Source organism: Phocoena phocoena, chromosome 1 (assembly GCF_963924675.1).
Source record: "Phocoena phocoena chromosome 1, mPhoPho1.1, whole genome shotgun sequence".
Lineage (NCBI taxonomy): Eukaryota > Metazoa > Chordata > Mammalia > Artiodactyla > Phocoenidae > Phocoena > Phocoena phocoena.
This window is the reverse complement of record NC_089219.1, coordinates 39,767,849-40,056,206: the sequence shown is the minus strand read 5'-3', so window position 1 is coordinate 40,056,206 and position 288,358 is coordinate 39,767,849. Positions and strand designations below refer to the sequence as shown.

The following is a 288,358-nucleotide window of genomic DNA, read 5'->3' as shown; positions in this document are numbered from 1 at the left end:
TCTAGTTGTGGCAAGCGGGGGCCGCTCTTCATCGTGGTGCGCGGGCCTCTCGCTGTCGTGGCCTCCTTTGTTGCGGAGCACAGGCTCCAGATGCGCAGGCTTAGTAGTTGTGGCTCACAGGCCTAGTTGCTCCACAGCATGTGGAATCCTCCCAGACCAGGGCTCGAACCCGTGTCCCCTGCATTAGCAGGCAGATTCCCAACCACTGCGCCACCAGGGAAGCCCCTGAATTCAGTACCTTTTAAAATAGAAATATTTCTAGCACACTGTGCTTTTTTTTTTTTTTTTTTTTTTTTTTTTTGCGTACATGGGCCTCTCACTGTTGTGGCCTCTCCCGTTGTGGAGCACAGGCTCCGGACGCACAGGCTCAGCGGCCATGGCTCACGGGCCCAGCCACTCCGCGGCATGTGGGATCTTTCTGGACCAAGGCCTGAACCCGTGTCCCCTGCATCGACAGGCGGACTCTCAACCACTGCGCCACCAGGGAAGCCCCACACTGTGCTTTTATAAAGGATTTTTATTTAGCCATCTATCTGGCCAGCCAGCTATGCTTTGTCTGTACATGCAAGAAGTTGTTAATGGTCATTATTTCTGGGTTGCAGGATTTCAAGTGATTTGTTTAACTTTCCCCTTTGACCTGAGACAATGCCCAGACCCTAGCTCTAAGCTTCCATAGGAATCGACACCCTTACCTTTCCCCACCTTCGTTTGCATAACTCACTGGACCCTGAGCTTTCCATGTAGACCCCACATCTTGAGGAAGCCTTCTCTGACCCAGCCATCCCAGGGGTTAGGTTCCCTATGCCTATGTCTCCCCTGAGAGTACAAACTCCTACTGATGCAGGAACTGGGACTAATTTATCTTTTTAGTCCCAGCACTCAGCACAGGGTCTGACGCTTAGTAGACACTCAGTGAATATTGTTGAATAAATTAATAAATGTGGTTCTGTTTCGTTCAAGCAAGCTGTGGATTCCCACAAAGCGGAGCTCCCAGCGCAGTAGCAGGCACTGCAGCCCTCTGGCAGAGGTTGGGGTCAATGGCCTTTTCTCAACACTGCTTGGCAGGCTTGAATTCTCTGCAGCTTCCACTCCCTCCCTCCTTCTTTCCCTCAAGGGGCCAAGAGAGCTCTCTGTCTCTGAGCCTAGCTGTTTATTTTTCTTTTCCCCATTGTGGAATGTTGCAGCACTTAAACTTTAAAAATAAAGGGATTGATTTTTATCTTGAATTTTTGTTTGTTTTTTTTCTGACTAGGGAGTTAAAAATCTTATTTCCTCCACACCAATAAGAGATAGTCTTACACAGACAAAGAGGCATGCAAAATGCTCATCTACAGTATGGCCTAGTGATTGTGGAAGGAAAATAAAAATGGAGTCAGTATTACTACCAGAGCTCTCTCAGATGGAGCCAGTGGGCCACTGAGGAAGTGTGACTTATGCATGTCTCAGTCTGGATGGAATCTGACCTTTTGACCACTTATTGACCTAACGAAGGCATCCAGAAGATGTGCCAGAAGCTCAAGATACTTACTGGACCTTTACCCTAATATAAACCGTGACAGCCTATCTACCTATTGGACCCTCACCCTAAAATAACTCGTGATTCCTTAAGAACAAATATTTCCTGACTCTGTCAGAATCAATCACAATTCTCACCCAGTAACTTTAACAACCTCCTGGCTTTTTGTCTTTATAACCCCCTGGCTCTTTCTCTTCCCCACACATTCCTTCGGTTTTACCCAAATCTGTGTCTCCCGAATTGCAATTTTTTTTAACATCTTTATTGGAGTATAATTGCTTTACAATGGCATGTTAGTTTCTGCTCTACAACAAAGTGAATCAGTTATACATATACATATGTTCCCATATCTCTTGCGTCTCCCTCCCTCCCACCCTCCTTATCCCACCCCTCTAGGTGGTCACAAAGCACCGAGCTGATCTCCCTGTGCTATGCGGCTGCTTCCCACTAGCTATCCATTTTACATTTGGTAGTGTATATATGTCCATGGCACTCTCTCACTTTGTCACAGCTTACCCTTCCCCCTCCCCATATCCTCAAGTCCATTCTCTAGTGGGTCTGTGTCTTTATTCCCGTCTTACCCCTACGTTCTTCATGACCTTTTTTTTTTCTTAGATTCCATATATATATGTGTTAGTCTTGATGTTCATTATTGTTCTACATGGTTAAGGGCATATGCTTTGCAGTCATGCAGATTGGCTTTAAATTCTTTCTCTTTCTCACTCAGCTGTGTGACCTTGGGCAAATGAGGCACCCTCTCTGAAATTTTCTTTATTGTTAAAGTGAAGATACTATCTAAATCTCTGGCTTATGTGAAAATTAAATGAGATAATCCATGTAAAACATAATACAATGCCTGACAGTCTCATTATAAGATGAAGATTGCCAGGTTATACCAGCTAGCCATAACACTTGCCAGGGCCAGGCACTGTTTTCAAAAGTACTTTACTTGTATTCATTCTAATAGTTCTCACCACTGAAAGATAGGTATTATTATTATCCCCGTTCTATGGGTGAAGAAACGAATTAAAGTAGCTGTCTGTGCAATCCTGCAAATAGTACTGGCCCCCAGGAATGTGGGCACAGTGTGTAGTCGTAGTGCCTACAACTGTCTACCCGTGGGGTGAGACGGGCATTGGCTGAAGCCAGGACCCTTCCCAAATATCCTCTCCCATCCCCTGCTCTTTCTTGCTCTCCATGACCCTGCCTTGGAAGTCAGGCCACCTGACACGAGAATCCCTTCTCTCCCACCCTTCGCTGAAACCCAGAGCCCTGGGCCTCTGTCAGTGAGCCTCGGCCTGCTTCTAAACCACTTGTCAGGCTGCCAGAGGGCTGGGTGGCCTGTCCGCTTTTCAGGGCAGCTGACAGAGCTGGGAAGGCTTGGCAACGGCTTTAGCTGTGAACAGAATCTCAATGAAGGCTTTGGCCCAAGCTATAGTGGGTGTTTATGACCTGGAGGCTCTGCCCTGGCAGTCGGGGAGGAGAGTAAATATTGCAGGTTCAGGGCCTAGCTTCAGCCCCTACCCCTCCGCTATGGGATGGTTTCTTGTCCTCAACTGTGGTGAGAGCTGTTCAGTTGTATTTGATGCCCACTTTTCCCCAGATTGTGTGTGTGTGTGTGTGTGTGTGTGTGTGTAGTGGGGAAGGAGTGACTCTTATTCACCTAGAAGCTGGTTTCCTGGGGTAGAGAAGGGTCCAGCAGACAGGGCATATGGGAAGAGGAAGGGATAGTAAGGAGGAGAGTTACAAGGAATCTGAATCCACTGGGAAAGTAAAAGTCAGAGGGAAGTGAAGGCACCTTGGAAGATAAAAGAAAGTATATAGACTATCTTAGATCACCTGATCAGATACTTTTCCACCTAAATGTGCTTATTGACTGAACATAAGAATTCTGGAGGTTTTGAGGTGGGAGGACAAAACAGCCGCTTACAAAATTTATTTAAACATTATCTCTTATCTTCAAAATGTATACAGCCTAAACCTAAATATACAACATAAACCCCAGATAGGGCTTCCCTGGTGGCGCAGTGGTTGAGAGTCCGCCTGCCGATGCAGGGGACACGGGTTCGTGCCCCGGTCCGGGAAGATCCCACATGCCACGGAGCGGCTGGGCCCATGAGCCATGACCGCTGAGCCTGCGCGTCCGGAGCTTGTGCTCCGCAACGGGAGGGGTCACAACAGTGAGAGGCCCGCGTACTGCAAAAAACAAAAACAAAAAAACCCCAAATAGGTTTCAGTCAGCCATTTCTTCATTCTCACCTTCAGGGATGCACCCCCTACTCTACTGCTCGAGACTCTGCCACCCTCCCCTGCACTGGTTCCATGGGATGCCTATCTGTTGTGCGTTCTGGTGCCTAAAAAAGCACCCTAACCAATGGCCTCAATGTGGGCAGGAAGGATTCAGCAAGTCCTATCATGTATCAGGCACTGAGCAATGGGGATGCAGAGATGGGTTAGACCAGCCTCCATCCCCAGGCACTCATGGTGCAAAGGGAGAGGCGACCCAATAACGGACTGTGATGGTGCCGCATGGTCAGACTGGAGTAGCGGTGGCAGCTTCCACGTGGGGGACACATATCTACTCCAGGCATTTTTACATTATCTCTAATCCCATCACGACGATCCTGGGGCAGATGTTATCAGGTTTATTGCAGAGATGAAGAAACCTGGGGCTAACCGAGTCATACAGCTGATAGGTGAGGCAAACAGGATTTAAATCCAGGTCTCTCTTATTTCAAAATTTGTGTTCTTCCTGCTCTATTGACTCCTGTAATAAAGAAGAGGGTGATCTAGGAGGACAGAAAATAAACCCACCCTGGGACGAGTGGTCGGGAAAGTCTTCCTGAAGGAAGCAATGCTATATTGAGTCTTAGAGGTTAAGTAGGAGTTGGCCAGGCATCCACAAGCAGGGGAAAAAGAGAGTTTGGGGGATGGGGAAGGTCATGTGATAAACGTGGAGTAGTGATAATGACATGACTTTCTTGGGAGTTGAAGAGGGTCCTAGGACTAGAGTGAATGACACTATAGAAAAGTGATAAGACGTAATGAGGCCAGAGAAATGGGTAGGGCCAGATCATGAACATGGGTAGGGCTTTTCACAATAGAACATTATCCTCAAGTCCTTGGGGAAGTAGTGGAGGTATATTAAGTGGAGGAGTGACATGGTCAGATTTGCACTCAGGAAAGTTATCTCCAGCCATGTGTAGAGGATGAACTGAAGGACGAGAGACTGGAGGATCTCTCAGCATCTATCCATCCATCTCCATTTGTCGCCATCATTTATCCATGTCTTGGTCTCCTCTGTTTTGTTTCTGTTTGCTTGTATCTGTCTAGTTATGAGTCTCTACCTCTCTCTGACCTGTCTTATTTATCTGGTCCCTCGGCCTCTCCATATAACCCTAGACAAGGCACATCACCCCTCTGAGACAGGGGTCCCTCATCGATAAAATGAGGATCATAATGCCAGCTTGAAAAGGTTAGATTAGGGATTAAGTGTGATATTGCATGTGAGATCTTTTTCTATATTACAAAGTACCTTACAAACATGAAGGCTTATTGTTATCTAGCTACTGCTCTTTCAGGTGTTATATTTTGTTTCTTTTTTTTTTTTTGAACAAACATTCATTGAACATCTAGGCTAGGCACCTGCTATGTATCTTGCAAGAGAGGGAGTTTACAATGAATCAGAAACAATACCAGCCTTCTAGAGGATCGGAGTAGAAGTATACAAAAAGCTAGATTAAAAGGCTCTGTTATATTTTTCTAACTTGCCTGTCTATTTGCCTGTCCTTCTGTTCATCCATCCATCCACCCACCCATCCACCCATCTCTCTCTCTGGCTCTGGCTGTGCTTACATCTGCATCCATAGGCAGTAACTGACACAGAACCATCCAAGCCACATTGGCCCATACTTGCAATCCCCTCCTGTCTACGGATCACCTTTCACCATGCAATGTTTCAAAGCCCGTGCCCTTAAAATAAGGGAGAAAAAGAAACTGTGAGAAGACCGGTTTTGGATGGCTTGGAAGGTGCCTTCCTTCTTTACAGTTTTAGGACTCTCTCTACCCCTTCCTGCTACTGTGGCTCCAGCACTTTCCTGAAGATTTGAGCTGATCTCACATAAATCTGACACTACCACATTCTATAAATCAAGAAAACTAGGTTGAAAGGCCTGAGGAGCCAATGTCATTGAATTCTACCATCTCTGTGACTAACCCAGTACTGTCAGATAGTCCCAAGGCAGTTTCAGACATCCACATCTTTAACAAAGATTGTAAAGAGTGCATGGTGACTTTGCCCTATAAACCCTGTGTCTCTGAAATGTCCTTTAAGAAGTAGCATTGTATAGCAGGGAACGAGTCCTATTCTGCTGCTTATAAGCTCTGTGACTTGAGTCAAGTTACTCAACCACTCTGGGCCTCAATGTCAAAATTAACAAGATGAGGATAATACTTCCTCTTAGGGTTGTTGTAAGGACTTAGTGGTATAATGTCCAGTGTGAAATGTTTGGCACAAGACCTGACATTGTATCCTCAGTGAATTGACTCAGGGTTGGAACTCAGATTTCTTTTTCCCTGGTAACAAAACATACTGTCACTAACCTGAGCATCGGATTCTGTGGTTTTGTATGTAGGTATGTGCTTGTGTGTCTGAAAGCAGATGTGTCTGTGCAGGTATAGTTGGATACGGCTATGCTGTAAATTTCAGTGCACAACTTATACCTGCTACGTACCAGACGAGCGCTGCTCAGTGGAAATTTCTGTGATGACGGTATTCTTTTGCTCTCTCCGTTAACAATAGCTACCAGCCACACATGACTTTTGAGCACTCGCACATGTGCAACTGAGGAATTAAAATTTTTAAACTAATTTAAATTAATTTAAATGCAAATAGTTGCAAGTGACTACTATATGAGACAGTGCGGCCCTAGACTATTCCCTTGTTTCTGATGACACCTGAAATAATGATTATGGGATAAAAAAGATTCCTGAACACCTGCTATGTTTTAGGCACTTGGACATGCACTAACTCATTTAACCCATGTCAGCCCTGTGAGAAGAATGGCCTTACTGCCACTTCCCGTTTGCTGACAAGGAAATTGAGACGTGGAGAAATAGAGCGACTCCTTCAATGTCACCCAGCCAGTTCAGGTTCTGAGCCTAGATCTCCAGGTCCAGAGCTCTTCTCTTTTCATGATCTATGCGCATGCTGCCTTAGAGCAGTGTTTCCTATCTGCCAGCTGCAGCCACTGCCTCAGGGAGCACTCAGGGGTGGTGCCTGGGGGCAGTGAAGCCCTTTCAGTGGACCTATGAGACCCACCTGATTTGGCCCTCTATCAGCTCTCTGACCTCCTCTCCCATGACCCTCTGCCTCTGTCACCCTGCCCTAGATACCGGCTTCCTTGCTTTTCAATGATCTCTTAAGGCATGCTCCTGTCGGGGGGTGGTGGTGGTTCTTCCTACAGGTACTTCCCCCAGTCTGTCTCCGGGGTGCAAGTATAGTTAGGAACTGATCACTCCATCTGCAGGATGGAGAGTGGATTTGGGTGGTGAGGGAGGGAAGGCGGCGTTTTCAGTGGAAACAGAGAGGTCAGTTGGGTGGCTACTGCAATACTCCAGAACCACAATAGTCAAAATCCAAGCCACTGACCTTGCCCAGAGCCTCACAGACTGTTAAGTGTCAGAGCTGGAATGACCTACGAGATCATCTGGTGTAAGCCCTTCTTTGAAGAATGATGAAATTGAGGTCCACAGGATTTTCCCAAGGTTGGCTGAGTTGGTACAGGGGCTCCCACCTCCTGACATGATCTTTTGTCTGCTATGATTTTTTTTTCCTGCATTACAAGAGCATCATAAAACTAGATGTTTTCTACAAACAACCTTTTTACCTCCATTCCAACACTTCTTTCATTTTTAGAGACAGCCCCTAATTCTTTTCTTTTTAAATATAAATTTATGTATTTATTTTTGGCTGTGTTGGGTGTTCATTGCTGCGCACGGACTTTCTCTAGTTGCGGCAAGTGGGGGCTACTCTTTGTTGCGGTTTGCGGGCTTCTCGTTGCAGTGTCTTCTATTGTCGCGGAGCATGGGCTCTAGGCATGCGGGCTCCAGTTGTGGCTCATGGGCTCTAGAGCACAGGCTCGATTGTCGTGGCGCACAGGCTTAGTTGCTCCGCAGCACGTGGGATCTTCCCGGACCGGGGCTCAAACCCGTGTCCCCTGCATTGGCAGGCGGATTCTTAACCACTGAACCCCACAGGGAAGGCCCGTGACAGCCCCTATTTCTTAAAGGCCACTGAGTCACCTAAAAGGCAGGAATTCGGTTCTCTCTAAACAAACCAATTTTTACAAAGAATGAGCAAGTCTTCCCCCAGAAGTCTCAGCATGTCCTCTAGAGAATACAGAAATTCTGGAAGATGTCTTGGAAGAAGATAGAAAAATCTGATTCTATTTTTTAGAAATGAAGGAAAAAAAAAAAACCCAAAAAGCTCAAAGATAACATTTCTGATGCCTGATAATATTCTTCTCTCATCTCTCATTTCCCCACAACTATTTTGTCTTAAGGTTCTGGGAGCCTGTGGGAAGCTGCTGTGTGATTTTTATCTCTATGATTAAAGTGTTACACTTTATTGAGTTCTTTACATCAGCAGCAAAGTCTGCGATGCAGGGTTTTACATAACACCTCATTTTCTTCTTGCACCATTACTGTTATTAAGCTGGTGTCAATAAACAGAAAATACAGCTTCTCTCACGATGTACTCTTTATTTTTGTTCCAGTAGCAAGAAGGAAAAAAGGGCGGGGGTGTGGGGGAGGGAGAAAGTACACAGACACAACCCGGAAGAATTTTTTGTCCATTATGTCCCTTTGATGTCTGCTCTTCTCTCCTCCTGTTTCGTGTCAACATTTCCCACAGAAGGTGGAGGATGGAGATCATCTCTGCTGAGGGATGTTTTCTTCTCCGTGATTAACTCGTCCTTTTATTCATTCAACAAGGATTTCTTCAGCACTTGCTATGTGCCAGGCTCAGTGCTAGGTGTTGGAGATGTAAAGATTTCAGGTCCTGACCAGTGCTTGTTCCAGTGGGGGAAATAGACATACATAGCAATAATAATGAAACAGTGAAATGCGTATAACAAAAACAGAGGGTTGATTGAAAACATAAGTGAAAGCGGGCATGGTCAACCATACTCAGGTGTGTTAAGGAAGCCTTTAAAGAGGAAGCGATGCTAGTCTTGGGCCCTAGAGGATGGGTAAGTAAAGCAAGGCTTTCTTGGCCAAGGGAATGGCACAACTGAAGACTTGGAAGGCACAGAAGAGCATGGCATGGTCTGGAACTGTCAGTTTGGCATGAGGAAAGCATCAGATGCCTGTTAGCAGACAGTAGGAAATGAGATTGGAGATGGAGGCAGGTCTTTGAGGACCTGATATTCACATACATAAATATCTTCTATGACCGCTGTTAATCCACCCTCTGGACGCCCTTAAGACCAGGCCAAAATTAGAGGCTCAAGGCAGAATGGCACAGTGGGAAGAACGTGTACTCTGGATAGAAGATCTGGGTTTTATCCTTGGCTCTGCTACTTCCTAGCTGTGTAATCTTCAGCAGTGTAAAATGTAAAATGGGTATGGTGAGGGTGACACAATGATTGTGAACAAGTTTCGTAAGTTGTTGATAGTGTATTATATGTCGAAGGAAAGGGGGTGGGGGAGCAAAATTCCAGACAATTCAAAGAGCCAGAGAAGCTATAGACTCATCCTATGTGGCTTTTCTTTTTAATTTTTATAGGCGTATTTTTGATTTACAATGTTGTGTTACTTTCAGGTGTACAGCAAAGTGATTCAGGTATACATATACATATATTCATTCTTTTTCAGATTCTTTTCCCATATAGGTTATCACAGAATATTGAGTAGAGTTCCCTGTGCTATACAGTAGGTCCTTGTTGCTTATCTATCTTATATATAGTAGTGTGTGTATGTGAATCCCAAGCTCCTAATTTATCCCCCCTGCTGCCAGATTTCCCCTTTGGTAACCGTAAGTTTGTTTTCGAAATCTGTGAGTCTGTTTCTGCTTCGTAAATAAGTTCATTTATATCATTTTTTAAAACATATTCCTCATATGAGTGATATCATATATTTGTCTTTCTCTGTCTGACTTACTTCATTTAGTATGATAATCTCTAGGTCCATCCATCTTGCTGCAAATGGCATTATTTTGTTCTTTTTTATGGTTGAGTAATATTCCATTGTATATATGTACCACATCTTCTTTATCCATTCCTCTGTCAGTGGACATTTAGGTTGCTTCCGTGTCTTGGCTATTTTTTTTTTTTTTTTTTTTTTTTTGCGGTATGCGGGCCTCTCACTGTTGTGGCCTCTCCCGCTGTGGAGCACAGGCTCCGGACGCGCAGGCTCAGCGGCCATGGCTCACGGGCCCAGCTGCTCCGCAGCATGTGTGATCTTCCTGGACCGGAGCACGAACCCATGTACCCTGCATCAGCAGGCGGACTCTCAACAACTGTGCCACCAGGGAAGCCCTGTGTCTTGGCTATTGACAAAGGTTTTTATGTGGATGTGGATGAAGGAGACTGCACTGTCTTGGGACTTCCCTTCAAACTAAGAGATAAAGCCTAGTTTGCCCCACACCTCCTTGTCGAACGCTTGCGCACCTCTCACAACTTCCCCCTCACTCCTTGCTGCCTCCTGGATGTGTGATGAGTCCATGACAATCAATCTCTTCTATTCGGAGGGAGTGAGAGCCTGCAGCAAAGGAATAGCTTGAGAAAACCCTTGTCCTCAGGCCATTTGCATTCCAGTAGGGAACCCAGGTGTTTGAGTATGTGTATGTAGGTTTTTGATTTTTTTTTAACTCTTGTTCTGATTCTGTATCCTATCAAAAATGTGCAATAATGCTTATGTCTAACTATATTAATAAATAGCCCTATTCTTATAGGAGACATATGATTGCATGGGAAACGTGTTTTTTCACACAAATAGCCATGTTTAGGAAAAACCAACTTGTTTGAATCAAAATGTCATAACCTAAGACCATAGACCATCTGATAGCATCTCATTCTAACTGGGGACAAGTACCTAGGAGGCAAACATCCAACTCAAACTTGTAAGATGATGACACTCTCAATCTCAGGGAATGACCCCACCCTCTACCCTGTCACCCAAACCAGAAACCTGGGAATCAGCCCAGATTTTGGTCCCATACCCAGCACTGGCAATATTACCTTCTAATGCGCCTCATATCTGTACCCATCTTCTCATCCTCACTACCCTACTTTGATTCATAATCTTGTCTTTTTTCAATTAGTCTTCACTTGGACTCTGACAAAAATGTCCCAGCCATTTCATGCCTTTGAGGCTTACAACCCCCAATTCTTCCTCGTCACAGCCTCCAGAACAATCTTTACAAAAGGCACATGTAATCATGTTATACTTCTATAAAATACTTCTCTGGCTCTCCATTTTCTACTTTGCAGGACAAGCCCCAATTCCTTCGTGGCTTGCAAGGCCTTCCATGAATGGTCCCTAGACTCTTCTCCAGCCCCTCTCCTCACCCCACTGCCCCTCCACTCCGTACCCTTCAATGGTGCCAAGCACCCGATAGTTCCCTGAACGGGCTGGGTGGGTTTTGGTCTTGGGGATTTTGCTCACACACTCCCTCTGCCTAGGATGCCTTTCTCTCTGCTGGCAGCTCCCCACTTTCTCACCCACTTGGTGAGAACCTTCTGGTCTTTCAACGTCTTGCTCAACAGCCTCCTGTTCCACAGTCTTCCCTGACCACCCGGCGAATGGATGTTTCCTTCAGCTGTCACTTCACCCCATCTTCACACACACCTCCCAGAGCACCGGAAGCCTTATGGACAATTAGGGATGGGGAAGGGGGACAGGAGGAGAGAAGGAGTGAAGAGAGACAAGAGAGGAGGAGAGAGGGGGAGGTGGGAGTGGAGGAAAGAGCAAAGGAACTGCCATGGGATCCCTCCCTGTACCTTTCTCCTCCCTGCCTCTCCCCTCCCCGCCTGCACCGAATAAAGCAGGTAGGAACCAGCTTAGAGTTCTCTAGGGCAAAGCGCATAATTTCGGCACGAATGCTGCCACCCCTGAACGGTTCTTTGAAAAGCAGTGATATCTACTCTACCGAATGGGAAGACTGCATTAGCTTGGAGATGTGGTTGCACCGCCGTCCTGCAGTATTTCTCTCCCCACAGGGCCGTTCCAAGGTTAAGGATGATGCACTCAGGTCTTAAAGGAGATGAGGTGGGAAAGGCTGGCAGAATCTGTCCTCAGAGGCCACAGTAGGAGAAAAAACAAAACAAAAGAGCGCAAAGCAGAAAAATGAGGTGATTGAAAAGTATAAGACTCTCAGGGCATAAATGGGCTCTGAGAAGTCACCAAATCAACTCTCTAAATGGGGCAATTGAGGAGAGGAGAGGGTCTTCTCCAGAGTCACAAGTCAGGTTAGTAGGAGAGCCAAGATGGACTTCCTGGGAAGAAAGGAACTAACATTTCCTGAGGACAGAGCCCCAGCTCAGCAGTTAGAGATACATTATTAACTCTCTGGATCAGCTAGCAACTTCCTCTAGGAGACGCCTCTAAGCATTCAGACCACACGTATTTATTGAGCTCATTTTTTTTTTTTTTTTTTTTTTTTTTTGCGATACGCGGGCCTCTCACTGTTGTGGCCCCTCCCGTTGTGGAGCACAGGCTCCGGACGGACGCGCAGGCTCAGCGGCCATGGCTCACGGGCCCAGCCGCTCCGCGGCATGTGGGATCTTCCCGGACCGGGGCACGAACCCGCGTCCCCCGCATCGGCAGGCGGACTCTCAACCACTGCGCCACCAGGGAAGCCCTTACTGATCTCCTAATACATTCCTGGGGGTGCCCTAGTTTCATCAGCCTTTGATATATAATGAAGCAATATTAACTTTTAATTATGAAATTAAGATGTCCCTCAGCTCTCACAGGCTTAAATATCATATCATCTCAGTCCTTTTCTTGTTTTGTCTCATATTCCTGCTCAGACTGGGGCTTTCTGCGGGAAGGCCTGGCTTTTCCGTTTGTATCTATGTCCACTCTAGATGCAGGAGTGAACACCTGGGGGGACCCCCAAGGGTGAGAATCAAGCAGAGGCTTTGGAAGCAGTGTGATGTACGTTAGAATCCCAGTTCAGACCCTAACCTGCTATGAGATCTTGACGAGTCTGTCTCGGAGCTTCTTCTGAGAAACTAAGACCACGATCCTATTTACTTTAGTGAACTGTTGAGAAAATCAAACGAACTCATTGGTGTGAGAATGGTTTTTAAACTCTACAGATGTGCAAGATAATGGTTATTGTCAAGAGATGTTCTACTGAACAAGGAAGAAATTTACATTTATGTAAGCTGGGTTCCCAAGCCCCTCTCACTTCTGTGCTCCTATAGCCCCCGCACCTGTCTTTGAGTCTTCCCTTGCACATGCGATTACTTTTTAAATGTCCATCTTCCCTGTAAAGTTTTGAACTCAGAGAGGTCCGTATCCCTGGTGCCAAGCACAGCACCTGAACGAAGTATCACTGTGTGACTGAAAAGAACGCATGGAGCGTATAACCTGCCAGATGTCTGGCCAGGTGCAAAGCCAGTCACCGCATTCGACGTCATGGGAACCCTGTGAGGTTGGGATTATTATCCCCAACTTTTAGATGAGGAAACTGTGGTGCAGGTCATAAAGCCCATCCATGGCTAAGCTGACATTGAAGCCAAGTCTGCCAGATCCCAAAACCACGGAACTCCTGTGACTCCCCTCTTCTATCGTCATCATCATTGTCTCAGTCAACATGGGGGTCACCAATCACTGCGACAGTAAGCAGGAGACACAGGTCAGCAGTTCTTCTTTTGTTTTGGGAGGGTCTGTTATGAACCCAGACCGCTTGTGCTGAGTCTTTGTTCTCTCTCCCTTTTTCTAGGCAGGAGTGGAGGAGGGGACGGAAGCCAAGGAAGGCTCCCTCCTGCCAGACCAGACCTGGCTCTTCCGGGATCCTTGGAAGAGATGTAGAAATGCCTCCATTTACATGCACATCCTACTTTTCATTTCTAAGTAGAGTAGGATTGTAAGAGTAGAAAAATAATTTTACTCTTCTGATGCTTTTTCCCCACACCTAAGCATTACTCTCACGAATTTCCTTCGCCCTGAAGTTTATCCTGCTGAGGCCAAAGAGGCCACAGATGCAGAGGCTGGGTGTTCTGAATAGCTTAGAGATGAACAGCTTAGCCCTAGATCAGAAAGACGTGGGTTTGCATTGAAGCTCTGCCCCTTGTGAGCTCTTTGTCTCAGCTGGATAACAGCGCTTACTGCACAGGATTTTTATTACAAGACCATACATAGGAAGCACTTAATAAATATCACCAGCTTTTGACGATGGGGTCATGGTTAAGAGCATGGATGGTAGAGCCAGACTGTTTGGGTCCGGCCAGTTACCGCTATGTGGTCTGGGGGATCCTTTGAAAGTTACTTAACCTCCTTATGCCTTACCTTAGTTTCCTCACTTGTAAATGATGTTTCTATCAAATAGGGTTGTGGGAGGGTTCGTGAGTGCCTGGCATGTAGTAAGTGCCATACTGCTATTATTATCCTCCCTCCATAGCTCCGCTGGCTAGAATCTAGGCCCTGAGACTCCTAACACCACACCCCGCACAGCCCCTTTCTCTGAGTGCAGGATACCTGGTGCATTCATTCACTTATTTCGTCACTCAGCAAATGTCCCTGATGACTTACTGAGTGCTGGGCCCTATAATACACCCTGGGGATGCAGAGGTGAGCCAGGCATGGTCCCAGCCTTTACCGAGTTCACAGACCACTCCCCTCCTCCTTCTTAAAACCTTTCTTTTTCTCTTGGTTTTCATAAAACCACACTGTCCTTTAAATTCCTCCTTCTCTGGTCACTCCCCAGTCTCCTTTGCTTCTTCCTTTACCCAAAGTCTCAACCTTAGCAGGTCCCAGGCTCAATCTTGGGACCTCTTCTGGATCCACACTCTCCCCCGGTGACATCAAGGAGCACCTCCATGCTAATGATGCCCACATTTACATCTCTAGTCCGGTCTTCTCCCCAGCGCTCCATTTTCATATATCTAACTGCCTACCTGACATCGGTATCTCAGTCATTGCAAATGCAGAGATCCACGTCGGAACTCCCGACTTTCTCACCACCCTTCCAACTGCTCTGCATCCCAGTTTCCTCCACCTCTCTCCACAGCACCACTATCTGCTCAGTTGCTCAAGGCATAACCCCTTGATCCATCTTTGATGCTTCTTGCATAGAAACCGTGTGCAGGTCCTATAGAGGTGTGGCCAAAATATTTATCAGCTATGTCCCTCTCTTTTCATCTCTACTGTGACCACTTCAATTCAAGCTACTGTGATCTCTTCGGAGACACCGGTGCATCTGTTTCTACTCATGTGCCACCAAAATCCATTATCTACACCACAGGCAGGGTAATGTTTTTATAGCGTTCCCCTACTGAGATGGCTTCCACTGTATGTAGGAGACACTCCAAACTCTGACTCTGGCCTGCAAGGCCCTGCGTGAGCTGGACCCTATAAGCCTCTCCAGGCTCACCTCCAGTACTAATCATGATACAGCCATTGGCCTTTCCTCTGGTCTTTGAAAATACCACAATCATCCTTGCTTCAGAGCCTTTAGTTACCCAGAATTCTCTTGCTGGCCTCATTGAATGGCTTGTGGTTTTCATCCTTCAAGGCTCAGCTCAAATACCAGAAGCCTTTCCTGATCACACTACCTCAAGTAGACCCTGCCCCGTCCACTCACTTATTCACCATCTTGTGGCTCACCCCATGCATTCCTAACATGCGTTACAATCTGCCGTCACCTTGCTTAGCTGCTGTTCATGGCAAGTCGTCCCCACCTGGAGGCCAGCTCCCCAAAGGCAGGAACCCCTTCTGTCTTGTTCACCCCCAGGTCCTGGAACATAGTGGGTTCACAGTAAATATTTGTTAAATGAATGAAAAAACTGGATGATAAACACCTTAACAGAAGAGTATTTTAAAAATCTGTGGGAGTCCAGAAAAGAGAGCTGCTGTCCCTGGGAGAGTAAAGGGAGGCTACACAGACAAGAGGCCGTTGGGCCTGTCAGTGAAAGATGAGAAAGAAGTAACCAGGAGGGGAAAGGGAGGGGGAGTAGGCACCCCCCCGCCCCCCCACCCCCGCCGCCACAGGAGTAGCAGACACAGAAGCACAGAGAGGAGAACCTGCGTGTGCTGGAGAAGTTATGGGGCGGGGGGGCGAGGGGTGGGTGTCAGCAAGGCTGGAGAGTAAAGAGAAGAGAAGCAGGAGACAAAGAGCCATAGCTCGGGCTTCCCTGGTGGCGCAGTGGTTGAGGGTCTGCCTGCCGATGCGGGGGACGCGGGTTCGTGCCCCGGTCCGGGAGGATCCCTAAGTGCCGCGGAGCGGTTGGACCCGTGGGCCATGGCCACCGGGCCTGCGCATCTGGAGTCTGTGTTCCACGGCAGGTGAGGTCTCAACGGTGAGAGGCTCGCGTACCGCAAAATAAATAAAGAGCCATAGTGTGTCCCCCTCGGTGCCCAAGGCTGGCTGCCTGGGTTTCTTTTGTGGTTGTGCTTCCTTTTGTCCCCACTGATTCATTGCATGCCTTTTATTTTTTGTGGCAGGAATGTCAGTCCAGCCACACCCAGGGCGAGGAGAGAAGCCTTAACTGGGCCACTTCAGAGATCTAGGCTATGTGTGATAAAGGACATCTTTTTGTCTCTTAGAGTTGCTCATTTGTTGTTGTTGTTTTTTAATTAATTAATTTTTATTTTTGGCTGTGTTGGGTCTTCGTTGCTGCACACAGACTTTCTCTAGTTGCGGCGAGCAAGGGCTACTCTTCGTTGCTGTGCACAGGCTTCTCATTACAGTGGCTTCTCTTGTTGTGGAGCACAGGCTCTGGGCACATGGGCTTTGGTAGTTGTACCTCGTGGGCTTTAGCGCTCAGGCTCCGTAGTTGTGGCACACGGGCTCTAGAGTGCAGGCTCAGTAGTTGTGGCGCACTGGCTTAGCTGCTCCGCGGCATGTGGGATCTTCCCAGACCACGGCTCAAACCCGTGTCCCCTGCATTGGCAGGTAGATTCTTAACCACTGTGCCACCAGGGAAGTCCTGCTCAGTTGTTTTTAAGGAAATCATTCTCTATTTTTCTTAAAATTTCTCCTTCCAGCTTTAAGACATGCACCCTGACTTCCATAAGTATCTACTTTAACTTCTGAAAAACAGACAGGGAGATATTTTAGGTGATAATAAAAAAAATAGATTTGGGGCTTTTTTGCCTAGGTCCATGGGGAAAGAGCTGCCTTGGGCAAATCTGAGCAGGGGAGTTGTCTGGAAGTTCTCTAACCCTCCTTGCTCTCCCCACCCCCCCAACCTTTCTGAGAGGCTAAGCCTAAGCTTCCTTCCTGGGATGAGGGCGATTGCCTTGCTGGACCGCTAGCTCCTGCGAGCACGGCAGGACGTCCGGCGTGGCTTGTAACCAGAGCCTGGGTTTGAGTCTCTCCACTTCCTGCTGCATCCACTGGGGCAAGTTACTTAAACTCTCTTAGCTTCAGCTCCCTCCTGTATACAAAGGGAACACTAAAGCAGTTTACCCTCCTCAACTTGTCCTTATCCCCGCCTAAGCTTCAGTTTCTTTCTCATCTCCAAACCTGAGATAAATCTCTCTGCCCTTCCTGGGTTGGGTTTCTCTTCTTTCATTGGCTTGAATATGTGGTCCACCCTGAAGTGCTGCCCTAATGTGGAGGACTCAGCCCACATCATAGCACCAAGCTCAGGCTTTGGCTTATGCCACCTGATGTGAAACAGGGAAGCAGCTCAGAATGTAGGGGAGAAAAACCCCAAGAAAACAAACAAAAAATAACTAACTCATTTCCTCCCCGGTGTCTAGGAGGAAGCAAACTCCAGGCTAAATTATGTTCCAAATATGCCCTAAGGTAGTTTTAATTTTATTGGCACTGCTTTTAATTTACTCTTTAGGCCCCTGATTGCAGGATGAGCTGTTGGCTGCTGGCAAGGGGACAGCCCTTCATTGCTCGGTTTTAATTAAGTGTCTTAAGTTCAGAAGGAAAGAACAAAGATGCTGTCCCCGCTTCTGTTCTCAATCCCAAACTGTAATTAAGGGCCCTGCATTAGCTGCACACCCCTTGCCCTGACACAGCCACAGAAAAGTACCTCGTTTGCTGGAAAAACATTCAGGTACAGCTGTTCGTTCATTTAATTCACTCATTATTCAATCAATTCACTGATTCATTTTCTATTCATTCCCTTACCAGACCTCTAATGATAACCTACTATATACCGGGCCTTGCTCTGGTCCTGTGGATTTAAAAATTCAGCAATGTATGGTCCCTGCCCTGAAAGAGTCCACATTCTAATAGTAGATGGAGATAAACAAAGCATTATTATGCCATGTGGTCAGTGCCAGGAGAGAGAATTATGAGAGCACAGAGGAGGCTGTTAACTCATCCCTGAAGGATAAAATAAGGCTATTTGAATTTATATTTTGTACCAGTCGGAGGAATAATATTAGATGCTGTAACAAGCAATCCCCAAATCTCAGTGGCTTAATACAGTAAAGGTTCATCACAGGCTGATGCAGGTCAGGTGACTCGCCTGGCCATTTTCCTCTCAGTGTTGATTCAGCGACCTAACCTTTTTCCTTCTTACTACCTATCCTTTTTCCTTCTTACGATACCATTGTTTTTACATGTAGCTTCCATGCACAAGAGCAAGAATGTGGGTGATTGTGTACAGGTTTAATGGCCAGGCTTGGAAGTGACACTTGTTACCACTGCCCACATCCCATTTGATCCCAACCAAATATCAAAGTAGACTGGGAGATGTCTTCCATGGTCCAGGAAAAGGAAGTGGAACTGGTGAGCATCCACTTAGTTTCTGCCTTAAATATTAAGGTTGTGTCAGAGTTAGCCAGATAAAGAGATCATGTATTCCAGGCAGAGAAGACATTCATTGTGTGTAAATGTGGAGACAAAAGTCACAAGCATAGAGGTTTGAAGTACTCCAGGCAGCACTATAGGACTGTAGTGTAGAATATCAGACCAGAATTGGCAAGAGCTGAGACTAGACAGGGGCCAGATCATGCAGGACCTATGCAAATAGATTAAGGAGTTTGGACTCTATCCTGTGAGCAACGGGGAATGGTAGAACAGTTTTAACTAGAGAATTTTATTTATTTATTTATTTTTGGTCGTGTTGCATGGCATGTGGGATCCCAGTTCCCCAACCAGGGATCGAACCGGCGACCCTGCGGTGGAAGCACAGAGTCTTAACCACTGGACTGCCAGGGAAGTCCCAATTTGTTTGCATTTTATTTTTTTATTTATTTAAAATTTTTTTCTAAAAAAATATTTATTTTCCTTAATTTCTCTTTCTGACCTTTCATTGTTAGTGTATAGGAATGCAAGAGATTTCTGTGCATTAATTTTGCATCCTGAAACTTTACCAAATTCACTGAATAACTCTAGTAGTTTTCTGGTGGCATCTTTAGGATTTTCTATGTATGGTATCATGTCATCTGCAAACAGTGACAGTTTTACTTTCTGTCTTCCAATTTGGATTCCTTTTATTTCTTTTTCTTCTCTGATTGCTGTGGCTAGGACTTCCAAAACTATGTTGAATATTAGTGGCGAGAGTGGGCAACCTTGTCTTGTTCCTGATCTTAGAGGAAATGCTTTCAGTTTTTCACCATTGAGAATGATATTTGCTGTGGGTTTGTTGTATATGGCCTTTATTATGTTGAGGTAGGTTCCCTCTATGCCCACTTTCTGGAGAGTTTTTATCATAAATGGGTGTTGAATTTTGCCAAAAGCTTTTTCTGCATCTATTGAGATGATCATATGGTTTTTATCCTTCAGTTTGTTAATATGGTGTATCACATTGATTGATTTGCGTATATTGAAGAATGCTTGCATCCCTGGGATAAATCCCACTTGATCAGGGTGTATGATCCTTTTAATGTGTTGTTAGCTTCTGTTTGCTGATATTTTGTTGAGGATTTTTGCATCTATATTCATGAGTGATATTGGCCTGTAATTTTCTTTTTTTGTAGTAGCTTTGTCTGGTTTTGTTGTCAGGGTGATGGTGGCCTTGTAGAATGAGTTTGGGAGTGTTCCTTCCTCTGCAAACTTTTGGAAGAGTTTGAGAAGGATGGGTGTTAGTTCTTCTCTAAATGTTTGATAGAATTCACCTGTGAAGACCTCTGGTCCTGGACTTTTGTTTGTTGGAAGATTTTTCACCATTGCAACAAAAAGAATAAAATACCTAGGAACAAACCTACCTAAGGAGGTAAAAGACCTGTACTCAGAAAACTATAAGACACTGATGTAAGAAATCAAAGATGATACAAACAGATGGAGAGATATACCATGTGCTTGGATTGGAAGAATCAATATTGTGAAAATGACTATACTACCCAAAGCAATCTACAGATTCAATGCAATCCGTATCAAATTACCAATGGAATTTTTTTACAGAACTAGAAAAAAGATTCTTAAAATTTGTGTGGAGACACAAAAGACCCCAAATAGACAAAGCACTCTTGAGAAAAAAAAAAAAAAACGGACCTGGAGGAATCAGACTCCCTGACTTCAGACTCTACTACACAGCTACAGTAATCAAGACAATATGATACTGACACAAAAACAGAGATATAGATCAATGGAACAGGATAGAAAGCCCAGAGATAAACCCACACACCTATGGTCAGCTAATCTCTGACAAAGGAGGCAATGATATACAGTGGAGAACAGGCAGTCTCTTCAATAAGTGGGGCTGGGAAAACTGGACAGCTACATGTAAAAGAATGAAATTAGAACGCTCCCTAACACCATACACAAAAGTAAACTCAAAATGGATTAAAGACCTAAATGTAAGGCCAGACACTATAAAACTCTTAGAGGAAAACGTAAGAAGAACACTCTTTGACATAAATCACAGCAAGATCTTTTTTGACCCACCTCCTAGAGTAATCAAAATAAAACCAAAAATAAACAAATGGGACCTAATGAAACTTAAAAGCTTTTGCACAGCAAAGGAAACTATAAACAAGACGAAAAGACAACCCTCAGAATGGGAGAAAATATTTGCAAACAAATCAATGGACAAATCTCCAAAATATATAAACAGCTCATGCAACTTAATATCAAGAAAACAAATGACCCAATCAAAAAAGTGGCAGAAGACCTAAATAGACATTTCTCCAAAGAAGACATACAGCTGGCCAAAAGGCACATTAGAAACTGCTCAACATTACTAATTATTAGAGAAATGCAAATCAAAACTACAATGAGGTATCATCTTACACCGGTTAGAATGGGCATCATCAGAAAATCTACAAATAATAAATGCTGGAGAGGGTGTGTAGAAAAATGGAACCCTCTTGCACTGTTGGTGGGAATGTAAATTGATACAGCCACTATGGAGAACAGTATGGAGGTTCCTTAAAAAAGTAGAAATAGAATTACCATATGACCCAGCAATCCCACTACTGGGCATATACCCAGAGAAAACCAAAATTCAATAAGTCACATGCACCCCAATGTTCATTGCAGCACTCTTTACAAGAGCCAGGTTATGGAAGCAACCTTAATGTTCATTGACTGAAGAATGGATAAACAAGATGTGTTATGTGTATACAGTGGAATATTACTCAACCATAAAAAGAAAAGAAATTGGGTCATTTATAGAAGAGACGTGGATGGACCTAGAGACTGTCATACTGAGTGAAATAAGTCAGAAAGAGAAAAACAAACATCGTATATAACACATATATGTGGAATCTAGAAGAATGGTACAGATGAACCAGTTTGCAAGGCAGAAATAGAGACACAGATGTAGAGAACAAGTGTATGGACACCAATAGCAGAAAGTGGGGGAGGGGGACATTAGGTTGGATTGGGACTGACATATATACACTAATAGGTATAAAATAGATAACTAATAAGATCCTGCTGTATAGCACAGGGAACTCCACTTCACTGTACAGTAGAAACTAACACAATATTGTAAAACAACTATACCCCAATAAAAAAATTTTTTTAATAAAAATATTTATTTGGCTGCGCCGGGTCTTTGTTGTGGCACGCGGGGTCTTTGTTGCAGTGTACAGGATATTTAGCTGTGACATGCAGGATCTTTTAGTTGTAGTGTGTGGGACCTTTAGCTGCGACATGCAGGCTCTTAGTTGCAGTATGTGGGCTCTAGTTCCCTGCCCACGTATCAAACCTGGGCCCCCTGCATTGGGAGCATGGAGCCTTAACTGCTGGACCACCAGGGAAGTCCCTTGTTTGCATTTTAAAAGGTCGCTTTGAAGCAGCAAAAAAAACCAGGTCAGAAGCTATTGTAGTAGACTAAGAAAGACATGGAACTCAAATCAGACATGATCCCTCTCCTCAAAGAGCTCATAGGCAGACAGACATACTTTTCACAGATTACAGTAACAAGTATACAAGTATATCTATACAGTATTCAAGTATACTTATACAGTAACAAGTACTGACATCAAGGCCCAAGCAAGAAGCTGTTTGGAGAAGGAGGGATTTATTTTAACTGAGCATGAGAAGAAATCATAAAAAGTTTAAGAAAGCCATATCTCCTCTCTCATCCAGCAGCCACTTTTAAAGATGGGGAAATTGAGGCACAGTGAAGAGCTGCTACTTATTCATGGTCACGGATTATGTTTACATTAGAACCAGAGGTAGGAACTCTGCTCTGCCTTCCCTGCTCCATTCTAATGAACCAACATAAGTCCATAAAGCCAGTATAGGCACAAAGCATCATCAGGATGGTGAGGAAATTAGTATTTGTGGTCTTTGGCATTGCAAGCATACTGCTGAATATGTGTAATGAAGAGGAAAAAGAACTGAGACTTCAAACTCAGACGCTATGCAGGCAAATTCCCTAGATCTTTTTCTACTCCAGGTAGAATTTAGACTCTCAGAGTGGGAGGGGATCTTAGAAACTAAATAGTCCTTTAACATTGTTTTGAAGATACTAGCCAATGCAGTTAGATACAAAAAAGAAATTAGAAGCATAAAAACTGGAAAAGAGGAGATAAAATTGCTAAGTGTATGTGATACGATTGCAAACCTGGAAAATACTGCCCCCTTTATTCACCTCAGTCATCCTCACCTCCTGGCTGTTCCTTGAACATGCCAAGTACATTTACTTCTCCTTCTACCTGATATCCTCAAGACTAACTCTCCTACTCCATTCAAGTCTCTGTTTTTCCAGAACCTCTATTACTTTCTATTCTCTTACTATGCTTTATTTGGTTCCATGGCATTTATACCTCCTGACATCTAGTATTTTTATTAATTGGTTTATTTTCTTTCTCTCCCGTAGAATGTAAACTCTTTGAGATCAGGTGCTTTCTGTTGTGTTCATTGCTATATCCTAGTGCCCAGAACACTCCCTGGTGCATATTCCCAGTGCCTAGAACACTATATGACACGTCATAGGTACTCAGTGGTTATTTGTTGAATAAGTAAGCAAATGAAAACTCAAAAAAAATAAAATGAGAAATTATTATAAGAACTAATAGAATTAGTGAGGTGTCTGGGTACATATTTAAACCATTGAAAATCAGAGCCTTTATATGTATAAAGAACTACCAGTTAGAAGATTTAATGGAAGATATCATGTTTACAACAACAATTAAAAATATAAACTGCCTTGGCATCAAAAAGAATGTTCAGGGTCTATATGAAGAAAAAAAAAAAAAACTTTTAAAACTTTCTGCTGTACCCAAAAGAAAATGGAATAAATGGAAAGTCAAAGCATATTCTTGGATTGGAAGCCTCAAAGTGATAAGAGTCTTGACAGGATTGGGGGAGCAAGGAAAATTAAAGAAGCTAATTACAAAGATTGTATAGAAAAATATGCAAGAAAATACAGGAAAATATGGGGAAAGAAGCATAATGAGGTGATACTAGCCCTCCAAATATTAACATACATTATAAACTTAACAGAATTAAAATTGTGTAGTACTGACACATGAATAGACAAATGATTAGAAGAGAATAGAAAGTCCAACGATCAACCCAAATACATACAAGAAAGTTATATGGTAAAGATGGCTTTTCAAGTCAGTGGGGGAAAGATGCACAGTTTGATAAATGGTATGGGACAATAAAGTTTAACCCTTACCTCACACCCTACATCCATGTAAGTTAAAATTGAAATGAAATTTTTAAATATAAGAAGTGAAACAATAGAAATAATAGAAGAACCAATGAAAGAATTCAACCCAGAAACCACAAAAGACTGATAAATCTGTCTAAAATGTTAGCATTAAAAGTTTCCACGTGGAAAAAAAGTACTAGCAGATGTAAGGTCAAAAGACAAATGGCAAACAGCAAAAATATTTTTATACTACACACAAAGGCTAATTTCTCTAGTATACAGTTTCTATAAATCAATAAGGAATAAAGCCCTGAAACCCAGTCTTTAAAATGGACAATGGAAATCAACAGACAATTCATAGAAAAGAAAATGCTAATAGTTCCTAAATATGTGAAAAATAATAACCATATAATAAAAGATAATTATACTAAAAGAAATTCAGATTAAAACTAATCTTAGATATCAGTTTCACCACCAAATTGGAAAGTATCAAAGAGTTTGATCACATCCATGTTTGCAAGGTAATCATGAAACTGATGCTGTTATACATTGCTAGGATTGTAAACTGGTCCTTCTAAGGAGGTCAGTTCATCAATGTTGATCAGAATCACAAATGCACATAGGACCCAGAAATTCTACTTCTAGGAATTTATCCTACGTATAATTGTATATGTGTGAAATGGTGTTTATAACAGAGTCAATCACTAAGACTTTGTAACAGAAGGTTGGAAGCAAATGTCTGTCAGTGGGGAACTGCCTAGTTTATATACGACTGTTTAAAAAAAATGAGGTAACCATGTACTGAGAAAGAATTATCTCTAAGATATGTCGGGAGGAAAAAAAGTTGATCCAAAAATTGTGTTTTTGTTTTTTATTGTGTTTTTATCCCATGCGGCTTGCAGGATCTTAGTTCCCCAAGCAGGGACTGAACCCAGGCCCTCAGCAGTGAAAAGCGCAGAGTCCTAACCACTGGCCCGCCAGGGAATTCCCCAAATGATGTGTTTTTAGTGTGCTACCTTTTGTGTGCGTTGGGGCAAAGGGGGTAGGGGGAGGAATATTTACTTGTTGGTGTGTAAATGATCTCTGGAAGTTTGTATGAGAAACTGGTAATGTGAGATGCCTCTGGGGAGTGTGCCTGGGTGCCTGGAGGACAAGGGTAGAAGGGAGATTGTTCACTGTAAATTCTTTCATACCTCGTTGACTTTTGAACCAGGCAAATCAATCAATATAATTCACTTTACGGTCATTTAAAGTAAAATCACATTAGGTGCCAGGTGTCAGGATGGGGCAGTGGAAGCCACTCCAGACTGGTTTTCAGAGGAGCCAGGTTCTAATTCTTATTCCTTCACTAACTTGCTGGCTGACCTTAAGCAGGAAACCTCCCCACTCCGAGCTGATCTGGGAAATGTCAGAGAAACTGGTTTCTAATAGTTCCCACATCCAGAGATATAAACGGCAGTTTTTCCTTACCCATTTCTTAAGTCATCTCTCTACCACCTCCTTTCCTCTGCAGCTCATCAAAAGCTCAGAGGAAAAGACAGACAATTGAAGAAAATAAAATTGCAAAGATGACTTTTATAGGGCTCCTGTTGATTCACTGCATATTCCACCTCCAACGCTGAAAATGATGAGTTTAATATCACCCAGCGCTCTGCATCTTGTATCTCTCAGAAGGCAGCTTACGCCACCCAGAGAACTGGGAGCTCAGCAAGACATGATCTTTCACTCCAAGTCGGAGGCAAATGAAATGACAGTCACGAGGCCCACATTCTAGAAGCAACATGGTTTTCATTTGGTCTTAACTTCGTTTGAAAGTGTCCCAAGGAGGGAGAATTCTTCCAAGCCTGGATTTTTCTTCTTTCCCAGGACTACGTGCTAGAAAGCAGACGGAAAGGTGGCCAGGTCTTGCCATGGCTGTTTCTAGTCTTACCCATTAATGGTGATACGTTCACTGTGTCAAGGGTCAGGAGACCTGGGTTTCAGTCCCAGTTATTCCCATGTTACTCTCAGAAAGGACGGATATATAGGAAGAGAAAGTCAGATTTGAGGGACATTGACGTTCTAAGGGCCTGAAAATTCCCCCGTTCCTGGCATTCTATTGCAGTGTCTGGAATGATCCCTCTGGGTGGTTTATTCATTCACTCTGCATCCGGCTACTGAGCATCCTTCATGGACAGGCACTGGGTGCTTTCCAGGCAATCCCCCTACCTTCGGGGAGCTCATAAATGAGAAGGTTAACAAATAACATTGCATCGAGCTAGGGAGTGCCTTAAATACATGTGAGCAGAGAGCAGAGAGAGACTAGTCACAATTACCTTTATAGACAACAAGGTTATTTTTTCCCATACACTATGTATTATTGGGGGGTAGGTGTGGCATCGTGAAGTGAGGTTAAATAAAAGAATTAACTAAGATGTCCTATGTAAAGCTCCCAGAATGGTGTCTGGCATGCATTAACTATGCAGTAAATGATAGTAATGATTATCGCTGAGTTGGATTCCCACTCTAACTCTCTGAGGTTGGAATTAAAATACCCGTTTTTCAAATAAAAGTTTCGAAGCGGGTACATGATTTACCCCAGAATCCCTCAGCTAGAAATGGCCCACTTGGGGCAAAACCATTAGCACGCTCAATTTAAATACAATTATGTCACCTGAAGGTGTTTCTCATTAATCAGAGAAACAAATTCTGCTAATGCCTTTAGTCATGAATGTATTAACTGTTCTGGGTAGGTAGCATCACTTCAGAAGACCTCTAAAGAGGGCTGCTAATGGTAGCGCTCTGAGACCCTGAAGGCGGATGGTGTTAAAAGTAAGGAGAGGGATTTGCCTGGTGGCGCAGTGGTTAAGAATCCGCCTGCCAGGGCAAGGGACACAGGTTCGAGCCCTGGTCCGGGAAGATCCCACATGCTGCAGAGCAACTAGGCCTGTGCTCCACAAATACTGAGCCTGCACTCTAGAGCCGCGAGCCACAACTACTGAGCCCGCGTGCCACAACTATTGAAGCCCTCACGCCTAGAGCCCGTGCTCCGCAACAAGAGAAGCCACGGCAATGAGAAGTCCACGCACCGCAACGAAGAGTAGCCCCTGCTCACCGCAACTAGAGAAAGCCCGCACACAGAAACAAAGACCCAACACAGCCAAAAATTTAAAAATAAATAAATATATTAAAAAAATAAAAGTAAGGAGAACTTGATCCTTGCTACTCTCAACCCCTCCAATCACATTGCAGGTAGTTGCTACATCTGAAGAGACATAGGGCTAGCTCACAAGGAAATGTGTGTGTGTGTGTGTGTGTGTGTGTGTGTTTAAGGCATACTCTGTGGCCCTGATGTCTCATTTGTCATCCTTTCTCTCAACAGAAAACAAGCCTGGAGTTTTATATTGACATCCATGCCCACTCCACCATGATGAATGGCTTCATGTATGGCAACATCTTTGAAGATGAGGTGCGGTTCCAGAAGCAGGCCGTCTTCCCCAAGCTCCTCTGTCAGAATGCCGAGGACTTCTCCTACGTGAGTGAAGAGTTCTCAGTCAGGCAGCCCCAGCTTCCCTCCCCAAACTGCTCCCTCTCTCCCATCACCACCCTGTCTTTCCCCTCACTCAATTCAGTTTGATTTAACATTTCACAGAACACCTACTCTGCTCTGGGTCTTGCGTGGGTGATAAAGATGGAGGTAAACAAGCTCTGTCTGTACCTGCAAGCAGCTCATCACCCATCAGGGAGGGAGACTCTCTGAAAAGAGCGCTTGGTTTGTCCGAGGAGCTGACATTGGTTTCGTTGATCTGATTCCAGTGCTAACAAGAGAAGAAACTCACTGAGCATCTCCCAGTGCCAGACCCTGGCCCAGGGTCTGCTTTCACAGAGCTTTGGCCTTCATTCTGTTAGAAGGAGCCTAACATGTCTGCTGACGGGGGTCATATGTCCACCATCCTCTTCCTCCATAGCCCTTTCTGGGCCCCAATTTCTTTGTCAGTAATTTGTGGGTGATAATTTTTTGCCTTGCCTGCCTCGTAAATTCCTGGGAGGACAAACGCAATAATAGATATGAAAGTACTTTGCAGGCAGTAAAGATCTCAACAGACTCCAGAGACTGTTGTTACTACCCCCTTACATGCCAGGAAGGACTGGAGAGGCTGTGGACTGGCAGTTAGAATAATTTGCAGCAGAAAGGAATATTGAGAAATGGCAGGGCAGATAAGGAGGGGAATCACCCTGTGGTGGAAGCAAACTTGGGAAAGAGTTTTTGCACATTTTTCTTTGTTTTGATACGAAATCTCTGAGGCCTGTTATTTCCGTGTGGCCAGAGCGGGAGAGGCCCACGAAGGGCACAGCAATTTTTGAAGTTGATGAGCTGAAAACATGCCTGCTCGTTGCTTCAGGCCTAGACTTTAGTGGAGGGAGGATGAATTTCTCCATGAGGTGAGATGCACTTTGAATCCCAGAATCCTGGAATGCCCCACCAGGAAAGGAACTGGGAGATTATTTAGCCCAATCCAACACTTTATACCCAAGAGACACTTAAAGCCCAGAGAAGTTGGGTATTTAGGGCAAGGTCCCTCAGCATTTGAAACAGGTAGAATGAGAGGACTGCTCATTCGTAGCTTGGGGATAAAAACAGCCGTGCTCATTTCTGTGGCAATCTCTGGAGGATGACCAACCCTTGTCTTTTTGAAACCACTCCAGTTTCAGAGCAGAGTGTGGTCTTCTGGAGGAGACCCCGGGAGACTGTGATTCTCCAGGAGGCTGGGCCACAGACTTCAGAGACCCTCACAGGGGTGAGGTTTCCAGGGTCTACAAAAAGGGTGTAGTCTAGGAGCTTTATTTCTGGCCTTGCCTGATGGAGTTCCTGCATTGCAGCCTCTTTAAGAGCTTAGGGCTTGGGTCAAGGTCATCTATCCTAGTCCAGCCTCTGTCTCCCCTCTTCTCTGATTCTCAGTACCCAACTCTAGAATGAGAGAGCTGGATTTCACTACATGAGCTTCAACTTCAACAGTCCTTTCTGATCTGAGACTCTAACTTTCTGATCCTTTCCTTTACGTCAAAAGGCACACACACATACATACGCACAGCTCTCCTTCTTTCAGTGTCTCTATATCTGTCTTGTTTTGCTGTTTTCTTTCTCCCTCTTCCTCCCCACCCCCTTTTCCTTCTTCTCTTATATTCTGCTGAACAAGACATGCCTTCTCTTATTAAAACCAGCTTCTTCATTTACTGCGATTTCCATGGGTTAGCATAGAAAGCCCTTCTAACCACAAGTGAACTGACCCTCACAGCTCTGTAAAAGAGATGTTATATTTACCACCGCTTTACAGGTGAGGAAACTGAGGCTCAGACCAATAAGTCTACTTGCCTAACATCTCACACGCTTTTGGAGAGAGGACTTGAAATGCGGACCTGCTGGTTCTTTCCTCTCTATCCACTGTGCTGGGGGTAGTAGACACCCAAGGAAAGAAGAGCCGTGACCCCTGTGCTCTGGTAATGCTGAGCACGAGTTCAGCTGTCCCTAACGGAGGGGGAGCTTTGTGAAGGAGGGTTGGGGTGTCTGGAGTCACTTAGTCCTGGTCCAGGCCTGTGTCACTTACTATGAACTTCCATTACCTCACCATAGAGGGGAAACATTATGACACCCCTGTCGAGGGGGTGAAGCCTAAATGAGATACTATATGGGAAACAATATCATAAAGTTGAAAGCAATGCCCAAATTTCAGTCTTGATTATCGTAATATCATTCTTACGCTCTGTCTACTTTTCCTTGCTCCATCTGTCCCCATTCAAATTTCCACAAATCTTTGTTAAATGGCAGTTACTATGCCCTAGGAACCGCGCTAGGTGCTTTCATTTAATTGTTTGTCTATTTAATCCATCCTTACAATAATCTTGCAAAGTGGGAGTCACATCCCACTTTTCAGATGAGGAAGCTGAGATTCAGAGGTGCTCGCTCAAGGTCCCATAGCCAGCAGGTGTCCAGCCCTGATTCTCTCCTCCCTTCTTTGTCTCTCACAGTCCAGCACGTCCTTTAACCGAGATGCCGTGAAAGCAGGAACTGGCCGTCGCTTCCTCGGTGGGCTGCTGGACCACACTTCGTATTGCTACACCCTCGAGGTTTCCTTCTACAGCTACATCATCGGTGGCACCACGGCCGCTGTGCCCTACACGGAGGAAGCCTGTATCCTTCGCAGGTCCCCCCCACCCCCCAGCCCTGGGCCAGCTCGCATCCAGCTGAAAGTACCCAAGTCCACCAGGATTTACCAAGCAGGTCAGGAATTTGGTCTCTAACTCAGGTGAGGGCTGAGGCTCTGGGGTGAGGATGGAAATGACTGGTTCTGCTGGTGTCATCTCTGGATTGTCCTGTTTGCTCTCTGCCCTCCTAATGGACACCCCCCTCCATCTGCCTGTGCTATGCCTCAAGTCTTCCTCGGGCGCTTGGACCCATGGCCTTCCCATACCTGTGTTGCTCCCCTCTCTCTCTCCCCTCTGTCCCCTCACAAAGGAGTGAGTCTTCCATCATCTAAAGTATGTAAGTACACAGGCCAGATCTCATCCCGGGGCTGCTAAGGAAGACTGACAGTCTTGGCCCCTCGTTCTCACCCTGAACATGTCTCTGTCTCTCTCTTTCTCTTTTTTTTTTAAATTTTTTATTGGAGTAGAGTTGATTTACATTAGTGTGCCAATCTCTGCTGTACAGCAAAGTGACTCAGTTATACACATACACACATTCTATTTTTAATATTCCTTTTCATTATGGTTTATCCCAGGAGATTGGATAGAGTTCCCCATGCTCTACAGTAGGACCTTGTTGTTTATCCATTCAAAATGTAATAGTTCACGTCTATTAACCCCAAGCTCCCAGTCCATCCCTCTCCTTCCCCCGCTCCCTTATCAACTATACATCTGGTCTATAGACCAGACGTCCATCTCTCTGTGCTTATGCCCCTGCCCTTTGTCTTCCCTCTGTGCACTACTTTCCCTTTCGCTTGTCTGTACCCGTCTTGTCCCCTCTACTTTTATTTATTTATTTATTTGTTTGTTTGTTTGTTTGTTTATTTATTTATTTTTGGCTGCGTTAGCTCTTCGTTGCTGTGCGCGGGCTTTCTCTAGTTGCGGTGAGCGGGGACTACTCTTCGCAGCGGTGAGCAGGCTTCTCATTGCGGTGGCTTTTCTTTGTTGTGGAGCATGGGTTCTAGGTGCGTGGGTTTCCATAGTTGTGGCACGCAGGCTCAGTAGTTGTGGCTCACGGGGCTCTAGAGCACAGGTTCAGTAGTTGCGGCACACGGGCTTAGTTGCTCTGCAGCATGTGGTATCTTCCCGGACCAGGGCTCGAACCCGTGTGTCCTGCATTGGCAGGCGGATTCTTAACCACTGTGCCACCAGGGAAGTCCCCATCCCCCTCTCCTTCTGTCTGTCCCCCCAACTCTCGCCTTGTGTTTTTCTCTCCTTACTTCATGTGATGTGTTGCTCCCTCTCCTCCTCCATCTTCTCTCCTTTCTCCAACATCCTTTCCTCTCTGTCTCCCCTTAGCCTCCCTCCATCTTCCCTGCCTTCCTGCTCATCCTTTGTGCATCTTTCTCTCTGCCTTTGCATTTCCTTTGCCAACTCGCTTTTCCTCTTGGCTTCCTCATAAAATGTCCCTGAAAACCCCCAAGCCTGTCATGATGAAATTAGAGGTCGCTTTCTAGCTTGCTTGATTTTTTTAGGGATTATTTACTAATTCTAGTTTCCTGAGTATTGATTTTCATTTCAAGGTCAGTACATAAAGGTTGTGACAGATTGTGACAGTTTCTGCTTTTCTTTACTTTTTGTTTTTAGACTGACCCATTTCTCCTTTCTGAACACTTAGTTTTCTCAGAGAAAGAATTATAGTTGATGGAAAAGAAAGGGAAAGGATAATATTAACTCTCTATATACAAACTCTCTCTCCCCAGAAGTGGAAGTGCTCCTTTCAGCCTTGACTGAACCCTTGGGGAGTGTTTGTGGAGTTCTTACCACACTCTGTGCAGGAAAACTTCCTTTCTGGTCGAGACATGACTTAGCACTAGTCCACACAGTTGGTTGCACCCTCGTGGCTCTGGGGGGTCCAGTAACCTAGCTGGGGACATGGGGGCAGGGTGATGGCCTCAGAGGGAGGGGCGAGCAGTAGGCAGACGAGGTGTTAGATCAGTGTTCCAGATCTAGTACCTCACTGGAGAGACTGTGGTAAGAACTGAGGGAGAGTCCCCCCGCCGCCCAGTCACCAAGACCGGGACAGTCACCTTGAAGTCTGCTTTAATAACTACCTGGCTCACCGGTCAATGGAGTAGGCTCTGCTCTGCAGCAGAGGACGTTGGTTTCCAAAGTCCTGGCCATCTCTACGTGCCACACTGCCCCCGTACACACACACACACACACACACACGATGGTGTGCGGCCCATTGCTTCCCCAGGATCCGCTAACTCCAGTGCTGCACTCATACGCACATTCCATGCTGCCCCTGCCTAGCTCGCCCCTGGTGTGGTGGCAAAGGAGACAGGGAGCTGTCTGAAAGAAGGGTTTGAGCATGCACACCAAAGGTATCCCACATGTGAGCCTTATCTCAATGAGATAAGGGTCCCGCCAGGTGTGGCCTGCACTTAGTTTGTGGCTGATTTCTGATGTCCAGTTTGATGGGTTCTCCTACCCTATCTCAGCACCTCCAACATGCTTTTGTGTTAGAAGCAAATGTTTCTCTCAGTGGAAGGCCCCTCCCTTGACCCAGGCCCAGGGTTTCCTCTCCTCAACACCCAATCCTCATTCATCAAAAGTAAGTACACCATTAGCACATGCCAGGAGTCCTACTAGGCACTGGGGTAAAATATTGCCCGAGAAGGCATGGTCCCTGACTCACAGAGCTTTTGGTCCACCTGGGGAGCCGGAAAAGGAAAGAGACAGTTATGATCTGTGGGGTAAGTTCTGTGGTGGAGGAATTCCAGAGAGCCATGGGAAATGTTCATTTAAATATATATATTGAGTGTCTGCCATAAGCCAGGTGAAGCTGTAGGCACAGGGGATGTGTAGCAGGGAACATACTGAAGACAGAAATGTCTGCATATGGGGGTAGGAGGAGACTCAAACACAGTTTCGGGAAGTCAGGGAAGGCTTCCCAGCGGAAGAGACATCTAAGCTGAGTCTTTAAGACTGAGTAGAAATTAGGCAGATTGCTTGGGGTGGGTCGTTGTAGGGAGGGCATTGCAGACAGAAAGGGGAGGAAGGAAGGTGGACTGTTGGAGCTGTAAGGGGTCGGGTATGGCTGAAGGACGTCAGATGCAGGAGATGGGACCAAAATGGCAGCCCGTTAGGAATTTAAACGGTAAGGACTGTGAAGAGCAGTAGTTTAAAGAGCAGTGGGAAGCCCCTCTGGCTGCAGTGGGAAGGTTAGATTGGAGGGGCCGAGGCTGTAGACAGAGACACACTAGGAGGCCGTTATGACAGTCCAGGTGGGAAATGACTCAAGCCTAGACTTGGGTGGTGCTGTGGAATATTCAGAATGTGGCACTGAGAAGACTTGGGAAGTGATTGGATGGGGATGTCAGTGCGGACCAGAAGCCAGCGTTTGGGAGGGGTTAAGGGTGATGGGTAGCAAGGCTGTGCAGGAGCTGAACAGGCCGCGGTGCTGTTGGGTCACCCCATCTTATCTGTCATCTAGGGGACAAGAAGAGGAATCTGGAGTTTCTCCAGAGAAGTGCAGGCCAGTTCAACACACATGAGTGTGATTTAACCTGGTTCTTGTTTGAAATGCATTTAAAAAAAAACAAAACAAAACAAAACAGAGGGAGACTTCAGGCAGACAGATTGTGATCTTTGTTGGCTGCTGGCTCTGTGTCCCAATCAGAAAAAGAAATTACATGGTCTGATAGGAATGGCAATATGGTCTGGGAGGAAGTGTCCTCTAGACTGGGAGTCAGGAGACCTGGATCTGATGACAGCACCAACATCATCCCACCCTTCGGCAATCCTCCAGCCTCCCTGAGGTAAGCGTCATCACCCTCACAAAGGCACCGAGAACCTTCCTGCTTTCTTAACCCCTGCTGTGGGAATAATATTCATGAAAAGAGAGCAGACTTTCAATTGAGACAGATCTGGATTTGAATCCGGGCTCAGCCATTTACAGGATGTGTCACCACGGGCAAGTTACATAGCCTCACTGTGTCTCAGTGTCCTTGTCTGTAAGAGGAGGACCTAGTAACACTCAACCTCACTGAGTTGCAAGGAGGTTAAATGAAATAATATATATGAGCGTGCACCGTTAGCTTTAAATATTAAGCGACTATTGGTTAAAACATCGAAAAGGTTTACGTGACTATGAGTGAGGACCCGCATTTATGTTAAAGAAGGTAGTCAGGGCTGTGAGAGCAAAAGACCAGGGGCTGTGTTGGTAGGGTCCACGGGGCAAAAGGCCTTGGTGGGATCACCATAACGGAGGACCTGGACCTCAGAACGCCATGTGGTTCACACAGCGAGTGGGTATGTGCAGTTCCCATGATGAGGGGTTTTAAGTCTGTCATCCAGAGTATGCCCTTCCCAGCATCAGGGTCCATGAAGGCCAAATTAGCTATCCAGAGGATGCTGGTGAGAGGAAGACCAGAGAAGAACTAGGTGAGGTGGAGAATCCTGAGGGATATTTCACCAAGGCCCACAGTAGTGTCCACCTCCTTACCTTCCAGAACATATGTATCTGTCGGTTTAATTTTTCTCCCTGGAAAAGCAGCAGCTAAACATTACCAGGGTCTTGTTCTCTGGCTCTCCACCCCACTACATCAGGGTAATATAGCCATAGACACTGATGCTTCCCTAGCTTTGTGACCTTGGGCTGGTTATCTCACCACTCTGAGCCTGTTCCCCCATTTGTAAAATAAAAATAATAATACTCACTTTGGGTGAGGCTTATCGGGGTAGCGAAAAGATGCAATATATCTCCAATCCCCTTGCACTGCCTGGCACCTGATAGGAACTCAACAAATGTTCCTCTGTCATCACTTTTCTCATCCCCATGCAGACTACATGACTTTCCTTCCAATGGTTGAATCTTCAACCCGATGATCTGTCTTTGAATCCAGCAACCGGGGGTTTGAATCCAGCAACTAGGGGTTTGAATCCTGATTCCATCACCATTACTGGGTAGCCTCAAGCAGGCCCTGTCCCTTCTCTTAGTCTCAGTGTCTGATACTTCCTACCTGTCAGAGCTGCACAATGAAACTATGTGTGGACTTGTCTGCATTCTGGTTCCTTCCAGCTCTGATATTCTAAGATTTTTCTGATTCTAAAATTTTATAATTCCCTGTTTAGATGAATTTATGGATATCAAGAATCCACAGTTGTGTTATGTATGAGTCTTAAGACTGAGTGACCCCATGAGCATGAGTTTCAGTCCAATAGGGAAAATCAGCACAGAAGTGTCCTGGACAACTGATCAAGCCAAGCCGATAGCTATTTTCATTCTTTTAGTTAAAGGGTTCTTAATCGAGGGCTTTATGGATGGGCTTCAAGAAGAGCCTATGAACTGCCTAAAATTTATGCAAAACTGTGAGTAAAAATGTGGAGTTCATTTTCTGGGAGGAAGACTTCTAACTTTCAACAGAATCTAAATGAAGAGCCATCCTCAGAGGCTGCTGCCCTGGCTGGTGGTCTCTGTTCAGGTTGTAGCACGAATACAGCTGTGGTCAGAGGCGTGGGTGTGAGTTCTGCTTTCTGTCATTCTAGCTGAGGACCGTAACTCAGTTATTTAACCTTAGTTTCTTCATCAGGAAAGTGCAGATAATGATTATTTCCTTCACGGTGTTGTTTGGAGGGTTACGTGAGAGAAAGCGGATAAATGACTGGGCATATACTCAGTGCCATTAAATATTAGCTCCCTTGCCTTTCCTTCCTGTGGTTTGTTGTTTCTCTTGTTGTGATATGATAAATTCCTGAGAATTTTGGACTATTCTTCAGCAAACCTTATTTACATTTTACTGGCCTGCCAAGTAATAAATATGCTGTGTTCAAACAATTTAAAAAAAAAAAGAGAGAGAGAGAGAAAGGCTAAACTGGAATCATAAAATAACCCAGAGTTTCTCTGGCCTTTGTTTATGGTCTGGTTACAAGCCAAAAGGAAATAGCTCTTTGACATAATGGATGAGAAAAACATTGGAAACAGAGACCTTGGGTCCTAAGCAGACTGTTTTCCACACACACTTATAGCTGTGGACACCTTGAAATCAGAAAATGCTGTCTCTAGGAGAAGGGAACGGCTGCTGTAGCCAAGACAAAATGCAGAGCTTTAGAACTCAGTTAGTTATCTTGGTCTCGATTCAGAGCCCACTATGTGCCTTGTACTGCATCCTCTGAAACATACAGCAGACATTGAAGATACCATTTATATACTCATCCATCCCACAAAACTCGCTAGACACTAGAAATAGGCAGATGAATAAGGCATGGTTCCTGCCTTCAAGAAGGAGACAGTTTTGAGAGGAGGGAAAAAGGTAGAGACAGCAGCACAGAGGGATAAACGATCAGGCAGAGGGAAGCTCTGCTGGTTGGGGATGCACATGGGAGCCATCTAACCCTGCAGGAGCGGTGACGAATGAGAAGGAAGAAGGACTTCCTGGAGGAGGAGTAACTAGGGCTCAGGCCTCCAGGGTGGATGGGATGCAGGCAGCAGAAGCAGGGTAGAGCCGCCTTCCTGGTAGAAGGAGACATACAGGAGAAAGCCCAGACGCCAGGGAGAGGATGTGCATCCAAAGTATTGGAAGGAAGTTGGAGTTGGGCCAGAAACAGTAGGTGATAAATAAATATAGGCAGAACCAGACCACGAATAGAAGGAGAAAGATTTGTGAGCTATGTAACAGGTACATTAAACAAGAAACACAGCGTACGATTATAAAACATGTTTTGTCGCCCATTGACCCTGCACAGAGATGCGTATAGATTCTACATCTAGATCTAGAGATATAAAAGCTCTTACAAACCCCATGACTTTCTAATCACTCTCGGGAAATTAAAAGTTTTCTAATTAATTCTGGTCACCAAACAGTCTCTGTTCAGCAATGACTGTATCTCGTCCAATCAAAGCCATTGAACCTCTTCAAAGTAAAACCTTCCACATCCTCTAGCCCAGGCCTGTCTCAGACAGGCTGCTCGAGGTGACTCCTGTTTCCCCGACCTGATTTCCATCCCTTTCCCCCATCTGGCTAACCCTAGATGTTTACCCCTCCAAGACAGAGCAGCATGAGGGACAGGAGGAAAGTGTAGGAAAGGTCTTGGGTGACTGGTACTCCCTGAGAGGGCCTGGCAGTCCCTTGTGGGCCTCCTCAGACACACCTGCCCGGGGGCTGGAGAGCGCTGACGTGGGCAAGTGCATGTGCTCAGGCCGATTGTTCATGGGTCCTCCCTCAGTCCACGGTGATCTGGGGTTCACCTCGGTTAGGGCACTGCACCCTCCGGTGGCCCTCTTGTCTGACGGAGAGCTAAAGTTTGCAAATCTGGTTTTCTGGTTTCCTTTTGCAAGTCCTGCCTGGTAGTTTCCTACCTCACTTTGCAATGTGGTATCTACAGACTTGGGATCTCAGCAAAACCAAGACTAAGACAGTTCCATCTTAATAACATGTCCTATTATCTAACTGGTAGAATTGACTATTTTGGGTGATGGCTTGGGTGTGGAGGTAAAGGAAGAAGTCAAGGAAGATGCCCAGTTTCTCAACTTGAACAACATGGCGGACGGTGGCGCCAATCACTTAAACACAACTATTGGAGAAAGGGGTTGGAGAGGGAGATATTCTGAGCTCTGTTTGGGATGCGTTAAGTGTAGGGGGCTCATGTGACATACAAATGGAGAAGTTTGGTAGGCAGATGGTTCTATGGGCCAGAATTTCTGGGAAGAGACCTGGGCTTCAGACAGACTTTTCCACAAGCTACTGTAGAGTCATAAGGAAGGAAGGGATTTTCTTGGTGTGCACCGTCAAGGTGGGCTTTCCCTTGAGTTGGTGAAAAGAATGCTGGGCTGGGAGTCCAGATCCCAGTTCTGGAACAGCCTTCTGCCCTCCCCCCCCATAAAGCTGTGTGACCTTGGTTAAATCATTTTACTTCTCTGGCTAAAGCCTGGTACTAGGTAGACCCTCAGTGAATGTGAATGAATGAAGGAATGAATGAAGTGGAAGCAAGCTTCACCCGCATCTGCTAGTTGGCTCACTAATAGGGCAGTGAGTGTGAATATGTGTGTGTGCTGTGGTGGTTATCAGGTGGAGGGGGGTACTGCCTGGGTTTTCTTTCTTGGGGAGGAAGCTTCACTTTTTATACAGAAGAGTAGGAAGCAGTCAGGTCTGACCTGTTGGGTGGCAAGGAAAGATACCCAGGTACTTCCCAGTTCCTACTTGTGATGGCCAAGGTCAAGCCTTTGTTAAGATTCATAAACAAAATAATGCTTCAAAAAGAGAGCTTTGGGAACAGACGACTAAACGGGACTGAAGCCGGTTAGAATCTTTTTTCTCCTCCACGCAGACATGGACTAGAATTTGGTCTGTAAATACAAATGCTTACTAAATGGCTGAATGACTGGTTGAATGAATGAATGATTAATAGTAGTAGTAATAATGGTAAAAATTATAATGTTGAGATGTACTTCATGAGATGGGTCAGGCTCCCTGCATTACAGGATTGGCTTTGCCTCCAGCTTGCCATGTAGGTTTGGGGAGTTCCTTTCTCTTTGGGTCCAAATTTTCCTATCTTTCGATTAGAAGATGAAATGATATGATCGCCAAGTTTATTTCCAAATCATTAGGTAGATAGATAGACAGATAGATAGATGGATATAGAAAGAATCATTTGATTTTTGGCCTTTGAGATAAGTACCTTTTTTAAAAAAATCTTTATTGGAGTATAATTGCTTTACATTGTTGTGTTAGTTTCTGCTGTATGACAGAGTGAATCAGCTATATATATACACATATCCCCATATCCCCTCTCTGTTGCATCTCCCTCCCGCCCTCCCTATCCCACCCCTCTAGGTGGACACAAAGCACCGAGCTGATCTCCCTGTGCTATGCGGCTGCTTCCCACTAGCTATCTATTTTACATTTGGTAGTGTATATATGTCCGTGCCACTCTCTCGCTTTGTCCCACCTTACCCTTCCCCCTTCCCATGTCCTCAAGTCCATTCTTTACGTCTGTGTCTTTATTCCTGTCCTGCCCCTAGGTCCTTCAGAAGCTTTTTTTTTTTTTTTTAGATTCCATATATATGAGTTAGCATACGGTATTTGTTTTTCTCTTTCTGACTTACTTCACTCTGTAGGACAGTCTCTAGGTCCATCCACCTCACTACAAATTATTCAATTTTGTTTCTTTTTATGGCTGAGTAATATTCCATTGTATGTATGTGCCACATCTTCTTTATCCATTCATTTGCTGATGGACACTTAGGTTGCTTCCATGTCTTGGCTATTGTAAAGAGTGCTGCAATGAACATTGTGGTACATGTCTCTTTTTGAATTATGGTTTTCTCAGGGTATATGCCCAGTAGTGGGATTGCTGGGTCATATGGTAGTTCTATTTTTAGTTTTATAAGAAATGTCCATGCTGTTCTCCATAGTGGCTGTATCAATTTACATTCCCACCAACAGTGCAAGAGGGGTCCCTTTTCTCCACACCCTCTCCACCATTATTTGTAGATTTTTTGATGATGGCCATTCTGATGGTGTGAGGTGATACCTCATTGTACTTCTGATTTGCATTTCTCTTAATAACTAGTGATGTCGAACATCCTTTCATGTGTTTGTTGGCAATCTGTATATCTCCTTTGGAGAAATGTCTTTTTAGGTCTTCTGCCCATTTTAGATTGGGTTGTTTGTTCTTTTGATATTGAGCTGCATGAGCTGCTTGTATATTTTGGAGATTAATCCTTTGTCAGTTGCTTCGTTTGCAAATATTTTCTCCCATTCTGAGGGTTGTCTTTTCATCTTATGTGTTCCTTTGCTGTGCAAAAGCTTTGAAGTTTCATTAGGTCCCATTTGTTTATTTTTGTTTTTATTTCCATTTCTCTAGGAGGTGGGTTAGAAAAGATCTTGCTTTGATTTACGTCATAAAGTGTTCTGCCTATGTTTTCCTCTAAGAGTTTTATAGTGTCTGGCCTGACATTTAGGTCTTTAATTCATTTTGAGTTTATTTTTGTGTATGGTGTTAGGGAGTGTTCTAATTTCATACTTTTACATGTAGCTGTCCAGTTTTCCCAGCACCACTTATTGAAGAGGCTGTCTTTTCTCCATTGTATATTCTTGCCTCCTTTATCAAAGATAGGGTGACCACATGTGCATGGGTTTATGAGATGAGTACCTTTTACATGTAGGGAAATTCAAGCCCAGAAAAGTCAAATAACATGCCCCGGGCTGCTCTCTCAATTCTGCCTGGTGGGCTTTGTCTTACTTTCTTCCCTGCTCTACAGTTGGCCCAGTTTCCCTTCCTTCCCTGTAGGACAAAACCCCGCAGAGGTTGGGACCCACCAGCCAGCTCTTGCCCGTCCTATAGCCCCACTCTCTGTAACCCCTGCCCCCAGTCTTGACATGTTTGTAGTCTCTGATCACCCAGACGTCATGCCACCCAGACCCTGTCTCTGTGGTAACCCAGCTCAGCTGCCTTGCTCTTTGTGAACCCTGCCTTGGCCCTCCCATTTCCCACCTCCAGATCAAAGTGCACCTTCTACCCAGGCCTGGAAAACCAAAACATCATTACCTTCCCGCAGCCTCCCTCATCCCCCCAAAATGAGGTTTCTAAGGGTTTTATCTGCTATTGTCAAGTTTATAGCCAAAATTCGAAATGCTGTTAATATTACTGACAGCAGAGAGGTACAAATTACAAAGTTGTAAAGTTATTTTATGGTGATAACCGTCCGCCTTCACTAGCAGCGCTGCAAGGCTCCATGGAAACCAAGTTGCCGATAAAAATAGTTGATATTGTCTCAGGATCATGGCTGTTAGCTGGCAGTCAGAGAAATTCCAGCTGGTTCTTCGGAGATTTGAACCTGTTTGTTTATATTCAAGTCCACTTGCACACCGATATAGACACTTACTTGTGTTTCTATTATCTTATTGTACAAATGTGGGGAGAGGCCCCAAAGTAGGAGGACTTTACCCCAAGTCTGTTCCAACCAGTTGCAGATTTGGGTCTCTGAGCAGCCCAAAGGACACTGAGAGGGACTGTCTGCCACATTTTAGGTGTTTAATAAGTAATCGTGGAATGGATGAATGCCTGGAACACTTGAAGGACTTAGGCAATATTGAGAACAAAGGTATTGAAAAATTTCTGTCTTTACAGTAAACAAATAAAACCAAAGCAACTTTGGAAGTACTGCTTTGGGGGAACAAGGTCTCCTATGTGGTAAATTGGCTTAGGCATCTTAGTTGACACTATAAAGCTCCATATTAGCCCACAAGGCAAACGTATCAACCCGCACAGCCATCACACACTGTTCTCGTGCCAGAATTGATGCCGACTGGCTGCATTAACAGAGGCCAATGTTGGGAGCAAGGAGGTGCTGGCCTTTCTTTGCCTTGTGCTGTCATCGACCCCTGGAGCCCTGGGTTCATTTCTGCCTACCCCCCACCTATGCAGGCTATTGAGAAAATGGTGCATGGCCTCTGAAGACCTAGGATGGGAGGGGAGGATAAAACTAGATTTACCGTGTGCCCAGGTTTGCCTGGGACTGAGGGGTTTCCTGGGACAGGGGACTTGTGCTGCTAAACCCAGGACAGTCCTGGGTAAAGCAGGATGATTGGTCACCCTACCCAACACTGTTGCCTGTGAGGAACTGGCCAAGGAATCGGGGGTATTCTCCTTAGAAAGGAAACATCTGGACTCTTTGCTTTGGTCAATTTCTAAAGAGTCATCATGCAGCAGAGGGCGTAGATCTGTTCTATGTGGCCCTAGAGGTCAGAACGAGAGCCAGTGGAGGCAGCTCCAGCTTGAACCTCTACGTGGGGGAGAACGGAGACCACACTTACTGAGCACTTATTATGCGCCAGGACCTGGCCTGGCTTCTGGGGGTGCTGCGATGGGTGGTAACGGCGTCTGCCTGGAGAAGTTCCCGTGCGGTGGGCGGGCAGGTGAGCGAGTGGCTGCAGCAGTGTTGTGACAGAGCGGGCACAGAGGGTGGTGAGAAGCAGCACCGACCTGGAAGGGGCTTGCAGGCCAGGCAGGGAGGGCAGCATGTGCAGAGTCTGCAGCCCTGGGAGAGCTGCTTCCCTCCTTTGTGCAAGTCAGGGGCTTGGGGTGCAAGTTGGGAAGTGAGAGTCAGTGAGGCTGGAGAGGTCTGTGGGAGCCAGTTGGTGAAGGACTGATGATCTGCTGGCAAACCAGCACTGCAGGGAGAGCATCGTGGCAGCGGGGAGGCCAGGGGGACGGTCAGGGGAGATAGGAGCGGGCAGCGGGTAGATGGGTACCACCTCACCCAGTTACACTCCTCTGCTCTGCCTTCTTCCCGCTCCTTTCATCTTTAAAAGGATGTGCTCCCTGGACACTGGCTCTGAAATTAAGTCGAAGGTCCCCCTTTTCCTGATTTCCGGAGGGAACCAACAATTCCAGTTTCTCAGATCGTCACATCTGACCAGAGGTTTGGGGTTATCTTTTTTTTTTTTTTTTTTTGCGGTACGCGGGCCTCTCCCGTTGTGGAGCACAGGCTCCGGACGTGCAGGCTCCGTGGCCATGGTTCACGGGCGCAGCCGCTCCGCGGCATGTGCAATCTTCCCGGACCGGGGCACGAACCCGCGTCCCCTGCATCGGCAGGTGGACTCTCAACCACTGCGCCACCAGGGAAGCGGTTTGGGGCTATCTTATTGGCATTGTTGTGAGGTGGACAGTGTTCTGACGTGAGACTCTTGAGCCCTGGACATCGTTCGTCTGGTTTTGGCCACTGACTTGCTGTGTGCGTGATGCTCAGCAAATCTCTAGTCTTCCCTGGATCGCACTTTCCCATCTGTGAAATGGTGGGTTTGGACAAAGGGCCTCCATCCTCCAGGCCTCATTCAAAGGGCCTATTGAGCTTGGGTCTAACTCGCGTTTATTGAACATCTATGTACTGGGCGCAGTCATCCCTAGGATTTTGTTAACCCCCTGTGGGCACAGCCCAGTTGCCACAGGTCCACCAACCCTCCCTTTCTTCCAGAAAGATCTGGAGCCAGCACCTCAAATCTCACTTCCCAAGCAGCAGGCTGCACACCCAGTTGGACGTGCCGTCTGTCTGGGGTTTCTTATCCGTCAGTATTTTCCTCAAGATGATAAATGTCCTGCCAAGAATTGGAGGCAGCTGCCAACCCTGTCCGAGGCGAGGACCCTTAGCTGAAGCTGTGGCCGTGCCTGGCGTGTTGATGTGTCTGGAGAGGCAGGAGGTGGGAGTTGTGACCGGGAGGATGAAAAACGGAACCTGGAAGGAGCAGGAGGTCAGGACCACTGCTCTCGGTCTGAGCACATTTTGCCATGAGTCAGTGGAGACAAGAGAGGAGACAGAGGATGCTTGGATTTTCGTTCAAAGCAAAATATGTTTATGATACTTACAGAGCTCCTACAGGATGCTGAGCCCTGAATGGGCCATCAGGAAGTGAACAGCCCTTATGGGTGTATAAAGTGCATTCAGAGCCATCATCTTTTTTGATTCCCCCCAGCAGTCTAGAGAGATGAGTATTATTATCTATCTTCATAAACGGGGAGGGAGCGGTACATGTTGTCCCTGAGTGTCCGTCCTTAGCCACAACCAGTTCCGGCTCCAAAAGTGCAGAAACAGTCGAATAGAGGACACCTGCTCAGGTGACAGCTTGTAGATGGTGGAGCAGTCCCCTCCCAGAAGCTTGGATTTGTTTCTTCCTTTACCAAGTCCAAATCTCAGTGCCCTACTAGAGGACAGTTTCTTTGAAGAAACCAGCCAGACGGTTGAGCTAATTATAGCTGAGATGTAACTAAGAGATGCCATTGTTTGACAAGAGGAGGAAAAGAGCTTGGCGTTTGGAGCCAGGCTGACCTGGGTACAGATCTTGGCTCTGCTGTTTACTAGTTGTGTGACCTTGGGCAAGAGACCTAAGCTCTCTGAGCCCGACTTTGCCTATTTATAACAGTGATGGTTATGCTACTTACCTCATAGGGTGGTTTCAAGTAGACAGAAACATAAAAAAAAATCTCAGGTGCCTAATAAATTACCTGGAACATGGTAGGCACTCAATAAATAATAATATTATTACTGTTTCTGGTCAAGTACTGAACTGGGTGAAATCCAAGTAATAAATGTCTGGACCGTCAGGAAACAGTGATATCAGTGCAGGCTGGAGGTTTCATAGAGATTTCCATGAAGCGTTCTTAAGATTCTAAAGGGGTCCCTAAGATTCTTAAATAGCATCAATCCTTTTCAAAGTGTGTTTGGGTTTCTCAGATATCCCAATAGAGTCAGACTCCATCACCCGGATTCATGTGCATAGTTTAGAACTTCTTATCAGGACAAAGTCGTTAATGATCGGGCTCCGTCTATGGTCAAGATGTGGGACTGAGACCAAGACTCAGGGTGTGACAAGGTTAGGTATTTGGTGCTCAGAGACAATATATGTAAGCACTCCTTAATCCTGGTGTTGAGGAAACAGTAACATGCTTAAGTTCTCCTTATGGAAGGTACGGACTGGAAAGTGCCATGATGTTTTTTTTTTTTAATGTGATCACAGACAAGTGGCACCCCACCTCAGTGCCTCGGTGTCGCCCTCTCCCTGCTGCTGCCCGCCTTGTGAACGGTTGCGCAGATCAGATGGCAGAGTATTTAAGAAATGGTTTTGGAAATTAGTCTTCCCTGTACTCAAGGAAGCGATGATTCTTGATGAAGGGGAGGAGGGGGGCCCATGGGGAGAAGTTGGAGGGACACTGCCCTTCAGGACAGAAATCTGGAATAGAGTAGGGGTGGGGCGGGGCAGGGCCAAAGGAGGCACTGGGCTGGGGCAAAGGCAGCCAAGGGGGACCCAGACCAGGTCATGGCCCATCCTGTGTCTGCAGGGATGTGCACAGGATCCTGGCTCCACTGAGAGCTGGTAACCCACAGACCTGAGCCGGAGGCTCACCTCTCCTCGCCTCCCCTCCCCCCGCCTCTCATCTGCCTGCCTGGCGGTGACCACCGGCTGCGGCTCCAGCTCCGTTGCTGTTGTCTGGGGTTGAAGTGCCCTCTCCTGGCCCCCAGGGTGCATGGCTGCCTTTGAGAGTCTGGTTTCATCCCGCAGAGGGGTGGGAAGCCGCCAAGTCCTTTGTCTGGGCTGGGAGGAGGGAGGGACACGTCCACTCACCTCTCCCAGTTTTCTCCCTGCATGGGCATCCCCCCTCCCGACTATTTCTTCCCTCTCCCCTCTGTCTCTGTCTCTGTCTCCTCTTCCCCACCAGTCTTCTCTGTCAGTCTATTGGACTCTGTCTCTCAGACAGACACACACACTCACACAGTGTCTAGTGTGCCCTCCTTCGCCTGCGCCTGCTGTCTTCTCGTTCCCCCCAGCCTCCTGTCTCCCCTCCCCCGTCCTCCACTTTTCCTTTCTCTCTCCTTCTTCCTCATTAGTTCCCTTCCTCTCTTAAGACAAACAGGGGAAACGTTTTGCACCAAATCTGCACTGGATTCCAGTGTCCTCTGCTCACACTCTGCTGTGCAGGTACGCAGAGCTCCAGCCCCTTAACTGGTGGTGGTGAGGACTAAAGGGGCACAGGCAGCCCCAGCACTCCTTCCCCTTCCTTCCCTCGCAGCCCCACTAGGCTTTCTATTCTTCCTCTCCTCTCCAGTCCTCCGCGTCCCCTCCCTCTTCCCCCTTCCCCTCTCCTCACACCTCAGTACAGATTCAGATTCAAAAACCACTTATCCAGCTCTTCAGAAAAGCGGGGACTTGACCTTCACCTTGAAGGAGCTGTCTTTCAGGGATCACAGTCTGTCTTTTCTGCCTCCCCAAGTGGGCAGAGTGGATTTTTGACAAAGTGTGCCATCCGGGCCTGTGAACTGAGCTAAGGGACAACCAGAGGGTGTAAGGATGTCAAGGGAGTTCCTCTTCCCAGTGTGCCCTCGGTGGGAGTGCGGGGAGGAGTCATCTCCCGAGGTCCCACATGACGTCCTGGTGTATGTGTCGGTGGGCCAGTTATTATAACGTGCTTGCCATTTGTTTACTGTGTGTGCTAGTTACAACAAAAGCCCACGCCACACTGAAACCACACAAAGAATTTCCCAGCACTGAGCTCTTAAGGAAACCTCTCACCCAGGGCCCCATGTTGGGAGGAGTGACCTGTGGTCTCTTAAGCGTTCCGTCAGCAGATGCCAGCACCAGTGTCACGAGGTCACCTCTCACAGTGTCCCCCGAGGAGAACCGAGGGTACAATCCCAAACACGCTCCAGGTCGCAGCTATCTGACAGCTAGCTGCACTAACACAGGCCGCGTCTTCCACACCTCCCTGGGGGAAGGTCGAGTCTCTCAGCCCAGCCACAGAGAAGCCAGGACAGCCAACTGGCCCAGGCTTAGGCAAGGGCCAGGACTGGAGGTATATGAGCCGGTATGGTTCAGTGGTTAGGAGCCTGGGGTTCTGCAGTCATACAGATCTGGTTTCAAACCTTAGCCCTGCCATTTCTGAGCCCTGCACAACTGTGGGCAAGTTGCTTCACCTCTCTGGACCCCAGACTCCTTATCCACCGAAGAGAGATAATGGTACAAACTTCCCAGGGTTTTTGTGAGGTTAAATTAGAATGTAAGTACTTAACACGCTGACTGTCTCCGAGTAAGGAACGGTAGCTCTTATTACACATTACAGTTCTGTGTGATCACTTCGTGGGGATCTGCTGAGTAGGTGGTCCGGAGGCCAGCTGGTTGGGGACCAGACTTCCTGCCTGGATGGAGAACCACCTGGCCCCCCATAGAGACACGGGCAGCCAGACAGCTAGTATTAAAGCAAAGAGGATTTTCCTCTCTTGAGTTCCCCACAAGAACACTGTGACTGTAGTCTGCCCCACTTAGGTACACTAAGGGCAGACTGGGAAACCCCAAGTTCACTTCCCTTTGGCTAAGCATTTCTGTAATAATATTTGCAAGTGAACTGCTCTGGGATTTCTGGGAATGCACAGGATTTAAAGCACGAGAAGATATCTGAGTCGCGGAAAGTTGGGAAGATTTTGAGAGAAGGGAAATATTTGTTGTCTGCCATGTGCCAGGCATTGTGCTAGGTGCCTTGTTAGCTTATTAAATTCCCACAGCAGCCTTATGAAAGAGGCACTACTTCTGTCTTGCACATGAGAAAATGTTGGCTCAAGATACGAACGTACCTGAGGTCACACAGCTTACCTGGGGCAGAGGCAGGTTCTGAACCCAGAGCCCTGTAAGCCCACAGCGCCTGCTCTGCTCCCGTGCTTATGGTTTCCCTGCCTCACCCCGCCCCTCCCCGACCCTCCAGCACCCCCCGCTCCTTGGGGAGGCAGCAGACCGCCAAGCCCTGGCAGAGCAGACCCCTCTTTCCAAATATGCCAAGTCATACCGTCCCTCATCTGCTCCGGTTTTCTTCTGAGTGGCTGAGGGTTTTCACTTGGCCCAAACTCCACCATGTCTCCTCACCAGAAGGTGACTGAGGAGGGAAAGTTACTGGGCTCTGCTGAAAGTCATTTTTAGATTCTGGAGCAGGACAAGTAGGAACAATGACTTCACATGTACATGACTAATTCAAAGCGCTTTAATCTTCAAAATGTCAAACTTTATGGTCAGTGGCTGTTCCACAGTGAGCAGTGGCGCTGCGAAAATTAAAATAGCAGGATGGCAGGGCATGGAGACCGGGCGTCTTTGTAAGGGCAAACAACCTCCAGAGGTGATGGCTGGAGCTGTGGGCCAGCTTTGAAGTACAAACTGAAACTACAACGTCATTGTAAGTGACTAACCATCTAAGATTAAGATGTTTCAGGCAAATGGCCCGCATTAGCGTGGATCTTTACCACAACCCTGAAAGACTGGCAGTATGGACCCCATTTGGAGTAAGAAGTCGGGGAGGAGATTGACGCTCAGGGCAGTTAGGGGATTTGCTCAAGGTCGTGTAGTTAGCAAGTGCCTTTGCAGATTCTTTTTTTTTACATCTTTATTGAAGTATAATTGCTTTACAATGGTGTGTTAGTTTCTGCTTTATAACAAAGTGAAACAGTTATACATACACATATGTTCCCATATCTCTTCCCTCTTGCGTCTCCCTCCCTCCCACCCTCCCTATCCCACCCCTCCAGGCGGTCACAAAGCACCCAGCTGATCTCCCTGTGCTATGTGGCTGCTTCCCACTAGCTATCTACCTTACGTTTGGTAGTGTATATATGTCCATGCCTCTCTCTCGCTTTGTCCCAGCTTACCCTTCCCCCTTCCCATATCCTCAAGTCCATGCTCTAGTAGGTCTGTGTCTTTATTCCTATCCTGCCCCTAGGTTCTTCATGACATTTTTTTTTCTTAGATTCCATATATATGTGTTAGCATACAGTATTTGTCTTTCTCTTTCTGACTTACTTCACTCTGGATGACAGACTCTAGGTCCATCCACATCATTACAAATAGCTCAATTTCGTTTCTTTTTATGGCTGAGTAACATTCCATTGTATATATGTGCCACATCTTCTTTATCCATTCATCCGACGATGGGCGCTTAGGTTGCTTCCATCTCCGGGCTATTGTAAATAGAGCTGCAGTGAACATTGTGGTGCGTGACTCTTTTTGAGTTACACTGTCAGCTTTCAAAGTCTGCTCTGTTGCCGCCACATCAGTTGCCTTTTGCCTTCATGGCTTCAAAGCAACATGAGCTCATCCATGTTGGATCCATCAATGATCTAAGACAAACTTGGAACAGGTAATTAATGTCTTACTTCATATAACCTTAGATCCTTGTCAAGAAACAAGACCTTAGGAAAAGTCCATTGGGTTCTGGCCTTCTGAAAGTCAGAGGACCCAGGCTGGAAACCAGACTACCAGAAAATTACTTTATGAATGAGAGAGTTTATCTTCCCTCTCTGGGCTTTTGTTTTCTTATTTATAAAAGCGTTAGAGGGAGTTGTGCAAAATCAAATATTTACCAAGCACCCACTTTGTACCAGGTCCTGCTCTGGGCATTGGGAATCAAAGACGAATAAGACATTGCTTCTTCCCACATGGGGGCAGTTGAACCAAGGAGTCTCTAATGTCCTTCCCAGTTTGGACATCCTACGAACTCAAATTCAGCCATAAGGAAGGATGAAGGGTCAAGGGACTTTGACCCTATACAGTGTGTCTTAGCTCTGCTAGAACCTAGACCCAGTGTTTGGAGCTGTACCCCAGTGGGCCCAGGGTCAAAACATACACAGAGACCCCTGGGTCCAGATAGACAGGCAAGTGAGCACATAGAAACCCAGGCATTGGCCATTCATTTGTTCAATCATTCACTCATTTGTTTATGGAGGAGTCTCTGAGCACTCCTTCTGTGTCAGGCACCATACTGGATGGCTAGAGATATAGAAAAGGGTCAGAGGAGGCCACAGTATTCCAAGATTGTACGTACAATCTGATGGAGAATTTGATGTGCAGATATTACAATTAATGGACATTCTAGGGCCAGGTCAGAGACATGACACCACATGTATTCAGGAGCCGGGAATGTCTGGAGCTTCAAGCACCAGGAAGGACTGTGGGTTCAGTACTCTTCCTTGCCCCACTGATGTTGGGCATATCTAGGTGACCTCCTTTGGCAAACGGGAGGCTAACAGAACGGACCCGGCTGGAGGTCTCCAACGTGCCTGTGCAGTTTGGCTTGGCACTGGCTATTCTAAAGACCCACCAGGAGAAGAGCATGCCACAGGGAGCCACTGCCACTTTAGCCTGGCTCCAGAATGAGCACCGCAGACCCCCCTGCAGCCTGCAGCCAAGCCAGCCTGGAGTCCTACCTTCTGGCAGAGTTTATCCTACATCAGTCAAACCAGCCACCTGCAGACTTGGGAGAGAGAGAATGGAAAAGATGCATGTTGTTTTAAAACACATGGATACAGTTATTAGGGGAGGGAATGCTTGGAGACAGGGCTGAGCGGAGAGGTGAGGTCCTTATTTACGTGCCCTACCCAGGGCTGTAGGTGCTAGTCATGATGAGCGAGGGATGCCGTGATCTGATCATAGAGAGAGGCAGCAACCATAAGACCCACTGGAGCTGGGGGGCCAGTAGACTTCCCAGCTGAGCTTTCCATCAGGTTGGCCTGTGAGGACCACAGCACCTTCTGTGCTCCCAGCTGTTGGGGAAAGTGTATCACAGAGATTCCCACCAAGGTACTGATACCACAGCCCATGCACAGCCTCATGAGGCCTGGCGCAGCCCAGGCTCTAAGGCCAGTAACCTCCAGAAAAAGGCAGCCCCTCCCTTCTTCCTTCACTGTGCAAACAAGTATCATCATTTTCCCTGTGAGTCACAGCATGAAACATTGGGAAGTACTGGCTTAGCGTAAGGGGTCCAAGCCCTCCCCACCCTGCCAAGGACATGCTGTCTGATCTGACCTGTTTCCCTCCCTGCAAGGTCTGTCTCCTTCAGGCCCCAGACATGTCTCCCTTCTCTCGGATGGCGGGCAGAGAGCAGAGATCCAGTGTTGCACCTTTGCATCCATAATATACTGTCTGAGGATTTTTTATTACCCCGTCGAGACAAAGAGCAATGCGCTGCATTTAAATTCAGGACCCAACTGACTGCAGCACTGTGTCTGAATCCTTCACAGCAGCCTCTGCTCTAGCTCCACGAGCTGCCCCCAGGCTGGTCTGTCTATACTGGGCCTCTCTACTGGGTCCGCTGTCCCCACTTCCTCTGTCTCCCCTCCAGTGCTGGGCATCACATGTGCTTAGATGCCAAAAGAAAGGACAGAGATGGTGTGGTGTAAGCCCAGACTGCTCTTGGAGCTCAGGAATGTCTGAGAGTAAAGAAGGCTGGAGCAGGTGGGAACACCTTCCTGGAGGTGATGGACCTTGATAATAAGATTTAGCAAGGCACGGTAGCTCACAATTTACAAGGCTCTCACATACACAGACAGGGGCTCAATGAATCATCGTAACAACCTATGAAGGAGAAACAATTATTCTCATTTCCCGGCTTAGACAACAAAGGCTCAGCCAGGTAAAATAACTTGACGGAAGTACACTGCCAGTAAGTGATTGCATAAGTCAGCGTTCTCCAGAGAGACAGAGCCAATAGGATGTGTGTCTATATAGAAAGGAATTTATTTTAAGGAATTGGCTCTTGTGACTATGGAGGCTGGCAAGTCCCAAATCTGCAGGGTGGGCCAGCAGGCTGGAGACCCAGGGAAGAGCCGATATTGCAGTTCAAGTCCGAAGGCTGTGCGCTGTACTCAGGGGGGGTCAGTCCTTCGTTTCATTCAGTCCTTCAACTGATTGGCCGAAGCCCACCAACATTATGGAGGGTAATCTGCTTTACTCAAAGTTCACCAATTTAAGTGATAATCTCATTCAAAACATTCTCACAGAAACATCCAGAATAATGTTTGAACACTTATCTGGGCATCGTGTCCCAGACAAGTTGATATATAAAATTAGCCATCACAGTGGTAGAGCTTGTGTCTGACCCCAGGTCTGTTGGCTTCAGATCCTGAACTTGACTACATCAGAGCACCCAAAGTGATCTGTTCTGGACTTTAAAGAAGAAGAATTTGAAAGAGTGGCATTTAGTTCATTTTAACAAATATTTATGGAGGGTCTTCATTTTGTCTAGCTCTCTTGATATTGAGATTCAAAACAAAACAAAGTAGCGTCCAGCCTCACAGTCTAATGAAGGAGCTTTACCGTCCAGTAATGAAACAGGGAAGGCGTTCTGGAGAGTAGATCATCCTGAGTAAAGCCTGAATGGTAGAACTGAGCATGTTAAGAAATTGGCCTGTCTTGACTGGTGAGTTCATACAAGGGAGACTTAGGAACTGAAGTTGGAAAAGTCCTTTGGGGCCAGATCATAGAAAGCCTTGGATGCCCTAGTACTAATCTGAGGTTTTAGCTTATAGGCAACAGGGAGCCAAAGAAGTTTCCTGAGCAAGAGTAGCACGAATAAATTACTGTATTAACAAGAGGAATGGGTAGTGTATATAGGAGGAGATAGGGAAGGGGAGGCAGGTTAGTTTACCCTCGACCAGTGAGCACGTCCTCTTGATATGATTTGGAAGCATTGTGAAATCCACACTTCATTATCCAATCAAGAAAGAAACATCTAGGGACTTCCCTGGCCATCCAGTGGTTAAGACTTTGCCTTCCAGGACTTCCCTGGTGGCGCAGTGGTTAAGAATCCGCCTGCCAGTGAAGGGGACACGGGTTTGATCCCTGGTCAAGGAAGATCCCACATTCCACGGAGCAACTAAGCCCGTGCGCCACAACTACTGAGCCTGCACTCTAGAGCCCGCAAGCCACAACTACCGAGCCTGCATGCTGCAACTACTGAAGCCTGCACGCCTAGAGCCTGTGCTCCACAAGAGAAGCCACCTTAATTAGAAGCCTGCACAGCGCAACAAAGAGTAGCCCCCGCTCGTCACAACGAGAGAAAGCCCGGGCGCAGCAACGAAGACTCAACGCAACCAGAAGAAAAAAAAAAGACTTCACCTTCCAATGCAGGGGGTGTAGGTTTGGTGCCTGGTCAGGGAGCCAAGTTCCCACATGCCTCGTGGCCAAAAAACCAAAACATAAAACAGAAGCAATATTGTAACAAATTTGATAAAGACTTTAAAAATGGTCCACATCATAAAAAAATAGCAGGAAGAAACATTTGGCAAGGGCCAAGAATTTCTGCCACCAACTGACTTCTCAGTGAAGTTTCAGAATTATGGAAGGGACTTGGCTAGGTGTCAGGCAATGCCCTGGGAGTTTTCCATAATTTCAAAACAATCATGTGAAGAAGACAGGGTGGAGATTATTGTTCTCATGTGACTGACGAGGGCATTGAAGGTCAGAGAGATGAAGTAACTTTCCCAAGGTCACAGCTGGTAGATGTGCATGTCAGGGTCTGGACTAGCCTTGTCTGATTCCACAGCCTGCACTCTTAACCACTAAGCGGCAGTAGAGGGTGGGGCTGGGAAAGTCCCTGGTGCTTGAGTCTTGTAAAGAGAAAAGAGGAGTAAATGGAGGGGCAGAGAGAAAACCCAAAGAGTTGAGGAAACAGAGACCATTTTTTTAAACATCTTTATTGGAGTATAATTGCTTTACAATGGTGTGTTAGTTTCTGCTGTATAACAAAGTGAATCAGTTATACATATACATACATCCCCATATCTCCTCTCTCTTGCGTCTCCCTCCCACCCTCCCTATACCACCCCTCTAGGTGGTCACAAAGCACCGAGCTGATCTCCTTGTGCTATGTGGCTGCTTCCCACTAGCTATCTATTTTATATTTAGTATGTATATATGTCCATGCCAATCTCTCACGTCGTCCCAGCTTACCCTTCTCCCTCCCTGTGTCTTCAAGTCCATTCTCTATATCTACATCTTTATTCCTGCAGAGACCATTTTTTGAAGACTCTAATGCCTTACCAAGGCCTGAGTCAGGAGTAAATGCTGGAAATAGAGACCCAGTCATATCTGGAAAGACAGAATGTTGGCTGGTGGAGCTCAGAAGAGATGGCGATCCTTTGCCAGAACTAAGCTCAGCTCCACTCACTGTCCAGACTGTGTTTCCATAGGTTCTGGGGAGAGGGGTCATTTCTTACTGTGAGTGGAGTCCACTGCTGGACATTCATCTCTACAGCCGTCCAGTCCTTCCAGAGTTAACCCTCTGGTGCTGCACTGGCGTGACCTCCAGGAGAGGGCAGAGATTTCCTGGTGTGCTCGCATCTGTAACCATTGTCTTACCTGGTGGGAGGCATCATCTGCTGTAATTAGGCTTCATTAAAATGCTGATTAATAACATCTTGCCTGGGCCAGGCACATGATGGGATTGGCCTAGTTGCTGTGAATGTTAGTGTTCTTTGCAGCTGTTTACACACAGCTAACACCCCTGCAGGACCCAAAGGGGAGGAGACAGTGGAGGCTGTGAAAATGCCCCTGCACAGGGGAACCAGATGCAAAGAGATGGAAATAGAGTCTGAGCATGGAGGACCTTGTGGGCCAAGGTAAGCTCTGAGTCTGTTACAGATGGAACATCACCAACTGGTGGCCCATGGCTGACTCCTTCCCACAGATGGTGGGTTTGGCCAGAACAATGTTTGCTGGCTGGTGGTTGGTTTAATGTTGAGTTTGAGGGTCTAGGAGCATGGCTTTCACTGTTCAATTTGCCACTACGCCCCCTATTGTTTCACACCTATCATTGCACATACTTACATTATAAACCCATCTTCTGAAGACATTTGAGCTTGTGACCCTGGTGCATCTGATGGGTAAGAGGTGAGGCTGTAAAAGAGAACACGTTAATAGGCAAGGGACGTGTATAAACAAAAACATAGACATAGAAAGCCATGGAGAAAGAGCTGGGATCAATGAAGTATTGTGGGGGCCAGAGTGTATGAGGAGGAACCCAGAGACAAAGATGTATGGATTGTCCAGGGTCCTCCACGACCTCTAGTGTGGCGGAATGCCAGTGTAAGGTGGGGAGTGGGAGAGATGGGTCAAGAGAAAACTTCAGAGAAGACAGCAGGAATCAGAGCCCAGAGGGAGGCCTTGGATACCATGTTTAATAGACTTGGGCTTGCTCTAGAGAAAGCATGGAACCCATCAAAAAGGGGTTTAAGTCAGAGAGAGACATGGTCATACCTGCATCTGAGAAATGTCACTGTGGCAGCAGTGATAAGCATGGATTGGACAGCAGCAAGGAGAGAAGCTGTTGCAGTCCCCTCAGGTTGCTGATGCAGATACAACTCTGAGGCCTGAACCAGGGCAGAGGCAGTGCAATGGAGAGGAGGAAGACACAAAAGCCATTTCTGAGGTGGACTCCATAGGAGATCCATTTCTGAGGTAGACTCCATTGGTTTCCTACCTTGGGGAGACAGCAACACTCCTGGCTGGTTGGAGCCCTGGCTGCTGGGCCCACTGGGTTTATAGGAGAAAGTACATAAATGGAGGAATATTGACCTCACACCTGACCTTCTAAAGAGGAATCAAGGCTCATGGGAAGACCAAAGTTCAGTGTGAGAAGGGAAGAGGAAAAACTCTGATTTGGGTTTCTTAGTCTCTCCTCTCTTGACTTTCACCATAGCAGCCAAACTTTGCCAAATTTTCATCTGAATTCTCACAGCTAAGCCTGATTTTACAGGTCAGAACTCTAGGCTTCCCAGTGATCAGCTACCTTCCCAAAGCTACTGGTGGTCGGACATTTTTTTGTCATATCATTTCCATATTTAGGGAATTTATTTCTTTTTCTTTGTATCTATATGATTGCTGTCTGTTTATCTGTAAGTCACCTTTCATGTTTATTTCTCTCTCTCTCTCTCATTCTATGTCTTTTTGTTTCTGAGAGTTTCTCTTGGTGTGTTATTTCTCTCTGTATCTCTCCCTCTCTGTGTTTCCCTCTTTTTCTCATTTTCTCTCTCTCTCTTTGTCCCACCCTGCCTCCCCCCTCCCTCCATCCCTCTCTTACCCTATTCTGCCTCTTTCTCTCTATCCCCAGTTCTGATTAGACAAATGACTCGGGGATGCAGCCAGTCTCTGCCCGGTGGCTAAGCTAATTGATGGCTGCTATAGAATTGCCTAAACAAGGAACTCTTGTCATTAGCAAGAGATGGGTTGCCTTGGCCTACAACTAGGAAACCTTTGAAATCCTGCATCTAAATTGCCATTCTTTTGACTGCTGCTAGTGATGTTAATTAGTTGTGTTAATTGGATGTTTTGATATTTGAAGAGTAAAGCAATCCAACTCTTTCCTCCAGAAAGCCAAAATTATTAATGAACTTGGCAGCAGTCTTGGCTGTCTTTCCACAGTGGGCACAGCCAAAGATTTTGGGGCAGGGGAAGGGGTCGTTCTGAGGAAGTGTCTTGCTATTTCCTGGGGAGAGGGAGAGGCTATGAGGCTGGCTATGGAGTTTCTTAGTGGTGAAATCACACAGTGGGACAGGAGACCAGAGACCAACATTTGGCTCTGCTCTGCCATTACCTGCCATGAGCCAGGGCAACCATGCTTGAACTTTTGTATCCTGGTGCCTAGCACCATGCCTGGCGCACAGTTAGCATCTAACACGTATGACTGAGTGAATAACCAATATGAGCATTGCTTTGGGAGTCAGATTCAAATCCCAGTTCAACCACTTTCTAGCTTGATGATTCGAGCAACAGTGACTTCACCTCTCTGGTCTCAGATTTCCCTCCAACCACATATTAGTGAACTGTTCTGATAAATATCATTTTCTCCCACTTGCTGTATTTTCATCCCATCACAAATGGTACCTGGTACCCTGCCTGCCTAACCTGCCTCATGATCTGGCTTAGATTATAAAACAATGTGCTTAAAGCTAAGGAAGGGATAGGTACGGAATTCCTTGGGTACATAGAGAACAGAGCAATTAAGCAACTAATTCAGTCTTGAGGGATCTGGGAAGATTTCCTAAATAGGACAGATTTTTGAGCTGGGTCTGCAAGGGTGATTAAGTATTCTCCAAGAGGATAAGCAAGAGTGGAAAAAGAGGAAGACACTCCACAAGGGCCTGAGAGCCCAGAGCCATGGATGAACCCCTCACTGCTCTGAAATAAGAGGCATAAGTGATCTCTTTCAGCATTTTTCAAGGGAGAAAACTATAATCCAGGGCAGGAACAAGAACTAGGGAAGGGGAAGGTTGGGTGTGGTAGAGAAAACTTGACATCTCATTCACCATTGGAAGGAACTTTCTTTAGGAAGCCGAGCCCAGTCTCGTCTGGTTAATTGACTTTAGGGATATTTTCAAACACCATAATGAGAGGCATAGCTCGGACAGATTGATCATGAGTTTCAGAGACCCAGCACAAAGATTAATGAGTGACTACTGCATCTTAAAAATGTCACCAAACCAAACTTGGGTCCGTTTGCCCGCCACACAACAAAGCCAATCTAATGACACCAGGTGGTGGTGAAGGAAAGTACAGTGTTTATCACAGGTGCCAAGCAAGGAGAAGAGGCAGCAAAAGACCTGAACTCCCTGATGGCTTTCAGGGAAGGGTTTTTAAAGGCAATATTTGGGGAGGGTTGCAGGGTATGTGATCAGCTCGTGGACTTTCTTCTAAGTGGTCGGTGGTGAGGTACCAGGGTGATGTTTTGGGAATCTCAATCATCAACCTTCCGTTTTTAACCAGTCTATGTGCTTATGCTCAGCATGTAGTCACCAACCTTCACCTGGTTGGGGTCTTAGTTACTGCACAACAACTCAAAGATCTGTGTCATATTGTTATGTATATCCCTTGAGGAGCTAGGACTCTGTTTTATCACTGAACTCTTGTTTAAGCTATCATTACTTTTCTTGCTTGACTGATTTTCCTTTATTTCTACATTCCCTCATTTCTCTAATAAGTAACTGCTTGAGTCTGCCTCAGGGAAGGCCTAGGATACTAAAGCCTTTTTCTAAAAATAAGAAACATGGGATATGGAGGGGTTTTCGTACCCCGGAGGGTCCTGCAGGGTCCTTCTCAGTTTTAAAAGTGTTGGTAGAGCTGATCTGATTTAATCTTCCCTCTTAGTAGAAGAAAGAAAGAAGGAAGGAAGGAAGGAAGGAAGGAAAGAAAGAAAAAGAGAGAGAAAGAGAGGGAGGGAGGGAGGGAAGGAGGGAGGAAGGAAGGAAGAAAGAAGGAGGGAAGGAGGGAGGGAGGGATTATCAAATATTTAAGGATCACCTACCACTGGCCCAAGGCCTAGGATAGAGAAAGATGCATCAGACACAGTGGCTGTGCTCAAGGACTAGTCTGAACCTGAATATCTCAAGACACAGACACAGTTGGGTATCTCTCAGTATCCATGGTGCCCAGCATACACTGGCTCCAAGAGTTAGTTGAATGATTGATTGAAGGAACTTGAGGAGACAGGGAAGAAAAGACATCCATATATATCTTATGTCACCCATGTGTATCTTATATCATGGGTGGAAAGCTGCAGGTATTATGAAAGAGGAGTGGAGTTCAGAGGAGAAGAGAGTGCTCCCAAGAATAAGGTTCAAAAATTTCATGAAGGACGTGGTGGGGTGTAGGCTAAACCTTGAAAGATGACCAGGACAGAGACTAAGGTGGAGAACAAACACGAGCAAAGGCACAGGCTCCGTTGGTGATTATGTAACAAGTGTCCACTCAGTGTCTACTCTGTGCCCGGTACTGTGAGAGCAATGGGGATACTAAACTGCTCTCTCAGAATTTATAATCCCAGAGAGGAAAGAGGCAGGAGGGTGCGTGTGTGTGTGTGTGTGTGTGTGTGTGTGTGTGCGCGCACGTGCGTGTTGGTATAGACTGGAGCAGGACGGTGACACAGGATTAAGGGGAGGGCCTGGCGATTTGGCTAGATCAAGAACATTCAAAGGATCTAAAATTTCAGATTATGTTAGGCCTTTATTCTCTACCAGCTATAAAAGGTGTTTGATGTGGAAGGAAAGGAAACTAGCACTGACTGAGCTCCTGCTACACGCCAGTGAAAAGTGCTTTGCATACAAGATTCTTATTTAATCTTCTAAACCACTTTGAAGTAGGCCTGTGTATCCCCATTTTACAGATGAGGAGGCCCAGTTTAAGGGACTAGTTAGCGGTGGAATCTTTGTGGCTCCACAGTCCTTGAGGTTTTTTATACAGCACCATGCTGATCAAACAGCAGGCTCCTTCTGTACCCTCTCCTTGGGCCTTAGTTGATCGGGGGTTGGGAGGAGTGTGTGTGTGTGTGTGTGTGTGTGTGTGTGTGTGTGTGCACGCACGCATGCATACATGTGCCTGTTCGTATTTGCCTTGCCTGCATACAGGTACCAACTGTGGACAAGGGAGATTCTGATTACTTCCGTCCAATTGATGCTCTGTTCACTCTTGCTGTCTCCTTGTGATTAGAATTAATCGCTGCTGATCACACTGTGTGGAAGAGAAAGGACAGTCATCAACAGTTTGGCTTGGCGGATAAGAATATTGTCATGCAAAATAAAGCTGGTTCCTGAGGACTTGAATTAAGGAATTCTCTCTGTTGGAGAAAGATTAGGCATTCTTTGACCAAGATCAATGTTCTATGACCCTATCCAGGCAGGAGGACAACATGCCCCTGTTCTGGTCAGCAGCAAAGATAAAAGCAAGTGAGGCAATATATTTATTTGGAAAACTGAGGGTGTATAAAAGCTAAGTGATTTTGCAAATCCCTTCCTCATCTGTAAGATTAAGACACTTGACGAGGTAAACTCCAAGGTCCTATATTAGTCAGAATTCCTTCGGTTGCAAGTGACAGAAAACCCAACTCAAACTGATTTAAGTAAAAAGGGGAATTAATTAGCTCACAAAATTTTGAAGGCCAAAGGAATACTGGTTTTAGGCATGCCTGGCTCAAGAGACTCAAGCAGGGTCATCAGGACTTGATGTCCATCTGCTTCCTGAATATTGGCTCCATTCTCTAACAGGCTATCCCTCCTCCAGATGAAAAATGGCAGCTCTTGGTGGATATCCCATCCTCTCACCATTCAAGGTGAGTTCCTCTCTCCCAAGTCCAGAACTGAATCTCAGTGGGCTTATGCCGCGGCTGACGAATCACTGTGGCAAAAGGAATTCAGTGCTCTGCTTGCCAGGAAAGGGTTGACTCTATCCCCATGGAGGGTCTGGGTGGAGTCAGCTCCTCCTGAGCCACAGGGATTGAGAATGGGTGTTCCATAGGGAAAAGTGGGGCGTTATGAAAAGGGAATAGATTAAGAGCAGGAAACCAAACAAGGCAGATGTCCACTATTGGTACCCTCCTGCTCAGGCATTTTGTGATTCTCTAACCACTGCTGCACCGTCAAGTTCAGCCTAGAAAATATGAAGGTCAGGGAAGTTCAGGGAGGACTTGAAGTCAGGAGGTGTGTTTAAAGGCATAGGAGAGAAAAAAGTATTTTTGAGCACCTGCTTTATGTTAGGGTCCATAACGAGTGCCCTCATGTTCATTGTCATTCAGTTTTCACAAGACTTGATTTAGTAGCCATGGTCATTCCCACTTACAGATAAGGAAATTGAGAATTAGGGGTGAACCACTTGTCTAAATATGTATTCATTTACATATTCTTCCCACAAAGACTTCTTCGGTGGGATTGTATTAGACTGTGGGGAAACAAGGATGGGAAAGATGCCGACTCTGCCCTCTAGGACCTCACAGTCCAATGCGGAGAGAGAGGCAAAGAGCATTGGAGATCATGGGTGCGGTGGGTTCAGTCCCGGTCTGGAGGGTGCCAGGACATGCTCCCTTTTGTCCCCTCCAGGCACAAGTCCAAGGTTCCCTGCTCTGCATAGGTGGGGCATTGTTCTGAGAGTCTGCGGTTCAAGAGGAGCTTTTGTCCCTGGAGGCCCAGTGATACTCAATTGGCTTCACCCTCCAGCTATAACTAGTTGTCAAAAGAACCTGGCTCCTCTGGCCCAGGATCACCTTCACCATACTAGAGGGTCATCGTTTCCTCCACATAACCTCTTCATCTCTGCATCCAGGCTATCGTTGGTGATAGTCAGGGCCACCTCTTTCTTCTCTTCATCAGACAGTCCTTCTTCAAGGATCCCTGCTTCTGGATTTTTCCAGAAGCTTTGCTAGAGTGACAGAGGGCGAACAAGGCCACTTTTCCTTCTGGAGTTCGTGGTGTTTGCTTTCAGCCTTCCTCTCACCAACGTCCGCGGCTCAGCATTTCTCTTCTCACCACCACATTTTCTCCATCAGTCACTAGGAAGTGGCCTCCATTTCTCCTCCCAGCAAAATCCTGAGACAACCTTGGCTCAGGAAGAAGGAGGGGCCAGACTGGGCTCCAGATTCCTACCATTAGCAACAAAACATGAATTGAACACCTAACGTGCCATACACTCTGCTGGGCACAGGGGAAATGGTGGCAAACAAATTACGCAGATTTTGCAATCATGGAAGTTGGCGGTCTAGCAGAGGAGACAGTATTCAAACCTACGTATATGCATGTAAAGTTACCAACATGAAAGGACCAGGAAGGAGTGCCAGGAGGTCCAGGAGGGGATACGATGGTGGCACTGACACGGACAGGAGGCTTTCTTGAGGAAGTGGCAGTTGAGCAGAGGGCTAAAGAATTAGTAGGAGTTCCTAGAGCCAGTGAGGCAGGGGGTCTGCCATGGAGGGAGAATGGAACGGCACAGAACTGGTCTAAGAAATCCTGTTGCCCAAGGGATAGATGAGAGCATGAGATAGCATATGACTTGTTGTCTTATTGTTACTAAAACAGAGCAGGACTGAATGAGATACCGAACAGGCATGTTTGATACCCTGAAGCTGAGCAGACCCTGCTTAGTGTTTGTCAGAGGTGGGGAGGCAGCCAGGCAGACAGACAGGCCAGCTGGCCCAGCAGAGGAGTGGGAGAATGAGAACAGAAAAGAAAAGCTCCGGAGGAAATATGTTCCATCCTCAAGATTGGATAAATGTGTTAGTCTCATGGGAACTTTAAGCCCAACTTGTTACCCATCCTGGGAGTGGGATCACATCAGCTTTGCCTGACATGAAACCAAGATGTCCCCCAAGGAGCAGCAGATACCAGGAAATGACAAAAACCAGACATTACAATGGAGCTTCATTGTAGGAATCAGAGGAGTCGCCTGGTACAGGTACAGCAAAACTAAATCAGGTAAGAAGGGTGCCGAGGAAGCCACTCGAGGGAGCATGAAGCTCCCTGGCTTCTAGAAGCCACATCCAGACGTCCTGTCCAGAAGCAATGGGGACACCTCCACCTGGTTCCTCAAGACAAGAACCTGGTATGTTAGCCTCGATACCTTTCCTAGTTCAGCTACCTCTGTAAGCACCCTACACTCAATCTCCAAGCCATGTCAGTTTTACTTTACAGATATTGCTAATTCTATCCCTCCCTTCTTACTCCGTGGCTGTGTCCTACCTCAGGCCCTCACCAGCCTCCCTGGGTCAGAATGTCCTCCCTGTCTCTAGGTTTGGTCTCTTCCAAACCATCCCCCCCACAGGGCCACTGGAGTGATCATCCCAAAGCCACGTCTCACATTCTCTCTCCCTCCCCTAAGACCCTGCCATGGCTCCTCATTTCCTGCAGGATAAAGCTCACGCTCGTTACATCCCACAAGGCACTCATGACCTGTCTTTGTGTGTTTCTTTCTTCCTTCTTCATCTCGTAGAAGGCATTCCAGCTGTGCCAAATGTCTTAGAGTCTTCGAAGGATGGCCAGGCCTCGCCCTGCTCGCACATCATGCCTCTGCCTTTGTTCAGAGATGCTTTTCCCTGTCCTCTTTCTCTTTTCACCTGGCCAACTCCTATTTTTCCTTCAGGTGCCCCAGATTTGAACCTTATTCTTCACCTGTTTGTTTATTGCCTATTTTCCCCACTGTGATATGAGCTCCGTGAGAATAGAGATCCTGTTGTTTTGTGCACAGTTGTATCTCAGCACCTAGAAAAGTACACATTATGTAATAGATTCTCAATTATTTGTTAACCAAATTGTTCAGTGAAGACTCATCTCAAAAACAAAAACCACTGGCCCCCGCCCCCCACTCAGTTCAGCTCAGAAGTCTAAGATGTCTTCCGGGTCCCTCCAGTGTTCATTCTTACCTTCTGCGCCCCACTTCCCCTCCCGCCTTCTGCTGGAGTAGCCAGTGCCCTGCACTGCAGTTCTTATTTACAAGGCTTCTCCAAGGGCCGCTCAAGGGCAGGGACTGACTTCTCATCCCAAATCCACAGCAAGTGGCCCAGAGCCTTACATAGCACATAATCAATTTTGAATAAATGAATGAATTCATTTGAAGACAGCTAAGGTAATTTTCCCATTTAGGTTATTACAGAATATTGAGCACAGTTCCCTGTGCTATACAGTAGGTCCTTACTGGTTATCTATTTTAAATATAGCAGTGCGTATATGTCAATCCCAATCTCCTATTCTAGACTCCCCCCAACATTTCCCCCCGGTAATCATATGTTTGTTCTCTAAATCTGTGAGTCTGTTTCTGTTTTGTAAATAAGTTCAATTATATCATTTTTTTTTAGATTCCGCATATAAGCGTTATCATATGATATCTGTTTTTCTCTGACTTACATCACTTAGTATGATAATCTCCAGGTCCGTCCCTGAAACTAAGACAACATTGTTAATCAACTATACTCCAATATAACATAAAAATTTAAATGAAATAAATTTACAAATTAAAAAAAGAAAGTTAAAATAATTTTTTAAATTATAGCATAATTTTTAAAAGCCGTAGGGCTTGGAATTGGACAGACCTGAGCTTAAGTCCTAACCGGTTGCTGGCTGAGTCGTGTTAGACAAGTGACATCTCTCAAGCTCAGTTTTCTAACCTGCAGCGTGAGGATAATAAAATCTACCTTGCTTGTGCATAATAAATGAAACTAGCACAGTGCCTGGAAGATAGGAGGTAGTCATAAACATTTATCCCATACCCTGAGTTTCAAGTTCAAAACAATAGTTAAAAAGAAAATAGCACAAGGGTGAGAAAGTCATAAGGTGTTAAAGCCAGGAGGACCCTAACGCTTGCAACCTGCTCCAAGGTGCCACTGCACAACTATTTACTTTGGTCTTTGGTCTTGTTTTTATTGTATACCAGCTGAAGCTTCTGATAATATCTATGAGCATCTCTCAGAGAAGCAGGGCCTCCTCTTAGGCTGCAGCACATCCAAGTCCCAACAATTGCTGAACAGGGCCCAGCTGCACAGGCACAGCCAATTCTGAGAGCCAGTTGCCAGAGCTGCGGTCAACCATCAGTGGGAAAGGGAGGTACTGCTGGGGCATTGCTGGATCCTAGAGTGAAGGATGAGGCGAAAGGAGGGAGCCACAAAGCGAGCGATAGCATGGGGGCTGGAGGGAGAGATTATTAACTTCCCTCTTGGGTGAGCAGGGGGCCCGAGATAGACAGAGGGGCCATAAATACAGCAGTCCAGGGGAAGTCAGGAAGGGAGAGGTCCTCGGAGACTGCGGTGTGCTAGAGATGGAGGGGGCCACGTTTCCTGCCAGAGTGACTGGAGGGGGCGTTAGACGTCCATCCTACGACGGCAAGGCAGCCAGCGAGGGCAGCTTCCTTTCCCCTCCCGCTGTCTCCAAGGATCTATTCAGGGAGTACTTTTTCCAGGCAGGGCTGCTGATCCCAGTCAAGCTCTGACCCACTTCTCAAGCTCCTGCCCACGCCCACCTCTCTCGTTTCACCTGCTGCATCTCCACCAGATCCTGTGTAACCCCCAGACCAGTGGTTCTCACTTAGGGGTGAATCGTCCCCACAGGGAATGTGTGACAATGTCTGAAGACATTTTTGGTTATCCCAAAAGAGTGGCGGATTCTGCTGGCACCTAAAGAAAGAGGCCAGGGATGATGCTAGGCATCCTACAGCGTGCAGGACAGTTGCCTACACCATGGGCTCGTCCAGCCCCAAATGTCAACAGCGTCTACACTGTCAGCAGCCTGAGGCAGGACCGCCAGTCTTTGTTTATATACTCACGTGTGTACTCTATAAGCTATTACGTGGCCCAACACATAGGAGGTGCTTGGTAAGTGTCCCTTGAGGGAATAAATGAGTAACAAATGACGAATGAATGACAACAACCTTCCTAATGTCGTTTTAAGTCCCCAAATCCCTCTCGCTCATCCCTTCCAGACTCAGCACACTATAGCTGAGGTCAGGTCTCCATCTGTCCTGGCCCAGCCAGCCTCTAGCCTGATTTCTCTTCTAAATACACCGTTAGAGTGGCAGGCACCACCCTCACACCTGGTAAGGCTGTCCCTCATCCGAGTGGTGGGAAAGGATATCCCCTGCTCCAGGGATGCACTTCTCCTAGGGAAGAGCAGGGAGAGAGAGTGAGCCTTAGGACTAGAGGTCACCTAGGTCCACCTCCAGCCAATTTTATGGGAGAGGAAACTGAGGCCCACAGCATGGAAGGACCTGCAAGGTCTTATCCCTATACATCCAGGAAACAGAACTTTAAAAATAATTTCTTTATCTCTCCCTCCCTCTGTCTCTCTGTCCTTCTTTTTCTCCTCCCCTTACCTTGTTTTTTTAGCTTGTTTGTCTTCTCCCTGCCTCTGTTAATAGGCCTAACATGTGTAAAATGACTCTGGAAACAAATTTGAACCTGACAAACCCTCGTCCTTAAAGAACTCATGCTTTGTTGGCAATGACAGGCTCATAAATAATAGTGATAATTTTAAAAGCTACTACATAGCAACATTGTGCCGGGTGCTTTGGATGTACAATTCCTAATCAGCGCAATTGCACTGTGAGGTAGGTAGCATTATCCATTTCAGAGATGAGAAAACTGAGGCTCAGAGAATATAAGTATCTTGCCCAAGGTCACACAGCTACATGTATAGCAGCCAAGATTAAAACCCATGCTTTTCAGATTCTAAAGCCCACATTTAAATGTATGACAGTATACAGTGTCAGGGGACAAGGCTTAAGACCAGGTGATAGAAAGCCAGGAATGCCAGATTTCAGAGTTTAGATCTTACCCTGTAGGTGACAGGGAATCAGCATGGAGTTGTAAGTCAGCAAGTGACACGGTTAGCAATTGTGAGAATGGGACTCTCGGCAGAAAAGGGGAGAACTTGAAGGCAAGAAGATCAGTTAGGAGGCTGAAGCACAGTTCAGGTAAGGGTCTGAACTAAAGGACGAACGGTGGGAGAAGAGGAGGGGGCAGGGTTACGACGTGTTTAAGAAGTAAAATAAGCAGCACATGGTCCTTTACAGGTATTTCCTGCCCTTGAGGGGCAGCAAATAACGCAAGTAAAAAGGGCTCTGGAGTTAGACATATTTGGGTCCAAATCCTGGTAAATCCACTTGCTGCTTGTGCAGGAGGTGTTGGACATCTCTGAGTGATACTGAGGGTCTGGTGGGTGGTGTGGGTAGAGCGCCCAGCACAGAGCCAGAGCTCCACTCCTGACACTCACAGCATCTTCACCCTCAGCTCTTAGCTAAGCAGGTGAACTCAGGACATGTACTGTAACCCCCAAAGATGTCCAGACCTCAATCCTTGGAACCCAGAGATATAAATGTTACCTAATATAGAAACAAGGTCTCTGTAGATGTCATTTCTAGGGATCTTGAGGTGCGAGAGTATCCTGGATTATCTGGGCGGACCCTAATTGCAATCACATGTATCCTTATAAGAGGGTGGCATAGGGACATGTGACCTCAGAGGCAGAGACTGGAGTGATGTGGTCACAAGCCAAGGAATGCCCGCAGCCACCAGAAGCCGGGAGAGGCCAGAAACGGTTTCTTCCCTAGAGCCTCAAGGTGAGTGTGACCCTGTTACCACCTTGACTTTGGCCCATTGAAATGGATTTCAGTCTTCTGGCCTCAGGAACAGCGAGAGACTAAATTTCTGTTGTTTTAAGCCACTAAGTGTGTGGTACTTTGTTTCAGTGGCAATAGGAAATGAATATAGAGCCTCATAGCTATCCGCAACTTTCAGCATTCTTTAGTGGTTTGGACACCTCCCCACCATTTATACCTGTGTGCTCATCTCCAGCCTCTTCTCTGAAGTGAGCCTCCCAGAAAATACCCACCCTCTTGAGTAGTACTTCACTTATCAAAGAGGAGGTGTCCCTTCCCATCAGTCTGTCTCTCCCTTCCTTCTGTCTGTCCTTCTCTGCCTCTCTCTCTGTCTCTGCCTCTTTTTTTTTTTTTTTTTTTTTTTTTTTGCGGTACACGGGCCTCTCACTGTTGTGGCCTCTCCCATTGCGGAGCACAGGCTCTGGATGCACAGGCTCAGTGGCCATGGCTCACGGGCCCAGCCGCTCGGTGGCATGTGGGATCTTCCCGAACTGGGGCACGAGCCCATGTCCCCTGCATCGGCAGGCGGACTCCCAACCACTGCGCCACCAGGGAAGCCCTACTGTCTCTCCTCTTATGCCTGTGTTTCCCTGTTTCTTTCCTTTTGTCTCTTTCTCTCTCATCCTCTGCCTTTCTCCCTTTCCCTCCCCCCATCACCCTCCCTGTTGTCTACAGTTGCATGTTTCTCTCCCTTTCCCTCTCCCTCTCTGTGTCTCTCTCTCTCTCTCTCACTCCTTCTGTCTGTCTCTCTCTCTCAGTCTGATTCTCTCTCCCTCTCTGTCATCCACTTCGTAGGTTTCTGTGTCTGCCCCTCATTCCTTTCTCTCCAGTTTTCAAGTTTGAGTTTCTCTCGACCCCCATCTTTGCACTCCATCCTGACGCGTTTCTCCCTGTATCTTCCTGTCTGCTTGCATCACTCTCTGTTGGTCTCTGCCCCTGCCTGTCTCTCCCTGTCTCTTCCTCCCTCCTGCTGTGTCTCTCTGTCTTTCTCTCCCATTCATGGCCTCCTTACCTCAGGGGTGCCTCAGGACTTGCATGGCATTGGAGAGGACTCTGCGATTATATCTGCAGCCTCTGCGCCGCACTCAAGAGACAGATTCATCTGCTTAGTCATGCACCTGTCTGACCGCATGGGAGGATGGGTGAGGCAGGCAGAGACAAAAGATCCTTCGTATCCCACTGTTCTTCTGCCTTTACCTAGAGGCTCCTGGGCAGTTGCCTCTCAACATTCCAGCAGCGCTGTCAGCCTTACCAAAGAGAAATCACTTTTCCTTGGCGACTCCTCTGCAGAATTTATTAGTCCCCTTTAATGGTAATCATCTTTTGCTGGCGTGAGTAGAGTGTAAGAAGAGAAAGAATTCTAGGTGGGGGCTTCCCTGCAGGGAGCAGGTAGGAGTTAAATTTTCGTATTTGGAGGCATGATGATGGCAAGGAAAGACCTTCATGAGGACAGGGACTGTGTCTGTTTTTCTTGTCATTGTATCCTAGGTCCTAGAATGGTGTCCGGCACATCGTGATTCTGTGAATGATGAATGAGTGAATGAATGAACGAATGAATGGGCTTCAATCCTCTGTGCGCCAGTATCTGGTGAGCCTCATTGGACAAGTCCCTTCTGATTTTTCATCTGCAAAACGGGGATAGCGGGACTTCCCTGGCAGTCCAGTGGTTAAGACTTCGCCTTGCAATGCAGGGGGGGCAGGTTCAATCCCTGATCGGGGAGCTAAGATCCCACATGCCTCGGGGCCAAAAAACCAAAACCGAAAACAGAAGCAATATTGTAACAAATTCAATAAAGACTTTAAAAATATGGGGAGAGCAATCAGACCTGCCTGCAGCACACGTCTGTGGGGAGAGAGGAAGCGAAATATGGTATCTGCTGAGCGGGGCCGGACCTCAGCTCTCTGCAGGACAGGGAGGCCAGGAGTGCTCAGCAGTGGTTCTGGAGGAGCTGCAGGGAGTGAGAGGTGTGGAGCTGGCTTCAGACATGAGGGCCTGGGGAAGGGAGGCCACAGGCCAGGCGGGAGGATGGGTATGAGATGCGTCCCTTCTGGCTTTGCTCTGGGAGGTGAGGGGGAGCTTCAGTCGGTCAGGAAACTGCCACGTGCCAAGAAGGAGGTGTTCCTCAATCCCACCCTGGAGGCTGACTGTTATCCCCAGTGGTGGGATTGGGCTGGACTTAGCAGGAGATCAGTTATGAAGTGACTGGTCAGAGGTCCTGTTTCAGATGAGGAGGGTCACTCATGCTCGATGCTGCCCAGATGCCCCGCCTCCTCCAAGCCCACTGAAGCCCCACTTTATCAATGAGGACTCCTCTGACCACTCTACTTTCTGCTGCGATCTGCTGCCTGCCCCCCAGCACTCCCCTTGCTCTTTTCCTTACCTGCTTCATAGCATACATCACTGTCTGGCATCTCAGTAATGTACGAGTGTACTGGATTAGCAGTTCATCTCCAGTAGCTAGAATGTAAGCTTCATGAAGACAGGGATCTTGGTCAGTTTCGTTCACTGTGCTAAGCACCCGAATAACTTGGCACAGAGTAGGTTCTCGATAAATATTTGTTGAATGAAAGAACGGGGATGTTGAGGCCTTTGCTTTAACATACCATGTTAACGCTGGAAAGAACTTGAGAGACTATACATGTTACCCACAGAGAAGTTAAGGCCAGAGAAAGGATATGGCCAAGATCACACGGAAAGTTACCGATTGAAACCAGGTTGGTCTCTTGATTCCCATTTATGGGCTCATTCAATGCACCAGGCCTGAGGTCCTGAGATAAGAGAACAGAGGGTCCTGCAGTCACTGCCATTCTCCCAGGGCCCGTGGATGCCCTCTGAGAGCCAGGGGCAAGAAGATGGAGAGGGAGCAGAAGGGAACAGGCCATGCAGGGAGCAAAAGTTTATGGCGTGAATAATCCTAGAGAGGTGGTGGTTCAGAAACCATTTCCATTATTGATATCTTCCTATTTCTGATTGAGGACCTGGGTGCCCAACATCTCACAGGCATCTTGAACTCAAGCTGAACCCCTAAACTCTCCCCTGAGCCTTTCCTCCCTCAGTCTTCCACATTCCAGAGCACAGCACCCCCATTCACCCAGCTACCTGGGCTAAGTACGCGGAGTCACCCTTCCTTCCTTCCTCTCTCTCAAGCCCCACATCCAGCCTGTCAGCAGATCCTGCCAGTTCTTCCCCCCACGACATATCTTCCCATCTCTACTGCCTCCATCCTGGCCCAGGGCCCCATCTTTCCCCTGGACCATCGCTGTATTCTCCTGTCTGGCTCGCCTGCTTCCACTCTTGCTTTCCTATTTTTAGCAAAGCAATGACCTGACCTTTTAAAACTATAAATCAGACCATCTCATTTTCCTGCTTAAAATTCTTCATTCTCTTAGATGCTTCCCATTCACTTAGAAAATCCAGAGTCCTGAAGGTGACCCAGAATAATGTGCCACGTGATCTAACCCTTGCCTCTCCTTCCACACCAGCCCTCTTTCAGCCTGTCTGTCCCACCCAAGGACCCTTCCCACACACGTTTCCTTCTTCCTAGATGCTTCTGTACCCACTGCCCACTCTCAGTTCACAGATGCCTGCTCACACCCCCTCTCTAAGGCAGTACCCCATTGCCCTCAGGTACAGACTCTGTGCATTTTCTTCCTAGCACTATTAAAATTGCAGTTATGTATTTATTCAGTGTTTTTGCATTACTTTGTTACCGTTTCTGCTTCTGGATTTAAAAATCCTTGTCTTGGTTAGTTGTTTTATGTTTGGTTGGTTGGTTTTTGGTTTTTAGTTTTTGGATTTTAACCACAGTATATACCCTGCGCCTTCTAGAGAACTTGAACATACTAGATGATCAATAAAACATATTGAGTGAACAGATGATAAATACAACCATAGATAGGCCCTGGTTTTTATTGCCAACAGAATACAAGTTTAAATTCCATAATTTGACATTCAGAGCCTTCGCTAATCTGACGCCACCCTAGCATTGCAGCCCCACCTGCCCCTCTACACTTTAGCTCCCTTGGTCCACGGGCCCTTCTCTGTCTTATTTCTGGCCCAGGATCACGGGCCTCAGGCCCACTCCCCACTTCTACTGATGCTAATCTCTCTCTTCCTCCCTCTTTCAGATTTGTCTTTGTCTGTCAAATCTTGACTATATACCCACTTCCATGAAGCCTTTCAAAATTCCTCCATTTGAAATTAAATCTCCAACATGTCCACAGAATTTAGTGTCTGAATTTAAGAAGAGAAGAGAGAGAGAAAGAGAAAGCATGCATGGTGTTAAAAGGCACTCAGGTTGCCCTTCCCCCTGAGAGTGAAAACTGCCGCCATGTCCTGCCTGCCGTACACAGTGGGGTGTTACTCCAGGACCTTGCTTCAGACAGGCCTGGACTCAAAGAGGGGTAAAAATCCTCAACAGGAACTCTCCAGTAATTAAGCAGCACCCAGCAACAAATAAGCACAGGTCCCTGGCACGCCCTCAAACTTGCTTTTCACTAAGTACCCTGATTTCTCCAAATAATACCATATGAACTCAGAATAATAAAACTCCAGAAGAGAGTAACCTCAGAGCCCTGCTCCACCCCTGCTGTGAGACCTGGGAGGGCCAGACAGAATTTTGAGATAAGGACCCTCAGCCATGTGGCTGACAGGGTCATGGTGCTCCAACCAGGTGTCAGGTCTGTGCCTCTGAGGTGGAAGAGCCAAGTTCAGGACATTGGTCCACCAGAGAACTCCTGGCTCTACGTAATATCGAATGGCTCTCTCACAGATCTCCATCTCAGTGCAAAGACCCAGCTCCACTCATCGACCAGCAAGCTACAGTGCTGGACACCCTATGCCAAACAACTAGCAACACAGGAACACAACCCCACCCATTAACAGAGAGGCTTCCTAAAATTATAATAAGGTCACAGACACCCCAAAACAGGCCACTAGATGCGGTCCTGCCCACCAGAAAGACAAGATCCAGCCTCATCCACCAGAACACAGACACCAGTCCCCTCCACCAGGAAGCCTACACAACCCACTGAACCAACCTTAGCCACTGGGAACAGACACCAAAAACAACGGGAACTATGAACCTGCAGCCTGCAAAAAGGAGACCCCAAACACAGTAAGTTAAGCAAAATGAGAAGACAGAGAAACGCACAGCAGATGAAGGAGCAAGGTAAAAACCCACCAGACCAAACAAATGAGAGGAAATAGGGAGTCTACCTGAAAAAGAACTCAGAATAATGATAGTAAAGATGATCCAAAATCTTGGAAATAGAATGGAGAAAATACAAGAAACGTTTAAAAAGGACCTAGAAGAACTAAAGAGCAAACAAACAATGATGAACAACACAATAAGTGAAATTTAAAATTCTCTAGAAGGAATCAATAGCAGAATAACTGAGGCAGAGAAATGGATAAGTGACCTGGAACATAAAATAATGGAAATAACTACTGCAGAGAAGAATAAAGAAAAAAGAATGAAAAGAATTGAGGACAGTCTCAGAGACCTCTGGAACAACATGAAATGCACCAACATTCAAATTATAGGGGTCCCAGAAGAAGAAGAGAAAAAGAAAGGGACTGAGAAAATATTTGAAGAGATTATAGTTGAAAATTTCCCTAATATGGGAAAGGAAATAGTCAGTGAAATCCACGAAGCACAGAGAGTCCCATACAGGATAAATCCAAGGAGAAACACGCCAAGACACATATTAATCAAACTGTCAAAAATTCAATACAAAGAAAACATATTAAAAGCAGCAAGGGAAAAACAACAAATAACACACAAGGGAATCCCCATAAGGTTAACAGCTGATCTTTCAACAGAAACTCTGCAAGCCACAAGGGAGTGGCAGGACATATTTAAAGTGACGAAAGGGAAAACCTACAAGGAAGACTACTCTACCCAGCAAGGATCACATTCAGATTCAACAGAGAAATTAAAACCTTTACAGACAAGCAAAAGCTAAGAGAATTCAGCATCACCAAACCAGCTTTACAACAAATACTAAAGGAACTACTCTAGGCAGGAAACACAAGAGATGGAAAAGACCTACAATAACAAACCGACAACAATTTAGAAAATGGTAATAGGAACATACATATTGTTATTTACCTTAAATGTAAATAGATTAAATGCTCCAACCAAAAGACATAGCCTGGGCTTCCCTGGTGGCACAGTGGTTGAGAGTCTGCCTGCCGATGCAGGGGACGCAGGTTCGTGCCCCAGTCTGGGAGGATCCCACATGCCATGGGGCAACTAAGCCCATGAGCCATGGCTGCTGAGCTTGCGCATCCAGAGCCTGTGCTGTGCAACGGGAGAGGCCACAACAGTGAGAGGCCCGAGTACTGCAAAAAAAAAAAAAAAAAAAGACGTAGACTGACTGAATGGATACAAAACAAGATTGCTATATATGCTGTCTACAAAAGACCCACTTCAGACCTAGAGACATATACAGACTGAAAGTGTGGGGATAGAGTAAAATATTCCATGCAAATGGAAATCAACAGAAAGCAGGAGTAGCAATTCTCATAGCAGACAAAATAGACTTTAAAATAAAGACTATTACAAGAGACAAAGAAGGACACTACATAATGATCAAGGGATCAATCCAAGAAGAAGATATAACAATTGTAAATATTTATGCATCCAACATAGGAGCACCTAAATACATAAGACAAATGCTAACAGCCATAAAAGGGGAAATCAACAGTTACACAATCATAGTAGGGAACTTTAACACCCCACTTTCACCAATGGACAGATCATCCAACATGAAAATAAATAAGGGAACACAAGCTTTAACTGATACATTAAACAAAATGGACTTAATATTTATAGGACATGTCATCCAAAAACAACAGAATACACTTTCTTCTCAAGTGCTCATAGAACATTCTCCAGGATAGATAATATCTTGGCTCACAAATCAAGCCTTGGTAAATTTAAGAAAATTGAAATCGTATCAAGTATCTTTTCCGATCACATCACTATGAGACGAGATAACAATTACAGGAAAAAATCTGTAAGAAATACAAACACATGGAGGCTAAACAACACAGTACTAATTAACCAACAGATCACTGAAGAAATCAAAGAAGGAATCAAAAAATACCTAGAAATAAATGACAATGAAAACACAACAACCCAAAACCTAAGGGATGCAGCAAAAGCAGTTCTAAGAGGGAAGTTTATAGCAATACAATCCTACCTCAAGAAACAAGAAACATCTCAAATAAACAACCTAACCTTACACCTAAAGCAATTAGAGAAAGAAGAACAAAAAAACCCCAAAGTTAGCAGTAGGGATGAAATCATAAAGATCATATCAGAAACAAATGAAAAAGAAATGAAGGAAATGATAGCAAATATCAATAAAACTAAAAGCTGGTTCTTTGAGAAGATAAACAAAATTGATAAAACATTAGCCAGACTCATCAAGAAAAAAAGAGAGAAGACTCAAATTAATAGAATTAGAAATGAAAAAGGAGAAGTAACAACTGACACTGCAGAAATACAAAGGATCATGAGAGATTACTACAAGCAACTATATGCCAATAAAATGGACAACCTGGAAGAAATGGATGAATTCTTAAAAAAGCACAACCTTCTGTGGCTGAACCAGGAAGAAATAGAAAATACAAACAGACCAATCACAAGCACTCAAATTGAAACTGTGTTTAAAAATCTTCCAACAAGCAAAAGCCCAGAACCAGATGGCTTCACAGGCGAATTCTATCAAAGATTTAGAGAAGAGCTAACACCTATTCCTCTCAAACTCTTCCAAAATATACCAGAGGGAGGAGCACTCCCAAACTCATTATATGTGGCCACCATCACCCTGATACCAAAACCAGACAAAGATGCCACAAAGAAAGAAAACTACAGGCCAATACCAATGATGAACATAGGTGCAAAAATCCTAACCAAAATACTAGCAAACAGAATCCAACAGCACATTAAAAGGATCATACAACATGATCAAGTGGGATTTATCCCAGGAATGCAAGGATTCTTCAATATAAGTAAATCAATCAGTGTGATACACCATATTAAAAAACTGAACTATAAAAACCATATGATTATCTCAACAGATGCAGAAAAATCTTTTGACAAAATTCAACACCCATTTATGATAAAAACCCTCCAGCAAGTAGGCATAGAGGGAACTTACCTCAACATAATAAAGGCAATATATGACAAACCCACAGCCAACATTGTTCTCAATGGTGAAAAACTGAAACCATTTCCTCTAAAATCAGGAGCAAGACAAGGTTGTACACTCTCACCAGTAGTATTCAACATAGTTTTGGAAGTTTAGCCACAGCAATCAGAGAAGAAAAAGAAATAAAAGGAATACAAATTGGAAAAGAAGAATTAAAGCTGTCACTGTTTGCAGATGACATGATACTATACATAGAGAATTCTAAAGATACTACCAAAAAAATACTAGAGCTAACCAATGAATTTGGAAAAGTAGCAGGATACAAAATTAATGCACAGAAATCTCTTGCATTCCTATACACTAATGATGAAAACTCTGAAAGAGAAATTAAGGAAACCCTTCCATTTACCATTGCAACAAAAAGAATAAAATACCCAGGAATAAACCTACCTAAGGAGACAAAAGACCTGTATGCAGAAAGCTATAAGACACTGATGAAAGAAATTAAAGACAATACAAACAGATGGAGAGATATACCATTTTCTTGGATTGGAAGAATCAACATTGTGAAAATGAGTGTACTCCCCAAAGCAATCTACAGATTCAATGCAATCCCTATCAAACTACCACTGGCACTTTTCACAGGACTAGAAAAAATTTTTTCACAATTTCTTTGTAAACACAAAAGACCCCGAATAGCCAAAGCAATCTCAAGAAAGAAAAACGGAGCTGAGGAATCAGACTCCCTGACTTCAGACTATACTACAAAGCTACAGTAATCAAGACAGTATGGAACTGGCACAAAAACAGAAATATAGATCAATAGAACAGGATAGAAAGCACAGAGATAAACCCATGCACATATGGTCACTTTATTTTTGATTAAGGAGGCAAGAATATACAATGGAGCAAAGACAGCCTCTTCAATAAGTGGTGCATGGAAACCTGGACAGCTGCATGTAAAAGAATGAAATTAGAACACTCCCTAACACTATACACAAAAATAAACTCAATATGGATTAAAGACCTAAATGTAAGGCCAGACACTATAAAACTCTTAGAGGAAATCATAGGCAGAATATTCTATGACATAAATCACAGCAAGATCCTTTTTGGCCCACCTCCTAGAAAAACAGAAATAAAACCAAAAATAAACAAAGGGACCTAATGAAACTTAAAAGCTTTTGCACAGCAAAGGAAAAAATAAACAAGCCAACCCTCAGAATGGGAGAAAATATTTGCAAATGAAGCAACTGACAAAGGATTAATCTCCAAAATTTACAAGCAGTTCATGAAGCTTAATATCAAAAAAGCAAACAACCCAATCCATAAATGGGCAGAAGACCTAAATAGACATTTCTCCAAAGATATACAGATTGCCAACAAACACATGAAAGGATGCTCAACATCACTGATCGTTAGAGAAATGCAAATCAAAACTACAATGAGGTATCACCACACACCCGTCAGAATGGCCATCATCAAAAAATCTACAAACAATAACTATGGGAGAGGGTGTGGAGAAAAGGGAACCCTCTTGCACTTTTGGTGGGAATGTAAATTGATACAGCCACTATGCAGAACAGTATGGAGATTCCGTAAAAAACTAAAAATAGAACTACCATATGACCCAGCAATTCCACATCTAGGTGTGTACCCTGAGAAAACCATAATTCAAAAAGTCATGTACCACAATGTTCATTGCAGCTCTATTTACAATAGCCAGGACATGGAAGCAACCTAAGTGTGCATCGACAGATGAATGGATAGAGAAGTTGTGGCACATATATACAATGGAATATTACTCAGCCATAAAAAGAAATGAAATTGAGTTTTTTCTAGTGAGGCGGATGGACCTAGAGCCTGTCATACAGAGTGAAGTAAGTCAGAAAGAGAAAAACATGTACTGTATGCTAACATATATATGGAATCTAAAAAAAAAAAGAAATTGGTTCTGAAGAACCTAGGGGCGGGACAGAAATAAAGATGCAGATGTAGAGAATGGACTTGAGGACATGTGGAGGGGGAAGGGTAAGCTGGGAGAAAGTGAGAGAGTGGCATGGACATATATACACTACCAAATGTAAAATAGATAGCTAGTGGGAAACAGCCGCATAGCACAGGGAGATCAGCTCGGTGCTTTGTGTCCACCTAGAGGTGGGATAGGGAGGGTAGGAGGGAGATGCAAGAGGGAGGAGATATGGGGATATATGTGTCTGTATAGCTGATTCACTTTTTTATAAAGCAGAAACTAACACACCATTGTAAAGCAATTATACTCCAATAAAGATTGTTAAAATAAATAAATAAAAGACACAGGTTCATATGCCACCTCTATCACTTTTGAGGCACAAGGCTCTGGGTCAATTATGCAAACTCTTCTTTTTTCAGTTTCCTGTTAAATATGTGTCGAATTGTGCTTTGGCCTTGCAGGGATGTGGTGGGGGTTATCGACAGTAAATAAGTAAACTGTACGGTGCCCAGGGTATGCTAGGAAAAAAAAATGGTAGCTGCTTTTGTATAGGTGAGAATGCAACAGCCTGTTTGCTGGTAGAGTTAGTTGGGACATGTGAGTTTCCTCTTCTAGACTGTAAACAGAATTTGTCTAATTCTTCTTTAAGCTCAATCTCTGCCCTTCTTCATGCCAGTACACACATGGGAGGAGCCCCCAGAATGTTAGAATGAATGAACAAGTGAATGAATGAATGAGAATATCCCAGCCCTCATTGCCTGTTAAAGCGTCCCACCAAGTGCTGGAGCTATTGACGCCCACCTTTTACTTTAAAACAGCTCTGGGCAGAAGTCACCAAGTCAGTCTGAGTTTCAGACAACCCCAGACAAACCCTCCTGCTTCTCTGATTCAAGGGTCCTGATCCCACCTGCTGCCTGTTCCTGCCCTCTGCGAGAAGCCCATCGGGAGCTACAGAAGAATCTGAGGAGGATGACATTTTGAATTTACAGGCCGTTCTGAGGTTTTTGTTGGCAATGAAGAGTTGGGAGTTTTCACCCCATTTTTTTTCTCTCTTATTTCTGCAGTATATCAGAAAAGGTTCCAGCCAAGAGAGCTATTGCTTTCTCCTTGCCTAGATCTTAAATCTTTGTTCAAAGACAGCTTGTTTTAATTGAAAATGTTCAGTCAGTCTCTTCACTCCTGTCACCCACGTCTCATTTCTTGACTCCAGCAGGGCCAGTGCAGTAAATAATCTGGAGTGAGGCTCTCAGGGCTCAGGAAATAGGTAATACTATTGGAAAGAGGAAGAGGGTTGTCCCTGACAATTCCCACCTTTAAAACACTGTCTTTTAAACAGAGCTTGCTAAAATGATAAACACCTCACTGAGGGACATTTTACTGCAACAGCCCAACTCCTCCACCTTGTAGAGCCCAGGAGTATTGAGTACCAAGGAGATCTCCTAGGCTTGCTTCCAGTCTGGGCGAGTCTGGCGTTCACTGCAGGTCAGGAGGAAGGGTTCAGGCTTCCCTCTGGCCCCATTCATGCACTTACTTAGTCAGCGCCCACATGCTAGTGACATACCTCACCACCATAATCCTATGAGGCAGGCATTGTTATTCACATTTTACAGGTGAGGAAATGAGGGCTCAGGGAGATGGGAAAGCCTCTGCAAGGCCACGCTGTGTTTCAGTTCTCCTCTGCTGCGTAACAAATCTCCCCCAAACTTAGTGTTTAAAACCACAGCTATTCTCTCTTGTTTTCTGTGGGAAGGGCTCCCCTGAGTACTCTTAACTTGGCATCTTTGATGCAGTGGCAGTGAGACAGTGGCTGGAGCTGGAGCTGGAGCTGTAGTGTGCTGTAGGAGCTGCTGCGGGCTGGCCAGGAACCTCTCTCTAAAGTAATCTCTCCACAAAGTCTCAGGGCCTCTCCCTGCAGCCCCTCCATAGGCTAGTTTGGGCTTCCTCACAGCATGCTGGCCTCAGGGCAGTCAGACAGCTTGCCTAGCAGTTCAGGGCCCCAGCTGGAACATTCGAGCAGGAAAGGTGCAAGTTATATCTGCTTTTCTGGCCTCTCCTCAGAAGTCCCACACTGTCACTTCTGCCATTCCTTTGGTGGCAAGTGAGTCACAAAGCCCACTCAGCTTCAGAGAGAGGGGATATAGATGCCACCTCTCAGTGGAGGGAGTGTCAAGGTCACATCATAGAATAACAGGTGAGATGGGAGACATTGTTGCAGACATCTTTGGAAAGTACAATCTGCCCCACACAGCATGTGGCCGAGCCGGGATTCGGATTCAAATTAGGTACATTTGATCCCAAAACTTCTACTACAATCTTTCAGCCCCGTCCACAGGAACCTCTCCCTTCCTCTCTGCCCCTGTTGCTCTTACCGTTTTGTTTGTTTGTTTGTTTGTTTAGTTTTGGCTGCACTGGGTCTTCGTTGCTGTGCGCGGGCTTTCTCTAGTTGCGGTGAGCGGGGGCTCCTCTTCATTGTGGCACATGGGCTTCTCATTGCGGTGGCTTCTCTTGTTGCAGAGCACAGGCTCTAGGTGCACGGGATCAGTAGCTGTGGCACGTGGGCTTCAGTAGTTGCGGCTCACGGACTCTAGAGCACAGGCTCAGTAGTTGTAGCGCACGGGCTTAGTTGCTCCACAGCATGTGGGATCTTTCCGGACCAGCGCTCGAACCCGTGTCTCCTGCATTGGCAGGTGGACTCTTAACCACTGTGCCACCAGGGAAGCCCTGCAGCTCTTACTGTTGACACACGCAATGGTGATTTGGTCATCCCAAGCCAGCTGGAGCCTGGCTAGGTTGGAGCAGCCAGCCACTTCTGCAGGCCCTGGTGATGAGACTGCCTCTAGGGTCTGCTGGTCTGAGAGCCCATGCCTGACACCAGCTTGTGAACTTTTTAAAGGAGGGGACAGAGAAGGTCGGTCACAACCAGAGGAAGAAAGCAGGTGGCAGCCCCAGAGCACAGCAAGCCTGCGGCACGTCTCATTTTCTTAAACAACTCGTCTGGTGTTTCTCCTTCTCCCACCAGGCACTGGCCTGGGATGACTCAGCCCTTGACAGAAAAGGTGCCTTCAAGTTGGGAAACAGCCCAGAGTGGTGGAAAGCTCACGGTTCTGGAGTCAGACACTCCCAAATTGGAGTCTTGACTCTACCATTTCCAGTTATATAGCTTTGGACAAGTTTCTTAACCTCCCAGAGCAAAGGGGAGATAAAAATGCCTTCCTCCCTGGGTTTTTTAAAATGCATATGTAAGCAAAGTGCCCGTGTGGTGCCAGGCATTACATAAATGCTGGTGTTCATGTCCTGGGCCACATCCAATCCCACCTTGGAGATGTCCTGAAGAGAGTGGTGAGAACTCACTCAACTGTTCCACAGATGCTAGCCCACCTCCATGAGCCTGGGTAGAATGGTGGCTGAGTGGTACCCAGTGAAGGGGCAACTAAACTGAGGTGTCTGGAAGCTGAGAAGGAGTCTGCCCTGTAAGGCCCGTGGGCAGAGGGGAGAGTGGTCTGGGAAGATGGAATGGAATGGACAAAGGTCTGGAGGTAGAAGAAATTCAGTATCACTGGAGCGTGAAGGTCGAGGGGTGGAAGGTGGGAGGCAACAGGCACAAAGCTGAGACCTAACTACAAAGGACCCGGTAGATCAAGTTCCAAACTTTGAACTTTACAGGCAACTGGGAGCCACCGAAGGGTTTTACTCAGCTGGGTGGCGTAGTCAGATCTGCGTTTTAGAATAACTACCCTCCCAACCCACCCCCACTAGCAAAGTTATAGAAAATGGAGTAGAGGCAGGCACTCTTATGGCAGAAAGGCCATTAGGACCGGATGACAGCAATTCAAGGAAAAGATGGTGCTGGCCTTTTCTAGGGGAACAGCAGGGACCTGGAGAAAAGTGGAGAAACTGAAGAGATAGGAGGTCCCTTGGGTAAGAGTTGGTGATGGCTTGGATGTTCAGAGCTGAGAGATATGAGATAAAAGATAAGTGCTTTGAATGAAGTCAGTTCAGAAGCCACGGAAGTAGGGGGCAAGGGCACCAATCATAGACCTGGGAGAGGAGTACTGTGGGAGGCTTTACTAAAGAGACATCACCTAACTGGAGAATTGATAGTTAAAAATTAGCCAAAGGGAAGGGGAAGGCACTTCAGGGAGAGGAAACAGCTCACGTGAAGCCCCAGAGTTATGACAGATAATGCACAGAGCATACGCTCCATGTTGTTGAATAGGTGATTGCTGTGCTAATTTATACTAAAATGTTAATGGTCAATATGGAATTGACCCTTTTCCCCTCCCCAGGGAGTTTGTACTTTAACAGGTCACAAACGCTTACCCTAAGGATTCGTAATGGGTAGATTTCAAGGTGGAACAGGGATACTGTTTAGGATGAGAGGGTTTTATCGTTGTCCCCAAGGTTACCAAAGTAGACGACTAATCCCCGGGGTCAAGTAGGCACTGGTCTATATGTAACAAAGGGTCTCTTGCCCTCGGGTCTTGCTTATCTGCCTCCACCCCAAGCCACTGAAGGCAGACCATGGAAGCCCAATGATTCCCAAAGGGATGCAGTAGGTTCTAAAAGCTCTGAACACAGGCTTCGGGGTAAGACTACCTAGACCCATATCCTGGCTCCTCTCCTTCCCGGTTCTGTGACCTTGGGCAAATTATTGGACTTCTCCACATCTCAGTTTCCTCATCTGGAAAATGAGGAAAATAATAGTATCTATCAATAATATTTAAGGTTTCGTGAAAATCCAAAAAGACAGTACATACAGCACTTAGAATAGTGAGTGGTGATACTGTCTTGTGACTGTTCTCACTTTTCTTACTAGCCCAGAGTTGCTCCTTAACACCCACCCTTGCAGATATGAAGCTGGGGCGGAACGTGGCAAGAACGTTTCTGGATTATTACCGGCTGAACCCCATGGTCGAGAAAGTGACGATCCCCATGCCAAGCCTGCGGTAAGTGCTGAGCAGAGCAGCGGGGGCTTGCACCCTGCTTAACTGGCTTCTTGTTAGCGGCAGCTTCCCTTAGCCTCTCTCTGTCCCTCGGTTTCCCATCTGTGTCACGGGAAAGATGATTGGCCCTGCCACAGAGAGTGTACGGAGCAGAAGGGCTTAACAGCACATTTCCTGAGTTGAAGTATAATTATGGGGTCAGACAGTGAGGGGTTGGTCACATTTCTGGGTCTAACATGGGAACCGACAGGGATGGAAGTTGCTGGGAGGCTGAGTCCAGTCACTGTTCCAAGCTAGTCTGGGTGTTTCCATATGCTACTTTATCTAATAGCTCCTATGTCATCTAGGCTCATAAGGTCTCTGATCCTTCAATTTCCTCATCTGTAAAGTGGGGACAGTGGTGCTCACTTAGAAGATTATTAAGAGATGTGTGTTAGAGCACCCTGCACAGTGCCAGGCATGTATGTACCCCGAGCACATGAGAGTCCCCTTCTGTCAAGATGCAAAGGCTCAGGGCTGAGAAGACACATCCCTGAGAAGTTTCCCCTCAGGTCCTCTGCTGGGGCCAACTTCTTGAGCTGGTGAAGAAGGTTAGGAGATGAGTGTCCTTCCTGAGGGCTGGACCAGAGCCCAGAGTGCTGGGTGTTCCCATGACTGCTGGCGGTGAGCCCAGTGAGCATGTGGGCAGTGACATCCAGTGGCATCTGGAATGTGCTGGCCCCGTCCTACCTCTTGACCTCATCTCCTACTCTCCTAGTGGTCCAGCTTCCTTGAAGGACATGACGATATCCAACTTACTGCTCCTGCCAGACCAGTCTTCCCACTGACCTTGCCCAAATGCTTTGCTGTCTCAGGGCTTTTGCCCTGATGCACCTTCCTCCCTACCTGTTATTAACAAAACACAGTGTTAATCACTACTATTTATTGAGCAAAGTACTTTTTGTATGTGGTCTTATTCAGTCCTCCTAGACAATTTATTCCTCATATTACAAATGAGGAAAAGGAAGCTCAGAAAGGTGACGAGAATTGCCTGAGGTCAAAGGTATTTTGGCAGAGGCAGAATTTGATCCTAGGCGTTTATGATTCTAAAGCTGGACTGAAGTCCAGCTAAGCTCCACCTCAGTGTGGGTTCAAATTCTGTCTCAAGTTCATGCTAGCTGTGGGATGTTAGGCAAGCTCCCTGGCCTCATGAAACCTTTCTCCTCCTACCTAAAGTGGGTACCTAAAGGATGGTTTTAAAAATTAGATACAAGCGTGCTGTAGTGCCTGGCCGCCAGTAGGTGCTCAATAAATATTTCCATCTCCTCTGGCTTCTGGGGTGCAGTCCCAGATTTCCAGACAGCTCATCACAGCCTGGGGCAAGTCCCTGGTCTTCTCTGGTTGGGCTGGATGATCTCTCAGGACCCACGTCCCATCAGGCCGGGAGTTCCACCTCTTGAGTCCCAGCTCCACAAGGAGTCTGCAACACAATGTGCTCTGACTCATACTTTGTCTCAGGTTGTTCCCCCCCCGTCCTGGTGGCTTAGTCTTCAGAAGAAGCATCTGTGTTTCTTCTCTGTGCTCCCACAGTGCCTAGGCTGTACTGAGCATGCGTGCATGTATACATCCCTTCATTCACTCACTTAGGAAAAACAACACTTTGTGCCAAGTGTCTGGGTAGACGGGGTGCTTGAACGAGTAAATGGTTAAGGCGTGACCCCGACGTTGAAGAGCTCACCTCTAGAGAATGGTGCTCAATTCCTCCTTAGAAGTCCTTGGTTATGTTCTTAAAAATTTAAAGCTCTGTAAAACTCAAAAGAATTGTTAGAATCTCATTTACAAGTTAATTTGGGGATTGTCTCTTTCAGGTCCTCTGTCAGCCTGAATAAAATGATCCCGATCCTTTCCCACTTGGTTCTTGAATGTTGCACTGTCTGTAAAATGGTGCTGACATCCAGGGAGAGTAGCCATCGTCATCATGCAGATGAGGTGTTGAGGCCCAGGGAGCAGACAAGATTGGTCACAGCCATGGCTAGAGCCAGGACCCACCATCCCCAGCCTGGTGCTCTCAGCATCAGTTAGTGAAGAGTCCTTTGAGATGGGGAAGGCAGGACCCTGAAACTGGGTCTAAAGCATTCAGGGGAGTTCAGAGCCCTGCTCACGGGACCTCATTTCCCTGAGCTTTGGAGCCCTTGTTAGAGAAGAGCTGGAAAGCTCATTCCTCAAAGTTCATAGCCTTGAGGACTTGTGGTAAATGTGCCCACCCTTCGCCTAAGAAAAATAAAATAAAAACTCTCTCCATCCCCACATCTCTACCTCATCAAACTATGAATATGACTTAGCTCTCAACTGGTCGGCAGTTCTTGAGAAAATGAATCTCAGGAGGATACAAGGCTCTGATGTGGGACTTGAATACTTCCCAATTTTTGTATTATTTTCCACCCAAGCATCAAATAACATACATGAAAGAGCAGTTCTGGTTTTAAAGGAAAATTATATGTTTTGACTCAAAATTAATCTTTGTTTTCTCTCATCTCTACGGATAATTATACTGTGTCAGTTTCCACCCACGTGCTGGTAGGAGCCTGTCAGCATCCCTGGGTGCTGTGCCACCCTTCGGGGAAGGTCCCTGGGGAGGCCAGGATGTGGGCCTGAGAGTGAAGGCTCAGGGACATGGCGTTGATGACCAGAGCTGAGACCCCGCGCTTATCTCGACCACAGTGACACAAAATGCCCCATCGAGGTGCATACAAATTAGACAGGGGAAATGAGCAGGCCAGGTAAGCCTCTGTGGGGAGACAGAGCATCAGCACGGACGGTGGGCCTCTAAGCGTAAGGTGGCCTCAGGCTCAGGGCCAGTGGGCTGCCTCCACGCTGGGGTTTGGATATGTGTGCGGGGCATGGGAGTGGGAATCATCAGCTCTGCATCACACTGGAGCCCGCCATGTGGCAGGCCCTGCCCTGGATGCTGGGGGAACATAGATAACCTCTGCCCATCAGGAGCTCAGATTCACAGAGGAGAAAGCATGTACACATGCAAAGATAACAGACAATACTGAGCAATGTGTAAATGTGCTCAGTTACCTGTCAGATTGTGCCCTCTTTCAAAACACCGTCCATGGCTCCCCATTTCAGTTCATCTTCTGGCTGTTCAAGGCCCTGGCCTACATTTAAAACTTCATATGCAGCCTCCTAGCACACACCTTTCCCTTGTGAGGACCTTCTCCACCCCACCTGCTTTCTACCACTTTATACCCCAGTCAGCAAGTCATACCTCCATGTTCATCCTTTTCCTTCTTTCTGGAATGTTCTCCCTTACTGTCTGTAGATGACAAATGCCAACTTATCTTTCAAAGCCCAGTCCAGACATCATATCTCTGTGTTTTTGTCCTTGCTCTCCACCTGAGGTAGAGCTCCTTCCTCTCTGCTGGATCCCGAACTGCATTTTGCACATACGTGTGCATGGTACGTCCCATAGCGTATTGTCACAGCATCTTTGCATGTTGTGACATCTTTGCATGTCTGGCTCCTCCACTAGATGGGCTGCTCCTTGAGGAATTATTTTATCACTCCTGTATCCTTAGTGCCAGGTGCAGAGCCTAGCTGGGAGTAGGTCCTAAATAAGCCCTAAATATATGATTCATAAAATGGTAGAACTGAAGAAACCCCTAAGAATCATCTACTTCAACCCCTTCGTGTTATAGTGAAAAGTGAGGCTCAATCAGAAATTACTCTCCCACACCATCTGGCAAACATTCGGCAGCCAGCAGGAGTATCCCAGGAAGGCTTCATGGACGAAGTGGGGCTTGAACTTGGTTTCAAAGGACATGTAGAATTCCAATGGATGAAACAGAAAGAGGAGAGAGGGCATTCCAGGTTGAGGGAAAGGTTGTAAGAGGCAGGGAGCTGAACCTGAAAAGACACATTCTAAGGCAATGACAGGCCAGGATGTTTAGGGCTATAGAGATGATAAAGATGGGACTAAAAATTCATTCAATTCATCAAACAACCTTCAAGCATCTACTCCATACCACTCAGGAATTGTAAAGAAAAATCAAATGCATCCAACCCACAGTCCCGTGAGAAAAATAGCTGGGCAAAGAGCTCCCTAGAAAGTGGTGTACTAAGAGATTAGGTACAAAGTGCTTCAGAAGCCTCTGGAAGAGAGAGGCTTACTTTCTGGGGAGTCAGCTTCCCAAAGGAGGTGAGTCTGGAGGGCACGATAGGAAAAGGAGCATCTCTGTGGGGCCCAGGTGTGAGATGCTTGCCTACCAGTGCCTCTCTCTGTGCCCCATCTTGAGCTGCAGGTGCTCTTTGGCTCTGTGATGGCCCCAGAGTCATTCTGCACGTTCACACCCCTCCCCAGCCACTGCACACCCTCTCCCCACGCACACCGTCTGCCTGGGGCTGCCCCACCTGTGATCATACCTGGGCTTCACCCGCAAAGAAACAAACCCAACTTATTTCCCATGCTTCCTTTGGGTGTGAAGACCCACACTCTCAGTGACATACGAATGGCACCTTGTAATTGGCAAAACTCTTCCCCAACCCCATTTACCAGAGCCTATGATGCAGGAAGGACATGGGCTCTACTATTTTAGAAATGAAGAAACAGAGGCTAGAGGAAAAAGGGACTTCTTCAAGATCACATCGCCTGCAAACAACGTTCCAGCATATGTTCCAGGCTGTTGATGGGCACTAAGATCTAGGTGTATCTCACCCATGCTAGATGGCCTTCCTATGTTAACAAGGCCCCTCATGAGTGTGGAATTTTAGACAGTGAGGCTTCCTGGTGGAGGAGCTACATTAGGGCAAGGTGTCCCTTTTGTGTGCTGCCACCTGTTCTGTCTTTACCTTATTCGTGACTTATCGGCAATGAAGGAAAATGATACTCCAGGGTCAGAGCATCATGGGTTATAAGAAGTCACATCTTGAATCCTAAATCAAACAGCCCAAGAGATTCCCATATTTGTGGCATTACCATTTTCTTCCATGCATTGTAGTTCTTTATTATTTTGTGTAATTATTTTGTATAACTGTCTCCTCTACTAAACTGTAAGCAGCCTGAGGACAGCATCAACGTCTGACTCAACTTTGTCATCTCCAGAGTACAGTGGACCATACCTAGCACCTAGCACCTAGCACCTAGCACCTAGCACCATGCCTTTGTAAGTTATAGTAGGCAAAGGAAGATGCTAGGTGAGTTTATTCATATTATCTCATTTAACCTCACACCACCCTCCAAGATTGGAATATTTTATCCTCGTTTTGTAAATGAAACTCAGAGAAGTTAAACAACTTGCTCAAGGTCGTACCTCTCACATATAGCTGACCAGGGAATTCAGTTCAGTTCTTTCTGGATTGGCTAATCTTTCCGCTGCAAATAAATCTTAATCCAATGCTTGAATGAATGACGCATCAATTTGTTACTCAACAACATAGCACACAAACAAGGCCCCGTATGAGGAAAAATGCAAACTGGATAAACTGGGTCCCTGCCTATCAGAAGCTCATAGCCTAGTGTGTGGGCAGAACAGACAGTGAATAATTGCTGAAGAGTAGTGTTAAAGGTATTGCATTGGGTGCTGGGTGCTGGGATACAGAGATGAACTAGACACATCTCTGCCTTCAGAGAGCCCCCAAGATTGTAGGGGAGACAGACCCACCATGAAATGCCATAATTAGGCTATACTGAGAAATATAAAGGGAACTCTGGAGCCCATGATGGTTATGAAGGGAATGAGCTCCCTGGATCTGCCAAGCTGCAATTCCTCTATGGGTTCATGCCCATCCCGTTGTGAAATGGATAGAATGAGTTAGAATCAAGTCGGAAGTGTGGAAGACTTGTAACTATAGGACAGTTAGGTTTTCTCCAGAACCAGAATGATACAACGTATCCATCCATTCATCTAACAGTCATTCCATTGAGTCATGCTGCCTGCTTTGAACCAGGCCCTGGGCTGGGTTCCTGGGATGCAGAAAAGAAGTCAAGGCCACTGCTCCTAGGAGGTCACAGTCCAGTGGGGGGAGATAGACATGCACACAAATGATTGCAGTACAGAGTGTATATGTGCTGTCTTTCTTCTCTCTTTCTGTTATCTCCCCCTTTGCAGGAAAGAACGTCCCCCCTACAAGCGCCCACTCCTGCGGGGCCCAGCCAGCAGCCACCCCAACAGCAAAGGGGGCAAGAAGAGCTCAGTGAACCACAAAGACCCTTCAAACTCTTTTTAAGGACGTGGAGTCCGGGGTGGTCTTGTGGTGGCAGGCGCATGCATTTTCTGCTGGGGCATGAAATTAATCACCCTTCTCTAGTTTCCAAGATAATGGCTGTGAGATAATGTATAAGCTAGTGAAAGGGAAGGGAAAACATGAGAAATTTCATCATCGATTTTCCCTTTTACCAGTGGAAAATCAATTGTGAGCCTTCACCTTCAGGCTTAGGAACAAAATAGGAGATTCAAACCAGATGAGTACAGATGCTATTTTCCACAACATAGAGACCCTCACAGGAAGAGAAAATCCACACGTCCCTTCTCAGGTCACTGCTTTCCAGCCCCTTTACTGTTCTAAGTTGTGCAGTTACTCCAGATGTTTACCGTTTAGACTAGGCTACAGTTGTTTTCGGTTTTAGAAATGCAGTGTCCACATTTGCTGACCCAGAACAATAGCAACAACACATACAACGCGAAGACAAATGCACAGTTGGTAACAATGGGACAGAATTTTTGAGATCACGATGGTCTTAGACATACGGTTAATTTATGAGCTGCATGCTCCCTGACTCCCCTAAACCCCAGCATGCAACTTCAGAAAACTGCTCTGAGAGCTATGTCCCAATGACCTGGGTCGTTTCATTGAATCTTTAGCTCCTAAAACAAAAAGTACTAGACACACATTCCAAAAGGTCTCTCATGGTTAAGATCTCTAGATCTTGGTGTCTGAGATCAAACCTGACCACTGAAGACAAGGACATGGGAAATCTGCAACAAGGGGGAGGAGGCAGACCACCAGGGACAGGAGATGCAAAAGACAAAAGGATGCACTCTGAGGCAGGTGGGGGTGATAAAATATTGTGCATTTTTCTAGGGAGTAAAGTGCCTTTCATGATGAATGGGTCAGGGGGAGTCGGCTCCCTGCCTGTCTGTGAAGCAGCAGCAGGCTGAATCACCATGACAGCCTGCTAATTAAAATGACCTCCCGGAAATAAGGATTAGGAGATAGGGAGAGACAGGGAGGCTCAAGGGAGGGAGGGCCTTTAGCACAAAGCTTCAGTTTAGCATTCTTTTGTTTTGGGTTGGAGATTCTCAAACTTTGTTGCAAAAATTGAGAGCAAAGCTTATGCTCCCTTTGCTTATTGCTTTTCAGAAATGAAAACAAAGAACCATATGTTAGTCGGCTACAAATGTTGCGTTGTATATACAGCTTCTCCCCTGGGTTCTTGTTGCCCAGAAGAACACAAATAAAGTGCTTTATGCAGCTCCTCTGTTCCTCTGGGCGTTCTTGGCACCTTTCCTTCTAGGTCTCTCACTCCCTCAAGAACCGGCCGGTTGACCCAATTCGGTGTAACGCTCACTTTGCTGTCAGGGACTCTGTCGTGAAGATAAGGAAGAACAGTCAAGGCTTGACTTTCCAGCAGCTCGTGCAGCAGAGTCCTGGGGAGTTTATTTGAATGCAACCATCTCAGCACGAGCCAACAGTGTGGCAGAGCTTTCAGAAACGACAGCATCTCTTGAGACGGCATAAATAGAGACAGATCGCATAAAATCAGAGATGATAGTCCAGATCTACTTTTCCCTGGTCAGACTGCTTCCATAACGTGACCATATTTAGGCCCCCCCTTTTTTTCTTTTTTTTGGCGGTACGCGGGCCTCTCACTGCTGTGGCCTCTCCCGTTGCGGAGCACAGGCTCCGGACGCGCAGGCTCAGCGGCCATGGCTCACGGGCCCAGCCGCTCCGCGGCATGTGGGATCTTCCCGGACCGGGGCACGAACCCGTGTCCCCTGCATCGGCAGGCGGACTCTCAACCACTGCGCCACCAGGGAAGCCCTAAGCCCTCCTTTATTTTTGGTGGATCATTTTATAGATTTATACTGCATATTAAATAATGACATAGTACATTTCCAATCTACATTTTACTGGGAGTAAACATATCCATTTTAGCAAATCTTCATTGACATAAAAAATCATTTATTTTCATCAACTTTTTATCAATAGAATATCCTCAGTTACAGACCCACTTTTTAAAAACTGTGTTGATTAATTAGATCACAGGCTTTTTAAGCTCAGGCATACTAGTGGAGACAGGCAACTCTGGGTTCTAATTCTGCATTCAAACATTGGTTCTGTCTCTTAATATCTGTGTGATCTTGGGTAAGTTATTTAACCTCTCTGAATCTTAGTTTCCTGTAAGATGGTGATAATTATGTCTACCTCATTACAGTAGTTATGTGGGTTTGATGAACTTAGGTGTGGGAAATGTCAGCAAATGTGCTCAATAAATGATAGCTGTTATTTGGAGTGTGGCCAGGATGGTGAGGGGTCTGCAAATCATTTCCCGTTGGAAACGGATGAGAAGACTGGAGCTGTTTATCCCTGAGATGAAAAATAAGAGGGAGCGGGGGTAGGAAAGCAAGATCGCAATCTCTAAAAAGTTGAAGAAAACATCTTGGACATTCTTTTTGTTCAAAAAAGCAAACTTGTTCTATGTCGCCAAAAGTAAGAACCAAATCCAGGGAGGTAGTCTCAGTAAGACAGATTTCAGCTCAAACGTGAGGAAAACCTTCTAGTGAATAGAGTTGTCGACCATTGGATGGGCTCCGTTGAGAGATACTGAGTTCCCCAACAGTAGAGGTATGCAAGCAGAATCTGACTGAGCATCTGAAGGAACTCTAGGGGGATGCTGGATGCTCAGTGGCATCACCTCCTATTCTATAACTCTGAAGAGAAATGACATGAGACGGGACTTACATTCCTGATGTCAGACAATGGAGTGTACAGTACACAATGGAGTGTACAGTACAAAAAGTAACATTTAACACTAAACAAGTGACATTAAGTGTCTCTGAATTACAGAATATGGACCCTGCTAACATTCAGCAATCCTTATGAGGGAAAAATACATGGCTATAAGGCAGACTGTAGGATGTGTTTGCAAAAGGGATGTCTGCATCTCCACATTGGTTGCCAGTGGACTTCCCTGTGGCCTCAGCCTGATCAGCAGCTCCCTAGCTTTCTGAGGCCAGGTTATACCTAATGGTCTCAGGTTAGAGGGGAAGAGTTTCAGCACTGAGATGGAGGACAGCACCAAGCCGGCAGGTGAACTGGCTAGAAGCTACCAGCCCACCCAGCCCCAGCAGGGGGCGCTGTAGCCTCTCTTCTTGTCTGCTCTCTTCCTTCTCGGGATAGTACCACAGTGGGTAGAACCGGCTACCAAACCAGTGTACTAAGGAGAGTGAGACAATTATGCAAAAAGGAGGGGAGGAGAGTGAAGGGACACGCTGGGCCTCTACCTGGCTCTCACACAAATCTCCATAAACAGTGTCAGTTTTGCTCTGCATTAGTCCACAGGCTCAGAGACAGCTGTGGCAGAGAAGCCACAAGCCGGAGGCCACCCAGATCCTTCGTGCTGAAGCCCACAGTAGAGGCTGGGTCACCTGCCTCTGACGATGTTTGCTTTGCTGCCGCTGCTTCTGCCGCAGCAGGAGGAGGCCTTCAGCTACTCTCCCAGTTGCCTCTGAATGGGGGAGGGGCACAGGATGAGCTTTTGTCCTTTCACTGTAATTCAATGACACACCTGAAACTTGCCTAAGAGGCCCCCAACTCATTTTCCTAAGTAGTGAGTGCAGTGCCAAGCTTGGAAATCTTGAGTGATTAGCATTTGTAGAGCATCAATTCAATTCATAAATATTTTTGAACATTTACTGTGTGCCAGGCATTGTGCCAGGTGCCTTTACATCCATTGCCTCATTTGATACTCCTGACGGCTTCTTGTGATAAGTATCATTTTCTCATTTCTCAGGTGAGAAAATGAAGACCCCTAAAGGTAAAATACTTTGTTTGCATTCATATGGCTAGTGAGATCCTGGATTCAAACCCAGCTCCCTTCCCACTACCCTACATGGGACCTTCTCCGTTAGTTTCCAGGTAAAATCAGGCCAAAACAGGAAAAACTCAGGCCAAATCCTTTCATAGTGTATTGCAGAGTTTGGCTAGTTATACTTACTTGATCCAAATCCTAGAGGAATTTCTAGGTTTTCACCTCCTTTCTCTTGGACCCTCTCTTCATGTGTAATGGTTGCTTCTAACAGTTGCTCACTGACGTAACCCTGCTCTGACCCAGTCTGACTGCTAGGTATATGAAAAAACTGAATCAGAGATTGAATTTTGAAGAAATGAAGGTACAAGAGCAAACATTCAACAGTTGCTCTCCGCACTAATGGAGCTCACACAGACAAAAGAATGGCATGTCACGGTACGTTGTACCTTGCAATAAATCAATATTCTATTAAACTGTACTGATGCCATTTAAAAAAAAAAAAGTAGAAAGTAAGTTTCCAGGCTGGGTGTATGTGTCAAGATTTCAGGAACTTGTTAGCACCTGCGGATGAAACCCTACCTTCTTCCCATCTCTCATTCCCACACACCTGTCTGAGTCCCTACTGGGCACTCCAACAGGGTAGGGTTTCATTTATCACTTGACATGCAAAAACTTCTAGATCTTCCAGGATTCCTGGAAGCTCAGCAAGGTAGTTGTTACCGGGCCCATCCCGGCACCTTCTGGGTTACTGAGCCCAGGAAGCTAATCTAGTTCAAGTGTTGTATCATTCCCTCCTCAGTGTGTGAGCTGAGCCCACTGTGTCCCTCAATTTTTGTTCAGATGTTTTCTTTGAGTCCTGCCTCCCGAGCACTTTAAGGGCACCAAGATTAGAGGTCGTTTCCCTTATGGCTCAGCTCAGCCACTGGGGTACCAGGACAGACAGAACAGGGGAGATATTATAACATAATAGGGTCAGCCTGGGCTGAAAGAGTCAGGTAAACTGAAATGTGAATCCTAGCTCTTCCGTTAACTAACTAGCTGTATGCCTTTGGGCAAAGACTTTAACCTCTTTAAGCTTCAGGATCCACATCTGTAAAATGGGAATGATAATACCTACCTCCCACAGTTATTGTGAAAAGTAAATACAATGACATCTATGTACAACACAGCGCCTCTAGTTAGTAATGTGTTGTGCACTGGAACATTTGTTAAGAGGGTAGATCTCCTGTTAAGTGTTCTTATAACAACAAGAACAAAAAAACAAACAAAAGGCAGAAAAACAACAAGGAAATGTTTGGAGGTGATGGATATGTCTGTTACCTTGACTATGGTGATGGCAACATAGGCAGATACCTAATCTACCTATGACCAAACTTGTCAAATTGTAAGCATTAAATATATACAGGTTTTTGTATATCTATTATACCTCAATAAAGCTGTTTTCAAAATATAAGAACATCTCTAAAATACCTGGCATAGAGTAGAACTCTCTCCCCAGCCTCCACCTTTAACTTGCCAGGATTGGAAACACCTTTCCTTGAAGCGAAAGCTTTTCTTACTCCCAAATGAAGTGCAGAGAGAAGTATAAGCTGCCCCCGCCCCCGAGGACAGGAATGAGAGAAGTATCAAGCAAAATGACAGTCACACAGAGGGATCAGTGTCTTTGTAAGTTGGGGGCTCAGAACGGTGAGAAGACAGCGCTGGACACAACGTTCTCCTAGACTGAATTGAGGCAGAACTGACAAGACTAAAAAGAGAGGGGCGTAGACATTCTGCAAGATACCAGTTTTATTAAAATAACAACAAACAAATCTTAGTAAGATTTATAAGAGGCTCTTTCTCTGCTATTTTTGACCCTACAACGTCTCCAGGGTCATCTCTGTGAGGTTATCATATCAATACACTCTGCTAGCTGAAACTCAGGAATTCCCTGCAGCATTAACTCTATGTGCTCTCATCAAACTCAGGGTGCATGCTGGACAGGGCTTATTTTGTAGAAAGAAGAAACTGGTATCGATGTAATTAAGTCCCTTGCCCATAGTCCACAGCTCGTAGATAACTAGAAGAGGACCTGGGTACACGCTTGACTCTGCCACATCCCACTACCTCTGTGATCAACCCCAAACCTCACCACTAAGCTGACCAATTCAGGAAGTCATTCCTACGACACCTGTTTTAACTCCTTAATGCTTAAAATTCACTTGTTCCCCAAAGACCTCAGGTTTCTTTTTGGCTGACCCCCTGTCAGCCTTAAATCCAAACCTGCTTCTCTCTCTGTCACCAGCTGTCTTGGTTAGCGTCCTCTTTTCCCGCCTCATTGCCCAGGCTGGAAACCTTGCCCTTATCATAACTCCTGTCCCTTCCTCTCTCCACATAGCCAGCCAGTCACCAAGGCTCATTGCTTCTGCCTCTGTGATGTGTCTGCCTTCGAGCAGTATAATGGCATGACTTTGGAGTCAGATAGTCCTGAGTTTTCATGGCGACTCCACCGCTTGTTACTGTTGTCCTGTGAATCATTTAAAGCAGAGTTTACTTTCCTCATCTTTAAAATGGGGACATAATACTTATCGGCAGGATTGTTGTGCATTTTCCTTCCTCTGCCTTGTCCATGCTCTCCCTCCGCTTCACTCCCATCGTCACGTCCTGCCTGGGTTGCTGGAACAGCCCCTCCTTGACCTCCCTGCCTTCCGATGTTCTCCTCTAATCTATCCTCCCTCTCTCCAAAGGAGCGTCCACGATCTCTATAAAACATGACCCCGTGTGTATGGCACCTCTTTCAAATCAATCGTCCGAGCGAGGAGCTTGGATATCACGCCACTCCTGTGTCTTTCTCACCTCCCTGCCGATCAGCTGCCACATCCTGCTGGCCTTGCTTGCTCCGCGTTTCTCATATCCGTCTACCGTCTCCACTCTTCTTAACTAGAGAAAATCCTTCGAGACTTAGCTCAGATATTCCCACTCCACGTCATCCTCCCCAGTCGCAGAGTTGTAATGAATTGCTTCCTTTTCCTGTGTCCCCTAGCACTTTGCTGATTTATCTATGTATCGATTACTTCACTGAGAGTTGTAATGAATTGCTTCCTTTTCCTGTGTCCCCTAGCACTTTGCTGATTTATCTATGTATCAATTACTTCACTGAGATGATAGTCACCTCCTTCATTATCATGTCATTTCTGAGAGCAGAAACTAGGTTTTATTCATCTCCATACCTCTCATGGCACCCAGCACAGCTCCAGACCTATCAGAGGCACTCAGTTAACGGAGCAGAACAAAAGAATGGACAAATCTTAAACCCACAATTCCATTCTGAGCTTATCCTAATAACTAGATCCTAATTACAGATCTATCTTCCCAAAGCACTGACCTCTCTGAGACATTCCACTGCTCAGACTTCATCCATAGCTCCCCTTACCTCCAGAACTAAATTCCAGCTCCACATACAAGGCAGCATGCATGGTAGAGGGCTTTGGACTTGCGGTCGGAAGTCCTGGGTGGTCTTCAAGGCTCTGCTGTCAAAGGACAGATGGAGGACATCGATTCATTGGGTTGGCCAAAAAGTTTTTTTGATTTATCATGGCTCCAAACGATTAAGCTCAGTGAATTTTGCTCAGACTATTTTTATGAAGTAGAATAATGGCAATATAAGGAAAACCCAAATGAACTTTTTGGCCAACTCAATACTTCATCTCCAGTCTTTTCTTGAAGGCCAAGTTCACTTTAAGAGCCCAAGGCAATTAGATCATTCTTCTCATAAGCATAAAAGCAACTATCTTTGCTGCTTCTGTGGCTACAGCTACTACTTCTACTGCTGCTACCACTACTGCTATTGGTACCGCTGTGACTACCACTACTTTTCTACTACTACTATTACTGCTGCCGCTATTACTGTTGGTGCTGCTGTTACTACTGCTGCTACTATATTACTTGCTAATCTTCTACTACGACTACTACTATTACTACTATTACTGCTAATCTTCTACTACGACTACTACTATTACTACTATTACTTGCTAATCTTCTACTACGACTACTACTATTACTACCGCAGCTGCTACTCTGCCCCAGCTGAGTGCCTGCTCAGCTCCAGGCCCTGCACTCCGGGTTGCTTTGTTTTACATGTAATCCTCACAGCAACCCTATGAAGCAGGTGTTGCTCCCTGAGAAGGAAACAGAAGCTCAGAGAGGTTAAGGAACCTGTGCAAAGTCACACAGCTCCTAAGTAGAGGAGCCTGGTTGTCACCAGACCCCCAGTGCTTACATTCTTTCCATTTTCCCCTCTGCTTTTATGTGTACAGTCCTAAGACTGACAGAACGATACATAGGTAGTGCTGGTTATAAAAAGCCTCTGCCTCAGGGAGCTCACCGGTTCATCTTTGTTCCTGTGTACGACCTCATTTTGCCTTATTCCCCTGAGCCTGGCTCTAGGCGTTCTCCTCTGCAGCTAGATGTCTGTCCCTGCACGTCCTCCGTGCCTGAGTCTCTGCCTTTGAAACAACTGCTGAGAAACGATTGTCTTACAGGCAGAGCTGGCACTACCCTTAGAGTTCTAATGACAAGAGGGAGGTTTTGCCAGGAGGTCAGGATAGAGTAATGCAGAGGAGGCCTCTGTTAACCCACCTCCTGCATTAAAAAGCAGATGCTAGAGGGAGTTTCCCCACTAAATATCCTACAGACTTCCTCTTCCTCCACTCCAAACCACTTCCTGCCCCCAGGATTCAAACTGTAAAGGGAGAAGGATTTAAAAATGTAGACACTGGGATACAGGCTTCTGCTCCCAGCTCTGATACTGCTTGGCTGTATGACATTAAAAAAAAAAAAAAAAACCTCTTGCCCTGTCTGGAGTTACCCCAGAGCTTTGGCTGGTTTCCGGTTCTTACTCTTTAAAATGGGGACATAATCTTCAACCAACCTACTCTCAAGAGTATTGTGAGGATACAAAGAGAGGATAACTGGGAAAGTACAGTATTTTGACAAATCTTTCCCAGTATTTTCTCCCCTCTTTCTGAGACCTCATAAAGGTCCCCTACCCGGTCCATGCCTTGCCTTTGACCTGGACTGTTCTGTCGTTAATTCATCCAGCAAAATTTATTAAACACTGTATTTGCCAGCCACTTCTCATTTCTGTCTGCTGCCCTGATTTCTACCTGTCCTTCAAGACCCCTCCTCCAGGAAGTCTTCCCTGACCTCCCAGCCCTCAGTGCTAACTCATCCTCTGAGCTTCTAGAGAACTATTGTCTAAACCTTTCACGGGCCCTTAGCAATGGCTTTGGTATTTCACTTCTCCTGTTTATCAGCTCTATCTTCCCCGCTGTACTTTGCCTTGTTCTTGGGGTGAGATGATTAGAGATGGCAAAACCAGTCTTACTCATTGCTCAGGTCCCGGGGCCCAGACAAAGGCCCTGCAGAGGGTAACCATTCACTGAGAATCGGCAGGTATTCCTGCTGCTGACAAGAACGATGATGATGGGCACAAAGATGAGATGCCTGCTCTGAGCAGAACATTTCTGCAAGGCTGATGCCCCTCCTTCCATCTTCCCACACCCCCTTCCCTCCAGAAGTTCATAAATAAGGACACCTCCTTAAATTTCTGGGAAAAGTGGAGCAAACCTAGCTTACAGGCCCATATAGAAAGCTGTCAAACTTTAAGGCTAAGAGCATTCATGGGAGAGAAAAAAAGAAAGGAGGGGGATGGGGAGGGGCTGGGCGACGTAGGAAAGGTAAAGTGACTGTGATGGATGTAAGTGCATGTGTGTGTGTGTGTGTGTGTACTGGTATATTTGCATTGTGCGTGAGGCTTTTATGAGTAACCTCCTTATATCTGAGTTTGTGACACATGGGTTTGTGTAGCTGTGAATGTATGTTTGCATAACTCAGCATTAGATTATAGATCATTGTCGATTCTAAGCACATTTTTATATTGCCTCCTAGTTTGAGGTCCTGGGCTAAGTTTCTGTTTGAAACTCTATCTAATCTCTTGACCTTTCATCCGTATTATTGCGTCATCCCCTCTGCCCAGCCTCCCACAGACTGTACCCAGAGGACGTCAGGGCCACCTCTCCTCCTTCCCAGTCCCAGGCAAGGCTGATGCGGGTTCCAGCCAGACCAGTCCCCCAGGGTAAGAAGCTCACCAGCAGCCCCTTTCCTAACCCCATCAGTGGGTGGCCTCGTGTTGACGGCTCCTTCCTGTATCTCGGCCTTCTTCGTGTTTCTGCCTGTTTTCCTCTTTCTCATTCTTCGACTGAAGTTTGAAAACACAACTGTGGCACGGTGTTGGGAAGGGAGAGACTGCTCTCCTTAATACCCCAATTCCTCTCCAAGCTGCTCCTGGAGAACTGAATGGTTCAGAGCCACGATTCCAGAACATTCTCTTCTGTTGAATTTTAGATGCACTCGCTGAGGCCTGCTCTAAAGTAGACTGAGTCCTGGTCGGTGTTTGGAAGTGGAGAGTGCGCCACTGTGAATATACACTTCGTGGCTCCGCGGAGCAGCTCCAGGGGCCCTGGACTTTGACTTTGCTGAAATGCAGACACACAGGATGGGGACTTTCAAATGTTAAGCCTTATTCATTGTGCATAGGTAAATTCATTCTTTAGCACATGTAGCATCCATTCGCTCCTTCTCTTGTTCACTCATTCATTCAGCCTTAAGGAGACCATGTGATTATTAGAAAGGGCGCTAACTCAGAGGCTGGGATTTAAGCCTGATTCAGCTGCTGTCTTCTTCCTTCTGAATCTCAATCTCCCCTGCAGAATGGAATTAAAAAGGGGTGTTCTGCCTAATCCATGGGATTGCTTTAAGGAGCTTCAGGGGAAATGGACTTAGTGGGGAGAAGGAACTAACCTTCTCCACATGCATCCATTCTACAACCACACAAGTGGAGTGGGGTGGGGGCAAGGGGATCTTGAAATGATCCATTAGAAAGAGCTTGAACCGGAAGCAAAAATATCTGGAATCAAATCCCAGTCTGCTAGCATTTATGCAACTTTGGAAAAGTAAGTCTCCCTCTCCCAACCTCAGTTCGCACATCTAGAAAATGAGCCTGTTGAATTAGGCAATCCCTAAAGGCTCCTACAATTCTGCCATTTTGGGAGTTCTAGGACCCCTCCAACCCAGTTGCCCACCCTGAAAGATGATCTCATATCGACCTTGAAAACCATGTCAGGTTTCTAGACCAATGCTTGGGCAGGATGTGTAGGTAGTCAGCTTTCATACTCAGCTCAGCAGCACTGGTGGTGAGGCTGGCCTCCCAGAGATTCTTTCTGTCCTCAGACCTGATGCTGAACCAGAGGCCTCTGGAGAGATGAGACCAGCGGGTGACACGGCGAACCTTGCACACAGAAGGTGCGGTGCTGTGGACTTAATTGACATCACCGTGTAATAGATACCAGGGGGTGTGTCTGAACTGCCGGAGAGGATAAATAAAGCAATGTTTTATCTTAAGTGTTGGTTAACGGTGAGTAACAAATGGACTTGTGCTTTATTCACTGCACTTCACTGCACAGCCCTACTAAGGTTTCCCTAGACCCTGTGAGAAGGCAAACCTGCATTTCAAGAGGATGTGTTATAAATTGCTTGCCAAGCAGCTGGAGAACTGGGACCCTGACTGGATGCTGTAATAGACTCATGTAGAGAGGAGAGCACAGGACTATGGACTCTGGTATCTGACAGACCCAGGTGAGATCTGCTCTGCCATCATGTGACCTTGAGCCACCTCTAGGAACTGCAGGTTCCTCACTTATAAAATGGGGTTAATTAGTGCCTGGGCCACAGGAGGTTTGTGAAGAATAAATGACATGATGTAAATAAAGTCCCTGGCAAATGGAAGTGTCCTTCAAAGGTAACTATTATTATTAGTCACAATCACATGACTCTTAGGCTTAGTATTTCTAAGATAATCAGTCCAGCCAACAGGCCGGCACACACAAGAGAAGCTACAGTCCCTCATCGTGAACGGATACTGAGGTGACAGTGTCTTCCTTCATCAACAGCAGGTGGTCATCCGTCCACCTCCAACAGTGTCCTTCTTTCCTCTCACTATAATACCATCAATCTTCCTTTCTTTCCTTTTCTTTCTTTCTTTCTCTCCTTCTTTCCTCCCTCCATCCCTTCCTCCCTCCCTCCCTCCCTTCCTTCCTTCCATTCATAATGCCTGCCATGGTATCTTAGTTTGGGTTCTTTCAAAAACAGAGACCTGGACAAGAAACTGAGAGCAAGCAGCTTATTCACCAGGTGATACCTGGAAGTAGATGTAAGGGAGAGGCAAAAGTGAGACAGAACAGGGAGAAAACCCAGTAAAGTGTGTATTAATGAGCTAATTACCACTGAGGGGAAAGGGCCTCAATCCCTCCAGGAACTTTCTTGGAACTGGTATAAAAGCACTCCCCAGAGCTGTCTCCCTAGAAGACAGGGAAACAACTGAGGGCTGCCCCCTTGGGTGTAAGTTCCCCTTCACTTACTCCTCTGTAAGGCTGATCCCTGAGGCAGCCCTGGTCCCGTTCCAAGTGCGTGGAACTGTCCACCACGGCTGTGCTGAAATCAGGTGAACTGAGGAGATGTGAAGCAGACAACACAGGCATCTGCCACACATGAGCACAAGAGGGTCGAGTGAGGCCTGAGTGCATTGACGTTGCTGTCCCATGGCTGGTAAGTTTGGTAGGGACAGTGTCTGAGTCAACTCTGTATCCCAGGAGTCTAACAAGTGTCTGCACAGCATTGCATACCCAGTGATTATGTGCTGAGTGGAAGGATGTATGTATATAGGTATGTATGTATGGGTGGATAGATGGATGGATAGCGGGGCATAAGGATGGATAGAGGGACTTTCTCCTTTGTAAGAGTAATTTCTACCTACAATGTAGCGGGTAAATGGAGGCTGGGGGAGGTGGGATGCAGATAGAGTTTGATGTACTGAGGTGACCAGCATGAGGCATGGGCAGGTAGGTCAAGGAGTCCTCAGAAGAAATAAATCTAGAGCTGGGTCAAGCAAGCTGCACCAAATGGGTCATCATCGATGCTGGGCCCGTTGACGAGGTTGCCTCAACCTGGTACTTCAGCTTGGAATCCACACCACAAACGGTAGCCAGAAGAGGGGCTGAAATGAAATTGTGAAGAAAAGTAGTCTCGGGGCGGGATCAAAAGAGGGAGAGACTGCATGTGTGTGTGTTGGGGAGGGTGGTGGTGGCAGGGAAGGGCAGTAGCCTAAAGCTTGGACTCAAAGGACCTCAGATTTAGACACTCCTTAGGCCTTTGCACAGCCTGGCCCTTACTTACTGTCCACTTTGATATTGCATGAAAGCTGATTTTCCTTTTAGTAATTAGTGCATTTGACCAGGGAAAAGGAAAATAAAAATAAAGTGTTGGGATATTATACATTTTGTAGGCATCTTTATTTTTTTTTATCATAGTTGAAATCTTGATCAGTTTCTACAAGTGACATTTCCTTTATCCCGATTATGAACACAATACTGCTTGTTTGGAAAACTTTGACGTTTGAAAAATAGGAAAAAGCCTAAAGAAAATAATTTACCACCACCAAGAGATAGATAACTCAATGTATTTTAACAACATTTAGATAATTTTATATTAACAATTTTAGACATTTCCCCCCACTGAGCTCTCCAGTTGGACTGTGTGATATATAATTTTCATATACAGTTCTCCATGTCATTGAATATTCATTGAAACTAATTTTTGCTGATTATGTGATATTCTATCATATGGGTAAAACCTAATTTATTTTCGCATTCCCTCTTGTTAGACATTTAGGTCATTTCCCATTTTTTTAATGTTAAAATTTTGCTGGTGTGAACACACATGTGCAAAACTCTTCATATGCAATGTGTCCTTTAAGCTTCCCTACAAACCTATGAGGTGAGTACTATACAGATTCCTTTTTTACAAATTAGGAAACTGAGGATCTGAGAGGAGTTAAATGATTTGTTAAAGGTTACTCAGTTCAGGTTACCCTAAAACAGGCCCTGGGGTAAGGACCCAAGTACAAGGGATTTCTTTAAGAAGGGATGTCAAGAAAAAACAGTAGAGAAATGGAAAAGGAGATGAGGAGGGCAGGCAGCCAATGGAACAGTCATTAGCAAGCAAGTTGCCACCATGGATAACCAGAGCCTAACCCTGCTGGGGAAGTTCAGGATTATCCCACTCCAGGGATGAGAGAGCTGGGTATTTTTCATCAGCTTCAGTCAGTCTTGTTGAGGTTGCTGCCAAGGAGCCTGAATTCCCTGTCACTTCTAGGCTGCTGGGGGAGGGAGCAAAGCAGTCTCTGGAGGCCACATACATGCAGGTGCTGGCAGTCAGAAGTTGGGCAGCATTCCCTGCAATGATGAGGGCAAGGGGGTAAGGGTGGGTGCTGACCGGGGCCACTAAGGTCTGTCACATAGCTAGTAACCATCAGAGCTGGGATTTTTTTTTTTTTTTTTTTTTTTTTGCGGTACGCGGGCCTCTCACTGTTGTGGCCCCTCCCGTTGCGGAGCACAGGCTCCGGACGCGCAGGCTCAGCGGCCATGGCTCACGGGCCCAGCCGCTCCACGTCATGTGGGATCTTCCCGAACCGGGGCGTAAACCCGTGTCCCCTGCATCGGCAGGCGGACTCTCAACCACTGCGCCACCAGGGAAGCCCCAAGAGCCCATACTTTTAATGACCTGGCTTTACAGATTCACGAAACCTCCCTGTGACCTTGGGGAAGTCACTTCATCTCTCTGAGCTCCAGGATCTGATGGGAATAATGCTCTCTGCCACATCTGACTCAAAGCACTGTCATGAGATGACAGCATGGATGTGTCAGCACCTTGCTTATCAGCAAGGCCAAGGTTGGTTCAGCATTACTGACCATTCCCATCAGATGGGTAGGAATCACTTCAGGCAGACATTCAGTGCTCTCCTGATGATATAGCTAATTAAAGGAAATTAATAGAAGATGGGCCGGTTCCCAGAGTTTATTAGCTGAGTGGTTTTCTAGATTAATTACATAGAATGCTATGTACATACAGCTCATTGAAATAAATATAAGTCCTTGATGAAAGCAGTCCATTTTTCTGGCAAGAGGGAAATGAATACACAATTGCTTATCTCTATGCACTGACAATCTCCAGGTCTGGATTCTCCCAGGAGGAAGTTTAATTGCTCCATAAGCTTCAAATTCAAGGGCTCCTCAATGCTAAGTTTCTGACGAGCTGCATTAGAGTAAAAATGACAAAGATGCCAGTTGACATACTTAATAAATATGTGGCCCCTGAAGGGGCCGCTATAGGCTGGTCATGCCAAGGAGGTTACCAATAGGAAGTCAGTATTTCTGCAGCCCTTCGCCGCCGACTGAAGTTCACATTTAAGGGTAAGGTCAAGCAAAGTGGAGATTGAACCCTGGTCTGGCTGACTTCAAAATCCATGTTTATTCTAGAAGACCTGTTCTCCCCTGTGTTCTCTCCTGTCGATATATTACAGCTTTACCAACCACCAGAAAGTAAGTGTGAATTAGCTGCCCAGAACCGCTCTTAAGTGGTAGCTATCTACACCGATTCCTACACCCTGCCAGGCCTGTGTAAGCATTTATCTAGATTTTATTTTGGTAGTATGGAACATGAGTTAATATTTCAAAAATTTGGGTTTGCAAAACTAGCATGTTTACTTACTTCTAGGCACTATGGTTATAATTCAAGTAGCTTTCACCAGGTGATTGATGGTGCCAATGCCTCCATCTACTACTACTAATGCCAGGAGATTCACATGCATTCTTTTATTTTTAAATACATTTATTAATCTTATTTATTTTCTTTTTGGCTGCGTTGGGTATTCGTTGCTGTGCACAGGCTTTCCCTAGTTGTGGAGAGTGGGGGCTACTCTTCGTTGCAGTGCACGGGCTTCTCATTGCGGTGGCTTCTCTTGTTGCGGAGCATGGGCTTCCGTAGTTGTGGCTAGAGGGCTCAGTAGTTGTGGCTCGCGGGCTCTAGAGCGCACTGGGCTTAGTTGCTCCGCGGCATGTGAGATCTTCCCGGACCAGGGCTCGAAACTGTGTCCCCTGCATTGGCAGGTGGATTCTTAACAACTGTGCCACCAGGGAAGCCCTACATGCCTTCTTAATCTTCCCAACAACCCTGAGAGTAAGGCATACAGTCCCCATTTTGTAGATGAGGAGTTAGAGACACGAAAAGTAACACGCCCAGGGCCACAATGCTAGTAAGTGGTAAAGGGAGGATTCAAACATATTTCAGTCTGGCTTCAAAGCCCAAGCACTTTGACACCATGATAACACCTCCAACCATCTAGATGTTCCCCAGCTTTCAAACCCATGAATTGTGCCGATTCCATATTCTCATCTCTAGCCTAAGACTATCCCCAGAAATTCAGATTCATACAGTCAGCAGATCACCAGCTATCTCAGACTTCACTGAATTTTTGATTTCCAGGTATGTTTTTATCCCTGCCCCAAATCACCCCCTCTGTCTTTCTTATCCATGCAAAAGGCAATACCATCTGGTTTCCCAGGCCAAATATTTTGTTGTTAATCTTGATACTTCCCTTTTGATCCTTCATATCTAGTACATTAACAGTCCTACAAAATACACCCGAAATCCATCCACCTCTCTCCATCTCCTCTACAGCCATTTCAGAGTAAGCCACCACCATCTCCAACCTGTGTGAATCCAATACCTTCCGCTAAGGATCCTGCTTTCAACTTCATTCCCCTGCAGTCCATCTTCCCCAAAGTGCTCTTTTTTAAAAAAAATCATAAATCATATCATCTGCTACAGATTGAATGTTTGCATCCCCCCAAATTCATGTGTTGAAACCTAATGCCCAGCAGAATAATATTAGGAGGTGGGACCTTGGGTGGTGCTGAGGTCATGAGGCTGGAGCCCTCATGAATGGGCTTCACTTAGGATAATAACAACTATACTGGCTGGAAAACACCAAGTATGTTTAAATGCATTATTAGTTCATAAAAAAACTTAGTTCAATTTTGTGGAAAGACAGGAAATCTCATTATCTTAGAAAACTCATTGTCTCAAAAACTGGTAAATAGAGGGAAAGAATGAAAAATTTAACCTGCCTTTCCCGTGCAAACTAGGAAATGTGCTAACACCAAAAAGAGAAAAGTAGACATTATGTACCTTCTGTTATATATATATCTCTATATATATATTTTAATTAACCTGAATTTGATCAAGCCTCTAGATTCAACTACCAATTTTCATGAAATACAGAGGACAGAGGAACATATTAACTTGTACCATGAGGAAGCAGGTAAAAATCCAGACTTAGTTCACCTAAAAGCCAAATAACCTAGGTTCTTCCACAAATAAATTGCAAGTCAAAAGGTGGAAGCAGAGGGAGAAATCTTAGTTTGAAGAGACTAACGAAACACACAAAACAGGCAAAACTAATCTGAATTATTTAGGGATTCACCCTAAATGATAAACCTCTGAAGAAATGCAAAGGAGTGAAAAACTATAAAAATGAAAGATAATGGTTACCTTGAGAGGGAAGGAGGAGGCTGTGACTGGGATGGAGTACACGGAGGGCTTTTGAGTTAGCTGGCGAAGTTCTATTACTTGACATCAACTGGTATTTACAAGGGTGTCTGCCTTAAAACAATCCATTAAGCTATTCTTTGTTTCATGTGATTTTCTATACCTGCATTTTATTTTATGATAGAACAATTTTTAAGCCACTATGAAGAAAGTGATTTGAGTGAGAGAAGATACTTATACACATATAACCAACAGAGGAGTATATCCCAAACACAATAAAGGACTCCTGGAAATTCATTACAAAATTATAATCAACTGTATCAGCAAACAGCTGGCAAAGTCATGTTGGCAAATTCGTGGAAAGCCTTATAAATAGACAATCTACAAAGCTGAGAGTGTTGTGTAGGGATATCACAAGATTAGCCCTCTAAGTCTAAAAGGACAAGGAGAGGTAACAGTTCCTAGAACTCAGAAACAGAAAGAGCTGTTGGAGAGAGCTGCCTGCCAGGAGCTGTGACCTTGGATCAAAGGATACAGTCAGCCCCTAGTAACTCAGCAGAGAGAGAATTGAGGAACTAAATACCCAACCCCCCACACCTCCCCCCTTTCCTCCCTCCCTCCCTCCCTCCCTCTGTCTCTCCCTCCAGTGCTCTCCAGTGTTCCAGTGCTGAAGTCAGAGGCTCAGGGAACCCATGGCTGCCATCCATCTGGGTCGCCCCCAAGGACATAGAGCAGAGTGAAGAAGTAGTGAGTGGATCTGGAGGAGCAAGTGAAAGACATCCAGCATCTCAGCCCATTAGACAAACGGCCAAAAGACTTGAATAGCAGTTCATAAAAAGGAAACCCAAACGGCCAAAACTCACACGAAAAGGTGAACTTCCTTTGTAATCAGGGAAATGCTCATTCAAACCACATGAGGTGACTCTAAACACACAGATTAGCAAGAATTTAAAAGTCTGATGGTATCTAGTGTTGGCAAGAATATGGGACAATGGGAGCACTCTTCCACTGTTAAGTAAGTGTCAGTTGGTGAGACTGAAAACAATTTGGCATTACCTAATACAGTTGAGGATACTGCTACACTGTGACCCAGCAATTGCACTCCTGGGTATATACCCTAGAGAAACCCGTGCCCAAGTGTCCAAGAGGCATGCACAAGCACGCTCATAGCAGCACCATTCGCAAGAGCCTCAAACTGCAAACATCCCACCTGCAGAATGGATGTCTACAGTGTGGCAGGTCCACATGATGAAATGCTATTCAAAAACGATAATGTTGCCACTCACAACATCGGATGAATCTTAATACATCGCTGACTGAAAATAATAAGACAAAAAAGTGTATAATGTGCGATTATATTTACATGAATTTACAAAACAGGGAAAACAAAATTGATTCATTTACGCATATGCACTTAGGTGGTAGAAGTATAAAACAAAGCAAGAAAGTAATTTCATAAAAGTCAGGACAGTGGTTACCCTTAAGGAGAGGAGAATGTTGGAAGGAAGGATCACAGGGGTAGGAGGTATTGAAGGCTGATCCTGAGATGCTGGAAACGTTCTATTTCTTTACCAGGATGTGTTACATTTTATGTTTTAAAAATGAGATTTTGAAAGGGTAGTCACTAAAAGATTGCTTGGAAGCTCTGTGGACCTGGGCAAAGCTCAACCGCCTGTGAACTTTACTACGAAATGATCCATTTTGTTCACTGCTGAATCCCTCATCCCTTCGACAGTTTTTCCTTAAAGCAGGTAGGTGTTCAGTAAATATTTGTTAAATAAAAGAATGTTTTCATATATGTCTTGTCTCGATAAGAACCATTTATGCCTCCCTCCCCAGAACATGGTATGTAGAAGAAGCCTGAGGGGAGTTCTTAGGTTCCCCAGACCTGTGGGGTGCTAGATTTGCAGACAGAGCTGAGAGTCCAGTCTGCTGGTGACTGGGTCTCTGAGCTACCTAGGGAACTGTGCTAAAGTAAATCATACTATGACTCGTACCCATATCCCTGACGCTACAGAATCCTTCCTGTTTGCTTCTGCTCATACTTGTGTAAATGTGATCATTTGATTGCAAAATAAACCTTCTTTACAGCGAGGATTGTCATACCCACTGAGCCGATGAGGGGTACGGTGGACGTGGCTTGTTTGCTTTCCATTCATTCTACTTGTCTTCAGCTGTGTAGCAGCCAGGCTAACGGATGAGATGTACCCTTCACTTTCAACTGCAGAGGTGGACCTTGATTAGTCTAAAACAGGGGTTGGCAAACTGTTTTCTGAGAGAGGCAGTTAGTAAACATTCTAAACTTTGCAGGCCATAAGATCTCTGTCTCAGCTCTGCCACCACAGCACGGAAGTAACTAACTAGAGACAATCCATACACAAATGAATACGGCTGTGTTCCAAAACAACTTTGTTTACAAAAACATGTGATAGGGTGGATTTGGTCTGTGCCCACAGTTCTCTGACTGCTTAGACTAGAACAGCTCTTGTCAACCAGGTTCCTCACTTGAACTACCCAACACAGAAAATGATTTGAATGACCTTGCTCTCAATTCTCCTGAGGATGGCAAAGACCCAGAGCCCTGGTTCTCAAAGTGTGGTCCTCAGTCCTGCAGCGTCAGCATCACCTGAGAACTTGATAGAAAGGTAAAGTCTCGGGACCCACTCCTGAATCAGAAACTCTGAGGGTGGGGCTCAGTGGTCTGCATTTTTATGAGTCTTCCACGTGATTCTGGTACACATTCAAGGTTGCTCTAGAGTCTAGAGTCATCAAGGAAAATTCTTCCTGTTGCCACAGTGTGAATTCAGGGGTGTAGCTAGGCAGTAAATGGTATTTCCCTAATCACAGGGATTGGTTTAGGAGTGATCCAATATGGAAATTTTTTCCAGATATCTAAAGGGCAGCAGAGCAAGGGCATCAACCAATCAGAATAGGTGCCAGACGTGGCTCCAGAGCAGGGTCCCGAAGACCCTAATCCTTTTCTTGCTGAAGGGTCCTGGGGGAGGAGCTGGAGACGCCGGGGAAAGGAAGAGACCATTAAGGGGAAAGCAGCTCTTGGGGGAAGTAGCTATTTACCAACTGTAAGGAAGTGTTTCACTATTTTAACAACTGGAACAGCTGTACCAGTGCAAGCCAGCTGCAAAGCTGCCCTGGTTTAATAGGCACAAGACAATATTTTCCTTCAGTCATTGTATAAACAATACCCTGCCCTTTGTGTGATAAGCACGTAGTCTATGAAGATACCAACCTAAAGATGAAGCCAACACAGGGACCGCACAGCTGAAAGAGAGAGAAATGGAGCTGCATCCCTGAAGGAGCCACTCCAAACCCACCCTACTTCTGGATGTTCCATTTACCTGACTCGGCTTGAGTTGAATTCTCTAGCTATCGCATCTGAAAGCATTGCATCTGAAACCACAAAAAAAAAGAGGCCACGGAGTGGTACCGGAAGGAAAACATATTTCTGAGGGCCTGACTGAACTGTTCCCCTTTCCTCCTGAAGATCTGGATAATGCAGACCCTCCCTTCCTCACCAGGGTGTCTGGTGGGGAACAGCCCAGGCACCCTTGGCCCCAGCTGCTCATTGGGCCAGCTGCAGTACTTGTGTATTAGTGAAATGCATCTGATCAGAGAGGCCAGCCTGACAAGTTCAGTACATATCAATTTAATTAGCTGATTTACATTTAATTTACATTTCAATTAATTGTCTTTAGCAATAAAACGCAACCTTAATAGGGTAATTGCCTGTTAGGCAATATGTAAAAAATAAATAGTTGCATTGTGAGGAAGAATTCCTATTTTCAATTTTTTATTACCATAAATAACTGAAATAATTATTGCTCTTAAGGCCCACGTCCTCGTTCGTTCCCTTCTGGGCCTAATTATGAAGACTTAGTACCTCATTAAGCAAAATGGTTTTGGAGCCATAGAAAAACATTACTTGAATCGTGACTCATTAGCTTCGACAAAAGAGGGGTGAAACTGTGATAGCAGACACATTTAGGGAGCTGGGGGATTTGACAGTTATTACAGGCCAGCCTTGTCCTCTCTGGGCCACAGACAGCATCATCATGGCAGGTGACTCTGTTTGGCATGCCTGTTGGGATATTGGTCTGGAGGGATGCTCAAACAGCCTCTTTTAAGTATTTCTGGAGGAGCTGCTCACTTCCTCTTGAGGCAGACATTATAGAGCTCTGGATTTTAAAAGTTCTTTCTTAAGTTAAAATCTGCCCCCTCCTTGAATCAACTGTGGTAGGTGCCAGCTAGAGATGATGTTTGCCAGGGGTATAATTATTATACAACCATAATCACGTATTAAGAGAAACTGATAGCACAGAATAGGCAGGAATAGAAATGAGCTGGGAACTGCTGAAGGGATAGAAAATGTTCTGAGAAATGGGGAGAATGAGACTCTGTATTCTGTGAGTTCCAGGGGTAAAGCTGCCATACAGCCAGGGTGAAAACTAGGGCTGGGGAAGGGATAGAAATTTGGGTCTGAGGAGTCAGACACCAGAGTCACAGTGCAAATAGGGCTGGCTTGTTCCTTGAAAGGGAGAATGGGCATTTCATCTGAAAGAGCAAGTACTAAGAACTGAAAACTTCAGGGCCAAAGTATGGGGTTACTTTAGGTGAGGGTTATCTTTCCTCAAAAAACCAGGGCAATCATTGCGGTCAATGCTGCAACTAACCTGCCATGTCTTTTATACTCCCTTCGGTTGTCTTCAACAGCGCCACCACGTGGGAGAAAGACGTACAGCAGGACCGGAATACCCGGCCAGGTTCTGTGCCGCTTTGGTTGAGAAAGCATAACAGACCCTAGTTTGAAGTTGATTCTTTTTCTTTTCTTCTTAATTTTTAAAATTTAATTTAATTTATTTTTTTATACAGCAGGTTATTATTAGTAATCCATTTTATACACATCAGTGTATACATGTCAATCGCAATCGCCCAATTCATCACACCACCACCCCCCTGCCACTTTCCCCCCTTGGTGTCCATACGTTTGTTCTCTAGATCTGTGCCTCAATTTCTGCCCTGCAAACCGGTTCATCTGTACCACTTTTCTAGGTTCCACATATATGTGTTAATATACGATATTTGTTTTTCTATTTCTGACTTACTTCAATCTGTATGACAGTCTCTAGATCCATCCACGTCTCTACAAATGACCCAATTTTGTTCCTTTTTATGGCTGAGCAATATTCCATTGTATATATGTACCACATCTTCTTTATCCATTTGTCTGTCAGTGGGCATTTAGGTTGCTTCCATGACCTGGCTATTGTAAATAGTGCTGCAGTGAACATTGGGGTGCATGTGTCTTTTTGAATGATGGTTTTCTCTGGGTCTATGCCCAGTAGTGGGATTCCTGGGTCATATGGTAATTATATTTTTAGTTTTTTAAGGAAACTCCATACTGTCTCCATAGTGTCTGTATCAATTTACATTCCCACCAACAGTGCGAGAGGATTCCCTTTTCTCCACAGCCTCACCAGCATTTGTTGTTTCTAGATTTTCTGATGATGCCCGTTCTAACTGGTGTGAGGTGATGCCTCATAGTTTTGATTGGCATTTCTCTAATGATTAGTGATGTTGAGCAGCTTTTCATGTGCTTTTTGGCCATCTGTATGTCTTCTTTGGAGAAATGTCTATTCAGGTCTTCTGCCCATTTTTTTACTTTTATTTATTTTTTGTGGTGCACGGGCCTCTCACTGTTGTGGCCTCTCCTGTTGCAGAGCACAGGCTCTGGACGCTCAGGCTCAGCGGCCGTGGCTCACGGGCCCAGCCGCTCCACGTCATGTGGGATCTTCCCGGACCGGGGCACGAACCCGTGTCCCCTGCATTGGCAGGCACACTCTCAACCACTGCGCCACCAGGGAAGCCCTTCTGCCCATTTTTTGATTGGTTTTTCTTTTTTTTAATATTGAGCTGCATGAGCTGTTTATATATTTTGGAGATTAATCCTTTGTCTGTTGATTCATTTGCAAATATTTTCTCCCATTCTGAGGGTTGTCTTTTCGTCTTTGTAGTTCCCTTTGCTGTGTAAAAGCTTTTAAGTTTCATTAGGTCCTATTTGTTTATTTCTGTTTTTATTTCCATTACTCTAGGAGGTGGATCAAAAAAGATTTCGCTGTGATTTATGTCAAAGAATGATCTTCCTATGTTATCCTCTAAGAGTTTTATAGTGTCCAGTCTTACATTTAGGTCTCTAATCCATGTTGAGTTTATTTTTGTGTATGGTGTTAGGTAGTGTTCTGATTTCATTCTTTTACATGTAGCTGTCCAGTTTTCCAAGCACCACTTATTGAAGAGACTGTCTTTTCTCCATTGTATATCCTTGCCCCCTTTGTCATAGATTAGTTGACCAGAGGTACATGGGTTTATCTCTGGGCTTTCTATCCTGTTCCATTGATCTATGTTTCTGTCTTTGTGCCAGCACCATATTGTCTTGATCACTGTAGCTTTGTAGTACAGTCTGAAGTCAGGGAGTCTGATTCCTCCAGCTCCGTTTTGTTCACTCAAGACTGCTTGGCTATTCAGGGTCTTTTGTTTCTGCATACGAATTTTAAGATTTTTTTTCTAGTTCCATAAAAAATGCCATTGGTAATTTGATAGGGATTGCATGGAATCTGTAGATTGCTTTGGGTAGTATAGTCATTTTCACAATATTGATTCTTTCAATCCAAGAACATGATATATCTCTCCATCTGTTTCTATCATCTTTAATTTCTTTCATCAGTGTCTTATAGTATTTTGCATGCAGGTCTTTTGTCTCCCTAGGTAGATTTATTCCTGGGGATTTTATTCTTCTTGTTGCAATGGTAAATGGGAGTGTTTCCTTAATTTCTCTTTCAGATTTTTCATCATTAGTGTATAGGAATGCAAGAGATTTCTGTGCATTAATTTTGTATCCTGAAACTTTACCAAATTCATTGATTAGCTCTAGTAGTTTTCTGGTGGCATCTTTAGGATTCTCTATGTATGGTATCATGTCATCTGCAAACAGTGACAGTTTTACTTTCTCTTTTCCAATTTGTATTCCTTTTATTTCTTTTTCTTCTCTGACTGCCGTGGCTAAGACTTCCAAAACTATGTTGAATGATAGTGGCGAGAGTGGACATCCTTGTCTTGTTCCAATTTTAGAGGAAATGCTTTCAGTTTTTCACCATTGAGAATGATGTTTGCTGTGGGTTTGTCATATATGGCCTTTACTTTGTTGAGGTAGGTTCCCTTTATGCCCATTTTCTGGAGAGTTTTTATCATAAATGGGTGTTGAATTTCGTCAAAAAATTTTCTGCATCGATTGAGATGATCATATGGTTTTTTCTTCAATTTGTTAATATGGTGTATCACATTGATTGATTTGTGTATATTGAAGAATCCTTGCATCCCTGGGATAAATCCCACTTGATCATGGTGTATGATCCTTTTAATGTGTTGTTGGATTCTGTTTGCTAGTATTTTGTTGAGGATTTTTGCATCTATATTCATGAGAGATATTGGTCTGTAATTTTCTTTTTTTGTAGTATTTTTGTCTGGTTTTGGTATCAGGGAGATTGTGGCCTCATAGAATGAGTTTGGGAGTGTTCCTTCCTCCGCAATTTTTTGGAAGAGTTTGAGAAGGATGGGTGTTAGCTCTTCTCTAAATGTTTGATAGAATTCACCTGGAAAGCCATCTGGTCCTGCACTTTTGGTTGTTGGAATATTTTTAATCACAGTTTCAGTTTCATTACCTGTGATTGGTCTGTTCATATTTTCTATTTCTTCATGGTTTAGTCTTGGAAGGTTATACCTTTGTAAGAATTTGTCCATTTCTTCCAGGTTGCCCATTTTATTGTCATGGAGTTGCTTGTAGTAGTCTCTTAGGAAGCTTTGTATTTTTGCGGTGTCTGTTGTAACTTCTCCTTTTTCATTTCTAATATTATTATTATTTTTTTAAACATCTTTATTGGGGTATAATTGCTTTACAATGGTGTGTTAGTTTCTGCTTTATAACAAAGTGAATCAGTTATACATATACATATGTTCCCATATGTCTTCCCTCTTGCGTCTCCCTCCCTCCCACTCTCCCTATCCCACCCCTCCAGGCTGTCACAAAGCACCGAGCTAATATCCCTGTGCCTTGCGGCTGCTTCCCCCTAGCTATCTACCTTATCATTTCTAATATTATTGATTTGAGTCCTCTCCCTCTTTTTCTTGATGAGTCTGGCTAATGGTTTATCAATTTTGCTTATATTCTCAAAGAAGCAGCTTTTAGTTTTGTTGATCTTTGCTATTGTTTTCTTTGTTTCTATTTCATTTATTTCTGCTCTGATCTTTATGATTTCTTTCCTTCTGCTAACTTTGGGTTTTGTTTGTTCTTCTTTCTCTAGTTCCTTTAGGTGTAAGATTAGATTGTTTATCTGAGATGTTTCTTGTGTCTTGAGGTAGGCTTGTATAGCTATAAACTTCCCTCTTGGAACCGCTTTTGCTGCATCCCATAGGTGTTGGATCATCATGTTTTCATTGTCATTTGTCTCTAGGTATTTTTTGATTTCCTCTTTGATTTCTTCAGTGATCTCTTGGTTATTTAGTAATGTATTGTTTATCCTCCATGTGTTTGTGTTTTTTAAATTTTTGTTCCCTGTAATTGATTTCTAATCTCATAGCATAGTGGTCAGAAAAGGTGCTTGATATGATTTCAATTTTCTTAAATTTACTGAGGCTTGATTTGTGACCCAAGATGTGATCTTTCCTGGAGAATGTTCCATGAGCACTTGAGAAGAAAGTGTAATCTGCTGTTTTTGGATGGAATGTCCCAATATCAATTAAATCTATCTGGTCTATTGTGTCATTTAAAGCTTGTGTTTCCTTATTAACTTTCTGTTTGGATGATCTGTCCATTGTTGTATGTGAGGTGTTAAAGTACTCTACTATTATTGTGTTACTATCGATTTCATCTTTTATAGCTGTTAGCAGTTGCCTTATGTATTGAGGTGCTCCTATGTTGGGTGCATATATATTTATACTTGTCATCTCTTATTCTTGGATTGATCACTATGTAGTGTCCTTCCTTGTCTCTTGTAACATTCTTTCTTTTAAAGTCTATTTTATCTGATATGAGTATTGTTACTCCAGCTTTCTTTTGATTTCCATTTGCATGGAATAACTTTGTCCATCCCCTCACTTTCAGTCTGTATGTGTCCCTAGGTCTGAAGTGAGTCTCTTGTAGACAGCATATATATGGGTCCTGTTTTTGTATCCATTCAGTGAACCTGTGTCTTTTGTTTGGAGCATTTAATCCATTCACATTTAAGGTAATTATCAATATGTATGTTCCTATTACCATTTTCTTAATTGTTATTGGTTTGCTTTTGTAGGCCCTTTTCTTCTCTTGTGTTTCCCACTTAGAGAAGTTCCTGTAGCATTTGTTGTAGAGCTGGTTTGATGGTGCTGAATTCTCTTAGTTTTCCTTGTCTGTAAAGCTTTTGATTTCTCTGTCGAATCTGAATTAGGTCTTGCTGGGTAGAGTAATTTTGGTTGTAAGTTCTTCCCTTTCATCACTTTAAATATATCATGCCACTTCTTTCTGGCTTTTAGAGTTTCTGCTGAGAAATCAGCTGTTAACCTTATGGGAGTTCCCTGGTATGTTATTTGTCATTTTTCCCTTGTTGCTTTCAATAATTTTTCTTTGTCTTTAATTTTTGTCAATTTGATTGCTATGTGTCTTGGTGTGTTTCTCCTTGGGTTTATCCTGCCTGGGACTCTCTGAACTTCCTGGACTTGGGTGGCTATTTCCTTTCCCATGTTTGGGAATTTTTTGACTATAATCTCTTCACATGTTTTCTTTGGTCCTTTCTCTCTCTCTTCTCCTTCTGGGACCCCTATAATGCGAATGTTGTTGCATTTAATGTTGTCCCAGAGGTCTCTTAGCTGTCTTCATTTCTCTTCATTCTTTTTTCTTTATTCTGTTCTGTGGCAGTGAATTCCACCCTTATGTCTTCCAGGTCACTTATCCATTTTTCTGCCTCAGTTATTCTTCTATTGATTTCTTCTAGTGTATTTTTCATTTCAGTTATTTTATTATTCATCTCTGTTTGTTCTTTTTTTTAATTATTTATTTATTTTTGGCTGTGTTGGGTCTTCGTTGCTGCACACGGGCTTTCTCTAGTTCTGGGGACCAGGGGCTACTCTTTGCTGCGGTGTGCGGGCTTCTCATTTCGGTGGCTTCCCTTGCTGTGGAGCATGGGCTCTAGGCACACAGGCTTCTGTAGTTGCAGCACTTAGGCTAAGTAGTTGTGGCTCGCAGGCTCTAGAGTGCAGGCTCAGTAGTTGTGGCTTACTTGCTCCACGGCATGTGGGATCTTCCCGGACCAGGGCTCGAACCCATGTCGCCTGCATTGGCAGGCAGTTTCTTAACCACTGCTCCACCAGGGAAGCCCTGTTTGTTTGTTCTTTAATTTTTCTAGGTGTTTGTTCTTTAATTCTTCTAGGTCTTTTTTAAACGTTTCTTGCATCTTCTCGGTCTTTGCCTCCATTCTTTATCTGAGGTCCTGGATCATCTTCACTATCATTATTCTGAATTCTTTTTCTTCAAGCTTGCCTATCTCCACTTCATTTAGTTGTTTTTCTGGGGTTTTATCTTGTTCCTTCATCTGGTACATAGCCCTGTGCCTTTTCATCTTGTCTATCTTTCTTTGAATGTGGTTTTTGTTCCATAGGCTGCAGAATTGTACTTCTTCTTGGTTCTGCTGTCTGCCCTCTGGTGGATGAGGCTATCTAAGAGGCTTGTGCAAGTTTCCTGATGGGAGGGACTGGTGGTGGGTAGAGCTGGCTAATGCTCTGGTCAGCAGAGCTCAGTAAAAGTTGAATCTGCTTGTCTGCTGATGGGTGGGGCTGGATTCTCTTTCTGTTGGTTGTTTGGCCTGAGGTGACCCAACACTGGAGCCTACCCAGGCTCTTTGGTGGGGCTAATGGTGGACTCCGGGAGGGCTCATGCCAAGGAGTACTTCCCAGAACTTCTGCTGCCAGTGTCCTTGTCCCCACAGTGAACCACAGCCACCCCCTGCCTCTGCAGGAGACCCTCCAACACTAGCAGGTAGGTCTGGTTCAATCTCCTATTGGGTCACTGCTCCTTCCCCTGGGTCCCGATGCACACACTACTTTGTGTGTGGCCTCCAACAGTAGAGTCTCTGTTTCCCCCAGTCCTGTTGAAGTCCTGCCATCAAATCCCCCTAGGTTTCAAAGTCCGATTCTCTAGGAATTCCTCCTCCCGTTGCCAGACCCCCAGGCTGCGAAGCCTGACGTGGGGCTCAGAACCTTCACTCCAGTGGGTGGACTTCTGTGGTATAAGTGTTCTCCCAGTTTGTGAGTCACCCACCCAGCAGTTATGGGATTCGATTTTATTGTGATTGTGCCCCTCCTACCATCTCATTGTGGCTTCTCCTTTGTCTTTGGATGTGGGGTATCTTTTTTGGTGAGTTCCAGTATCTTCCTGTCGATGATTGTTGAGATAGTCAGTTGTGATTCCAGTGCTCTCGCAAGAGGGAGGCAGCACATGTCCTTCTACTCCGCCATCTTGAACCAGTCTCTGAAGTTTATACTTAGACAAGCAGACGAATGAAGGGAAGACTCAGGAAAGACATATTGGACTTCCAGAAAATAACTCATCTAAGGGGAGAGGGAAAGGAGAATTTGATGATTTAAGTTTTTTAAAAGTGACCATATTTTCACCCTAATATTTTGGAAGAATTTGTTCCAGTCATAGGACCACTAGTGTTAGCTTTCCCTTATTCCCCCAACTCGGAATCAGTTTGTCCATCTCAGCCCTTCAGAGATTAAATGATAGGATTTAGGTCCCTCATTCCACCTTTGCTCGTTCCTGAATCACATTTCCAAGGCAAAGGTCTTCAATCCCTGGCAACCACTTTTTATTTTTTTTTAAGGTTAAGGTTTTCAGATCCATTGACATCTTAGCCATTCTTATCTTGAAGTTATCAGATTTGTTGATTAGCCTTTTTAAAGCAGATACCAAAATCTGAAGACAAATTCCAGAATCTGTCAGCACAATGCAGGGTAAAGATGGCAGCAACTGCTGCTTCCCCACCAGCAGGGGGCGTCTGGAGCTACTCTTGCTCTTCCTGGTATTTAGCTTAGAGCCGTGCGTCTCAGCCCTACCAGACCCCACACTCCTTTTTTATAACAAATATTTGATCACTTTCTTATCTATACGAAATTCACAGAAAATAAAACTTGCCTACATGTACAAGTTTTAAAAATAGAAATATTATTCTAACCGTACTATAAAGTAGAAATAAAAGAGGAGTAACGTGAAATAGAATAAGATGTCTTTCCATATGTAAATACTCTGGCAGGACTACAAAAAAGATACAATAAAGGAGCATATGCCTTCATCTCTTTATAAAATTACATTAATATCAGACCTACAAATGCAAACTGATTCAGGCAGGTATGTTGAATTGGTGATTGAAATATTACCACTAACTGAGAGTGATGTGCTTTTCTAAACTTTTGTACAACTCCCAATAGAGTTCTGAAGAAAATGTAATTTTCTCTTGATTTAAAAGGAAGTCACATTATCCCAGGGTTAGGGTTAGGGAAAAACTGCTCTGTATTTAAATCATGCAAAAAAGTGTTCGATTTTACATGTGAAATGAAGTTGGGCTGTGAACTCTAGATATTTATAAATAAGTTTTTCACTTCTAAAAATATGTGGAGGGATAGGATTTGGGGATGCTGGACAATTCTTCGGTGTGTAGGACTACCTGACATTTCTGAATATTTCCCACTAAGTGGCAGGAGCACCCCCAATTATTGTGAGAGCCATTTTTAAAAGACCCACGTATTTCTGAAATACCTACAGGGTGATATCATCTTCATGAAGAACCACTCATCTAGAGCAATGCAGATTTATACCTCAGTTTCTCTTCCTTCAGATCCCAGTTCTTCTTTGAAGTAGGATTTCTATCCTGAACCCAGCTCCCCGCCTTACTCTTATCAGTGCGCAGTGGCCTAGGGATGTAGGGTTGATCCAGTTCCTATATTCTTAGCTGTTCCTTCCTGAATAGATTACTCAAGAGTCTCATCCAGACAATCAGCACACTCTGAAGATCATGAAAACTCCCTTTCCTTGATTGCGGTCTTCTTTATGGATCATGAGGGGTCCTGCATGTCTACCTTGGGAACAAGTCAGTGTCCCACCACTATTACCTCATACGCACCATGTCTGTGCTCACCGGCCAGATTTCCAACTGCCAACACCTGTGATTCTCTGCTTTTGCCAGTGGCTGGAGCCTACTCACCCCTCATGGCAGGCCAGAAGGGCTGGAATTAACACTCTCAACCAATGGCTGATGGTAATGGATAGATAAAGACCTCAGATTCTTCACCCCTAGGACAGGATAACTCTAAGATGTATACTGTACATTGGCTCTGAGTGGGCTTTAACCCCAGTAGCCCATGATGGGAAAACCTGCTTGAAAACATACCCTTTATTGGCCTCCTTCCTTCTCTCGTTAGTTTCCTGGGATCACCCCCTCAATAAACTACTTATACTCAAATAATTGTCTGATGGTTCTTGGGGAACCCAAACTAAGACAGGAACTCTGGGAGAGCAATACTTCCAGGAATCCTTTTTACATAAGTTCTCTTAGGTTTCCTGGGGAGAAACAGTGACTGAGACTTTAACCTGATGGCTGAGCCCAGATTCCTAACACTTGAATGCTCAAGTAAACTGGATCTCGCAGGGTGCCCTCCAGCAGAATGCTCAGGTTCTCAAGGAATTCATCCTGAAGTAGGAAACCAATGGCTCCTGCCTTGGAATGTTTGTAGTTTGTGGGTTGGCTGGGAGGAATGGTGTTTTGCACTTGATAACTGTCTTCCAACCGGACCCTGGATAACATGACCCACACTGATCAAGAATAGATATGAAAATCAGAAAGGGCATTAACCTTTGGTAAACTTTATAAAAAGCCGTTTCAGTAGATTGCCAGACCCTCTGAAGTCTGACTGAGGGGATTTTCACTGGCTGGCGAGACTTCCCCTTCAAGGACCATTGTTACAGGGAAAACAGAAAAACAAGTGTACAAGTGAAGAAACAGCTCTAAAAGAATGACAGTAATGGCCGTAGAGGTTCCGGTCGCCATTCTTTATTGTGGTGGTAGTAGCTCCAGTTGACAAACAAGGCCACAAAGAGGTGGAGTGGAGAGTGACTGTGGTACCTGAGACTGAACAGCTTCAGCAGTTCCTGCGGGCACCCTAAACCACCCAGCCCCAGTGGCGAAGGGAGAGATCTGGGGCAGGCTCCAGAGTCCCAGTGGCTTTACTGAGTGGGGACTTGAGTCAGAGGCCTGCATTACTGGTAACTATGTTCCTTTTCATCAGCAGGGCAGGGGGACTCTGATCTGACAGAGCAAGCAGCACATTTTGCTTCTGTCAGCGCATTCCAAGGCAGCCCTGTAACTTCAAACTAGACAGGGGCTTTCTTTACAGCTTATTGGCAAAGTATCAAATGTTTTATGGGGCAAATGCTGCCATCCGTCCAGCTGTGCTCAGCAGTGCCTGCCAGCGAGGATGTTTCAGCTGGGACTCACACTAGGGTAACTTCAGATTTAAAAGCCTGCCTCTGAATGCATCTCTTCATGCCCTTTGAATGTTGCAAATCAAAAAGGTACACAGGGGCCTTGGTGATTGGCAAACTTTCTGTCACAGGGATAAGAATATAGCCCTCTGTGTGGCCAAAGCAGAAGGGGTGAAGAGGAGGGAGGGGAAAAACACGGGCAGCTTAGCCAGGAGGTCAGAAGCCCCAGTGGACAAGCAAAGCCAACTTCCCTGCTGAGGTCAGGCAGGGTACCGATGACACCTCACCCACCAACAACCGTACCGGGCATCCCCTTCCTTTCAGGCATCAGCGGTATTGCTCCTGTTCAAGCCTCTTCTTCCTGCTTTCCCTCCCTTTCACGTTTATCCACTCATTGAGCACCTGTCCACTATGTGCCAGACCCAGAGATCTATTGTATGTTCAAGAAGCACTGGACCCTTCCCCTGTTCTGTGTCCACCTGAGGATACGTTTTTGTAAGTAGCATGAAGGTTTTAACGGCAGTCTTCTAAGACCATTGTCTCTTCCACTCCAATTTCCCCTTCGCCTCACTTGCCTTCACATACGGAGGCAATGAGGTAGCCATAGGCATTTTAGGAAGTCGAGTTGAAGTTTGCGTTAGTGGATTATGTTTATGTGATTCACAGCCACTCCCCGTGAACTGTTCAGTTATTGTTAGCCATCCCCAGTGTAGGAATGGCTTCCAGGAATACTGCCACCGCCCACGGGACCGACTCACCAAACGTTGTCACCAAAGGTTCAGGGCCTCAAGAACAAGGACATTGGCAACAACGTGATGAGTGAGTGCTGTCAATATAGAGAGTGTGAAGGTTAGGACTGCACAAGATGTGCTGAATTCTTACAGCTCCTAATACAAGAAATTCAATAGAGGTTTCTAAAGCAACAGTCTGACCATTCTACAAAACGTGACAGATAAGGAGTTCCAAAGCTAAAATGAACTCTTCTGAATTCTGCAAAATAAAAATCCAAGTTTGATCAGTCATGCTAGAAGAAAGACCAAATTATCTTTCTGTCCTCTGAAAGGAAAATCATTTTACAAAAATTATTGTCATATGAAGAGATGATCAAAGAGAAAATCCAGGACATACTGGAGAAAGGTAGTCTAGAGGTATATATCAGACAATTAATAAAAATAATGTGATTTTTCTGGATTTTGAAATTTTAAAAACGTCTCTGGTTTGTTCCCTCATTTTGAATAAATATTCACTTTCTTACTTTTCATTATAAATTTTGTATTCTTTTTCTTAAAGGGACCTCCAAATTATATAAGCTTCAGGGTCCAAAAAACCCCGAACCACTCAGACTCAGTAATAACTACTGCACGTAAAATAGCCAAGACCTGGCCCTTGACTTCGAGGGTCTCCCAGGTCACTGGACCAGCCTCATACACAAACCAACAATTACACAGAGTGTCACCAGGAAGTTCAGGGTCTTTACCTCACTTCCAACCCTCAACGCACTCTGCTTGTTTTTCTATTCAGATATGAATTTTTAGGAGCTCACAGACCTTACTCTCGAGGTGCTTCCATCCCTCCCTTCCCTGCCTCACACCTGAGGCATTCTCAGGCCCCTGCTCCCCACACCTGAGCCTCAGAACTCATCCCACTTCCTGTGTAAAGCACTTCTGTCCTCTTTTCACTGCGCTAGACTATCCTGTGTGTGTCCTCTGGGTTTCCCTTTTCAAACCTGCAGAGAGGTCTTGAAATTATTTTTCCAAACACACACAGTTCTCTCCAGAAGGGGACTTAGGCCATCGGCTTTAAAATAACATTTTATTTCTTCCCCACTTGGTCCATCCCTGACTTTTTCCTCTTCCCTTATCCGGCCACCTCAGCAAGCTGTGTTCTCTCCTGCACAGCTTTGACAAAATGATTAGGAAATCAAGAGCATCTAGAGAGACTTAGAGGAAATAAGATGTCATGAGCACTGAGGAAAGTGGCCCAAGCTCAGTGCTGGGCTGGGTCCCTTTGGTGCAGAACGACAAGTGACGAGCAGGGCCATCCCTATCCAGACTGGGAGCTCTGTAAGGACAAAGGTTTTGTCTTGTTTTTCTCTGTATCCATAATTCTGGGGGGCAGGGATTCAATAAATATTTGATGAAGGGAGAAGAGAGAGACTGAGAGACATATTGGCACTGAGATTCTTTGTCTTATAAAAGTAATCCTTGGGTTTCCCTGGTGGCACAGTGGTTGAGAGTCTGCCTGCCAATGCAGGGGACGCGGGTTCGTGCCCCGGTCCGGGAGGATCCCGCATGCCGTGGAGCAGCTGGGCCCGTGAGCCATGGCCGCTGGGCCTGCGCGTCCGGAGCCTGTGCTCTGCAATGGGAGAGGCCAACGGCAGTGAGAGGCCCACGTACCGCAAAAAAAAAAAAAAAAAAAAAGTAATCCTTTCCGTGTCTTCATTTCAAATAAATCTTCCCCTTTCCTATGTACACATTATTCCTCCTTCCCTCAGGCTTTAAGGAACATGTGTTAGTCCACCTGTTCAGGGCCAGTCCCTCCACCTGTGCCCTTGACCTCAGACTCTCCTGAGTCCTCCAGGCAGAGCTCCAATAATCAGCTTCCCGCTCCCAGTTCCAGCCTCTCTCCAGCTCCCCGCTGCCTCTCTTTGCTCATCCTATAACCGCACTCGGACCTCACCCATCCTTAAGCACATACACGCGCCCGCTGCCCTCCACCTTCCGGTCTGCGTCCCCCGTAACTGCCATCTACAAGCTCTCCATTCTGCTGCATGAGCTGTCTCTACTGCCTTATTTGGCATTTATCCATTAACTGAAACTTATGTAATGACGGTCACTGATGACCAATTTCCACATCCATGAAGCCCTTCCTTTACTCACTTTACCAAACTCCTAACAGCACAGGCACTGACGGTCCTCACCCCATCCCCGAAACGCTTTCCTCGATTGGCTTCCACTAAAACTGCTGCTCGTCCTTGTGCCTCCCAGGTCTACCTCCTTCACGGCTGGCAGCAAGGTGATCTCTGTGAATGAGGCTCTGATTTTCCACCTGCACTCTCTCCCCTTCAAGAGCGATGAAGTCACCCCATCTGTGGGCAGACTCTCCCTCTTACAATGGTCAGGCCAGGGTGCTGCGGCTTAGAGGGCCACTAACCACTCAACAGTGTATCCGAAGAAGAGCCAGGGGAGATGATGGGCGGGAAATCTGAGCCACGTTAAAGCAGGAGGAACAGGGGCTGAGAAACCTGGAGAAGAAAAGATGTCATGGAGACTGGAGAGGAAGAAGCAAAGGTGTTCTAAGCAACTCCAAGCTATTAAATGGATTATTGAGTGGACTAGATGAGGAGGGAGGTTTTGCCTCATTGTAAGAGAACTTCATAAAGGTCACAGCCATATAGCAGTGGAAAGGGTAGCCTCATAACACCAGGGCCTCTGATAACCTCTGTGGCATCTTCATGTGAATTAGAGAAAGGTGCTTCTTTCTGTAGCAGGTTGAATCCTGACACAATGGCACTCAGCGCCCACTCACTACTTTGGGCAGGTGCCCTCGTGCAGAGCATAACTCACACCGTCTTATATCCTAACTCCGTGGAAGGCAGGGAGCTTTCTGTCACTGGGAGCATTCAGCCAATGACTGGATGATCTGTTTTAGTTCTTTAGGGAATATGTTTTTAAAATCCTGCTTACAATGATCTAACCTGGCTATGAAGATGTACTAGAGATAGAGGGAGAGGGAGATGAAAGGAAGAAACAATGGAGTGGGAGGGGGAGAGATGGAGAGAGAGGAAGATGAAAGGGAAGAGAGATGAAAAGGAAGGGAGATGAAAGAGGAAGAGAGAGAGCAGAGAAAGAGATTGATTTATCATTTTAGTCTTATAATACCTAAATATGCCCAAATCCAGGTGCATCTTCCCTGTTTTATGAGCAAATAATTTCTAGTTGGGTCTGCCACAGATGTTAATTCCTATCCAGTTATTTTCCTGTCTTGCCTGCTTGCTATTTGAGTCCCAATTTTGTTCCAGGTGGTACCATGGGATGAACAATAATTGGTCTGTGCCAGTGGTTCTCAACCTGGCTACACAGTAGGATCAGCTGTAGAGTTAAAAATTATACATATTTATATAAATTTATATCAAATTATAGTATATATTTATATTTCATATTTATATAAATATTAACATTATATTTCTTTATACATTTATTAAGATTATACTTTTATATTAATATTTATATAAAATTAAGTTTGTATATTTGTATTAAATTTATGAGTATTATATTTGTATATTTTAAAATATATTTTATATATTTACATTACATGTTTATATCAATATTTATGCAAATTTTAAATAGAATTATATATATTTATAATATTTATATAATGTATAACTTAATTTACTTATATATATATGTATTAATATATATAATCAGAACCTTTGATACTGAAGCCCAGGCATCTATAGCTTAAATATTCCCCCAGGTGATTCCAGTCAGGATTGAGACCCACTGGTCCTCTGACAGTAACATTCTTTTCCCATTTGTGAGCTATTCCTCTCTAGCCTCCTGTACAGCTTGAGGAAGCCATGTGACCTAGCAAACGGTCTGTTGGGATCCTTCTGGAAAAGCTTTTATTTTCCTATAAAAAGGGACAGGCATGACATTCTGGTTTATGGGTGCTGCCCTTTTTCCTTTTTCCTGGTGTGGCTATGTACAACCAGCCTGAAGACAGCCAGCATGAAGACAAAAAACAATTCAAACAGCAACAGCGATATCAACAAAAATGTGCTAAAGACAGTGAAAGGGAAAGATAGGCCTGAGTTTTCAAACCAGGTAAGTATCTGCAACATCCCTTTCCTGACCACCTTGAGACTTTTTGTTATTTGAAATTCTTAAATATCTTTATTCTGTAAGCCAATGATAATTGAGTTTTCTGTTATTTGCAAGTAAAAGCAATTTACCTGAGTATTTGGCATTTTCTTAGGATGAAGGCTATTATGATTGAAAAAAAGAGAAGTATAGCCCATGCTAACGTTCAGAGTTCAGAAAATGAGTGTTCCTAGAATGACAATGTACAATGGATTTGAGATCCTTTTTTTACTGATTGCAGCTTGCTAGGGCTGTCATAAAGTACCACAGACTGGGAGGCTTAGACAACAGAAATTTATTTTCTTATAGTTCTGGAGGCTAGAAGTCCAGGATCAAGGTGTCAGCAGGATTGGCTTCTTCTGAGACTCTCTCTTTGGCTTGTAGATGACCATCTTTTCTCTGTATCTTCACATGGTCTTTCTTCTGTGTGTGTCTGTGTCCTAAAATCCTTTTCTTAGAAGGACACCATTGGATTAGGGCTCATCCCAACAACCTCATTTAACCTTAATTACCTCTTTAAAGACCCTCTCTCCAAATACAGTCACATTTTGAGGTACTGGGGGTTAAGACTTCAACCTATGAATCTTAGGAAATACAATTCAGCCCATAACACTGGTGACCACAATTTGGCCAGGAATAGGGTGTTCATGATTGGCTTAGATCAGTGGTTCTCAATCCTGACTATAATCACCTGGAGAAATTTTAAAAATATAGATGCTTGGGCTTCCCCGGTGGCTCAGTGGTTGAGAGTCCGCCTGTTGATGCAGGGGACATGGGTTCATGCCCCGGTCTGGGAAGATCCCACATGCCACGGGGCAGCTGGGCCCCTGAGCCATGGCCGCTGAGCCTGCATGTCTGGAGCCTGTGCTCTGCAATGGGAGAGGCCACAACAGTGAGAGGCCCGCGTACCGCAAAAAAAAAAAAAAAAATATATATATATATATATATTTATATTTATTTATTTAGATAGATGATAGATAGATAGATAGATAGGTAGATGCCTAAACCTTGCTCCTAAGGGTGATTTAATTAATCAGGGTGGGACCAGATATATATTTTTACATATTGTCAACCATTATTTCTCTAAGTGAGAGGTGGTTAAACCAACTATTTATTTTTAAAAATCCCCAGAACTTTGAGGAAGAGGTGAGAAGTCAGGCTTGTTCTGATGGGTAGACACTGAGGGAGGAGCAGTATAAAAAGGGGTCTTCAGTGTAGGGGTCAGGCTGCATATCTTGTTCAGGAAATGGGGAGAGACCCAACTCATCTCCACTCTTCTTTCTTATAAGAACAAGGGGAAATGAAGACGCCCAGAGGCCTTGGCAGCCACATCCACTTGAGAAAGAATATCCAAACTGGAATGCCCAGGGGTGCACAGGGTGGGAGGGCAGTCATTTGGTGCCAATATGGCCTTATGTTTTTTGTCTACACTCTTAATTAATAGGCCTGATTTATTTTCTGGGACTGGTATTAGACTTACATTTTGTTGAAACTTGCAGGTGCCTAGGAAGGACTGGAAGGGGCTGCTTATCACCTAGTGTGCTAGGAAACCACCTCCAACAGACACTACCCAGGAGTGATTTGTTTCCTGAGAGCAGGACTTGAAAAGTCCCCTGAGGTCACTATTTGTGTCATGATTTTTAAATTTGTGATTTCTGTTGCAAAATTAATTCTGGATTCGTTTAAGAAATTCACAGTCAGCCTTTTTAACTTTTAGTCCACCTGCAATTTTTTTTCCCCAAACCCAGGGCCCCGGCAGTGAAAATGGCCAGTCCTAACCACTGGACTGCCAGGAAATTCCCTATCTACCTGCAATGTGACCAAATCAAGTACTGCATTAGTTTCCTACTGCTGCTGTAACAAACTACCACAAATTTAGTGGCTTGAAACAACACAAATTTATTATCTTACAGTCCTGGAGGTCATAAGTCTGAAATGAGTCTGGTAAAATCAAGGTGTTGACAGATCTGCTGCCTCTGGTTCCAGTTCCTAAAGGCTGTCCTCATTTCTTAGCTCATGGTCCTGTAACACCTTTTCCCCCTCTGCTTCCATTATCACGTTGCCCTCTTTCTGACTCTGACTCCTCCTGGTTCCCTTGTGATTACATAAGGCCCACCGGGATAATGCAGCATAATCTCCCCATCTCAATGTCATTAACTTGATCACATCTACAAAGTCCTTTGCCATAGGAAGCAACATTCATAGGTTCTAGGGATTCGTACATAGATGTCTTTGGGAGGCCATTATTCAGTTTACCACCAGGACTCAGTGCTCCAGAAGGTTAAAGCTTGGTAGCTGTGGACAAAACCAAATGATATGTACATCAGCATCTCCTCCTTCCCCCAGCAGCTACCTAGCTCCAACGTCACAAGAGGACCCTTCCTTGTTCAGAAAGTCTTCTCTAAGATGGATGTGGCTTACCATCGATGCAGTGCTCCTAGCTATTTGGGGACCCTCATACGGGTACCCAGGTCCTTATCTTTCCTGCAATGGAGCCAGTACAGTTGAGTCTCAGGAGGCTGCCCCCCAGGTTGGAAGTAATCCCAATTCCAGCAGACCCAGTTTGTAACTAGGGCTCAGAACTTTTATAGTGTCTCCTCCCACACCCACTTCTTGCTTTTCTAAAGTAAGCTGGCCTGTTATGCGGCCATTTTCTCTAAGGCTGTTATATGAGAAATTGGAAGTGATTCCTCATTGGCTTATTACTTTCTAAAACTCAGAGGAATGGCAATCTAATTATTATTGGCTGAACTGGCATATCTTACATGGGGACACAAGCTTAATAAAACAAAGTATTCTTTTGGGTATGTATTATTATAGCTGCATAATACATATCAAGACAAAACACATTTTTCCAAGGGGTACAATTCATACTGTTCTATATAAGAAAATTCTTACCACAGGGTGATTCCTGCTTTATCTTTTCATTTCAAACTCCATCAGAAATTTTAAGAGTCTTGTTTCTTGTAAACCTTCCATACCACGCTCAGTGATAAATAAGCCGGCAGTCCAGCATTAGAGGTTTAGAAATAGTTCTACTTTAAAATACACAGAACCATTTTGAGAATCAACTTAAGTGATAGAAATGTACTTTCAGAAACACAAATTTATATTCAGATGCAAGATCATAATAACATATATAACATATTCTATTAATATAACAGTTACTGTTGTCAGCATGATTACCTGGTTGTATTGTATCTTAAACTAAGTGGCATGTTTGCTATTGATAATATTAAACTAATAAATAATGAGAGCCAGGATTTTATAGCAGAAAGAAGGCTACCTTTGGAACAGGGCAGACTAAAGTTTACATTCCTGCTGGGTCAGGTACTATCTGTGTGAGTGTGGGCAAGGATTTACTCTGATTTTGCTTCCTTGTTTCTTAAATGAGGATTCAAATACCTTGTACAGATGTGTGGGATATATAATTAAGTATATAAAGTACCTTGTACAATGCCTGTATATAATGAACCATCACTGAATGGTTACTATGGCTATTCTTATTGTTATTAGGCTTATAACTAATGAAGACACTGACTTTGTTGCCACTACATCAATTCCTTTACGGAGACTGAACGTGAATGAAAGATAACAGAGGTCTTTCAGAATGTCTCTGACCTTCTGACCATTTAGCCAGGGAGTCTAAGTTACCATTCTCACTTCATAAATGCAAAGTTGACTATATAAAAGGAAAAAAAATGTTCTAACCTATTCCCACCAAGTATTCATCAAATGAGGTAGGATCTCTGGGAAAGATTAAGAGCTTACATTTTTTATTGGACTTACTTCCCATAAAATTTCATAGAGGATAAAAGGAGAGGAAGTGTAGAAGTGGTACTATTTCTGTTTTATCTGCTACCTGCAGTTATACATCTTCCTGAGATATCATTAATTATAGTGGTGCCATTCACAATGCTGCTATTCAGGCCTGCTAGAATTTTCACCAAAAATTCTACACCTGGGGCTTGGAAATTGGCAGCCGAATTTTTGTATGAGGCTGAAACTTGAAGGCTGTGACAGAGGCAACACCTTCAAACTAGTCACTACAGACTGAATATTTGTGTCCTCTCCCCAATACACATGTTGAAATCCTAACCCCCAGTGTGATGGTATTTGTGGTTGAGGCCTCTGAGAGAGAGGTAACTAGGTCATGAGAATGGAGCCCTCATTAATGCGATTAGCGTTCTTATAAGAGACCCCAGAGAGCTCTCTCACCCTCTTTGCCATGTGAGGATACAACGAGAAAATGGCTATCTGAAGCCCATTAAAGGGCTTTCACCAGAACCCAACTGTGCTGGCACGCTGGTCTTGACTTCTGACCGGACTTCTGGCCTCGAGAACCATAAGAAATAAATTTCTGTGGTTTATAAGCAATCTGATCTATAATGTTCTGTTCTAGCAGCCTGAACTAAGACAGGAGCTGTGCAGAGAGAGCACAGAAACTGATGAGGAGTTTCCCCAAAACTTCAAGGCTGAGGGATGAGCTTTACATGCACAGGTGAGACCACCTGAGCCTTGCCACTTAGCAGCTGCTACAGGGTTGGGAGCAGAAGAGAGATACTTGAGATCAAGCAGTGCTAAGGGACACTGGATTTCTGAACCTTCCATTGTGGAGAGATCTTTTTTTAACACTTTGTTAATACTTCTGGAATCCAGCTGATACACCAGAAAGGCTGCACTTTAGAAGAAAGGCCCACACTAGACCTGCCTTAACAAAGTCTATAACCAAGCCTGGCAAAACCCATAGGAGAGACAGAGTTTGGAAAGTTGGGTCTTACCAAGTTAGAGGGGCTATAGAAACGTCTTGGGCTTTCCACATACCTGTAGTAACAACTTATCGCTAAGTCTCCACCAGTTTAAGGCAATCAGCCAGTAATTAAACTGCCTGCTAAAACAAGAGTCAACACTCTTCAGAGAAAAGATAATAGATAACCCAGAATCCACGGTCTTACAATGTGTTATTCAAAATATCCAATATTCAATTAAAAAAATCATTAGACACACAAAGAAACAAGAAAATGTGATTCATAGTCTTGAAAACATGCAGCTAATAGAAACAGAACTCGACATGGTATAGATGTCAGATGTCAGATGTCAGATATAGCATACTACAACTTTAAAGCAGTTATTGTAAATATGTTCAAAGAATTAAAGGAAAATATGTTCAGGGAGTAAAGGAAAATATGGTCCTAATGAGTGAGCACGAAATCTCAGCAGACATGTGGAAAGTAAAAAAAAAAAAAAAAAAAAGACTAAATGGAAATTTTAGAACTGAATAACACATTAACTGAAATGAAAATTTTACTGGATGGGCTTAATATCAGATTAGGGTTGGCAGAAGAGTCAGTTACCTTGAAGACAGATAAACAGAAATTGTACAATCTAAAGGGTCTGAAAAAAAAAAGATTGAAGAAAAATGAAGAGAACATCAGAGATCTGTGGACAAGGGTATGCAGTCTAATATATGCACTTATTTTAGAATCCAGATTCCCAAACCAGGACAAGACAACAAAGGAAGGAAAATTATAGGTCCAAGTTTCTTATGAACATATATGCAAAAACCTAAATGAAATACTAGCTAATGTAATACAAAAGCATATTCACAAAACAATAAAGTGTAAGACAACAAGGAAGGTTCAATATCAGAAAACTATCAATGTAATTCATTTCACACATAGGCTAAAGTTGAAAGCCCATATGATTATCTCAATAATCAGTATAGAAAAAGCATTTGACACTGTTCAACACCTACTTTCTTTTGCATGAATTAACATAGAACTAAGAATATACAAAAAAAAAAAAGAAAGAAAAAAATAGTATAATGAACTCCAACATACCTGCCATCAACAATAACATGGCTGATTTGTTTTATCCATACCCTCACCCACTGTCCATCACTAACAACTCCCACCTACACTGGAGGTTTTTAAAGCAAATCCCAGACATCATATTTCATCCATAAATACTTCAGTGTGTATGACTTTATAAAAGATAAGAGCTCCTTTTTTTTTTTTTTTTAAGAACCAAACCCTGGGCACTCTTATCATTCCTAAAAAAATTATAAAAAATTCTTTAAGATCTTCATATATCCAGTGAGCATTCAAATTTCCCCTCTTGCCTCATAAATACTTTATATTAGGTTATGTCTCTTTAGTCTCTTTTAATACACAGGCTCTCCCTTTTTGTTTTTATTTTTGTTTTTCCTTTGCAATTTGTTGAATAAAAATCATATTGTCTTCATTTTGCTGCTTATATCCCTATTTTGTTTAACCAGTTAGTTACTTTAAATATTGTATTTCCTGTACATTGGTGACTTATTTGGATGCTTGGTCAGATTCAAGTTTGATTTTTTTGGCTCGAAAGGTGGCATTTTATTGCATTATCCCGGAAGGGGCATAGCGTCTTATTATCTCTTTTTGTGATGTTAAGATTGGTCAGTGTGTTTAAGTGTCGTCGGACTGACCTACCTATGATAAAAATCCTCATCAGCTTTTCACTGATGGTTTTAATAGCCATGAATATTCTTATTCTTTATTCTTCCTGTTCCTTTATCTCTGGGAGTTTTCTATAAAGAAAACTCATCAACTCCTTGGTCACCCTGAGGTATAGTTCCAACAAGAAATTCGGTATGAATGCTTGATTCTTTCTTTTTATTTATCAGATTTCAGAATTAGTTGGTTCTTAAATCACCCAAAGCTGACCCATGCTTTTTTGCCCCTTTGAGTAACTTTACCACCTCATGGATTTTTAACACATCTGATGTGTTTTGATGCAACACAATTATCATTCCTTTTGGTGCTTGTGGTAGGCAGAGTAATAATCCCCCAAAGATGCCTCCATCCTAATCCCTGGATCTGTGAATGTATTATCTAAAATGGCAAAGGGAGAGTTAAGGTTATGGAATTAGAATTGTTAATCACATGAGCTTGAGAAAAGGCAATTACCTGAGTGGGCTCGGTGTAATCACAAGAGTCCTTAAAAGTGGAAGGAGAGATGTAGAAGAGTAGGTCAGAGTGATGCACTGTGAGAAGAACTTGACTCTTCTTTGCTGGCTTTGAAGACGGAGGAAGGGGATTATGAGCCCAGGGATGCTGGTGGCATCTGGAAGCTGAAAAGGAAACAGATTCTCCCCTACAGCCTCCAGAAAGGAACCCAGCTGATTCTTTGATTTTAGCTCAGCGAGACCTGTGTCAGACTTCTGACCTACAGAACAGTAAGATAATAAATTTGGGTTGTTTCCAGCCTCCAAGTTTGTAGTAATTTCTTATGGCAGGAATAGAAACCCAATACAGTGCATATCATCTCTGTAAGAAAAAAATCAACAGTAACAATGAAACAAACAGAGAAAATATTCCGAACAGTAAGGGTTTAATAGGTTTGACAGATAAACTTATAAAAATAAAATTTTCTCTCTAGTTATTTTGCAATAACTAGCAAATATAATGAAAAATAAGAAACTGTTTTCAATAGTAGAAAGATAAAACTATAATTAAACACCTAGGAATTAAGTAGGACCTTTATGCAGAAAACTTGAAAACTCTAGTAAAGAACATAGAAGACAAAGTGATAGAGAAACATTTTATGTTCTTGGATGGGATGATGCAATATTACAAAGATGTCAATTCCCTGAATTATTCTATAAATTTAATGTATAACGATAAAAATTCCAGTTGGGCTGCTCGAGAAACTTAATAAACTTACTCTAAAATAAAAAGAAGCAATAAAGGATCACAAACAACTAAACAATCAAGAGAGAAAAAGCGAGCGAGCGAGAGAGAGAGAGAGAGAGAGAGAGAGAGAGAGAAACTTGCTGAATGGATATTAAGTCCAGTAATAAAGCAGTGTGATATTGTTGCAAGAAAGACAAATAGAACACAGGGACAGAATAGGAAGCTTTAAGACAGAATTTTACATAGTTAATATATGATACAGGTGCTGCCACAAATAAATGAGAGGAAGTATAGAATGTTTTGTTGGTATTGTTGGGAAATCTAGCTTACTCTCTAGCAGAAAAAACAAAACAAAATAAAACCTGGATCCTGGATTCCGAACACCATGTACAAGAATTGAGGCCTGATGGATTAAACATCAAAATGTGAAAAGTAAAACTATGAAGTTGATAGAAGAAGATATAGGACATATTTCTGTCACCTAGGAATAAGGAAGACTTCTTAAAATGTCAGAAACAAACACAAAATGTAAGGCAAAAATGATTGATTGATTTAGGTATTTCTATTAACTGAAGTATACCCTGGATAAAGTTTATGAACAGATGAAAAAGGGAGAAGATATTTGCATGTCTGAAACTGACAAGATATACATAACTAGAGTACAGAAGAGTTCTTGTAAGAAAGACAAAAACTCCAGCAGAAAAATGGGCAAAGAATCTGAGCAGACGATTGATCGTAAAGAAAGCAAAAATCTTATAAACATGTAAAGATATGCTCAGATGCATCAGTAATCTGAGAAATTCAACAATGAGATGGTACTTTACATCTGTTACACTAGGGGAAACAAGAAAGCTTGATAATGCCAAGGTTGGGAAGAATGTGAGGGCATAGTTACACTCAGGCATTGGTTGTAGATGTGTAGACTGGTGTGGCATTGAGGACAGCAACTTAGAATTATTTGGTCAAACTAAGAATACTCATAACCCGTGACTTAATTTACGTTCTGTTTGTGACACATTATATGGAAAATTAAAAGACCAAGCACAAACTAGGAAGATATATGCAACATATAATAGACAAAGAATTAGTATCTAGAATATATGAAGAACTAATATACATCAGGAGAGAGGGAGAGGGATGGAGAGAATCCAGTAGAAAAATGGGTAAGAGAACTACTAAGCAGTTCACAAAGAGAAATTTGAAAGACTCATAAAACCATGAAAAGGTGCTCAACCTCAAAAGTAATGAGATGCAAAATAACACCACAATGAGATACCTAGACTACACAAGTCCAAATACACAAAAATTCAACATTCAATACCAATGCCAAATGTTGGTGAGGATGTGGAAAAATAAGAACTCTTACACACTCCCTGCAGGAACATTACTTGGTAGAACTACTTTAGAAAATGGTGTGGCATTACCTATTAAAGTCCCACATGTGCAAAACTTAACACCCAGCCAATCACTCCTACTCTAGCATACATGCAGTAGTGGACATGTACTAGAATGTCCATAACAACATTGTTGACAATAGCTAAAAATGGAAAGAATACCAGTAACCATCAATAGTAAAAAGCATAAATAAATCAATGTATATTCATATGTTATGTTGGACATATTCCACTGTCTAACAATGGAAAAAACTTCCTGTTACACAACATCAAAGTTGGGAGAATCCTACAGCAGAAGAGTGAGAGAAGCAAGTCACAGAAGAATACATATAGTATTAATTATGTTTATATAACATCAATAACAGGAAAAAGTTAAACAATACCTTGTTTAGAGATGCAATCATGAATCGCAAAAGTATGTAGAAAAGCAAGGGAATTATTGTAACAAAAGTCAGGGTAGTGGTTATTTCCCGGGCAAGGAAGGCAATGCAATGGTTGCGACATTTCTAAGGTGCTCGTAACGTTCTATTTCTTAAGCTGGGTGTTAGTTGCCCAGGTATTTGCTTTATTGTTATTATTGTCTAAGATGAAATTGTTTTATATACTTCTGTATGTGTAATGTATTTCGCACTAAAAATGATTTTTAAAACGATTGGCTTGGGCAGTCTCTTAGATTTCCTTAATCATCGATGGTCTGTGGCCCAGCCACTTTGCAACTGGACCTATTTTTGGCCCCTCATTGACAGTTCAACTTAAAACAATATACACTGAGATGCATACACAGGTGATTAGACGGGAAACCTTGAAGGGAGGGGGGCGACGCACTAACGAAGAATCGCAGAATAGGAGACTCGGAAGAGGAAGGTGATTTGACTGAGGCCCCTCTTCTCAGGGAGGCAACCTTTTACTTGAGAGCTCCTGAGGTCCAGTCCTGGTTCTGCCTTTGAATTGAGCACGTCTCTTCTCCAATCCTGTTTTCTCATGCTGGCTTTGAACACCGTTAAGGAAATTCAAATAAGAGAACGAATAATCGTTATTATTCTTTACAGTTGGAGAATTGAGGCCGCGGGGGGACGCCACTAGCTCAAGTTGCCACTGCCACGTTGGAACTCAGGGCTCCTGAGTCCAGCACCCTGACCTGCGCACTGTCCTATTATACAGCTATTCTCTTCTTCTGGCTTTGGGCCCATAGCTTGACGTCACAGACGAACTGCCCCGCCCCACCCCGCCTCGCCCCGCCCCGCCCCTTCGTAAGCCCCGCCTCCTCGAGCGACCCCCCGCCCCTCCCGTCGTTCGCTGAGTCCCGCCCCCAGCCGCTCGCCCTCGAGCGGCGGCTCCGGCGCGTCCCCGCTAGCGTCTCTTCCGGCCCCGCCCCTCCCGGCTGCCATGACAACGAGTCCGCGCCCCGCGCAAGGCTGCAGCTCGGGCGGGACCCTGGCTGGACCGCGGGCCCCGGCCTGGGGACACAACTGATACCGCCGCCGCCACCTTGTCTCCTCCCCGTCCCCGCCCCGCGTCTCCTCACCTCCCTCGGGTCCGCGGCCGGGGTCCCTCCCCGCCGCCCCAACCCTGCGCGGATGCCGAAGGTGAAGGCGCTGCAGTGCGCCCTGGCGCTGGAGATCCGCTCTGTGAGTACCGGTCGCGCCCCCATCGCCGCCGCCTGGGTGTCGTCAGCCCCCGGAATTTACTAGGGTCGCCGCCTCCGTTCACTTCCGAGAACCCCGGGTCACCGCGAAACCTCCTCCACCCTCCGAATCATCCCTATGGAGCTTTGATCCCGTGTCATTTGGCTGTTCCCCAACCTCAAAATCACGAACGCCCTCCCACTCCAGCCACACAGAGGCCTGACACCCCCCCACCGAACCCCCTCCACCTCAGCTACCCTAGCTTCCTCCCAGCTTCCAGTTCGGGTTCCTTCAAATCCTTTCCAAACCACTTTAGAAAGTCCTCCTCTCTCCTCTCAACTTTCCAGTGAATTGGGTGGGGGAAGAGTCTTCTTTTAAAATTCCTCTTCTCTGCTCCAGTTCTTTTAGTGAGAGTATTACTGGCCCGACTTCTCCCCAGCCTTCGGGGGGCGGGGAGGGGTGCTTTTCCTCTTTCAGACAGATTAACAAGCTTCTGATTAGTGAAGGGGCCTTTCCTCTCAAAGTAGAGTCCCCACACCCCGCAACCAAAATATGTCAGCATTGCAACACAGCACCTTGCCATCTACCCCAGGGCCAATACCTCGGAAACCATTTCAGGCCCCTCCAGCCCCCAAACTCTCCCGATGTTGAGAAGGAACCCTATCCTTCCCTTCACTCCAAGAAAGGCACCAGCTTGTAGAGGGACACTACTAATTCTCTAAACTTGCTCCAGAGGACCTTCAGCCCCACCCAGCCACTCTCCAGACATGCTGAAGAGGTTAGTGTCCCCCCAGCTTGCTGTGGAAATCCAGCTGAGGCAGAGAACCCCCTGCCCTTCCTCAAGTGAAGGGCCTTGGACCTCTCCATGCCATGAGCAAACGCCATCCCTCTGAATAATCTTACAAGACCCTTCCAAGGGGTTTTGATCTCCTTCCCCCTCATTCTTTACAGGACCCTCTCATTCTCCTCTTCAGATGAAATCTCCAGCCTCTCTCTTCTAGAGGAAATCCCCCCAAAAGTCTTTCCATACCTCCATTTTAGACCTGCAGGCAGTTTGGAAACAAAATTCCTCCTTCAGTACTTTTTTTCTTTTTCCACTTCTGTAAGTCCTTTTATTTCTCATCTCTTTCATCTCCCAGCAAAACTCTGTGTGTGTGTGTGTGTGTGTGTGTGTGTGTGTGCGCTTAAGTAGCCAACACCATTCCTCTGGGTGCTGCTGCATGGAGTAGCCCTCCCCACTTCCTTCCTGCACGCCCTGCAGTCAAGGCTCTCCATGCCCCCACCACAAAGCATCCTCTGCTTTCCTTGCTGTCTTTCCTCACATTACAATGAGGCCGCTGTAGCACAGTCCCTGAAACCTCCAGGGAAGCCACAGGACTGTTTTAGGTCTTTGGCTAGGTCTTAAAGAAAGGAAGGCCGGGTAGGGCAGAGTGTGAGGCAGGCTTGGAGAAGAAAGTTTCTGGCCCTGTCGCTTTATCTTTAAGGCTGCAGAGATTTTACTCACTGCAGTGTCAGAAACTCTATAGTTTTGGCTTCAGATGTTTTTTTCATCCCACAGCTGCCAAAGCTTGGCAGCCTTTTTGTAAAGGAGGATTCATTTGGCAAAAGAATACACGAAGTTTCCTGAACCGCTGCGCCCAGGGCAGTTAGTAAAACTCCTGAGTTCGGCCTCTCTAGACTTTGTTACTGGCTGCTGCTTCCTCTTCTGCTAACCAATGCAGTTTAGCAGCCTGGCGAGAGCAGCTGCCTGACCGGACCGGATGTTGCTTTCCTTCCTTGGTCAATCCAGACCTGCTTAGAGCAAGCACTTGGTGGTAACTGACTACTGGCTGAAAGGGTCAGAGAGAGAAAAGTTATTTCACTACCCTTTCTCCCCAGTATAAGTTGTCAGGCGGAAAGTGAATGGCTGTATAATGGAGCTTTGTTGTTCATCGTGGCTTAAGAAATTATGCAGGTGGAAACATTCCTGTTTCATTTTTTTCAACAGACATTTGAGTCACAGAATTTTACAGTTCTAAGAAATCTTAGCTTTCATTGGATTGAATTTCTTTTTATGGGTGAGAAAATTGAGGCTTAGCTTGACTAAATGTTTTTCTAGTTTTGCGCAACTATTTAGGGGGCAGATCTGCAGGAAGACGCTAAGTTTTCTGACCAGCAAAAACCCCATTAAATGACTCTGATGCTCAGAAGGAGCAAAAAAGACCATTAATAACTTCACACATTAAACAAGCTTGATTGATTTGGCTTTGATTGAATGGAGGAATTAATGTGAGCATAGATATTTTTAACATCTTTTCAATTTCATTTAATTCTTTACATTTATGGGGTATAAAAGTCAAAACTGTATAAAATGATACACTCTGAGAAGTCTTATTTCCAGCCCTTTTCAAACCTGTTTTCCATCTATTTTCATCTGCTGTAGGTAACCATTTTTATTGGTGTCTGATTTATTCTTCTAGTATTTCCCTTTGTAATATAATCAAGTAGATACATACACACACACACACACACACTGTACACTCCCCCCTTCCCATATATATATTTTTACTTTCCTTCACAATAGGAAGCATATTATATAAGCTAGTCTGCACTTTGCTTGTTTTCTTTCCTTAATGTATCCTGAAGATCACTCTAGGTTAGTGGGCATCTTCTTTAACCTCAACTCTTTATTGACATTTTTCAAACATACAGAGTAGTTGGGAGAATAGTACAATGAATATATTCCATGACCTATGTACGTTAATTTGATATATCTGTATATTTGTATATGTATAAAAATAAATATTTTTTACTAAAAATATAAAAGTAAATTGTTGCCTAAATACTTCAGCATATATCTTCTAAAAATAAGGACATTGTTCTAAATAACCACAATACTATTATCACACCTAAGATAATTATCCATAATTTCTTAGTATCTAGTCCATTTCCAAGTTTTCCTAGTTGTCAACAAAAATGGCGTGTGTAGTTAACTTTTTCAAACCAGGATCCATTCAAAGTTTACATGTTGCATTTGGTCGTTAGGTTGTTTTAGTCCATTTTAACATAGAGCAGTTCTACTGTTTCTTTCCCACAATGTTTTCCCCCCTCCGTGGATTTAGATAAATTCATACACTCATACAATCATTATTTGGATCAAGATTTAGAACACTTCCATCGCCACAGTAAATTCCCTTGTTCCCCGTTTTAAGCCCCACGCAGAGGGAACTCCTCTTCTGATTTCTATCAGGGAAGATTAGTTTGCCAGTACTTGAACATCATATTAAATGAGCTATAAAGTGTGTAATATTTTGTGTGGGCTTCTTCTGTTCATCGTATTTTTGAAACTCATTCATGTGCTGTGCCTATTGGTAGTTCCTTTATATTGTGGGGTAGCATTCTATCATGTGATTTGTATCATGTTCTATCATACACCACAACATGTTTACCCATTCTCTTTATTGTTGATTATTTGGGTTGTTACCAAGTTGTGGTTGTCATGGATAAAACTACTATGAACATTCATTCCTATAAAAGTTTTTTTATGCATGCTGCCTTTTGGAGACCAGGCTCGGATACAGATTATCCAATGTTGTGTTATTGTCTGAATTTTTCCCCATCATGGTGATACTTAATTTGTTCTTCTAAACTGGAAGTTAGGTGTTTTATTTCTACCTGCCTACTTGAAGTGGGGCACTTCATTCCCTTCTCCCCTTTCCATGTTTATTTTTTTGCTGTAGTCTTGTATTTGTGGTATCTCATGTTTAATACTGTGGTAATATGAGAGCAAAAACATAGTAAACATGAAAGGTTTTGGTGTATAACGCAATATTTTGTGTTGCTCAACAGAGCCGTGACTTGAGAGAAAATATGTTGCTGGGAAGAAAGTATGACTTTTCTCAAGGAATCTTGGGAAAATGATGTAATATGCCAAAGTAACTTGTTTTTAAAGAGCAGCCAAAAATTATATTTCCCATCACTTACACTTTTAATATTTGAAACATCATATCTTTGATATGAAAAACTATATTTGCTGCTTCTTCACTCTACCTTCTTCTTCTTATTCAGTAGTGACATTTTCATGAGATGCTTTTAGGTATATAGAAGGAAGAAATCGGAGGTACAAGAGTAAAGCCCAATGCCTGGGCAATAAAATCAGCCAATTTGCTTTACCTGAATTGTGTCAGTTTGGGGTTAATCTGTATTGTATAATTCCCATTTTTCTTCTCTATACTCACCTCACCTCACTACCTCACTCAAATTATTGATAGCATTGAGGCAAAGAGATCTGGATACTTTTCAATCACAGTTCATCTGAACATTCGTGATCGTTTTCTGGTTTCCATACTCAGTTATGCTGCAGCTGGTGGTAAATTTCCCTGGAATACAGACTTTTTAAAACTTTAACTCTAAAGTTAAACTTACAGAAAAAGAAAACCTAAATACTGTGATCTCCCCCCACCCTGATTTAATATATCCGCATTTTACATGTTTCCTGCAAATTTTTGTTTTTAAGAAATAAAATGTTACAGATGTAGTTAAGGCCCCTTTGCACCTCTTGCTAAAGCCAATTTTCCTCCGTCCCTTCCTAGAGGTAACATAATCAATATCCTGAAGTTGGAGTGTATTCTTTTCATTCAGGTTTTTGTAAGCTTACTACATATTTGTGTACGCCTACGTACTACGTGTACTATTGTTCTGTTTTAAAACTTTACACAAATGGTATCATACTGTAGGTATCCTTCTGCAGATCTGTTTTTTCCACTTCACTGTTTCTGAAATTTGTCAGTGTTGATTCTTACAGATCTAGTTAATTTCCTTAATTGTTATGTAATGCTGTATATTTATATGACAGTGATTTAATTCTTATTCCCCTATTGATGGACTTTTAAATACCAGTTTTCCTCTTTTTTAATATTACAAACAATGTTGCAATGAGAATATTTGAACATACTTTCTGGTGTCCATGAGTCAGTTGTTCTCAAGGGCAGATATTGTGCCCTAGGGAGCATGCTAGAAATCTGTGGGCTACCTTGTTTGCCACAGTGGTTGGGGGAGATCCTACTGGTGTTGATTATCTGGTATTCTGCATGACTTGACTGTCCCATTGAATATGTATATGAAAACCTGTTTATAATTGTTAGAGATTAAGAACCTAACTCTGTTTTATGTTTAAACACAAAGTGTGTTTTTTTTTTTTTTTTGGAAAAAAATATTTTTAAATACGGTGAATTTTCCACTAAATGCAATTACCATGTAAATTGAGGAAAGAGTGTACTTTGTTTTGTTTGGAACTCTGGTAAGAGTCTACTCTTTCAGAAAATCATGGCATCAGTGGCAATTCTCCTTGTGTTTGAGCTGCAAATACCTATCATTCAGCTTTTGAAACAGACCAGTTCATGTTGATTATGTGAATAGGTGCAAATATTGTGTCTTCTAGCTTAGTTCTGCCTGAGCGTTTACACATAGAAATATATAATTTATTTTATTTCTGTATTTTTTTCCATTATGGCATTGGTTTATTTTTTAGTTATGTGTATGGGTAAATTGCAAAATATTAGTTGTAAAAGGAGGGTGTTGGATCTTGTAGAGACCCAGTGCTCTAGGGAATAGATTTAGAAATGGAACTACCAAGTCTTAGGGAATTGGTTTAATTTCCTAGGGCTTCCATGACAAATTTCCTCAATTTGTTGTCCTTGGAGTCTTAAAGGACAGAAATTTATTCTCTCACATTTACTGGAGGCCAGAAGTTAAAACAAAGGTATTGGCAGGGCAGCGCTCCCTTAGGAGGCTCTTGGGGAAGACCCTTCCTTGTTCTTCTAGCTTTCAGTGTCTCCAGGCATTTCCAGAATGTGGCTGCATAACTCCAATCTCCAATCCTAGAGGTTTCCTTTTCTGTGAATAGCCAGTTCATATCCTTTGCCCTTTAGGAACATAAGAGTTTTTTTTTTCTTGTTAAATATATTTTGAACACCACCAACCTTTGTTGGTTGTATGTAATGTAAATGTCAAAGATCTTCTAGTTGAAGCTTATTTTTTCACTTTGCTTTTGCTCTTTTTAGTAATGCCTTTTGTTTTTATTTTCTATTTTTTGTTGTTATTGTTGCTGGTAAACAAAGAATGCTGAGTCTTTAAGTTAACTTTTTACAGAACTATAGCATATATTCAGAAAGTGCACAAATCCAAAGTGTGTAATCACCACCCAAATGGGTAATTAGAATATTATCAGCACCCCAGGTTGCTTCCTTGTGCTCCATCCCTTCCAGCCACTCCACCTGCCCCCCTTCCCCTCCCAGAGGTAACCACGATCTTGACTTCTATCACAACAAATTTTGAACTTTTGAAGTCAGCCTCTTTCTTTCTCCCTCCCTTCTTCCCTCCCCTCCCTCCCTCCTTCGACGTTTACGTATAACTTCTTTGTGAGAATTCATCCATGCTGTTATGTGAGGCAGTAATTCTTTATCCTTTCTATTGTTTCCCCCCCAGCTTTACTGATATATAATTGACAGATAGCATTGTATACGTTTAAAGTGTACAGTATGTTGATTTGATATGTTTATAAATCGCAAAATGATTACTACCATAGTATTAGCTACCATCTCCATCCTGTCACATAGTTGCCATTTCTTTTTTGTGGTGAAAACAATTAAGATCTACTCTCTTAGCAACATTCAAGTATATAATACAGTGTTATTAGTTATCGTCACTATGCTGTACATTGGTACCCAAACTTGTTAATCTTATAACTGGAAGTTTATACCCTTTCATCAATATCTCCCCATTTCCCCCACCTCCTGAATCCTTGGTAAACACCATTCTACTCTCTGTTTCTCTGAGTTTATCTTTTGTAGATTCCACATATAAGTGATATCTTACAGTTATTTTTCTCTGACTTGTTTCACTTAACGTAATGCCCTCAGGGTCCATCCAGGTTGTCACGAATGGCAGGATTTCCTTTTTCCTGATGGCTGAATAATATTGGTACATATATATCACATGCTCTTTATCCATTCATCCATTATTCATTGACAGACACTTAGGTTGTTTTCATATCTTGGCTGTTGTGAGTAATGCCATTGTGAACATGGGAGTGCAGATATGAGATCCTGATTTCAATTCCTTTGGATGTATATCCAGAAGTGGGATTGCTGGAGCATATGGTCATTCTATTTCACATTTTTCGAGGAACCTCTATACTGTTTTCCATAGTGGCTATGCTCAATTTACATTCCCACCGGAAATGTCTTAGGGTTCCCTTTTCTTCAGATCCTCACCAACATTTGTTATCTCTTGTCTTTTTCATGAGAGTTAACTCTGACTTGTGTGCGGTGATATCTAATTGTGGTTTTGATTTGCATTTCCCTGATGATTAGCGATGTTGAGCATCTTTTCATCTACCTGTTGGCCATTTGTATGTCTTCGTTGGAAAACTATTCTGTTCCTCTGTATCCATTTCTATTGTTGATGACATTTTCATTTTTTTTCCCAGTATTGGGATATTACAAATTGTGCTCCTGTGAACATTTTTGTACATGTCTTTGTTGCATATTTTGTATTCAGCAACTTGCTGAAATCTCATATAAGGTATTTGGATTTTCTATGTGGGAAATCATGTTTGTAAATAAAGTCAGTTTTGACTTCTCTTGTACAATGTTTTTTCTTTTTTTTTCCCTTTTTATTATTTATGTCCTTGATTAGAATCCCCAGTATAATGTTAAATAGTGCGAATAATAGTACATATACTTGTCATTTTATTTTAAGTTATCCCGCTGAAGTTTCACCAGTATTAGATTGAATCTTATGAAATTGCTGACAATGGGCCATTTTTTGACTAAAAAAAAAAATGACAATTTCATATATTTCAACCTAATATAATATTGGCTGTAGGATTTTCATTTATTGAGTTAAGAAAGCTCCCTTCTATTCCTTTTCTTTTTTTTTTTTGGCTGCACTTGTGGCTTGTGGAATATGGGATCTTAGTTCCTGCCCAGGGATTGAACCTGGGCCCTCGGCAGTGAGAGTGCGGAGTCTTAACCACTGGACCACCAGGGAATTCCCCATAATTTTTAAAGTATTCTGAGTTTTGAATTATATTGAATGCTTTGCCCTCAGTCTAATGAGATTATTATATAACATTGCTCCCATGTTCTATAGAAGGGACACATTTTGTGATGTTGCACCTTCCCCATTCCTATGATAGATTCTTTTTAGTCAGGATGTATTATTTTTACTATATTTTGTTGGATTTGATTCATAATTTTATATTTAGCATCTTTCATTTGTGTTCATACATGAGCTATTAGCTCTATAAGTCAAATATTTATTTAGCTTTTGTTTTTTATTATTAAAACATTTATTTTGAAATATTTCAGACATACAAAAAGTTATAAAGAGTAACATAGTGAACACCCATATTCCTCCCCATCAGCTTAAGATGTAAAACATTACAGATAAGGTGAAGTCTCCTGTATCTCTCTCTCTAATAGAATCCCCCCTCCCTTCTTCCTTTGGCTAGTCACTACTCTGAATTTTGTGTTATTCTCCCTATTTTTCATTGCTTTTCTCATTTTAATATCTGTCTTTAAGGCATTGGATTTACATGCAAGTGCTGCTTAACTGGCATCCTAAGGGGATTGATGAAACTGTTTTAAAATTATTTGGTTCTAGATATTTTATAATTTTTATAAAATTTATTTTATGCTTTTTACTTTACCTTATGAGCTATTTAGGAGTTTGTTTTAATTTCAAGATGTATAGGATTTATATGTGTGTATATACTCTTTTTTCCCCCTCGCCTTCCCGCCATACATACATACACACACATACATACATTCTTATATTGTAGTATTTTAATTTAATTGCATTGGGGGTATTGAATGAAGTCTGTGTGATATTGATTATTTTTGTTGGCAATTTCCTATGTGTTGTTATCCAATTATTATATATATAATATATGAATAATCTAATTATTGTGAATGTTCTCTATTTACTTGAAAATAATATATAAATTTATTTGTTTGATATGGGGCTCTATCAACCATTATCAGATCAAATTTATTTTCTCTGAAATACCTTCAGTTCCATATTAAACTTTTTGTTTACATGCAGTCTCTACCAGATTGTAATGGAGATATTAAAATCTTTACTATCATAATGTATTTTCATTTTATCCTTGTTGTATTCTAGTACACTATGATTATAGAACTATAGATTCATTTCTGTTTATTGTTTTCCACTGAGTTTGTACTTTCCATCTGAGAATTTATGGAATTCTGCAGTTTGGGGAAATTCTTAGCTTTTATATCTTTGAATATTGTTTTTCTGCTGTTCTGTCTTTTCTTCTGACAGTGCTATTAGACATATATTGGAACTTGTATCTATCCTGCTTTCTTAAGTGCTTTTCTTGTGTGTAATATTTTTATATCCTCCTGTTCTGGGAGAATTCTTCAGTATTATATTCTTATTTACTTATTAAATTAAATTTTTAAATTTTCTCTATTGAGATTTTTAACTTCGTTGACTACATATTCCAAGATTTCTCATTTAGTGTCTTTTTTTAAACATATGCCGAATATTTACATTTTTACCTGTTTTAATTTCATAAATTTTGTTTTTTATGGAGTTTTCTCCCCTTATTAGATGAAAGATTCTAAATACTTATTTTAAAATTATTTTCAGATTGTGTAAATTAATTTTCATGTAAAGTGGATTTATCTCCTGATTGTCAATGTTGTTGTTTTTCTTAGTGCTTGGGATTTCACTGAGATTATGGACCACTTTTGGGAGAATTAATAATGAACATTTCAATCCATTAACTGGTATATTTTTCCATCTATTTAGGTTTTCAGGTTCTTTCAATGATGTTTGTAGTTTTCAGAATACATGTCTTACACATATTTTGTTAAATTTATACCTAGGTAGTACATGTCTAAGATTTTAATGATATTATAAATGGTATTAATTTTTTTTGATGTGCTAATATATAGAAATAAAGTTGATTTTTTTGCCTATTGACCCCATATCCTTTTGTTTATTGAGACTTGTTTTACGGTTCATGATATCATCTGTCTTGATGAATGTTTTCATGTGCACTTGGAAAAAAAGGTGTATCCTTCTGTTGTTGGATGGAGTATTATGTAAATGTCAGGTCAAATTACTTGAACGCTGTTGTCCACATCTTCTATACCCTTTATGATTTTTGACTGCTTATTTTATCAGTTATTGACAGGGAAGTGTCGAAATTCAGTTATATATTTTTTTGCTTCATTACTTTGACATTGTATTATTAGGTGCATACAATTTAATTTTGTATATCTTTTCATAAATCAGATTTTTAATCGATACGAAATGTTCCACATTAACATTGGTAATCTTTCTTTTTCTGAAGTCTACTTTATATCAAGTTAGCCACCCCAGCTTTCTTATGATTAGTGAATGCATGGTGCATCTTTTTCTATAATTTTACTTTAGTCCTGAATTTTTAAAAACATTGAGATATAATTCACATATCATAAAATCCACTCTTTTAAAGAGTATAGTTCAATAAATTTTTATATATTCACAAAGTTGTGCAACAATCACCACTAATTTCAGAACATTTTCATCACCCCATGAAGAAATCCCATACCTGGTACTGTCATCTCCCTCTCCCCCCAGCCCCTGGCTACCACTAATCTAATTTCAAGGTCTATGGATTTGCCTACTCTGGACATTTCTATAAGTGGAATTATGCAATATGTGGCTTTCTGTGTCTGGCTTCTTTCACTTAGCATAATGTTTTTAAAATTCATCCATGTTATAGTATATATCAGTACTTTATTTCTTTTTATGGTCAAGTAATATTCCATTGTATGGATATACCACATCTTGCTTATTCATCAGTTGATGGACATTTGGATTGTATCCACTTTTTGGTTATTATGAATAACACTGTTATACTCTTGTACCTATTCTTTTGTGACCATATGTTTTCAGTGCTCTTGGATATATACCTAGCAAGTTGCTGGTTCTTGTGGTAACTGTTTACTTTTCTTGAGGAACTACCAAACTTTTTACCACAGTGACTACACCATTTTACATTTCCACCAGCACAGTAGGAGGGTTCCAGTTTTTTGGCATCCTCCCCAACACTTGTTATGTCCATCTTTTTATTTATAGCCATCCTAGTGAGTATGAAGAGCTATCTCATTGTGATTTTGATTTATATTTCCCTAATGACTAGTGATGTTGAACATATTTTCATGTGCTTTTTGGCCATTTGTGAATCTTCTTTAGAGAGATGCCTGTTTGTTTTTGCATCATGTATTTTGGGGCTCATCTAAGTACATATATCGTTATATTGTTGTGTCTTCTTGGAATATATTTACCTGTTTTTAATTGTCACATCATTATAAAATGTCCTTCTTTGCTTCTGGTATCAATTTTTGTTTTAATGTCTAGTTTGATGTTAGGATAACCACTGCAACTCTCCTTTGGTTACTTCTTGGATAGATTATTTTTTTCCCATTTGTGTCTTTGAATATAAAGTGTGTCTCTTGTAGACAACATATAGTTGGATTATAGTTTGTAATCAATTCTGCTAAACTCTACATTTTGATTGGAATGTTTAGTCAATTTACATTTAATGTAAGATAAAGTAGGATTTACCTCTGTCATTTTTCTGTCTTTTCTGTCTTAATGTCTTTTTCGTTTCTCTGTTTCTGCATTAGTGACTTCTTTTGTGTTAACTATTATCAAGTGGACCATTTTAATTCCCTTGTTTCTATTACTATATTTTTTGAGTTATTTTCTTAGTAATGGTTCTGGGGCTCACAATTAACATTTTAATTTTTAACAATATAGTGTGGATTAATGCCAATTTAATTTGAATAATATATAAAACCTTTGCTTTTATTTAGTTCTGTTCTCTCTCTTCTTTATAATTTTATTATCATACAGATGACATCTTTATACATATACACACTTCAACACAGTTTAATACTTGTTGCTTTATGTAATTTTATTTTAAATAAAAATGGTTAAATGAGAGAAAATACATTTAGACTGTCTTAAATTTACCAATGTAGTTCCCTCATTGGTGTTCTTTATTCTTTCATGAGCATTTTAGCTACTGTCTAGTGTCCTTTCATTTTAATATGAAGAATGCTCTTTTTTGGTTTAACATCTTTATTGGAGTATAATTGCTTTACAATGTTGTGTTAGTTTCTGCTTTATAACAAAAGCTATAAATATATATATATATATATATATATATATATATATATATATATACCACCATATCTCCTCCCTCTTGCGTCTCCCTCCCACCCTCCCTATCCCACCCCTCTAGGTGGTCACAAAGCACTGAGCTGATCCCCTGTGCTGTGTGGCTGATTCCCACTAGCGATCTATTTTACATTTCGTAGTGTATATATGTCCATGCCACTCTGTCACTTCATCCCAGCTTACCCTTCCCCCTCCCCGTGTGCTCAAGTCCATTCTCTATGTCTGTGTCTTTATTCCTTTCCTGCCCCTAGGTTCTTCAGAACAATTTTTTTTTTTAGATTCCATATATATGTGTTAGCATACGGTATTTGTTTTTCTCTTTCTGACTTACTTCACTCTGTATGAGAGACTCTAGGTCCATCCACCTCACTACAAATAACTCAATTTCGTTTCTTCTTATGGCAGAGTAATATTCCATTGTATACATGTGCCACATATTCTTTATCCATTCATCTGCTGATGGACACTTAGGTTGCTTCCAGGTCCTGGCTATTGTAAATAGAGCTGCAGTGAATATTGTGGTACATGACCCTTTTGAATTACGGCTTTCTCAGGGTATATGCCCAGTAGTGGGACTGCTGGGTCATATGGTAGTTCCATTTTTAGATTTTTAAGGAACCTCCATACTGTTCTCCATAGTGGCTGTATCAATTTACATTCCCACCAACAGTGCAAGAGGGTTCCCTTTTCTCCACACCCTCTCCAGCATTTATTCTTTGTAGATTTTTTGATGATGACCATTCTGACTGGTGTGAGATGATACCTCATTGTAGCTTTGATTTGCATTTCTGTAATGATTAGTGACGCTGAGCATCCTTTCATGTGTTTGTTGGCAATCTGTATATCTTTGGAGAAATGTCTATGTAGGTCTTCTGCCCATTTTTGTATTGGGTTGTTTGCTTTTTTGATATGGAGCTGCATGAGCTGCTTGTAAATTTTGGAGATTAACCCTTTGTCAGTTGCTTCATTTGCAAATATTTTCTCCCATTTTCTCCCATGTTCCTCCCTCTGCTATATTTTGGAAGAGTTTGAGAAGGATAGGTGTTAGCTCTTCTCTAAATGTTTGATAGAATTTGCCTGTGAAGCCATCTGGTCCTGGGCTTTTGTTTGTTGGAAGATTTTTAATCAGTTTCAATTTCAGTGCTTGTGATTGGTCTGTTTATATTTCCTGTTCCCTCCTGGTTCTGTCTCAGAAGGTTGTGCTTTTCTAAGAAATTGTCCATTTCTTGCAGGTTGTCCATTTTATTGACATATAGTTGCCTTTAGTAACCTCTCATGATCCTTTGTATTTCTGCAGTGTCAGTTGTTACTTCTCCTTTTTTATTTCTAATTCTATTGTTTTAGTCTTCTCCCTTTTTTTCTTGATGAGTTTGGCTAATGGTTATTATCAATTTTGTTTACCTTCTCAAAGAACTAGCTTTTAGTTTTATTGATCTTTGCTATCATTTCCTTCATTTTTTTTCCATTTATTCCTGATCTGATCTTTATGATTTCTTCTGCTAACTTTGGGTTTTATTGTTCTCCTTTCTCTAATGGCTTTAGGTGTAAGGTTAGGTTGTTTATTTAAGATGTTTCTTGTTTCTTGAGGTAGGAATGTATTGCTATAAACTTCCCTCTTAGAACTGCTTTTGCTGTATCTCATAGGTTTTGAGTCAACATATTTTCATTGTCATTTGTTCCTAGGTATTTTTTTATTTCCTCTTTGATTTTTCAGTGATCTCTTGGTTATTTAGTAGTGTATTGTTTAGCCGCCATGTGTTTGTATTTTTTACATTTTTTTTTCCAGTAATTGATATGTAGTCTCATAGGTTTGTGGTCAGAAAAGATAGTTGATACAATTTCAATTTTCTTAAATTTACCATTGCTTGATTTGTGACCCAAGATATGATCTATCCTGGAAAATGTTCCATGAGCACTTGAGAAGAAAGTGTATTCTGTTGTTTTTGGATGGAATGTCCTATAAATATCTATTAATTCCATCTTGTTTAATGTATCGTTTAAAGATTGTGTTTCCTTATTTATTTTCAGGTTGGATGGTCTGTCCAAAGGGGAAAGTTGGGTGTTAAAGTCTCCTACTATGATTGTGTAACTGTCGATTTCCCCTTTTATGGTTGTTAGCACTTGCCTTATGTATTGAGGTGCTCCTATGTTGGGTGCATAAATATTTACAATTGTTATATCTTCTTTGATTGATCCATTGATCATTATGTAGTGTCCTTCTTTGTCTCTTGTAATAGTCTTTATTTTAAAGTCTATTTTGTCTGATATAAGAATTACTACTCCTGCTTTCTTTTGATTTCCATTTGCATGTAATATCTTTTTCCATCCTCTCACTTGCAGTCTGTATGTGTACCTAGGTCTGAAGTGGGTCTCTTGTAGACAGCATATGTATGGGTCTTTGTTTTGTATCCATTCAGCCAGTCTGTGTCTTTTGGTTGGAGCATTTAATCCATTTGCATTTAAGGTAGTTATCGATAAGTATGGTCCTATTACTATTTTCTAAATTGTTTTGGGTTTGTTATTGTAGGTCTTTTCCTTCTCTTGTGTTTCCAGCCTAGAGAACTTCCTTTAGCATTTGTTGTAAAGGTAGTTTGGTGGTGCTGAATTCTCTTAGCTTTTGTTTGTCTGTAAAGGTTTTGATTTCTCCATCGAATCTGAATGAGATCATTCCTGGATAGAGGAATCTTTGTTTTAGGGTTTTGCCTTTCATCACTTTAAATATGTCTTGCCATTCCCTTCTGGCTTGCAGAGTTTCTGCTGAAAGATCAGCTGTTAACCTTATGGGGATTCCCTTGTATGTTATTTCTTGTTTTTCCCTTGCTGCTTTTAATATTTTTTCTTTGTATTTAATTTTTGACAGTTTGATTAATATGTGTCTTGGTGTGTTTCTCCTTGGATTTATCCTGTATGGGACGCTCTACGCTTCCTGGACTTGATTGACTATTTCCTTTCCCATATTAGGGAAATTTTCAGCTATAATCTCTTCAAATATTTTCTCAGTCCCTTTCTTTTTCTCTTCTTCTTCTGGGCCCCCTATAATTTGAACTTTGGTGTGTTTCATGTTGTCCCAGAGGTCTCTGGGACTGTCCTCATTTCTTTTCATTCCTTTTTCTTCATTCTGCTCTGCAGTAGTTATTTCCACTATTTTATGTTCCAGGTCACTTATCCGTTCTTCTGCCTCAGTTATTCTGCCATTGATTCCTTCTAGAGAATTTTAAATTTCATTTATTGTGTTGTTCATCGTTGTTTGTTTGTTCTTTAGTTCTTCTAGGTCCTTGTTAAAAGTTTCTTGTATTTTCTTCATTCTGTCCAAGATTTTGGATCATCTTTGCTATCATTATTCTGAATTCTTTTTCAGGTACATTGCCTATTTCCTCTTCATTTGTTTGGTGGGTTTTTACCTTGCTCCTTCATCTGCTGTATGTTTCTCTTTCTTCTCATTTTGCTTAACTTACTTACTGTGGTTGGGGTCTGCTTTTCACAGGCTGCAGGTTCGTAGTTCCCACTGTTTTTGGTGTCTGCCCCCAGTGGGTAATGTTGGTTCAGTGGGCTGTGTAGGCTTCCTGGTGGAGGGGACGGGTGCCTGTGTTCTGGTGGATGAGGGTGGATCTTGTCTTTCTGGTGGACAGGGCAGCATCTGGTGGTATGTTTTGGGGTGTCTGTGACCTTATTATGATTTTAGGCAGCCTATCTTCTAATGGGTGGGGTTGTGTTTCTGTCTTGCTAGGTGGTTGGTGTAGGGTCTCCAGCACTGTAGCTTGCTGGTCTTTGAGTGGAGCTGGGTCTTAGCATTGAGATGGAGATCTGTGGGAGAGCTCTCGCTGCTTAATGTTACATGGAGCCGGGAGGTCTCTGTTGGACCAATGTCCTAAACTCGGCTCTCCCACCTCAGAGGCACAGACCTGACACCTGGCCAGAGCACTAGACCCGTCAGCCACACGGGTCAGAAGAAAAGGGAGAAAGAAAGAAAGAAAGAGAGAGAGAGAGAGAGACGGAGGGCGAGAAGGCGGAAGGGAAATAAAATTAAATAAAGTTATTAAAATAAAAAATTTTTTAAATTATTAAAAATTAAAAAAATATTGAAAACTAATAAAAAAAAGAAAGAAGAGAGCAAGCAAACCAAAAATCAAGTCCACCAATGATAACAAGGGCTAAAAAAGTATACTAAAAAAAAAACAAACAGATAAACGGACAGACAGAAACGTTGGACAAATGGTAAAAGCAAAGCTATACAGACAAAATCACATAAGGTCCATCTCCTCAACTTTGGGATGATTCGTCTTCTGTTCAGGTATTCCAGAGATGCAGGGTACATCAAGTTGATTGTGGAGATTTAATCTGCTGCTCCTGAGGCTGCTGGGAGAGATTTCCCTTTCTCTTCCTTGTTCGCACAGCTCCTGGGGTTCAGCTTTGGATTTGGCCCTGCCTCTGCGTGTAGGTCGCCGGAGGGCGTCTGTTCTGCACTGAGGCAGGACGGGGTTAAAGTAGCATCTGATTAGGGGGCTTTGGCTCACTCAGGCCAGGCGGAGGGAAGGGTACAGAATGCGGGGCCAGCCTGCGGCGGCAGAGGCCACAGTGACGTTACAACAGCCTGAGGCGCGCTGTGTGTTCTCCCGGGGAAGTTGTCCCTGGGTCACAGGACTGGCAGTGGCTGCACAGGTTCCCAGGAGGGGAGGTGTGGATAGTGACCTGTGCTTGCACACAGGCTTCTTGGTGGCTGCAGCAGTAGCCTTAGCATCTCATGCCTGTCTCTTGTGTCCACGCTGATAGCCGCGGCTCGCACCTGTCTCTGGAGCTCGCTTAGGCGGTACTCTGAATCCCCTCTCCTTGCGCACCCCGAAACAGTGGTCTCTTGCCTCTTATCCAATTCCAGACTTTTCCCCGACTCCCTCCTGGCTAGCTGTGGTGCACTAGCCCCCTTCAGGCTGTGTTCATGCAGCCAACCCCAGTCCTCTCCCTGGGATGACCTCGGAAGCCGAAGCCTCAGCTTTCAGCCCCCACCCACTGAGAGCAGACAAGCCTCTCAGGCTGGTGAGTGCTGATTGGCACTGATCCTCTGTGTGGGAATCTCTCCTCTTTTCTCTTTGCACCCCTGTTGCTGTGCTCTCCTCCGAAGCTTCCCTGCTGCCACCCCCATCTCCGCCAGTGAAGGGGCTTCCTATTGTGTGGAAACCTTTCCTCCTTCACAGCTCCCTCCCAGAGGTGTTGGTCCCATCCTAATTCTTTTGTCTCTGTTTTTTCATTTTTCTTTTGCCATAGCCAGGTATGTGGGGGAGTTTCTTGCGATTTGGGAAGTCTGAGGTCTTCTGCCAGCGTTCTGTAGGTTTTCTGTGGGAGTTGTTCCACATGTAGATGTATTTCTGATGTATTTGTGAGGTGGAAGGTGATCCCCATGTCTTATTCCTCCACCATCTTGAAGGTCTCTGAAGGATTCTCTTTAATAATTCTTATAGGGAAGTTCTGCTCGTGATGGATTATCTGTTTTTGTTTGAGAAAGTCTTAATTTTCCATCTTTTTGAAGGAGAATTGCCTGGATATTGAACTACTGAAAGTCTTCTTACGTACTTTGAATAAGTCATTGCACTTTCTTCTGGCTTCATATTTCTGATGAGAAATCAGCTGTTATTCCTGTTGAGGATTTCTGGTACCTTCTGAATCATTTAACTTTTGCTGCTTTCAAGATTCTCTCTTCATCTTTGTCTTTGAACCGTCTGCTTACAATGTGTGTGATTTGGAGTTATTGGAGTTTGTTGGATGTATAGATTGTTTTCCTTTAAATTTCAGACATTTTTATCCATCATTTCTGCAAACATTCTTTCTGGCCGTTTCTCCTCTACTTTAAGGCTCCCATTATATCTATGTTGCTGTGCTTGATGGTTTCCTACAAGTCTCTGAGACTATTCATTTTTCTTTTTTCTTTCTGTACCTCAGACTGGATAATCTCAATTGACAAATTTTCAGGTTTATTTATTCTTTCTTCTGCTCTCTTGTATCTACTCTTGAGTTTCTCTAGTGAATTTTTCATTTGTTTTGTACTTTTCAACTCTAAAATCTCTATTTTTTAAAATAATGTCTATCTATTGATATTCCTTATTTGATGAGACGTCTTTGCCACATCGCCATACTTTTCTTTAGATCTTTAGATAAGTTTTCCTTTAGTCCTTTGTACATATTTATAGTAGATGATTTAAAGCTCTTGTTTAGTAAGCCCAACTTCTGGGCTTCCTCAAGGACATTTTCTGCTGACTGCCTTTTCCTCCATATATGGGTTATACCCTTGTTTCTTTACATGTCATAATTTTTGTTGAAAACTGGACATTTTAAATAATATAATATGGAACTGTGTAAATCAGACTTCCTCTGTTTCCCAGAGTTTATTGTTTTCTTGCTGTTGTTGTTGCTTTTTGTTTGTTTATTTACTTTCCTGAGGCAATGTCTATATTCTGTAAAATCTATGTTCTTTGTTGTGTGTGGCCACTGAAGTCTCTGCTCAGTTAGCTTCATGGCCCTCTAATGACAGGGCTTATATTTCCTTAAATGCTTTGAACCAGTGAGTCCCCCTGTCTTTGCTGAGTATCTCTGTTGCTGAGTATGTTGGGACATGCTTTCTATGCCGTGCAGGTAATGTACAACTCTTAGTCTTCACTTCCAACATTTTCAAAGCCTCAAGATCAACCAGAGGTGAGAGATTAGGGCTTCCTTAAGTAATTTCTGGGTATGCTTGTAGCCCTGCATGTGTGCATGACCTTCTAAATTGCCAAGAATGTATCACAGCTTGTCAAAGACAGCCCCCCAACACACACACACACACACACACACACACACACACACACACACACACACACACACTTCTCCAGCTTTGCCTTTTAAGTGTTTTGGTCACTTATTGTTTGCTCCAACTGGCACTGCCTCAGGCATCCCTGATGTTAAACAATAGCTGCTTTTTTCTTTTTTTTCTGACAAATGCCTTGCAGGTAAAGGATGTTTGTTGTGACTAAGCTCTGATTCAAGTCAAATAAAGAGAAGCCCTGTGAATGGGGGTTGACAATTCCTTAGGCCTAGGGCTTTTGGGTAGCTTTATACCTGATTTCCTACAGTGGCTGTAGGGCTGCTAGTTTTCATGGCTACCATGATTGTAATGGTCCTGGTTGTCAAGGCTATAGCAGACCTGAGTAGAGGAGATTGGGAATAAAATATGTTAAAACACCACAATATCACTGTTTTTACCAAAATTCAGCTATTTTTCTTGAATAAATGCTCCTCAGATTGTTGCAAACTTCTGGTTAATTTCTAGATCTCTAAAAAGTTGATTTGGACAGTTTTTGTTGGTGTTCTCATTGCCTTTATGGAGGGCTGACTTTTTGTTTGTTTCACATCTGATTTATTTATCTCTCTCTATGATACCAGTAGAGATATAGGCATAAACATATATTGATGAAACATTTGAAGTTGCTTACATTCAGACACTTTACCACTAAATATTTTAGGGTAAATCTCCTAAGAACAAGGACATTCTCCTATATAAATTTAATACAATTCACCCACACAATAAATTTAGCATTTATACAACAATACTGTCTAATTTAGGGCTCATAGTAAATATTCACCATTTGTTACAATAATTTTTTAATTATAATTGACATACAATATTATATTACTTTCTGGTGTATAACATAGTGTTTCAATATTTTTATACATTATGAAATGATCACCAGGATAAGTCTAGTTACCGTCTGTCACCATATGGAGTTATATAATATTATTGACTATATTCCCTATGCTGTACATTAATTCCATTACTTATTTACTTAATAGCTGGAAGTTTGTACCTCTTAATCCCCTTCACCCACTTTGTCCACCCCCGCCCCCAACACCGCCTCCCCTCTGTCAACCACCAGTTTATTTCTGTATCTATGTGTCTCTCTTTTGTTCATTTGTTTTGTTTTCTTTATGGTATTTTTCCTTCTGTATCTGACTTATTTCACTTAGCATAATACCCTCTAGGTACATCCATGTTGTTGCAAATGGCAATATTGTATTCTTTTTTATGGCTGAGTAATATCCCTGTGTGTATGTGTGGGGGGATGTGTTTGTGTGTATCACACCTTCTTTATGCATTCATCTATTGATGGATATTTAGGTTGCTTTCATATCTTGCTATTGTAAATAGTGCTGCAATGAACATGGTACATATATCTTTTCTTTTTTAAAAATATTTATTTATTTATATTTATTTATTTGTGGCTGCATTGGGTCTTCGTTGCTGTGCATGGCTTTCTCTAGTTATGACGGGGGGGCTACTCTTTGTTGTGGTGCACAGGCTTCTCATTGCAGTGGCTTTTCTTGTTGTGGAGCACGGGCTCTAGGCGCTCAGGCTTCAGTAGCTGTGGCACGTGGGCTCAGTAGTTGTGGCTCGCAGGCTCCAGAGCACAGGCTCAGTAGTTGTGGCTCACGGGCTTAGTTGCTCCGTGGCATGTGGGATCTTCCTGGATCAGGGCTCGAACCTGTGTCCCCTGCATTGGCAGGAGGATTCTTAACAACTGCGCCACCAGGGAAGTCCCCATATACCTTTTCAAATTAGTATTTTCTTTTTTTTCAGATAAATACCCAGGAGTGGAATTTTTTCCATATCTTCACCAACACTTGTTGTTTCTTGTCTTTTTGGTAATAACCATTCTGTGGAGTGTGAGGTGGTATCTCATTGTGGTCTTGATTTGCATTTCCCTGACAATTAGTGATGTTGAACATCTTTTCATGTGCCTGTTGGCCATCTGTATATCTTCTTTGGAAAAATATCTATTCAGCTTCTCTGTGGAGGGGCTGATTTTGGAGATATTTACTCTACTATTATGAAAATACTTTTTCTATGTATGTCGTAATCTTTAAAATTGTGTTTTTGCAGACTAGCATATTGTGTTTTGCTTTTTTATCCAGTCTAATAATTTCTGCCTTCTAGTTACAATACTTAAGATATTTACATTCATGTAATTATCCATATGATTGGTTTAAGCCAGCCAGTTTGCTATTTATTTTATATTTGTTCCGTCGGATTTTCTTTAACCCCTCTTTTGATGCCTTCTTTATGGAACTTTCCATGGTATTCCTTTAAAGAATGGCAGAATTTATAGAACTGTGGCTAAGGAAAAATGTCATGTCTTCTTAAATATACTACAAATTGGAAAGAGATTCAGTATTTTCCAGTGAGGACAGTTAGAGCTGTGCTGTCCAATAGAAGTATAATTTGAGCCAAGGATATAATTTAAAAATTTCCCCTAGCTACATTAAATAATTAAAAGTGATAAAATTAATTTTAACAGTAATTTTATTTAAGTCAGTATAAGTATTATCCTTTCAACATGTAATTAGTGTCAAAGTTGTTAATGAGTTTTTTTACACTTGTTTTGTAAACATTCTTTAAAATATTTTTGAGCAAGTCTTCAAAATCTTGTATTTTACATTAACTGTCCATTTCAATTTGGACCAGCCTCATCTGTAGGCATAACACAGACTTAGAGGTACTCTTAACAGGTTTGGTTTAAATGAGGCAGAGTAGAAAATGAAGCTGATGGACAGAATGAGATTTCTGAGGGCTTTGATTTTAATAATCAATAGTGAATTATTAGGACAAAAGTAGAAAATAGAATAAGGGGTAGATGGAGTCAAAATAGCTAGCATAGAAAATAATCTTAACTGCCGTATACAGAGGGACATGAAGTCTTAGTCATTTATTCAGTGCAATAGTCTATATTAAGATGGTAGATGATAGTGGTTTTCATTCTAATAATAACTATAGTATTTATTTCTTTATTTATACATTTATTTTTATTTATTTTTTTATTTTTGGCTACGTTAGGTCTTTGTTGCTGTGCGTGGGCTTCCTCTAGTTGTGGCGAGTGGGGCCTACTCCTCTTTGCGGTGCATGGGCTTCTCATTGCAGTGGTTTCTCTTGTTGCAGAGCACAGGCTCTAGGCGTGCAGGCTTCAGTAGTTGTGGTGCATGGGCTTAGTTGCTCTGCGGCATGTGGGATCTTCCAGGACCAGGGCCCGAACCCGTATTCCCTTCATTGGCAGGTGGATTCTTAACCTCTCCGTCACCAGGGAAGCCCACTAGTATTTATTTAAAGCACTGTCAGGCACTGTTCTAAATACTTTGAATGTATTGTATTGACTCATTTATTGTGTGACTTTAAGTAAGTAAATCACCTTCACTTTATTGGGTCTCTATTGTTTCCCTGTATAAAAAATTCAAAGCTGTACTAGATAATTTCTAAGCTGCTTCTTAATATGGAAAGTCTGTGTTTTTGGATACATTGATGAGGAAATTAGAGTTTCTGTTCTCAGGGAATTTATAATCAAATAAAATAGGTGAGGTGTACCCACTTCATTAAAATGCATAGAGACAATAATTAGGGCCTTAAGAGAACTATAAAATGCTGTGAGAATTTAAAACTATTTACTTGACTATGATAAATTCACAATAAATGTTTGAATTAGATTGAATTGAATAGTGATAGTTGGTGAATCAAGAGAAGTTTTGTGTATGGGATGGCAGTTAATGTAAGCCTTGGGAGGTAGAAGTAGATGAGGAGGAGATGGCATGGAGTAGAAATGAGCAGTAATCCAGATAATGGAAGAATGCGAGCAAGAAAGTAATGTGTGCGTTCAGTAAACAATAACAAATATACTTTGATTGTATTTTTAGGAGGTGTCAAGTAATATTGCTATATGATAAATTGGATTCAAATCTTGGAGAATCTTCAATAGCCTACTAAGGGTATGGTTGATCACTGAAAATGAAATATGGCAGGAACTGGAGAGACTGTGCTATGTAATTTTTAGAAACCCTACATCTTATGCCTATTCCCTGTGTCAGTCCTGAGAATAGTTAAGTGCAGTTTTATGTTTAAAAAATATTTCATTGGGCTAGAAACTTACAGTTCACTTGCTTTGAAAATTTGTCATATTTCTTTTGATGAGGGTGTGTATGGGCTGAGACTTAGGGTGATACAGGTCAGATTTGTGCTTTTTTTGGTATTTTTTTTTGTCCTCTAGTATTGTGCTTTATTTCTGCTGAGTCTTAATCCTTTGTGATTAAATGATGCTGAATAAGTTTATGTCAGCATTCTACATAAAGTGGGAGCCTGAGGCTTACTGTTTAAAACTATTAGTGTCTGTCCCAAGAGCCAGTACATAGAGCACAAATAACCAAGTGGGAAATCATAGATATCTCAGAGGGATGGAAGTTATAAAGGCATTTCATTTAACTCTGTAAATACTAGAATCTCTGTCTTTTTTTTTTAACTTGTGCGTATTTTTGTTAGCTTAGCAGACTAGTGTTTTTATGTAATGTTTGGTAAGTTATTTTAGTACAGTAGTTAAGGGAATTCATGAAGTAGTCATATTCATCTGTCTAATTTCTTTCAGGTAACTTGCCCAGGAGTGGTGCTGAAAGACAAGGAGGACATCTATCTTAGCATCTGTGTGTTTGGCCAATACAAAAAGACACAATGTGTCCCAGCCAATTTTCCACTGGTCTTCAATGCCAGAATGGTGTTTGAAAAGGTGAGTTCAAATATCCAATCAAATGTTAACCAATAAAAAATCAAAGTGGTTCCAAATTTTGAATAACACATATTACGATTGTTGACTATGCACTTTGATTTAATTCAAAAGGAGATATGTAACTTAAATCCGGAAGCTTGAAAATAAATATGCATTATATTATACATTGAATCAGTTGCCTCTTCTTCATGATGGATCAGTTTACTTCTAAAATTGTCTTAGTGGTCTTTATGTAAAATATAGCACCTTGAATTCTAAGTAATCATTTTCATAGAAGAGATGGGGGAGATATTAATAGGTAAGAATAGGTCATATTTTGCTTATGGCTGTCATGTGGTGCTTCTTTCTATAAGTCTCTTTTCTTTTTTCCCCCCTGAATCTGGTGCTTTTGGGTAATTATTACCAATTGTATTTCTCACTTTTTTCTTTCCTTCTCTCCTTGTCTACTTCCCTCTTTCCTTCCTTCCTTCCCTCCTTTCTTCCTTTCCTCCTTCCCTCCTTCCTTCCTTTTTCTCCTTCCTCTTCTCCACAGGTAATTACTGAGTACCTGGTCTGTTCCATGCACTGTTCTAGGCACTGGGTAAAAAAAACAAACATGCTCCCCTCTTGGAGCTTTCATTGTAATAGGTGAAACAGACAATAATCAAGTAAATAGTAAGTGTCATGAAGAGAATAAAGGGAGGGTAAGGGGACAGAATGATTAGGGGGATTCTTTATTTTAAAGGGTGGTCAGAGAAGGCAATAACATTGAAACTGAGCCTGAATTATGAGACAGCATCAGTTATTTAAAGGTCTACGGTAAAAGCATTCTAAGCAGAGGAACAGAAAATATAAAGGTGTCTTGTTGGGAATAAGCTTGATGAGCTGGAGGAACACCAAGAACGCAAGTATGACCATGGTAACAAAGGGAGGACTGCTAGCAGATCAAATTGGAGAGGGAGGCAGAGCCAGATGTAATTTTTGTTTGTTGGTAAAATCTTGTATAGTGATCATGAGAAGCAGAGAGGAAGTGACAGTTCTCAGTAATGTCAGAAGTTTCTTTGGTTGGAAAAGGAATATTTTGGGAATGAGAAGGAAAACACAAAAACTATTTCATATATGTCTTCCTTTTACATTCTCTTCTCTATCCTGCTTCCCTCTGCCTTCTCTCACTATAGGTGTTCCCTGAAGCAGTCGACCCTGGAGATGTGGTTGCACAGCTTGAATGTAAGTTTTTAACTTTTAATTTCTGATTCTAAGATATTTTAGAATCATGCTCTTTAATCCTGAGTTAGATAAAAGTCAAAAAGGGTCAAACAAGAACTTCAAAAATCTTGAGGTGAGAAGTTTTTTACACTGTTTAGAATTTTGGAATATACCTGGAAATAATAAAAACTACGTGTGCTGCAGAGAGATGGGGAATTTTTCTGTGTTTGATCTGTGAATAACAAAAAGACTTATCTGAACTATTTATTGATTAAAATGATATGGGCTGTTAATGATGTAAGAACTGAGATTCATGTTAGGTGGGACTTTGCCCTGCAAACAAAAATATGTCTTTAACCTCACTGTATTGCAAATCAAGAGAGTAAATAATAGAAGATTGAAGTAATAGTAGCTTAAAATATATATGATTTTGCATTTTGTATTATATGCAATATGTTAATAAATTATTTGAAAGTGACGTATTCAAGGCTGTGGTTAACAGTAAATTCTTCAAAGTACTAGGGATCAACTATAAAAAGATCCAGTTTTTTGTGAGAGCAGCAATGCAAAGGTATACGTTTGGGAATATGTTATTTGAGCTCTGAGTATGAAATGAAAAGCTCTGTTATTTATCCTTGTAATCAGAAAGGGATTAGGGATTACCATATTGGTCTAATATATAATTGTGGCTCAAAATGCCAACAATATTGAGCATCATCAATGTCAACTGTCCCTTCCATACCTTTTGCACCCCGTTGGGACTCTAGCAATATAGAAACATGCAGCCTGGAACCATGCTAGAATCTGGGCGTATGGTTAGAAATAGGGCTGGCTCATTGTTTTACCTTCAGGGAGTTAATAGTTTAAAGAACTCTTTATGGCTAATGTCAATATCGTATTTATTTTTTATAGCTGTTCTTGCACTTGGTATTCTGTCTTCCACTACGGCAGACTAGTGAGGTGGCAACTTGGTGCCAGTGCGTAATGACTTTTAATTTTCTTGAACATCTTGTTCAGTATCTGGGAAATTGTGCATCTTAGGAAATATGAAGATAATTATTTCCCTTATCATTCTGAAATTCTTTTGTTATAAAACATAATTTTTCCTATTTTATTTGAAATTTAGGGTCTCTAAGAGTACTTGGTGGTTATTATTAGTTGGAATCTTTCTTGTCTTGATTTCCCTGATTCAGTTTTTCTCTTAGGTTTCCTCCTTCATCACTGACATTCCACTTTTTGGTATCTTTCTCAAATTCCTCTGGCTTCACTTCTCTGATCTTTTTTGACTTAGTTTCTACTCTCTCCTTATATGATATTCTCCAAAGACTTGGCTTCATGTTTTACCTATCTTCTGATGGTTTCCACAGTAGTCTTTATCCCTGATCTCTCTTGTAAGCTTTGGGCCCCTTTTCTTTTACTTTTATTTTCCTCTCGGCTTTGCAGTTTTTTGTTGTCCCCTAACCTTATTAATATGAAAAATTAAAATATACTAAAAGTGGAAAAGATGGAATGATGAAGTCTCATATACCTGTCAGCTTCAACAGTTTTTGACATTTTGCCCATTGTATTATATGTTTACCCTGCCACTTAAAAAAATGTTGGAATATATTCTATGCATACATTATTTCACTACCAGTATTCTGGCATGACCTCTAATTGCTAAAGGCGTTTTTGAAAAAAATATAACCACTATATTGGTATCATACCTAACAAAATTAATAATAATTCCTTGATAACATCGAATACTTAGTCATTATGCAGGTTTCTCCAATTACCACCACAATGTCTTTATACAGTTGGTTTGTTAAAAATCAGGATCCCATCAAGGCGTGGTTCACATATGTATATGGCTGTTTAGCTCTTAAGTTTATTTTCTTCTGTAGTAGTGTCCCTCACTTTTCTCCTTCCTAATGCCGTGAATTTGTTAGAGAAATCAGGTCCTTTAGAACGTCCTACAGTTTGGATTTGGCTGCTCCTTCCTCAAAGTGTTGTTTAGCTTATTCATCACTTATATTATGTAAACTGAAAATTAGACCTAAAGGTTTGGTTCGATTCAGGCTTATTTTGTTTTTTTGGCAAGAATCCTTCATAACTGGTGCTCTGTACTTACTATTGCATCATATCAAGTGGCATATAATGTCTGGCTGTCTTAAGTTTAGTGATGTTAAGATTTATCTTTTGCCTCCAGGCAGCATCAGCCTGATTCCTCCGTGATAAACCTCCTCTACCGCCTTTGCCTTTCATCGAACAGCTTCAGCATTCCTTGAGACCTGTCTTTTCATTAGGGGTTACCAAATGTGATTTTTCTAATACTGTTCATTTTTTCTATATGTGTTAGCTGGAATTCTTCTCTAACAGATATTTTCCTTATCAGCAATGTGATGACCCTGAAATACTGTTCTTGTAGGAAAGGTAGTGTCATCTTTCCTTTCCTTACTTTAATAGCTTTAGTGAGGTATAACTTACATATCACAAAATTTACCCATTGTAACTGTAGTTAAGTGATTTCTAGAAAATATATATAGTTGTGAGCTGTCATCACAATCCAATTTAGCATGTTTCCATCACCCCAAAAGTTCTGATGCCTGCTTGTACTCAGTCTCTATGCCCACCTCCAGTCCCCACAACCACTGATCTATTTTCTATCTAGAAAATAGATATTTGTATATTTTTCTTTTCTAGAAATTTTATATAAGTGGGTTCTTATACCATTTAGTCCTTTGTGCCTGGCTTCTTTTACTTGGAATAATGTTTTTGAGGTTTATTCATGTTGTTCTACATATTAGTAGTTCATTCCTTTTTATTTATGAATAATATTCATCTTGTATGGAATTTTTTTTCCCCTTCCATTCACCATTTGATGAACATTTGGATTGTTTCAAGTTTTTGGCTATTATGAGCAATGTTGCTGTGAGTATATGGATACATGCTGGGTTGTATCCTAAGTATATGTTTAACTTTTTAAGAAACTGTCAGCCTGTTTTCTAAACTTATTGTACCATTTTACATTACCACCAGCAACGTATGAAGATTTTCCATATCATCCCCAAGACTTGATATTGTTAGTCTTTTTGGAATATATAGATGTGTAGTGGTATCTCAATGTATTTTTTTGCTTGTTTGTTTGTTTTTGTTTTTGGTTTTGTTTTGCGGTACGCGGGCCTCTCCCTGTTGTGGCCTCTCCCGTTGGCGGAGCACAGGCTCCGGACACGCAGGCTCAGTGGCCATGGCTCACGGGCCCAGCCGCTCCGCGGCATGCAGGATCCTCCTGGACCGGGGCACAAACCCGTGTCCCCTGAATCGGCAGGTAGACTCCCAACCACTGCGCCACCAGGGAAGCCCTCTCAATGTATTTTTAATTTGCATTTTAATACTGATAATGTTGAGCATCTTTCCAAGTACAGATGAGCTATTCATGTAGCTTTTTCTTATAAAATGCTTGTGCAAATATTTTGCCCATTTTTGAACTGGGTAGTTTGTCTTCTTACTGAATTGTAAGTTTTTTTTTTGTCTTTAAAAATATTCTAAATATAAGTTCTTTATCAGATATATGACTAGTAAATATTTTCTCCCAGTCTGTGGCTTATTTTTTTCATTCTTTTAATGGGGTGTTCTGAAGAACAAAAGTTATAAAGTCCAGGTTATCAATTTTTTTCTTTTATGTATCATGTTTTTGATGAAGTCTTTGCCTTACCCAAGGTCACAAAAATTTTCTCTTTTCTTCTACAAATTTTATAGTTTTATCCCTTACATTTAGGCCAGTGGTCCACTTTGAGTTAATTTTTGTGTATGTTGAGAGGTAAGGATCTATTTTTTCTTTGGTAGATGGTACAAATGCTCAAGGAGATTCAAAGACCCCCTTAATTGGGCAGTCTGATAAATGGTCAGATACTTGAGTAACCTCAGGTAAAATGCTTAGAACAGTCCCTGGCACACAGTAAACACTTAAAATGCCCCTTGTTTATTTTTATTGGTGGTGTGTTATTATTATTACTCTTATTATTGGGGAACTGCCAAGTTCCATTCATACCATATCTGCACCCCAGAATCACCAAGCTTCTGGGGAAATATATATTTATGATGTATAAATATAAAGTGATATTAAGGGCCAATGACATTAAAAGCCATATAGGGCTATTTTACATTCATAGAGAAGGCATTCTCTTTAGGGAAATGGTTTTAATCCTGGAATCTACCAGACTAAAATTAGTTATGACTAAAGCCATTTCCTGGGAACCATTTTTAGGCAAGAAAGAGAATGAAAAGTTTTCTACTTTATAGACTACTCTATTGAAACTGGAGTTTCTTCCTTTCTCACTGAAGCTTTGTAGATTTTCTTCTACAGACTCACACACACACACACACACACACACACACACAAACATACTCTGTCACACATACACAGTACACTCGACCCTTGAACAACGTGGGTTTGAGCTGTGCAGGTCCACTTATACATGGATTTTTTTCAATAGGAAATACTACAGTACATGATCTGTGGTTGGTTGAACCTGTGGATGCTGAACTGCAGATTCGGAGGAACCATTTATATGGAGGAACTGATATGGAGGGCTGACTATAATCTATATGCGGATTTCAACTGCAGGAGGATGGTCACCCCTAGCTTCTGCATTGTTTACGGGTCAGCTACATACCGCCACAAATACACTGCCTGAAAAGCTCTTCCTACAGATATGGATTTGCCTGCTCCCTCACTTCTCTCCAAGTCACTCCTCAAATTTATCATTATAATGAGAGATCTTTTCTCACCAAAGTATTTAAAAATAGCTCCCCCTTTTGGTCAATATCTCAATCTCTATCCCATTATCTTTAAGGTTATTGTATCTTCTACACCAGAATACTTTGAGAGTAAAAGAGTGTGTTTTTAGTATTTCCACCAAGACAACAGCTGTGAAAAGGGTACTGCTCAGGGCGAATAGGGATGAATGGTCCTCCTGTTTTTCTTCCTAGCACTGATACATTATTTTTTATTTTCTCTCTCATTAGAGTGATAATTTCATAAGAGCATTGACTTCTTTTTTTGTAACTGCTGTGTGCATATGACAATACTTGGCACATACTAGGTATTTGATGTTCAAGGAGTTAAACAAAATATCATAAATGCATCGTATAACTGCCTCTCATTACTGTTTTCATGAGTGTTGGAACTGTCCTACTGAGAGATACCTGTTTGTAGTATACAATCCTTTGATTAGGAAATGTATTTTGTATTTGAAAATTTGTAATGTAATAATAGCTGCTCTGGCTTCATTCTCATTTAGATAAAGAGAAGATGCGATCTTTATTTATATTGCAGTAGATTACTAGCTGTCCCTATTGTTTTCTCTCGCCTGTAGGGAAAAATAGCAGTTTCATTATAGCCTCTGCTTTTCAGCTTCTGGAAGTTAGTGCTTACCTGGTGTCTGGGGTATTCAGAATGCTTTCAGGTGAAGACTTGAAGGCTGAGAATAAATCCTTCAGTGTCTATGAATGAGAGAGTCCCTGCCTCAGTGGTCAGGAGAGCTTGTAGGACTCAGGATTCATATTTTAAATCCATGATGGCAGATGCATTCCCAGCAGTTCGCCCTTGCAGTTAGGGCAGGTAAATAGGCATTTATTGGAAATTGTTATAGCAATTACCCTTGCTGGTACAGAGTGTTAATGGCATTCTGGCACTCTCTCTCAAGGTGTTTATGGTAGCTTTTGATTTGCTCCATGAGACTAAGATTTCTGGAGTACTGGAGTACATTTACTTTGTAACTTGGGTTGAAAGTACATGTGAAAATGACAATTTTTACAGAAGGAGGGAAATTGTCATTATTTAGTTATAAGAAAGAGCAACTGTAAAATGGGATTAATTATACTATATGTTCCAGGAGATGTAATTTACATGAACCTATTATTTGGTTTCCAGGAACATTAGTTCTCTAAAAACTTTTCCATTAATAATTTAAGGTCTTTTCTTCTTGAAGTATTTTTGCCAAAATATATATTTTTAAATATAAAAGAATAGAACATTGTTTATAGAAACTAGGAAATAGTTTTCTCTTTAGAAGTTAATCTATGTTCTTGTGATAAAATATAAACTAATTAAACCCAAGCAATTACTTTTCAGGCCACTTCTTTACAGTTGAGGAGTTTCAATAACAATTCTACCTGTATTGTTTATTTCATTACTTCACTTTGTGTGGCAGTGATTCATTGTGTCCATGGTAGTTTCAGAAGGTATATAGTATATTGACACAAATCTTAAATTTGTTTTCTATTTAAACCCTTTGTTTTTAAACTTTATACTCTTCTTGAGATCACTGATACTTCTTTTTTTTTTTTATTAAACATTTTATTTATTTTTTTTTTTGCTGTACACGGGCCTCTCACTGTTGTGGCCTCTCCCGTTGCGGAGCACAGGCTCCGGACGGAGATCACTGATACTTCTGAGACCACTGATACCTTTAGCAAACTTATTGGAATTAAAAACTATATTTGGAAATATATTTTGTTAACAGCTGTGTTTATTTTTCTTCACTGTAATTTGTTCACAGAAATAATACCTGGCAATACTAAACACTCATGTAATATTTTGATTGACGTTTTATTGGCTATATTCTGCTTGTGTTTGGCCCCTTCCAGAATGATTCTGGCTAGTGTGGGGTACTTTTGTTTTACTTATATCCCTTATAAAAGGGCTATTCCCTTCTTTGGCTTTATTTTTAACCTTTTACTTTCCTTTATGAAATGGTTTTTGTTTTTAATATTTATTTATTTGAAAAGAAAGTGGAACTTTTTCTTCTGTCCAATTTACAAGTACTGAATTTGCAGTGTCAAAGCAAGGCAAGTTCTTCAGACTGGAAAGGGTAAGCACATTGTACACATGGTGTTTGAACTTTTCACCCAGAGAACTACCAGGCAATTAATTTTATTATTCTGTAGGACTTGCTCTCAGGCAAGGTGTGTACATACATACATATGCATATATGTAAATATTAATGTCTTACCTTAAGTCTGGTTTTTAATTATATTGAAATTATATTTTTAATTGGTTATAGAATTATTTTAATTTTCTTCATAGCAGAGTTACATATAGTCTACAGAGCTGATTGCAAACAGCAGTCCTGTAACATCCCTATCCTCCATCATTTCCTACTCCCCTAAGGACTGCTTTTTTTTTTTTTTAAATTGTTTTTCTTTGTATTCACCTCCATTGTCTCCAACATGCTTATACTGCATTTGAAACGTTTGATTTTTAAATATTGGACATTATTTCTACTTTCCCTTATGAAAAATGAGGATTTAAATAGTTTTCATATGTTCTCTCTTTGCTCTCAAAATATATACATGCCCATTTTCTGTCTTTCTCTTCTCTTAATACAGTTATATCATAATTTTAGATTATATTGTTAAGATCATGTAAAAAGTATTATGGCTGAACCATGTGGTATATATACTATCATACTTTTTCTGCAAGGATTTTGTTTTCACTTGAACTAATAATTACTTTCCTTTGCTTAGTTTTATAGTTTTAGTTTTTTTGTTTTTGCTTAACTTAACCCCAATTCTCCCTCAGGTATTTACATTATTTTCTCACAGTTTAATGTTCTTTCACTTATGAATCATTTTTGTTATTTTGCCTAGAGGCCTAAAACTTTTTAATTTATTTTTAAAGTGTAGTAATGTTACTAGAATGTGTCCTGAAGTTGCTTTTTATGGCTTGGTACTCTTAGGTACAGTGCATTCTCCTTCATTTGTAGTTTGTAATCTTTTTTCATTTCTGTAAAGTTTCATGAACTATATATACCATTTAATATTTATTTTCTTTCTTTGCCTTAGTGTTTTCCATCAGGGTCTATGTTGGATTTTTTTTTGCATGTTTAGTATTTGTTATTTTTACTCGTATTTTAAAATCTTTTTGTTTCTTTTTGATTAAAACAACTTTTTGTTCTTTTATTTCTTTTAAGATACTGTGATTATTTGCTTTTGTTTTAGTTTAATCTTCGTTTCTGAAACAACTTCCTTCTCTATTTCTGCTTCTTTCCTAAGTTATTACCATCTTTCTTCTGTGTTTTTCTAAATTTTATTTATGTAGTTGCTTAATATCTTGTATTACTTCCTTAATTTTCAAGTAGTAGATTATAGTTTTTATTTATTTTGAAAGCATGTCTTTTGGATGCTTTCACTGTAGGAACTTTTTTCTTTTGCTCACTATTATTATCTTTTAAACAAGAACTTGGTATGTGTTTGACTGTGATCCTTTTCTTTGCTCATTCTTAATTTAGATTTTTTCCCGTGAATTCTTAGAAGGAAGCGTGATTTAGGATAATTTTTTATAGCTTCACCAAGTTCCCTTATATAGTGTTCAAAGTATGGTGGCTTGCTTTCTGGAATTTTCTGCCTTTGTTCCATTCTACTTTTGAAGTTTTTTTCTGCTGTTGTTTCTTTTTCTGCGTTTTCTCTTTCTACATTTTTATCTTGTTTATTTTGTATTCTGTTCTCTACCGTTTTTCTTGGTTTCTTGTGCTCCATCCTGTCCAGGAACCCTGGGTGTTCAGTTTCTATAGTTCTTACAGGCTACCAGACTACTTTACCACCTTTGGACCTTATTGTACTCTTTTGAACTCACCTGCTATTGGAATGGGCAAACACCCCTCCAATTTCAACTGCTTTTCTCAGATTGATCTACTTCTTCCTACTGAGTACCAGTTGGGTATTTAGAGTAACTCTTCCCAGGTCCTTTAGGTACTCCCTTACTTTCTTCTGCTTCTCCTGCATAGATAGATGCTGATACCTCACAGGTTTTGTGGTTGTTCGTAGTTTGTCATCATCTGCTTTATCTTAGGGTTTGTGGAGATATCTTGTCATTTATTTTATTGTAAATGTCTGTAGTTTTCTGCTGTGTAATTGCTGCATATGTTTTTCTGGAAGGGAGGTTTGGAGAGACTTGAAAATTCTAGTCTTCGCTTTTATTTTGTGTTTTTGCTTCTGCCTTTCATATTCTGCCTTTCATATTTCATCAAATTATTGGCCATCTATTCATATTTAAGAATAGAAGACTGAAATGCTTTTGGAAGTTATGTGCCAGAGGTGCCTGGTACCACTGATTGCTAAGTCTGTTGGGGTTCCTCCTGGATGCAGATTGTCAATGTGTACTTTATTGTAGGTGACTTCTCTGGGTCACTTTATTGGAAATTATGTCACTATCTTTTTATATCTTTTCTCTTCAGCTGGTCATATTCAGTGAAATAATCATTCACATATTTCTCCTAGAGGCTATATACTTGGCGACCTGTTTATAGAACCTTGTAGTGGAAGAAGCTGTAGTAAAATCTCATTGTATAGCCCAGACTCTTAATCTACCTGTTTTCATATAGTATTACCCCTGCTGTCAGTTGTACCTGCTGTTTCCATTCCAGTGAAGACAACTACTACTACTATTACTTCTCCGTCTCTTTCTCTTCCTCCTAACCCTCTTCTTCCCTCTCCTTCTTCTTCTCCTTTCCCTAATAAACTTCCATTCCCCCCCCCCCCCCCCCCCCCCCCCCCGCCTCTGCTCCAACTCTCTAGAGAATAACTTCCAGTCACCTGTCTGGGAATGGGGAAGGGCAGTTTCCTAGTGGTGTAAATTGGAAGAAGGATCTGGGGTTTGACTGCTTCTTCAACTTTCAATTATTACTCGGGTTTTTAACCCCACTGATTCTGTCGTTTCCAGAGGTACCTAGCACCACCAATTGCTACGTCTCTTAGGAGTTCCTTAGTATAAAATGGTTTGCTTCTAAGCTTTCCTCTCTATTGGCTTAAGATTCTTTCTCCAGGCTGTTAACTCAGTTACCATTTTTGTTCAAACTGTTTTCTCTTTAGTTTTGTCACTGTGAGCTGGTATGTGTGTGTGTTTAATCCTTTTATCATTTTAGTGAGGGCTCAGAAGGGAACAAAAGCTAATGCATACATTTAACCTACTATCTCTAACTGGAAGCACTCATTTGTAGCTCACTGAAATATTACAGTGTGGATACCCGTGTAACTACAACCTAGGTCAAGAATTAGAACATTGCCAAAACTTCAGAAAGCCTTCCTTATACCACCTCCTAATCTCTATTTCCTCTGTGTTCCACAAAGGAATTTCCATTTTAACGTCTAATATTGTCATTTAGTTTTGCCTGTTTTTGAACACTAAATAAATGGAATTGTAATGTGCAAATTCTTTTGTTCCTGGCTTCTTTTGCTCAGCATTTTGCTGAGAAACTGATTTGTGTTTTGATAACTAATTCATTTATCTTTATTGCTATATAGTATCTTCATTATGTGACTCTACTCCAATTCACTTATTCTGTTATTTACAGATATTAGTGGGCATTTAGGTTATTTCTAGTTTTTGCTGTTATGAATAAAGTTGCTATGAACATTCTTGATTACATGCCTTGATGTTCTTGAGCATGCACACCTATTTGGTATATATATAGAAGTGGAATTGCTGAGTCTTAGGGTCAGTATGAGTAGACAATGCCAGATAGTTTTCCAGTGTTTCTCTATCAATATACACGCTGCCATTGATGAAAGTTCTGTTCTCCACAGAACCTCTAGAACAGAACCTCTAGTTCTGTTCTCTCTTGCCAACTCCTGTTATTGCCAGACTTTTTCATTTTAGTCATTATGATGAGTGAACAGTGGTTTCATTTTGCATTTCCGTGACGATAAATGACACCATCGTTTTCGGACATCTTTTTGTATTTGTGTGTGAAATGCTTGTCTTTTGCTCATTTCTCCTTTTGGTTGTTTATTACTTTCTTACTAATTTGTAGGACTTCTCTATATTTTCTAGTTAATAAGCTTTATGTCAGTTATATGTGTTGCAAGTAGCTTCTCACTCTGTGGCTTGCATTTTTAATCCATTAGTGATTCTTGTTCTTTTGGTGAACAAGTTTATTTTTAATATAGTCTGACTTAATAATGTAGTTTGATTTATTAATCTTTCCTTTATGTTTAGTGCTTTTCTTGGGTCATGTTAAAGAATTTTTTTTCCCTACCCCAAGTTATGAAGATATTCTATATAATTTTCTAGAAACCTTATTTCTTTACCATATACATTCAGATTTACAGTCCCCTTGGCTCTTATTTTTATATATGGTATGAAGAAGGGATAACATTTTATTTTTATTTTATGTATATCTAATTGAGCAATACCATTTGGTGAAGAAACTTTTATTCCCATTGCTCTGTAATGTTTACTTTATCACAAATTAAGTGCCTACATACATGTGGATTTTTTAAAATAGATCTTCTATTTTGTTTCATGGTTCTTGCATAAATATTATGCTTTCTTAATTACTGGAGCTTCAGTTTTGGTATCTGGTAGTTTAAGCCCTCCAGGTTTGTTCCTTTTTATTTCACTTTTACTTATTTATTATTTTTTAATTGAAGTATAGTTGATTTACATTGGTGTGCCAATCTCTGCTGTACAGCAGAGGGACTCAGTTATACACATATATACATTCTTATTTTAAATATTCTTTTCCATTGTGGTTTATCACAAGATATTGAATATAGTTCCCTGTGCTATACGTTAGGACTTTGTTGTTTATCCCAGGTTTATTCTTTTTGAAGATTTTCTTAGCTGTTCTTAGTGTCTAAAGTATACTAATTTTAATCCTTAGTGTACCCTTCAATGATTATTCACATTTGTGTACATCCATAAGCACCATTCATCAAGATAGAGAACATTTCCAGCATCCAAAAAGGTTTCCTTGTGCCTCTACCAGTCACACCCCCCTCAAGATAATCACTATTCTGACTTTTGTCAGCATTGCTTACTTTTGTCTGGTTTTGGAATTCATATAAATTAAATCATAAATATGTATTCCTTTGAATATGGCTTTTTTTTTCACTCAGCCAAATGTCTGTGAGAGTCACCTATGTTGTTGTATTTCAGTAGTTCATTCTTTTTTATTGCTCTTTAGTATTCCATTATATCAATGTACTGTAATTTATTCATTTCTTGTTAATGAGGATGGTTCTTAGTCTTGGCTTATTATGAATATTCTTATAAATATCTTTTGGTAAACATTTATACTAGTTCTCTTGGAGTGGAATTTCTGAGTCATAGAATAGGTATATACTTAGCTTTTGTTGATACTGCTGAACAGTTCCCTAAAAATAATTGTACAATTCCTTTTGAGTACTGAACATTGTATGTGAAAAATATAGAAGTAATTGGAGGCATAACATCATGCTGTCATTCTCCAGGTAGGCTTTATGTTTGACTTTTATTTCCCTTCTGTAGGCTGCTAGTGATACTAAGAATCCTCAATCATGTCAATCTAATGTCAGAGATTAAGATGATTTGACGCTGGGTTTCAATCCGTGTACAACACCAGGGTATTTCCAGTTCATCCTTATTCCTATGATGTTGTCTTTTACAGGCTCTATCCAAACTGTGGAGAATTTATGAAGACCTGTCCTTCTTGGTATAGCCCCTGTAGTGATATTTTGCTTCTAGGTCTGTGAGACCATCAAAATCTCAGCTAAGTTTATCAATCCTTCATTTGCCATTTCTGGAATTAGCAGATGCCCTTGGGGAGAAAGCAGCTCCAATGTTTGGCTCATCTCCCTGGCTTTTCTTTCTTCTCCTAGAACTTGGCCCTGTAATTCTTCACTGCCGTATTATCTTCTCTGTGCCTTCAAGTGGATTTTAAAAAATAACTTGACCTGATTTTCTTAGTCTTCCTAATAAGATGATTGGTCTGCTTTATGTAAATTGCCATTATCTGAGGCAGAAATCTGTTCCCCCTTAATATCCTTTCTACCCTCTCAACCTGTCTCTGTACTCTCCCATTTGTTCCCCCCCATTATATCTGTTTAATTTTTCTAAGTATCTGTATTTGGGCTAGTAGTGCACAGTTAATTATTACAGCTTTATATAATCCATGTTCTTTTCATTTAATAAACACACATTTATATTCCTACATGTTTATTTTTCTAGATGAACTTAAAATCATTTTTTAAGGTCTAAGATAAACCTCTCTGAATTTTAACTTTAATTATATTTTGGGAGAATTGGCATTTTTACATTATTCATTCTTCCCATGTAGATAGGTGATGTATACTGATTTACTTAAGTTATGCTTTCTTTCAACATATTACCAAGGTTTTGGGGTATGTGTGTGAGTGTGTGTGTGTGTGTGTGTGTGTGTGTGTATACGTATACTTGCCATACATTTATTATGTTTATTTCTAACTGTTATATATTTTGTGGCTTTAGAGAATAAGGTTCTTCACCTAATTTTCCTTTTTTCCCTTTGTTTATGGTTGATACACAAGAAAGTGATAAAAATATTTATTGTGTATCCAGTCATTTTGCTGAACCTTCATACTGAAGACTGCTAATGTCTTTTCAGTGTATTTCAAATATTTATCCATGATTAGTTTAAATATTAAAAAATATTGTTAATTTGTCTTTCAGTCAGAGCATGTAGCCTATAATATTACTGCTTCTTGGAATTTATTGACGTTTTCCCTGAGTATCTGGGATAGGAATCAAATATAATCATGACATGGTTGCTTAAAAAGGTATATCCTTTTTGTGTTGGTAAAAACATTTGAAACTTTCTCTATCTTACTTTAACTTATTTATTTCATTATGTCAGATATTACATCAAAGCTGACATACCGGAGATTCTTAATAAATGTCCATTCGCGGGTCAGTGCTACAACTTGCCTTCCTGGCTTTTTATACCAGGTTAATTTGGTATTGCTGATGGGCTTTCATAACCTTCAGATTGATGCTAACACAAGTTATTTCTCAGTGCTACCTTTCAGTCCTTTACTTCTTGGAGAACTTCCTTTTTAATTTATCTTGTAGATATTTTAAACATATTCATTTCTCTTATTAGATGTCTCTGTTTAAACTCCAGCCTTCTTAAGATGAACAGATGACTACTTCCTACTTCACTGTCTAAAATTGAGGCCATGTTAGTGAATCACTTCAGTTTACTCCTCCCCTGTCCTAAAAGTCATCTACATTGTTTCTCATTCTTATCCCCTTTCTCCTGGTCCTGGAGGATGAGGTTTCTGCATTCTGCTCAAGATTATTCTACTTGTCCCTCTTATTCATCTCCTCGTGCCATCTCTAGTATCTTGACCATTAGATTTTTTTCCCTCTGTGTTTGCAATGTCTCTCTTGCTAACCCTCACACTGTATGTTATGTTGTATGTTTACATCTTTAAAAGATATTTCCTGTCTTCATCCTCACCCTCATTTAGCTACTATCCTATCTCTTTATTCTACTCCTCATTCAAAATATAACTTCCTTACCTCACTGTATATTTTGTAAATTACTGCTTTCTAGTTCTAGTAGAATTGTTAATGGAAACAGTGCAGACTGAGCTCAGATCTCAGCTCAGGAATTTATGTTTGGTAACCTTAACCGTTAGTCTCTATTTCTTATCTGTAAAATGGAAATAATGGCTTGTTAGGGTTGTTTTAGGGATTTGTTTGAAGCTCATAGGAATACCATTTAGAGAACATCTTCTGACACACAGAAGATGTTCTCTAAATGGTAGTAAATACTATTATTTTGACTACCCATATCCTTTTTTAAAAAATGTAGTTTTCTACTGTGTAATAACGTTTTTCAAATAGTTGAGATTACAGAATAAGTGACATCAGAAAGAATATAGTGTTAGTATGTTTATCCTGTTTGTTTAATTTGTTTGATTTCTAATAAAATTTTATGTTCAGATATTTTCTAAAGGATAGGGTTTTACTTTGTGGTCAGATATTATAATTATTGTAAGTGCAATAGACCAAGTTTCTTAAGTGCCAGTCTCTTATTTCAGTATCATCTTTAGCATTAGTTCTTTTCTGTTCTTCCATTTATTGATAATAGGATGAGAAACAGCATGATGTATTCATGGAATATGCTGTGTGATTCAAGGGGTGATAGAAAAGTCTTCCAAAACAAAAGTTGCTTATCCACTGGCTTATGATAAAATTTGTTTTTTTTAAACTTTTTGATTGCCTGTGCAGATTCAGTCACTGTGAGAGGATATAGGGGATTCAGAAGTGAATAAAATATAGGCCGTTTGTTCAAATGAGTATCCATCTTAATAAAATAAGGATCAGACATGTAAATAAATAATCAGAATCCTTGTATATGTGCACTGGATTTGAGGAGGTCAGAGAACTGTTGGATACAACATTCACATGGGTGGATGTTGTTCAAAATTATTTCAAGTCTTAGGTTTGAGAGGAAGATAAGCTTGTTTTATCTTCGGTGAAAAAGTGGTAGGGACCTTGAAGTTAAGAGATTGTAGTGAGAAGGAGGATGAGCAGTTGACAACATCAGATGCCATGAGACTAAAAGGAGAGGATTAACTTCTTGTTAAGAGCCTAGTGCTTCTACTATCCTCTTTTTAAAACTTTTATTGTTGTTTTTTAAAGAAAAATTAATATATGTTCAGTTTACAAATTATAGGAATTATGGAGGAATTCTGACAATTTTAAACTGATTTTATTTAGATAACTAGATAACCATTTGAAGGAGGAATGTGAAGTTGAACATGTAGAATGTGTGTCTCTTATTTTAGAATTTCTGATGGAAAAGGCAGAAGAGAACTTTAACAAAAAACAGCATAATGGGAGCTCTCACGGTGATGCTATCAGAGCACACGCACACAACTTTCTCTAATCATTAAAAAACATTAAAAAACATCTAAACATTAAAAAACATTTTTAGAGAAAATTTTATAAATATACAAAGTGGACACTAAAAGAGAATAATGAACCCCCTCGTACTCATCACTCAGCTCAATAATTATCAACTCATGGCTAATGTTGTTTTAACTATATCTCTCTACTTCATCATGCTTTTCCAGATTATTTTGAAGCAACTCTCAGACATCATATGCTTTTATCTATTAGATATCAATATCTAAAATATAGGAACAGTACCATACCATACCTAAAAATGAACAACTTTTTAATATTAAATATCAATTCAGTTCACATTTCCTCAACTATCTTATAACTTAAAAAATAAGTCTTTTGTTTGAATTGGGATAAAGGTAAGGTCCATACATTATGATTGGTTGATGTCTCTCAAGCATGTATATTCCTCTGTTAATTTTTTTCTTTTGTGTAGCAGTCTTTAATATCTTTAATTCATTATTTTTCTAGGTATTTCACACTTTTAAACAAGATTATAATGTCATTTCTAACTGTTGCTGATGTGTAAAAAAATACATTATTTGACATATTTACCTTGTTTCCAGCAACCTTGCTATATGTATTGATTTAAAAAAATGTCTTTAGATTCCTTTGGACTTTTTATGTACACAATCACATTGTAAATGATAGAATTATAGTTTCTCTTTTGTTATAGTTATATCTTTTATTTCTTTTTATTGCTCTATTATGCTTTCAGTGGTTTAGAACTCCAATAAAATGTTGAAGTGAATGATAGTGATAGCAGTGAATGAAGTGAATGTCTCATTCCTGATCTCAGAGAGACAGCTTCAACATTTCATCACTTGGTATGATGGTTGTTTTAGGTTTTTGGTAGATAGCCTTTATTAGATTATAAAAGTTCTTTTCTATTTCTAGTTTGCTAAGATTTTTATTTGAAAATGAATGATTATTAACTTTTATGAAATACTTCTTTATTCTGTTCAGGTGGTGAATTATGTTGCTTTAGTTTTGAATATTAAACCATATTAATATATTGATAGATTTGATTAGATAATGTTTTATATAGGATTTTTACATTTCTGTTTATGAAATAGATTGCCTGTCATTTTCCTTTCTTGTAAGGTTCTTGTCAGGTTTTAGTATCAAGATTTTGCTGGGTTTATAAAGTAAGTTGAGAAAAGTATGCATGTAATCAGCATTATTGAGAAAAGTATGCATGTAATCAGCATTATTTTCTTCCTTAAAAGTTTGAAAATTCACCAATGAAGTCATCTGTCTTAGTGTTTTCTTTGTTGTAAGGTTTTAAATAATGGCTTGTGTATGTGTGTGTGCATCTACACATATATCTGTATATACACACATATGTACACAACTATTCAGTTTTTTCTATACCTGCATAAGTTTTAAGTTTCCTTTTTGTAGGAACTTGATTTTTTTAATATATCAGATTATTTTTAAGTAAATGTCATATCATATATCCTTTCATTTATAGATATGGATATTAAAATAAAGGAACACCTAAAAATTAACAGTTTCTTACTATCATCAAATATCCACTCAGTTCACATTTCCCCAATGGTTCTATAATTGTTTAATCATATTTTGTTTGACAGTGATTCAGATAAGACACATTCAATACATTGTAGCATGAAATTATTTGTAATGCCTTAGGATTTTAAAATATCTCTATGTCTTTCTTTTCATTCCTGATATTAGTAATTTGTGTCTTTTCTCTTGACCAGTCTTGCCAGGCATTTATCAACTGGTGAATTGAACCTTTTATTATTTTGATGCTTTTGCTTTAATGATGACTTTATCTTTTATAGTATAGCCAAACCAGCTTTCTTTTAGTTGTCACATGTTATATATTTGTCTATATTTTTGTTTTCTGTTTTTCTGTATTCTTACATTTTACATGTATCTTATGAGTGGTACTTGGAGAGAGGTTTTTGTTTTGTTTTGTTTTGTTCTAATCTAATCTGTCTTTTAATTGGACCATTTAGAGTATTTCTAAAAATGCACAATATAATTATAGGGATTAGTGGTTATCAGGGATTAGGGATGGGTTGGGGAGGGAGGTGGATGTGGTTACAAAAGGGCAACATAAGAGATCATGTGGTGGTGGAGCTATTCTGTATCCTGGCTGTGGTGGTGAATACACAAACCTACACTCGTGATAAAAGTGTATAGAACTAAATATAGACATACACTTTCACATACAAATGAGTACAATTAAAACTTTTAATCTGGATAAAATAAGTAGATTGTATCAGTGTCACAGTGGTTGTGATATATTTTATTATAGTTTTGCAAGGTGTTACCACTGGGGGAAGCTGCATAAAGGGTATATGAGATCTCTGTATTCTGACAATTTGTTGTGAATCCTCATTATCTAAAAACATTAAATTAAAAAAATGTTTTTACTGATATATTTTGGTGTAAATCTACCATATTGATATCTACTTTTTATTTGTTTGGATTGTTGAATATTAGTGCTTTTCTTTTTCTACTTTTCTTTTTTTTAATAGTTTTTAAAAAATATTTATTTATTTACTTGGCTGCGCCAGGTCTTAGTTGTGGCACTCGTGATCCTTAGTTGCAGCATGTGGGATCTTCAGTTGTGGCATGCAAACTCTTAGTTGCAGCATGTGGGATTTAGTTCCCTGACTAGGGAAAGAACCCAAGCACGGAGTCTTAGCCACTGGACCACCAGAGAAGTCCTCTACTTTTCTTTGAATTAACTATTTTTTGCTTTTTCATTTCTACACTTCTATTAGCTTGAGGGTCCATGTTCTTTAACTATTTTGTTTTTTTCGTGGTTAGTATAGAGATTACAGCATGCATGCTTGAGTTTTCAGAGTTGCGTACATATTTTTATTTTAACCTCTTCTAGGACAATGAAGAACCTACAGCTACTTAACTTCTAGATTATATGTTATTTTTTGTTATGCATTTTAACTTAGTGTGCAATGAGACTACACAGAATATTATTGCTATTATTGTATAGGCATCATTCATTTCACTTTACAACTGTATTTTGCCTTTTTGGTTGCTCTTTATTTCCTTTCATTTTTTGAGCTTCTCAGTTTATTGTGTCTTTCTGAAGAATATCCTTTCATAATTCCTTTCTTATAGTCTTTTGATGATAGATATCTTGATTTTTATTTATCTGAAAATGTCTTTACTTTTTTTGAAGTATATTTTTGCTGAATATTGGTATGACTGTCTTCCAGCCCTTAGAAAATACTATTCCACTGTCTTTTTGCTCCCTTAGTTTCTGTTGAGAAATCATCTGTTAATTTTATTGTTACTTCTTTGAAGGTATTTTGTCATTTTCTGCTGGCTTCTTTTAACATATTCTCTTGGCTTCTTTTAACATATTCTCTTACGTCTTTGTTTTCCTGTAGTTTTACTTTGATGTGCCCAACTCTGTGTGTGTGTGTGTTTTAAAAATTTGTTCTGCTTGGTGTTTGTATCTTTCTTCAGATAAACTCTGAGATATTAACTTTTCAAATATTTCTTTTGCCCTTTTCTCTTCTCTCCTTTTACAAAACCAATTGCACATTGTTAGATCCTCTTACTCTATCCTTTTTTTTTTTTTTTTTTTCTTTTTTTTGTTACTCCAACCTTTGGGCTTTCTGTGCCTCTCTCAAGGTATTTATTTTTGTCTTCCAAGTCCATAATTCTCTCTTGGGTCATTTGTAATCTGCTGGTAAATCTGTTCGTTGTGGTTAATTTTTGGTTATTTTTTAGCTAAACAATTTCCACTTGGTTCTTTGTAACAGTTTCTAGCTCTCTGCTGACATTCTCAATCTTATATTTTATTTTCTTGAGCATATTAAGCATATTTTAAGTTGCAGTCTGATAACTAATTTTTCTGGATCTCTTGTTGATCTGTTTTTGTTTTTGTTTTTGTTTTTGTTTTGGCGATCCATGGGCCTCTCACTGTTGTGGCCTCTCCCGTTGCAGAGCACAGGCTCCGGATGCGCAGGCTCAGCGGCCATGGCTCACGGGCCCGGTGACTCCGCGGCATGTGGGATTTTCCCGGACCAGGGCACGAACCTGTGTCCGCTGCATCGGCAGGCAGGCTCTCAACCACTGCGCCACCAAGGAAGCCCTGTTGATCTGTTTTTATTTCCTGTATTTCTCTTGTGTTTTGATCCCAGTGGTCTTTTATTCCTATATACCTGGTCGATTTTCATTAAATGTCAGATTTTGTATGTAAGAATTTTAGAAATAATTTGAAACCTTAGATGAAGATATTTTCCTTCAGACAAGATTTATGATTGTTTCTAGAGGGCACTAGCAATTCTGGATCAACTTAATTTATACAGGATTTGGGATGATTCAGATTTAAGCCTAAGTTCTTAGTTTGCTGTCTTAGTACATTTGTGCTGGTATAACAAAATACCATAGACTGGGTGGCTTATAAATAATAGAATTTTATTTCTCATACTTCTGAAGGCTGGGAAATCCCAGATCAAGGAGCCAGCAGATTTGGTGTCTGGTGAGGGTCCCCTTTCTGTTCATAGAATGCCATTGTCTCTTTGTGTTCTCATGTGGCAGAAAGGGCAAGGAAGTTATCTGGGGTCTTTTGGGCACCAGTGGCACTAATGGGCACTAATCTCTTCAATGAAGGCTTTGCCCTAATAACCGCCAAAAAGCCCTAACTCTGAATATCACATTGGGGGTTATGATTTCAACATATGAATTTTGAGGGGATACAGATATTCAGTATATAGCATTGGTTATCTATTTTTAGTTTACTCTCTTTTTTAAAACTTTTTTTTAATTAGAGTATAGTTGCTGTACAATATTGTGTTAGTTTATACTATACAGCAAAGTGGATCACCTATATGTATACATATTTCCTCTCTCTTTTGGATTTCCTTCTCATTTAGGTCACCATAGAGCACTGAGTAGAGTTCCCTGTGCCATACAGTAGGTTCATATTAGTTATCTATTTTATACATAGTGTCAATAGTGTATATATGTCAATCCCAATCTCCCAATTCATCCCACATCCCCCTTTCTCCCTTGGTATCCATATGTTTGTTCTCTACGTCTGTGTCTCTATTTCTGCTTTGTAAATAAGGTTGTCTATACCAATTTTTTCAGATTCCACATATATGCATTAATATATGATATTTGTTTTTCTCTTTCTGACTTATTTCACTCTGTATGACAGTCTCTAGGTCCATCCATGTCTCTACAAATGACCCACTTTCATTCCTTTTTATGGCTAATATTCCATTTTATATATGTACCACATCTTCTTTATCCATTCCTCTGTCACTGGATATTTAGGTTGCTTCCATGTCCTGGCTATTGTAAATAGTGTTGTAATGAACATTGGGGTGCGTGTGTCTTTTTGAGTTGGTTTACCTTTTCAAGATTCAGTCCTATAGCCTAGCCATTTTATCAGGCCATTTTCTCTTACCTGCAGACCTCCCTTCTCATCTCTTCCCAAGGTCATGATCCTCCAATTTTTGTATGAGCTTATCAAAAGCTGTACTCAGCTTCTTAGCCTCTTAGCTACCTCTGTCAGAACTGTCAGATACCTAAAAGGAAAAGTAACCTCAAATACCAGGCTTATCTCTCTGTGTTTACTTCTGTTTTTTAAAATAATACAGATAATTTTTTTAAATTTTATATATATATTTTTGGCTGTGTTTGGTCTTCGTTGCTGCGTGTGGGCTTTCTCTAGTTGTGGTGAGCAGGGGCTACTCTTCATTGCGGTGCACGGGCTTCTCATTGCAGTGGCTTCTCTTGTTGCGGAGCATGGGCTCTGGGCACACGGGCTTCAGTAGTTGCAGCACACAGGCTCAGTAGTTGTGGCATGTGGGCCCTACAGTGCGCGGGCTTCAGTAGTTGCGGTACATGGACTCAGTAGTTGTGGCTCATGGGCTTAGTTGCCCCGTGGCATGTGGGATCTTCCCAGACCAGGGATCGAACCCTTGTCCCCTGCATTGGCAGGCAGATTCTTAACCACTGCGTCACAGGGAAGTCCTGTGTTTACTTCATATACTGAGTTTCAGACTTGTAATTTTTTTACTACCTTGTTAGGTTTCTCCTGCCTTCAAGCAGATTTTTTAGTTATCTACCTTTTCAAGTCAATTTTAGCAGGAGGTTTGTTTTTGAACCTTCTAATCTCTCAGATTACCCTGCTATGTTCCATTTACAGCCTTCATACATCCTGTTCCTCCTGCTTGAAAACCTCTAGTTTCCCACCCCCCTAACTCCTAGTTTACACCTATTCATGCTATGGGTCAAGTCCTGAAGAGCTCCTCCTCAGCCTTCACTGACTCCCTGACAAGATTATCTTGTTATACTCTCTTATAGCACTACCTGAATGCCTTTATTGTACTTGTAGTTTATAATTATCTATTTATTTGTGTCTTTATTTCATTTAATGTTTGCCTTTTCAACACAATGTCAGGTGCTTGAGGAATAGGACTGTTATCAGTTTTTTTTCTTATTACAGATCCGAATGATAAGCTACAAGGAATATTTAATATTTCCTCAAAAACTGAACATATAAGTATTGGGTTAAATGACTGCGATTTCCCTTGGATGAAAATAGCAGAATTTAAAGAAAGGAAAAGATTATATTCATGGGTTCTTAGAAGGTAGAAAGGGCATAATTTATATTTTATTTTTATTTAAAAACTTTATCATAAAGTACTTCAGACATATTAAAAGTGTGAGTTATGTAATATACCTAGCTGTACTCACCACTCTGCTTAAGAAATAGACATAATTTATTTTTATAAAAATATACAGAGAGCCCAGAAATATATCTCTATAAATATAGTCAACTGATCTTTGACAAAGGAGCAAAGGCAATACAATAGAACAAAGATAGTTTCTTCAGTAAATGGTGCTAGAACAATTGGACATCCACATGCAAAAAAAAAAAAAAAAAGAATCCAGATACAGACCATACACCCTTCACAAAAATTAACTCTAAATGAATCATAGACCTAACTGGAAAATGCAAAACTGTAAAACTCCTAGAAGATAGCATAGGAGAAAACCTAGATGATCTTGGGTATGGTGATGCCTTTTTCGATACAACACCAAAGACACCATAGTGTCGTCTTTGAAAGAAACTGTGAAAAAAATAATTGATAAGCTGGATTGCAGTTAAGTTAAAAACTTTCGCTCTATGAAAGACAAAATCAAGAGAATTAGAAGACCAGCCACAGGTTGGAAAAAAAGTATTTGCAAAATCACATCTGATAAAGGACTGTTATCTAAAATATGAAAAGAACTCTTAAAATTCAACCATAAGAAAACAAACAGCCCTTTTAAAAAACGGGCTAAAGACCTTAACAAACACCTCACCAAAGAAGATATACAGATGGCAAATAAGCACACGAAAAGATACTTCACATCATATGTCTCTAGGGAAACGCAAATTAAAATGAGATACCTGTACATTCCTAGAATTGCCACAGTCTGGAGCAGTGGCAGAATCAAATGCTGGTGAGGATGCCGAGCAACAGGAGCTCTCACTTATTGCTGGCAGGAATGCGAAATGGCACAGCCGCTTTGGAAGGCAGTTTGGCGGTTTCTTCCAAAACTGAACATACTCTTTCCATATGATCCAGCAATACTGCTCTTTGGTATTTATGCAAAGAGTTGAAAATTTATGTCTACACAAAAACCTGCACATGGATGTTTATAGCAGCTCTGTTCATAATTGCCAAAACTTGGAAGCAACCAATGTCTTTCAGTAGGTAAATGGATAAATAAACTGTGGAATAACCAGACAGTGGAATATTATTCAGCACCTAAAAGAAATGAGCTATCAAGCCATAAAAACACATGGAGGAACCTTAAATGCATATTACTGAGTGAAAGAAGCCAATCTGAAAAGGTTATATACTGTATGATTTCAAGTATATGACATTCTGGAGAAGGCGAAACTCTGGAGACAATAAAAAGACAGTGATTGTGGTGGGCGGAGGGTGGGTTGTGGGGAGGAGAGAGATAAATAACGAGAGAACAGAGGAGCAGGGCAGTGAAAATACTTTATATGATATTATAAAGATGGATAATGTCATTATACATTCGTCTAAACCCACAGAATGTACATCACCAAGAGTGAACCCTAAGGTAAACTGTGGACTTTGGGTGATTATGATGTGTCAGTGTAGGTTCATCCTTGGTAAAAAATGTACCATTCCTGTGAATGATGTTGATAGTGGGGAGGCTATGCATGTTTTGGGGGGCAGGGGATATAGGGGAAATCTCCGTACCTCCCTCTCAATTTTGTTGTCAACGTAAATAAAACTGCTCTAAAAAAATAAAGTCTTAAAAAAATCAGAAAAAAACCTAGAAAGATTAATTTCTACCAGAGATTAATAAATCCACAAGATACATAGCAACCAAAAAATACACACAGTATACTAAGATATAAACATATATGTAGTCTACTGAGCAATTACTTTGGCTTTTAGGTACTTCTGTGGTAAAGTAATTAGTTATAATTTATTATAAATTTGTTTATTTATGGAAATTTTTCTTTAAACTTTCAGATGATACAGCATTGTTTGAGTTGATTCAGCTGGTTCCACCAGGTACTGTATTGTGTTTTGATAAGGTAATTGACATGTGAACTCATTTCAATGAAATGCTTTTTAAAAAATCTCATCTTTTCCCCTTCTTCCCAAATTAAGAGCAATGTTGAGTCTCTAGCGTTGGTCTACTATGTGTAAAATGTCAGTAGGCCAAAATAATATATACAGAAAGATTGACATAAATTATATTTGAACACATTGTTCTAAAATTGAATAGTCATAATTTAAAGTGGGAAATAACCCGATATGATCCTAGCATATTTTGTGACATTCATAAAAATTAACTTCTTTAAGTTTTTGTGATTTTTCTAAACCAATATGCTTTTGCTGATAAAGTAGTTCATTATCTTTGTTTTTGTGTGTTGACTGTTATTGGGAATGTAGGGGAATTAAAACCGTACCTACTTAATAAACAGTACAGATCCCTGCAGTAGGTAGAGTTAAAATCTGAAGGATAGTTTTATTTTTATTATTGATTTCTATGATTATAGAAGACTCTATCTTAAATCCTTATTTTATGTGAGAAATAGAGAACTATATTTTATTGAAAGCTAGTAGTCTAAAATGTTTGAATATCACATATATACCTAATCCAGGTAACCACAAATTCTATAAAATGTCTATATTTTTTTCAATATGTAACCTAATATCTCATAATGGTAGGTAGAAAAGAATGGAAGATAGAAAAAAAAATTCTGGGGATGGTAATTAAGTTTTATATGTATAAATGTTATGTCAGTTTGATATGTTTATAAGGATTTTCTTTTCTAGGAACTCATATGTACTTAAAAAGTTTACATGAACATCCCCTTTCTACAAAAGGGGGAGGGAGAATTAGTAGTATGTATGACATTTCTGAATAAGGAAGTGTGTTAATTCATTTAACATAACTTTATTTTAATTTCCCTTTCATAGAAAAAAAATTAAGTCCGTGACCCTGAAGCAGGTATTTCATTAAGGCATCAGGCATTATATATTTGTACTTGATGATATTGTTTCTAAGTAGCATATTTTGTTATAATTTGAATCATAGGGTATCTTTCTTGTAGTGGGTGAAACACTGTCTACATATGATGAGAATACACGAGATTTCATGTTCCCGGGTCCAAATCAAATTTCTGGGCACCATGACTCAAACCGCCAGGCTACCATGAGGAGGATTTCTGGCCTTCACGTAAGTGCTTACTATTTTCTGAATCAAATCGTGTTGCAGGATCATTGTCAAAAACCAACACATAGCCCTCAATATCTGAAATGTGAAGACCTAATTCAAAGTTTAATTTAGTTTAAAACATAATTGCTTTATGAAATTATGATGTTATTTTAAACATACTGAAATCTAAATGAAAATACTTTACCAAAATGCACGCATCTACCTTCCAAAATTAACAAGCATTATTTTGCCTTATATTCTTCAGATTTCTCTCCTATTCTCCCCCTTTCCTCCCCTCCCCACTGTCCCTCTGTCTTTGTCTCTCTTCTCTTTATTTTTCTCCCAAAAGAATGGCCAATAAATATTTGAAAACATGTGTAATCCCATTAGCATTTAGGAAAATTCAAATTAAAACAATCATATGATTTCATTTTTATAGCCATAAGATTGGTAAAATTTAATAAATCTGACAAATGTCAAAAGCATGGAAAAATGGAAGCCTGTATATGTTGCTATGTCATGTAAATTGGAACAACCACAATTCAGGATTATCTAGTGAAGGCCAAGATTCTCATAGCCTGTGACCTTCTAGGTATATAGCTTTAAGATGTATTCTGTCTGGCATACTAAAAGCCTTCTTAGGAATGTTCGTTTGTAGCATTGTTCATAATAATGAAAAATGGAAATAATTGAAATGTACATTAGTAGGAGTTTGGATAGAATAATTATTACATGTTTATGTAATGGAAATACGTATTCATACCCCTAAAAGTGAAAGCTGGATTAAGTGATAGCCAACTCTCACCTTTTCCTGCAACTTCTTCAGTTTTATTGGATAATTAATAATATTTTTATTCCTGAAAATGCCTTCTGCCTAGAGAGACTGAGTGAAGCCCCTGCTGTTTCAAAAGAGAAAAAAGTAAAAGTTGTCTAGGTTGAAATTATTTGGACAAATATTTTTCACTAACTTTAGGAGATATTAGAGCAGTAAGGAAATTGGGGTGCTACATGAGCCAATATGGTGAATTAAGTAACTTCTCCTGTATTTCCTGTAGGAAATAGCAAATTTCAGCTTGCTGAAAGTATAAAAGTTGACTAGCAAATCTATTAAAGTATACCTCCTTTGGGATATTTTCAATGTCCATTAGCCCAAAAAGTCTTCCAAGAATGTTTCAGGGACTTTCTAGAAGCCTGCAATGAAAAAAAAAATCTGATTTTAAAGTTAAAGTTTTTTTAAAAGTAATTTAAAATGCTGTATTATACCAAATCGGCAATATAAATATAAGAATATGGACCATTAACAGGTATTTTTCCTTATTGAATTTGAGTTACTTTCACATATATCAAAAGGTTTGGATTACTAAGGCAAAAAGTCTATATATATTCTTAAAAGATAAATTGGGGCATATTAAAAATTTTGAGTTTATTTGAGCAAAAATTGATTTGATTCAAGCAGCATCCGATCTAGCAGATAGAAAGAAGCTCCAAAGAGCTGTGCAAAATGAAAGATTTTTATATCCAGAAGGGAGCAGGAACAAGGACATTATACTAGGCCAAAAAGTATATTGATCATTGCAAGATTCCCTTCATTTAGGGGATGGCAGAGGGTCTAATCAGATGGATTACCTAGTGAGTGCTAATCAGGCGATTCCTGATTGACTGGTTTAAAATTCCATTTCTGGGAGAGCCAAAACTGTAATTAATTTAAATCTGTTTGGTGACAGGGGGCTTAGCGTAAGCAACTCAATTTTGGGCCTGTTGTTTTTAACGATATAAAAAGTGAGGGCTTCCCTGGTGGCGCAGTGGTTGAGAGTCCGCCTGCTGATGCAGGGGACACGGGTTCGTGCCCCGGTCCGGGAAGATCCCACATGCCGCAGAGCGGCTGGGCCAGTGAGCCATGGCCGCTGAGCCTGCGCATCCGGAGCCTGTGCTCCGCAACGGGAGAGGCCACAACAGTGAGAGGCCCGCGTACCGCCAAAAAAAAAAAAAAAAAAAAAGTGAGACTTCTGGTGATGATGGTGTGAAGTGTCTGTCAGTTACTCTCTCCACACAAGTATAAAACTGGACAAAATTGTCACAAGCCGCAATTTTAGGGCACTGGAAACTGATCGGCAGTTAAGACAATTAAGACAAATTAAGAAGTATCCGTGCTTGAATAGCTGCTAAAACTTTGGGTAAAAATGGCAGAAGTATGTGGTCATCTTGCCTAGGACAGCTCTCATACCCTGCATAGCCAGTGAGAATTGTAGCTTCACTAAGCCTGGGGCAAGTTGCAAAAATTAGTAGCTTTGCTACCAGAGAGGTCAGAATCAATTTTGGGCAGTGATACTGTGATTTGTAATAAGAAACATACATTTGGTCTTCTTGCCCCATTCTTGGCACAGAGCTCATAAAACCTTTGGAATTTCCTGTGTTTAAGAGCTATAAAGGTGTCTTTTGTTATGTTAATGAGGAGACTTTTGGAAAGCTCCTTGGTAACCTAAGGATGGGGGCTTGATGCCAGGGGAACCAACCAGGTGATTAGAGGGTTGGAACTTTCAGCCCCACCCCTGAGAAATAGAGGGGCTGGAGATTGAGTTCAGTCACCAACGGCCAGTGATTTAATGTCACGCCTGTGTAATGAAGCGGCTATAAAACCCAAAGGATGGGGTTTGGAGAGCTTCCATGTTGGTGAACGCGTGGAGATACTGGGAGAGTGGCTCACCTGGTGAGGGCACAGAAACTTCCCCCCGCTTCCCACATATCTCACCCTAGACATCTCTTCCATCTGGATGTCATCATATCCTTTTATATAAACTGGTAAACTAAGTAAACTGTCTCCTGAGTTCTTTGAGCAGCTGTGGCAAATTGATCGAACCCAAGGAAGGGGTCGTGGGAACCTCTTATTTGTAGCCTGTGGGTGACAACCTGGACTTGTGATGAGCATCTGAAGTCAGATAGGAGCAGTCTTGTGGAACTGAGCCCTTAACCTGTGGGATCTGACGCTATCTCTAGGTAGTGTCAGAGCTGAGTTAAATTTCAGGACACCCAAATGGTGTCGCAGAGACTTTTCTTGGTGGTGTTGGAAAACCCACACATTGGAATTGGTGTCACAATCATAGGGGCAAATATTGTGTCTTTGCCAGCTGAATGTGGTGGATTCAGTTAGAAGCGCATGAGAAAAACTCCTGTTGTTGGTGGCAGTGATATTAATCAGAATCTGTGACTTTCTCAGCTTTGATCTTACCTCTTAGCACAGATCTTTGTATGTACTTAAATGACTTGGTTGAATTGAATAAATTACATCTTATTGTAGACTTCGTAGAGGAAACTGACATTTCCGATGTGTGATGATTAAATTTATTTTGGTTAGGTTGGGGCTAGATGTTACTCTGAAGGTATTGTGTAGATTTGACTACTATTTACAATCACTTGACTTTAAGTGTAGGAGATTACCCTTGATAATGTAGGTAAGACCTCATCCAATTAATTGAAGACCTGAAGAGCAAAAACTGAAGTTTCCAAAAGAATAAGGAATTCTGCCTCAAGACCGTAGTATAGAAATCCTGTTTCCAGCCTGCTGGCTTGCTTACATATTTCACACTCAAGACTACAGTATCAACTTTGCCTGAGTTTCCAGCCTGCCAGCTTTCCCTGTGGATTTTGGACTTGTCACTCTCACAATTGCATGTACCAATTCCTTAAAATAAATATCTCTCTGTGTATATATTCTGTTAGTTCTGTTTCCCTGAAACCCCAGTTGATACACATGGGTTTTGAAAGATCTAAAAATAATGGCTAAAACACTGAGTATTTACTATATGACCAGCAATATATGGGGAGAGGTAAAGTGATAAGTTGCAGTCCAGGCTGTGGTACTTATAAAATATGTCCACAAATGATTTGACACTCCTCTCTTCCAAAGGCAGAGTTTCTTAAGTATGGACTCTACTTAGTGACTCTAACAGATACACTGTGGTAAAGTGATAGTTTTAGACTTTTGAAACCAGGTCATTAAATGCACTGTGGCTTCCTCCTTGCTCTCACTCTTGTATCACTCACTCCTGGGGAAGCCAACTGCCATGTTTGAGGACACTCAAGCCTCTGGAGAGGGCAGAAGCTGGGACAGCTTTGCTGGAGTGTGTATGAAAGCTTGAAGAGCCTTGAAGAAACTGTCAGATGAGTGTTTGGAAGAAAATGAGGCAAATTTTATTGGAAATTAGGGGAGAAAAGAGCCCTTGTTATGTAATGGTGTAAAGTTTAGCTGGAATGTGGGATATAGAAAAAAATACCTGATGGAATGGGTGGTCTTTGTAAGACTTTCAGACAGAGTATTAGAGGGGCTGTCTGGTTTCTTTTTGCTGCTTATAGCAAAATATAAGGGGAGAGAGAAGCAAAAGGAAAGCCTGTTAATAACACAAAAAGGAGTTGGAACTTACTGTTTTTGAGGATTCTCAGCCTTCCCCAATGGCAGATAATGTTGAAATTAAGGAATGACTTATGAGCAAAAATCATTCTAGGGTATGTTCAGGAAATTTTGGTCTGATGGTGAAACCAAGGGGGTGTGACTGTAAAATCCTTTATTAAAATCTCCAAAAGATCCAAGATGTGTTGCCTCAGAAAATAATTTAATTAAACATAGGTTTTATTTTACTTTATTTTTTACATTTAAAACATTTTAAATTAAAAATATTTTTCATACAATTTTTATAATTGAAATATAGTTGATTTACAACATTGTGTTAGTTTCAGGTGTACAGCAATGTGATTTAGTTATATATCTACATATATATACATATATCTATTTCAGATTCTTTTCCATTATAGGTTATTACAAGATACTGAATATAGTTCCGTGTGCTATACAGTAGGTCCTTGTTGTTTATCTATTATATGTATAGTAGTGTGTATCTGCTAATCCCAAACTCCTAATTTGGGAGTTCTGACCAGTGTGAGGTGATACCTCATTGTAGTTTTGATTTGCATTTCTCTAATAATTAGTCATGTTGAGCATATTTTCATGTGCCTGATGGCCATCTGTATGTCATCTTTGGATGACATACAGATGGCAGTTTAAGTCTGTTAGGTCTTCTGCCAATTTTTTGATGGAGTTGTTTGTTTTTTGATATTGAGCTATATTGAGCTGTATGAGCCCTTGTTGGTCACATTGTTTGCAAATGTTTTATCCCATTCTGTACATTGTCTTTTCATTTGTTTATCGTTTCCTTTGCCATACAAAAGCTTTTAGGTTTAATTGGGTCCCATTTGTTTATTTTTGCCTTTATTTCCATTACTCTAGGAGATGGATCCAAAAAAATAATTGCTGTGATTTATGTAAGAGTGTTCTGCCTATGTTTTTCCTATAGGAGTTTTACAGTATCTGGTCTTACATTTAAGTCTTTAATCCATTTTGAGTTTATTTTTGTATATGGTGTTAGAGAATGTTATCATTTCATTCTTTTACATGTAGCTGTCCAATTTTCCTAGCACCACTTATTGAAGACACTCTTTTCTCCATTGTATATTTTTGCCTCCTTTGTCATAGATTAATTGACCTTGAGTGCATGGGTTTATTTCTGGGCTTTCTATCCTGTTCCATTGATCTATATGTCTGTTTTTATGCCAGTATCATACTGTACTGATTACTGTAGCTTTGTAGTATAGTCAGAGAGTGTGATTCCTCCAGCTCCATTCTTCTTTCTCAAGATTGTTTTGGTTATTCTGGGTCTTTTGTGTTTCCATACAAATTTTAAAATTATTTGTTATAGTTCTGTGAGAAATGCCAATGGTAATTTGATAGGGATTGCATCAAATCTGTAGATTGCCTTGGTAGTATGGTCATTTTAACAATATTGATTCTTCCAATCCAAGAGCATGGTATATATTTCCATCTGTTTGTGTTGTCTTCAATTTCTTTCAAGAGTGTTTTGTAGTTTTCAGAGTACAGGTTTTTTGCCTCCTTAGATAGGTTTTATTCCTAGGAGTTTTATTCTTTTTGATGCAATGGTAAATGGGATTGGTTCCTTAATTTCCCTCTCTGATAGTTTGTTGTTCATGTATAGAAATGCATCAGATTTTTGTATATTAATTTTGTATCCTGCAACTTTACCAGATTTATTGATGGGCTCTAGTAGTTTTCTGGTGTGTCTTTAAGATTTTCTATGTATAGTATCATGTTATCTGCAAATAGTGAGAGTTTTACTTCTTCCTTCCAATTTGGATTCCTTTTATTTGTTTTTCTTCTCTGATTGCTGTGGCTAGGACTTCCAAAACTATGTTGAATAAAAGTGATGAGAGTGGGCATCCTTGTCTTATTCCTGACCTTAGGGGGAATGCTTTCAGCATTCCTTTTCACTGTTGAGGATGATGTTAGCTGTGGGTTTGCCATATATGACCTTTATTATGTCGAGGTATGTTCCCTCTATACCCACTTTCTGGCAGAGTTTTTATCATAAAAAGATGTAGAATTTTATCACATTTTTAAAGGTTACTTTCCACTTACAGTTATTACAAAATATTGGGTATATTCCCCATGTTGTATAATACGGCTTTGAGCCTATCTTACACCTAGTAGTTTGTACTTCCCACTTCCCCACCCCTATATTGGCCCTCCCCCCTTTCCATAGTAACCACTAGTTTATTCTCTGTATCTGTGAGTCTGCTTCTTTTTTTGTTACATTCACTAGTTTGTTGTATTTTTTTAGATTCCACATATAAGTGATATCATACAATATTTGTCTTTCTCTGTCTGACTTATTTCACTTAGCATAATGCCCTACAAGTCCATCCATGTTGCTGCTAATAGCAAAGTTTTGTTCTTTTTTATGGCTGAGTAGTAGTCTAGTGTGTGTGTGTGTGTGTGTGTGTGTGTGTGTGTATACCACATGTTTTTTGTCCATTCATCTGTTGATGGACCCTTAGGTTGCTTCCATATCTTGGCAGTTGTAAATAATGCTGCTTAAACATATGTTCTTGAAGATGATTGAAGACCAGCAGAAGCCCTGTAGAGGTGGGTGTAGCTTTTGTCTAAGGAAGTGAACTCCAATTATGTTCACATGAGAACCAAATACATTTTTAAGAGCATTATATTGGCAGAAGCACCACCAGCATGGTCTGAAATTGAGAGAGACCTTACAAAATGAAAAGGCTTTTGGACCCCCAAAATTCTATTGACAGGACCCAGGCTCAGAACACTTATAGCTCTAAACATTGTCTACCTCTTGTTGCAAAGGAATGATAATTCAAAGGACGGAAGCAAGAGCCCAGAGAGTAGAGCCAAAAACTATGGATAGTTATTTCTGAGCAGAAATAGGACTAAACTTCGAAGTGAGAAACTTCTGACATTTTCCTGGCTGATTTCAGAATTGCTGTGGACCAGTGATTTCTATTTGCCTCGTGTATTCTCTTTTTTTGAATAGGAATGTCTATAGTGATTATCCTCTGCCTGCTGCATATGTGTACCTTGAATATATGTGGGGCACATGTTTCTTTAGTTCATAGGTCTTCTAATTGTGAGGAACTGTATCCTAGAAACTGTATTTAAAGAACCATACCTGAGACAGCTGAATAACAATTTGATTAAGATGCCAATATCCTGGATTTCAAGCTGAAGTTATAAAAGGATGAGACTTTTCCCCTTTCCTTTCCTTCTCCTTTTCCTTTTTCTTCAGTAGGGCATGAGTTTAGTTTACACATGAGAGGAATTTAATTTGTTGTCAGAGCGTGAACTGTGGTGGTTTAAAAACATGTCCCCCAAATTTTTGATGCTCCTCTGCTAAAAAGGTAGTTTCCCTTGTTCCAGAACGTGGGGCTCTAATGAATAGAATGTGACAGAAGTGACAGTGTTAGACTTCTGAAGCTAAGTCATAAAAAGGATTATGTCTTCCTCCTTGCTTTGCTTTGAGAGAGCTAGTTACCATGTCATGAGGACACTCAGGCAGTCCTATCGAGAAAGAGCTGAGTTCTCTTGCTAAAAGATAGAAAAGAACTGAGTCCTCCAGCCAACAACTGTGTGAATCTCAGGAAGCAGATCCTCCAGCCCCAGTCAAGCTTTCAGAAAACTACAGCCCAGACAACATCTTGACTGCAATCTCACGAGAGAGTTCAAGCCAGAACCAACTAGTGCAGCCTCTGCCAGATTGCTGACCTTTAGGAACTATGTGAGATAGTATGTACGTATGTTTTCAACTGCTAAGTAATATGCTGTGCAGAAAGGATAACTAGCAAGTAAGCATTATCAATAAAAGTATGTTTGCAGAAAAACAGTCGTCCGTTTAATTCATAGGTAACTCATATTTAACCTTTTTGTAGTGTGTAATATTTGAAACTTTAAAGTTAGTAGGTCAAAGACTGGGTAAGATATCTGACCTCCAATATATTAGAGTGAAGCTACCCTGGGTACAGACAATATACTGTATCTTTTAGTGTTTTGGTGAATATGTAACTTGTGTGCTTCCAAATATTTTCTCAGGTGCTTTGTGACTGTTCCTTTGAATTTTACTATTTGTCTCTGCTTATCTCAAAACAGTGTTTAAGCTGATGATTGAAATGTTGCAAAACATAGAAACCAGATTCATTCATTCGTATATCTGAATGTAAGCTACATTATGGGAAAAACTGTTGGAAGAATTGGTAGAGACTTATCTCTCTTCTGTTTTCAAAAACTGCATACCCAGGAGCTGTGATTTTTTTTTTTTTTTTGACACGTGGAGACTATGCAAAGTATTTCTGGATTATGTAGTTAAGTACATCTTAATCTGTAAAAGTAAAAAGAGCCAGAATCCATTAAGTATTTTCAAATATTTAGGACTTTAATATTATTAAAAATCTTTTAAAAATTGACAGGGAAATACTTGAAAATGAAAAATATCTGAATTTTTCCGTAAAAGTGATATAATCACTTGTAAGTGAATCATCAGCAGTAAAACTGTTTCTTGATAACATTTAACATTCGTTTGTCGTCTTTATCCTTAATAAGAAATTCAAACTAACAAATAAAGCAGCTGAACCTTGGTAAGTGTTTGTTACTACAGGTCGTGTTTTCACCAGTAATAATTAGCTTTTTAAAAATTAAAATGTCTACTAATACCCTCTCTTTCTTCCTCAGGGAATTGCTCCAAAGCTGGAATTTTCTACAACCTCAGTGATTACCGAATGTCTGATAAGTTCAAGGAAGTGCCACCCTCAGGTTAAAATCATTTATTTAAAATATCTAATGGTTTAATTTATTTGTTTGTATGTATTGGGCATTTGGCAAGCATTATTCTTTTATTTTGGCTACAACTCTTTTCACATTTTTTTGATCAGTCTCTAGTTTAAGTAAAACAATTATCTTAGGTATTTAGTTGTTTGGTTACATGTTAATAAGTGTGGAAGTGAAAAGCTTGGTGTACATGGTAGATGGTACTTTTTTTTTTTAATGGAAAGAAATTAGGCTGCCAGAAAGATGTTGGTTTCAAAAAGTTCCACAGAGAACTTGATTGGAGGCTTCTATGAATCTTAAAGAAGTTAAAGTTCAAAGGATACATTTTTAGTGAATGGGACCAGAGGTTCTCAGGCTGGGATATAGGTGGTTAGTGGGTATAGCTTCTTGAGTGTCTCTAATTCCTTAAGGGACTGTTGCTTAGTTTGGTGGCTGTTCTAGTGCTATCAGATCAAGAGAAGCTTCAATACTTCAGCCTAATAAGTACCTTCCATGTTTGTAAAAACTGCCTTCAGTAAACTCAGATATCTGGATCTAATATTACATTCTGGTCTAACTTCCTACTGAGTCACCAGGATCATCTTGCTACCCTGACCACAGGTTATCTAATAATGTCTAGGCATCATTCATACATATGTGACTGCATTATGACCAGGTAACAATGGCCAGCCTGTGATGATGAGCCAGTACTATATAAAGCCTAGAGGACCCAAACAGGGCAGAACTGGACCTATGGTGGAAAAAGTAGAATGTTAATTTCCTGCATTATCAGTTTCAGAGTGAATTTGCTCAGGGTGGTAACTTGACAAGCTAACAAAGGTAAAATATAATTGTAAGATTATCAAGGGGATCTTTCTTATTTTGTTTAGCAAGACATTTGGTATGTTAGAGTTTGGCCTAATTATTTATCTTTTAAATGCAAGCTGAAACACTGCTACTAGAGATCTAATGATACGTACTTGCCAAATGCAGAGCTGGGTTACTGACTTGTTTGGAGATATGCGCTGTGCACATTCGTAAACTGTCAGAAATGCTTCCTCTGGATTCACAGAAGTTTCCTCTCCACACTGGGGTATGCCTTTACTGGGTGGGTAGAAATTTCTTTTTTTGTCAGGAGTGTAGTATATACACAGAAGAGTACACACATTCTAAGTGTACAGCTTAGTGGAAGATTCCTTACTAAATGTAGAACTTTCACCCCACTAGTAGTTTCATTGGACTAGCATTTTCCTCTGTAAGCTTTTGGCTAACTTGCCATTTCAATGTTTGTCATTTGTTTTTTGTTGAACAGAAATGTGAGAGAATAGCCTTTGGTGTTATTAAGAAAATATTCTTGAGAATCAGACAGATTTGGGTTCAAGTTCCTCAAAAGACTGGTTTAAAGATTAAATTGGAGAATATATGTGTCTGCACATAGCATATAATTAATAAATTTTGTGGCTGTTACTGAGGTTATTAGTTTTTTAATTAAGATAATTGAGGTATAGAAGACAGATGAAATATAAGATGAAGACATTGTATGGTAGACACAACAGAGTATACACTTTTACATTAAAATTCTGAATGGTAACAGCCAGAATTTTAATCTTATTTGATCTTATTTGAGAACATGCTAAATCCACTTTTTTTCCAAGTGAATATTAGTTAAGTTACAATTAAAATTTTAATGGCTATAAAACAGCATTTTCAGGTTCAAATACAGTTTAAGAATTAGACAAACCATTTTCGGTTTTTAAGAGAGGAGTGACTGAAATAAACTCTTTAAAATCATTTAGGTTTATAAATATTTATAATGATCTTTATTCCTTTTGGCACATTATTTTCAAATTTTTTGTCACAATTGATGTTTTGCCACCAATTGAATGGACTGAAAAAATAAATATATTATTGGGATTTTCTGGAATATATCTAGTTTCCTATGTAGTCTCTTTTACCTACTGCAAAGTAGAATTTATTAGTAAATAGTTAAATATTACTAGTAGCTTTATTAATATGTTTGATAATCTATATCAGGTAGCTTTTGCTGTGTAACAAGCCACACTAACTTAGTAACTTAAAGTAAGATGTTTCTCAGAGTTGTGTGGATTGGCTGGGTGATTCTTTTGGTCTGGGCTGCCTAGGCTAGGGCTGAGTGGTCTAGGAGGGCTTCACTTGCATGTCTGGCAGCTGGCTGACTTCTTGGTGTGAGAGGGACTTTACATTCCTGGTGTTTGGCTTGATTTCAGCTGGGGTGATGGCCACAGACTCTCATCATCTAGCAGGCTAATTTCAGCTCATTCACATGTGGCAGGAAGGTTTTCTGGAGTAAAAGAAGACTAGCACTTTTCAAGTCTCCTTTTGTCACAAGTGCTATTGTCCTCGTGGCTGATCTAGGGAGCCATTTTGTGTAAAACAGTATGAAACAGCTACTATTTTAAGTTTTATTGGGCATTAATAGGATGCATTAAGGATTGATTAGGTTAGAAGGTATGAATCTGTGGTAGATACAGCACCGTTTCTAACTTCCTCTAGTGGTATTCAGCATTCAAAAGCTGTAATCAAAAAAGAAGATGGCGTTCCTTTCAGTTTGGTATAAGCAAGAGGTGGATAAGAAGGAACTTTACAGCATTGCTGAAATAGGTGATGTTGGGTTCATCCGGGTCTAAAGGTAAGAGATCCTAAAAATGTATGGGGATCTGGGGAAAAGAGATCTAGGGGCTGAGGGAGACGAAGAGGACAAGTAACAGATTCAGTGAAAATAAAAGAAGTAGGTTGAGGAAAAGGTTTGGTCAGCAAGGGGTTTTCAGAGTTTAGGGTGCAATGGATCTGTATAATGATAAAATCTAAGATGAAGTAGAAAAAGATAGTTGAAGCTCAGAAATAGGAAGTCTAAGTTCTTGGAAAGATTCATTGCTTGAACATTTTATTAAACCTCAAAGGTTCTTTTCATGTGTTAATAATGCTGCTTCTGTGAGTCAGTGTGATGTCATAGAGATAGGTGAGGTGGGATGAAAAATTCTGAATTACTTGTTGAAGTCATTGAACAAGGTGGGAGAAGGTCCAGGAGCATAGCAAGAGCTAGAGAAGAAAGAAAGATGATGAAATAATCTGATGCTGCTGGTCTGTATGAAACTTGTGGACTTATTTTTCTAATCAGGAAACTTTGTTTCCTTGTTTTCCTATTTTCTTTCCTGTTTAAAAAAAAAAGTAGTTTCCTACTTTAAAAAATATTTGACTCTTCTCCTGTTTCACATTTGTATTTTATTTACTTAGAAATAGATACCCTTAGCAAGTAGGGAGGGGGATTGAGAAAGTAGAGAAGAGGGAAGGTAGGATTGGTTGTTTTTCTTGGTTTTTTTTTTGCGGTACACGGGCCTCTCACTGTTGTGGCCTCTCCCGTTGCGGAGCACAGGCTCCGGATGCGCAGGCTCAGCGGCCATGGCTCACGGGCCCAGCCGCTCCGCGGCATGTGGGATCTTCCCGGACCGGGGCACGAACCCGTGTCCCCTGCATCGTCAGGCGGACTCTCAACCACTGCGCCACCAGGGAAGCCCAGTGGTTTTTTAATGTGATAAAGTTAGGAGGACGTTCAAAGATTCTCAACTGTCCATTTTCTCTAATATTGGAAAGCTTATAAATCTAGACAAAGCTTGAAGAGGTCTTAAATTATTTACTTGTAATCCAACTTTTTTAAGGCAGAGACTATTTGAATAAAGTATCTTAATAACACAAAATATTTAGAAATATCATTTGTGTTTAAAATTTTAGAGTGTTAGCCAGTTTTACTAGAAGACAGAGTACTAGTCATTAAAGTTTGTAACGTGTCTTTTGTACATTTTTACTTTTATAAAAATACAGAATTAAGATGTTATAGTTATCTGTCATTGAATTGTAAAGTTTTAGTTTGGAAGAGATCTTAAAAATCCTAATCATCTTGTATAATCCAAATTATACATTTTATGAAAATATGCATAAAGCTTTTCTTCAGATTTTCACATTGTGCAAATGTATGTAATCATGATAGTATGAATGAAACGTATAGTTTTCTCCATAAAGATTTTATAATCAACTAATTAGACATGTGTGTTGCTAAGATTACTAAACAAACCCTCTTAAATTATATAGCCAGTTATTTGAATACATAATTATAAATGATAAACCAATGTTTGCATTAGCTTTTTAGTATACTGAAAAATATTTTTTTTTACTTTTTTTCTTAGATTTTTCAAATGATTCAATATTGGGCTTTAACTTTCTTAAAGTACTTGTTATACTTAAGAAGTGTGCTACAGGATATATTATTAACTACTAGACAGAGTTATTTCGGAGGATATGGATTTGACTTCCCTCAGGATCTACATGGATAAGAGAGACTGATCTAGTTGGCTTTGATAGATTATATGTGCCTTAAATTACTTTTTAAGGTTTTTTCTACCTGTAGTTATATATATATGTATATGTATATGGTTTACCCAAGGGTCATAATATGTATGAAATATATCTCTCCTGACCAAATGAATTTTATTTTTTATGTTTAGGATAAATTTATTCAACATACGGCTCCAGTTGAAAAATCACATGGCAGACTGCAAACCAGAACATCAAGGTCACAAAAGAAAAAATCCAAATCACCTGAGAGAAATAAATACTGCCTAAATGCAAAAAACTACGAACAGCCTACAATTTCTTCAAAATCACACTCTCCATCTCCTTACACAAAAAGACGCATGTGTGAGCTATCTGAAGACACTAGGCAGCGGCTGGCCCATTTAAATCTGGGGCCCTATGAATTCAAAAAAGAAACAGATAAACCTCCATTTGTGATTAGACATGTATGTGTTCTCTGAAACATTTCCATTTGAAACTGATCTAATCTGTTCTTCCACTAAAATATTATTCTCAAATTTCTTTCAACTTCTAGCTTATATTAATAATTTTCTTTCCTGAACTGTTAGCCTAGCAATCTAAAATGGAAAATTAACTTGATAAAAGAACATTCTTTTGCAGCCTTTAAACCGGACAGAGATCAAGCTCCATTATGAATGCCATGTTAAATCCTCTCAGTAGCCATTTCCTTTCCTCTCATACAGTGGACCGTGTAATAACTTTACAAATTGAACTGAGATGTAATTGACATTAGTTCTAAAATGGCAGAGTAGGGTATTAAAAGAGGACCAAGTTTTCTTTGTGGAAAGGAAGACACCCTCCTCCCCCAGCCTTTTAAAAAATTATAATGGAAAAGTAAGTTTCTCTTGAGATTATGTCCCTTGGATAAACCTTATATAATGGATCTTTGAAGTAAATCTTTATTTGATGGGAAGAGGAAGGCCTTTGAAAGAAAGAGTTAACTTCAAGGGTAACATAGTTTCTAATCTTTCTATATGGAAGCCTGTTTTGGTATGGTTTGAGTTTAGAGCTTGTGTCCATATAGTCAAATAGACTCTGGCTAATTTGAAGGGTCTATGATCAGAATATTTAATAAAAGACTTTCTCAGAATCTTCATAATTCCTTTAATTTTTATCAAACTATATTACCTTAAAAGTATTTCTTTAAGAAAAGCTTGCAAATTAATAAAATTGCTTTATATAATAATAAACTTGAAGATTTAAGTGCTTATAGAAGCAAAACAACTTTTTGGGATGTCTATGAAGCAGTTTCTGACTTTGTCTCTAATGCATTTTTTTCCAAATTTTAAAACGTAAATATCAGTACAAACATGTAAACATGCTCCTGTGATGGTCGAATAGCTTTTTTAACATACGCCACCTAGAAGTTCAGATTTTCTTTGTGATACCTTTAAAAAAAAATTTAGCTGTGCCTTAAGCAATATTTCATTCCATTTTCATATTTTGACTATGAATCCTTTATTATTTTAGCCTAAGTAATAGATTTTTTATTGTAAAAAAGAAAATTTATAATATAATGGACACTTTTAAATGATAATATTTTATTGAGATTATTGTGATTATACTTGTCTTTTTCCTATAGAACTCGTTTATAGGTTCTGGTCACATTTTTTTGTGGTTTGAACAATATCCAGATATGTTTACTTGCTTGTTTGACGGCAGTTTCAGAATGCCTTTAATTCTGTTTGCTCATAATTGCAAATTAAATGGAAAAGAAAGGACAGGCTAAATTCTAATCTGAAGAAATATTAGCATTTTAATTAAAATGCCTACGTACGAAGATAACCAGGAATATTTTGAGCGTTAGCCACATAAAAGTTGCTTAGGGAAATAACTGCTCTTAAAATGTGTATTATTATTTTCATGTCACTGTTCAAAATAGAATAACTTTAATAATGCTTGGTATAAATCTTCACATTTTTATTTAAATGATTTCCCTTTCAGCTTTCCATTGAACAGAAAGAAATACATACTTCTAAGCTTATAAAATTGCTTACGTTATTGTATAGGACTAGATTTTTTCCAACTGTATAAATGTATGCTTCTCTCAGCCCCACAGGCATTCATGATTTTAAAAGCACTTAACAAAATTGGTAACCAAACAAAATTTTAATTTGATACATGAATATGCAAAATGTAATACGTTTAGGAAAGACATTCTAGTTTTACAAACACTGTATAAAAAGTAATCTTAAAGAACAAGAAGCCATTTCAAGAATCTAACTAGTACTCTCCCAAACTGGCACAACCATCCTATAAGAGTTAAACTGCATTCTTTGCTTTTTTATTTATGCAGAATAAGATTTTTTTCTATTGTGGTAAAATACTCATAACATAAAATTTACCATTTCAACCATTTTAAAGTGTATAACTCGGTGACATCAAGTATATTTATATTGTGGTTCAACTGTCACCACTATCTAGTTCCAGAACTTTTTCATCACCCTAAGTGGAAAACCCATGCTCATTAAGCATTCACTCCCCATTTCTTTCCCCAGCCCCTGGCAACCACTGATCTGCTCACTATCTCTATGGACGTACAGTGTTTGGCTTTTTGTGTCTTTTTTCATTTAGCACAGTGTTTTCTAGTTTCATCCATGTTGTAGCATGTATCAGTACTTGATTCTTTTTATGACTGAATAATCCATTGTGCATTTTGTTTATCCGTTAGTCTGTTGATGGACATTTGGGTTTTCAACTTTTAGTTATGTGAATAGTACTTCTGTGAACATTCATACACAAGTTTTTGTTTGAATACCTGTTTTAATTCCCAACTGCTTTAATACCTAGGAGTGGAATTGCTGGGCCATATGGTAATTCTATGTTTAACTTCTTGAGGAATTGCCAAACTTTCCCACAGTGGTTCCTCCATTTTGTTTCCACCAGCAATGTGTGGTGGTTCCAATTTATCCACATTCTCACTAACATTCTCACAACATTCTCATTTTGTTGTTTTATTTTTATTGTAGCCATCCTGAGGGGTGTGGAGTGGTATTTCATTATGGTTTGGATTTGCATTTCCCTAATGACTAATGATGCTGAGCATCTTTTCACATGCTTGTTGCCATTTGCATATCTTCTTTGGAGAAATGTCTATTCAAGTCCTTTGCCCATTTTTAATGGAGTTGTTTGCCTTTTTGTTGAATTCAGTTGTAAATTTTCTGTTATATATTTAGGATTCTAGATCCTTATCAGTTATATGATATGCAAATATTTTTTCTCATTCTGTGGCTTGTCTTTTCACATTCCTTTTTTTAAAGTTGAATTTTTAAAAATGGTGGTAAAATATGCACAATATAAAACTTACTATTTTAACCATTTTTAAGTGTACATTTTAAAGTGTACACATTAAGTACATTCACGTTGTATAATCATCACCACCGTCTATCTCCAGAACATTTTTCATCTTGCTAAACTGAAACTGTACCCATTAAACAATAACTCCCCATTCCTCTTTCCCTTCGGCCCTGGCAACTACCATTCTACTTTTTGTCTCTATGAATTTGACTATTTTGGGTACCTCATATAAGTGCTACCTAATATATACAGTATTTGTCAATTTGTGAATTGCTTGTTTCACTTAGCATGAAGTCATCAAGGTTAACTCATGTTACAGCATGTGTCAGAATTTTCTTCCGTATTATGGCTGCATAATCTTTTACATGTAGATACCATATTTTGTTTATTCATTCGTCTGTTGATGGACACAGGTTGCATCTACCTTTTGGCTGTTGTGAATAATACTGCTGTGAAAATAGTATAGAAATATCTATTCAGGGCCCTGGTTTCAGTTCTTTTGGGTATACACCCAGGAGTGGAATTGCTGGATTGTATGACAATCCTATTTTGAGTTTTTTGAGGCGCCGCTATGCTGTTTTCCATAGTGGCTGCACCAATTTACATTCCTACCAAGAGTGCACAAGCGGTTCAATTTCTCCATATCCTTGTCAGCACTTGTTATTTTCTGGTTTTTGATAATGGCCATCCTGATGGGGGTAAACTAGAATTTTGATTTGTACTTCCTTTATGATTAGTGATATTGATTGATTTTCCATGTGCTTATTGGTCATTTGTATATCTTTTGGAGAAGTGTCTTCTTAAGTCCTTTGCTCAACTTTTAATTGAGTTTTTTAGATTGAGGTTTAGATGTTTCTTTATATATTCTGGATATTAATGCCTTTTCAGATAATGATTTGCAAATATTTTCTCCTACTACATGGGTTGCCTTTTTACTTGATATTGTCCTTTTATGTACAAAGTTTTTAATTTTGGTGAGTAGAGCTGTCTTTTTTGCACAGATTTATATCATTCTGACTTTTTTTTTGTTAGAAAATGTGGATAACTGTTAATATCTTTTATTACTATACTCAGAATGCTGACTCCTGAACACAGCCAAGTAAAGACACTAAATTCAAAATCTATATGCTAAGGAGATAAGTAGTAAATGGCTAAACTTGTTTCTTAAATGTGGCAAAGTAAGATTTCCCTGTTTTTAACTTTGTAATAGGAAGCAAACTAGGCAATAAAGTAATGGACATTTCAACTATAAATCTGTTCATTTTAGAGTGGATTCAAAATATAATTAAAAATTTCTGGAGTTTAACTTAAATTTTATTTAAAAACAAACAGCAAAATACTCGGCTAAGCTCTGATCTTGGAACATCCTTGAACTGTATAGGCAGTATCATGTTAACTTGATGATATGTGATCTATGTACTTCAATTGAGTTTCTGACTCCATGAGACTGAAAAAAATATTTAAGCTCCATTTTACATTGAAATCTTCCTTATTCTAGGTTGATCCCCCAAGTCCCAGGGCTGATGCTTTATTTGGATCTTCTGGCAGAGACTGTGAAAGAGATGGATGGTCCAGGCTGCACAATGGTTAGCTACAAGTTCTCTCTCTTCATCTGTTTCAGCTCTCTTGGCTACATTCAAGTCTTTGTCTTGGCATCAATTAATAAAAACAGAATCTTGGCTGTATTGGAAAATATGGTATAATGCCACTTTTTACAACTTGTGGGACACCCATGTCGGTACTCTCTAAAAATAATAGAATTTCTGTGCTGCTATAAACCATCTTCATCTTTGAGATTCAAAACACATATTAGCATATTAAAGGCTATGATACCTTTTAGTAAAAAACAAAACAAAACAAAACAAAACCTTTTGTTTTGCTCAACAATTTCTAAATTTATTTGACCGTGAAACCTTTTCCTCTCCTTAACATATATTACTTAGTTTATGGAACAGGCTTTGGGAAACACCGTTGTAAAAAGAGTTCAGGTTTATAGGTTTTGGACATACATTTACACATATATTTGAATACTTTCTCTACCACTTATTTATAAACTGGGCATTCTTGAACAAATCACTTTAACTACTCTGATAATCAGTTCGTTTATTGAAGAATGAAGATAACATGATAAATATTACCATGTAAAATGCTCTAGCACGCAGGACACTTAATAAATATCAGCTGTCAAAATAATACTTATTATTTATATTTCTGGAAAGATAATGTCCTTTAGGTTTAGTTTATAATATTTTTTTTTCATTTTTAGGCATGGTCCTGATGGTTAGATAAGTTGTTTCTTAAGTTCAATATGAAGATGATTTTTATGAAGAAGATTAAATAGTATTTTATAATTAGAGATACGTAAGTGTTAATATCTTTAGACATTAGCTAGTCAGTTCACCAAGTATCCACCAGCAGCCTTTAAGTTAATTTACTGCACACTAAAAAAAAGGCATGGAAAAGTGAGAGTGAAAAAATACAATCAACATGTAGTGAGCTCTGTCTCTTTTTGTTTCTAAACGCTAGTGTATAATCTGTTTTTAAAAATTGGGATATGAAACATTCTTATCTGAGAACATGAAGAGTTTGTGCACATTTATTTTGCTTTTTTAGCACTAACTGGGAGATAAATGGGGTGATCAATAAGTCTTTCATACTCAGAATAGCAGATTATATGAAATTAGGAACAGATGTTTTACTCTTGGACTTTCCCCTCCAAGGGATGTTTCCCCTCTTGGACTAAATTTATAGACATAGAGTAAATAAGCTTTCAGAACCAGGAAATTGAAAATAGCTTCAATATAGACATTTCTTTGGAAGATGTTTGTAGAATGCACTTAAATGTCTGATTTCCTTTGACTATTATTATGTATTTGGCAGCAGAACTGTTATAGTTTCTAGTAACTTCTAATCAAAACAGTCAGCCGCCTGTGTAGAGGTACAATCAGAGAGGTCAATAATGAGGTGCTGTTTTTTTTCTTTTTAATTTGACATAATTTCAGACTTACAGAAAGTTGAGATAGTACAAAGAATTCCCCTACACCTTTTACTCAGAGTCCACAAATATTAATATTTGCTTTTCCCTCTTCCTCTCTCTTTCTCCTTCCTGCCTCCATCTCTGTATGAGTGTCTGTGTATAAACTTTTCTTGACAAGGACATTGCCATGGGCTGATATGTGTCCCTCAAAGTTCATATGTTGAAACTCTAACCCCCCAGTGATGGTATCTGGAGATGGGTCATTACCTTTGGGAGGTAATTAGGTGTAGATGAGTTTATGGAGTAGGGTCCTCATGATAGGATTAGTGCCCTTATAAGAAGAGACACCAGAGGTCTTGCTTTCTCTCTCTCTCATGTAAGGACACAGCCAAAAGGCAGCCATGCTCAAGCCAGAGTGAGAGCTCTCACTGGAACCTGGCTGTGCTGACACCCACATCTCAGACTTCCAGCCTCTAAAACTATGAGAAATAAATGTCTGTGGTTTAAGCCACCTAGTCTATGGTAGATGACAGCCTGAGGAAACTAATACAGTTGTTTTCTGAATGTGATGCAAGTATCAAAACAGGAAATTAATGATATAATGTTAACTAAGCTATAAACCTAAGTCATATTTTGCCACTTGTTCTAGTAATATCTTTATAGCAAAAAACATTCCACAATATACATAAGGTTCAGTTGCCATGTCTCTTTCTTTAGTTTTCTTTAATATGGATCAGTTTCTTAGTCTTTCTTTGTGTTTAATGATGTGATAATTTTGAAGAATAAAGGCCAGTTTTTTTAATAGATCTCCCTCAATTTGGGTTTGTTTGATTTTTTTTTCCTCATGATTAGATTTACTCATTTTACCCCGGAATACAACAGAAGTGATGTATTACTCTCAGTGCATCATGTCAGGATGTATGTGATGTTGCTTTGTTACTGGTGATGTTAATTTGCTCACTTGATTAAGATGGTGTCTGCTCAGTTTCTCCAGCATGAAGGTGCTATTTTCTTCCTTCCCTTTGTAATTATGGGAAGATTGAGACTATGTAATTCTCTTCGACTTCGACTCCTTTAGCATACATTGATGATTCTTGCCCGAAACAATTTATTACAGTGATGTTTACCAAATATTTTTTTAAGTTCCATTTTTCTTTATACATTTATTATTTGCCTTTTACTATAAAGAGCTTTCCCTTCTCATTTCTCTAATTTTAATGCCCCTATTCTTTGGACTACTTTTTTTTCTGGTTGGCAGTTGAGCAATTGTGCTTTGGGTTCTTATCAGCTGTTTAAATACATACGTGAATTTCTTATGATAGAATATCTTGCACATAGTGAATTTTCACTTATGACTATCTTTAATGAAAATTCTTCTTGGACATTTTCTTAACCAAATTGTCTTGCCTAATAATTCTTAAGTTCCTATAGGTTACCATTTTCACCAACATTGATTTATGTAGTCCTCATAATAATATGAAGATGGATGTAACTATATTTGATCAGGAAGAGTGACAGAGGCTTAGAGAGGTTACGTGATATGTTGGAGAGCTACAGAATAGCCAGGTACAGTGTAGAACCCAGGTCTTCTAACCCCAACTTCCTTTCTTTTCCACTACTCTCCTACCACTTTTCCTACTTTCATTTAGGTGTATTTTTTTAAATAAAATTTTTAAATTTTCTCTGTCTGGAATTTCCTTGATATATAATTCTAATTGTAATTTGTGCAGTCCTTTTGAAGAAACTCAGTATCTCTTACACCTCAAGAATATATGGAAGCTTTATCCAATCATTTGTGCATTTTAAAGAGGAAATTAAGAGCAACATCCTGGCCTTTTCCAGTTTTGCTTAGGATTCAGGAAAGATATTAGACTCTGTCTCCCCCTTGGAGGAAACGTCTCTTATTCACTTCATTTGAAGATTCTGTTGTGAGTTTCAATTCTACACAAGACTGTAATCTTTTATGAGCTTCCACTAGTCCCTTTGTTAGATGGTTATTATTTTTATGTCAAATAAATTGGAAATAACATCCCAAATCCTAATAGGTCATATCTTGAGTAGATAGCAATAAATGGTAATAGTTTATTCTTTTCTGAATAAAATGCATGTAGTCATCATGTATATACTTATCAGCAAAATATCTCATTTGTTTGTGTGCCTCTTTGTTTTACAGAGTGTCATTTTTAGGAACTCCTTTTTTAGTTTCTCTAATTCTCTGTTATTTATAAAACATTTTTAACAGCCTTATTGAGGTATAATTTATATATCATAAAATTCAGTTGTTATAATTTTACAATTAAATAATTTTTAATAAATTTGCACAGTTGTGAAATCACTAATATCTATTTTTAGAATAAAAGGGGAGAGAGAGCATGAGTGAATGAGTGAGCACACCAGAGCTCAAGTGCAAGATCTGACTGTCTCTTCTTATAAGGGCACTCTTTCCATTATGAAGCCCCACCCTCATGACCTCATCTAACCCTAATTACCACCTAAGGGTCTCATTTCCAAATACCATCACTTTGAGAAGTAGGGCTTCAACATATGAATTTTGGGAGGACACAAATATTCAGTTTGTAACACTGATATCATGAGATTATTGGAGAATCAAATAATAACTAATATTATTGTGTTTTCTGCTAGCCACTATTCTAAATGCTTAATATTTCATTGATTAATTACTCACAGTAACCTCAAGAATTTTAGATGCTATTATTTATCCTCATTTTACAGGTGAAGAAATCTGAGATTTAAGGAAGTAGAGTAAGTTGTTCAAGGTCGTGCACACACACACACACACACACACACACACACGATCTAAATTAGCTCTTTTTCTTCATACTTTTAAGTGTGACCCATTCATTAAGGCCCAGCTCAACTTCTTCCTCCTTTAGGAAGTTTTTCCTCATGGCCTTCAACTTTGAGAGGTCTATCTCTGATATGACTTTTTAATAGCATTAATTGCCTATACCATTCTGATTTAGCCTGTTCTTTTATGCTGCTGTTATTCAACTTCGTATAACTTAACTAAAGTAAATTATAAGCACTTCAGGACCATGGGCTGTCACTTTTATCTCCTCTATCTCCTGCATTTAGAATATAGTTAAGTACCCAATTGTTGGTAAAGGTGATTAAATGTGAACATTAGGAAACCTCAGATCAAAGTAATAGCTTAATTTATAAAAGTGAAAGAAAATTATATAAATTTGTCTGAATTAGGATAAGTTTATAAATGGTTTGTGGAGAGCAGAAGACATTCCTGTGTTTTAATATATTGATATTTTGAATATTACATTAGCTACCAAAAAGAGTATATATTATGTATAGAAATTATTACCTTAATTTTCAAAGTTAGCATGTTTGGAGAATTAGACTCAGTGTGTCCTTATCATTCTTTTATTTCTTCTGCTACTTGTGGCCATGTTGTACATTAGACTTTACAGAAGAGGAGTTAGATTGGGAGTTAGTTTTATTTTGAATTTTGAAAAGCAGTTGAAGTAAGTTGGACCTTACCGAATTAAATGGTGAAGTTGACCTTGTGTGAAAGACATTAATGTTTCAGCTATCCTCTATAATGGCTCAGGACACTTGGAGAACAAACATCTTGTGCTATAAATGAAAGCTAATTGACTAAATATAGACTATCCTGGGTCTCTATCCATATAGCATTTTTTTTTTTTCTGTACAAGGTGGTTTGGGAAGGTAAAATATAGAATGCTAGAATGTTTTTGACTGGAATGTATTAGTAAAGAAGTAGAATTGCAAATTATGGTTCTGATTTTCTTATCTATCAATATAACAGAGATTATAATACTTAAAACTTGACTCCTTCAAGTAATGAGTAAAACCCCAAATCTACATCTACAATGTAGTGGTCTTTGGCTTAGGGAGAGATTTGGAATAGCTTTATAGTCCACTGTTGTAGATGCTGTGCTAGGTACTTTTATAAATTGTATAATTTAGTCATCACTATAACTCTCTGAGGTAAGGTAAGCATTGTCTTCATACTCCTAAAATGAGGAATGAAAAACAGATTAATTGTATAACTTGACCAAACTAACATGTACGGTAAGTAGTGGAAGTTGACCCTGGCCTTGTTTGACTTAGTATTCAATAGTAATGATGTTGATAATGCTGTTAGTAATAATAGTTAACATTTATTGTATTGCCTTACATGTAACATCTAATGTAATCTTTAAAACAATATTACAAAAGAGGTACATTAGACCAGTGGTCCCCAGCCTTTTTGGCACCAGGGACTGGTTTCGTGGAAGACAGTTTTTCCACTGTGGGGGTGGTGGTGGGGTGGGGAAGGGGGATGGTTCAGGCGGTAATGGGGAGCAATAGGGAGTGGCAGATGAAGCTTTGCTCACTCACCCGCTGCTCGCCCCTCCTGCTGTGCGGCCTGGTTCCTAACAGGCCAAGGACCGCTGTCAGTCTGTGGCCTGGGGCTTGGGGACCCCTGCATTAGAAAATTGAGAAATCTGAGACTTAGAAAGATTAGATAATGTGCCCAGGGCCATATTGGAAGTGCTGGAGCCTGAACTGTAATGCACATCTATTTGTCAGCAAGATCTGTACACTACAGGACAGTATGCTCCCGCCCTCTAAAGCTGGTCCTGTTTCCATTACGCTTACTTAATTCAAGCATGGACTCCAAGATTAGGAACACATGTAGTTTGGCAGTATCTATCAAATCTATATATTCAAATTATATTTCATCATAAACTGGTTTGTCAACTAAAAATTATCTATTTCATGTAGACAATTTGGTTTATCAACTAAAAATTAATCTGGCCTGTATCAGATATCTCCTCCTCTAAATGAAAATATGATTTGAAATCACTTAATTGCTGAAGAACTGATACAGATTTTAACTTGTTGCTTATCATCTTTGTAACATTATTGAAGGGTTTTTAAGATATTTCTGAAAACTGCTGCATGAAGTATAATCGTAGAAACAGAGTGATTGTAGGAAAAATCAAAGATGAAAACAAATTTCTTCTTTCTGATAGGAAATATTTATAGTTTCTTTTGTACATCCTTTTTTAGATCATTCTCATCTTCGCTGCTACCGACCCAAGGATTATAAGGTATGTAGTATAAATTGCAGAACAATAATTATCCTGGCTTTCAGATTAGAGCATTAGTAAATTTCTTACATGTATGGTCAGATATTATCATATTCATTTAGTCAAGAAATTTACAAACAATAATTGTCATATTATGGCATGTCATTATTTTGTGTATGTTGTCAGGTGGTAGGATAGACTTTTCATTGAGTGTCTTGCTACAAATGTTTTGTGACTTTTGATTGTGCATTACTTGTTTGTGTATGTGTATATGTGTGTGTGTGTGTCTGTGAGAGAGAAATTGGTTGCTACTTTTAGTGATACCTCACACAGTAGTATTTCTAAGTTTCAGTCATTCGTAGAGCATCCTCATAATTTTTACAATACCTGCATGTAATTTATGCTGTCTTTTAAAAATTCACCTTGTTTTTATGTATTTCACCAGTGTAAATGAAAAATCAGTATCATATACTTTAAATGGATGATAGCCTTAAAAATACAGCAAAAACAAAACAACGTTACTAAATTCTGGCTAGAAAACTATTGTTTTCCAAAGACTCTGAGACATGTTCTCTTTTTCTTAAAATGAGATAAGCAATGATAGACAGGTATAGGAGACATACCAATAGCTAACTGAAGATTTCTGATTGAAAGAGAATTGAAAAAAATATATATTTTTTCTTTTGGGATTCAGTACCCTTTTAGTGTATGTCCATGTGCTATATAAAATAATCTTGTGTATCATCTAAATCCATTTTGGGTACCATACTAAGTTATCTGCTATACCACTAGTAGTTCATGTTCTACATTTTGAGAAGTACTGCCCCAGAGTTTTTCTCTTCTGTCCCTAAGTGTAAGCTTCTTAATAAGAAGAGGCATCATAGTTGGGAAAACAAAACAAAACAAAAAACATAGCTTCCCTTATAATACCTTTGTTTATTTACTTGAAAACAATTTATCCCATGCTTACTGGCACTGAACAGCATAGCTCTTCGCCATGCTTTGATTGTGATAAAAGAAATATGGAACAAGCCAAGGCACCATGTGACTAAGGGGCCAGATCTACCAGAGAGTCAGAATCATCAAGGTGGAACTTTATAAAAGTTTATTCCAGGCCTACTAAATTAAAATTGTTAAGACCGTAGACTAGAAATTTTTATTTTAAACAAGTTTCCAGGTGATTCTTATGCAGCTCTTTTGCTGTCTATCCAAGGATTGGTATTTGAGAACTACTAGTATAGACGTGGATATAGCACTTGAATAGAACCATTCCTTGTATAGCATTTGTATAGGGTCGTGCCCTTGCTTGAGGCTGTCCCTAGAGGAGTGTGGGCCTGGCCTAATTCCCCTGGTGCAGACCTACCCTATTATGTGGAATTTATTCTAACACATACATGGGTACTGATCTGTGTAATATATATGTGCACCCATGCGCACACACACACACGCATCAAGAAGCATAATGTTTGTTGTCTTGCATGGGGCCCAGGGAAGTTACCTTAGTTGTAATACCTAAGGGACAAGCCTATCTTCAAGTCATGTTTCACAAGTTTTATTTATTTTCTTCTTTATTTGCTTCTTTGGTTTTTTTTTTTACTAATCTGTAAGTTCCAGAATGGCAAGGATCTTATTGATCTTGCTTATTGACAATTGCTAGATATTGTCTGATGTACGGTGTGGATTCCTAAAATATGTGTTGTGTGAGTGGATTATGAAGAGAAAACAAGTAAACCAAATATACAAACGTATAGAATGGGGAGAAAAGTATAACGTTTATAGGACACTAATCTTTATCCTAAGGTAACTATAATCCAATTCTACGTTGACTGGTCCACTTAGAGGTAGGTGACATATTTAGAATCCTCTTTTCTAAATGAATTCTTTAAAAGAACTTCACTTCTATTCATCTTTAATATCCACCCACCCTCACCTCTGTATTCTTCACTTTTAGAGTTAGAGTAGCAGTTGTTCATTCATACTACCTTTGTAAAGCTGTGGGTGGTAAGTGAGCTCACAGGATTATTTCTGTATTGAAGAGGTAGATTTTCACAGAAATACATATGCAGCATTGAACAGTGCTGTCTTTTCTATGAAAAAAATAAAGGGCTATTTTCTTATAGGCATATAGTAACTGGTAGTGGAACACTATAGGATTTCTACAAGGAGAAGAGTTATGAAACCAGGAGTGCTTGCAAAAATTTTTTAGAAAAGTGAGACTTGGCCTGAGTTCTGTTGAGAAATATATTCTGCAGAGGCAAGGGAAGAGACAGAAGAATGTCTTAGAAGGAAAACAACATGAAAAAGCCTTGGAGTTTAGAATAAGTACATTGTCCTGGAGGCGGGGGGAAACTACTGGTCTGGCTTGAGTGGAGGGCGTATATTGAGGGATAATGGCTATTTAACATTTATTTTCTATTTTTCCTACTTCTTTATACCTATTATATCTGCCACCTCCCTCTTTAAGATTTCTGGTTACTTGGTCATTAGCTGTTCTTTTGGCCAAAGTCACCTCTCTTCACCCTGGATGCATTATGATCAGCTGTTCTATAAATACAAAGTTCTCAGAAAGAGAACACACCTCTCAGCCTGCCTCCCTGTGTCTTTATTGTTCCCTGTTTCTTTGTCCTTTCATTGCTAGACATTCAAATGAATGACCCAATGCAGCCAAAAATTAATTAGTTAATTAAAAAAAAAGCCTGGAAGTGAATTAAGTCACTTCGTATATTCCATTGACAAGAACTAGTCACATCTAGAAGCAAGATGAGGAAGGTGGCTAGCAAATAAAGACCCTAGTTAGGCAGCTGTTTTCCACTGAAGAGGGGTCATAGATTTTAGTAGACCACTGACCATATCTGTCATAGTCTGCCTATCTGCCACCAAATATCCCTTTCTTCCCTCACACAGAACATACTTTTGTCCTCTTCCAGGAAAATCACTTGAAGTTCCATCATTCAAGTTCCACTTGAATCTAGCTTGAAGTTCAGGATCTTTTGAGTGTTGGATAAGCCAGATCCAGATAGCCTCCCTGTGATCCAGTGACCTGTGAACCGAGACAAGTTACTTCTCCCCTCCCTCACCTTCTCACTCTACCTGAACCTCATTTCTGGTATGTTTTGTTAGAGCAGGGATAGGATAACTGGAAAAAAATGGTGCTCTTGTTTGCAAAAGGGAGAAATGGAGAATGAAGAGCAGTTACTAGTCTACAGCAATGATAAATGCTGCTGGGCAAGCTTCGTGAACCTAACAGGCAGGTGCCCCGCTGCCATGATAGTAGAGGAATGTCCTTTCTTAGACCTTACTCTCCATGGGCCCTGACTCTACCCTGCAGCTGGTTTTTCCATGTCCATTTATTATCCCACATGACAGTGAGTTATCCTCTCTGAAATGGGTTTGGAGGATTTGATCTCTTGGGACTGCATAGTTTTCTAGCCCACTTCCTGCTGTTAAAAGTTTTGGGGCCTGAGAGCTATTTTATAGACTTAGGCTCTTAAAGGCCAGGTTCTTGATTTCTTAGGCAATATAGACTTAGGCAAGTATCAACTTCTCATTTATTTGCTTGCAGTCAGTTTAATGTTTCAGTAAATACACACAAAGTTGTTTTTTTCCCTCTAAATATAATTCTGAAGTCTGATTTATTTCTTTAGTTCTTATGCCTTTTAATGGCACTTACCTTGAGGCCCTTTGAAGTAGGCTCAGATGGGAAGTAACCTCCTCAATCTGATTTTTGTCTTAGGATTTCGTTTCTCTGTTTAAAAGTTTTAATGGCCCTTTGTTCAAAGCTCAAAGCCTTTTTCTGTCTTAACCTTCTACATTTTGTGTCCACACGCAGTTGGCACTCACTTTTCCTGGCCCTGAGAGGCCCTCGATTACTAAAATCTTTCTATACTATTTTATTTCTGCTCTCAAACCAATCTCTCCTGAGCTTGTCATTCTTGAGATCCCTTGCTCAGTATAAGTAAAAGCCAACACACACTACAGCTCTTGCCCTTTACAGCTATTTTCCTAGAGATAATAAGCTTGAAAGTTATGTGGTCTATCTTCCCAGCTGTTGCAGGCCACAGTTTTATTTTGCTACTGCATTATTGGATCTTAAATTTTCAATCCTCAAGTATCTATTCCCTTGCTTCCTGCTCCTGACTTACAGACCAATGCATAGTTAGGTCTATGTTAAGACCAGTACAGTAAGATACTGATTTCTGAATTGTTTGGGGTAATGCTATTTGCTATAGAAATAAACCTACAAACTTCAGAAGGTTAATATAATAGAAATTTAGTTTTTATTCACATAATAGTTAATTTAGGGTACGTCTAATCTGCATACTATTTTTCCGTGCAGTGACCCCATTCTGTGCCTTTGCCTTACTCTAGAGCTTTGCTGTCCTCTTCACATGGTGGAAAATGAAGGAGAACCTGAAGAGGCATATCTCTTTCTTAAAAACCTTGGCCTGGAATTGACACATAACATTTTTACCTACACTCTGTTTGCCAAGAACTAATCAGATGGCCACACCTGGATGCAAGGATTGCTTCTCAGCAGTAATTCTGCTCTGGAGGAGGGAAAGATGGATTGTGATGGAAAGCTAGTCATTTCTTCTGTCACATCTAGAATGCCTTGTCCCTCTCCACTCCCAACTTCTCTCTTACCATTAGGAAAGATGATATGACTGAAACTCTATTATGCTAGAAATAAAAAATTAGCAAAACTAGAACCTATCTCTGCCTGAATTCATGGATATTTCATGATGATGAGGGAGATAGGTAATAATAAAATCACAAAAGTCAATATATACTTGAAACTGTGATAAATGTCATGGGGGACATGCATGCTAGCTTGGACTGGTTATATATTAGGAGGATTTGATCCGGTGAAGGAGAATGGAAAAAGGATCTTGAGGACTGGTGATTGCTCTTGAGCTCTGAAAGTGAATAAGAATTCACTGTGTGAAAAGGAGGGAAGGACATGTGCAAGGGAAAAGGGGAAGTAGCATTTATAAAGGTTCAGTGGCTAGGCAACTAAAAGACCAGTGTTGCTAGGAGTGAAAGACATGGGTAGGTGCATGATTTAAATTGAGGCTGGAGTAGTAGATAGGGATCACACCTTTCTCGCCATGTTAAGAATTTTGATAGTTATCCTAGGTACAATGGGAAGCAAATGAAATTATTTTAAACAACAAGATGATACAGTTGGATTTGTACCTTGCGAATATTACTCTTGATTTTAGTGTGGACTAGGAAAAGAATGGATAGTAATATACAAGTTAGTAGGCTATTGAATAGTCAATGTGAGAAATGATGATGGATTGGTTTGGGGCGATAGTGATGGAGGTCGATTGCAGTGGAGATATTACACAGATATTTAGGATTAATGTTGATAGAAAAGTAGACTTGACAAATAAAAAAGATATATGATGTTCTCCTAGAGAAAGTGTCAATATCATACAGATATTCTTCTATGTAGAGTAATTCAAAAATTAACAAAATCTCAATAAAAATATCTCCAGGCATTTTTTTTTTAATTTCAGGAACTAGGCAAAAATAGACAGGAAAACTTTGAAAGCGGAGACCATTGAAAGGGGCTTAGCCATGCAATGTTAAGAATGACTCTTATATTTCTAATTTTCACAACTCAGTGTTTGATGACACCATTTATTGGGATAGGAAACATGCAAAGGCTAGTTTAAAGTTCACAGAACTCTAAATTCTGCTGCAAATTCCTGGTTATCTTGTCTAGATGCTGGAGAGTGTCTGACTATTCAGCTCAGAAACAGACCAGAGCTTAAAAATCAACCATATGGCACTTCATGTATTCTGAAGGGGATTTAATTTTAAGAAGTCATTGAGCTTTTGTTTCGGGCAGGTCAGATGGGAATGAAAGCAGACAGAAAGAAGGATAGAGATCTGAGGTAATGGAGGAGCATATGACAGGAAATAAGAAATAGTGGGATAAAAGCCATTTCTCTCAATGGGATGTGAGGATATCTAAACAAGACATAGTTCTACATTTTCACATTTTTAAAACTTTACCTTGGCCAGCAAATCTTTTACGGAAGCAATTCGTGGACTCAAAAATATTTTGGAATTTTTGTTAGGCCAGTTAAGAAGTGCAGACCATTGGATGTGTAGGATTTTGCTCCTTTTTATTCTAATGCATCTTTCACATGAACAGTTTTGTTCATATAAAAAACCGTCCAAAGTGGCCACTGTAATTCTAAAATATGCTTAGTGAAATTATGCTATTTGGAACAATAAGTGTAAAATTTTAAATTATAAGTATATGTAAGATGATGGAAAGTTTGAATCTAACTTGGCGGGGGCATGGGCCTAACCTGAAACACAGGCATAAGAGTCTGGCAGTGTCGGTCAGTCAGTATGTTGCTTGTACACCTTATGTCTTGGGCCCCAACTTAGTGGTTTGTTTCTTAAATTGGAGACCTGATAAATCTGTAATTCTAGGAAGATGGAAGTTTTGGTAGTGATTTCTCTTAGAGGCGTTTTCGCCCATGGCAAAAAAAAAAAAAAAAAAAAAGACGAAACTGAGGAAAGTTTTTATGATATTCTGACAAGTGGCCCAGGGCAAAGTTTCTACTAAGGATTTTAAAATGGTATAATGAGAAAATCTGAACCTGTCAATCCTTAGGTCTGGCGCTTTAGTAGCTAATGCCTGTTACTTCTCTATGAACTTCCTCTTACAGACTCAGAGCAAAAAGTGACAAAGAGAGAGAGACATATTAGTATTGTTAGTAATAAGATAGATTTCCGCCTGGGTTACAAGTTTTCAGATTTGACCAGATAATGACAACCGCTCTGCATTCCTACAAGACAAAGTAACTCAGCATTTGGGAGCTTTAACAAAAGGAGAGCAGAGTCCAGCTTCAACAGGAAGATTCACTTACAGCACCATTGTAGTCAGAGAGACCCCCAGGAGGGAGGTCCAAGTGTCTCAGAGGAAAAAACTATTTCTATTTAAGTTGAGTGTCTTAGATGTGGCAGCCAGGAGGGTCTGTTTGGATCTTATTGGACTTCCAGGGTTGTCAACTGCCAACTCACCAAAGGACGACCATGATAACTGAATGATCTGTTGATACCAAGCAAAGCAGAGCTTATGATTATGCAGTAAGGGAGAGCACCACCTTTACAGTCTTCGTAGTATCTCCAAAAGGTTAACGGTAGATATTTGTAGGGTTTTGGGGTCTGGGCTCCAGTAGTTTAAGGTAGGGCTTTTAATGAGGGAATCTAATTAGCAGAGTTTGTGATATAAAAGTCTGGGATTAATGGACACAGAGGTTAGAGTCTTAAGGCAAGTCTTGGTAAATAAACAGGTATTTGATAGGGAAGGGATTTGTCCTATTGAGTGATGTCTTGTCCTGAGAAGGGGACTGTTTGCCCAGATTAAGAATCTGTTGTTTTGAGAAGGGAGCTGATTGATGACTGAGCAGACTGCTGTTCAGGCAAATGATTTATGGGAAGGTCCTGAAGCAAATAATGAAGCTATTTACTGGTTTATAGCATTATTTTCCCGGCAAGAGTTTCCTGGAACTCATGATAAAGTCGTGTTGAGGTGGGTGGGCCTCAGTTTTTTGTTCTTTTAGCCAAGCCATGTGAATGTAGGTGGTCTCAGTTCTCACACGTCTTACTAAGGTTATATACACTTTTCCACTAATGTGTTAATACATTGGTAGATTTATTCCAAGAAACCTTATAGTTTTGGTTTCCATTGTAAGTGGTCTTTTATGTAAAATTACATTTTTATATGTTTTACTGATGTATGGGTCTGCAGTACATTTTTGTATAACATTCTTGTCTTAGATATTCTTGAATTTTTTTAATAGAGGAAACCATATCCTCAACAATGAATTTTATTTATTTGTCCTGATTTTCAGTACATTGTTAAGTAGAAGTGGTGATGAGGATGTGGCAGACATTTATTGCTTATTGGCTATTCACGTCCCCTCCCGTATTTTCAAGCCCTCTTGCAGGTGTGTGGGGCCTAGTTCCAGCCAACGGACCATACATGTAAATTACGTGGATCCCTTCCGGGATGCAGCATAGAAGAATTGATATGAACTCTCTCTTGTTATGGTGACAATGAGGTCTCATGTTCTAGATGGTACAACTATAAGTTGTTCAGCCTGTCTCGTCAGCCCGGGTCCTTGGGCAATTTTGTGAAGTGTGATTCTCTTGCTAACCTATATTACCATAAAGCATAGGGAAAAATGAACCTTTATTATGTTAAGCCACTAATTTTCAAACTTAATTTGCTCTTGCAATGCAGCCTGATACACTGCAGCATGAACTAATACTGTGTTGTCTTGATCCTGTCTTTGATAAGATCATGTAGAAGGTTTCACACCTATGAATCTTATTTGCAGTAGATTTTTGTTAGATATCCTCTAGCAAGTCAAGGAAGTTCCGTTTGAAATTCCTTGTTTGCAAGGTATGTATATGTTTTAATTACGAGTGGATGTTGGATGTTATTGAATAATTTTTTCAGCATCGAGTTGATAATGATTTTTCTATAGTGAATTAATAGATTTTCTATTGATAACCCATTCTCGGATTCTTTGAATGTACCCAGCTTAATCACGTTGTATTCTTTTTTTGAACATCACTGAATTTAATTTGTTAATATTTTACTTAAGATATTTTGTCACATATGGTCACTAGTAAGAGTGGTCTCTAATTACCTTTCTTCTGCTTTTCTTGAGTGGTTTGGTAGCAATGTTATGATCACATCATAAAATTAATTGGGGGATATTTTATTTCTTCCTTGGGAACAGTTTGTCGGTTTGTTCCTTGGCTCTTTTTATTGGGTTGTTAGTAAATCAGATTGTTAGCGCATCTTCTGTGGAACTTTCCTCATAGGCATCCTGTGAGGCCTGGGCTGTGGGGATTTTCTGGTTTTTTCTGCTGTGGATCTCTCATAGTTCACTGGCCTGGAACCCCTACCACTTAATAGCTGTTTGACTTTTCTTCAGTTTCCTCTCCTGTAAAGTGTAGGTAATAAAAATACCACATAGGGTCATTGTGAGGATTAAACAAGTTATTTATATAAGTGCATTGAACAGTGGTCTAAGAAGGGAGGAATTTCCCCCTACCCCCTAAAGATGGACACACTTAGGAATTACTTATCATTTTCATTGCATTATTTTGGAATTTCTTCTAAATTTTTCTTCAGTGTAAAGAAAGTACATCTTCCTTAAACCAAACCAGATAGTTGAGCATATGTATTTTTAAATTGATAAGGTAGGAATGGATCATTCCCTTCAGTAGGATTCAAAAGGAATGTTTTCAGCAAAATTGAGAAACTGATCTCAGTTGCCAATATCTGCTTCTCTCCCTTTTGAATCAGAACTGTGCTTTGTTCTTACTATCCTGAAAATAGTACCTCTACTGCACTTCTTTCCTATAGTCTTCATTCTCAACTACTTCCCAGCAGAGTCCTTAGAATTATTTTTATTTATTTCTTAAGTTTTATGTCCCATAACAAAGGAGAAACTTTAAAGCATGGTGTGTAGTACCAGGCACTAAATGGGCTTTCAACAAATATTTGTTGGATAAGTGAATTTCCTGGTTCCTATTTATACTTTGTGGTTCTCTATTCCATTAATTTGACCTTGAAGTTCCAATAAATATAAAATTTTCATGGGCATAAATATTATTTAACTTATGAACTTATTGTATAAACAACTTTTCAGGAACCTTATTTCATAAGTATGGTATAACCAAACCATTATGTATCACATATTTGAAAAGTATGTCATTTAATTACATTACATTTATATAATTACAATGAATTTGGTGTGTGAAATTTTCTTTTCTACCTGTAACAATTTCAGATTGGTTTAAAAATATTAGATTTTATCTTGATACATTGCAACATTTGCAATATTGGAATTATTACATTTCTGAGATCTTAGAAATGGCATTTAAAGAACTATTTCTATAAATGTAAAACAAAAAGAAAACTGTTTATGCTGAAATATGAAGGTTGCTGTAAACAGAGGAAATAAATACTGTTGTCTTTCATAACTCGAGCCCTCTGCTTTGCGTTTGTACTAATTTTGTCTCCTTTATTTTCTGTAGCAAACCTGTAAGATAATTTCCCCAGTTTATAGAGAAGGAAATGAAAACTTAAGAGTACATGACTTGCTCAGGGTCGCATAACAAGCAGGGATTTGAACCCTGTTCTTTGAACACTCCAAGGCAGGATTCTTGAGGAGTCATCCAAGAAATGTAACTCTTCTGTTATGAGCCAAAGAGATAACATTCCATTTGGTTTTAGGAAGTGAATAAGCAACCTATGGAAAACTCACAAGAGCTACGAAAACGTTTTCTTAAGCTGAGTTTTAAGGTTGAAAATTTGAAGTGGATTCTTATCAAAGACTTACCCCCTTATTATACCTTCCGTTCCCCATTTAGATAAATAATTTTCCAAAACAAATATTTATCCTAATTCCATGGAAGGAATACATCCCAGCTGTGTCCCCACTGCACAATTACTTATTGTATATCTATTTAGTTCTAATTTCCTTCCTCATTGTTTTATCATTACTTGTTTTTTCACGTCTCTCATTCTGGATTGTAATATCTTTGAGGTCTCCTGTTATATTTAACTGTGACTACTGTCACCTGCCTTGTTCAGTATTTGATACATAGAAGATGCTTAGTAAATGTCAGATAGTATTGAGTTGCAGCGTTCAAGGTTCTCTACAGTGTGCCCCTCTCCACCTCTGTGATATTCTCTTTGATTACTTTCCTACAGAACTAGCCAAGTGACTGTACTCATTGTTTATCTTTCCTTGTGCCTTTTTCTCTACTTGGAATGCCCTATCTCCCCCTTTTCTCTACTTACGGCCTTGATTCCAATCCACCTCCTCCATGAGACCTCCACCATTTAGACCATTAGAAGTCTATAAATGTCCTTCTGCACATATTGTCGTTAGGATGTATTTGCCACCTAGCATATCTCACTGTCAGTTTTCTTTGTGTTAATACCCTGACTCATCTGGTTTGTGATTTCAAATCCCTGTACCTCTCTAGATCTGTGTGTTATTCTTGAACATGTTGTTCAAGAGATTCTCGTGAATATTCTGATAAAGAGAAAAAAAGTCAGTTGTAGTCACCTAGAAGAGGCTTTATTTAAAGCGTTGCTGACTAGTTTGTGGAGAAATTTTAGTAAACAAAAAATGAAATGGTCTGCCAGCCAGCATGACTCAAATGGCATTGAAATTAATGAAGAGAAAATAATCTCTCTACTATAAGCCAAGTGACTCATATTTGGATATAATTCTAGAAACAGCATTATAGCACTTTTTTTTCTTTTCTATCAGTCTCTTAATATATACACTTGTATTTATTGGTCATGGACCTCTTTGATCTTGCTTTTGACATTCACTGTGTTTTTACTTTGTCTCTGTGAACAGCTAACAATAGAGCACTTTTCAGTTTTTTCTTTTATTCAATCTGGATCACATATTTCTTGGTCAGTTATTTGGGACTGTAACTGAGTCATTTGAATTACATGCTGTTTGGTTCTGGGATGAAAGCTTGATTCTCTCAGCTGACTGCTGGCTCACCATATGTTGCTGTAATTCTGGAAAACAGTGAAAATTGTGGTAGGGTTGAAGTAAGAAGCTGTGTTGGAGTGGTGTCTTAATAATAAAGGACTTATATTTGTTGTATAACTAATTCACACACCTAGGCATCCTGCAAGATACTTTAAATAAACGACAGAAGATCTATAAGGTAGCTGTTATTAACCCTGTTTTACATACAAGTGAAATGAGTCTGAGAAAGATTAAAGGTCAAATTGACCTTCTTAAAAGGTCAAATATTTCGTTGATAGTAACTGCTAGGACATAAGCTCATAAAGGCAGGGATTTCGTTGTGTTCACTGTTGTAATCCCAACATTTAACATGGTGACTGGAAGTTAAATATTTGTTAAATAAATTCAGTTCCTCTCTCTCATTTTCTCTTTTTTTTTTTTGTGGTGTTTTTGTTCTTTTAATTAATGTTGCTGGTTCATAATATCCCCCGTGATGTATCTCATTAGTTCAGGAAAGTTTTTCTTCTATTTTGTCTTTCAATAATTTTTCTACTCTGAGAATTTTTAACTCTTTCACTATATTTTGGGAAAGTTCAAAACTATACGCGTTACGTTGTCAATTTGATAAAGCCAGTGCCAATTCTACTTTTTCCTATGTCTAATGCCATTTAAATGATATTATATAGTTATTAATTTTTTCAGTTCTTTCATTTGATCTGACAGGTCCCCTAAATTTTCAATCAACCATCTCAATTTTCTTTTTTTTTTTTCATTGATAAAATTGACATTTTCTCGAATTTATTTAAGATTTCAAGACGGCAGAATTCTAAAATTTATGTCGTCCATAAATAGCTTGCTCTGGAGTGAATAAAGAGATGGACCATACTTGGTGTTGTGGAAATATGAATGATGGATTTTTAGCTTAGGTCTAAGATAATGATGAAATCTGGAATAGCAGAGGTAAGAGCATGGTGGAGATAAAAATTTTAAATTTACTGAGTTTTGGTTACATGTGGAAAATCCAAATAGAGCTGCCTTACAGAGAAATGGGTATCCAGATCTGGATTTCCAGAGATACGTCTTGGAAAGCTAAGTCTTGTCCGTAGATAAGTGTTTCAAAGATTACTGTACACTTGATAATAGAAGCAAAGGAAATCAACCAAAGAGAAGGTACATGAGACAGGGGCAGAAAGTGTGACATTGGAGAGCAGCCACTGATTTCAGTGATGAGATGAAGGATGAAGAATGTCCACTGGACTATGAAAAGAGGTGACTAAGGAAACAGAGGAGGAGAAATTCAGGAGAGAAGACCTAAAAGAGGACTGACCAGTGACAAATGCTGCAGAGGCCAAGTAGTATGAGAACTGGGAGGAAAAGACAGGATTTATAAAATAAGTTGTGGAAGAGTAGGTTTTGATGAAACATTATAAGTACAGGAGAGGTAGAAAAATAGCAATGTGTTTAGTCTGCACCTTCAATGAGTTTTTTTAATGTACAAAAGAAGAGAGATAAAAATGGGAGAGATCAGGCATGAATTGCATTAAAAGTTGGGAGCCAGTTGAAGTGAAGAAGCTGGAAATACAGATAGCATGCTAATAATTAATGGAGGGAAGTTCAAGGGATGTGAAAAAGAATGGGGATAAAGCACAGATGGAGGTAGGTGTTATTCTTGGATTGAAGAAACTTCTGAGATTAGATAGAAGGGAGCATACATGTGTGGACTCAGTAGATTCACAGGAGAGCAGAGGTAGCAAGTTAGAAACATCTGTGTGAGAGTGTGTCAGAGGATTTAAAGAACATTATGGGAAGGATGTATTAATTCCAGTGAGGATGCTGGCATTAGAGAATGTCAAAGTAATTTGAGTGTCCATATCATACTGACAATAATAAATTCATAATAAAACTAACCAATCTATATGGTTAATTTTTTTTTTTTTCTAGAAGCATTTAGTGTCTTGGGTACATTGGCATAGTATTTGCAGGGAATATATGCCAGAGAAGAGATAAGAAAGCTGGGTCAATACAAAAGAGGGTTTGAAGTCTACCCTAATCAGGACCTAGGATGGTTAGGTTTACCAGATAACTGCCATATCTCTGGGGCCTCTAGTGAAAGTGCAGCCATGAGTCACCATGTTTTGAGTTACGTCAACACTATCATCCAGACACCATTGGGTCAGGAATAGGAACTCAAAGGCAACCAACAAAGGATGGGGCTATGAGATGTGCCTGGTATGAAAGGTCTGCCCAAGGGTGATGTTTTTGTGTGTTACAACACTACTAATCCACTTTCTCTGTGATACGTACATGATATAGTAGGGATGTGCATTATAAAACAATACCTGAACTAAGGCGTAACATCATAAGATAAAAATGTAACAGAAAGAACATTGGTGGATTGGAAGCATAAAGAAAATAAATGTAAGAAAAAGGGCAAGTTAAATTTTACCTAGCATAGCTTAATTCTAATTTTTTTTTTAATGGCAGTTCTTTTTTTTTTTTAAGAGCAGTTTTATATTTACATAAAAAACACAAAGATAGTACAGAGAGTTCTCATATACTCCATACCCAGTTTCTCATATTATTATCATCTTATTTAGTATGGTACATTTGCTATAATTAATGGATCAATATAGATATATTATTATTAACTAAAGTCCTTAATTTACTCAGATTTCCTTGGTATTTACCTAATTTTTTTTTAGCATCTTTATTGGAGTATAATTGCTTTACAATGGTGTGTTAGTTTCTGCTTTATAACAAAGTGAATCAGTTATACATATACATATATCCCCATATCTCTTCCCTCTTGCATCTCCCTCCCTCCCACCCTCCCTATCCCACCCCTCTAGGTGGTCACAAAGCACCGAGCTGATCTCCCTGTGCTATGCAGCTGATTCCCACTAGCTATCTATTTTACGTTTCGTAGTGTATATATGTCTATGCCACTCTCTCACTTTGTCACAGCTTGCCCTCCCCCCTCCCCATATCCTCAAGTCCATTTTCTAGTAGGTCTGCGTCTTTATTCCCGTCTTGCCCCTAGGTTCTTCATGACCATTTCTTTTTGTTTCTGTTTTTTAGATTCTGTACATATGTGTTAGCATACGGTATTTGTTTTTCTCTTTCTGACTTACTTCACTCTGTATGACAGACTCTAGGTCCATCCACCTCACTACAAATAACTCAATTTTGTTTCTTTTTATGGCTGAGTAATATTCCATTATATATATGTGCCACATCTTCTTTATCCATTCATCTGTCGATGGACACTTAGGTTGCTTCCATGTCCTGGCTATTGTAAATAGAGCTGCAATGAACATTGTGGTACATGACTTTTTGAATTACGGCTTTCTCAGGGTATATGCCCAGTAGTGGGTCGTATGGTAGTTCTATTTTTAGTTTCTTAAGGAACCTCCATGCTGTTCTCCATAGTTGCTGTATCAATTTATATTCCCACCAGCAGTGCAAGAGTGTTCCCTTTTCTCCACACCCTCCCCAGCATTTATTGTTTGTAGATTTTTTGATGATGGCCATTCTGACCAGTGTGAGATGATATCTCATTGTAGTTTTGATTTGCATTTCTCTAATGATTAATGATGTTGAGTATTCTTTCATGTGTTAGTTGGCAATCTGTATATCTTCTTTGGAGAAATGTCTAGGTCTTCTGCCCATTTTTGGATTGGGTTGTTTCTTTTTTTGATATTGAGCTGCATGAGCTGCTTGTAAATTTTGGAGATTAATCCTTTGTCAGTTGCTTCATTTGCAAATATTTTTTCCCATTCTGAGGGTTGTCTTTTTGTCTTGTTTATGGTTTCCTTTGCTGTGCAAAAGCTTTTAAGTTTCATTAGGTCCCATTTGTTTATTTTCGTTTTAATTTCCATTTCTCTAAGAGGTGGGTCAAAAAGGCTCTTGCTGTGATTTATGTCATACAGTGTTCTGCCTATGTTTACCTCTAAGAGTTTGATAGTGTCTGGCCTTACATTTAGGTCTCTCTCATTCTCTCTTGAACTTAACTCCAGATTATCACTCTCTTTTTTTAAAATTATTTTAATTTATTTTTGGCTGTGTTGGGTCTTTGTTGCTGTGTGCAGGCTTTCTCTAGTTGTGGCAAGCCGGGGCTACTCTTCGCTGCGGTGCATGGGCTTCTCATTGCGGTGGCTTCTCTTGTTGCAGAGCATGGGCTCTGGGTGCATGGGCTTTGGTAACTGTGGCACACGGGCTCAGTATTTGTGACTCACATGCTCAGTAGTTGTGGCACATGGGCTTAGTTGCTCCGCGGCATGTGGGCTCTTCCTGTTCCAGGGCTCAAACCCATGTCCCCTGCATTGGCAGGCGGACTCTTAACCACTGTGCCACCAGGGAAGCCCCCACCAAAGCTACTCTTATTAATATTTTTATGACGCCCCCCCCCCCGCTGCTAAAATCCAGAAGTTCATTCCTAGCCTTTTCTGCCTTGACCTGTCAGCAGTACTTGACTGAGCTAGTTACTCCTCCTCCTTGAAATACATTATTTAATTGACTTCCAGAATAACACATTCTCCTTTTTCTTCCACTTCTTCCCTGGCCATTCCTCAGTTTGTTTCCTTCTCATCTTCCCAGCCTCTAAACAGTGGAGTCTTCCCAGGGCTCAGTTTTCAGGTGTTTCCTATTTATGCTCACTTCCTTGGTTATATCACCTAGTGCCATACTTTTAAATGCCATTTAGACTCTGGAAATTACCAGCTTGTACATTTATCCTGGACTCTTCTCCTGAACCTCTGCTTTAATAGTTTGGATGATGAATAGATGTGTGAAGCTCAACATGTCCAAAACCAGACTCCTAATATCTTACTCTTCCACCTGTCCTTTTGGAAGGGTATAGCTAATTCATACAAACTCAACTCTTCCAGTTGATTTCACCAGAAAACTTTGATGTTATCCTTGATAGGCAGTCTGTGCAAATCCTGTTGGCTGTATCTTCCAGATGACTTCTGAATCTGATCACTTTTTGCCTCCACTGCTATCACTCAGAATCAAGCCAGCGTTCTTTCCATACTTTGTTGTAATAGTTTCTTAACTGATTTCCTTGCCTTTGCCCTTGGGCCCACTATAGACTGTTCTCGACACAGTAGCCGAGGAGATCTTACTTACAAAAAAATAAAAAGAGCTTATTTTTCCTCTGTTTAGAATAGAAGGCTAAATCCTTAAAATTTACCTTATTTACTTTATTTCCTACTATTCTGTCTAGCCCTGTTGGCTTCCTTGCTATTTCTAACTATCAGGCATGCACCCTACCCCATCCACAGGATCTTTGTGTTTATTTTTCTCTCTTTCTGGAACGTTCTTCTCACAAATGTCCCCCTGACTTAGGTCTTATGGTCTTCACTAGGGTCTTCAGGCCTTTACTCCCTAGGTCTTTACTAGGACAGTCTTCTCTGTGAGGTCCCAATTGACTACTGTATTTCGAATTACAGCTCCTGCCCTACATACCCCTGCCACTCCACCCAGCAGCACTTCTTATCGCCTTTATTTTCTTCCCATGGTATTTACCATCCTTCCATATACTGTATATTTTACCTATTTATTTTGAGCGGGCAGGTGTGTGTGTGTGTGTGTTTTAACATCTTTATTGGAGTATAATTGCTTTACAATGGTGTATTAGTTTCTGCTTTATAACAAAGTGAATCAGCTATACGTATACATATATCCCCATATTTCCTCCCTCTTGCATCTCCCTCCCACCCTCCCTATCCCATCCCTCTATGTGGTCACAAAGCACTGAGCTGATCTCCCTGTGCTATGCGGCTGCTTTCCGCTAGCTGTCTGTTTTACATTTGGTAGTATTTATAAGTCCATGCCACTCTCTCACTTCGTCCCAGCTTAACCTTCCCCCTCCCTGTGTCCTCAATTGAGTCCATTCTCTACTTCTGCGTCTTTATTCCTGTCCTGCCCCTAGGTTCTTCTGAACCATGTTTTTTTTTTTATTTTTTGGTTTTTTTTTTTTAGATTCTATATATATGTGTTAGCATACGGTATTTGTTTTTCTCTTTCTGACTTACTTCACTCTGTATGACAGACTCCAGGTGTGTGTTTTTAAATCTCTCTCTCCTTACTAGAATGTAAATTTTACTAGAATATAAGTTCTACAAGGGTAGGAATTTATTCATTTATCTACCCTGATTTATTATGAAGCAATGAATGAGTATGAGGACTAGAATTCTGTTTTGTTTGGCCTCATAGATAAACTAGACTATCATTAGTTCATGTGTATTTGTCCTTTGTTTTATATATACATCCCTACCTTTACCCTATTCCTACTCAAAAGCCATTGGAATTGATAAAGTTCTGTAGATTTTGGACATGTGGAATGAATAATCATATGTATTTAATGTCTAGTCATGCAGTGGTAGTAATGACTGCTACATTTTGAAATTTACCTTCAAATATAGCTGTGGCATTATATTTGATTTTTTTACTTTTACAAAGGGTATGTGTGTGTGTGTGTGTGTGTGTATAATGTCACTATATATATCCTGTGTGTGTCTGTGTGTGTGTATATATATATATATATACACACATGTATATATATGTGTGTGTATATATATATATATATATATATATATACACACATATATATATAAAAAATTTTTAAACAGGTCATCAGAACACCTCATGGGAGAGACTTCAATGACTCTTTGGAAAGATGTGATGACTATTTGAGTTCAAGGTCATGTAGCCATCCCCAGCATTCATCCAGGACCTTACTCGTTCATTCAGCACCCTCTACAATGCCGAAGCATTCTCCAAGCCCTGTATTAAATCGTGCTTCTCTCAGGGAAAGGTAATGCTTGGTCTCTATTTCTGTACTAAATTTTTGAATAATCATCATTAGAAAAGAGCAGGCAGGGCTTCCCTGGTGGCGCAGTGGTTGAGAGTCCGCCTGCTGATGCAGGGGACACGGGTTTGTGCCCCGGTCTGGGAAGATCTCACATGCCGCAGAGCGGCTGGGCCCGTGAGCCATGGCCGCTGAGCCTGCGTGTCCGGAGCCTGTGCTCCGCAATGGGAGAGGCCACAACAGTGAGAGGCCCGCGTGCCGCAAAAAAAAAAAAAAAAAAAGGAAAAGAGCAGGCAGTAATTATGTATGTGATGTGATTATTCGTAACGGGATAATCTGATTTTAAGAGACTTACTTTAAATTGTTTTTGTTTAGAACATATTGCATATTATACAATGCTAGATACTCCTTCCCAGCCCAGTTCTCTTAAAGTGAGTTTATTAACTATTAGTGAGTTTATTAATTAGGGTCACTTTAACCCTAATTAAATTTCGTAGTTCCCAAATGAAAAATAGAGTATATGATAGTTTGTTTTTAGTAGATTCATAGAGATTTAATATTATAGTCATGGCTTATGTATAAAAATAGCATAGGTTATATTTTCCTTTTAGTGATAATGATGATACTATATATTATTGGTACATGGCGCCTATTTTCCTCAAATTACCTACCCCCAACTTGCCAAGAGAATCTTAATCATCTGTCTATCTTAACCTTATGTAAAGATTCTAGTTCTCCCTCTAAAAATGCTTTGGCAAACAAATTATAATTTGAATGTGAAAGAAATAATTCTTCTTCATCTGTTTTTGTTGTTGTTGAATCCAAATTGGAAATTCCTTGCCTCCCTCATGGTAACATAGAAAACCAGAGTTGTCATAAATTAAAAAACAAAACCGAAAACCCAACCCTGGGTATTTAAGAAATTTTATAGAAATTTGAAAACCTAAGAGATATGCCGTCAACATGTAGAAATAAAACCTATCTTTACAAATGGTATCAAAAAGCTAAAGTACCACACCAAATTCCTGCAGCGTACTTAGGGCTATCAGGCATAAATAAGAAAGTTTAAATTAGCTGTAGAGAGTCTATCAAAAGTTCATCTCAAAACTGATGATTCAAACAAGAGTATATCAGTTTGGAAACTGTATTAAAACATCTCTGTCTTGAACAGATAGATTTATCTATTTCCTCATTAGCCCTGTAAGCATTTGAAATGGGTATATGAAGGTATGCTAGAGACCCTCATCCTGAGATAGGGAATTTTGATGAATGTTGCTTCAAGGGTATTAGAATTATGCCTATGGAGATCAAGTTCAGACAGATAGGTAGGTAGGTAGGTAGGTAGGTAGATACATAGCTAGATACATAGATGGATAGATACATAGATAGATACATAGATAGATAGATACAACTATATATTTACATAGGGAGATATATGTCTGTGTATCTATAGCCTTTAAAAGTTCAGGAGAAGCTCTTGAAGAGAGGTTTTTCTACTGAAGTCTGGTAACTTGCATCTCAGTTTTCAGGGACTTTCTTTGATTTCCATGTCTGCTCAGATGTTCAGATATTCAGTTGGTGCTACACTCTTTTTCCCTACTTTTAGAATTAAGCACTTGTGGTTTTCTTTTTTTTCTTTTTTATTTTTTGTGGTATGCGGGCCTCTCACTGTTGTGGCCTCTCCCGTTGTGGAGCACAAGCTCCGGACACACAGGCTCAGCGGCCATGGCTCACGGGCCCAGCCGCTCCGCAGCATGTGGGATCCTCCCGGACCGGGGTACGAACCCATGTCCCCTGCATCGGCAGGCAGACTCTCAACCACTGCGCCACCAGGGAAGCCCTTGTGGTTTTCTTGATTAGGTTCTTTGCCATATCTGTAGGTTTTCAAGAATTTTTTTTACCTGTATCTCCTTGGATATGTTTTTATAAATATTGATTTAGTTTTCTACCTTTTTGCATATTTTGCAGAACTCTCCAGTTGTCTACTACTATAGTAAAATACCAATTTTAGTCTTGTGTTATTTTATCCTTGTATAAATTGTCCCAGCTTTGAAGCCAGGTTGATAAATTCTTCACTGAGGCTATTTTCAAAAATTCTTTATTGAGGGTAGCTAAAGTCAACTGTCCCTTTTTCATATTTCAATGCAGGGGATGGTTTAGAGTAGGTAACGGCATTTACACATTTATTTTGATGTTGGATAGTAGATATAGATAAATAAGTTCTTTGCCAGAAGGATATCAGTGATTCAAATATTAAACATTACATATTTTACTTACGACTTGAGGAAATTTGAGGTACTTTTAAAATAAAAGAATATAATGGCAATTTAGTTTGAATACATCTAAATAAGTTAATAAAATTTTATTGGGGTACTTTCCAGGGTAAATAAACTTTTTTACTTTCACTAACGTAGAACACCTCTGCTTTGAGTGTATTTTCTAAAAAAGATCTAGATCTAGTCTATAAAAGAAAGTAAAATATGTCAAACAATATGTCTTTAAGACATTACTAGGAACAAAAACATTTTGTTCTTTTTAGCACACTCAGTACCACATCTTTAAATATAAGACATTCTCTGATCTGGCTTTTAGGTCACTGAGAAATATACTATGTTTATACAATCCATTGGAATCAATAAACAATTTAAACTGATGTAAATGTAGATTTTATGTCCCAGGCAAACTTGGGAATATGACAGAACATACAGCTCTGGTTTATCTAGGTAAATCTTCATTAAAATTAAATAAGTTTTCCTCTAAGCTTGCTGTAAAAAGCTGACTCCTTAATCATGTATATGAATAAACAGACTTTTGAAAACTTTACCAGTGACTCTAAGCAAATGAATTTATTTATAGTGAAAGTCCTTCTTGCTTTAACCCTATTTAAAGAATACCTCCAATAGGGTTAGCACACCATACAAGGGTTTCAATTTTGATTATAAGTGTTACATTTCAGAAGCAGTTTTCTCCTTAAAGTATAAATATTAATATTATGACTTATAATTTATATTAGCTTGTAGAGTTATTACTAAAATCAGTCTAAGAAATAATAGAAAATCTAACTTAAAAGGAGCTGATATTCTTTTTGATCATGCTAAAGGTTTTGCTTTTTGTAAATGGAGTTAGATTGCTAGGTAATTATTTCTTATACCACAGCACAGACTAGTGGATCCTCTCATAGTATCATTGAAGAGATCCTCTTGGAGCTGGATATTTGGGTCTCTGATTTTCAAGATGTGTTACATTTGTAGCAAATAGCAAGGTCTGCCGATATATTTCCATAAATGCAGCAACACTTCCTATTACAAATGCAGGAGATTAACATTTATATATAGTTGATCATCCATTACTGATTGCATTCTTTAAAACAGATTATGTAAATCACTTATCCTGCTTAACAGCTTATACTTTGTGTAAACACATAAAATTATAACTTTGTAAGAACAAACTGGGAGCTAGAAAGTTTTAAGCAACCTGTTAACATTTTAGTACTCATTCCTTTATAAAGGAATTATCAAGAATGTGTCATGTAGATGCATTATAATCAGATGGATGTGGAAATTTTCATTATTACTTGTATAAAACAAATAAAGTAGCTTAATTATACAAGTGCCAGTTTTGAGTTTGGGAAGGGCATGAGAAAGAGGAATAGTTGCTTTCCTTCTCCTTTGACATGTTTAATTTCAAGACTGGAAAATAAGAACTAATTTTAAAGGCACTATAGGTGGAGTTATTGCTCTAATATAAAAATTTATATCTTTATTTAAAGATAAACCTCTAAAGAATTATGTATGGAAATTGTTAAAATGGTCAGATATATAGATATGCTCTCCCCAAATCATGTCAAACTTTATTATTAAGACTGTTAATGGAACATATTGTGAGGACTTAATACTACAGTTGAGAATTAGTACCTGATTTTATATCTGCCTCTCGTCCTCGGTCAAAGAAAAAAAATATGTTATTTTAATCTTTTTATGTTATCACATAGAGATAAGAAAAAATAACTTTCTGTGTCTGGCATTTGGAAAGATTTACTTTTCTCTCCCTCTGGCTACAAGTCACCTTTGTTTTTTATGCCTACAGATTCCATTCTGACTGGTGTTCACCTTCAAACTGCGATGAGATCCATGACCGGGTAAAGAATGTCTTGAAGTCACATCAGGCTCATCAGAGACATTTATATGTTAGTTTCTAAATTTTTCTTTTGAAGGCTTTTTATAATTAGGCATGAAAACCACCCAAGATGCTTAAAGCTCGCATAGTTTAATCACTGGGAAGGAATAGAAAAGATACAACCTCCATTTAATGGAAGTCAGTGGTTTTGCTAAAGGCAATGTATCTAACTTCCTGCTTGACCTGAGTCATTATGCAAAATGTTTGACACAGATCATGTGAACTATAAAAAATGTTAGTGATAACTATCTCATAAAGAGTAAGTAGTGACTTTATGATAATTTTTTCACAGCCTTCAAAATATGGGAACCCTTGTTTTGTGACCCAGAATAAAGCAATTCCATTTCCTGCAAACAGATTTGATTAAATGGTAGAACGAGAGATGGGATGAGACATATGTATTTTGGAGAAGTTTCCCAGCTGATTTTTATGTTAATTAAAACTTAAAAGAGGAAAAGAAGAGGTCAGGTTTATCAGGTTTAATATTAGAGAAGATCAGTATAAGAATACTTTCTGACATAAGGCAAATAAACATATATATGAACAACAGCTGGGAAATAATTACAGTATATTATTCTTTTTGTGTTTGATTTCTTGTTTCAGTCATTAATTTAAAAACAATTGTTTATCATGAGTCATTTTGGACACCAAGCTTAGTCCTAGGGATATAACTGGATTATGTGACATTGACATCAGTTTGTACTGTTGAAAGTTTCTGTATGCATATTGATTTTAAATTAAATTTGTTTTCAAAGTGTAATATAGATAGTCCCAGTGACTGTCACTCCCAGGGTTAACATTATCCTAACTTCTAATAGCAAGATTAGTATTGTATATTTTTGATCTTTATACAAATGACATCCAACCATGTCTTTTCCCTTCTTTTCTTAGTTACTTCATTTTGTTTTTTCAATTCAGACATTTTTGCAATACAGACATCTTGTTATATATAGTTCTGCACTCTTGCTGCTGCATGGTATTTCATTGTGTGAAAATACTGCCATTGATTTATGCATTCCTCTATTTATGGACATGTGGATTGTTTCTGGTTTGAGCTATTTTAGAACTGCTATGAACAGCTTATTAATCCTTGGGTAACATTGTATACATTTTATTTGGGTATGTCCCTACCAGTGGAATTGCTCATAGAGTGTGTAAACATTAAGCTTTACTAGATACCGCCAAAGACTTTTCCAAGTGATTTTAACAGTTTACACTCCCACTGCCAGCCTGTGTGAATTCAGTTTGTCCTCGCTACTACTGATAGGTTGTGTGTGTGTGTGTGTGTGTGTGTGTGTATTTTAATTTTGGCATTTTGATAGTGAGAAATAGTTTTATAACATAATGGTTTTAATTCGCTGTTTCTTGATGACTAGTACATATGTTTATTGGCTATTTGGATATCCTCTTTCGTGAGTACTTGTTCAAGTTATTTGCCTATTTTTGTACTGAGTTGTCTCTTTTTTTGTTTTGTTAAAGTTCCATGTTGATTTTTGATATGTCAGATATATGTTTTGCAATTTTCTTTTTCTACTCTGTGCCTTGCCTTTTCATTCTCTTAATGGTATCTTTTGATGAAAAGAAGTTCTTACGTACAGTGAATCAAATTTATCTTTTTTTATTAGCATTTTTATAATTTTTGTCTTATCAACAGAAATAATAAATCCAAAATAGGAATAGAGAAGAGCTTTATTAGAGCCAGAGTGAGGACTATAGCCGAGGACACTTGAATTGTGAAGGAGAAGCACTTGAATTGTGTTCTGCCAGACTACAAAGTGGAGGAGGCTTATATCAGCAAAAACCGCAGAGTTACAGTTAGGTAGATGAGTTCAGTAAGGATTGGTTAGGGTCCGAAATGGCTGTGTAGTCACAGGGGGAGACCTTGAGACCTTAAGGTTGCAGCTGGCTGCAGCTGCAGATGTTGTTTTGAGAACTGCTGGTGGTATCCTTGAGTCTGATACAGTTCAGAAAATTTCAAGGTCTTAGTGATGCAGGAACGTGTCTGAAACCACCTCCACAGTGACCAACTGGCTCCATTTTGGATGCCTGAACCACAGTTTCATATCTTGTCAGAACAAAGAACAAACATCAGAAATGACAGGGGTACAGTCCTTCAAAGTTTCCAAAGAGACTGATTAGCACATACACAGCGAGTCAGCATGACCACAGTGTCTGAGAAGGGAACCGCATCTTCGAAGGAGTACTAGCATTAGTGTCATAGAAAGGGCGCACATTTATCCCTGTCTTCCAAGTGGACATTCTAAACAGTCTGGTAAGTGCAAAGTGCATTTTTGTTGTTTGCTGCTGTTGTTGTTTTTAGTTAAAGCAATTGTACAATGTACATTTGACAGACCATAAGACTTCTGGCTCTAGTTAGCATAAAGTTCAAGCCAAATGATGTACAAGCCAGAATGATTCCCCATACCTCAATATGTGAAAATTTCTTCCATCAGTCTAGTTCAAGATTCTATCATATGTTTTCTTCTAAAGGCTTTTTGTTGGAATTATTATTTTCTGTATAGTGGTAGGTAGGTGTCAAATTTCATGAAAGTTTCAAGTTTTATGATTGTGAATATGTCTGTTTTTCTTTCTAGTTCTGTTAATTTTATTTTATGTATTTTGAAGCCAAATTGTTAGTTGGATACAGATTTCAGACTACGATACAAACCTCTTATGTAGGTTCCCTTTTTGTTTCTAGTAATATTTCTTGTTTCACAGTATGTTTTGTCTACCAGTTGTATAGTTATAGCAGCTTTCTTTTCCCTAGTATATGCATGGTGTATATTTTTCCATCCTTTGCTTTTTATCAATATATTTAAAGTGCGTATCTTGTGAATAGCACATGAGATTTCTTTCCAATAATGAAAATCTAGAATTTTTATGTAGATTGATGCAGATTTCATTTGGATTAGTAACTTTTTAATTATCCATTTCCTTTTTATTAACTCATTATTCATTTTTTTTTACTATTCTGTTATTCATTTCTCTAGAGATTTCAACTTGCATATATAACAAATTATTTCTTTGTTGACCTCCCCAGTAATGTTGGGACCTGAAAACAGTTAACTCTTTTTTTAACCCACCTCTTCTTTTTTTTTTTTTTTTTTTTTTTTGCCGTACGCGAGCCTCTCACTGTTGTGGCCTCTCCCGTTGCGGAGCGCAGGCTCAGCGGCCATGGCTCACGGGCCCAGCCGCTCCACGGCATGTGGGATCTTCCCGGACTGGGGCACGAACCCGTGTCCCCTGCATCGGCAGGTGGACTCTCAACCACTGTGCCACCAGGGAAGCCCCCACCTCTTCTTCTGAACATCTATTATCATGAATTTTGATTCTACATATATAAAACACACAACAAATTAATTTTGTTTGCATAGTAATGTTTATTCATTTTAATCACATATTTACCCTTTCTATTATTCTTCATCCTTTCCTGCAATTCCATATTCCCATTTGGATTTTTGAGTCATTTTCCTCCTGCCCAAAAAACTCCCTTTAGTACTTTCTTTCATGTTATTATCCTGGCTTTGAATTCCAGTTTGTTTGTTTGAAAACATCATGATTTTACTTCTGTATAGGGTGGTTTTACTAGATATAAAGTTATAAATTTCTAGGTTGGTGGTTATTTTCTTTGGCACTTTTTTTTTTTTTTTTTTTTTTTTTTGCCACACCGCATGGCTTATGGGATCTTAGTTTTCTGACCAGGGATTGAACCTGTGCCCTTGGCAGTGAAAGCAGTGAAAGTGGAATCCTAACCACTGCACTGCCAGGGAATTCCCTCCTTGGGCACTTTAAAGAAGCCATTCATTTGTGTCAGTTGAAAAGTCAGCTGTCATTCCTTTGCAGTAATGTGGAGTTTCCCCCCTCTGTTGCAGTTAAGATTTGCTCTTCAACTTTGTTTTTAGTAATCGTACTGTGATATACCTAGATGTAATTTTCTTGGATCAATTCTACGTTGAGTCACCATTCCTTTAACATCATACTTTAAGAGCTTCTTAAAGTTTTAGGTTGATATCTTTCATCAGTTTTGGAAAACCTGTTCATTCTTTCTTTAAACATTGCTTCTGCCCCAATATCTATTTACTGTCCATCTGGAATTTCCAGTTACATTTATATAAGGTCTTTAGACTGTGTATCATATGTATCTTATGCTTATTTTGATGTTTTTAATTCTTTTTTTTTCTCTCTCTCTTTCTAGTTTAGATACTTTCTTTTGAAATGTCCTCTAGTTTGCTAATCCTGTCTTCTACTCTGTTTACATTGCTGTTAAAACTATTTGAAACTTCTTGAAAGACATAACTTTCAAGAACATCTTGAAAGACATAGACTACCGAGGCTAACTCAAAAAGAAATAGATAATTGCAATGGTTGTATATCTATTAAAGAAATTTAATTTAAAGTTAGGAATCTTCCATAAAAGAAAACGCTAAGCCCAGAGGCTTTCTCTAGTGAATTCTACCAAACCTTTAAAGAAAACATAATGCCAGTTTTACACATTCCTGAAAGTAGAAGAAAGAATACTCCCCAGATCATCTTATGATATCAACATTTCTTCTGATGCCAAAACCAGACAATGACATTAAAAGAAAAGAAAAATACAGACCAAAATCCTTCATGAACATATATGTAAAAATCCCTAACAACATATTAGCAAATTAGAACCAGAAGTATATAAAAATGAAAATACATCCTAATCATGTGGGCTTATTCCAGAAATGCAATGTAAATTCCTCCTATTAACATAGGAGGAATAGGATTAACATAGGATTAAATACATATTTGTTCTCAGTGTCATTTCAATAGGCAGAAAAAGTATCCAACAAAATTCAACTCTATTCATGGTAAACACTCTTAGTAAAGTTGAGGTAGAAGGATACTTCGTTAACCTAATAAAGACCATCTTTGAAAAACCTACAGCTAACATTATACTTAATGGTGAAAGACTGAATACTTTCCCCCTAAGCTCAGAAACAAGGCAAGCATGCCCTCTCTCACCATTCCTTTAACATCATACTGGGAGTCTTAGATAATGCAGACAGGCAAGAAAAATAAATAAAAGGCATAAAGGTTAGAAGGGAAGAAACAAAACTGTATTTGCAAAGGATATGGTTATCTATGTAGAAAATTCCAAACAACCTAAAAGCTCCTAATAAGTGAGTTTAGCAATGTCACAAAATACAAAGAAAGTAATATTTCCTATATACCAGCAATGAACAATTGGAATTTTAATTTAGAAAACCCATACAGTTTACAGTAGCACCAGAAATTGAAATGCTTAGGTATAATTCTAACAGGATTATACCTAATGCAGGATATGCATTCTGAGAACTACAAAACACCATTGAAAGAAATCAAAGAAGATAGAACGAATCAGAGATATACCATATTCATGGATTGGAGGACTCCATATTAAGATGTCAATTTTCCCCAGTTTGAACTCTATATTCAATGAAATGATAAAACTCCGTCAAGCTTTTAAATAGATATTGACAAGCTGATTCTAGGATGTATAGAAAAGCACAGGAACTTGAAAAACCAAAACAGTTCTGAAAAGAACAAAGTTGGAGGACCCACTACCTAATTTTAAGACTTACTGTAAAGCATAGCAATGAAGCCTGTAGTATTGACTAAATTATAGACACAGATTTCAAGGAATAGGAGAGATACTCTGGAAATAGACCCACACAAATATTGATTTTTGACAAAAGTACAAAGTCAATTAAATGGAGTCTTTGCATTTGTTGTCTTTTTAACACATGGTTGTCGATAAACGAAAACAAAAACAAACTCCTTGACACATAATTCAAAATATATCCTAGGGGCTTCCCTGGTGGCGCAGTGGTTGAGAGTCCGCCTGCCGATGCAGGGGACACGGGTTTGTGCCCGGTCTGGGAAGATCCCACATGCCGCAGAGCGGCTGGGCCCGTGAGCCATGGCCGCTGAACCTGCGTGTCCAGAGCCTGTACTCCACAACGGGAGAGGCCACAACAGTGAGAGGCCCACATACAACAACAACAACAACAAATATATATATATATATATATATATATATGTATATATATATATATATATATATATGTATCCTAGACCTAAAACATAGTAGAAAGTCCACTTAATTTATATTTAGCAATGACTTTAGATATGACACCAAACACATGATCCATAAAGGAAAAGCAAAATTATTGATAAATTAAATTTAATTGAAATTAAAAACTTTTGCTCTGTGAAAGACACTGTTAAGAGAATAGAAAGACGAACCCTTGTCTGAATGAAAATATTTGCAAATCACATATATAATTAAGGACTTATATCCATAATTAAAATGTATAAAAACAGGGCTTCCCTGGTGGCGCAGTGATAGAGAGTCCGCCTGCCGATGCAGGGGACACGGGTTCGTGCCCCGGTCCGGGAAGATCCCACATGCCGCGGAGCGGCTGGGCCCGTGAGCCATGGCCGCTGAGCCTGCGCGTCCGGAGCCTGTGCTCCACAACGGGAGAGGCCACAGCAGTGAGAGGCCCGCGTACCGCAAAAAAAATAAAATAGATAAAAAAAATAAAATGTATAAAAACAACTCTTCAGACTCAACAATGAGAAAATAAATAACCCAATTAAAAATGGGCACATGAAGCTTTGCGCAGTGGCAGTATCGTAGCCAATGAGGTTTATCCGAGGCGCGATTATTGCTAATTGAAAAATGGGCACATGACCTGAACAGACATTTTTATCCAATTAATATATGAAAAGATGCTCAATAGTCTTTACAGAAATGCAAATTAAAACTACCTGAGATGCACTACACACATATTAGAATTTGTTAAACAGAAACTTCCCCCGACCCCAGTGCCGCAAAGAAACCCTGCAAAACTTGCAGTAGCAAATGCTGTCAAGGATACGGAGCAACAGGAATTCTCATTCAATGCTGGTGGGAATGCTCAGAGGTACAGCCACTTTTGAGGACAGTTTGAAGGTAGTTATATATACGTTTAAACATACACTTATATGACCCAGCAATCCTTTTCTTAGCTGTTTACCCAAGTGAATTGAAAGCATATCTTCACACAGAAACCTGTACATTAATGTTTATAGAAACTGTATTCATCATTACCAAAAACGAGAAGGAAACGAGATGCACTTTAATTGTGAATGGTGAACAAACTGGTATAGCCGTTCAATCGAATATAATTCAGCAATAAAAAAGAATGAGCTATTAATGTATGCTACAACATGATGAATCTTAAATTTAGTTTGCTAAATGAAAGAAGCCAGAACCCCAAAGCTACACATTGTATGATTTTATTTATATGACATTGTTAAAATAGCAGAAGTTAGGAGATGCAGAAGCTGTCGCCTACAAAGAAACCAGCCTCACAGGGGAATTTTTAGGGTACAGGAGCTGCCTGATATACTGGTGTGACTGTTATATAATTTTATGCATTTGTCAAAACTCCTAGAAAAATGTACATTAGAAAGAGTTAAATTTATTGTATTAAAAGTTAAAAGTGTGATGTTGGGTCTTCTGAAGAATTAATGTAGATTATATTAAACTAGCAGTATTAAAAATACAAGACTTATCTTTAAATTAGCTTATCTAAATTACTTTGGAATATGGTATTTTGGCTGGATACTGTAACACTAAAGCCAAAAAGAACTACATGATCACTGTATTCTTGTTTAGGGATCACCAAACTTTTTCTGGAAGGAGCCAGATAGTAAATATTTTGTGAGTCTGTGTGCCATAGGGTCCCTGTCACAACTACTCAGCTCCGTTGATATGGCATGAAAGCAGTCATAGACAACACATAAACAAATGAGCATGACTGTGTTTCAATAAAACTTTATCCATGTGCACTAAAATGTGAATTTCATGTAATTTTCATGAAATATTCTGTTTTATCCCCCCAGTCATTTAAAAATGTAAAAATTACTCTCAGCCATACCAAAACAGGCAAAGGGCCAGAATTGCCCTGGGAGCTGTTTGCCAACCCCTGCTCTAGTAGATAAATGTGTTTCATACAGGGATATGGACTAACAATTCTGAAATTACATCTATATGAGAGTTGGATAAATAAGTAAATAAATTGTGGATAAAACAACCAGGTTTCTTATTGTCAGAAAAAAGAAGTTATAAAGAAACAAGACGGGAAAAAGCTCGAATGAACCCTGGGAAGTTGGATTAGAGTCTGAGATGACAGTTTTAATTCATGTTTATTTTAATATATACAGATAGATTAATTCAGAGATATAGATATATGAATATACGTGGGTTTGTATACACACATATTTCCTGTCTTTGCCCTCTGAAAGGGCCTAGAAGGAGTGACAACCCAATAGCAACAAGGACACCCAGCTCCCAGATCTAATACCTATCATGTATTTCTAAATACCTATTTTCTATGAAAGTTACCAGGGCTTTTTTCTTGGAGCAATAGCTAATTATCGGGGTGGAGCAGGGAAAACAGAAGATTAGCATACAACATCTTGTAGTGTGGAAAGTGAGGAATTGTTCAAGAAAGGTGAGGGGAATAGGGGCATATCAAAATAGAGACATAGATGTAGAGAACAAACCTATGGACAGCAAGAGGAGAAAGCGGGGGGGTGGTGGTGGTGGTGTGATGAATTGGGAGATTGGGATTGGCATCTATACACTAATGTATAAAATAGAAAATAAGAACCTGCTGTATAAAAAATAAATAAAAACTCAAAAAAAAAAAAGGACACAGGAGCAACCTGAATGAGCCCCAGTGGCCATTTCTGGAATAATTTGAGCAATGAAATAAATAGCATTAGTATCAATTATAATCCAAACAATAAAATAAATATCCATGAGTCCACACTGATGTAAGTGAAACAATGAATGACTAACGGTGAGAATGGACCAATCTTCCTTACAGAAGAATCCTAAATAATAATTGTTGATATTGCCCGCTCCAGGAGATAGAGCTTAATTCTTCTCTTCTTGAGTGTGGGCTGGACTTGGTTTATGTCTAAGAATAGAGCATGGACAAAAGAAATGGTAATTTAGGTGGAGAAATCTGGCAAATAACACCACCTTATTATCAAAGTGATCAAGATTAACATCACTAGTGATAACTCATGTTGATAGCATGTATCCTTTGATATCAGGGGATGTGAAGGGCACGTCTGTGTCATATGGTTCCCCCAAACCCATAACCTTAGTCTAAACATGAGAATACATCAGACAAAACCAAATTGAGGGCTTCCCTGGTGGCACAGTGGTTGAGAATCTGCCTGCCAATGCAGGGGACACAGGTTCGAGCCCTGGTCTGGGAAGATCCCACATGCCGCGGAGCAACTAGGCCCGTGAGCCACAACTACTGAGCCTGTGCGTCTGGAGCCTGTGCTCCGCAACGAGAGGCCACAATAGTGAGAGGCCCGCGCACCGCGATGAGAGTGGCCCCCGCTTGCCACAACTGGAGAAAGCCCTCGCACAGAAACGAAGACCCAACACAGCCATAAATAAATAAATAATTTTTTTTAAAAATTGAGAAATTTTTTACAAAATACCTGACCAATATGTCAAGATCATGAGAAACAGGGAGAACAGAAACTTGTCACAGATTGGAGGAGACTAAGGAGAAATGATGACTAAATGCAACATGGTATCCTGTATTGGATCCTGGAACAGAAAAAGTACATTATTGGAAAAACTGGTGAAATCCAAATAAAGTCTGCAGTTTAGGTAATAGTATTGTACCAATGTTAATTTCTTGGTTTTTGCAAAATTTACTGTGGTTATATGAGATGTTAACATTAAGAGAAGCTAGGTGAAGGGTGAAGTTCCTGTGTACAGGAACGCTTTATCTTTGCAGTTTTTCTCTAAATCCTAAATACTAAAAAAAAAAAAAAAAACCAAAAAACAAAACTGTCAAGTTCTTAATTTTCAGCCTTTGGGCTTTTACCTGAGAGTTGGTGTGGTTCTAGGCCCCTTCCTTCTCATAGGTACTATTTATGACTCTCATCTTCTCAGGCAAGACAGCTGAAAATCGCTTCTGCTTTTCAGAGGCTTTTGCTGAGCTTTTTTTGTCCCTTCACCCTGCATAGTTTCAGACATTCTGCGAGTGTCTTGAGGGACCCATCAGGTCAGTTTTGCACCCATCGTGTCTCATTGAGTTTTGGCCTCTCAGATTATTAATTTTGTCCATCTAGCATAGTAAGACTGCCAAAACACTGCTGGTATATTTGTCCTCTGGCAGTGGACCTGTGACAAAGCATAGATTCTCATTTTGTTTTATTCTCAGAATCCACAAATGCCCCCAGGAAAATAACAGCTGCAGACTATTAACTCACCTCTCCCCTCAGGAATCTTGGCATCACTAGTACTGTTGTTTAAGCAGCTTTCTAATGCCTTAATATATATATATATATATATATATATAAGTATACGTGTACACACACACACACACAAACAACCCTGTCCTACTCAGAAGTGAAAGACAATCACATGACTTTTTCTTTTTAACATCCTTATTGGAGTATAATTGCTTTACAATGGTGTGTTAGTTTCTGCTTTATAACAAAGTGAATCAGTTATACATATACATAAGTTCCCATATCTCTTCCCTCTTGCATCTCCCTCCCTCCCACCCTCCCTATCCCACCCCTCTAGGTGATCACAAACCACCGAGCTGATCTCCCTGTGCTATGTGGCTGCTTCCCACTAGCTATCTACCTTACGTTTGATAGTGTATATATGTCCATGCCACTCTCTCACTTTGTCACAGCTTACCCTTCCTCCTCCCCATATCCTCAAGTCCATTCTCTAGTAGGTCTGTGTCTTTATTCCCGTCTTACCCCTAGGTTCTTAATGACTTTTTTTTTTCTTTGATTCCATATATGTGTGTTACCATACAGTATTTGTTTTTCTCTTTCTGACTTACTTCACTCTGTATGACAGACTCTATCTAGGTCCAAACACCTCACTACAAATAACTCAATTTCGTTTCTTTTTATGGCTGAGTAATATTCCATTGTATTTATGTGCCACATCTTTATCCATTCATCTGTTGATGGACACTTAGGTTGCTTCCATGTCCCGGCTATTGTAAATAGAGCTGCAAAGAACATTTTGGTACATGACTCTTTTTGAATTATGGTCTTCTCAGGGTATATGCCCAGTAGTGGGATTGCTGGGTTGTATGGTAATTCTATTTGTAGTTTTTTAAGGAACCTCCATACTGTTCTCCATAGGGGCTGTATCAATTTACATTCCCACCAACAGTGCACGAGGGTTCCCTTTTCTCCACACCCTCCCCAGCATTTATTGTTTCTGGATTTTTGATGATGGCCATTCTGACCAGTGTGAGATGATATCTCATTGTAGTTTTGATTTGCATTTCTCTAATGATTAATGATGTTGAGCATTCTTTCATGTGTTTGTTGGCAATCTGTATATCTTCTTTGGAGAAATGTCTATTTAGGTCTTCTGCCCATTTTTGGATTGGGTTGTCTGTTTTTTATTGAGCTGCATGAGCTGCTTGTAAATTTTGGAGATTAATCCTTTGTCAGTTGCTTCATTTGCAAATATTTTCTCCCATTCTGAGGGTTGTCTTTTGTATTGTTTATGGTTTCCTTTGCTGTGCAAAAGCTTTTACGTTTCATTAGGTCCCATTTGTTTATTTTTATTTTTATTTCCATTTCTCTAGGAGGTGGGTCAAAAAGGATCTTGCTGTGATTTATGTCATAGAGTGTTCTTCCTATGTTTTCCTCTAAGAGTTTGATAGTTTCTGGCCTTACGTTTAGGTCTTTAATCCATTTTGAGTTTATTTTTGAGTATGGTGTTAGGGAGTGTTCTAATTTCATACTTTTACATGTACCTGCCCAGTTTTCCCAGCAGCACTTATTGAAGAGGCTGTCTTTTCTCCACTGTATATTCTTGCCTCCTTTATCAAAGATAAGGTGACCATATGTGTGTGGGTTTATCTCTGGGCTTTCTATCCTGTCCCATTGATCTATATTTCTGTTTTTGTGCCAGTACCATACTGTCTTGATTACTGTAGCTTTGTAGTATAGTCTGAAGTCAGGGAGTCTGATTCTTCCAGCTCCATTTTTCATTCTCAAGATTGCTTTGGCTACTTGGGTTCTTTTGTGTTTCCATACAGATTGTGAAATTTTTTGTTCCAGTTCTGTGAAAAATGCCAGTGGTAGTTTGATAGGGATTGCATTGAGTCTATAGATTGCTTTGGGTAGTAGAGTCATTTTCACAATGTTGATTCTTCCAATCCAAGAACATGGTATATCTCTCCATCTATTTGTATCATCTTTAATTTCTTTCATCAGTGTCTTATAATTTTCTGCATACAGGTCTTTTGTCTCCTTAGGTAGGTTTATTCCTAGATATTTTATTCTTTTTGTTGCAATGGTAATTGGGAGTGTTTTCTTAATTTCACTTTCAGATTTTTCATCATTAGTGTATAGGAATGCCAGAGACTTCGGTGCATTAATTTTGTATCCTGCTACTTTACCAAATTCATTGATTAGCTCTAGCAGTTTTCTGGTAGCATCTTTAGGTTTCTCTATGTATAGTATCATGTCATCTGCAAACAGTGACAGCTTTACTTCTTCTTTTCTGACTTGGATTCCTTTTATTTCTTTTTCTTCTCTGATTGCTGGGGCTAAAACTTCCGAAACTATGTTGAATAATAGTGGTGAGAGTGGGCAACCTTGTCTTGTTCCTGATCTTAGTGGAAATGCTTTCCGTTTTTCACCATTGAGGACGATGTTGGCTGTGGGTTTGTCATATATGACCTTTATTATGTTGAGGAAATTTCTCTCTATGCCTACTTTCTGGAGGGTTTTTATCATAAATGGGTGTTGAATTTTGTCAAAAGCTTTCTCTTCATCTATTGAGATGATCATATAGTTTTTATTCTTCAATTTGTTAAAATGGTGTATCTCACATTGATTGATTTGTGTATATTGAAGAATCCTTGCATTCCTGGAATAAACCCCAATTGATCATGGTGTATGATCCTTTTAACGTGCTGTTGGATTCTGTTTGCTAGTATTTTGTTGAGGATTTTTGCATCTATGTTCATCAGTGATATTGGCCTGTAGTTTTCTTTCTTTGTGTCATCTTTGTCTGGTTTTGGTATCAGGATGATGGTGGCCTCATAGAATGAGTTTGGGAGTGTTCCTTCCTCTGCTATATTTTGGAAGAGTTTGAGAAGGATAGGTGTCAGCTCTTCTCTAAATGTTTGCTAGAATTCACCTGTGAAGCCATCTGGTCCTGGGCTTTTGTTTTTTTGAAGATTTTTAATCACAGTTTCAATTTCAGTGCTTGTGATTGGTCTGTTCAAATTTTCTGTTTCTTCCTGGTTCAGTCTCGGCAGGTTGTGCATTTCTAAGAATTTGTCCATTTCTTCCAGGTTGTCCATTTTATTGGCATAGTGTTGCTTGTAGTAATCTCTCATGATCCTTTGTATTTCTGCAGTGTCAGTTGTTACTTCTCCTTTTTCATTTCTAATTCTATTGATTTGAGTCTTTTTTTCCCTTTTTTTCTTGATGAGTCTGGCTAATGGTTTATCAATTTTGTTTATCTTCTCAAAGAACCAGCTTTTAGTTTTATTGATCTTTGCTATCATTTCCTTCATTTTTTTTCATTTATTTCTGATCTGATCTTTATGATTTCTTTCCTTCTGCTAACTTTGAGGGTTTTTTGTTCTTCTTTCTCTAATTGCTTTAGGTTCAAGTTTAGGTTGTTTATTTGGGATGTTTCCTGTTTCTTAAGGTAGGATTGTATTGCTATAAAGTTCCCTCTTAGAACTGCTTTTGCTGCATCCCATAGGTCTTTGGGTCATCGTGTTTTCATTGTCATTTGTTTCTAGGTGTTTTTTTTTATTTCTTCACTGATCTCTTGGTTATTAAGTAGTGTATTGTTTAGCCTCCGTGTGTCACATCACTTCTTTTAATTACCTTAATTTGTTTTGTCTCTGACCTGCCTTTCTCGAATGGAAGGTGGCTCATGTTGGCTTACACTGGACACTAAATCTCAGTATCTTAAGTGGTTTTACATTAAGAGCAGCCTGAACACAAACTCTTCAAATTAGTCTTTTTTTTTGTTTTGCCTATGTTCTTTCATTAAGTATATATTGAACATTTTTCCTCTAATAGCTACATGCTCTGTACCTTGCGCTGTGCAAAGCACTGGGGATATTTTCATGAAACCAGATTTTCCATAAGGAACCTGTATAATCCAGTGATTATTTTATAAACTAAAAAATGAGTGTGAAAGATTAAAACAGTGTGGCATAGTATATGATTAAGTATAAGAATAAAAAGCATAAGTAGGAAATGTTATTGTTCTTCCAGAGAAAAACTGAAATTATTTATATAGGAATAATAACTATTAAACATTCACTATAGTCCAGGTGCTATACATGTATTTATTATTCCATTTTATCCTCACAATAATCTTACAAAGTAAGTACTATTAAAAAGTACTATTTCAAAGATGAGGAACTGAGCCTCAGAAAAGTTGTGACTTCTATATAAGGTCACATGGCTACTTAGGTTGGTTGGAGCCAAGATTTGAGTCCAGATTAATACTATTTGATCTTAACCACTAAGCTCTACAGAGATAAACCCACAAAGTACAATCTGATACATATAAGCCTAATAATATGCCTAAACCTTAACATGTGAAAACAAGATCCATGTTCAGAAACAAACAGTAACATACCAGAGACACACATTATGAGCTGTACACTGAAACACACTCCCTAGACACAGGTCAGACCAAAGTCCATGTTGGACCTGCTTGAAGGACACTCACAGAGAATGGTAGACCTTATTAAATATAAACATTAAGTTTTTTTACATTACGTCACAAAGAATTTTTAAAAGTAAAAAAGTATTTTTATTTCACAAAGAATTTAAATATGAGCCTCTTCTGGGACAGTGAAAAAGTCCTTCAAAAATCATTAAATATTTGATTAGTACAGAGAAGTGTAAAACATAGTTTGCCAATCGTTTATAAATGAAGAGAACCCACCTCAAACAAGCTAATGGAAGTCAGTGATCACAAAAGATCCTATTGAAAATAAAACCCAGTTGAATGAGGAGAAAACACTCAGCATTTTGACTTAATTCAAGAAAATCTAAGATCATTTCAACAAAGACCCCAGTCCTTTTGCTATCGCATCTGAACCCCAGTTTCTGGTGCCTTTTGACAGAAATAAAGAGAATGTGACTTAATCCTATAAGCCTATACTCTCTAGAAATTCATGTTTTTATATAAAACTCATTCTGGAAATTGTTAGGTATAATCCAGTTAAAGCAGAAGGTTCTTGTTGGGCCAAATCGTGGAAAAAGCAGAATAGGAAGCATAGACTTTATCCTGAAATCCAGGAAGTCATGAAGTCAGATGCATTCAAAAGTTAGGGTAGGTGTTGAGTATTGTGACCAATAGAGAAAGTAAATCTATGACCTCTCTGTAGGAGAAAGCCACTGCTCAGCCCTAGTTAAGTGTTGCCATGTAGGAATTTCAGGCACAATGTTGCCAGATCTTCCAATTATTTTTAAAAGTACTGATTTTTATATAAATATGCCAAAATAGTATAATGAAAGAATAAATCAGGAAGGGTAGGGTATGTGATTTGCCAGGGAATAGTATGGTTTAAATTTTAATAGTTTGAAGTTGATTAGTAAGTTTAGCTGAGATGAATTGAGTTGCTACTACATACCAGCTGTGTGCTGTTTTATGAAGGCTCTGTCTGGAACCAGTTTGTTCAACAAATTACTTCTCTGTTAACAGTTTCCTGATAGGTTTCTTGTATTAGTAGAATTAGTATATGTAACATACTTAGAATGACACTGGCATATAGAAAGTGTTTAATAAATGTTTGCTTTTTTTTTTTTTTAAATCACTTCTCTGTGATGGTGATAAAAGGGAGATTATTATAAGTCTCACAAAGGAATTATGAGATTTATTACTTTTTTCCTCTGAAAAACCAACTTTTGGTTTTATTTCTCTATTGTATGTATTTTTCCTACATTATTAATTTTTGGTCTATATCATTTCTTTTCTTCTCCTTTCTGTGGAATTAATTTGCTTATCTTTCTCTTAAAAACTTTTGGTGACTATTCACATCATTAAATTTAGGCTTTCTCCTAATGTATACATGTATTTAAGACTATAGATTTCTTTCTAAGTAGTGTCATAATTTCACTACTATTTCTAATTTCCTTTGTAATTTTTCTTTTACCTTTGGGTTATTTAAAAGTGTATTTGTAGATTTCCAAACATTCTTTGGGTGGGGGAATTTTATTTTTTCTTTTTAAAAAATTTTTTTGCTTTATTCTGCTATGTCTTGAGTACACTTGATTTTTCAGTCTTCTGAAATTTTTGAGACCTTATTTATGCCCAGGATATGGTCATTTTTTATTCTAAGTACACTTAAGAAAAAACACATGATATCTGTTTTTGTGTGCTTGACAACTAGGCCACGTTTGCTAATGTGGTTCAGTTTTTCTTTATCCTTACTGACTTTTTTCTTGTCTACCAATTCTATCAGATACTGAGAGATACTTCTTTAAAATCTCCCAATATAATTTGCCTGTTTTAATTTGCCTGTTCTAACAATTTCAGCTTTGTATATTTTGGAGCTATGTGATTAGATGCATATAAATGGAATTATAGTATTTATTTAATGTCTTTATTTCTAGTAATAATGTTTCTTTAGGTCTGCTTTATTTGATATTGCTATAGCTAAAATAGCTTTATATGCTTAGTGTTTTAGAGGAATGAAAATATATTTTTTCATTCTTACACTTTGAACCTTTCTGTTGATATTTAAGGGGATTTTTAAAATAGCATATATTGACATTTTTATACAATGTGGCAATCATTGTGTTTTAATTGTAGTATTTAGTCTGTTCATATTAAACATACCTACTGATATATTTGGGTATAAATCTACTGTTTTCTATTCATTCTACCCCTTCTATATTATGTATTTCCTTCTATTTTGCCTCTTTTTGGCTTGAGCATGTATTATTTAATTTCCTACCACATTAACTTGTGCTACTTTCTTTTTTTATTATTTTGATGGTTACATTAAAGATTAAAAACAAGTATTTTTTTAAAGTTGAATATAAATGAACAGATTAATTTTATTATTTTCCTCCTCACTTAACATACTATTATTAGGCTGTTTTTATTGTTTGTATATTTTAAGCATCATATCGCATCATTATATTTTATATAGGTGATGCTCATTTAGATGTAATCATATTTTACCATTTTGTGGCTCTTCATTCTGCACTGCATCTCCAGGCTTCCTCTTTCATAATACTCTAGTTATTTCCTTAAGCGTGCAATTCATTATTGAATTCTAGTACTTCCTTTAGCCTGCAATTCATTATTGCAGATGAATTCTACCAGGTTTATTGTTTTGTTTTTTTCTTTTGTTTGAAATTTTATTTTAACTCAGTTTATGGAAGATACTTTTTCTGGTTATGGAATTCTAAGTTGGCAGTTATTTTCTTTCAGCACTTTCAAGCTATCATTCTATTGTTTTGGTAAAGTTATTGGTCATATTGTTGCTACTTTGAACACGTCATTTTTTTTTTTAATTATTTATTTATTTATTTGGCTGTGCCGGGTCTTAGTTGCAGCACACGGGATCTTTTAGTTGCGGCATACGGACTCTTAGTTGTGGCATGTGAGATCTAGTTCTGTGACCAGGGATCGAACCCGGGCCCCCGGCATTGGGAGCACAGAGTCTTAGCCAGTGGACCACCAGGGAAGTCCTGAACATGTCATTTTTAATTTTTATGCTTTTAAAACTGATAACTATAACTCAGATACAGAATATTGCATAAGATATATGTTGCTAGATGATTTTTTCCAAGATGAGCATCTTAACCACCTGCCCCATCAGGATATAGAATCTCGCCAGCCATCCCAGTAGCCCTTTCTGTAGTCCCTTAAAATCACAGCCCTCCCTCATCTGTGAGAACAATCCAGTGTCCTGATTTTTATGGAAATTATTTCTTTACTTTTATAATATTATCCCCCAAGTGAGCATTTCTTTCTTTTTTTAAAAAATTTTAATACAGTTTTTAAAGGCTACACTTCATTTACATTTATTATAAAATATTGGCTATATTCCCTGTATTGTACAATACATCCTTGTATCCTATCTTACACCCAGTAGTTTGTACACCCCTCTCTCCCATCCCTATATTGCCCTTCCACTCATTGCAAACCAGTAGTTTGTTCTCTATACCTGAGAGTCTGCTTCTTTTTTGTTGTATTCACTGGTTTGTTTTATTTTTTAGGTTCCACATGTAAGTGCTATCATATAGTGTTAGTCTTTCTCTGTCTGACTTATTTCACTTAGCATAATGCCCTCCAAGTCCATCCATGTTGTTGCAAATGGCAAAATTTCATTCTTTTTTATGGCTGAGTAGTATTCCATTGTATATATCTATACCACATCTTCTTTATGGCCACTTCTTGATGACTACTTATGTTGCTTCCATATCTTGGCAATTGTAAATAATGCTGCTATGAATATTGTGGTGCATGTGTCTTTTTGGTTTTTCTTTTTCTTTCAGATTTATACCCAGGAGTGGAACTGCTGGGTCATATGGTGGTTCTATTTTTAGTTTTTTGAGAAACCTCTGTACTGTTTTCCACAGTGGCTACACCAATTTACATAGCTACCAACAGTGTAGGAAGGTTCCCTTTTCTCCACATCCTCACTAACACTGTTATTTGTGTTCTTTTTGATGATAGGCATTCTGACAGTTGTGAGGTGACAACTCATTGTGGTTTTGATTTGCATTTTCTGATTAGCGATATTGACATGTGCATGTTGGCCATCTGTATTTCCTCTTTGGAAAAATGTCTTTTCAGTTCTTCTGCTCATTTTTAAATTGGATTTGTGTGTGTGTGTGTGTGTGTGTGTGTGTATGTGTGTGTGTGTGTGTTGAGCTATTTATATATGTTGGATATTAATCCCTTATCCTTCATATCATTTGCAAATATTTTCTCCTCCCATTCAGTAAGGTGTCTTTTTGTTTTGTTGATGGTTTCCTCTGCTGTGCAGAAGCTTTTAAGTTTAATTAGGTCCCATTTATTTGTTTTTGTTTTTTTCTCTTTATTTTAGGAGGTGGATCCAAAAAATTGCTGTGATTTATGTCATAGAATGTTCTGCCTATGTTTTCCTCTAGGAGTTTTATAGTATCTGGTCTTACATTTAGGTCTTTAATCCATTTTGAGCTTATTTTTGTATGTGATGTTAGAGAATGTTCTAACTTCATTCTTTTACATGTAGCTATCCAGTTATCCCAGCACCACTTATTCAAGAGACTGTCTTTTCTTCATTGTATATTCTTGCCTACTTTGTCAAAGATTAATTTACCATAAGTGTGTGTGTTTATTTCTGGGCTCTCTATCCTGTTGCATGAATCTATGTGTCTGTTTTGTGCCAGTACCATATTTTTTTTGATTGCTGTCGCTTTGTAGTATAGTCTGAAGTCAGGGAGTTTGATTCTTCCAGCTCTGCTCTTCTTAATATTGTTTTGGCTAATTGGAGTCTTTTTTGTTTCCATACAAATTTTAAAATTATTTGTTTTAGTTCTGTGAAAAGCGCCATTGGTATTTTGATAGGGATTGCATTGAATCTGTAGATTGCCATAAGTAGTATGGTCATTTTAACAATATTGATTCTTAATGTATCTTTTTTTAATTATTCAAACAGAAAGTCACAAAATTATAATCATCCTCATCAGTTCACTCAGTCCTATGTAATTAATTTTTTTATCTTGATATTTGTTAGCACTTTTATGAATTCATCAGTTTTCCATTAGAGTTCTGAAAATGCTTATTCATTCAGTTCAGCAGTATAATCAGTTACCAGAAACCTGTACTTGTCAGAGTCTTTTCCATGAATTCCTTGAAGATGAAACCCTTTTATACGAACATTTTTGCAAAAGCATCAGAGTACACCCAGAACTATCTGTAAATGACAAAAGACTTAAAAATGACCACGGTTAAAGATTTGTTGAAAGTTCATAACAATGCAATTGACAAGGAAATTTAATTATTTCTGAGATATACATTTTAAAGTAATAACTAGAATTATGACTTATAACATTATACCAGGACATATAAGATTTTTAGGAATTTCATGTAATGTCTGAAACATTTATATTAACATATTTCCATACAAATAACCCAAAGAAACTTTAGTATTAGTATTTTTTTAATTTTTTTAATTTAATTTAATTTATTTTTTTATACAGCAGGTTCTTATTAGTCATCAATTTTATATACATCAGTGTATACATGTCAATCCCAATCGCCCAATTCAGCACACCACCATCCCCAACCCCCAACAGCTTTCCCCACCTGGTGTCCATACGTTTGTTCTCTACATCTGTGTCTCAACTTCTGCCCTGCAAACCGGTTCATCTGTACCATTTTTCTAGGTTCCACATACATGCTTTAATATACGATATTTGTTTTCTCTTTCTGACTTACTTCACTCTGACTTACTTCACTCTGACAGTCTCTAGATCCGTCCATGTCTCAACAAATGACTCAATTTTGTTCCCATTTATGGCTGAGTAATATTCCATTGTATATATGTACCACAACTTCTTTATCCATTCATCTGTCAATGGGCATTTAGTTTGCTTCCATGACCTGGCTATTGTAAATAGTGCTGGCTATTGTAAATAGTGCTGCAATGAACATTGGGGTGCATGTATCTTTTTGAATTATGGTTTTCTCTGGGTATATGCCTAGTACTGGGATTGCTGGGTCATATGGTAATTCTATTTTTAGTTTTTTGAGGAACCTCCATACTGTTCTCCATAGTGGCAGTATCAATAATGTACATTCCCACCAACAGTGCAAGAGGGTTCCCTTTTCTCCACACCCTCTCCAGCATTTGTTGTTTGTAGATTTCCTGATGATGCCCATTCTAAGTGGTGTGAGGTGATACCTCATTGTAGTTTTGATTTGCATTTCTCTAATAATTAGTGATGTTGAATAGCTTTTCATGTGCTTCTTGGCCATCTGTATGTCTTCTTTGGAGAAATGTCTATTTAGGTCTTCTGCCTATTTTTGGATTGGGTTGTTTGTTTCTTTAATATTGAGCTGCATGAGCTGTTTATATGTTTTGGAGATTAACCCCTTGTCCTTTGATTTGTTTGGAAATACTTTCTCCCATTATGAGGGCTGTCTTTTCGTCTTGTTTGTGGTTTCCTTTGCTGTGAAAAAGCTTTTAAGTTTCCTTAGGTCCCATTTGTTCATTTTTGGTTTTATTTCCATTACTCTAGGAGGTGGATCAAAAAAGATCTTGCTGTGATTTATGTCAAAAAGGGTTCTTCCTATGTTTTCCTCTAAGAGTTTTATAGTGTCCCGTCTTACATTTAGGTCACAAATCCATTTTGAGTTTATTTCTGTGTATGGTGTTAGGGAGTGTTCTAATTTCATACTTTTACATGTACCTGCCTAGTTTTCCCAGCACCACTTATTGAAGAGACTGTCTTTTCTCCATTGTATATCCTTGCCTCCTTTGTCATAGATTAGTTGACCATAGGTGCATGGGTTTATCTCTGGGCTTTCTATCTTGTTCCATTGATCTATGTTTCTCTTTTTGTGCCATTACCATATTGTCTTGATTACTGTAACTTTGTGGTATAGTCAGAAGTCAGGGAGTATGATTCCTCCAGCTCCATTTTTTTCCCTCAAGATTGCTGTGATTATTCAGGGTCTTTTGTGTCTCCATACAAATATTAAGATTTTTGTTCTAGTTCTGTAAAAAATGCCATTGGCAATTTGATAGGGATTGCATTGAATCTGTAGATTGCTTTGGGTAGTAGAGTCATCTTCACAATATTGATTCTTCCAAACCAAGAACACGGTATATCTCTCCATCTGTTGGTATCATCATTACTTCTTTCATCAGTGTCTTATAGTTTTCTGCATACAGGTCTTTTGTCTCCCTGGGTAGGTTTATTCCTAGGTATTTTATTCTTTTTGTTGCAATGGTAAATGTGAGTGTTTCCTTAATTTCTCTTTCAGATTTTTCATCATTAGTGTATAGGAATGCAAGAGACTTCTGTGCGTTAACTTTGTATCCTGCAACTTTACCAAATTCATTGATTAGCTCTAGTAGTTTTCTGGTGGCATTTTTAGGATTCTCTATGTATAGTATCATGTTATCTGCAAACAGTGACAGTTTTACTTCTTTGTTTCCAATTTGTATTCCTTTTATTTCTTTTTCTTCTCTGATTGCCGTGGCTAGGACTTCCAAAACTATGAATAATACTGATGAGAGTGGACATCCTTGTCTTGTTCCAATTTTAGAGGAAATGCTTTCAATTTTTCACCATTGAGAATAATGTTTGCTGTGGATTTGTCGTATATGGCCTTTATTATGTTGAGGTAGCTTCCCTCTATGCCCACTTTCTGGAGAGTTTTTATCATAAATGGGTGTTGAATTTTGCCAAAAGCTTTTTCTGCATCTATTGAGATGATCATATGGTTTTTATTCTTCAATTTGTTAATATGGTGTATCACATTGATTGATTTACGTATATTGAAGAATCCTTGCATCTCTGGAATAAACCCCACTTGATCATGGTGTATGATCCTTTTAATGTGTTGTTGGATTCTGTTTGCTAGTATTTTTTGACGATTTCTGCATCTATATTCATCAGTTATATTGGTCTGTAATTTTTTTTTTTTTGTAGTATCTTTGTCTGGTTTTGGGATCAGAATGATGGTGGCCTCACAGAATGAGTTTGGGAGTGTTTCTTCCTCTGAAATTTTTGGAAGAGTTTGAGAAGGATGGGTGTTAGCTCTTCTCTAAATGTTTGATAGAATTCACCCATGAAGCCATCTGGTCCTGGACTTCTGTTTGTTGGAAGATTTTTAATCACAGTTTCAATTTCATTACTTGTGATTGGCCTGTTCATATTTTCTATTTCTTCCTGGTTCAGTCTTGAAAGGTTATACCTTTATAAGAATTTCTCCATTTCTTTCAGGTTGTCCATTTCATTAGCATAGAATTGCTTGTAGTAGTCTCTTAGGATGCTTTATATTTCTGTGGTGTCTGTTGTAACTTCTCCTTTTTCATTTCTAATTTTATTGATTTGAGTCCTCTCCCTCTTTTTCTTGATGAGTCTAGCTAATGGTTTATCTTCTCAAAGAACCAGATTTTAGTTTTATTGGTCTTTGCTATTGTTTTCTTTGTTTCTATTTCATCTATTTCTGCTCTGATGTTTATGATTTCTTTCCTTCTGCTAACTTTGGGTTTTGTTTGTTCTTCTTTCTCTATTTCCTTTAGGTGTAAGATTAGATTGTTTATTTGAGATTTTTCTTGTTTCTTAAGATAGGCTGGTATAGCTATAAACTTCCCTCTTAGAACTGCTTTTGCTGCATCGCATAGGTTTTGGATTGTCATGTTTTCATTGTCATTTGTCTGTACGTATTTTTTGATTTCCTCTTTGATTTCTTCAGTGATCTCTTGGTTATTTAGTAATGTATTGTTTAGCCTCTATGTGTTTGTGGGGTTTTTTGTTTGTTTCTGTTTTTTTTGCGGTACATGGGCCTCTCACTGTTGTGGTCTCTCCCATTGCGGAGCACAGGCTCTGCATGCGCAGGCTCAGCGGCCATGGCTCATGGACCCAGCTGCTCCACGGCATGTGGGATCTTCCCGGACCGGGCACGAACCCGTGTCCCCTACATCAGCAGGTGGACTCTCAACCACTGTGCCACCAGGGAAGCCCAACTTTTTTGTTTGTTTGTTTGGTGTTTGTGTTTTTTACATTTTTTTTCCTTGTAATTCATTTCTAATCTCATAGTGTTGTGGTCAGAAAAGATGCTTGATATTATTTTAATTTTCTTAAATTTACTGAGGCTTGATATGTGACCCAAGATGTGATCTATCCTGGAGAATGTTCCATGTGCACTTGAGAAGAAAGTGTAATCTGCTGTTTTTTGATGGAATGTCCTATAAATATCAATTAAATCTATCTGGTCTATTGTGTCATTTAGAGCTTCTGTTTCCTTATTTATTTTCATTTTAGATGATCTGTCCATTGGTGTAAGTGAGGTGTTAAAGTCCCCCACTATTTTTGTGTTACTGTCGATTTCCTCTTTTATAGCTGTTAGCAGTTGCCTTATGTACTGAGGTACTCCTATGTTGGGTGCATATATATTTATAGTTGTTATCTCTTTTTCTTGGATTGATCCCTTGATCATTATGTGGTGTCCTTCCTTGTCTCTTGTAACATTCTTTATTTTAAAGTCTATTTTATCTGATATGAGTATTGCTACTCCAGCTTTCTTTTGATTTCCATTTGCATGGAATATCTTTTTCCATCCCCTCACTTTCAGTCTGTATGTCTCCCTAGGTCTGAAGTTGGTCTCTTGTAGACAGCATAAATATGGGTCTTGTTTTTGTATCTATTCAGCGAGCCTGTGTCTTTTGGTTGGAGCATTTAATCCATTCATGTTTAAGGTAATTATTGATACGTATGTTCCTATTACCATTTTCTTAATTGTTATTGGTTTGTTTTTGTAGGTCCTTTTCTTCTCTTGTGTTTCCCACTTAGAGAAGTTCCTTTAGCATTTGTTGTAGAGCTAGTTTTGTGATGCTGAATTTTCTTCATTTTGCTTGTCTGTAAAGCTTTTGATTTCTCTGTCGAATCTGAATGAGATCCTTGCCAGGTAGAGTAATCTTGGTTGTAGTTTCTTCCCTTTCATCACTGTAAGTATATCATGCCACTCCCTTCTGGCTTATAGAGTTTCTGCTGAGAAATCAGCTGTTAACCTTATGGGAGTTCCCTTGTATATTATTTGTCATTTTTCCCTTGCTGCTTTCAATAATTTTTCTTTGTCTTTAATTTTTGCCAATTTGATTACTATGTGTCTTGGCATGTTTCTCCTTCAGTTTATCCTGTATGGGACTCGCTGCCCTTTCTGGACTTGGATGGCTATTTCCTTTCCCATGTTAGGGAAGTTTTCAACTATAATCTCTTCAAATATTTTCTCTGGTCCTTTCTCTCTCTCTTCTCCTTCTGGGACCCCTATAATACGAATGTTGTGTTTAATGTTGTCCCAGCGGTCTATTAGGCTGTCTTCCTTTCTCTTCATTCTTTTTTCTTTATTCTGTTCCACAGCAGTGAATTCCACCATTCTGTCTTCCAGGTCACTTACCCATTCTTCTGCCTCAGTTATTCTGCTATTGATTCCTTCTAGTGTAGTTTTCATTTCAGTTATTGTATTGTTCATCTCTGTTTGTTTGTTCTTTAATTCTTCTAGGTCTTTGTTAAACATTTCTTGCATCTTCTCGGTCTTTGCCTCCATTCTTTTTCCGAGGTCTTGGATCATCTTCAATATCGTTATTCTGAATTCTTTTTCTGGAATCTTGCCTATCTCCACTTCATTTAGTTGTTTTTCTGTGGTTTTATCTTGTTCCTTCATCTGGTACATAGCCCTCTGCCTTTTCATCTTGTCTATCTTTCTGTGAATGTGTTTTTTTGTTCCACAGGCTGCAGGATTGTAGTTCTTCTTGCTTCTGCTGTCTGCCCTCTGTTGGAAGAGTCTATCTTAGAGGCTTGTGTAAGTTTCCTGATGGGAGGGACTGGTGGTGGGCAGAGCTGACTGTTGCTTTTGTGGGCAGAGCTCAGTAAAACTTTAGTCTGCTTGACTGTTGATGGGTGGAGCTGGGTTCCCTCCCTGTTGGTTGTTTGTCCTGAGGCAACCCAATACTGGAGCCTACCTGGGCTCTTTGGTGGGGCTACTGACAGACTCTGGGAGGGCTCACGCCAAGGAATACTTTGTAGAACTCCTGCTGCCAGTGTCCTTGTCCCCATGTTGAGCCACAGCCACACCCCACCTCTGCAGGAGACCCTCCAACACTAGCAGGTAGGTCTGGTTCAGTCTCCCCTGGGGTCACTGCTCCTTCTCCTGGGTCCTGGTGTGCACACTACTTTGTGTGTTCCCTCCAAGAGTGGAGTCTGTTTCCCCTAGTCCTGTCGAAGTCCTGCAATCAAATCCCACCAGGCTTCAAAGTCTGATTCTCTAGGAATTCCTCCTCCCGTTGCTGGACCCCCAGGTTCAGAAGCCTGCCGTGGGGCTCAGATCCTTCATTCCAGTGGGTGGACTTCTTTGGTGTAAGTGTTCTCCAGTCTGTGAGTCACCCACCCAGCAGTTATGGGATTTGATTTTACTGTGATTGTGCCCCTCCTACCATCTCATTATGGCTTCTCCTTTGTATTTGGATGTGGGATATCTTTTTTGGTGAGTTCCAGTGTCTTCCTGTCAATGATTGTCCAGCAGCTAGTTGTGATTTTGGTGTTCTCACAAGAGGGAATGAGAACACATTCTTCTACTCCACCATCTTGGTTCCTCTTTTAATGTATATTAATTTTCTATTAGTCCATAGGCTCCTTCTCTATTTCTCTTTTGTTCTGCACTGTATTTTCCTCTGGCATATTTTATTTATTGAAAGAACTGTATCATTTGTCCTGTTGAATTTCCCATAAGATTTTGCTGATATCATTCCCTTGGTGTTAAACATGTTCTTTTGTCTTCAGTATTACCTTTAAATTGGTCAGGGTATCTAGAAGCTTAACCATGTTCAGCTTTTATTTTCAAGAGTCGTGCTGTGTCTTTCATCATTGACCATATAATGCCTGATCCATTCATATTCATTCATATTTATTCATATTCTCTATCTCTATCTCTATGTTTCTCTGTCTCTTCATAGCAATTCCAATTCCAAGATGCATTGCATAGGACTTACAAAACTGGTACTATTACAACTTTGACATCCATTCTTTATTTTCTGGAATATTTCTAAAAAGAGAAACTGCTTCATCTGTTTGTTTTCTCTGTGGCACTGTCCATATTTGAGAAACAAAATAAATTATCTCTTTTTTAGTATTCATAATGAAAATGTTTTGTCTTTTTTTCCCCTCCTAAAACTTTTTATGAAGTTTACCCATGTATGATGATTTGTGTGTGTGTGTGAATTTTTTTTTCCTGAACTTTTAGAAGGGACATATGATTTAGATTTACTTTTCTAACTTTGTAGCTTGAGAGCTCTTTTCTTCTGTTTTTGTCATTTGTTCCTAAATATGGCAACTTAGAGATTTCCAGGCTTGCTTTTTCTTCCCAACTTTTATATAGAATTTTTCTTCTTTTAATTTTGCTCCCCTGATCAATTTGGATTCTTTTCCCAGATGTTTTTATTCAGTGTAAAGTTTTGTCTTGAAAGGTGACTTCGGCATGTTAGTTTTGAGAGTTAATGGGTCCCAGACTGCTCTAGCCCCTTCAGAATTTCCTGTAAACTCTTCATACTCATCACTATGGAAGTAGGAAAACTTCTTCCAGTTGCTCTTCTTAAATTGGCCTACTGAGGGTTTTTTTCCCACTTCTGAGCTTTTGAGTGAAAATCTCTTTTGTTATTTTGAAGTTACCTGATTTATCATATACCTCAGTGCTTTCCTCTGATTTCTCCACCAGATGTCTCCTGGACATGTCTCTCCTCCAAAATGTCTCTTGTAACAACTGTGGTTTGTTCTCATCTCATATTTTGGGGTTCATGTGAATATCTTGTCACTTCCTTTTGTTGCAGATGTTTTCCGTGGATTTTTTTCAAGTACTATATTCTAGGTCCTTAACGTTTTTTAAAATTTCAGTACAACATACTTTAATCCTAAATTCTAGGTTCTCACAAAGTGAACCCATGTGTGAACAGCATCTGAGTCAGAGACACGACATTACTAACACCCCAGAAGTGCCTCTGGTGCCTTGTTTCCATCATTATGTGCCCCACTGTTCTAATATCTAACCACATATAGATTAGTTTTGTGTGGTTTTGAACATTTTGTAAATGGAATCACACAGTATGTTTCTTTGGATCTGGTTTCTTTGGTTGATCGTTATGTTTGTGACATGCATACACTTCATTTTTATTGCTATGTAGCAGGAGTCAGCAAATTATGGCCTATGGGCAAAATTCAGAGTTTTAAATTGCATTTAAAATTTTATTGGAACATTGGTAGGCTCATTTATTTATATGTTATCTATGGCTGTTCTTAAGCTACAACAGCAGAGTGGAGTAATTGTGATAGAGACCACATAACATACAAAACATATATACTATCTGGGCCTTTACAAGAATAGTTTGTCCGCCCGTTTTTTTGTTTTTTGTTGGTTTTTTTTGCGGTACACGGGCCTCTCACTGTTGTGGCCTCTCCCATTGCAGAGCACAGGCTCCAGACACACAGGCTCAGCGGCCATGGCTCACGGGCCCAGCCGCTCCACGGCATGTGGGATCTTCCCAGACCAGAGCACGAACCCGTGTCTCCTGCATCGGCAGGCGGACTCTCAACCACTGCGCCACCAGAGAAGCCCTGTCAGCCCCTGTTTTAATAGTATTCTAATAAGAATACCATCATTTATCAATTTATTCTACTTTTTATTTGGGGCTAATACTAATAGTGCTGTTATCAACATTATTGTATATGTTCTTTGATGAACATATGTGTACATATTCCTCTTCATTATATACCTGAAATAGAATTGCTGAATCATAAGGAATGTGCATATTCTTCTCTAGAAGACACTGCCAAAGAGATTTTCAAAGTGTTCCAGTATCAGTGATTGAGAGTTCTAATTTCTACATATCCTTGCTAATTCACTGTACTTTCTAGGTTTTTTTGTTTGTTTGTTTGTTTTCATTATAGCTATTCCAGAGGGTATGAATTGATAATGTTTCATGGTTTTGTTTTGCATATTCTAAAACTGTTATTGGGTACATACAGGTTTAGAGTGTGTTTTTGTTCTGACTGATAGACCTATTCATTGTTGTAAAATGTCTTTATCTCTAGGAAAGATTTTGCCTTCAAATAGAGTTTATCTGACTTATTATAAGCCAACCAAGTTTCTTTTTGTTAATGTTGCTTTGTATTTTTCATCCTTTTACTTTCACCCTTTCTCTGTCCTTACATTTAAGGTATGTGTCTTATATAGTTGGGTTTTTTATTATTCAGTTTTCCCCTTCTTTATTTGGTGTCATCATTTAGTTTACTGATATTGTTGGGCTTTTATCTCCTTCGTACCTCCTTTAACAAGCAGACTTTTTACCCTTTAATTTAGGATATATATTTGCTTATTATTATTTTAATAGTTGTACTATAAAATACATCTATCCTTTATTATAGTCTAAGTTTTTTTATTTTTCCAGTTTCCTGATAATGCTAGAATTTTAGAACATTTACACCCCATTTACATCACTTTCCCCTTTAAAGTTATTGTTGCCAAGCATTTTAGATTCCACAATGCATTGATAGTACTGATATACAGTAATGTTCATTTATATTTGCCTCTATATTGTTTTTTTATAGTAATATTTATATTGATCTACATACTCATCTTTTTTGTTGCTCTTTATTTTTGGATTCTTTTTTTAATTTGGATCATTTCCCATTTGCCTGAAGAATTCTCTTTAGTGTTTTTGATGCAGGCCTACCTTTGGAAAATTTGCTTATTTCCATTTACTTATTATTTATTAATTATTTATTTACATATCTACTAAATCTGTGAAAGACTGTTGGCAGATGTTTTTCTTCCTGTACTTTAAAAATGTCATTCTGTTATCTTATGGCTTTATCATTCCCTTGAGAAGTCAGTTGTCAGTCTTACCCCTGCTACGTTGAATGTAATGTCCTTTATCTCTGGCTTCTTTTAGTATTTTCTCTTGCCTTTATTTTCAAAAATTTGGTTTTATGTATTATCCTCTGCTCAGGATGCTCAGAGCTTTTTGAATATATAAATTCCTGACATAAATTAGTTTGGGAAATTCTAGCCTGTTATCTCTTCATATATGCTGTATGACTGCTCCTTTATTCCTTACTTTTTGTGTGTCCGGTTACATCTGTTATACCTTTTGATTGTCTCCCACATGTGTTTTGCATTCCTTTCTGTATTTATCATTCTGTTTTGTCTTTTATTGTGAATGTTTCCTGTGAACCTATCTTCTAGTTCACTGATCTTGTCTTCTGCTGTTTCCAATATGCTGTTCATCCATCTATTAAGTTTTTTTTAATTTCAGCTACTTAATTTTTAGATATAAAATGGCTTAGATATATTTTTATAGATGCCAATTTTTTGAACTCCTTAATCTTTATTTCTATTTTGTCCAAATTTTCATTTATTTTCTTAAACATGTTGATCATAATTATTTTAAAGTGCTTGTTTCCTGACTCCAATACCTGGGTTAAATTTGTGATTTGCTTCCTTTGTCTTTTTACTTTCGCTTACTAATCATGTTGTTCTGACTCTTTATGTACCACTTATTTTATAATTAAATTTTAGATATTATGTTTAAAACAAGTTCAGATTTTTCCAGGTGATGAAAGGGTTCCCTCTCTCCTCTACTAGACAGGTAGCATCATAGACCGATAACCTTGATTTAAAAGAGACTGAATTGGGTTGAGGCTATGTTGATGTTTTGGTAAATCTCAGTTTACCTTTAATCAAACTTTTGCTGAATCTCAGTTCAGCCATCTTTTTTAGGCATGAGCCTCCAGTGTTTTCAATTTAGAGCCTTTCATGTCTTTGTCTTCTCAGTACCAAGAAACCGAGACAGCTTCCATCCTGCTTGTCAGAGGTTTTAGGCTTAGTTCCTTATATTCCCACAGCAGGGAACTTCAGAAATTATTCATGTATTTGAGTCCCCTCTAGTCTCTGTTTTTGTGACACCAGTTCTGCATAGTCACCAAGATGTCTGCTGGTTTCTCTGTCCACCAGCACCAGCTTTATGGCTAGTTCCAGCTATTCTCAGAAATAGGTGTCCTCAGGGAAAATGTGATTGCAAATGGTCAACTGTCAATTCGCTACTTTCCAGGGCTTTCAACTCTCACCTGCTGTGTTATCAAAGTCTTTCTTCCTGATGGATGTTTGTCTTTTAAGTACCATCTGATTATATGAGATAGTTCTTTTGCTTTTCAGTCATTTTTGGATTAACTTTTTGCCGCCAACCTGGCACACCTTGAAAATTTAGCAAATATCTTGACAAGGACCTTTCATGTGTTTGAGGCTCTTCTAGTCTTCAGTTTTACGTCTCTAGCCTAGTGTGATCCACAGAAAAATTCTGCTGGATGCTCTGTCCCCAGAAATAAGCTTTGCCTGAGCCAAGACCAAGTTTTTTAGCTTAGCTAGTCCAGATTGTTAAGAGTCTTCAGTTTAAAAATATAGTTCCTTAAGTGTCAATATTACTTCTAGGGTTTTTGCTTCTTGTGTTTTCAAGGCCTCTTGCCCTGGCAGATCTTTATTTCTTAAGCACCATAAGACGGTACTAATATCTGCTCTACTTTTCAGATACTTTTGAGTTATCTACCTAGTAGTCCCAGGCAGCTTCATAAATCAATAAATGTCATGATTGAGAGCCTAGTTGTATATCTAAGGCCTCATAAAACTCTAGTTTCATCACCCCACTCCTACAACCATCAAAAGCTTTGTTAGTTTCTCTGTGTCACAGCAATGACCCTTGTCCTAATCCAAGCCCTGGTTCTCAGCCTTTTGTCCACACTCAGAATGTGCAAATGCTTTGAGGAAAAACAGAAGTGCATATCATTAGCCCACTTGTCTGCACCTTTCTAATAACTTAAACAATATAAACTTTTTATTTTTTTCTGGCCTTTCTAGATTTTAGCAAGAGCATTGGTCTGCCATGAATTATTTCACCTAACCTAAAAACAAATTTCTATATGTTTTATGAGGAGATTTGTACCTCTTGTGTGTTTGTTTTTTATTGCTGCCATAACAAATTACCATAAATTTGGTGGCTCAAATTAATTATATTACATTTCAGTAGACCTGAATTTCAACATGTGTCTCACTGGGCTAAAATCAAGGTGTCTGTTTTCTACTTAGTGTTTCCAGGGGTGGATCCATTTCCTTGCTTTTTCCAGCTTCTGGCAACTGCCCACATTTCTTGGCTTGTGGCCACTTTCCTACACTTGCAAAGCCAGCAACATTGCATCTCCCTAACTCTTATTCTTAGTCACATCTCCCTCTGTCTAACCACAGCCACAAAAGGTTTCTCTGCCTTAAAGAGCTTATTTGATTAGATTGGGCCCACCCAAATAATCCAAGGTAGTCTCTTCTTATCAATATCCTTAACCTTAATCAAATCTGCAAAATCCCCTGCTGCCATGTGAGGTAACATATTCACTGGTTCTGGGAATTAAGGCATGGACATCATTGGGAACCATTATTTTGCCCACCACAATGCCACTAACATCTTCCTGGAATACCCTTCTCTGGCAATTGTTAAAATTTTTTTTTTCTTTGTCATATATTTTCAGCAGTTAAATATTATACACTTAGGTGTGGTTTTCTTTGTATTTATTCAGTTTGACATTTATAGTGCTTCTCAATAAGCACACATTAGACTTGGTCTCTGTGTGCCATATGTCTCTTAAGGTCTTTTATTTTCATTCCTGGGCATTTTCTAATGGGCATGTTTTATATTACGAATATATTTCAGTCTGTGACTTGCATATTTGTTTTTTTAACAAGAGTCCTTTTGTGAATACAAGTTCTTAATTTAATGTATCTCAGTTACTTTTGGTTACTTTGGTTCTTTTGGTTAGTACTTTGGCTAGCACTTTCTTTACCCCATGTAGGAAAACTTTGGCTAACCATGGTTCTAAAAATATTCTCCTATTTTAAAAATCTTTAAGTGTGTTGCCTTTCACATTAAATCAACAATGCATGTGGATTTGATTTGTATGTATAATGTGAGATTTGGATCAAGATTCATTTTATCCCCATATGATTAAGATCCAGCATCTTTCTCCAAACAGCCATTCTTTTCCTCACTGTATTTACATGGAGATAGTCCTGGATGCTGTTCTGTTCGATTGGGAGTTTAGATACATAAGTCTGTTTCTGAATTGTCTTCTATTTCATTGGTTTAATTGTCTAATTTTGTATTAATACCATACTTTCTCAGTTGCTGTAGGTTTATAATAACTTGATATCCCATGGCATAAGTCCTTCAGCTTTATTTTTGTTTGCAGATTGCTGTGATTATTCTTGGTTCTTTGTATTTTTATCTGCATTCCAGAGTCAACTTTTCAGTTTTAAAAACCCTGCTAGGATTTTGATTGGGATTACATTAAATCTGTGCTTTGAGTAGGGGAGAACTGATATCTTACCAGCATTGAGTCTTTCAATCCACAAAAATGGTGACTTTTAAAATTAATTTAGATCTTTAATTTCTTCCAATTATGTCACAGTTTTTATTTTAGAAGGCTTGCATGTATTTCGGTAGGTTTAATCCTATATGTTTGATATTCATTATGCTATTATAAATTGTATCTTTTAAAATTCTGTCATCTGTTCTTGGTATGATGACTTCTTAGAATAGATTTTTGTATAGTGACCTTGTGTCCAGTGACCTCCTTACATTCACATATTAATGTTAATAAATGGTAGATTTTTGGGTATTTACGTATGTAATCATAACATCTGTAAATAATGACATTTTTATTTCTTCCTCTTTAATCTTTATGCCTTTTATTTATTTATTTTGCCTTATTACATTATCCAGTGTTTCCAGTATCCAATAGAAGTGGTTATAGAAAGGGCATCTTGTCTTGTTTGCCATCCAAAGAGAAAGCTTTTTATAATTCTACATTAAGTATGATGATTTATGTAGACTTTTTGTGGGCATTCTTTTCCTGATTACAGAAGTTTCTTGTATTCCTTATCTTCTAAGCATTTTTTAAAAATTATAAATGTATGAGTTTTATCACATTGCATCTATTGAGGTGATTATATGCTTTTTCTCCTTATTTTAATGTGGTAAATTACTTAATTTTCAAATGTTAAACCATACTTGCATACTTGGAACAAAATGCTTGGTCATAATTTTTTAAAAATATATCACTGGTTTCAATTTGCTAGTATTTTTCCTAGGATTTTTACATCTAAGTTAATGATAGTGATTGGTATGTAAGTTTCCTATCTTGTGATGTCCTTCTCAGGTTTTGGCTGGCCTCATAAAAATGAGATGGAAAATATTCCCAATTATTCTCTGTAAGAGTTTGTGTAAGATTATTTATTTCTTAAATGTTTTAAATAAGCCCATCTTTGACAGTTTTGAATAATGGATTTAATTTGCTAATTTCATTTTATTGTGGCCAGGAAACATCTTTGTACGATTTTAGTCCTTTTAAATTTATTGAGCCTCATTTTATGATCTAACATAATATGGTCTCTTCTGGAGAATTTCCCATGTGTATTTGAGAAGAATGTATATTCTGCTGTTGTCTGATAGAGTGTTCAGTAGATGCCTGTTAGGTCTCATTGGTTTATAGTGTTGTTCAAGTCTTCTGTTTATTTGTTGATCTTCTGATTGTTCTATCCATTGTTGAAAGTGAGGTACTGAAGGTTCTAATATGGAGGAGTTTCTCATTCTCATGCTGTATTAGGGTTCTCCAGAGAAACAGGATGTGTGTGTGTGTGTGTGTGTGTGTGTGTGTGCATGTGTATAACAAAGAGAGAGAGAAAGAAATTTTAAAGAACTGGCTTATGTGATTGCAGAGGCTTAGTGAGTCCAAAATCTGATACGCAGGCTGGTTACTCAGGAGAGAGTTGTAGTTCAAATCCAAAGGCAGTCTGCTAAGCGTTTTACAGTGTCCAGTCTCACATTTAGGTCTTTAATCCATTTTGAGCTTATTTTTGTGTATGGTGTTAAAGAATGTTCTAATTTCATTTTTTTACATGTAGCTGTCCAGTTTTCCCAGCACCATTTGTTGAAGAGACTGTCTTTCCACCATGTATAGTCTTGCCTCCTTTGTTGTAGATTAATTAACCATGGGTACGTGGGTTTTTTTATGGGCTTTCTATCCTGTTCCATTGATCTATATTTGTATTTTTGTGCCAGTACCATAGTATTTTGATGGCTATAGCTTTGTAGTATAGTCTGAAGTCAGGGAGCCTGATTCTTGTAGTTCCGTTTTTCTTTCTCAAGATTGCTTTGGCTATTCGGGGTCTTTTGTGTCTCCATACAAATTTTAAGATTTTTTGTTCTAGTTCTGTGAAAAATACCATTGGTAATTTGATAGGGATTGCATTGAATCTGTAGATTGCCTTGGGTATTATAGTCATCTTGACAATGTTGATTCTTCCAATCCAAGAACATGGTATATCTTTCCATCTTCTTGTGTTGTCTTCGATTTCTTTCATCAGTGTCTTATAGTTTTTGGAGTGCAGGTCTTTTGTCTCCTTAGGTAGGTTTATTCCTAGGTATTTTATTATTTTTGATGTGATGGTAAATGGGATTGTTTCTTAAATTTCTCTTTCTGATCTTTCATTTCTAGTGTATAGAAATGCAACAGATTTCAGTGTATTAATTTTATAACCTGCAATGTTACCAAATTCACTGATGAGCTCTAGTAGTTTTCTGGTAGTGTCTTTAGGATTTTCTATGTATAGTATCATATCATCTCCAAACAGTGACAGTTTAACTTCTTCGTTTCCAATTTAGATTACTTTTATTTCTTTTTCTTCTCTGTTTGCCATAGCTAGGACTTCCAAAACTATGTTGAATAAAAGTGTCAAGAGAGGAAAACATAGGGAGAACACTCTCTGACATAAATTGCAGCAGTATCTTTTTTGATCTGTCTCCCAGAGTAATGGAAATAAAAACAAAATTAAACAAATTAGACCTGATTAAACTCAAAAGCTTTTGCACAGCAAGAGAAATCATAAACAAAATGAAAAGACAATCCACAGATTAGGAGAAAATATTTGCAAGTGAAGTGACCAACAAGGGATTAGTCTCCAAAATTTACAGACAGCTCATATAGCTTAATATCTTCAAAACAAACAACCCAATCAGAAAATGGGCAGAAGACCTAAATAGACATTTCTCCAAAGAAGACATACAGATGGCCAAGAGGCACATGAAAAGATGTTCAACATGCCTAATTATTAATAGAAACGCAAATCAAAACTACCCTGAGATACCAATTCACACCAGTCAAAATGGCTATCATCAAAAAATCCATGAACAATAAATGCTGGAGAGGGTGTGGAGAGAAGGGAACCCTCCTACACTGTTGGTCCGAATGTAAATTGGTACAGCCACTATGGAGAACAGTATGGAGATTCCTTAAAAAACTAAAAATGGAGCTACCATAGGATCTTGCAATCCCACTCCTGGGCATATATCTGGAGAAAAACATGGTCCAAAATGATACATGCACCCCAGTGTTCATTGCAGCACTGTTTACAATAGACAGGACATGGAAGCAACCTAAATGCAATCGACAGAGGAATGGATAAAGAAGATGTGGTACATATGTACAATGGAATATTACTCAGCCATTAAAAAGAATGAAATAATGCCATTTGCAGCAACATGGATGGACCTAGAGATTGTCATACTGAGTGAAGTAGGTCAGACAGAGAAAGAAATATAGTATAATGTCCCTTGTATGTGGGATCTAAAAAGAAATGATTCAAATGAACATTTACAAAACAGAAACTGAAAACGAACATAGACTTAGAGAACAAACTTATAGTTATGGGGGGGGCGAAGAGTCGGGGGAAGCAATAGTTTGGGGAGTTGGGGATTGACATGTACACACTGCTATATTTAAAATGGATAACCAACAAGGACCTACTGTATAGCACAGGGAACTCTGCTCAATATTATGTAAAACCTAAACAGGAAAAGAATTTGAAAAAGAATAGATACATGTATATATATAACTGAATCACTTTGCTCTACACCTGAAACTATCACAACATTGTTAATCAACTATACTCCAATATAAAATAAAAAGTTAAAAAAAAAAAGGCAGTCTGCTGGCAGAAATCCTTCTTCCTGGGGAGAGATCAGTCTTTGTTCTATTAAGGCCTTCAGCTGACTAGATGAGGCCCACCCACATTATGGAAGGCAATCTGCTTTATTCAGAATCCAGTGAATTTAAATGTTAATCTCATCCATAAAAGTGCCACAGAAATATCCATTATAATGTTTAACCAAATGTCTGGGTACCATGGCTAAGCCAAGTTGACACATAAAATTAACCATCACACATGCTTTTCCACACTCTGCCTCCAGAAGTTTGTAAAAATTAGCATTTAAGTGTTCTTTAAGTGGTCTTCCCTTTAGTCTTTATTATCCTCTAATATACTTAAAATATAAATCGGTTTATAGAATTAGAAAAACCTGGTTCAAGGCCAGCTCTGCAACTTCTTATCTTTGTGACTTTGAACAACTCTAAATTTTCTCTACATTACGATTTAGGAAATTGAAGCATTAATTGTCCAGGGTGATAATGCAAATTAGAACTAGTGGTTAAATTCTATTGGAATTCTTGTTCTTGTACACACTTCATTATAAATAGTGTTTTGAATTTGACAGCAATAAAACACATCTTATAGGTTTTTAAACTATATATGAGAATTTCATTTGAGAATGACAGGTGTATGTTTTATTAAGTACTATTTAATTAGTGAGATGACTACCTTTTAGTTCCTGCTTTATCATAGACTTTTTTTTTTTAACTGGCTGCAGCTGTGGTTTGGCTGCTGCTTTTCTTTTTAAAATTTATTTATTTTTGGCTGCATTGGGTCTTCGTTGCTGCGCGCAGGCTTTCTCTAGTTGCGGCGAGCGGGGGCTACTCTTCATTGTGGTGCGCGGGCTTCTCATTGCGGTGGCCTCTCTTGTTGCGGAGCACGGGCTCTAGGCGCGCGGGCTTCAGCAGTTGCAGCACGCAGGCTCAGTAGGTGTGGCTCGCAGACTCTAGAGCGCAGGCTCAGCCGTTGCGGCCCGTGGGCTTAGTTGCTCCGCAGCATGTGGGATCCTCCCGGACCAGGGCTTGAACCTGTGTCCCCTGCACTGGCAGGGAGATTCTTAACCACTGCTCCACCAGGGAAGCCCTATCATAGATTATTGAATCACTGTTGTCCTAAATTTTTCAGTTTGCAAGCATGTATGGGTATCTTTTATTTCTTTGTTCCAGGGGTGTTCTAAGAATGATGTCAGTTACATGTATAAGATAGTGATCATTGGTGACAGGAATCTTAAGAGAACATTTAACTTACTGCCAGTTTCAGGGAAGGAGAGCCCACAGCTCCTTCTAATAGTACGTCATTTTATTAATGACTTTTGCTGAAAGAAAACTGTTTCTTCATGGAAATCCTAAAAAAAATTCTTCTGGGCTAAATTATTTCAGAATACCCTCATAAAAAACTAACTGAATAGATATTAGCTGAAAGAGTTTGAGCTTAATTTTCATACTGGAGAATAATCTAATGGTTTAGAATGGAGATTTTTATTTTATAGTCCATCTTATTTGCATTTCAGGAGGGAGTATAATGTAAATAAAGTTAGATCTGGGTTTAAGTTCCAGCTCTGCCACTTAATAACTTGTATCTTTGGGCATGTTGTTAATTTTTCCAAGCTGCAGTACCTTTTTCATAAGGTTATTGAAGGCTTACAAGATATTCATTTAAGAAGTACCTAACTCAGTCCTAGATACCTTGAAGGAACTGAACAAATATTGGTGTCATCCATCTTTTCCTGTGTTTACATGTGGACAAATGGGAATGTCGGTGAGAAATAAGAGGGGAATCACTTCCCTATGCTCTGGAAATATATTTTTCTGGCACTAATGGGAATGATATATCTCTTCTAATACTTGTTTTAGTCATAGTTAATGGCTTATGATAGGTATGATGTTTGTTGCCTCTCTGCTTTTTTATAACTTGATCTTTTTAAAAAAAGCTTACACAAGGATGCTTATAAGAGATATGTATGTGTTTGAATATATATAAATGTCACGAAATGGTCTTAAAATTTGAAGAGAATAACCGTGAAGGCCATATAGTCCTTTTTGTTTCTTGGGGCAGAATTCCCCTTCCTGAATTCCTTGATTCTAGATAGGTATTAGTGCTCTATGTGAATAGCTTTAGTGATTGTGCCCTTACTCCCTCTTACGACAGTCATTCTGTTTTTAGAATGCTCTATTAATTAGGCAGTTCTTTCTCATTTTGTCCTTTATTATATCCTATAATAATTCTACTTGTTGATCCATTCTACTCATAGAGATTCACAGAAGAGACAAACTTTATTCCACATGTGTGCAGGAATCATGTCTTAGTCATCTTTCTATCCTCACAGAGTCTAGGATAGTAAGTACCCAGCTCAAAATAGGGGCATTATTCAATGAATAATTGAGGTTCAGATTTCTAAGGCCCTTTTGTGTTTTTTTCATATATAAACTTTTAAAATTTAGTCTACATTTTTTATTACTCCTGGTCAAAAATTATTTTTTTCAACTGTATTGACAAAATTAAATCAGGAATATTGATTTATGTTTATGTCTGATATCACTTATCATATAATCTAGAAATTAATATTTCTTCCAAGGATAGAATTTTAAAATTCAACATCATTTACATCTCTTTCATTCAGTTTTTCTTGCAATATACTCTATTTCTGAAGATTGAAAACATATTAACATAGTGTCTTATTTCTTACACTTTCCTTTGCAGTGTCTTTTGTACTCATTACAGGTGATTACATTTTCTGTGATATTAGTAGAGCAAATGCTCTACTTCATTGGCTTATCAGACTGGACAAAAATAAGCAACATCCATCTATATACTATTTAAGAAAAAGATGTAAACATAATAATAAGGAAAAGTTAAAAATAAAAGTACAAATATATATCATCCAAGCACTGACTAAAGGAAAGCTATTGTAACTATATCAATGGTAAACCAAAAAAATGTTAAGGGAAAAAGCATTAATAGAAATAAATGGAGTTACTTCGTAACAGTAAAAGGGCTCAATTCACCTAGAAGTTATAATAATTCTAAATATATATTCACAGTTTCTGTGATTTTTAAACTTGCTCTATTATGTATTGCTTACATTTTTTAACTGAATGCTCTCTTCCTAATTTCATGCCATCACCAAATTTTTAAAATCATTTTTCTTGATAATCTTTTTTGGTTTTTTTTTACATCTTTATTAGAGTATAATTGCTTTACAATGGTGTGTTAGTTTCTACTTTATAACAAAGTGAATCAGTTATACATATACATATGTTCCCATAGCTCTTCCTTTTTGCGTCTCCCTCCCTCCCACCCTCCCTATCCCACCCCTCCAGGCAGTCACAAAGCACCGAGTTGATCTCCCTGTGCTATGCGGCTGCTTCCCACTAGCTATCTACCTTACATTTGGTAGTGTATATATGTCCATGCCTCTCTCTCGCTTTGTCACAGCTTACCCTTCCCCCTCCCCATATCCTCAAGTCCATTCTGTAGTAGGTCTGTGTCTTTATTCCTATCTTACCCCTAGGTTCTTCATGACATTTTTTTTTCTTAAATTCCATATATATGTGTTAGCATACGGTATTTGTCTTTCTCTTTCTGACTTACTTCACTCTGGATGACAGACTCTAGGTCTATCCATCTCATTACAAATAGCTCAATTTCATTTCTTTTTATGGCTGATTAATATTCCATTGCATATATGTGCCACATCTTCTTTATCCATTCATCCGATGATGGACACTTAGGTTGTTTCCATGTCCTTGCTATTGTAAATAGAGCTGCAATGAACATTTTGGTACATGACTCTTTTTGAATTATGGTTTTCTCAGGGTATATGCCCAGTAGTGGGATTGCTGGGGCGTATGGTAGTTCTATTTGTAGCTTTTTAAGGAACCTCCATACTGTTGTCCATAGTGGCTGTACCAATTCACATTCCCACCAGCAGTGCTAGAGTGTTTCCTTTTCTCCACACCCTCTATAGCATTTATTGTTTGTAGATGTTTTGATGATGGCCATTCTGACTGGTGTGAGATGATATCTCATTGTAGTTTTGATTTGCATTTCTCTAATGATTAATGATGTTGAGCATTCTTTCATGTGTTTGTTGGCATTCTGTATATCTTCTTTGGAGAAATGTCTGTTTAGGTCTTTGTCCCATTTATGGATTGGGTTGTTTGTTTTTTTGTTATTGAGCTGTATGAGCTGCTTATAAATTTTGGACATTAATCCTCTGTCAGTTGCTTCATTTGCAAATATTTTCTCCCATTCTGAGGGTTGTCTTTTGGTCTTGTTTATGGTTTCCTTTGCTGTGCAAAAGCTTTGAAGTTTCATTTGGTCCCATTTGTTTTTATTTTTTTGTTTTTATTTCTATTTCTCTAAGAGGTGGGTCAAAAAGGATCTTGCTGTGATTTATGTCATAGAGTGTTCTGCCTATGTTTTCCTCTAAGAGTTTGATAGTGTCTGGCCTTACATTTAGGTCTTTAATCAATTTTGAGCTTATTTTTGTGTATGGTGTTAGGGAGTGATCTAATCTTTGATAATCTTTGTTCAGCTGATTTCTTACATAAAGTGAATGACCACCTTATTAATACTAATCCCTACAGCAATCTGTGCTTCCTGGTTCCTTTTACCATCAGTTCTCTTTATTTCTGTTCCTGTTTGACTACAGAAAAGGGTATTAGCTAGTAGTTGAGAAAGATATTTGATACTAAATTATATAAAATTACCATATGTAAGAACATCCTTACCGTGAATGACAGAGTTTACAAAGCTATCTCTTTAGAATTCTATTTCTTATGCCCTTGAGTTGGTCTCTCAGAAGTAAAGAACAGCCTGCCCATAGAAGGAGGAGGAGCCATGTGTTTTGATTCCAACTACCCTGTCTTTCGTTTTTACTTCTTGTGGCTTGTTACTGCATTTTGGTATACACATAATAATTCTAAATCACTTCCTTCGTAAGTAATAGGTATGTGTTAAAATGCTTAGATTTACATAGTTTTCCCAAATACTTATTTTTCAGAGTGCAGGTATAATCTTTTAGGAGTCCACATAACAATGTGTAGGCTATTACCTACTACACATCTTATTACATATCTTGACACAGTATCCATTTCTATTTATTCATTGATTCAAGAAACATCTGCTGTGTTTCTAGTCTTTGATAAGCAGTATTAGTAATACTATAATAAAACTGTATTAGTTTCATTGAACAGAATAGTAAATTCTCACTAACCCTTTTGTTCCTTTCCTAAGAAATCCAGCATTTAATTCAATTCCTTTCATTGGGGGATGGGGAGAACAATTACCACAGAAACATGGGTGTCATTTTAATTATAAAATAAATTAATGGAAATCTTTAAATTTTTCAGGATGAGAGAGACCCAGAGAAAGAAGATGAACTGGAATTGAAAAGAGGTCTTTTATATAAAGACTCTGCCTATGACAGTGACCCAGAGTATAGGTATGAGCTTGGTTAATACAGTGTATAGAGGTCTTCTCATAGTATAAAAATAACCTGGTTTTTAATATGCAGGATTTGTGGCAAATTTAGACTCAATATTTATTTATTTATATTTTATTTTAACTATGTAAAATCCTATTATAGTATTTTAATGTTTGCCTTACTGAAAATTTTCAGTGAAAACAAATATAGTCAATTAATGGTGGTGCCTTTCATCCTACTTAAGATTTCTAGTGTATTTGGCTGCCTTGCAAATCCACATATTCAGGACTTACTTCAGGGTGTATTTATTCTCATCCTGAATAAATGAGTAAACAACAGGTTTCAAAATTTAGATCATGAGGGCTTCACTGGTGGCGCAATGGTTGAGAGTCCGCCTGCCGATGCAGGGGACACGGGTTCCTGCCCCAGTCCGGGAAGATCCCACATGCCTCGGAGCGGCTGGGCCCGTGAGCCATGGCCGCTGAGCCTGCGCGTCCAGAGCCTGTGCTCCGCAACGGGAGAGACCACAACAGTGAGAGGCCCGCGTACCACAAAAAAAAAAAAATTTAGATCATAAGTAAGCCTTTTTTATTTTTTTATTTTTCCCTTATGTTAATAAGAGAAATTCAGTTCTTCTAGCCTAAAATTTCAGAAATGTTAGTAATAATACAGTTTTTGCAAAATTATACTAGCAAATCTCATGAAGACTTTTGAAAACTTTATGTTAATTGCCATTAAGTGTGGTATTAAAAACTGAATGTAAATTGTGAGTTTATATAACTAAAGTTTCTCTGAGGCCTTTGATGCTATGCCACTGATTACTATATGGCTTCCACCTTCCTAAGTTTCCTGAAAAACAAGTGTAAGAAAAAAGCTCCAGATAATGGAATATGTTTTATTGCTAACTGGTGTTTTGGACTGAAATCTCTGATATTTGCCCTGGTAAGCTAGGCTAGGCATTCCATAAACATGTGAGGACTTTTCCTTTTGTCCCTTACACAGAGTATAAGTCTGGACTCCTGTCCAAAGTTACTGCTTCCCATCCTTGAGGAAACCTAGGTCTCTCATGAAGGAAAGTAGTGTATTTTAAATGAGTTTGAAGAAAAAGCAATCCAAATGGGAAAAGGAAGGGCCAAGGAAGTGCATACCTTGATGAAGAATTTGTACCCTTTATTGTTGTTACTTAAACTTCTAATTCTTAGATTTCCGGTATATGGATTAGCATCCCAATTTTGCATTCTGTATCCACATAATTAATTCTCACTGGGGTAAGAAGTGAGTAGGGTTGATAAAGCAAAGGGTCTGATTTTCAAACTTCTGTATGTATAATATGCTTCTTAAAAATATAGATTTCTACTTTCTACCTCCATAGATTCTGGTTCCTAACATACAGAGGTGTGACCTAGAAATCTGCATTTTAAAAAGTATCATGAATGATTCTAGTGAAGGTAATATAAGGACCATATTTTGAAAAGCATTGGTTTCTATTTAAAGTTTGCCATAAACCTTAGTATTGGTTCTTTTTCTAGTTCACCAAGCAATGTTAATGGCCAAGCTTTTGGTCACCTGAGACTGTTTTAGTACCTCTCACGTGAGAGAGTTAAGCAGAGCATCAGGAAAGTTCTGCTTACACATTTCTGAGATATCTTTACATTCCTTGCTGCTTCTCTTGGACCAGTAGGACATACTTGGACCAATAGGACACAGTGGTCAGTGCTTCAAGACATTTTATAAGAGTGTCTTTGCTATTAGCTCCAGAAGCTACTTAACTGATCAGGGTATTATTTTAGTTTTATCCCCAAGTCATATTATATAGTAGGCCAAGAAGTCACCCCATTCTACTTTCCATCTCAAAGATGAGAGAACCGGCAGTCACAGTAGTCACCCACTTGCTTGCCTTAAGGCTTCTATCAGCAGAAATCAAGAGGGAACTTGAGATCTTGGCTAAAAATTACCCCTCTGCAGACATCCATTGACACAGGGGTCAAGAGGAAGTCTGCATGGACCTCTGGAATGGCTGAGTGAGGAGCTCAGCAAATCCTCTCCTCCGAAAGCAACAAAATTGAGCAGAATTGTCAAAAACAACAATTTAAGGACTCTGGAAATTGACCAAAGGAATATAACAAATTGAGAAGGGTTTATCAAGAAAATCTACTGAAGCTCAATGAGAGCAGTAGGAGTCTGTGGCATTTTGCCTGGAGCTCCAGTCCCCACCCCCCAACCCCCAGCTCCTCAGCACAAAAGTTCTACTGAGGCAGTCACACCAAAAGACAGGCAGCTCTGCTGCCAGAGGGGACTGACTTTATATGGCGCATAGCATAGGAAATTTCATGTGTGGGGGGATTAATGGAAACAATAATGATCCCACTGGCAAACAATAAGGGAGGGCTTGAGGTCTTACTTACTGCTTACTGGGGCAGACAACAAATATCCAAGGACAAGATAGCCACAGTTGTCCTTGATAAAGTTCTACGTATCCCTGGTAGTCTAGAACATTATGTGTGTGTATAAGGCTGTAAACATGTTCAGGAGAGACCAGAGAGCGTGTTAGGGAACCACTACTCCATGGCTGAGTGTGAGGCCTTATGAAGGCAGAAAGCAAGTTCTAGGGCAGATTTATCAACCAGATAAACTTTGAATGTATTTCCTAAGCCACACATAGGTCCACTGGCAAAAGATGGAAACATTATAGGATTATTGACTCTGACCAATCATTTGTTGGTCATCAAGCTGTGTTGACACAGGGGCAACCCCTAGGAGGCCAGGCTTAAAAATAGAAACAATAATTGAAAAAATAAAAATGAAGAGACACCAGCAACTACACAGTGCAAGGGAAACAGACTTCACAGCATAGGTCCAGGCAAGTCATTAAACAAAGAATCCAAAGCAACTTGGTAACGAGTGAGAACCCAGAATTGCTACAATTTTTATCTAAATTGTTGTTTTCAACAAAAAATTATGAGACATGCAAAGAAACAGTAAAGTGTGATCCATACACATGAAAAATGAGTTACTAGAAACCTCCTGAGGCAGCCCTGGGGATGTAGCAGCTATGTTTAAAGAACTAAAGAGAAGTATAATGACAGTCAAATAGAGAATATTCATGAAGAGATAGAAATTATTTTCTTTCATATTTTTCCCAGGAAAAACTATGCCCAGGACTCAATCCTTTATCTTATGATCTAGATATATATTGTGGCTATCAGCCATGGAGTACAGCAGATGTTCCATGTTTTCTGCAGGAAGAGCAGAATGGCAAATTAGAGTGCTTGTTATTTCATCTTCCGGGCACCAGCCTATCCGTGCTAGCTGTCCTGTGTTTTCTATCACCTTTGAGAATGAAATTCACTTGAAAGAACTCTCTTATCAAGGAGTTATTAAGTGACCGTTTACGTCCAATAATTTAGGATTTGAGAGCTGGATTGGGGAAAGAATTTACTACCCATGAAGACGTCCTTTTCAACTTCCATATTGCCTATGTTTCAGGAAATTGTAGGCATTTGCTGTGGTAGCCTTGCCAATTTCCAGGGCCCTGGGATGCTCTTTCTCCTTTTAGTACCTTCTATATATTTTTCAAATTTCTTCAGTTTTCAGGATGTTGCAATTTCTCTATACTGTAGTATAGAGAAATTCTGACATCATTATTCAATTTGATCATTAGTCCTAACTAAAGACCAGGCCTGAGGTGATGCTTCATGTAGATGGGAGTTGGCCACAAAAAGAGAGGGGAAGATGAAAATAATTTTAATTTTATGTTTAGAACATGACTTGGCCTTTTATGACTATTACCCCAGATTTTTAGCTGTGTTGTTCTTTTATGGAACTAGCTATTGATGTAGACTGTTTTCTATTGTGCATGTTTTGCAGGTCATTAACAGTAAGAATATGCTCAATATAAATGCTTTAATTATGAAATTGTTTATAACAGAATCTCAAACTGAGTAATTTAAACTTTGACTATATATTTTTGAATAACACAGATTGACTATAGTTTTCATTTCCTGCCCATTGCTCACTATCTGATTAACTTGGTAAATTTACCAAGATGTCTTTAGTACTAATAAATGAAAGAAAAAAAGTCTAAATAATATATAGACTTAAGTCTCTTGAATAACTAAGAATAAGCTTTCAGTTTTAAGTGAGAAAATGTTGCTCAAATCTAATTTGAATTCTTTGGATTTTGTGTTACCTGGTATTTTTATTGCTATTTCAGGCTAATTTGTGCCTTGGTTCTGTTACAGTATGATGTCTGGAATAACCAATGTCTTCTTGTTTATCTAGTGAATGCCTACTCATTCTTTAGGACTAAATTCAAGTTATTCCCTCTTCTGAGATACCTTTTATGACCTCAGCAGACTGTTAGTCATTTTCTCCTTTATCCTGCCACTTCCTCTCACATATATAATTTCAATTAGCAATATTTATCTCATAGTGATCATTTCATTATATGTCTGTTTTGCCCCCTTCTGTTAAGTGTGAGGCACAGATGTTTTGCTTACCTTTGTTTTTTGACTGCCCCTCAAGGTCTCTGACGTACTAGGAGCTCAATTTTAAAAAAAAAACAGTTCAAATATTAAAATTGGGTCTTTTATTAATAATGATCAGTTGCATTTGCTGAAACTCTTTATTATTAAATATCACATATTATGGTTGTGATATTTAGTAATATCTCTAGATAAGGAATCAACAGTGGAATTAATAATGATGAAAGCTATTAGAACTTATTTGTTGTCAGTGGCTCATTTCTGCACATCCTTACTCAGAGAGGGGAAGTAAATCACGTATAAGTAACCAGTCTTCAGTATATTCATTTGAATAGACTTCTATTAATGTTTACTGTATAGTTTCTGTGAATAATAAAAGAAGATAAATGGCAACATGCAATTTTTTTCCCGAAGCTTTTACAATTTTATAGAAAAGCCACTAATTTAGTGCTTTCTAAAGTGTAGTTCCTAGACCAGCAGCATCAGCATGACCCTGGTACTTGTTAGAAATCCAAATTCTTGGACCCCATCTCAGACATCCTCAATTAGTAACTCTGGGGGTGAGGCTCAGTAATGTGAGTTGTAATAAGCCCTCCAGATGACTCTGATGTGTGTTAAAGTTTGAGGATTACTGCTATAATTTATCAGTAAATTTTGATGTCTTTAATGACATTTTATCTTTGTGTGGTATATTTAAAGATACAAAATGCTTTACAGATTTTATTAGACCATAGTTTAGTCTCTCCCTGTCATCTATTCTGAACTCCAAGATTTTGAGTATTTTCCTTCCTACATTCCATCCATCCATCCATCCGTCAGTCTATCCATCATCCATCCATTCAATGTCTATAGAGCATACATCACATCCTCAGTACTATTCTACATGTTTTGTCAAAGTTGTGCTTGATAGGAACCTTTATAGAGTATTATGGGAAGGAATTCATCTCTTTTATTATGTCTTTATATTGAATCTTAGATCACAAGTTTAAAGTATAGACCATGCATCATCATCTTTTAATGTCATTTTCAACTCTGGTTATTTGAGTACAAATGGCAAATGGCCAATTTTTGTATTCTCATGACCTTCCAGCTATTTATTAGAGTTAATATTATTTGCATGGCATATCCATCTTACCCTCTGACCTTCGTTTTCATGTATATAACCTTATAGATACTTTATCTGAAAACTATGTGTAAAGTAGTATGTACTTGGTCTTCATTTCGTACTGATACAGAAAACACTGTCAGGGTTTCAAGTGAGTTTAACCTTCTGTAAGCAAAATACTAGTATCCTAGTCCATGTTAAGCTACCTGAGACCTTTCTCTTCTCTGTATATACGCTAGGCCTTAAAAAATAAATTTATAATTTATACCTTAGCAACATTTAAGATTTGAAAGTGCTCGGTTCTCAGGTATTATCCTGGTCTCTTTTTTTTTTCTTTTTTTTTCTTAATAGTTTTGTCATTATTAAATAGAGGGCTCCCTATTCAAGTAGCAAAAGTAAATTGCCAAAAAATATACTGCATTTAATAAAATAGCAATTTTATCCCTGCTTTGAAGATAACCATTTTACGTTATATAGCACTAATTCAGTGTTTTGTAGAGGAGGAACTGTGAATGCTTTGAATGAATGAATGCTGGAGATACTCATGGTAAAATACAGAAGTGTAGTCTTTAAAAGCCTATTACTGTAATAAGACCTTTTAAGTGTCGCTTACACATTGTAAACTTATTAATATTCCCAATAATGGAAAATCAGAACTGACTCAATATGTTCACAGTTTATTAGTTAGATAGCCAAATACTTCCATGTCTAGAGGTAAATGTTGCTTTTAAGATTCTGCTACTCTTTGTTTGCACCTGTCCATGCGTATTAGAACCTGTTCTGCAAACACCTCTGTTTTGCAAACACCTCTGTTTCGCAGTTCAGACTTCTAGGAAGAGCCAATTCCCAAATTCTCTCCGGAGAACTACAGTACTGTTTACTAAATTGAAAATTTTGCAATTTTAAATAGAAATAAACTTCCTGTCAAAATTTGCAAGATTTTAAAAGCATTAGGATGTCTGTTTTGGCCACTTCAGCTCTTTTTCACAGACCCTTATCAGGTTCACAGTTGCTCCTAAAATGATTTCTGAATTTTATTTATTCACTTATTCATTCATATGATAATTTATGATAGGGATTAGGAATTTGATTTACAATCTCAGAAAAACCTACACAATGATTTTTAAAGTTAGCAGCCCTACTATTACCTACCTTTCTGAGATTTGGGTAGTAGCTTAATAAAAATTCAAATTTCTGTTGACTAGGTTTATTGTGGTAGAACTAGCCCGGCAAAATATAGAGTTCAGAAAAGAACATTATCATCTGACCATCAGTATGCAGTAAAGTTGATGACTGTGGACAACAGGGAGATTAAGGACAGAGCTGTGTTTTGTGAAATACTAATTAGTGCATGACTTGACATAAAACAAAAAAAGCAACAAATAAACCAAACACAGCTAAACAAACAAAACACAACATGTGGGACTCCTGAAGTAGTATGAGGGAACAGAGGCAAATGTGGGGACTTAGGCGGGTAGATATACTTGCAGAGGTACAAAGTACATGCAGAAGAAGTTCTGTTAATGTATTTGTGTGTGTGATTTCTCTATCACTTGACTCAAATTGTCCAAAAAACTGTTTTGAGTGACTGTTCCAGTAGGAGTTAGGCTTGGTGAGAAATTGTATGAAAGACATTGTATTCAGTTGGTTAGACTATTTCTTAAGCAAAGCTAATGAAAGAAAGGTGGAAGCTATGGGAAGCTCTAAGAATGATAACACAGCCACTTTGTGCCTTTTTTTGTGACCACTTTTACTGAGTTCAGGTGGTAGATTGACTTCAGGTGAAATAGCAAATTCTTTTTACAGGTATCCAGCTCCCAGAGTTGCTATTTCACGATTCACAAGTAACATCATGGGACCGATGAGTCAGGGAGGAAATTGTTTGTTTTGTGTGGAGTGAGATTCCAAATATATGAAGTCAATATTTGTAACATTTAATAGCAAGGACATACAGTTTTATGTGGCATAATCTCTAACATGCCTGAGAGGTCTTATCTATAACAAGTACTTCATTTATTAAAGTGGGTTCATTATTTGTTTAAAAAATAAAATAAACTCAGTCTTTTAAAAAGTCAATGTTTTATTTCTAGCAAATTAAAGAAAAGCACTATCAAGCCTTCAGAAAGAGTTACCTTTTCTTCTCTATTCCCATTACAATGAGCCTAGTCCTGGTCTATTTTATAGCTTCCATCTGTTCTCTCTCTTTTTTCTTCAACACCCTCAAAATAACAGTATTTCTCTATCGCTTCAAATACAGACTCTCCCACCTTGTTTTCCGTTTTCTAAAAGTGATTCATATTCAGTCGAATTTTCTACTCCTCCCTGAGGACAATAGCATGCCACAGTGGAAAGGACATTAGAGCCACAGAAATGGTATCCTTTTCCATTCTGCCGCTTACTACCTAAAGAGGCTTAGGCAAGTCACTTGACTTCACTGAGTCTCAGTTTCCACAGTTACCAACTTCAGAGGGTTGTAAGATTTTTTATAAATATGTATAAATATATATAAAGTACCTAGTAGTTCAATGCCTTATATTTAATAGCTTTTGTGCGCCAGGTGAGCGATGTACTATGCACTTTACATATATCCTCTTTGGTTTTTTACAACAATTACTGCAAAAATACAGTAAAGGAAGCTGAGACCCTGGACAATTGAATAAATCGCCCAGGTTCCCACAGCTTACAAAGATGGAGCTGGAATTCAGTTCCAGGTCTGCCTGACTTCAGAGGCCAAGCACCCTCACAACTGGCCGTACCATACCATCTGTGCCCTGCTTTTACCCTGCCGCACCTCCCTCTCTTCTCAGAATTTCTTTTTAACTCTCACATACCATTTTCATTTTATTGTTTTGTAATTGTTGCATGCAAATAGCGTCACTCTTTGAAGGCATAAGCCTTGTCACATTTTATATCTCAAAGCCCAAACAGAGTACCACACACCTATAAAGTACTTAGTAAATATTTGATTTATATAGTACTACCTCTCATTTTGTTTCCTCATTGTTCTAATCTTTTATATCCTTTTTTATAGTTCATTTCAGCAGCCATGTGGCACTCTCCATTTGGATGATGGCGAATACTGGTCCAACAGGGCAGCCTCTTATAAAGGAAAATCTCACCGACCCATCTTTGAGAACAGCATGGACAAGATGTACAGGAACTTATACAAAAAGGCCTGTAGTTCTGTTTCTCATACACAGGAAAGCTGCTGAGACCAGTGGTGATAAACTGTATGAGTGTCCTTGTCAACTTCTCAATGAAAACGTTTGATGTGATCGGTATCTGTATTCCTTTTCTTTTAAACAGGTGGTTCTAATTGAGTACAGTAGTTAGACTTGAGTAAGTTTATTACTTCAAATGATAAATTATCATGCGCAAACCTTCTTTTTCCAATCACAGTAAAGAATGCTATATTCTAAAAGTCAAAGCTCTGCAACACAATTACAACCTCCATTCTGATTCTGGGAAGGCTGTTCTGTCACATCTCTCTCGTATCACCAGCTACAAATCCAAAAACAGATTCTCTCTAGAAATGTTCTTCTGCCTTAATCACCTTGTAATTTTCTTTTCACCGACTTGACTGGTTATCTTGTCTAAGATTTAATTATTATTATTAACTCCCTTTTCTTGGTCATGAGCAAAAAGATATACTGTACGAAGATGAATTTCCCAGGAGTTTAAACCCTGTTTTAACTAGTATTTCCTACCGTTTGCTCCCTCAGAAAAGGCTATTGATATGTCTTAGCTCCTAAGATACAGCTTATTTTTCAAATTTTCTATAATCATCCACTCCCTCTTCTCTGAAAGAACCACCTGAGCTACTTAAAATGTTTAGCAGTTAGCTAGAAATAGGAATGGCTGTGGGCGATCCACAATGTGAATAACTGATTTTTAAAGACAGAATTTTTTGCACGATTTTCTTCTAGAGCCATATCTTTGGTGCATCCAGAATCAGAAAGTAGCCTTTGTTAATAAGCCTGTAGAGACTCAGAAAGAATAAGGGACTTATATTGTAATTTCATCTCTTTAGAGTTTTCACAGGTATCAAATAGCCCAAGAAAGTAGCATCCTTACTTTAAAGGACACTTGGAACCATAAAGTGGAGGAAAATATTAGAGCGTAACTCTTTGTACTAGAAAGTTGTTAGTTGAGAAAATTAGCTTCTCCCCCATGCCCCAAACACACCTATGAGGCCAGTGAGGCTTTGAAGATAGGAAGAAATCAGTTACCTTGTATTCACCAGAGTGAGTGGAAGAAAAGCAGAGAATAGGACACGGTAAACTTGGCTTATAAACTTAAAGAGTTGACTACAAGGTAATGTTTTTCTCATTGACTCCATCTTTGGTTAATTTTATAGTTATGATCTTAAAAGAAAAAACTTGAGTTAAACTCTATTTAAATTGGAATCAGCATGTAAAATTGGGTGATTTATTTTTGTAATAGGAGAAAATACATAATACTTGTTATCCAGTAATAAGACTTTTTTACTTTGTGTTTGAGTGTTTTATCTGTGGCAATCTGCAAGGTATTGGCAAGCACATCAGAGATAGGAGCCAGGTGTCCTAGGCTTTAGATCTCTGGTCCTTAGTTTCCTCAGTTATCAAATGGAGAGAATGGAGTAGGTCAGCATTTCCTGAACCATGTTCTGTAGACCACTGTTCTAGGAGATGGCTGTAGGAAATATAAGTATTTCATTGGTCATGTAAGTTTAGGAAAAATCTATGCACTGTATTCACACCCCTCAAACTTAGAGAGTCATGCGTATGAAAACAGGAATGAAAGGGGGTCTTCTGATGCTGAGAAAACAGTGGTGAACTGGAGCTGTCCAAGTAAACAGTAGCATGTTAGAGGCTCTAAGAAATCCTGGCATAAATATGTTTTGCTCTAGCGTCTAGAAGAAAGGCTGACACATAGTTGGTGCTCATTAAATATTTATTGAATTAACCCAGAATTTCCTAAACTAAATTGAGTGTGTAACAATATTTGTTGTTATGGTTATCTTTCCCCTCCCATTCTGCTCCCCCAACTCCCCATACTTCCTCTGAAATGCCATCTGCAGGTACATGTGGACACAGTCAGGGAAATACTGGACTACACAATCACTGAGCTACCCTCTGGCTATAAGTTATATGTTGATGTTTTGTATAAGCTTTTGAAGGTCAACATTGAATGATGGTTTTTAAAAAATAATCATATGTACAACGAAACTTAGTATCTTTTCCCCTTTGGTAGAAGCAAATGAAAAATTCCTCCCTTTAAAAGTTGCTTCTGGTGAAAAGAACAAATATGAACTTTAAAGAAAATATTTGCTCTCATAGAAAATCTCCTGAGTGAATAAGTATCACAAAAATTACTTATTGCACCTATATTTGCCATTGTCATACAAAGGCCACCAAAAAATGGGTCTCAAAGGGGAACTTTAGAAAGTGTTAATTTGAAAGACATTTTCCTATGGATTAAATTTGACATCTCTCTGAAGGATCGGATGTAAATTTCCACATATGTAGCATCTTTGCTAAGTGTCTATTTCCATTCCCTAGGGGAAAGAGTGATTTTTTTTGTTGTTGTTGCTACCCTTAACTATTACTGTGAATACTTAGGTTGTATTATCTTTTAAGAGTAAAACCTTTAAGTACTAATAGTTGCCTTTTCTCATTGAAAGAATCAGAAAGGTGCAGTAGTTTTTTCTCTTAATCTTTTTTTAATATCCCCTAAAATCTAGTAATAGTTACTAGGCTTAATATGAAAGATAAATAGGTCTGTCCTCTTCTTTTTAATGTAACTTTTCCTTTAAGTTAAAAAAAAAAAAAAGAACCTGGGAATTTCAGGAAGGAAAATGTTAATTCAACTAAGAAAAAAGATGAATCATTGGACTGAGAATGAATTCTCCCTGGTTTCACTACTAGTTGTATAACTTTGTTTAAGTCATTTATCCTTCTTGGAGCTCAGTTTTCTTACCTGTAAGGTGAGGAAGGGGTTAATTTAGAATGACCTTTTAATGTTCCAACATTTTTCTAGTTCTATAATTGATCAATATAGACGATTAGGAAGTTCTAGGCAGCAGAGTTGTGTTGTGATTTCAAAGATAAAGCCCTTGATTAAAAATCTGGACCAAATGGAGAATTCTCGTTATTGTGTTCATTTTCTAATAATAGGTTTTTTGAGATAGTTAATATACTACAAAATTCACCCTTTAAAAGTATACAGTTGAGTGGCTTTTAGTATACTCACAGAGTTGTGCAACTGTGACCACTAGCTATGTATAAAATATTTCATCACTCCAGAAGGAAATCCTGTACCCATTAGCAATCACTCCTCATTCCCTTCTCCCCTCAGCTCCTGGCAACCACTAATCTGCTTTCTGTTTCTATGCTTATTCTGGACATTTCATATAAGTGGGATTATATAATATGTGACTTTTGTGTCTGGCTTCTTTCACGTAGCATAAGGTTTTCGGGACTCATCCCTGTTGTAACATGTATCAGTACTTCATTTATTTTTATTACTAAAAAATAATCCATTGTATGGATATATCACATTTTATTAATCCATTCAGTTGGTGGGCATTTCATTGTTCCCACTTTGGGGATATTATGAAAAATGCTGGTACTATTAACATTTGTGAAGTTTGTGAGGACATATCTTTTTATTTCTCTTGAGTATACACTTAGGAGTGGAATTGTTGGATCATATGGAAACTCTATGTTTAACATTTTGAAGAACTGCCAAACTGTTTTCCAAAGTGACTCAACCATTTTACCATTATTATGTTTATTTTTATCTTACCTTAGGAACTTAGGCTAATTACACATTCAAGCACTCATTCACCCATTTATCACATATTTATTGAGCACTATGTTAGATATAGAGTATAAAATTTTTTAATGTATCTTTCCACAAGCATGCAGATTCTATTGAGAGAGACAAATAACAGTGTATTTCAACATTTGCAGTGGTTTGGTAACTTCTATGATATAAGAATGCAAGAATGAGGATAGGGCATGCTAGCTTGATGCAACAGAACCTGCAAAAGTGTGAAAATGGGAGAGAGCATGATTGTTCAGGAAGCTCCAAGTGCTTTAGCTGGAGATTGTGTGCAAGGTTGCAAATGCTTTGGTGGGACAGTTAAGAGGACCGCAAAGTGAACAACAGGCCTGGAGCAGCATTCGATGTGGTAACTTTTGAGCTGGGCATTGAAAGATGGGGAGGACTTTTGTGTATAGGAAACCAAGATGGAATAAACTCAATATTGATCAGCTTTTATGAGGGTGGAGGTGGGATTGAGGAAAATGTCCAGTAATCAGTTAAAGATCTAGAACTTGGGAGAACTCAAGAATACAAAATGGATTTTTGAAGTCAGATCAAAATAATGAATTCAGATCAAAATAAATAAAAGCTCTATGTTGTTCATGTCCTAATTTGTATGTGACCATAATAGGTGCCCTGAGAGTAGTGGAACCCAAGTAATTGTACTTTTTACTTATTACTGAGGCCATTGTGGTAGTGAGTTAGTTTGAGGGCCCCCTTTTAGAAATTAAGAAAGATATTCTCCTCCCAATCCCAGATTGTCTAACTAGCTAGAAATTTATTCTACAAAATGAAGAGGTAAGAGGGAAAAGCAAACTTGCCGTTATTGAGTTATGAGAGTATTATTTATCTCTGAATGATGTACTTTGAGTTTAATTATATGAAATTCCTTAGACAGCCAGAACTTGTGACTATTCACCCATTTAACAAATATTATTGAAGGTCTACTCAGTTTCAGGCAATCTGCAAGGCACTGACTGACATCTAGAGATAAACATAAACCTAGTTCCTGACCCTAGTTTGTGGGAGG

At 40.0% G+C, this 288,358-nt stretch overlaps 2 protein-coding genes and 1 pseudogene across 2 annotated transcripts in view; all 3 read left to right on the top strand.

Annotated features, from left to right (window-relative positions):
* Positions 1–87,362, top strand: part of AGBL4 (AGBL carboxypeptidase 4) — a 1,274,144-nt gene extending 1,186,782 nt beyond the window's left edge. The window contains exons 9-12 of the mRNA XM_065887781.1: positions 27,068–27,220; positions 29,713–29,875; positions 81,059–81,155; positions 87,245–87,362. Of these exons, the coding sequence (XP_065743853.1) occupies positions 27,068–27,220; positions 29,713–29,875; positions 81,059–81,155; positions 87,245–87,362 (531 nt within the window). The remainder of the gene's footprint in view (positions 1–27,067; positions 27,221–29,712; positions 29,876–81,058; positions 81,156–87,244) is intronic.
* Positions 87,363–134,545: 47,183 nt separating this feature from the next.
* SPATA6 (spermatogenesis associated 6) lies at positions 134,546–283,798 on the top strand. The gene is made up of 13 exons (XM_065880015.1): positions 134,546–134,784; positions 158,448–158,585; positions 159,743–159,791; positions 183,990–184,031; positions 185,081–185,205; positions 194,270–194,350; positions 198,883–199,176; positions 203,547–203,634; positions 210,078–210,118; positions 228,276–228,460; positions 232,541–232,640; positions 274,859–274,950; positions 283,553–283,798. Exons 1-13 carry the CDS (start codon positions 134,734–134,736, stop codon positions 283,731–283,733), a joined length of 1,467 nt encoding a protein of 488 aa, XP_065736087.1. The 5' UTR covers positions 134,546–134,733; the 3' UTR covers positions 283,734–283,798.
* On the top strand, positions 239,254–239,384 carry LOC136141157 (U4 spliceosomal RNA; annotated as a pseudogene).
* Positions 283,799–288,358: the final 4,560 nt, after the last annotated feature.

What these genes read in the sequence shown, in the direction of transcription:
- SPATA6 (XM_065880015.1), top strand. Translation starts at nt 134,734, where the DNA reads ATGCCGAAGGTGAAGGCGCTGCAGTGCGCCCTGGCGCTGGAGATCCGC. An exon ending in GATTCAGCTGGTTCCACCAG is followed by an intron (nt 184,032 to 185,080) that starts GTACTGTATTGT and finishes TCTTTCTTGTAG; the next exon opens with TGGGTGAAACACTGTCTACA. An exon ending in GACAGTGACCCAGAGTATAG is followed by an intron (nt 274,951 to 283,552) that starts GTATGAGCTTGG and finishes CCTTTTTTATAG; the next exon opens with TTCATTTCAGCAGCCATGTG.